The following is a 288358-nucleotide window of genomic DNA, read 5'->3' as shown; positions in this document are numbered from 1 at the left end:
TGCTTTATAAATACAGCTTCCATTTGCTTCCCGACTGAGTGACCCGCGCTTTTGTTAATGTAGTGGGAAATTTCTAAACCACCACATTGTGGGAATGACAGTGACGAGCGGTGTGAGCAATCTGGCAGTGCAGGCCTAGAGCCTGACATGGTGGTAGGCCATGCTCAGCATAAGTGCAGAGCCAGCTACCAGTATGCCAAAACAGTGCTGTGCATGCAGCACTGTAACTAAAACAAGACGCTGGTAGCTAGAAACATAGTAAGTTATCTCGGGACAACAGGACATGCACCTGCATCAACAAACCTTGTGTGTCATCCATAGTTGGACCAATAATCTACAATAGTGTGATGTGTGGTCACTCATAGGGAACCAATGAGTCCATGCCAACAAGGCATACCAAGGTTATATAAATTGTAGCAGTTCCCTTGCTATGCACTTCTTCTTTTCCTGCCTGTCCTATCTCCTTTCCTTCCATGCTTTACTGTGCCATGCTTTCACCATAGGCCTGAGCCATAGGCCTGCAATACTGGAACAATAAAGGATCAATACCCGATCATATTGGTCAGCCGTATTGATTCCAAGAACCTCCGTCATCGCCAAAAATGGCTAAACCACATTACACAAAATAATTGGCGCCCAACATGGGGCGATCCTACTCAGATTAAGGAAACAAAATGAAGCTGTTTTGGACTCTGTGGCATTTGATATATTCTGCCCTGAATGTGATTGTTTACAAATACATTATTGGTTTAATGTTTGATAAGCTGGGAAGATGTGATGGTTTAACCCACTGACATCAACAAAAACTCAGCTGAGCCCAGTTGGTGAAGTGAATGGAGCTGTATTTTACAAGCAATAATGGAATGCAATGAATATACACAAAATATACAGTATTTACAAAAAAAAAACCACAACCAAAAAAACCACCACAGAAATCCTCCTTGGGCAGGAGGATTCCACCTCACCTCCCCCCAACCTCACTCCTGTCTCTTTTTCCTCTGTTAATTAGATGAATCATTTGGTTCCTCTGCAGAGGAAAGAGTAGGGCACAAGGTAGGGTCAACTGAGAGGTCGGGAGCCCAGCTGCAGTGCATGTACACCAATGCACGCAGCCTGGGCAATAAGCAAGACGAGCTGGAGGTCCTAATCCACCAGGGCAACTATGATATAGTCGCCATCTCAGAAACATGGTGGGACAACAGGCACGATTGGAGTGCTACACTGGGGGGTTACAGGCTCTTTAGGAGGGATAGGCGAGGAAGAGGAGGAGGGGTGGCTTTGTATATTAGGGAGACACTTTCTGCCACAGAACTTGAGGTGGAAGATGAGGGAATTGAGAGCCTGTGGGTAAAAATCAGAGGGCAGCCCAACAAATCTGACATCCTGGTTGGAGTCTGTTATAGACCACCCAACCAGGATGAGGAGGCTGATGAATTATTCTACAAACAACTGGAGGCTGTCTCAAGATCATCAGATCTTTTCCTTGTGGGTGACTTCAACCTGCCAGATATCTGCTGGGAACTTAATTCAGCAGAGAGGAGGCAGTCCAGAAGATTCCTGGAGCGAATGGAGGACTGCTTCCTGACGCAGCTGTTAAGTGAGCCTACCAGGGGACAGGCTCTGCTTGACCTGCTGTTCTCCAATAGGGAAGGGCTGGTGGGAGATGTGATTGTGGGAGGCTGCCTAGGGTACAGTGACCACGAGATAGTGAAGTTTTCAATATGCAGGGAGATAGGGAGGACCACCAACAGAACCTTCACCCTGGACTTCCGGAGGGCAAACTTCAGCCTCTTTAAGAAACTTATTTGTAAAGTTCCCTGGGTACCAACCCTCATGAACCGAGGGGTCCAGGAGGGTTGGACCTACTGTGATAAGTTGGTGATTCATCGGTTATTAATAATGTGATAAACGATAAAAATAATATTTTCATAATTCATATTTCATATTAATAAATTTAATAACCTCTTCACCACCTCCAGGAGAGCTGGGGTGGGACTTTGGACAAGGGCTGGGAATGCCAGGCTGAGGGACACTGGCTTTGAGCTGAGAGAGGGGAGATTGAGAGTAGAGATGAGGAAGACATTCTTGAGAGTGAAGGTGGGGAGGCTCTGGCACAGGTTGCCCAGGGAGGCTGTGGCTGCCTCCTGCCTGGAAGTGTTGAAGGCCAGGCTGGATGAAGCCTTGGGCAACCTGGGCTGGTGGGAGGTGTCCCTGCCCATGGCAGGGGCTTGGATCTAGATGATCTTGAAGGTCCCTTCCAAGCCAAAGCATTCTGTGATTCTAGGGTTCCTCATCACGGCCTGGTCTTTGCTCTGGTTTGGGGTCCTGGCTCTAGTGAACTCTTCCCTCCCTCACTGGTATCTGAGAGGGATGCCCTCTGTGGTGGGGCCATGTAGGGTGTGTCCCAGCAGCTGGGCTAAGGGGAAGGAAAGGCATTTGCTCCCTGTGTGCCACATCTACATCATTTGGTTGTATGTTTCTTGTTTGTGACTTTGCTTTGGCTCTGCCACTGCCCTGGAAGCTGCAGAATGCAGAACTGTCCTTTCCTTGTCCCTGGCTGTAAGCTGAGGGTATGGGAACTCTTAGAACTGCACCTTGGAATCTGCTCTGCAGTGACAGGAGAGGATGGGGAGGCCTGGAGACTGTGCCCTGGGACTGCTGCCTCCTTTCTTCATCCTTCCTTCATTTTCCCTGCTCTAAATCCCCCTTCCCCCACCTCCATCAGTGGAGTTTTGATGGGGGAAGACAAAGGCACTTGCCTTCCCCTCCCCCTAGGGGACAGGTAAAAGGCTGCGTTCTTCCCGCCGGGAGCTGGAGCTCCTCACCTGTGGGGGACAGCCCTCGATGGCATTTGGAGCTGTTCTGCACTGGGTTCTTCGTGCCCAAGATATATTGGCACTGCACACATTGCCTAGGAAAATCTTAAACAGAGTGAGCGGAAAGCAGTCTGCCCTCTCGTTTTGGCTCTCGTTTTTGGCACTGATTTTGGATTCGTGGCGAAATTGGAGACATCAGCGCTGGGAGCTGGCTGCTGCCAGGGTCTGCCTGCCCTGGGGGGCTGCTCCCTGCCTGCTGCTGCAGGGACCCTGCCTGCGGCTGCTGGCTGACACAGGCTGGCAGTGCGTCTTCGCTTGCACCGCTCAGACAGTGCTGCTGCAGGAGTTCTGCCTCGTGGCAGCTGTGGCTAAGGACTGTGATTCTGGCAGCTCCCTTTGCCTTTGGATTTGTGACGCTTTATCCATACCTTGGATTATAAACCTGCAGCTCTGGAGCCTGCCACTGAAGAGAGACCTAGGGACTGCCTCTGAATTCCTTCTCCACCCTCCTGAGTACAAACTGGCATTCTCATCGGCTTTCCCTAGGGTCCTGACTTGCCTCTGTTTTGTAAGTGGGGGGAAGCTATTTTGTGGCTTAGCCTTTTCCATCCATCTGAATTCTTTAAATTGTACCAATTCCTGGTAGAATTCACGACCGAATAGGACCTGTCATTAAAATCTCATGAGTTTGGACATCATTTTGGGGTGGGAGTTTGGGGAAATAAGAATATTTTATTAATTCCAGCCTTGTTAATTGAATCCCAATCAAAACAGGCTGGGACAGCTGCTCTGCTCCGTGTGTGCAGCGGCCAGGGCTGGGCTGAGTGGCTCTGCACACAACGGCACCAAGGCCAGGGACGGCTCCGTGCTCCGCAGAGCCTGCTCGGTGCTGGGCACAGCCCCGGCTAGTAGTGTACGGCCCCGTGGTGGCGGTTACTGCCCTGGCAGGGCTCCGTGCTCCACGGAGCTGTCACGGCGCTGCTGTAAGGAAGAGCTGAGTCGCTACAGGCTGCTGTTCACAAAAGACTAGAGAAGTCCTGTCAAACGTCATTCGAGTCACAGGAGAGTCCACGGGGCAGATCCCAGTGGGGTCTCTTCCATCTGCCGCAGGGCACAACTTCCTTTTATCCTAAATTTGCACCTGCAAGTGACCTTCCTTCCCCTGTTGGCTGACACTGCCTGATCCAGCTACTCCGTGTTACCCCTTATATAGAATCACAGAATCACCCAGGTTGGAAGAGATCATCAAGTCCAACTGATCACCCAACCCTCACTAATCAACCAGACCATGGCACCAAGTGCCTCATCCAGGCTCTTCTTAAACACTTCCAGGGACCTTGACCCCACCATCTCCCCAAGCAGCCCATTCCAAGGGCAATGTATCTGTGAAGAACTTCTTTCTAAGATAAGCCAAACACTCCCCCTCCACCATACACCCTGTGTAGGTGTCTAAAATGCCTATAAATACTATTTATAGCAAGGATTTAAAACCTCTACCCTCCCCTCTAAATATTTCTATCCCAGAGGAAGAAACACTTTAAAAAGCTCCCACTTCTCCCTTCCCCTTCTTTTCCTATCCTGATTTGGGGATTATTTGCCCTGGCAGGGACTTTTCCGTGCAGGGCTGCACGGGCCTAGCAGGGCCATCACCATGCCACAGAAATGCCTCCAAGCCCCTGACTCAAAAAAGCCTTTGGTGATCAGATCCAGACCACAGCCATGTTGCTAGGAATGGGTTGCAGTGATTGAAGAGGCGAATGAGGCAGCGGAGGAGCTGCGCCGCTCACCCTGCGCAGCGATGTGAGTCCCCTCAGTGCTGCCACCTGCTGTTCAATTGTCTGCATTGCAGTGCCACACGGGACTGCGGTGTCCTGTCAGTGCTCAGTGTTGCCACCCGCTGTTCAATTGTCATTACTGCAGTGCTACACCAGAGTGTGGTGTCCCCTCAGTGCTCGGTGCTGCTGCCCCTTGTCTAAATGCCCTAAATGCTGGAAATGTCTGAAAATTCTTGGGGGGTAAGGGTGGGTAAGAGAGGGAAGGGGGGAGGGATAAAAGGAATTATTTAAACCTGTATATATTACTGTGTAGAGTTAAACAGACAAAAAAAATCTCTCCTTTTTATGTTGATATAGGAAAAAAAAATCATTCGTAACTTAAAAGGGGGGTTTAAAAATAAAAATCCTGCATCTACTCTGTTTTCAAAAGGATTTGAAAAGTTGGAAACCCGTGCTGCTCTGGAGAAGGCTCATATGCTATAGAGGCAGGGCTAGGCCATCTCAAGCTGAGGACTGAGCCGTGCCAGGCTTCTGCCTCCCTCCGCTGCCACATTTGCCTCGGGGGGGGGGGGAGAGGCCTCTGCTCTCCAGACCAGGGATGGAACCAGCTGTGAGTAATTAATTCATTGCCTCTTTGGCTTAATAGTTCCTGTTGAGTCTAGGTCCCAGATGACTGGAAACTGGCCAATGTGGTCCCCATCCACAAGAAGGGACGGATGGAGGAACCTGGAAACTACAGACCAGTCAGCCTGACCTCAGTGCCAGGGAAAGTGATGGAACAGATTATCCTGGCGGCAATAACTGCACACCTGAAGGATGGCCAAGGGCTCAGGTCCAGCCAACATGGATTTAGGAAGGGCAGGTCCTGCCTCTCCAACCTGATCTCCTTCTATGATCAGGTGACCCGTCTGGTGGATGTGGGGAGGCCTGTGGATGTAGTCTATCTGGACTTCAGCAAGGCCTTTGACACCATCCCCCACAGCAAACTGCTGGCTAAGCTGTCAGCTCGTGGCTTGGACCGCAACACTCTGTGCTGGGTTAGGAACTGGCTGGAGGGCCGAGCCCAGAGAGTGGTGGTGAATGGTGCCACATCCGGCTGGCGGCCAGTCACCAGTGGCATCCCCCAGGGATCAGTGCTGGGCCCCATCCTCTTTAACATCTTCATTGATGATCTGGATGAGGGGGTTGAGTCAGTCATCAGCAAGTTTGCAGATGACACCAAGTTGGGAACAGATGTTAGTCAGAGGGTAGAAAGGCTCTGCAGAGGGACCTTGACCGACTGGACAGATGGGCAGAGTCCAATGGGATGGCATTTAATAAGTCCAAGTGCCGGGTGCTGCACTTTGGCCACAACAACCCCATGCAGAGCTACAGGCTGGGGTCAGAGTGGCTGGAGAGCTGCCAAACTAAAATTAATTTAAATTAATTTAAATTTAAATTAATTTAAATTTAATTTAATTAATTTAAATTTAATTAATTTAAGGGCAACAAAGTTGGTGAGGGGTTTGGAACACAAGCCCTACGAGGAGAGGCTGAGGGAGCTGGGGTTGCTTAGCCTGGAGGAGACTCAGGGGTGACCTTATTACTCTCTACAACTACCTGAAGGGAGGTTGTAGACAGACAGATGTTGGTGTCTTCTCCCAGGCAAGCAGTACCAGAACAAGAGGACACAGTCTCAGGCTGCGCCAGGGGAGGTTCAGGCTGGATGTTAGAAAAAAGTTCTATACAGAAAGAGTGATTGCCCATTGGAATGGGCTGCCTGGGGAGGTGGTGGAGTCACCATCACTGGAGGTTTTTAGGAGAAGACTTGACGGGGTGCTTGGTGCCGTGGGTTAGTTGTTTGGGCGGTGTTGGATTGGTTGATGGGTTGGACGCGATGATCTTGAAGGTCTCTTCCAACCTGGTTTATTCTATGTATTCTAAAGAAACAGAGAGGGACCTGGGGGTGCAGATTGACAGCTGCCTAAACATGAGCCAGCAGTGTGCCCAGGTGGCCAAGAGGGCCAATGGCATCCTGGCCTGTATTAGGAATAGTGTGGCAAGCAGGAGCAGGGAGGTCATTGTGTCCCTGTACTCTGCATTGGTTAGGCCACACCTTGAGTACTGTGTCCAGTTCTGGGCCCCTCAGTTTAGGAAGGACATCGAGACACTTGAACGTGTCCAGAGAAGGGCAACAAGGCTGGTGAGAGGCCTTGAGTACAAGCCCTATGAGGAGAGGCTGAGGGAGCTGGGATTGTTTAGGCTGGAGAAGAGAAGGATCAGAGGTGACCTCATTGCCCTCTACAACTACCTGAAAGGTGGTTGTAGACAGGAGGGGGTTGGTCTCTTCTCCCAGGCAACCAGCACCAGAACAAGGGGACACAGTCTCAAGCTGTGCCAGGGGAGGTTTAGACTCGAGGTGAGGAAAAAGTTCTTCACTGAGCGAGTCGTTCGTCATTGGAATGGGCTGCCCAGGGAGGTGGTGGAGTCGTCATCCCTGGAGGTGTTCAAGGGGAGATTGGACGTGGCACTTGGTGCCATGATCTAGTCATGAGGTCTGTGGAGACAGGTTGGACTTGATGATCCTTGGGGTCTCTTCCAACCTTAGTTATACTGTGATACTGTGATGTTAGTGGAATTTCAGTTAGCTCAAAGTGTTGTTAGTAAGTCAGTAGTGCTTATCTCAAGGTCATAGATAAGAGCTCTCCCTGTCTGTCCAGAACAGCACCATGCGAGAAGAGACAGAGTGAAAACAGAATGTAAGATCGTAAAACTACATCCCACTCATCTACCAATGAAATTAATTTAGAATTATCGCTCTCTTGTTTTCTTTTTTACACCAACCGTAGCTCCTAGCTTAAAGGCACAGCCTACACTGTCACAGAAAATATCTGATGTATAAATTGTACCTTTGGTTTAAGTATAAACTCCAGCTCTTATATGATCAATTTTTAGGGTTTTTTTGGCTTAAGAGATATGGAAATGTGACAGCAACCACTTTACCTGCAGAAATTTACAAATTCAGTATTCCTGTAGGTGAAAGTATCATCCGCAGTAACAACTGCGATTCCAAAGTGATTTATTTGCTGTGTGTAATCCTGCTGTTGGTAATAATTAATGTGTTCTTGTTAATGGCTCTGCTTCGAGAAAGACAAATGGCTAAGACATGTTTTATCTTTAAACACAGTAGACACAGGAGAAGAAATAGTTCTAACTCGAATCCAGATATTTCTAGTGATGAAGAGATAGGAGAAGCAGCTAGAGACAGGCAGGGAGACGTTATCGGTAAGGCAGCTATCAATGGGACCACCGGCAATTCTGGCATTCAGCCAGCGGCAGTGGAAGCACCTCAGATGGTGGCCGCAGTTTCATCGGCAGCCATTAGAGAGGCAAAATAATTTCCTTTTGCAGCAGCAGCACCAGAGGTGGCCTCTGCAACAGCTGCTGGATCTCAAAACTTGTCTGCCAGCACTGCTTCCTTGCAAAGTCCCACTTCTTCTGCTAAGCCTGTTGTAAATTCAAATGCAGCCTCAATTAAACAAATTTCAGCTTTGGATAGAAGGGGGAGGTGCAAGGCAGATGCAGGAGCTGAGGCAGGGGAGCAGCAAGATCCTTCTGCAGGTGAGAGACCCTCTGTTAAAAAAGATCCTTCTGAGGATGAAGAGAAGGTTTGTCTTAAAGACTGTGGTGAAGAGGTTATTAAATTTATGAATATGAAATATGAATTATGAAAAGATTAGTTTTATTAATTATCAAATTATTAATAACCAATGAATCACCAACTTATATGCATGTTCTAGTGCACATTCGTGAAATACATTCCACAAGTGGCTTAATGTTGTGGGAACACCAGTTATGAGTGGTGTGAGCAATCTGGCAGTTCAGGCCTAAGAGCCTGACATGGTGGTAGGCCATGCTCAGCATAAGTGCAGAGCCAGCTACCAGTATGCCAAAACTGTGCTGTGCCTGCAGCACTGTAACTAAAACAAGACGCTGGTAGCTAGAAACATAGTGAGTTATCTCAGGACAACAGGACATGCACCTGCATCAACAAACCTTGTGTGTCATCCATAGTTGGACCAATAATCTACAATAGTGTGATGTATGGTCACTCATAGGGGACCAATGAGTCCATGCCAACAAGGCATACCAAGGTTATATAAATTGTAGCAGTTTCCTTGCTACGCACTACTTCTTCTTCTTTTCCTGCCTGTCCTGTCTCCTCTCCTTCCATGCTTTACTGCACCATGCTTTCACCATAGGCCTGAGCCATAGGCCTGCAATACTGGAACAATAAAGGATCAATACCCGATCATATTGGTCAGCCGTATTGATTCCAAGAACCTCCGTCGTCGCCATACCTGGCTAAATCTGGCGCCCAGCATGGATTGGGGTCCTCGGCCCTGACAATGCTGCACGACTCAGCATAAAGAGGTACGTCCAAGTGATACGGAAAGCCGGTCGCACCCAGCACTGCCCCGGTGCTAAAAAATAGCGCGCGCTCACAAAGGAAGTGAATCTCGCCTTGGATCCGGCGAGCGGCCGGGGAGGGCAAGGGGAAGCACGCCGCGAAACAGAAGAGTCTGTGCAAAAACGCCCTCCAACTTATTCTCTCTGTGAGAGGCATTACTGGCAATTCTGGGATCTTAAACGGGCTATTAGCCTGCACCCGGAATCAACCCCGCGGCAATTGCGCTTTTACTTCCGAAGCGCGGGACGAGATTGCAGCCCAGCTGTGGGATGAGGTGCTTAAATACTTAAACAGAAGCTCTTCGCACTAGCCCCGTGTGACGGACTGTCACGTACATTGCAATCGAAAACAGCAGAGCAGTTTACTCTTGACTCGGCTGCGGCATTTATTTCTAACCGAGACGGACACGGGAGATTCGGAAGGCATCCCCCACCCTCCGCCCCCTCCTCTCTCCCTGCATACTGCCCGCCAGCATCCGCGCAATTTCGATCGCCCGCTACTCTTCTCTACACGAATCGCGGCTCACTACCGTTTCTTCTGCGCGGAGAAATCTGCTCCTGCCACGTCAATAGCAGCAGAAGCGAATCCTGAACGGACTGATAAGGCGCGCGAAATCAAAATGGAGGTCGCTACGCAGCAGAAATTGCACGGCGCGCAACGCCCGCCATCTTGGCGACCACGCCGTCTTTATTAGCCGTCACCGCTGCCGCCCGCCCCAAGCACAGAAAAAGCCGTTAAAAGGCAGCGAAGCTTGTGATTCAGCGTTTTCGATCCCCTTCATCAGCATCTTCCTCTGATGCCGCTGGCGACGGCTTGGAAGATGGGAGGACCGGTACTGGGAGGCCGGATACTGTTGAGTTTACAACTCCTCTTAAAAGGAAAAAAAAAAGCAGCGCTTGCAGGTTCGCGACTGCACCATTCTCACCCTGGCCGCCCCGGCCACCCCGGCGGTGGCTCCTACCAGCAGCGGCGGCGCCCATTCCGGCGGCGCCCATTCCAGCGGCCCCCGGCCCGGCGGGGCCCGGCCCGGCAGGGCCTACCCTCCCCCCCGTCCCGGCAGTCCTCTTGGCGACGACTCCTGCAAGCCCCCGCGGCCCCCGCCACCACCGGACACTCCGAATACGGCGGCACCGACCGACGCGACCCAGACTGGTTCCCACCGACACCAGGGCCCGCGCCAGTGGCCCCTTCCCCTCAGCGGTTTCAGCTGCGCTACCCCCCCCCACCCCCCCCCGCCTCCTACATTCCAGGCATTCTCAACAAAGTATCGCACTTCGACGGCGATTCCAATCGAGTCCCGATGGGACCATCGGGGAGGGGGGGGGGGGGGGAGGGACGGGAACTGTCCCATTGCGTTGGTGGAAAGGTATTATGGGAAATGTAGTCACAGTCTGTATATGCGTTTCCTGTGGTCAACAACGAATCTAACAATCTCTGGACTGACAAATGCTAATGGAAGCTAGACAAGCCATAGCTCCTTATGGGTTACAGTCAGGATACACAACTGCTGTAATCAATCAGTTGTTTTCAACACATTTGCTAATCCCTTTTGTCACTTCTGTTAGCAAATGGTGTTTATTACATGGTCTGAGACCGATCAACTCAATCCTGGAGGAGATGGGTGCCTTGCAACCTGGACCCCCAATTCCCAGTCCCCTCGAACTGGGACCTGATTATTATTCATCTGAAGGCTTGTTTCTTTTTACAATTCACTTACATCCAGAGGTCTCAACAAAGCCTATGCCTACTGAGTCATCGATTAAGGCAGACTTCACCCACCGGTATCAATGCATGGCCCCAGGCATGCCAGAATTCTCTGGTTTGGCCTTTGCTCTCATTTAGATAGCCTTATTGTGACTTTCTTACCTGTAAGTCTATGGATGATCTCTTGATTGCAAAAAAGCTACATCCTAAGACAGTGCCCTCTGACTTCCAACCCATGTCAGCAAGCAAGTGGGTCACAAACACCACTATGCCTTGCAACTTCTCAATTAAGTGGCAATTCACTTGCAAATGCCTCGGAAGCCACGCCCCAGCAGCCAGCAGACCTTTTACAAGGTGTCACTGCTACCCACCTCGATGGGGTGAGCGTTTTTGTTAGACCATATCAGCAACTGAAGCTTCCTGATCAGGCTTTGTAATTAAGTCAGGACTTAGCAATCAAAAAGAGTGGACCAGAATTCAGGACAATAACTCTGACCCTTGTGCTTTTCACTGCTCAGCAGGGTCTAACAGGGCCATTTGGCTCCTTTGTTGATATCTTACATAAGTCACTCAGATCTGATTCATGATATGAAGGCAAAAATGCTGGATATTTTGGCATTTGACAATGCCAATGAAAAAACTGAACAGGTTTTCAGCATTGTATCAACAGGTGCCACTGTCTCATGATTGCTGGATAACAACGAAGGACGCAGCAACAAAGGAAGCACCGACAAACAGCAATGTATCTAACCACGGCCATAGAAGCAGCCCTGAAACCACCAGCACGACCACTGCACAAGAGAAACAACCTAAGTGGAACTCATTGTGTTTCTGGGAAACCTAGGTACTTTAAATCAAAATTGCCTGACTGCTGGTGTGCTGGGTTGAGGCAGCCCCCTCTCTCCCCACCACGGGCAGGAATAAAACACTCAGACAAACGGATTGCAAAAGTGATGAAAGTTTAAATAGAAAGCGGTGAACGTTTACAGACAACCCAAAGAGCAGTGACAAAGAAAGATCCCAAAACAAACCCAGAGGCATCCCATTCCCACCTGAGGGTACACCCAAGACCCTCAGGGCTCCTTCTTCCCCCTCCCTCTGCTGGGTGTGGTAGGTTGAGAGAGGGCTTAGCTCTCCCTCCTCCACAGAGTAAGAAACCACAGCTAACTCAGTCGAAGAGCAAGCTATATATTTACAAGCATATATGGAAAGCAGGTTATATATAACACAATATATACAGGTATTTACAATATATACACAGAAATACACAGCAAAGACAAATAACGCAACAAAAATCCCTCCCCGAGGGAGGGATCCCCTCCTTGGAACCCCCTCTCTCCCCCCCCTACCTCCCTTTTTCCCCAAAAAGGGGTTAGAGAGAGAGAAAGGCAAGTTACTAAGGAGAAGAGTTGTTAGCAAGCTTCAAAAGCCCATGCAGGATTAGTGTTTGCTTATCTGAAGGCCAACTCCAGCAGTTCGCAGAAGAAGCAGGCAGGGAGAACAGGCTGAAACCTCCAACTCCCCCCAACTCCCCAACCGTACTGAACTGAGGAAAAAAAATTTCCAACTGCTTCACAATCTAAAGCTGAATTTTTGTTTATCAACCAATGAAATTCGTTTAGAATATCAGAATGTTTTGGTTCTAGTACCGAAAACATTAGCCAGTGTGTTCCAGCAGTGTTTGTTCTTAAAGGCACAGCCTCAAACGACCACCCTGGGCAAGTCTCAGCTGGCCAGGCCTGAGACTGCCCATCCCCCCATGGCCTTGGGCCTAGCCAGGCCCAAAGCCAGGAGACATCTCCCCCAGTTACCGGCTGACGGAGGAGGAAGAAAAGAGACAGTGCTAGACCCCGCACTGGATCTTATAGTGGTGCAAAGAATTATGGTAGGAAATACACACAATTTCCTGTGTCCATCCCTCTGGGCTGGACTTCTGGACACAGGAAGTGAACACATCAGGGGGTGTGATAGAGTGGGATGTACATCCTGATTGGTTTTGTCCATCTGATTAGTTTTGTCCATAAAACCGTGCTCTGTGTGCATGGGCCCGCCCACGGGGCGGGACCAAGGCTGTCATCTGGGGAACAGCTGAGGAGGACTGCCGATCTTCACCAACAGGAGGCAGGGGAGACCTAGAAGAGACTGAATACACATGCGCAGAGTAGAGCCACGAAGTTTCGAGAAGGAGGGCGTCAATCAAGAGGAGAAAGGTTATAAAGGGGGACGGGAACTCGACGTAAGTGCGGCAGTTGCGGAGCGGAGCCTCCCCTGTCGTCCAGCGCTGTGTTTGCTCCTGCCTTGCTACTTAATAAATTGTCAAAATTTTCTATTCGGTGATGTATTTTGTTTAATAAAACTCTATAACAGGGGCACCCAGCTCAAACTGCAACATGCCACCCCTTATTTCATAACATAATCTTTGCACCTAAACACATCATCAAATCAGAAATCTTCTGATGACATGTCCGGTGAAGTCCACATCTTTATCTGGACGTCCACTCAAACAGTCTTTTCTTCAAGCTCAAGTGTCAGTCCATCCCAGTTCTTCTCTCATCTAATTGAAACCTCCCGTGATGCAGAGTTCACTCTTCTGCGGTGCAAGCTCTTCATGGATCCGTTGGACATTCTGGTCACCTGGAAAGAAGCCAGGAGACATCTCCCCCAGTTACCGGCTGGCGGAGGAGGAAGAAAAGAGAAAGTGCTAGACCCCGCACTGGATCTTATAGTGGTGCAAAGAATTATGGTAGGAAATACACACAATTTCCTGCGTCCAGTCTCGAAAGTGTCCACTGTCAGAGATCTAATCATTTTACTCTAGATTGTCATAGGTAGGGAGATTGCTCCCGCAGCACGAAGATCACAGTATCACAGTAACTAAGGTTGGAAGAGACCCCAAGGATCATCAAGTCCAACCTGTTCCAACAGACCTCACGACTAGACCATGGCACCAAGTGCCACGTCCAATCTCCCCTTGAACACCTCCAGGGATGGCGACTCCACCACCTCCCTGGGCAGCCCATTCCAATGACGAATGACTCGCTCAGTGAAGAACTTTTTTCTCACCTCGAGTCTAAACCTCCCCTGGCACAGCTTGAGACTGTGTCCCCTTGTTCTGGTGCTGGTTGCCTGGGAGAAAAGACCAACCCCCTCCTGTCTACAACCACCTTTCAGGTAGTTGTAGAGGGCAATGAGGTCACCTCTGATCCTTCTCTTCTCCAGCCTAAACAATCCCAGCTCCCTCAGCCTCTCCTCATAGGGCTTGTGCTCAAGGCCTCTCCCCAGCCTTGTTGCCCTTCTCTGGACACGTTCAAGTGTCTCGATGTCCTTCCCAAACTGAGGGGCCCAGAACTGGACACAGTACTCAAGGTGTGGCCTAACCAATGCAGAGTACAGGGGCAGAATGACCTCCCTGCTCCTGCTGGCCACACCATTCCTAATACAGGCCAGGATGCCATTGGCCCTCTTGGCCACCTGGGCACACTGCTGGCTCATGTTTAGGCAGGTGTCAATCAGCACCCCCAGGTCCCTCTCTGTTTGGCAGCTCTCCAGCCACTCTGACCCCAGCCTGTATCTCTGTATGATACCCCACGACGACCCCAAACCAGGATGCTTGGACCGCACTTCCCCCTCGCAGCCATCCTCTGACAGCGTCTAGTGGAACTACCAACAGCCGCATATCACCTTTGATTTCACAAAGCGTTGTCGAGTTCAATTGATACGGTCCTTTGGGTCACAGACCCTGTGCTCTGTTAATTGGCAGGGCATCCTTACAATTCCTGGTTCAATACATTCTGATTATGACTGGGCTATGAAAATTATGCTCTATACCATTACCTCTCCTGTTAGCACTCTTGTTGGGACAAAAATTGTTCAGCTAATATCATTTGAGTCCCGAGTGCCTAAACTTCTAACAGGATTCTAGAGCAAAGAAGGTTCGGGTTCCACCGATATGCCTGATACCTCATTGGCCCTAAAAATCCAGAAGGGAAAACTGGAACAGATTGTATCTGTCAGACACCCTTGTGGACAAATTATACAAATTTCAATGATTGTGGATACTGGAGACGATGTTATCATTATGTCCCATCATAAATGGAATGTCCACTAGCCATTGCTCATGGCAAATGCTGAAGTTATGGGATTAAAAGGTATCCACGCGACCTGGGTTAGCAAAGAGCTAGCGCAATTAGCTTTAGCAACTGCAAATCAGTCACCGTATGTGTTAACCCTTCCAGTTGCTCTAATGGGCTGACATGCCTTAAGTCAGCTAGGAGCAAAAATTGTATTTTTGTTCCTTTTCTGTGGCGGCTACTGGTCAGCAAATTAAAATGGAAAACAGGTAATTCAGTATGGGTGGGACAATGATTGCTCAGACAAAATAGGCTGCAAGTCGTTAAGACCCTAATACAGAAAAACAATAGCAACTAGGGTACACCTTGCTAGCCACCCCCACTCCTACCTCCACCCCCGGACAGAGGACAATTTTCTGGTACGACTCTTGTCGACGACAGCTCTGCTCTGATTTAAAGTTCCAGTACTAATTTCTTCATTTCTTCACTTCTGATTGCAATGTCCTCAAGAGATTTGTTATTTAGAGTTTTGCTAAGTTTTCTTGGTTAGCATAATGAATGGTACGCATTTGGTACTCATAGGTAGTTAATGCATGGTAATTGTACTAAGGTGTAAGTACTTAGTACTGAGTTCACCTTGTAAGATTTTCTTTTGGTTCGAACCTTCTTAGTTGTATGCTTAAGCATTTCAAAGGAGCTCCGTGTAATATTGTAATAATGTTAAGGTTTGTAGTGAATAGGTATTAATTTTCTAAGGTATTCTTTAGCTAATGTAACATCTTTAGATTTCCTTCTTAGACATAGTATACCAAAAAAAAACCAATAAAATAATGGTGAACAAAAAAGGTAACGAATGCAAAGAACAAGAAATTTTAAAATGGTAAACAAAAAGGTGACAAGTGCAAAGAAAAAGCTTAAACATACCAAAATATAACAAAAGTACAAAAACTCTGGATATAAAAAATAGAGTACTAAATAACAGAATAATAAACAAAGAATAGAGTACTGAATACCAGAATAATAAACAAGAAGAGCAATGATAAAACTAAAAATATTAAAAACAAAATATGACAAACTAAAAAATCATAAGGATTACTGACAAAAATAGCTGTTGACAAAAACATAAGAATTGTTAGCAATAAATAAAAAATAAGGATTATCAAGACTACTAGATTAAAACAAAAACTCTATAAAAAAAAAGACATCAAGAAAGTTAAAATGCACAATAATAATAAAAAAGAATCAATAGAAAAGCAGAAGGTTACAAAATATAATAAAAAAGCAACAATACAAAATTAAAATAGAAAATAGATTAAATGAAATAAACATGCAAAATAAAAAATAATTACAATAAAGAATATAAGATCAAGCAAAATAAAAGATTAAATACTAGATAAAAAAATACATTAAAAATTTAAAAATAAAAAATCGATTAAAATAACAAATTAAAATACAGATCAAAAATTACAACAACAAAATACAAATAATAATTAGGAAAGTAAACATAAATTTTAAAAACAAATGACAAGTAGTAAGTTAAAAATAATAATAAATGACGAGTAGTGAGTTACAAATAAATAAAAATTTAAAGAACAACAAAATTTAGAATAAAATACAAAAATAACAAAAATTAATTAGAAAAACTATATAAAAGTTAGAGTTAGTAAGAAACAAAAAAAAAGAATAGAGTAAAAAATATATATGTCAAAATTAGGTTACAATTAACAACACAAATTAACAAATAATTAAACAGTATAGGTGAAAAATGAAAATATAATGGGAAAACTAAAAATACATTAAAACGGTATAACAAATAATAAAAAAAATTACAAAATTAATTAAAAAAACCCCACGAAACAAAATTAGCTATAAAAATAATGAAAAACAAAAACCCGAAAAACAGAATACAAAATCAATTAAAGATTAAACAAAGGAATTAGATTAAAAATAAAAATATTAAACATATACAAATAATTAATAAATTCAGTATAGAAATAACTAAAAATTACAAATAACAAGAAAAAATAATACATAATAAGAGAAATACATTAAAAATACAATAGAAAATAAAATGAACCAAATTAGAATTAAACAGACAACACATAAAAATAATTTACAAAAAATGAATTGAAATAAAAAGAAACTGAAAATTGAAGTAAACAATGAAAGCTATGTAAAAATGGTGGAAAAGACATTTAAATTAAGCTTAGAAAACAAAAATACTATACATAATGAAATCAAAACAAAGTTAAACAGATTTATTAAGAATAGATTTAAAATTTAAGAAAAAAAAACAAAACACAGAAAATTAATTCAAAATTTGACAATAGCTCACATTAAAAACAAACAAATAATTAGCTACAAAATATGTAGAATCTTAGACTCGTAGAATGAGTCAGGGTTGGAAAGGACCACAAGGATCATTTAGTTCCAACCACACTGCCATGGGCAGGGACTCCTCACACTGGGTCAGGCAGGTTAGCGCCTCATCCAGCCTGGTCTCGAATACTTCCAGGCATGGGGCCTCGGCCACCTCCCTGGACAACCCATTCCAGGGCTTCACCACGCTCACGGTGAAGAATTTCTTCCTCACATCCAGCCTGACTCTTCCCATCCCCAGTCTTGTTCCATTCTCCCTAGTCCTGTCATTCCCTGACATGCTAGGATGTCCCTCCCCAGCGTTCTTGTAGGCTCTCTTCAGATACTGGATGGCCACAATTAGGTCACCTCAAGCCTTCTTTCCTGCTAAATGCGATCATCGCAATGAACAACGGCAGAAGAATCAAGACCATGAGGAAACAGCATTTCCCATGAAGCTGAACATCGATCATTTGGGATCACAAACATCATTCAGAAGAATGTACCATGGTATCATGTAAATTAGGACTGAATATTATGGTTGTTTGATAACTTTGTCTTCTCTCTTGTTAACTAAGTGTGCCTCTGAACGCAGACATCCTAGGGGATAAAGTTTCGTCTTTACATTTCGCCAAACACAAACCAAACCAAACCAAAATCAAAACAAAACAAAACAAAACAAAAAAGGGGGGAAAAGAGAGAATACCCCCATAGCAGAAAAAATTAGCTCATGGTAACCCTAGAGATGCTGTAACCCTAGAAACATCAACCCTAGAAGTGCTGTAACCCTCTCACCACAAGACACACAGCACAACTGTCATGAAAATGACAACCAGCAAACCTGCTTAGCACTGACCTCAGCGACTGTCACGATGATCCAAGATGTCAACAGAAAGCATCTAACTTCTAACCTAGTGTCGTGACTGTTTAACTGTGGTGTGAACGTTAAGAGATTAGAATTACTAGGATGAGCAAAAACACGTTATTTTGTGTAACTTTATATTGGGCAATGCAATGAAGCTCTTTTTGCTCTTGCTGCTTGCCTGCAAGTTTTCTGTCTGTGAAGCTAGAGCCTGGCCAGATCTACCTTTACAGATTAAAGAAATCTTGCTACCATTAAACAATTCATGATTTTTGACCATCCTAGAGAAAATAAAGATACAACATAACCCTAAGGCAGATTGTAAAAGACAGTGCTAAGGATTACATTTGTGCCTTAATCTCTGTGTGCAATGTGTTCAGGCATAATCAAGTCTTCTCTGTCATTAAGAGGAGTGAAATGTAAAGATCAGAACTATTAAGATCTAAGTTCTTTACAATGTCTGTTATCTTTGACCATGTATTATGCCAGCTCTGTTAGAACGTTGTAACCAGTTCAGCTTAGGCTTTGTGCCTTGTACAGGTTACATCAGTCTGTTAGACATGCTGTACTGCAGAACTCTTGCTCTTGCTCTACAGCTTAGTTTTACCTTGCTTGCTTCTGTGTATGCAAGTAGTGTCCTGTATGGGATGAGAATAACTCCCTTGACCAGATTGCTCACAAAAACAAAAAGGGGGATTTGTGGGAACACCAGTTATGAGTGGTGTGAGCAATCTGGCAGTTCAGGCCTAAGAGCCTGACATGTTGGTAGGCCATGCTCAGCAGAAGTGCAGAGCCAGCTACCAGTATGCCAAAACTGTGCTGTGCCTGCAGCACTGTAACTAAAACAAGACGCTGGTAGCTAGAAACATAGTGAGTTATCTCAGGACAACAGGACATGCACCTGCATCAACAAACCTTGTGTGTCATCCATAGTTGGACCAATAATCTACAATAGTGTGATGTGTGGTCACTCATAGGGGATCAATGAGTCCATGCCAACAAGGCATACCAAGGTTATATAAATTGTAGCAGTTTCCTTGCTACGCACTTCTTCTTCTTTTCCTGCCTGTCTTGTCTCCTCTCCTTCCATGCTTTACTGCACCATGCTTTCGCCATAGGCCTGAGCCATAGGCCTGCAATACTGGAACAATAAAGGATCAATACCCAATCATATTGGTCAGCCGTATTGATTCCAAGAACCTCCGTCGTCACCATACCTGGCTAAATAATGTTATGATTAGAACTTAATTGAACTAGTTACAGACTATTTCCATATTTATATAACAAAGGATGCAGTTCCGACGCTTGGCCATTCTGTTGCCAACGCAAAGATTAACCAATGAACTAACACCTACCAAATACGGCATAAGTATATGCTATACCCAGGGAAACAAAACATATAGCCTGGGCCTTGCGTACCACAGGGGTGAGACCACGCCCAGGCAGGCTGTTTACCTGGACTCAGTGGCACCAGGATCCCCCCCTGCTGCCTCCAGAAAGGAGGGGAAACAAAGGAGGGTTAACACTCAGAGAAGTGTAGTGAAGGATGCTTATGGTCAGGATTGTGCCCCAAACATTTCTGGAACATACTCTTCTGAGTGTTAACCTTCCTTTGTTTCCCTCTCCTTTCTGGGGGCAACAGGGGGGATCCTGGCGCCACTGAGTCCAGGTAAACAGCCTGGGTATAGAATATACTTACACCATATTTGGTAGGTGTTAGTCCATTGGTTAATCTTGTGTTAGCAACAGACTGCTCATTGGGCCAGTATTCACTGGGGCAAATGGTAAATAGGGGTCGTTTGGTAAACGAGCCCCCCCCACATCGTGTTGGAGCCTGTGAGTGTGTGCGTGCCAGTGCTGCCGTAGTCCACCTTGCCCGAGACCCAAGCCAGTGCCCCAAGAGACCTCACGCTCCTTTGCTACTGTCACCAAGCTGCGTGCGGTGCCGTGGACAGTATCCCGTGGGATCAACCACGACGCGATCCATTGCTGCAGGAGGAACGCTAGCAGCCCGTGTGAACCAGCGTCGCTGACCTGCCACAGTCCCCCCTCGAGTGGGAGACCTTTTGGGTCCTGGGAGAAGCAGCAGCCACGCGGTGCACCCACGCGGCCAGCGCCATTTCCTGTCTCCGTCTTATGGTACATCCGTGCCACGTTTCTGGACTATAAAAATTATTAAGGGGAGACCTCACGAAGTCCTCAGCTTGTAAGTTAAGCCTTTCTTTATAGAGTTTCCAGTTAAGGTAGCGTTTAGATTGCTCCGAGTGGAGGGTTGCCAGTCACCGACCAACCCCCTCCCCGCCGCTTTCTGAATTACTTTCGATTCTAAGTTCTGTGAATTGTTTGATTCAAGTGCCCATATTTAAACATTCTGTAAAGATTGCTTCACTAACCGGATATTGATGCCTGTGAAGGGTGACTGTAAATACCCCGTTACAGAGTTTGTAAATAAATTTAACATATATTTTCATTGGTATATCTGCCACTCATTTTCTGAGGGCATATTCACAACAAGAAGTATGTTCCAGAAATGTTTGGGGCACAATCCTGACCATAAGCATCCTTCACTACAGGTTCACAGGGCTCAGAGCGGCACACGTGGCAGCGGGGCTAGGCAACTGTGGACTCGATCTCGATCAAAGTCCCTTCTCCCCGGCAACTGGGCAGGTCTTACCCTCAGGGGTTGGTCCAGTCCTCCAGTGGCACACTGGGCTCTCCTGGTTGATACGGCTGGCTGTGGTGACACTGAGCTCCTCGGGCTTAGCGAAGCATCCTCCCTCTGTGGAGATGATTCTCCAACTGCTTCTCACAATGCAGAGGCTTTCAGTATGTGTGCATGTATTACAGAAGCTAAACAACAATAAGCTCAATGGCAGAGGCTATGGCTCGAGAGTTGCTCTCTCGAGCAAGCACAGAGACAAAGTGAAAGAGGGGGCCACTTGTTTACCAACTGGGGTAATACTTATAGATTTCCTCGAGGCTGGGTTTGACCAATGGGCACTCTCATAAACAACTAGCTTAAGCCTATAGAAAGCGTGAAGCTAGAATTCTACCCATATTTGGCGTTTGCACGAGCACTGCATGCGCTGGGTGCGTGCTGGCCTGGCTAATGCCTTGGCTTTTGTCTTCCTCCTGAGGGAGGGGGAACATGCCCATATACATAGAATATACATACATAGAATAAACCAGGTTGGAAGAGACCTTCAAGATCATCGCGTCCAACCCATCAACCAATCCAACACCACCCAAACAACTAACTCACGGAACCAAGCACCCCATCAAGTCTTCTCCTGAAAACCTCCAGTGATGGCGACTCCACCACCTCCCCAGGCAGCCCATTCCAATGGGCAATCACTCTTTCTGTATAGAACTTTTTCCTAACATCTAGCCTGAACCTCCCCTGGTGCAGCCTGAGACTGTGTCCTCTTGTTCTGGTACTGGCTGCCTGGGAGAAGAGACCAACATCCGTCTGTCTACAACCTCCCTTCAGGTAGTTGTAGAGAGTAATAAGGTCATCCCTGAGTCTCCTCTTCTCCAGGCTAAGCAACCCCAGCTCCCTCAGCCTCTCCTCGTAAGGCTTATGTTCCAAACCCCTCTGTGGCCGTTTGACACTGTGCCTTTAAGAAAGGGGCACACTGGCTAAATGTTTGTAAAATATTTTGGTATTCTAAACGAATTTCATTGGTAGGATTGTGGGAGGAGAGATTGGACCCAGGGGAGTTGGGAACTTTCTCTCAGTCTTCCTTCCTTCGCTGTCCCTTTCGGCTGGATCTGCTTCTGGGCTTCTTGCCAAGAGATAAGAACTAACTCCCTTCCTGTAACAGGCCTGTCCGCTTCTTCCCTTGTCCTGCTAACCATCCTCGTCTCTTCTTCTACCTCTTTGGGGGAGAAGGGAGGTAGGGGGTGAAGAGGGCACAGGGGGAAGCCCCCTCTGTGGGGGGTCTGGTTTCTGGTTGAGTTCATTTGCTGTATATTCCTGTATATATTGTAAAATACCTGTATTTGTTGTGTTACATAGAATCTGTTTCCTTGTAAAATATAATCTCATTTCTCCGACTGGGTTTAGCCGTGGTCTCTTTCTCAGTGGGGGAGGGAAAGCAGAGCATTTCCTTTCAAACCACTACACCCTCACCAACTTTGTTGCTCTTCTCTGGACTCGTTCCAGCAAGTCAACATCCTTCCTAAACTGAGGGGCCCAGAACTGGACACAGTACTCGAGGTGCGGCCTAACCAGTGCAGTGTACAGGGGCAGAATGACCTCCCTGCTCCTGCTGGCCACACTGTTCCTGATGCAGGCCAGGATGCCATTGGCCCTCTTAACTGCCTGGGCACACTGCAGGCTCATGTTCAGTCTACCATCAACCAGCACCCCCAGGTCCCTCTCAGCCTGACTGCTCTCCAGCCACTCTGACCCCAGCTTGTAGCTCTGCATGGGGTTGTTGTGGCCAATGTGCAGAACCCGGCACTTGGATGTGTTAAATCTCATGCCGTTGGACTCTGCCCATCTTCCCAGCCTGTCGAGGTCCCTCTGCAGAGCCTTTCTACCCTCCAGCAGATCAACTCCTGCCCCCAGCTTGGTGACATCTGCAAATTTACTGATGATGGACTAGATGCCCTCATCCAGATCATCAATAAAGATGTTAAAGAGCATGGGGCCCAGTACTGATCCCTGGGGCACACCACTAGTGACTGGCTGCCAGCTGGATGTGGCACCATTCACCACCACTCTCTGGGCTCGGCCCTCCAGCCAGTTCCTAACCCATCGCAGTGTGCTCCCATCCAAGCCATGGGCTGACAGCTTGGCCAGGAATTTGTTATGGGGAACGGTGTCAAAGGCCTTGCTGAGGTCCAGGTAGACTACATCCACAGGCCTCCCCACATCCACCAGGCGGGTCACCTGATCATAGGAGGAGATCAGGTTGGTCAGGCAGGACCTGCCCTTCCTAAACCCATGCTGGCTGGGCCTGATCCCTTGGCCATCCTCTAAGTGCTGTGTGATTGCACTCAAGACTTGATGGGGTGCTTGGTGCCGTGGGTTAGTTGTTTGGGTGGTGTTGGATTGGTTGATGGGTTGGACGCGATAATCTTGAAGGTCGCTTCCAACCTGGTTTATTCTATGTATTCTATGTATTCTATGTAAGATGACCTGTTCCATAATCTTTCCTGGCACTGAGGTCAGGCTGGCAGGCCTGTAATTCCCTGGCTCATCCAACCGGCCCTTCTTGTGTATGGGTACCACGTTGGCCAGCTTCCAGTCATCTGGGATCTCTCCAGTGAGCCAGGACTGATGAAAAATGATGGAGAGTGGCTTGGCCAGCTCATCTGCCAGCTCTCTCAGCACCCTAGGATGGATCCCATCTGGTCCCATGGACTTGTGGGGGTCCAAGCTGCTGAGGAGAGCTCCGATCACTTGCTCATGGAACACAGGGAAACTATGCAGCTCCCTGGCTCCTTCTGCCAGCTCTGCAGGCCAGCTGTCTGGTAGATGTTCTTTCCCGCTAGTAAAAATTGAGGTAAAGAAGGTGTTAAGTACCTCTGCCTTTTCCTCATCCTGTGACACAACATTTCCCTCCATGTCAACCAAGGAGTGGAGGTTGTCCCTGCCCTGCCTCTTGCTATTAATATATTTATAGAAGGACTTTTTGTTTTCCTTCACAGCAGAGGCCAGTTTAAGTTCCAAATGTGCTTTTGCCTCCCTAATTTTCCTCCTACATGCCCTAGCAACATCTTTAAACATTCCATGGGTTGCCTCACCTTTCTTCCAAAGATGATACACCCTCTTTTTTTCCCTTAGTTCTGTTAAAAGTTCATTACACAACCAGGCTGGCCGTCTGCCCCGGCGGCTCCTCTTCCGGCACATTGGCACAGCCTGTTCCTGAGCCTTCATCAGTTCTTTCTTGAAGCAGGTCCAGCCCTCCTGGACCCCTTTATTTTTAAGGGCTTTCTCCCAAGGAACCCTCTGAATTATTTCCTTGAGCAACCTGAAGTCTGCCCTCTGGAAGTCCAGAGTGGAAGTCTTCTTGCTGCCCCTCTTAGTTTGACCAAATACCGAAAATTCAATTATCTCATGGTCGCTGGCCCCTAAACAGCCTCCGACCACCACATCACCCACCAGCCCTTCCCTGTTGGTGAAGAGGAGGTCAAGCATAGCCTTGCCCCTGGTAGGCTCACGCAGCACCTGGGATAAGAAGCTGTCCTCCATGCACTCTAAGAACCTCCTAGACTGTCTCCTCTCTGCTGTGTTGAGATCCCAGCAGATGTCAGGCAGGTTGAAGTCGCCCATGAGGACAAGGTCAGGAGATCTTGAGACAGCCTTAAGCTGCCTAAAAAATGCTTCGTCAACATCATCCTCCTGGTTGGGTGGTCTATAACATACTCCAACCAGGATGTCTGCCCTACCGGTCTTCCCTCTAATTCTTACCCACAAGCATTCAACCTGATCGTCCCTAATCTCTAGCTCAATGGCATCTAGTGCCTCCCTGATGTACAGGGCCACCCCTCCACCCCTTCTTCCTTGTCTATCTCTCCTGAAGAGCCTGTAGCCATCAATTGCAGCACTCCAGTCATGTGAGCTATCCCACCACGTCTCTGTGATGGCAACTACATCATAACTTTCCTGCTGCAACAAGGCTTCCAGCTCCTCTTGTTTGTTTCCCATGCTTCGTGCATTAGTGTACATGCACCTCAGCTGGGCTGCTGGTTTGGCCTCTGACCCTAGCTTACTGCCCCCAGACTCTTGCCTGAGTGGACTAGTTTCAGCCCCTTCCCCCTTTGAAACTAGTTTAAAGCCCTGTCGATGAGAGCTGCCAGTTCCCTCCCCAGAATCTTTTTACCTTTGGGGGACAGGCCATTCTCATATACTGTGACCTTTCCCCTTCTTTGGGACAGATGTACTCCATCTGTTTCCAGGTGGCCTGGTGCAGTAGAAAGTTTACCAAGATCAAAAAACCCAAAATTCTTTTGTCTGCACCAGCCTCTAAGCCACTTGTTGACTATGGCTGCTGTCCTGTTCCTTGTGGTATTCCCTCCTGCAACTAAGGGTATTGAGGAAAAAATTATTTGAGCACCTTACCCCTCAACCAGGTCTCCCAGGGCCCTGAAATCATTTTTGATAGCCCTGGGAGTTCTGATTACAACATCATCATTCCCTATCTGCATAAGTAGCAAAGGATAATAGTCAGAAGGCTGTACCAGCCTGGGCAGCCTTCTGGTAACATCATTAATTTGGGCTCCAGGGAGACAACAGAGTTCCCTATGAGATGGGTCTGGCCGACAAATGGGGCCCTCCATTCCCCTCAGAAGTGAATCGCCAATAACAATTACCCTCCTCTTTTTTTGGAGGGAGCCGGTCCTGATGCCAGGGGAGGGTTGTTTAACCTTAGGCTGCTTTGCCTTAGGCCGTTTAACCTTAGGTTGTTTACCCTTAGGCTCTTTAGCCTCAGGGAGAACCCCAGATGGTGTGTCCTCTGGTAACAGGACCACCTCACCCTCGATCTCCAGTGCCCCATACCTGTTTTTCAAGAGCAGCGGGGAAGGTGCGGGAAGGCAAGGAGGTTTAACCTTGTGTCTTTTGAGAGGAACCTGTGTCCATTCCCCTCTGCTTTTTGGGTAACCAGCCTCTGCTGTGGGAGCCTGCAGGGCCTGCTTACTCTGGTTCATATCTTTCCCCCTCTGGTTTATCTCTTTCCTCTTCATGTTCATCTCTTCCCTACATTCCCTTACACTTTTAAGACTAGCAACCTCATCCTTTAGTCTGGCCACCAGATTAAGTAGGTAGTCAATCTGCTCACACCTTATGCAAGAGTTACCCTTACTACTCTGCATCTCAAGAGCCAGGCTCCAGCACTCTCTACAGCCAGATACCTGGACAGCTACCTGCTTATGTTCTTCCTCAGTCTGGGTCGACACTGACTTTTTTAGGGAGTTTTTGCTACGAGTTACAACCATGATTGTCCCTGACCACAGCACCCACTAGAAAAAGAAAAAAAAAAAAAGTAGCGAAACCGTGACAATACGGCTTCCCAACGAATGGAGCCCTCACATGTGGCTGCAAACCGCATTTAAATCAGCCGGGGGGGACGTAGCAATCACGAGCCCCAGCGGCACTGTAATGGGTTGGGGCAGACCCCCTCCCCACCACAGGCAGAAATAACGACTCAGGCAAACGGATTGCAAAAGTGATGAAAGTTTAAATAGAAAGCGGTGAATGTTACAGAAAACCCAAAGCGCAGTGACAAAGAAAGATCCCATCCCCACCTGAGGGTGCATGCAAAACCCCCAGGGCTCCTTCTTCCCCCTCCCTCTGCTGGGCTAGTCTCAGCTGGCCAGGCCTGAGACTGCCCATCCCCCTGTGGCCTTGGGCCCAATCAGGCCCATGGCCGGGAGATCTCTCCCCCAGTTACCAAGTCTCGGAGAGGGAAGGAAAGAGGAAGTGCCAGACTCTGCACTGGATCTTATAGTGGTGCAAAGAATTATGGTAGGAAATACACAATTTCCTGTGTCCATCCCTCTGGGCTGGACTTCTGGACACAGGAAGTGAATGCACCAGGGGGGCACCCAGCTCAAACTACAACAGGCACGAAGAGACGATTCCCGCCGACCTTGCGGTGTGCTCAGGGGACATTCTCAGCTCCGGCGACCCCCACAGCTCCAACAGGAGAGAGTCGGACGATCCCCAGTGGCTGCAGGTCCTGGTGCGGTCCCGGCACGGCTTCCCGACGAATGGACCCCTCGCGCACGGCTGCAAACCGCGTTTAAATGTTAAAAAACATGCTGGGACCAGATTCAGTATCTGGGCATAATGTGCCTTCACCACAAAGACATAGCTGAATTATTGAGACCATCACTGGATAGTGGAGATGCAGGACAGGATACAGGTTCTGGTAAGACAGCAGCTAATGGAGGTGCTTCTGAACTTAAAGAGATCCTTAGGACAGTGGCAGCAGGAGCATGGGGACAGCCACTACAGGAATTAAACAGATAAGGAAGATCCAGATGATATCCAAACAGAAAATGCCCCCAGACAGGAAATTAGGCTTGTGAGAAAGTATTACATTAGAGGAGAGAATGAGCCAATTCTAGCCTGGCAAGCATTTTGAAACAGGTGCACCACCTGTAATAGTGAGAGACAAGTCAGCATCTCAGTTTGGAACTTTCTCAAAAGATAGTGGAATAAATAGACATCTAGGCAGATGTCTCGGTAAGGTTTCTCTGCGGACATGCCTTTTACTGGCAGCTCTTATGAGATACCCATCCAGAGATGACCTTCCATAGAATCCTAAACCCTGTGTCATAAATGCAATAATGACTTCTGATTTGTGTTGTAGAATTCACATTTAGGGGGGTAGTCTCAAGGCTGGATGGTTGGCTAGTTTTGAGAACAGAAAGCAAATATTCAGACTGTTTTGGTTTTAACGAGGAGCCTTGTACAAATCTTCCCAAAGCCATGGAATGCTTATCTTAGATAGGGAAGGCCTGGACAGCTGTACTCATGAAAGACTTCTTTGTACTTGTGTGAGAAGATGAACCTTATCTGCGACCCCCACTACAAGGAAAGTTACTACTCAAGAAGCCCAAGAAATTGCTAGAACTCATTATCATATCCCTGCCTTCTATTAAGCCTAAGCACGCATATGTAGATGGTGTAGCTATGTAAAGAAAAGTTAGGATTTGTAAGGTGCTTTTTTGGCAAAGACTGGAGATATCTGTGGGGGGAGTCTGCAGCCCAGCATGCTGATTCTTTGCTTGCTTCTTTTTATTAATAAAACAACTCTCACAAGAAACTTGGAAATTTTCTTGTGTGGCCTATTTATAACACCCTGGAACACCATGGATAAGGGAATTAAGCGTTTGAGACAGTTTGGAGTTAGAGAAGTGCTCTGTGGTGACCATGACACTGAATCCTGATGAAATTCCTGTGGGAACTGGTTTTGCCAAAAATCTCATCAAACTTGCTCCTCTTAATTATGCTGCTATTCTAGCAAGCAGAATTGTGGCAAGAAATTATGGTGGAGCACCTCCTACGGTTGGCCATTTCACTGACCAAATGAGACAACTGGAGGACAGTCTCACATGTGTTTCTTTGGTTTTAGCCATTGAAACTGTCTGGAGAGGTAAAGAATTACATGAAAGAGCTGAAAGAGGAACTTAAAACCTCCATATCCAAACTGGCACAAGGAGATAACTCCAATTCTTCTTCCTCCAGATGGATACAAGTTTCAGCTGTTAGAAACAGACATCCTTCAAGGACACCACTCCAAAACAGGTCAAACCAAAAGAGACAGCAGAGGCAATCACGAGGGAGTGTTTGGATAACTCTGCATGATCAGTTTGGTGAGAACATGAACAGATGGAATGGTCAACCAACTTTTGATCTTTTCAGGAGACGAAGGGAACTGCAGAGTGTCAGAACCCTGGGTAGCAAGACCAGAACAGTGGCTGTTACTTCCTCAGTTTCCAAGAACAACTCCAAGAGCTCCAACAGTGGTGCCAATTCCAACACTGGAGAGTGTACTCACTGCACATGTGGAAATATTCCCCATAATTAGCGGTGCGCTGCCTCCCGCCAGGGGGAGGAGAGGGATAACAAAGATAACAGAATTGCTTGGGATGTGTACATCCAGTGGCCTGGCACTTCACAATTTCAAAGTACAGGGCCTTGGTTGACACAGGAGCTCAGTGCACCATAATGCCATCAACTTATCAGGGATCAGAGTCCATAAGTAGTCTGGGAGTCACTGGTGGATCTCAAGAGTTAGCTAAGTGTAATGGGTTGGGGCAGATCCCCTCCCCACCACAGGCAGAAATAACGACTCAGACAAATGGATTGCAAAAGTGATGAAAGTTTAAATAGAAAGCGGTGAATGTTACAGAAAACTCAAAGCGCAGTGACAAAGAAAGATCCCATCCCCACCTGAGGGTGCATGCAAAACCCCCAGGGCTCCTTCTTCCCCCTCCCTCTGCTGGGCTAGTCTCAGCTGGCCAGGCCTGAGACTGCCCATCCCCCTGTGGCCTTGGGCCCAATCAGGCCCATGGCCGGGAGATCTCTCCCCCAGTTACCAAGTCTCGGAGAGGGAAGGAAAGAGGAAGTGCCAGACTCCGCACTGGATCTTATAGTGGTGCAAAGAATTATGGTAGGAAATACACAATTTCCTGTGTCCATCCCTCTGGGCTGGACTTCTTGACACAGGAAATGAATGCACCAGGGGGGCACCCAGCTCAAACTACAACATGCCACCCCTGTATTTCATACCATAACCTTTGCACCCAAACACATCATCAGATCAGAAAACTTCTGATGACATGTCCGGCGGAGTCCATATCTTCATCTGGGCGTCCACTCAAACAGTCTCTCATTCAGGCTCAAGCATCAGTCCATTCCAGTTGTTCTTCCTCATGTGATGGAACCTCCCAGCGACGCAGTCCTTCTCCTGCAGTGTGAATTCCTTGTGGACTCCTTGGGACATCCTGGTCACCTGGAAACACCTCACAACTTCTCAGCTAAGCCTTTACTCTCATATTCAGCGGCAAATTCTCCACCCCTGGGGCAGGCCAGTCGGAACAATCCGGCTCCACGACTGCCTTTTTCAATCCATCCAGGGTGCCGCAGCCAACCGCTTTCACGCGGACCAAAGCTACACGGATGCATGTCAGAGGCACTCCGCACCCCCCGGCTGGGCGCTCGCGTACCGAGGCAGGACAGCATCCGGCTGCACAACCTCCACCCCCGGAAGAGGGAGGAGCTGCGCCACAGCCCGCTGAAGAAGCAGGGAGGCGGAGCCAGGTGCTCGGCGCCATTTTCGGAGCACGTCCGAAAACGCCAGGGAAAGATTTACAGCTGCCGCCGCCGCCTGAACGCAGCCCGGCTCGGGCGGTGCCGCCGCCGCCGCTTGAACGCGGCCCGGCCCGGCCCCCGCCGTCTCTGTCGCCGCGATGCAGAGTCCAAGTCACCTCTAGCAGTTGCTTGCCCGCTCGCCACGGGTGTCCGCTCCCCGCAGTGGCTGCAGGCCGACCACGCTCTGCTTGCCACTGCCCCTCCTCCGCTCCCTGCCGCTCCGCAGAGAACGAGGAGAAGGCAGGTCTCGCCTTCTTAGGCTACTCGAGCATTCTTAAGCTACCCTGGGCAGAAAGTCACAGAAAGAACCACCCCTCGCTGTTCCCAAGCAACAGGAGGGGCTTCCATGCCATCAGCCACGCACCAGCTATCCTTCTGCAGTCCACAGGAGTTCACACAGTCGCCCCGACAACAACACCTGAGCCCCAACTTTCCAAACCCAAACCGACGCCCAGAACTAAATTTAAATTCTCCATAATTTGCAATCCGAGCTGCAGCTGGCCCCACGTTGGCGCGCCAAAATGTAATGGGTTGGGGCAGATCCCCTCCCCACCACAGGCAGAAATAACGACTCAGACAAACGGATTGCAAAAGTGATGAAAGTTTAAATAGAAAGCGGTGAATGTTACAGAAAACTCAAAGCGCAGTGACAAAGAAAGATCCCATCCCCACCTGAGGGTGCATGCAAAACCCCCAGGGCTCCTTCTTCCCCCTCCCTCTGCTGGGCTAGTCTCAGCTGGCCAGGCCTGAGACTGCCCATCCCCCGGTGGCCTTGGGCCCAGTCAGGCCCATGGCCGGGAGATCTCTCCCCCAGTTACCAAGTCTCGGAGAGGGAAGGAAAGAGGAAGTGCCAGACTCCGCACTGGATCTTATAGTGGTGCAAAGAATTATGGTAGGAAATACACAATTTCCTGTGTCCATCCCTCTGGGCTGGACTTCTTGACACAGGAAATGAATGCACCAGGGGGGCACCCAGCTCAAACTACAACACTAAGATACAAGTTGATATAAGTTTAACTGGCAAAAAATGGAAGAAGCATACTGTTGTGATAGTACCAGATGCACTTCGTATTTTGGGAACTGATTTTCGGAGAGAAGGGCATTTCATAGACCCTAAGGGTTACACATGGAATTTTGGAGTAGCATCTGTAGAAACTGATGGAGAAAAACTGAAGCTGTCTATTAGACCTGAGCATTCAGATGAATCTGCAGTTGTGGGACAACATGAGATGGAGGATATCACAGTATCACAGTATAACTAAGGTTGGAAGAGACCTCGAGGATCATCGAGTCCAACCTGTCTCCACAGACCTCATGACTAGACCATGGCACCAAGTGCCACATCCAATCTCCTCTTGAACACCTCCAGGGACGGTGACTCCACCACCTCCCTGGGCAGCCCATTCCAATGACAAATGACTCGCTCAGTGAAGAACTTTTTCCTCACCTCGAGTCTAAACTTCCCCTGGTGCAGCTTGAGACTGTGTCCCCTTGTTCTGGTGCTGGTTGCCTGGGAGAAGAGACCAACCCCTTCCTGGCCACAAGCACCTTTCAGGTAGTTGTAGAGGGCAATGAGGTCACCCCTGATCCTTCTCTTCTCCAGGCTAAACAATCCCAGCTCCCTCAGCCTCTCCTCATAGGGCTTGTGCTCAAGGCCTCTCACCAGCCTTGTTGCCCTTCTCTGGACACATTCAAGTGTCTCAATGTGCTGCTTAAACTGAGGGGCTCATAACTGGACACAGTACTCAAGGTGTGGCCTAACCAATGCAGAGTACAGGGGCACAATGACTTCCCTGCTCCTGCTGGCCACACTATTCCTAATACAGGCCAGGATGCCAGGATGCCACCCCAGGTCCCTCTCTGTTTGGCAGCTCTCCAGCCATTCTGACCCCAGCCTGTAGCTCTGCATGGGGTTGCCGTGGCCAAAGTGCAGCACCTGGCACTTGGACTTGTTAAATGCCATGCCATTGAACTCTGCCCATCTGTCCAGTTGGTCGAGGTCCCTCTGCAGAGCCTTTCTACCCTCTAAATGACCAACATCTGCTCCTAACTTGGTGTCATCTGCAAACTTGCTGATGACTGACTCAACCCCTTCATCCAGATCATCAATGAAGATATATAAAGTTGCCGGTTGCTTCTCAGACTGTGCATCACAGACAATACAGAACCAACCCTGACTCTCTGTTGCCCATTCAGAATCCGATTTGTCAGTTGGAAAGTCAGAAAGTCATCAGCAAAACTCATTCCCCTTTCAACAGTCCAGTGTGGCCTGTGCGAAAACAGAATGGAGACTGGCGTCTGACAGTGGACTACCGAGCCCTGAATGAAGTAACTCCGCCTATGAGTGCAGCAGTACCAGACATGATGGAACTCCAGTATGAGCTGGAATCCAAAGAGGCCAAATGGTATGCTACCATAGACATTGCTAATGCCTTTTTCTCTATTCCCATAGCAGAAGAATGCAGGCCTCAGTTTGCTTTCATCTGGAGAGGAATACAGTACACTTTCAACAGATAGTCAGTGGTCTGGGTTCAGTCTTCACGCATCTGTCATGCAGTAATCCACAATGCTCTGGAGGAAGGTGGTGGTCCAGAACACATCCAGTTCATCAATGATATCATCATTTGGGGTAAAACTTCTGAGGAAGTCTTCGAGAAAGGTAACAATCACTGACATACTCTTGAAAGCAGATATTGCCATTAAGAGAGTCAAGGTGAAAGGACCTGCCAGACAGATCCAATTTCAGAGTGTGCGGTGGCAGGATTGACACCGACACATTCCAGTGGATGTAGTAAACAGAGTCTCTACCACGGGAAATCCCACGAACAAGCAGGAAACTCTTCATTTCTTTGGTATAGTGCGATTTTGGAGACTGTACATTCCTGGATACAGTCAGATTGTGAAACCTCTGTATGATGTGACTCGAAAGAGAACCATCATGAAACAGATGCCGCACAGTCTACGTGGATGGCTCTGATAACACAGAGAGCTCGAATGGGAAATCTTGACAGACCTGGTCTGGTGGAAGTGATCTCAAGTTGGCCTGAAGATACCAACTGTGCTATACCTCCGGAGGAGAGAGTAACTCGTGCTGAGGAAGCTCCTCCTTACAATGACCTTTCTGATGATGAAAAGAAATATGCTTTGTTCAGAGACGGTTTCTGTCGCCTCGTTGGGAACAAGCGAAGGTGGAAGTCTGCAGTGCGGAGTCCAACATGCCGAGTTGCAGAGGTGAAGGATGGAGAAGGAGAATCCAGTCAGTTTGCAGAGGTAAAAGCTGTCCAGCTAGCTCTCGACATAGCTGAACGTGAGAGATTGTCAAAGCTTTATCTCTACACTGAAGCATGGGTGGTAGCCAATGCTCTGTGGGGTTGGCTAAAGAACTGGAAAAAGAATGGCTGGCAGAGGAAAGGAAAACCTATCTGGGCAGCCGACCTGTGGCAAGACATTGCTGCTCGAGTTGAGAGAATTCCAGTGAAGGTGAGACACATTGATGCTCACATTCCTAAGAGCAAAGCTACTGAGGAACAGCAACACAACCATCAGGCAGATTTAGCTGCAAGAGTTTCTCAAGTAGACAAGGACTCTGAACTTGATCTCGACTGGAAACACCGAGGTGAGATATTCTTAGCTCGGTGGGCTCACGATTCATCAGGACATCAAGGCAGAGATGCAACATACCAATGGGCTCGTGACAGATCCATAGACATTTCCATGGATGCCATCACACAAGTCATCCATGACTGTGACATTTGTGCTGCTATTAAGCAGGCAAAGCGAATTAAGCCCTTGTGGTATGGTGACAGATGATCCAAGTACAAGTATGGTGAAGCTTGGCAGATTGACTACATCACTCTACCACGTTCTCATTCTGGTAAGCAATACGTGCTTACTATGGTAGAGGCAAACACCGGATGGCTGGAAACTTATGCAGTTCCACATGCAACTGCACGCAACACCATTCTCGGTCTGGAGAGACAGATCCTGTGGAGACACGGAACTCCAGAGAGGATTGAGTCAGACAACGGAACTCACTTCAAGAACAATCTTGTAAAGAGCTGGGCAAAAGAGCACGGTATTGAGTGGATTTTCCACATTCCTTACTATGCACCAGCTGCAGGGAAGATTGAACGCTACAACGGTTTGTTGAAGACCACTCTCAAAGCCATGGGAGGTGGATCTTTGAAAAACTGGGAGAAACATTTAGCACAAGCAACCTGGCTGGTGAATAGTTGAGGTTCAGTGAACCGTGCTGGACCGGCACATTCAGATCTGCTACAGAAAGTAGAAGGTGATAGAGTTCCTGTTGTTAGAGAAAAGAATCTGTTAGGTAGAACTGTTTGGGTATTTTCTCCCTCAGGAGAGGCTAAACCTGTCCGAGGGGTGGTTTCAGCAGAGGGTCCGGGTCACACTTATTGGGTAATGCAAGAGAATGGTGAAATTCAGTGTATTCCACAAAGAAATTTAACTTTAGCTGAAAGAGTTTAATTTCAGACTGTTGTACAGATACATCGCGCCCAAAGGAAGAATCCCTGAGGAATCTACAGTGCACGAACCCTGAGAACCCTGAGAGCCCTGAGTCGACCCTGTGTTCCTGTTTCCCTTTTCTTCGCTTTGTCTGCAGAGATACAAGCTGATTTCCATTTTCTTATTTCCTGACCTTTTTGGACTTCTGAATCATCTACATCTGAGTATAGCCAGAATGGACTATGAAATTTAGTCACGAACTGTAAATATTGTTCCATATTGGATGGACAGTACGAACGACCAATGAAATTGTTTAGAAGGGGTGGACTGTGACCGTTTGAGGCTGTGCCTTTAAGGAAGGGGCACTCTGGCTAAATGTTTATAAAATATTTTGTATTCTAAATGAATTTTATTGGCGGATTAAGGGGGAGGTGAAGTCTTAGACCCAGAGAGGCTGGAACTTTCGGTTCAGTTTCTTTTCCTTCGCTCTCCCTTTCAGCTGGACTGCTTCTGGGCTTCTGGCCAACAGATAAGAGATACTAACTCCCTGTACCTAGGCCTCTGTCTGCTTTGCTAACTACCCTTTTCTCTTTTGTAACCCTCTTTGGGGAAGAAGGGAGGTAGGGGGGTGAAGGGGGCACAGGGGGAAGCCCCTTCTGTTGGGGGTCTGGTTTCTGATTGTGTTTCTTTGCTGTATATTTCTGCATATATTGTAAGATACCTGTATATATTGTGTTATATATAATCTGCTTCCTATATATGCTCTGTCTGCTTTCTCTGACTGAGTTTAGCCATGGTTTCTTACTCTGTGGGGGAGGGAGTGCTAGGCCCTCTCTCAACCTACCACAACTTGCATACACAGAAGGAAGCGATACACAGAAGGAAGCTATATAGCAAAAGCGCAGCGCTATATAGCGCAGCATGTCTAACAGACTGATGTAACCCATACAAGGCATGAAGCTTAAGTTGGGCTAGTTAGAATGTTCTAACAGAGTCGGCATAATACATGGTCAAAGATAGCAGACATTGTAAAGAAGAACTTAGATCTTAATAGTTCTGATCTTTACATTTCACTCTACTTATTCACAGAGAAGACTTGATTATGCCTGAACACATTGCATACAGAGATTAAGACACAAATGCAATCCTTAGCACTCTTTTACAATCTGCTTTAGGGTTATGTTGCATCTTTATTTTCTCTAGGATGGTCAAAAATCATAAATTGTTTAATGGCAGCAAGATTTCTTTAATCTGTAAAGGTAGATCTGGCCAGGGTCTAGCTTCACAGACAGAAAACTTGCAGGCAAACAGCAAGAGCAAAAGAGCTTCATTGCTTTGTCCAATATAAAATTACACAAAATAATGTGTTTTTGCTCATCCAAGTAATACTAATCTCTTAATGTTCACACAACAGTTAAGCAGTCACGACACTCAGTTATAAGTTAGATGCTTTCTGTTGACATCTTGGATTATCGTGACAGTCGTTGAGGTCAGTGCTAGGCAGGTTTGCTGACTGTCATTTTCATGACAGTTGTGCCATGTTCGTGTGTCTTGTGGTGAGAGGGTTGCAGCACTTTGCAAAGTTGATGTTTCTAGGTGTTGACATGAGCTAACTATCTCTTGTTGGTATAAAAAAAATTTTTTTTTGCTTTGGGGTTGTCATAGTTTGGGCTGGGTGCCCTCTGCTACAGGGGTGTTTCCTGTGTCCAGAAGTCCATCCCAGTGGGTGGACTCAGGAAGTGAGGTATTTCTACCATAATCCCTTGCACCACTATAAATTTTGCGGTGGGGTCTGGCACTTCCTCTTTCCTTCCCTCTCCGAGACTTGGTAACTGGGGGAGAGATCTCCCGGCCATGGGCCTGATTCGGCCCAAGGCCACAGGGGGATGGGCAGTCTCAGGCCTGGCCAGCTGAGACTAGCCCAGCAGAGGGAGGGGGAAGAAGGAGCCCTGGGGGCTTTGCATGCACCCTCAGGTGGGGATGGGATCTTTCTTTGTCACTGCGCTTTGGGTTTTCTGTAACATTCACCGCTTTCTATTTAAACTTTCATCACTTTTGCAATCCGCTTGCCTGAGTCGTTATTTCTGCCTGTGGTGGGGAGGGGATCTGCCCCAACCCATTACATTTTTGGCGCGCCAACGTGGGGCCAACTGCAGCTCGGATTGCAAAAGATGGAGAGTTTAAATTTAGTTCTGGGCGTCGGTTTGGGTTTGGGAAGTTGGGGCTCAGGTTTTGTGTTACCGGGGCGACTGTGTGAACTCCTGTGGACTGCAGAAGGATAGCTGGTGCGTGGCTGATGGCATGGAAGTCCCTCCTGTTGCTTGGGAACAGCGAGGGGTGGTTCTTTCTGTGACTTTCTGCCCAGGGTGGCTTAAGAATGCTCGAGTAGCCTAAGAAGGCGAGACCTGCCTTCTCCTCGTTCTCTGCAGAGCGGCAGGGAGCGGAGGAGGGGCAGCGGCAAGCAGAGCGTGGTCGGCCCACGGCCGCTGCGGGGGGCGGACACCCGCGGCGAGCGGGCAAGCGACTGCTGGAGGTGACTTGGACTCTGCATCGCGGCGACAGAGACGGCGGGGGCCGGGCCGGGCCGCGTTCAAGCGGCGGCGGCGGCACCGCCCGAGCCGGGCTGCGTTCAGGCGGCGGCGGCAGCTGTAAATCTTTCCCTGGTGTTTTCGGACGTGTTCCGAAAATGGCGCCGAGCACCTGGCTCCGCCTCCCTGCTTCTTCAGCGGGCTGTGGTGCAGCTCCTCCCTCTTCCGGGGGTGGAGGTTGTGCAGCCGGATGCTGTCCTGCCTCGGTACGCGAGCGCCCAGTGGGGGGTGCGGAGTGCCTCTGACATGCATCCGTGTAGCTTTGGTCCGCGTGAAAGTGGTTGGCTGCGGCACCCTGGATGGATTGAAAAAGGCAGTCGTGGAGCTAGATTGTTCCGACTGGCCTGCCCCAGGGGTGGAGAATTTGCTGCTGAATAGGAGAGTAAAGGCTTGGCTGAGAAGTTGTGAGGTATTTCCAGGTGACCAGGATGTCCCAAGGAGTCCACAAGGAATTCACGATGCAGGAGAAGGACTGCGTCGCTGGGAGGTTCCATCACATGAGGAAGAACAACTGGAATGGACTGATGCTTGAGCCTGAATGAGAGACTGTTTGAGTGGACGCCCAGATGAAGATATGGACTCCGCCGGACATGTCATCAGAAGTTTTCTGATCTGATGATGTGTTTGGGTGCAGGGATTATAGTATGAAATAAGGGGTGGCTCCTGTCATAGTTTGGGCTGGGTGCCCTCTGCTACAGGGGTGTTTCCTGTGTCCAGAAGTCCATCCCAGTGGGTGGACTCAGGAAATTAGGTATTTCTACCATGATCCCTTGCACCACTATAAATTTTGCGGTGGGGTGTGGCACTTCCTCTTTCCTTCCCTCTCCGAGACTTGGTAACTGGGGGAGAGATCTCCCGGCCATGGGCCTGATTGGGCCCAAGGCCACAGGGGGATGGGCAGTCTCAGGCCTGGCCAGCTGAGACTAGCCCAGCAGAGGGAGGGGGAAGAAGGAGCCCTGGGGGTTTTGCATGCACCCTCAGGTGGGGATGGGATCTTTCTTTGTCACTGCGCTTTGAGTTTTCTGTAACATTCACCGCTTTCTATTTAAACTTTCATCACTTTTGCAATCCGTTTGCCTGAGTCGTTATTTCTGCCTGTGGTGGGGAGGGGATCTGCCCCAACCCATTACAGGGGTATTCTCACTTTTCCTTTTTTTTTTTTTTTTTTTTTTGGTATGTATTGGTTTGTTGTTGTTTCCAACCTAAAATGAAAATGCATGTTATGTTATAATGAATTTTGATTTTCCCTCTAAATGTGTAAAATTAGAGGCTTCTCCAGCAGCCTGGTGGCCATAGTTAGCCTTAAAGCTCCACGCAAGCTGAAGGTTTGTCACTTTAAGAAGGGGACAGAGATTTGCAACTACAGTTACTCCAACACCATCTTGGCTGTCAAGCTCAACAGACAGAGGCTGATAGTATGTCTGGAGGAGTCTCTTTATATCCACAACATACGAGACATGAAGGTGTTACACACAATCAGGGAGACCCCTCCCAATCCTGCAGGCTTGTGTGCTTTGTCAATAAACAATGACAACTGTTACCTGGCCTATCCAGGAAGTGCAACTATTGGAGAAGTACAAGTCTTTGACACCATCAACCTGAGAGCTGCTAATATGATCCCAGCTCATGATAGCCCCTTGGCTGCTCTGGCATTTGATGCCAGTGGTACTAAACTTGCCACTGCATCAGAAAAGAGGGACAGAAACTCTTTGAATTCCGAAGGGGAGTGAAGAGGTAAAGTTCTACTGAGCCGGTTGTCTGAAGCACATTTCTTACTGGTGAAGGGCCTGGAGCACAGCCCTGTGGGGAGAGGCTGGGGGAGCCGGGGTTGTTTGGCCTGGAGGGGAGGAGACTCAGGGGAGACCTTATTGCTCTCTACAACTACCTGAGGGGAGGTTGTAGCCAGCTGGGGGTTGGTCTGTTCTCCCAGGCGACCAGCGGCAGAATGAGGGAACACGGTCTCGGGTTGTGCCGGGGGAGGTTCAGGCTGGATATTAGGAGGAAGTTCTCCCCAGAGACAGTGATTTGCCGTTGGAGTGTGCTGCCCAGGGGAGTGGTGGAGTCGCCGTCCCTGGAGATCTTCAGGAAAAGACTGGATGGGGCACTTGGTGCCATGGTCTGGCTGATTGTATAGGGCTGGGTGATAGGTTGGACTGGATGGTCTTGGAGGTCTCTTCCAACCTGGTTGATTCTATGCTTATGGTAGATTTTGCAGTGCGTTGGGCAGTTGAGCTGGCATCCTCATTTTTGCCTGTTTTCATCTTCATTTGCCCCTGCCTATAGGCTTCTAACAGTTCCAGCTTGAGCAGCTTCCAGTTTTCACTCCTTTGGACTCAAGCTGTTCTATAAATCAACCCTGGTGGAACCATGCTGCCTCTTACTTTCCAAAATGCAGTAGTGAGAGAACTTGTTTCAAGTGGGCCACTTTCTGTAGGATATATTGTAGTCTTAGGCCAATTGCAGGCAGTACCTCTGATATTCTGAGGGAGCTGGGGTTGTTTAGCCTGGAGAAGAGGAGGCTCAGGGGAGTCTGCAGTCTACAACTACCTGAAGGGAGGTTGTAGCCAGCTGGGGGTTGGTCTCTTTTCCCAGGCAACCAGCAATAGAATGAGGGCACACAGTCTTAAGCTGTGCCAGGGGAGGTTTAGGCTGGATGTTAGGAAGAAATTCTTCACAGAAAGAGTAATTTGTTATTGGAATGTGCTGCCCAGGGAGGTGGTGGAGGCACCATCCCTGTAAGTGTTTAAGAAGAGACTGGATGGGACTCTTGGTGCCATGCTTTAGTGATTAGGTGGTGTTGAGTGATAGGTTGGACTCGATGATCTTGAAGGTCTTTCCCAATCTGGTTAATTCTGTATTCTGTATAGCAAACTGGTGAGATAACATATAAGTCCGTATGAACATTTTCTCTAATTACACAACAATCAAACAACCATAATATCCAGTCCTAATTCACATGGTGCTGTGGTACATTCTTCTGATTGATACTTTTGATTTCAGATTATCATAACAGTTATTGTGATCGATGTTCGACTTCATGGGAAATGTTGTTTCCTCATAGTCTTGATTCATCTGCCATTGTTTATTGCGATGATTGCAATTGACAGAAAAGGAGGCTCGAGGTGACCTTATTGTGGCCATCCAGTACACTTCTAGCCACTTCTGCACTTATGCTGAGCATGGCCTACCACCATGTCAGGCTCTAGGCCTACACTGCCAGATTGCTCACACTGCTCGTCACTGGCATTGCCACACTTTGAGCTAACAGAATTTCCTCCTTAATAATTACCTTTTTCTCTCTCTCTAACCCTTTTTGGGAAAAAAGGGAGGTAGGGGGAGAAGGGGGGTAAAGTTGGGGGGAACCCCTTTCTTGGAAGAGGGAAAGGTGTTCTGTATTACATTCTTTGCTGTATATTTCTGTATATATTGTAAAAACTGTATATTGTTGTGATCGTTTGAGGCTGTGCCTTTAAGAACAAACAGTGCTGGGACACTCTGGCTAAATGTTTTCGGTACTAGAACAAAAACATTCTGATATTCTAAATGAATTTCATTGGTGAATAGACAAAATGCAACTTTAAATTGTTGAGCAGTTGGAATTTTTTTTTCTCTCAGTTCGGTTTGGTTTGAGAGTTGGGGGAGTGTGGGTTTCAGCCTGTTCTCCCTGCCTGTTTCTCTGTGAACTGCTGGAGTTGGCCTTCAGATAAGCAAAAACTAATCCTGCATGGGCTTTTGAAAGCTTTATAACGATTATTTTCCTTAATAACTTGCCTTTCTTTCTCTCTAACCCCTTTTTGGGGAAAAAGGGAGGTAGGGGGAGAGAGAGGGGGTTACAGGGAGGGGATCCCTCCTGGGGGAGGGATTTTTGTTGTGTTATTTCTCTTTGCTGCATATTTCTGTGTATATATTGTAAATACCTGTATATATTGTGTTATATATAACCTGCTTTCCATATATGCTTGTAAATATATATAGCTTTGCTCCTCCAACTGGGTTTAGCTGTGGTTTTCTTACTCTGTGGAGGAGAGAGAGTTAGGCCCTCTCTCAACCTACCACATTATTGGCGCCCAATGTGGGGCTTAGTGATAAATTAGCTTGATTTATTGCTTGCTTGAGTCGGACAAGCAGACATGAAGGTGTTTGGGATTTTTAAGCAATTGCTCTTCTCAATCTTCAGTGTATTGATCTACAAGTATTGCCTGGGTTTGATTATCGATCAGATGGGTAAATATATAATGCAAAAATTGTATTTGTGGTTTAAGTACAAGATTCAGCTCCTATATGATCGGTGCCTGGAATTCTTTTGGGTTAGGAGATACAGGAATGTTACATCTAGCACTCTCCCTATTGAGATAAAGGAGTTTAAGATTCCGGTCGGTGAAAGGGTAATTTTAAGTGATGGCTGGGATCCAAAGCTGATTTTCTCGATGTGTGTAATCCTGCTGTTGGTGATAACTAATGTGTATTTGTTAGTAGCACTGTACCGGGAGAAAAAAGTGTCTAAGGCATGTTTTGCTATAAGACGGAGGGCAAAGAAAAGAAAACACCACCCTGGCTCTGTTTCAGAAACATCCAGTGATGATGATAATGGAGAATCTGTGTGCGGGGGAGAACTGAACTTTCTCTCACCACCACATAGATGGACAGCTTTTACCTCTGCAAATTGACTGGCTTCAGCTTCTTCATCTCTTCCCTCTACAATTTGTCGCATTGGACCAGGGGTCAGGCTCTGCTTGAGCTGCTGTTCTCCAATAGAGAAGGGCTGGTGGGAGACGTCATCGTGGGAGGCTGCCTAGGGTGCAGTGACCACGAGATAGTGAAGTTTTCAATATGCAGGGAGATAGGGAGGACCACCAACAGAACCTTCACCTTGGACTTACGGAGGGCAAACTTCACCTTGTTTAAGAAACTCATTTGTAAAGTTCCCTGGTGTAGTGGTTTGAGCCTTAGCTGGGAGTTAAAAGCCCAGATGGGGGAAAGGCTGAGAATCTCTCCCCCACTCCCCCCTCCTCCCCCCAAACAGAGAGAGAAAAAAAAAGGGTAAGCAGCAAATCCACTAAACAATAATCTGGAGTTGGCTTGGGGGACAAGAAAGAATAATACAAAACCAGTCTTTCTCTGAGGAGGTGCGGAGGCAGCAGGGAGAAGGATCAGGTCCGGCCACGTGGCTGAGGAGCAGGAGGGCAGCTGCAGTAGCTCTCATCCAGCAGAGGCAGGAGCCAAAAGGAGCGCCAACAGCGACGATGTCCTGCTTTTTATACCCCAGCTGGGCAGGGAGGGGGGAGTGGAACAGACTCAGCTTCCTAGGGGAAAACAGCCTGCAGGGAGGGTAAAGTACCTGCAAGCCCACCATCCTGCTTTATTTTTTTTGTTTTCAGAAAAGGGCATTTACCCACCAGTCCTGGGTATCAACACTCAAGAACCAAGGGGTCCAGGATGGTTGGACCTACTTCAAACAGGAGCTCGTGAAGGCACAGGAACTGGCAGTTCCCATGTGCTGAAAGATGAGCCGGCAGGGAAGGCGACCGGCCTGGATGAGCAAGAAGCTCCTGGAAGATTTAAGGAAAAAAAAGAGGCTGTATTACCTTTGGAAGGAGGGGAAGGCTTCTCGAGGTATGTTCAAGGAAGTGGTTAGATTATGTAGGAATAAAATTAGAGAGGCAAAGGCCCAGTTGGAACTTGAGCTGGTCACCTCTGTCAAAGACAATAAAAAGCATTTTTGCAAATATATCAACACTAAAAAGAAGGGCAAGAAGAACCTGCACTCCTTATTGGACCTAGAGGGGAACACGGTGACTGAAGACGAGGAAAAGGCTGAAGTCCTGAACACCTTCTTTGCCTCAATTTTTAACAGCAAGGCAGGAGTTCAGGACGAGTGGCCTCCTGAGCTGGGTGATGGGGTCAGGGAGCAGTGTAATGCCCTGGAAATCCATGAGGAATTAGTTCGGGACCTGCTGAGCCACTTGGACACTAAAAAGTCCATGGGACCGGATGGGATCCATCCTAGGGTGCTGAGAGAGCAGGCAGATGAGCTTGCCAAGCCGCTCGCCATCATTTTCCTCCAGTCCTGGCTCACCGGTGACGTCCCAGATGACTGGAAACTGGCCAATGTGGTCCCCATCCACAAGAAGGGTCGGATGGAGGAACCTGGAAACTACAGGCCAGTCAGCCTGACTCAGATGGAGTACATCTGTCCCAGAGAAGGGGAAAGGTCACAGTATATGAGAATGGCCTGTCCCCCAAAGGTAAAAAGATTCTGGGGAGGGAACTGGCAGCTCTCATCGACAGGGCTTTAAACTAGTTTCAAAGGGGGACGGGGCTGAAACTAGTCCACTCAGGCAAGAGTCTGGGGGCAGTAAGCTAGGGTCAGAGGCCAAACCAGCAGCCCAGCTGAGGTGCATGTACACTAATGCACGAAGCATGGGAAAGAAACAAGAGGAGCTGGAAGCCTTGTTGCAGAAGGAAAGTTATGACGTAGTTGCCATCACAGAGACATGGTGGGATAGCTCACATGACTGCAGCGCTGCAATTGATGGCTACAGGCTCTTCAGGAGAGACAGGCAAGGAAGAAGGGGTGGAAGGGTGGCCCTGTACATCAGGGAGGCACTTAGATGCCATTGAGCTAGATATCAGGGATGATCGGGTTGAGTGCTTGTGGGCAAGAATTAGAGGGAAGACCGGCAGGGCAGGCATCCTGGTTGGAGTATGTTATAGACCACCCAACCAGGAAGAAGAAGTTGATGAAGCATTTTTTAGGCAGCTTAAGGCTGTCTCAAGATCTCCTGACCTTGTCCTCATGGGCGACTTCAAACTGCCTGACATCTGCTGGGATCTCAACACAGCAGAGAGGAAACAGTCTAGGAGGTTCTTAGAGTGCATGGAGGACAGCTTCTTATCCCAGGTGCTGAGTGAGCCTACCAGGGGCGAGGCTATGCTTGACCTCCTCTTCACCAACAGGGAAGGGCTGGTGGGTGATGTGGTGGTCGGAGGCTGTTTAGGGGCCAGCGACCACGAGATAATTGAATTTTCGGTATTTGGTCAAACTAAGAGGGGCAGCAAGAAGACCTCCACTCTGGACTTCCGGAGGGCAGACTTCAGGTTGCTCAAGGAAATAATTCAGAGGGTTCCTTGGGAGAAAGCCCTTAAAAATAAAGGGGTCCAGGAGGGCTGGACCTGCTTCAAGAAAGAACTGATGAAGGCGCAGGAGCTGTGCTAACGTGCCGCAGGCTGTGCTAATGTGCCGGAAGAGGAGCCGCCGGGGCAGACGGCCAGCCTGGTTGTGTAATGAACTTTTAATAGAACTAAGGGAAAAAAGAGGGTGTACCACCTTTGGAAGAAAGGTGAGTGTGGTCATTTGAGGCTGTGCCTTTAAGAACAAACACTGCTGGAACACACTGGCTAATGTTTTCGGTACTAGAACCAAAACATTCTGATATTCTAAACGAATTTCATTGGTTGATAAACAAAAATGCAGCTTTAGATTGTGAAGCAGTTGGAATTTTTTTTTTACTCAGTTCAGTTCGGTTTGGGAGTTGGGGGAGTTGGAGTTTTCAGCCTTTTCTCCTTGCCTGCTTCTTCTGCGAACTGCTGGAGTTGGCCTTCAGATAAGCAAAAACTAATCCTGCATGGGCTTTTGAAGCTTACTAACAACTCTTTTCCTTAGTAACTTGCCTTTCTCTCTCTCTAACCCCTTTTTGGGGAAAAAGGGAGGTGGGGGGAGAGAGAGGGAGTTCCAAGGAGGGGATCCCTCCCTCGGGGAGGGATTTTTGTTGTGTTATTTCTCTTTGCTGTGTATTTCTGTGTATATATTGTAAATACCTGTATATATTGTGTTATATATAACCTGCTTTCCATATATGCTTGTAAATATAGAGCTTTTGCTCTTCGACTGAGTTAGCTGTGGTTTCTTACTCTGTGGAGGAGGGAGAGCTAAGCCCTCTCTCAACCTATCACAGTGAGGCAACCCATGGAATGTTTAAAGATGTTGCTAGGGCATGTAGGAAGAAAATTAGGGAGGCAAAAGCACATTTGGAACTTAAACTGGCCTCTGCTGTGAAGGAAAACAAAAAGTCCTTCTATAAATATATTAATAGCAAGAGGCAGGGCAGGGACAACCTCCACTCCTTGGTTGACATGGAGGGAAATGTTGTATCACAGGATGAGGAAAAGGCAGAGGTACTTAACACCTTCTTTACCTCAATTTTTACTAGCGGGAAAGAACATCTACCAGACAGCTGGCCTGCAGAGCTGGCAGAAGGAGCCAGGGAGCTGCATAGTTTCCCTGTGTTCCATGAGCAAATGATCGGAGCTCTCCTCAGCAGCTTGGACCCCCACAAGTCCATGGGACCAGATGGGATCCATCCCAGGGTGCTGAGAGAGCTGGCAGATGAGCTGGCCAAGCCGGTCTCCATCATTTTTCAGCAGTCCTGGCTCACTGGAGACATCCCAGAGGACTGGAAGCTGGCCAACGTGATACTCATGCACAAGAAGGGCCGGTCGGATGAGCCAGGGAATTACAGGCCTGTCAGCCTGACCTCAGTGCCAGGAAAGATTATGGAACAGGTCATCCTGAGTGCAATCACACAGCACTTAGAGGATGGCCAAGGGATCAAGCCCAGCCAGCATGGGTTTAGGAAGGGCAGGTCCTGCCTGACCAACCTGATCTCCTTCTATGATCAGGTGACCCGCCTGGTGGATGTGGGGAGGCCTGTGGATGTAGTCTACCTGGACCTCAGCAAGGCCTTTGACACCGTTCCCCATAGCAAACTCCTGGCCAAGCTGTCAGTCCATGGCTTGGATGGGAGCACACTGCGATGGGTTACGAACTGGCTGGAGGGCTGAGCCCAGAGAGTGGTGGTGAATGGTGCCACATCCAGCTGGTAGCCAGTCACTAGTGGTGTGCCCCAGGGATCAGTACTGGGCCCCATGCTCTTTAACATCTTTATTGATGATCTGGACGAGGGCATTGAGTCCATCATCAGTAAATTTGCTGATGATACCAAGCTGGGGGCAGGAGTTGATCTGCTGGCGGGTAGAGAGGCTCTGCAGAGGGACCTCAATAGGCTGGACAGACGGGCAGAATCCAACGGCATGAGATTTAACACATCCAAGTGCCGGGTTCTGCACATTGGCCACAGCAACCCCATGCAGAGCTAAAGGCTGGGGTCAGAGTGGCTGGAGAACAGCCAGGCAGAGAGGGACCTGGGGGTGCTGGTTGACGGTAGACTGAACATGAGCCTGCAGTGTGCCCAGGCAGCTGAGAGGGCCAATGGCATCCTGGCCTGCATCAGGAACAGTGTGGCTAGCAGGAGCAGGGAAGTCATTGTGCCCCTGTACTCTGCACTGGTGTGGCCGTTTGACACTGTGCCTTTAAGGAAGGGGCACACTGGCTAAATGTTTGTAAAATATTTTGGTATTCTAAACGAATTTCATTGGCCAAGGATTGTGGGAGGTCAGATTGGACCCGGGGGAGCTGGGAACTTTCTCTCAGTCTTCCTTCCTTCACTGTCCCTCTCGGCTGGATCTGCTTCTGGGCTTCTTGCCAAAAGATAAGAACTAACTCCCTGTGCATAGGCCTCCGCTTGCTGTACTAACTCCCTTTTCGTCTCTTCTTCTACCTCTTTTGGGGGAGAAGGGAGGTAGGGGGGTGAAGGGGGCACAGGGGGAAGCCCCTCTGTGGGGGGTCTGGTTTCTGGTTGAGTTCATTTGCTGTATATTCCTGTATATACTGTAAAATACCTGTATTTGTTGTGTTACATAGAATCTGTTTCCTTGTAAAATATACTCTCATTTCTCTGACTGGGTTTAGCCGTGGTCTCTTTCTCAGTGGGGGAGGGAAAGCAGAGCCTTTCCTTTCGAACCACCACTACTGGTTAGGCCGCACCTTGAGTACTGTGTCCAGTTCTGCGCCCCTCAGTTTAAGAAGGACATCGAGACACTTGAAAGTGTCCAGAGAAGGGCAACAAGGCTGGTGAGAGGCCTTGAGCACAAGCCCTATGAGGAGAGGCTGAGGGAGCTGGGATTGTTTAGCCTGGAGAAGAGAAGGATCAGGGGTGACCTCATTGCCCTCTACAACTACGTGAAAGGTGGTTGTAGCCAGGAAGGGGTTGGTCTCTTCTCTCAAGCAACCAGCACCAGAACAAGAGGACACGGTCTTAAGCTGTGCCAGGGGGAGTTTAGGCTTGAGGTGAGGAGAAAGTTCTTCACTGAGATAGTCGTTCGTTATTGGAATGGGCTGCCCAGGTATGGTGGTGGAGTCACCATACCTGGAGGTTTTCAAGAGGGGATTGTACGTGGCACTTGGTGCCATGGTCTAGTCATGAGGTCTGTGGAGACAGGTTGGACTTGATGATCTTTGAGGTCTCTTCCAATCTTGGTGATACTGTGATACTGTGGACACCACAGTGCAGACTTCCATCTCTGCTTGTTTCCAACAAGATGACAGGAACCGTCTGTGAACAAAGCATGTTTCTTTTCATCAGCAGAAAGGTCACTGTAAGGAGGAGCCTGCTCTGCACAAGTTACTCTCTCCTCTGGAGGTTTGGTACAGCTAGTGCCTTCAGGCCAGCTTGTCATCACCTCCACCAGACCAGGTCTTTCAACATTTCCCATTCGAGCTCTCTGTGTTATCAGAGCCATATTTAGAATATATTTAGAATAAACCAGGTTGGAAGAGACCTTCAAGATCATCGCGTCCAACCCATCAACCAATGCAACCCACCTAAACAACTAAACCATGGCACTAAGCACCCCATCAAGTCTCCTGAACACCTCCAATTATGGTGACTCCACCACCTCCCTGGGCAGCCCATTCCAATGGGCAGTCACTCTCTCTGTATAGAACTCCTTCCTAACATCCAACCTAAACCTCCCCTGGCGCTGCCTAAGACTTTGTCCTCTTGTTCTGGTACTGGCCACCTGCGAGAAGAGACCAACATCCGCCTGTCTACAACCTCCCTTCAAGTAGTTGTAGAGAGCAATCAGGTCACCCCTGAGTCTCCTCCTTTCCAGGCTAAGCAACCCCAGCTCCCTCAGCCTCTCCTCATAGGACTTGTGTTCCAAACCCCTCACCAGCTTCATTGCCCTTCTCTGGACTCGCTCCTGCAAGTCAACATCCTTCCTAAACTGAGGGGCCCAGAACTGGACACAGTACTCGAGGTGTTCTCGTATACTGTGACCTTTCCCCTCCTCTGGGACAGATGTACTCCATCTGTTGCCAGCTGGCCTGGTGCAGTAGAAAGTTCTCCAAGATCAAACAACCCAAAATTCTTTTGACTGCACCAGCCTCTATGTCATTTGTTGACTATAGTTGCTGGCCTGTTCCTTCTGGTATTCCCTCCTGCAACTAAGGGTATTGATGAAAAAATTATTTGTGCACCTGACCCCTCAACCAGGTCTCCCAGGGCCCCGAAGTCATTTTTGATAGCCCTGGGAATTCTGGTTGCAACATCATCATTCCCTAACTGCATAACTAGTAAGGGATAGTAGTCAGAGGGCTGCACCAGACTAGGCAACCTTCTGGTAACATCTCCAGCTTGGGCTCCTGGGAGACAACAAAGTTCCCTATGAGATGGGTCTGGCCAACATATGGGGCCTTCTGTTCCCCTCAGGAGGGAATCACCAATAACAATTACCCTCCTCTTTTTTTTGAGGGAGCAGGTCCTGATGCCGGGGAAGGCTGCTTAACCTTAGGCTGCTTTGCCTTAGGCTGTTTAACCTTAGGCTGTTTAGCCTCAGGGAAAACCCCAGATGGTGTGTCCTCCGGCATCAGAATCACCTCACCCTCGATCTCCAGTGCCCCATACCTGTTTTCCAAGGGCAGTGGGGAAGGTGAGGGGAGGCAAGGAGGTTTTACTTTGTGTCTTTTGAGAGGAACCTGCGTCCATTCCCCTCTGCTTTTTGGATAACCAGCCTCCGCTGGGGGAGCCTGCAGAGCCTAGTTATTCTGGTTCATCTCTTTCCTCCTCTGGTTCATCTCTTTCCTACATTCCCTTACATCTCTAAGACTAGCAACCTTGTCCTTCAGTCTGGCCACCAGGTTAAGCAGATAGTCAATCTGCTCACACCTTATGCAAGAGTTGCCCCCACTACCCTGCATCTCAAGAGCCAGGCTCCAGCACTCTCTACAGCCAGATACCTGGACAGCTACCTGCTTGTGTTCTACCTCAGTCTGGGTCGACACTGATTTTTTTAAGGAGTTTTTGCTGCGAGTTTCAAGCATGATTGTCCCTGGCCACAGCATTTCCAAGCCTCGCAGTGCTTGTAGGAATCTCCACGGTCTCGGCGGTTCCTGTAGCCCACGAAGCAGAGCAGCGAATGGCTGCTGGAGGCTGCTGGTCCCGGTGTGGTTCCGAGAGGGATTCCCACTGAATGCGCGTAGACCATGCGGCATCTGTTTCATGATGTGGTGAAGAATCTTTGCCTTTGAACATCCAACTCAACACTGTAATCTGGGAGCTAAGAGAAGTTGTGACTCAGTTCCAAATACTTCAGAAGCAGTTTTTACTCCTTCATAGGCAATTAGAATCTCTTTCTCTGTTGGAGTATAATTTGCCTCTGAGACTTTGTAGCCAGAAACAAAGAGGATGTCCATGTGTCTCACCTGGAGCTCCCTGCCATAAACGCTGAGTTGGATCATTCTCACTTGCAGCCGTGTATAGAATGTTCTCGATGTCTGGACCAGTTCGGACAGGTCCCAAGCCCATTGCATAGCCTACTTCTCACTTTTTCTGGTCAAAAGCTGCTTGTTGCTCAGGACCCCACTGGAAACTGTTTCTCTTTCGAATCACATCATAAAGAAGTTTCACAATCTGACTGTATCCAGGAATATGCAGTCTCCAAAATTCCACTTTACCTAAGAAACATAGCGTTTCCTTCTTATTGATGGGATTTGCCATGGTAGAGACTTTGTTTATCACATCCATTGGAATATGACAGCAACTGTCCTGCCACCGCACTCCCAGAAACTGGATTTCTCTGGCAGGTCCTTTCACCTTGTTTCGCTTAATGGTGAAAACTGCTTTCAAGAGAATGTCAGTTATTTTTTTACCTTTCTTGCAGACTTCTTAAGCAGTTTTACCCCAGACAATGATATCGTTGATGAACTGGATGTGTTCTGTAACTCCACCTTTCTCCAAAGCATCAGGGATCACCACATGACAAATGGCTAAACCTGGGGCAAACAATTGCATGTGTACTATATTCCTGTCCAGGTAAAGGTAAACTGAGGCCTGCATGCCTCTGGTATGGGAAAAAAGAAGAATGCTTTAGCAATTTCTGTGGTAGCATAGCATTTGGACTCTTGGGATTTCAGCTCATAATAGAGTTCCAACATGTCTGGTACAGCCGCACTGTTGGGTGGAGTTACTATGTTCAAGGCATGGAAGTCAACTGTCAGATGCCATTCTCCATTTGGCTTTCACCGAGGCCAAACTGGACTGTTGAAAGGTGAATGAGTTTTGCTCATGACATTCTGACCTTCCAATTGAAGAACTGCCTGCGATGCACAGTTTGAGAAGCAACTTCCAGTTTCACATCCTGTCCCACAAGTGCAGATTCATCTGAAAGATCAGGTCTAATAGACAAGCATAATTTTCCTCTTTCAGTTTCTTCAGTTGCTATTCAAAAACCCCATTTGTAACCCATACACTCTTTGAAACACCTTTTTCTCAGAAAATGAATTCCCAATATACAAGGTGCATCTGGTCCTCTTACAATAGTGTGTTTCTTCCACTCTTTCCCAGTTAAACTTTTGTCAGTCTGCAGAATAGAATAGAATAGAATACAATAAACAAGGTTGGAAAAGACCTTCAAGATCATCGAGTCCAACCTATCACCCAACATTATCTAATCAACTAAACCATGGCACCAAGCACCCCATCCAGTCTCTTAAACACCTCCAGTGATGGTGACTCCACCATCTCCCTGGGCAGCCCATTCCAATGGGCAATCACTCTTTCTGCGAAGAACTTCTTCCTAACATCCAGCCTAAACCTCCCCATGCGCAGCTTGAGACTGTGTCCTCTGGTTCCTGGTTGCCTGGGAGAAGAGACCGACCCCCACCTGACTACAGTCTCCCTTCAGGTAGTTTTAAAGAGCAATAAGGTCTCCTCTGAGCCTCCTCTTCTCCAGGCTAAGTAACTCCAGCTCCCTCAGCCTCTCCTCATAGGGCTTGTGCTCCAAACCCCTCACCAACTTTGTTGCCCTTCTCTGGACATGTCAACATCTTTCCTAAACTGAGGGGCCCGGAACTGGACACAGTACTCAAGCTGTGGTCTAACCAGTGCAGAGTACAGGGGCAGAATGACCTCCCTGCTCCTGCTGGCCACACTGTTCCTGATGCAGGCCAGGATGCCATTGCCCTTCTTGGCCACCTGGGCACACTGCGGGCTCATGTTCAGCCTACTATCAACCAGTACCCCCAGGTCCCTTTCTGCCTGGCCACTCTCCAGCCACTCTGACCCCAGCCTGTAGCTCTGCATGGGGTTGTTGTGGCCAGTGTGCAGAACCTGGCACTTGGATGTGTTAAATCTTATGCCATTGGACTTTGCCCATCTGTCCAGCCTGTCAAGATCCCTCTGCAGAGCTCTCCTACCCTCTAACAGATCAACACCTGCCCCCAGCTTGGTGTCATCTGCAAATTTACTGATGACGGACTCAATACCCTCGTCCAGATCATCAATAAAGATGTTAAAGAGCATGGGGCCCAGCACTGATCCCTGGGGCACATCACTAGTGACTGGCCGCCAGCTGGATGTGGCACCATTCAACACCACTCTCTGGGCTCGGCCCTCCAGCCAGTTCCTAACCCAGCACAGAGTGCTGCCGTCCAAGCTATGGGCTGACAACTTGGCCAGGAGTTTGCTATGGGGGATGGTATCAAAGGCCTTGCTGAAATCCAGGTAGACTACATCCACAGCCTGCCCCACATCCACCAGGCGGGTCACCTGATCATAGAAGGAGATCAGGTTGGTCAGGCAGGACCTGCCCTTCCTAAACCCATGCTGTCAGGGCCTGATCCCTTAGCTATCCTTTAAGTGCTGTGTGATTGCACTCAAGATGACATGTTCCATAATCTTTCCTGGCACTGAGGTCAGGCTGACAGGCCTGTAATTCCCTGGCTCATCCAAACAGCCCTTCTAGTGGGCCAGCTTCCAGTCATCTGGGACCTCTCTGGTGAGCCAGGACTGTTGAAAAATGATGGAGAGTGGCTTGGTGAGCTCATCTGCCAGCTCTCTCAGCACCCTAGGATGGATCCCATCTGTCGTAGTTTGGGCTGGGTGCCCTCTGCTACAGGGGTGTTTCCTGTGTCCAGAAGTCCATCCCAGTGGGTGGACTCAGGAAATTAGGTATTTCTACCATAATCCCTTGCACCACTATAAATTTTGCGGTGGGGTCTGGCACTTCCTCTTTCCTTCCCTCTCCGAGACTTTGGTAACTGGGGGAGAGATCTCCTGGCCATGGGCCTGATTGGGCCCAAGGCCACAGGGGGATGGGCAGTCTCAGGCCTGGCCAGCTGAGACTAGCCCAGCAGAGGGAGGGGGAAGAAGGAGCCCTGGGGGCTTTGCATGCACCCTCAGGTGGGGATGGGATCTTCCTTTGTCACTGCGCTTTGGGTTTTCTGTAACATTCACTGCTTTCTATTTAAACTTTCATCACTTTTGCAATCCGTTTGCCTGAGTCGTTATTTCTGCCTGTGGTGGTGAGGGGATCTGCCCCAACCCATTACATTTTGGTGCGCCAACGTGGGGCCAACTGCGGCTCGGATTGCAAAAGATGGAGAGTTTAAATTTAGTTCTGGGCGTCGGTTTGGGTTTGGGAAGTTGGGGCTCAGGTTTTGTGTTACCGGGGCGACTGTGTGAACTCCTGTGGACTGCAGAAGGATAGCTGGTGCGTGGCTGATGGCATGGAAGTCCCTCCTGTTGCTTGGGAACAGCGAGGGGTGGTTCTTTCTGTGACTTTCTGCCCAGGGTGGCTTAAGAATGCTCGAGTAGCCTAAGAAGGCGAGACCTGCCTTCTCCTCGTTCTCTGCGGAGCGGCAGGGAGCGGAGGAGGGGCAGCGGCAAGCAGAGCGTGGTCGGCCCGCGGCCGCTGCGGGGGGCGGACACCCGCGGCGAGCGGGCAAGCGACTGCTGTAGGTGACTTGGACTCTGCATCGCGGCGACAGAGACGGCGGGGGCCGGGCCGGGCCGCGTTCAAGCGGCGGCGGCGGCACCGCCCGAGCCGGGCTGCGTTCAGGCGGCGGCGGCAGCTGTAAATCTTTCCCTGGTGTTTTCGGACGTGTTCCGAAAATGGCGCCGAGCACCTGGCTCCGCCTCCCTGCTTCTTCAGTGGGCTGTGGCGCAGCTCCTCCCTCTTCCGGGGGTGGAGGTTGTGCAGCCGGATGCTGTCCTGCCTCGGTACGCGAGCGCCCAGTGGGGGGTGCGGAGTGCCTCTGACATGCATCCGTGTAGCTTTGGTCGGCGTGATAAGCGGTTGGCTGCGGCACCCTGGATGGATTGAAGAAGGCAGTCGTGGAGCTAGATTGTTCCGACTGGCCTGCCCCAGGGGTGGAGAATTTGCTGCTGAATATGAGAGTAAAGGCTTATCTGAGAAGTTGTGAGGTATTTCCAGGTGACCAGGATGTCCCAAGGAGTCCACAAGGAATTCACACTGCAGGAGAAGGACTGCGTCACTGGGAGGTTCCATCACATGAGGAAGAACAACTGGAATGGACTGATGCTTGAGCCTGAATGAGAGACTGTTTGAGTGGACGCCCAGATGAAGATATGGACTCCGCCGGACATGTCATCAGAAGTTTTCTGATCTGATGATGTGTTTGTGTTGGGGTTTGGTTTGAGCAAGAGGAGACATGAGTCCCAGGAACACCTGTGCAAGCCAGGCTTTGAAGGATTTTCTGTTATTATTATAGCAATGGAGTAGGAGTTATGGAAAAGTTCTGATGCTTGGTATGTTTGAGTCAAGCTGACCCTGAGAAGGAAGGCAAACAAGATAAGGAGTAGGTGAAGATCTGGGAAAAAGAGCAATTAGGAAATTCCACAGAGTAGTGAAAACAATGATGTAACCTTTTAGATAGTAACCAATAGCATGTGTTAAATTAGAATAGAATTATCTATGTATAAGATAAGACTATAAGTAATGAAGTGTGGAACAATAAAGTTGGATGATTATTATCACTCATATTGAGTGCTGTCGTCCCTGTCTCCGTTCTCGTCATGTTTGGGTGCAGGGATTATGGTATGAAATAAGGGGTGGCTCCTGTCGTAGTTTGGGCTGGGTGCCCTCTGCTACAGGGGTGTTTCCTGTGTCCAGAAGTCCATCCCAGTGGGTGGACTCAGGAAATTAGGTATTTCTACCATGATCCCTTGCACCACTATAAATTTTGCGGTGGGGTGTGGCACTTCCTCTTTCCTTCCCTCTCCGAGACTTGGTAACTGGGGGAGAGATCTCCCGGCCATGGGCCTGATTGGGCCCAAGGCCACAGGGGGATGGGCAGTCTCAGGCCTGGCCAGCTGAGACTAGCCCAGCAGAGGGAGGGGGAAGAAGGAGCCCTGGGGGTTTTGGATGCACCCTCAGGTGGGGATGGGATCTTCCTTTGTCACTGCGCTTTGGGTTTTCTGTAACATTCACCGCTTTCTATTTAAACTTTCATCACTTTTGCAATCCGTTTGCCTGAGTCGTTATTTCTGCCTGTGGTGGGGAGGGGATCTGCCCCAACCCATTACACCATCCAGTCCCATGGACTTGTGGGCATCCAAGCGGCTAAGGAGTTCTCTAACTACTTTTTCCTGTATCACAGGGGAACTATGCTGCTCCCTGACTCCATCTGCCAGCTCAGGAGGCCAGTTGTCTGGAAGACCAGAATCGACAATGCAAAGAGTCTGTGGAAAGATCTTGGATTAGAATAGTTTCCATCCCAGATACTGCCATGGTTCTTTTGTCTGAAATTTCTCTGTGGTTCTGTAGTCCATACAGAGTCAGACATCCCTTCAACAGCGCATAGTCTGACAACAAAGCCTCCTGAGATTCCCCAGCTAGTAGAATATCATCCATGTAGTGATATGAGTTGAGGAAACTGTTTCCTCACCCTGCTTAAGGCATCGTCAACAACAATTTGACAGATGGTTGGACTATTCATCATCCCCTGTAGGAGAACCACCCAATGATATCACCGGATTGGTCTACTGTTATTGATGGTAGGTACTGAAAAGGAAAAATGATTACAATCATCTGGGTGCAGATATATGGTAAAAAAACTTTCTTTTAAGTCTATAACATACAAAGCCCAGTATTCAAGAATCATAACAGGGTTTGGCAGTCCAGGCTGAAGAGCATCCATAAGACTCATCACTGCATTAATGCCCCGTAAGTCTTGCAGCAAACGTCATTTTCCTGATTTTTTAGGGATAACAATTATACGTGTATCCCATGGGCTAGTTGATGGTACGATATGCCCTGCAGCAAGCTGTTCCTCAACCAGCTTCTCTGCCCACTCCAGCCACTCTCCTTTCAGTGAATTATAGAATAGAATAGAATAGAATAAACCAGGTTGGAAGAGACCTTCAAGATCATCGCGTCCAACCTATCATCCAACACCACCTAATCAACTAAACCATACAACCAAGCATCCTGTCAAGCCACGTCCTGAACACCCCCAGCGACGGCGACCCCACCACCTCCTCGGGCAGCCCATTCCAGTGGGCAATCACTCTCTCTGTGTAAAACTTCCTCCTAACCTCCAGCCTAAACCTCCCCTGGTGCAGCCTGAGACTGCGTCCTCTTGTTCTGGTACTGGTTGCCTGGGAGAAGAGACCAACTGCCGCCTCACTACAACCCCCCTTCAGGTAGTTGTAGAGAGCAATAAGGTCACCCCTGAGTCTCCTCTTCTCCAGGCTAAGCAACCCCAGCTCCCTCAGTCTCTCCTCATAGGTCTTGTGTTCCAATCCCCTCACCAACTTTGTTGCCCTTCTCTGGACACGCTCCAGCAAGTCAACATCCTTCCTAAACTGAGGAGCCCAGAACTGGACACAGTACTTGAGGTGCAGCCTAACCAGTGCAGTGTACAGGGGCAGAACGACCTCCCTGCTCCTGCTGGCCACACTGTTCCTGATGCAGGCCAGGATGCCATTGGCTCTCCTGGCTGCCTGGGCACATTGCAGGCTCATGTTCAGCCTACCATCAACCAGCACCCCCAGGTCCCTCTCTGCCTGGCTGTTCTCCAGCCACTCTGACCCCAGCCTGTAGCACTGCATCGGGTTGTTGTGGCCAATGTGCAGAACCCGGCACTTGGATGTGTTAAATCTCATGCCATTGGACTCTGCCCATCTGTCCAGCCTGTCGAGGTCCCTCTGCAGAGCCTCTCTACCATCCAGCAGATCAACTCCCTACCCCAGCTTGGTGTCATCTGCAAATTTACTGATGATGGACTCAATGCCCTCATCCAGATCATCAATAAAGATGGTAAAGAGCATGGGGCCCAGCACTGATCCCTGGGGCACACCACTAGTGACTGGCTGCCAGCTGGATGTGGTTTCTTACTCTGTGGAGGAGGGAGAGCTAAGCCCTCTCTCAACCTACCACATTATTGGCTGCCCAACTCGGGGCTTGGTGACAAATTAGTTTGATTTATTGCTTGCTTGAGTCGCACGAGCAAACATGAAGGTGTTTTGGCTTTTAGAGCATCTGCTCTTCTCTGTCTTCAGTGTATTGATCTACAAGTATTGCCTGGGTATGATTATTGATCAGATAGGTAAATATATAATGCAAAAATTGTATTTGTGGTTTAAGTACAAGATGCAGCTCCTATATGATCAGTGCCTGGAATTCTTTTATGTGAAAAAATACAGAAATGTAACATCTAGCACACTCCCTATTGAGATAAAAGAGTTTAAGATTCCGGTCGGTGAAAGGGTAATTTTGAGTGGTGGCTGGGATTCAAAGCTGATTTTCTCAATGTGTGTAATCCTGCTGCTGGTGATAAGTAATGTGTATTTGCTAGTAACACTGTACCGGGAGAGAAAAGTTTCTAAGGCATGTTTTGTTATTAGACGGAGGACAAAGAAACGAAAACACCACCCTGGCTCTGTTTCAGGAACATCCAGTGATGATGATAATGGAGAATCTGTGTCAGTTAAAGATAAAGCTAAAAAGTCAATCGGGAAGGCAGCGCTGAACAGCACTGCTAATGATTCTGGCAAGCAGCCAGGGGCTGCAGTAGCCCCAAACATGGCGTCCCCGGCAGCCACCATTAACGAGGCAAAGTCATTTACTCCTTCCATGGCAGGAGCGGAAGCATCCTCCAAAGCAGCTAATCTGTCTCAAAGCTTATCAGCTTCTGATAATAAGGCAGCTGGAAACCCAAACACAGCTCCAGTAAAGCAAGTAGCAGTTTTAACAACAAGGAAGGGTAAGACTAAAGCTGATTCAGGAGCTGACGGGGATGAACAGCAAGGTTCTTCTGCTGGGGAGGAAGAGAAAATTTGTCTTAAAAATATAGCTGAGTTATTGAGATCATCAGAGGATCGAGATGCATCTCTTGGTAGGACAGCAGCTAGTGGTGGTGCTTCTCAGCTTAAAGGGATCCTTGAGAGAGTGACAGAAAGGTTGTTTGGACATCGAGACACTTGAACGTGTCCAGAGAAGGGCAACAAGGCTGGTGAGAGGCCTTGAGTACAAGCCCTATGAGGAGAGGCTGAGGGAGCTGGGATTGTTTAGCCTGGAGAAGAGAAGGATCAGAGGTGACCTCATTGCCCTCTACAACTACCTGAAAGGTGGTTGTAGACAGGAGGGGGTCGGTCTCTTCTCCTAGGCAACCAGCACCAGAACAAGGGGACACAGTCTCAAGCTGCACTAGGCGGGGTTTAGACTCGAGGTGAGGAAAAAGTTCTTCACTGAGTGAGTCACTCGTCATTGGAATGGGCTGCCCAGGGAGGTGGTGGAGTCGCCGTCCCTGGAGGTGTTCAAGGGGAGATTGGACATGGCACTTGGTGCCATGGTCTAGTTGTGAGGTCTGTTGGAACAGGTTGGACTTGATGATCCTTGGGGTCTCTTCCAACCTTAGTTACTGTGATACTGTGATACTGTGATACAAGTTCAGGAAGAGGAGGCAAAGGAAGAAGAGCAACAAGATGACATAACCGACTGCTCCTCACCACGTGAGGAATTGCGAAATGTGAGAAAAGACTATCTCAGAGCAGATAAGGAGCCAGTTCTCGCTTGGCTTGGTAGATGTTATGATACAGGTGCTCCAGCTCTAATGGTTGGAGACAAGTCAGCAGCTCAGCTAGGAAATCTCTCGAAGGATAATGGAATAGATAGACATCTAGGCAAGGCTCTCGGTAAGGTTAATCTGCGGATACACCTTTTAATGGCGGTTCTCATGTGATACCCTTCCTGAGATGATCTTCCATGGAATCCTAAGCCCTGGATGAGGGAATTAAGTGTCTGAGAGAATTTGCTGTTCGAGAGATACTCTATGGTGAACATGAATCTCTGAATCCTGATGATGTTCCTGTAGGAAATGGTCTTGCTAAAAAGCTCATCAAGCTTGCTCCTTCTAATTATGCAAACATTCTGGCAAGCAGAATTGTAGCAAGAAACTATGGTGGAGCCCCTCCTACGGTTGGCCAATTCACTGATCAGCTGAGATAATTGGATGACAGCATGACACGTGTTTCTTTGGTTTCAGCCATTGAAACTCTGTCTGGAAAATTGGAGAATTGCATGAAAGAACTGAAGGATGAATTTAAAAACACCATTTCCCAATTGGCACCAAGAGATAATTCCAATTCTTCCTCCAGGTGGGTGCAGGTTTCAGCTGTGAGGAATAGACGTCCTCCAAGGAGGTCATTCCAAAACAGGCCAAACCAAAACAGACCACCAAGGCAGTCACGTAGGACTATTTGGATTACCCTGCGTGATCACTTTGGTGAGAACATGAACAGATGGGATGGCCAACCAACTTCTAATCTTTTCAGGAGGCTGAGGGAACTGCAAAGTGGCAGAACCCGAGGTAGCTATAGCAGAAGGGTAGCTGTTACTTCCACAGTTCCCCAGGACAACTCTAGTAGCTCCAACAGTGGCTCCAGTTCTAACACTGCACAGTGTGCTCGTTGCACCTGTGGACATGTTCCCCATAACTAGGGGTGCCCTGCCTCCCGCCAGGGGGAGGAGAGGGGTAATAGAGATAACAGAATCTATTGGGATGTGTACATCCAGTGGCCTGGCACTTCACAATTTCGGAAGTACAGGGCCTTGGTTGACCCAGGAGCTCAGTGCACCATATTGCCATCAAATTATCAGGGATCAGAATCCATAACTATTCTGGGAGTCACTGGTGGATCTCAAGAGTTAAGTAAGGTGGAGGTTAATATAAGCTTAACTGGTAAACAGTGGAAGAAGCATACAGTTGTGACCGGACCTGATGCACCTTGTATTTTGGGAATTGATTTTCTGAGAGAAGGGCGTTTCAAGGACCCTAAAGGTTACAAATGGTATTTTGGAGTAGCTTCTGTAGAAATTGATGGACAAAAACTGAAGCTGTCTGCTAGACCTGAGCTTTCTGATGAATCTGCAGTTGTGGGACAGCACAAGATTCAGGACATTAAGTTGCCGGTTGCTTCTCGGACTGTGCATCACAGACAATACAGAACCAACCGTGACTCTTTGTTGCCCATTCAGAATCTGATTCGTCAGTTGGAGAGTCAGAAAGTCATCAGCAAAACTCATTCACCTTTCAACAGTCTAGTGTGGCCTGTGCGAAAGCCGAATGGAGACTGGCATCTGACAGTGGACTACCGAGCCCTGAATGAAGTAACACCGCCTATGAGTGCGGCAGTACCAGACATGATGGAACTCCAGTACGAGCTGGAATCCAAAGAGGCCAAATGGTATGCTACCATAGACATTGCTAATGCCTTCTTCTCTATTCCCATAGCAGAGGAATGCAGGCCTCAGTTTGCTTTCACCTGGAGAGGAATACAGTACACTTTCAACACACTGCCAATGGGCTGGATCCACAGCTCCAGCATCTGTCATGCAGTGATCCATGATGCTCTGGAGGAAGGTGGTGCTCCAGAACACATCCAGTTCATCGATGATATCATCGTCTGGGGTAAAACTGCTGAGGAAGTCTTCGAGAAAGGTAACAAAATCATGGACATTCTTCTGAATGCAGGTTTTGCCATCAAGAGAGACAAGGTGAAAGGGCCTACCACAGAAATCCAGTTTCTGGGAGTGCAATGGCAGGATGGATGCCGACACATTCCAGTGGATGTGGTAAATAGAGTCTCTACCATGGCAAATCCCACGAACAAGCAAGAAACCCTATGTTTCTTGGGAATAGTGGGATTTTGGAGACTACACATTCCTGGATACAGTCAGATTGTGAAACCTCTGTACGATGTGACTCGAAAGAGGAACAGTTTCCACTGGGGACCTGAACAACAAACAGTCTGCATGGGCTTCTGAAGCTTACTAACAACTCTTTTCCTTAGTAACTTGCCTTTCTCTCTCTCTAACCCCTTTTTGGGGAAAAAGGGAGGGGGGGGGGAGAGAAGGGGTTCCAAGGAGGGGATCCCTCCCCAAGGGAGGGATCTTTGTTGTGTTATTTCTCTTTGCTGTATATTTCTGTGTATATATTGTAAATACCTGTATATATTGTGTTATATATAACCTGCTTCCCATATATGCTTGTAAATATATAGCTTTTGCTCTTCGACTGAGTTAGCTGTGGTTTCTTACTCTGTGGAGGGAGAGCTAAGCCCTCTCTCAACCTACCACACCATGTAAGTTTGAGTTGGGGCTGGACATCAGTGACCTGCCTGGAAAATTTACCTTAGGTGTGTCAGTGGTAATTCCCATGTCCCACTGGGACAATAAATCATGCCCTCAGACTACCAGGAGTTCACATATCCCAGGTGGTAAAGGTCCATGTATTCCTGTGGGGATTAGAACAACATTAGAATGTGGGATAACCATGGTTGCTGCTGTGGCCTGGTCCAACCCAGCGCTTCCTGCAGTGCTTGGTTGGCGGGACTGGATGTTTCTTCTTGCACCACTTTATTTTAGTTATATAAATTTATTGGCTGGAAATATGATAAAATATGAATATTGTTTATTAAATATAAAAAATTGTTTTCCCGAGCCAATTTTATTCAGGTTCATTTGCCTGGTCGATGTCAGGTTGATTACACATGATAGAAGGCTAATAAACAGTAGAATAACAGTCTAGAACAATCAGAACTTGGAATACCGAGTGTTATAAATGCAATAGTGATTTGTGATTTGTGTTACAAAATATAATTTCAGGGTGTTCTGTGGGAACACCAGTTACGAGCGGTGTGAGCAATCTGGCAGTTCAGGCCTAAGAGCCTGACATGGTGGTAGGCCATGCCCAGCACAAGGGCAGAGCCAGCTACCAGTATGCCAAAACAGTGCTGTGCCTGCAGCACTGTAACTAAAACAAGACACTGGTAGCTAGAAACATAGTGAGTTATCTCAGGACAACAGGACATGCACCTGCATCAACAAACCTTGTGTGTCATCCATAGTTGGACCAATAATCTACAATAGTGTGATGTGTGGTCACTCATAGGGGACCAATGAGTCCATGCCAACAAGGCATACCAAGGTTATATAAATTGTAGCAGTTTCCTTGCTACGCACTTCTTTTCCTGCCTGTCCTATCTCCTCTCCTTCCATGCTTTACTGTGCCATGCTTTCACCATAGGCCTGAGCCATAGGCCTGCAATACTGGAACAATAAAGGATCAATACTCGATCAATTTGGTCAACCGTATTGATTCCAAGAACCTCCATCGTCGCCATATCTGGCTAAATCTGGCGCCCAGCGTGGATTGGGGTCCTCGGCCCTGACAATGCTGCACGACTCAGCATAAAGAGGTACATCTGAGTGATACAGCAAGCCGGTCGCATAGCACTGCCCCGGTGCTAAAAAATAGCAGCGTGTGCTCACAAAGGAAGTGAATCTCGCCTTGGATCCGGTGAGCGGCCGGGGAGGGCAAGGGGAAGCACGCTGCAAAACAGAAGAGTCTGTGCAAAAACGCCCTCCAACTTATTCTCTCTGTGAGAGGCATTACTGGCAATTCTGGGATCTTAAACGGGCTATTAGCCTGCACCCGGAATCTACCCCGCGGCAATTGTGCTTTTACTTCTGAAGAGCGGGACGAGATTGCAGCCCAGCTGTGGGATGAGGTGCTTAAATACTTAAAAAGAAGCTCTTCGCAATAGCACCGTGTGACGGACTGTCACGTACATTGCAATCGAAAAACGCAGAGCAGTTTACTCTTGATTCAGCTGCAGCGGCGAACACGGGAGATTCGGAAGGCAATCCCCGCCCTCCGCGCCCCTCCTCTCTCCCTGCATACTGTCCGCCAGCATCCGCACAATTTCAATCGCCCGCTACTCTTCACAATCGCGGCTCTCCTATTACCGTTCTTTTGCGTGGAAAAATCTGCTCCTGCCATGTCAATAGCGGCAGAAGCAAATCCTGATCAAGCTGATAAGGCGCGCGAAATCAAAATGGAAGTCGCTACGCAGCAGACATTGCACGGCACGCCACGCCCGCCATCTTGGCGACCACACCGTCTTTATTAGCCGCCACCACTGCCGCCCGCCCCAAGCACAGAAAAAGCCGTAAAAAGGCAGCGAAGCTTGTGATTCAGCGTTTTCGATCCTCTTCATCAGCATCTTCCTCTGATGCCGCTAGCGACGGCTTGGACTTGGAAGATGGGAGGACCGGTACCGGGTAGACCGGATACTGTTGTGAGAAACGAACGCACTGCTGAAATTTATAACTAGTTTATTATAAAATAAAGTCAACACAGCGCTGGGCGCATAGCGAGTTTGCTAGAGGCGCACCTCAACAACACGAGTTGAACTTATATAGATGGCAAACATACATATTAATATATTAAAACGTACATATTCATATATTCCCCAGCACGCTCCCACCCCTCTCCATTAGGACTGAGACAAAACCTGCACTTTTAACCTGGCCAGTCTTTAGACCTGTTGGCGCCTCGCCTTTCTCTCCCAATGCCCCACACAATACAAACCATCACGAACCAATCAGCCCAACGACCGAACCCCACGGTCCCTGCGAAAGCCAAATATTAAAGGCAACACAATTTCTCACAATCCCTCCCCTTCTTTCTACTACATTTGGCTTGAGCCATAATAACCTAACTTGGCAACAATTCTACAACAAGCAAAAGGATTCCTGGTAAAAGGAATGGAATAACAACTGATGTTCCTTGCCTGAAAATATTTCCTCGTTTACTTGAATAGGCACCATACACAGGGAGTGGGTATGGTATATCTGGGTCCCTCTGAGTGGTTAACCCTGAGAATTAGGAGTCCGGTTTGACTTGCAACTCCACTCACATGGCCTATGGGGTTGCTGCCCACAGCCATGGCTCTAGATCTTCTTCATGGCAATTACAGAGGTCTACCCGGTCTTGCCTCCTTCAATCCCCACTGCTCTGCTCGGACCATGTCTCCTTCCCTTGTCCAGGGAGGTTTGTACCAATTTCAAACCCCGACCTGTTTCTAGTTTGTGATGTTTTCAGGCAAGGACCATTACCACTCCTATTCTGATACTGGAACTCATCTCATGACCATCTTTATGTCCTCCATTTGGGGTACCACAGTCCATTCAGCAGGTGGTGGCTGTCTGCATTGCAGTCTCTGTGGTCCCACTAGCTGAACACAGTTTTTGATACTTTAACACCAAGAACATAGATGAATCCTCTGTCCTAATCACTTCAAATTATAACCACATAGATCAATGTTCCAACAAGTCAATTTACATTTGATAATTTTGAACCCACAGGAAACCTAATTACATAACTACAATAGCATTTACCATCACTTTTAGTAGGCCTAATTACTAATTCAGCCTGTTTACCATTACTAATATTGGAGGAGAATTTATCCACACCTGGGGACATGGTCCAGTTCAGTCAGGATAAAATACTCCTCAATTACAACAAATACCATTTCTTTTACACTTTACCCATCCCCAATGACATCAAGCCCCAGGATGTTTTACACAGAATGAAATGGGGGCTTTCCTCGATGTTTTCTTACAATGCAGATTCAATGTCAGATGTTTCAAAAGGTGGGTTTGTCTCGCTGGCTCCAGAGCCTTCAGACTGAGGTGTTCCTGAAGTGGTCCTTTTGCTCATGAAGCATGTGTCCACCCTTGTTCTGCAGTACAGACAGCTGGATCTGTTGTGTACAAAACCAAGAAAAGATCCTTCCCAGGGGGAAATTAGTGACTCTCCAAGATTTTTTTTTTAAAGTTGCTTCCTGGGCCTCCTCTACTAATAAGGGCTGCTGATAAGCAAATTGGCCCTCACCTACTTACAGAATCTGATAACTTGGAACAATGCCCTACAGGATTTTTACTTCCAGTCCAGTCCTGGGTCAACACCCCATATAGATGTACAAAAAGATCAAATGATTTGTCCATGTCAGGCAAATTTAAAACAGGGCATCAATCAACATTCTTTTTAATAATCCAATCACTCATCATCTTCTGGACTCCATTTAATATTACTAATCAACAGTACCCCAGAAATCCGAGCAGCTGCTTGATTTCTGACCTTCCCTTACAGCAGTTACCAACATTCTAACTTTTGCCTTCTGTTTCTCTTCATCCCTCTTTCCTCTAAACTTCTGTCTTGCCAATCCTCGATCTTTTCCAATTTCTTTCTAATATCTGCCCATGATTTGTCACAAACTGCATCCTAAGAAGTACCATCCACTCCGTAGGAGGCTTCCTCTGATGCTCACTAGAGGCTTTATCAAAATTTCTGGGCATAGGTTCTTTAATTCCCTGTATTACCTCCCATGTTCTGTCTCCCTTGAAGCTGTCAATAGTCCCACTGAGGATCTTGATTAGGCCACTTCTGATTTCCTGGTGGCCCCCCCTCTGATTTTACCTCTCCCATATTCTCATGCCAGCCTGGGCTGCCTTTTCCTTGTCTTTGTCCTTATTCTCAGTTGTTAATGTAAATATGGGAACAGGGGTAGGGCGTGAAGCCCTAATCCAAACAGAAACCACTTTTTAGAATTCACATGATGGTTCAAAGCCTGGCAAATCCAATCATCAAAAGATAAACCATTTCTCAACTCGTCATCATCCCAATACTGTAATATGATCCCTAACACGCTCTCTGAGATGGGAATGGGAGGGAGTTCTGATGACTTGCTTCTCTTTTGTCCCATTCTCCTGATCACTAATCACTGACCGGGGATCAAAACCAAGCGGCGGCAGTTGGAAGCGCCGGCTCTGAGCCATTATCCCGCTCCCTGCGAACGACCGACCCCCCCTCACTGTGCCGATCCCTTGCAAAGTCAGGAGAGGCCATCGGTGCCATGGCTGAGAACCGCTTGGCGGCCCGCCGCGGGAACAGGTGCAGCTGGCGCCTCTCGGCTGTATCTGGTTCAGGAAAGAAGAATAATTCTGGCAGAAGGAGCTTGGTGAAGCCCAGACTGACTGTGCTCCCTAACCCTGACGATGACACTCCACGGATTATGCTCAGGAGAGTCATCCAGACCCAACCACAAGTTTCACCTCTAGCACTTCAGATATCTAAGCATGAAGGAACAGAAGAAGCTGAAGCAGAAGTCCCCTCAAAGAGGGTTTCCAGCATGGGGGGAATGCAGCTGCCAGACCTGCTTCCTGAGGACACACAGGTCACCACTTTCCATATGGCTAAGAAGAGAAAGAAGTTCAGCATTTCTGAATTTGAGAGTGCAGCAGACCAACGACTTCCCCAGAACCAAGCTTGGTCAGCGTTGGACAGCACTGCTTTGGCTCGGTCTCTCCATGTGTCTGTGGGTTCCCTGGTCCCTGCAGACCTGGCTGAGGAGCAGGGCCTGCAGTGGAGGCCGAAGCAGCGCAGAGCCATTGACCTGGAAGCCTTTGAAGCTGGAGTGGAACAGAACATGCTGAACAGAAAAGCACAGAGCCACCTCGTGGACTCCCAGCTGGGGATGCACACAGGCGATGCGGAAATCCTGCTGAGTACCACCAGGCTCTTTGTTCAGCCCCAGCTGGATGAGCACAGCCAGAATGAGCTTTCTCCTCTCCCACCACTGTTGTTGCATTCTAAAACTTCACCATGGAGAAGCAAGAATTCTGCTGCAGCTGCAGAGGAGCTGAGGCTGGGGAGCCTGGTGTCCAGCGTGGGCACAAGTGAAAGGCAGCTCCAATGGCATTCTGGGGACTTAAGCCTTGATCCTGAGCACGGTGACAGAGCGACTCCAAAACTACCTTCAGACCAGCGAGAACATCAAGATCCCTCTCAGCAGAGTAACCCAATGGAACAGCTTTCTCTTTCAGAGGAGGTGGTGGCTGCCTCTCCAGAACTTGAGATTACCATGGGTGGTAGAGCTGAAAATCTGGGCAGACCTTCTCTGGCTCCTTCCTCTGCAAAACCTGGGATGAAGCCCTTAAATGAAGATAAGCTCGAGGACCAGGCTATCATGGTACAATTGGATGGTCTGGAAGAAGAGTCTGCTGTGGATGAAGGTGAAGACCCTGAGAGTGAAGAGGTCTCCCTGCGGACGCCATCATTTGTCTGTGCCGCAGCCTGCAAGCCACAGCTGTCAGCTCCACTCCCTGCCAGACCTGCTGCTCCCAAGCTGTCATCTCCATGTCCTGCAAAACCCTCTGCTTCCAGGTCTCCCCTGCAGCCACTGCAGGCTAAGCTGGTTGTGAAGAGCTCAGGAGCATCACAGAGGAGACCTCGTGAGGCTGGGATTGTAAGCAGTTGGGTGAAGAAGGTGTTCAGCCACTATGCCAAGATGCCAGTGACCAGAGAAGCCTTCAGAATTGTGGAGAAATGCTCCAAGAGATACTTCAAGCAGCTAAGCAACGACCTGGAAGCTTATGCCAACCATGCAGGGAGGAGGACCGTGGAGATGGCTGACTTGGAAGTCCTCATGAGGAGACAGGGGCTGGTGACAGACAGAGTGCCGATGCAGGTGCTGATAGAGCATCACCTCCCTCTGGAGTACAGGAAGCTCCTGATCCCCGTGGCAGTGAATGGAAACAAAGTGATCCCCAGCCAGTGAGTGTGCCTGTGGGGCTGGGAAGGTGGCCTGCTGCCAGAGCCTGCCTGGAGGTTCTCCTGTGGAACTGTTCTGTCTGATGGGTCTCTACCAGTAAGCAGTGGGGCACTGATGGTGATCATTCCCCTGAACTGCTGCTGTGGCTGTACTTTTTTTTTTTTTTTTAAACAAAACAAAACAAAACAAACCCTCACCCGCCGCAGCCCAAGTCCCTGCCCTCCTGCGGGAGCCTGAAACCACGGAAAAAAAAACCCTTCCCGAACCAGGTCCCTCACACCGAGGTCCCCCCCTAGAAACCGGGACGTCAGACCCGCGAGCGTCACCATGGGCCCCCACAGTTCAAGCCCCCCTAGGAACCGACCGCAGGATACCAAAAACTCCTGACCGGGTCCCTCACCGCCAGAACACCGGAAACCGGGACGTCAAACCCGTGACCGCCACTGCGACGCAGGCCCCCACAGCCCAGGCCCCTCTAGAAACCGGACCGCAGGATACCAAAAAACCCTGAACCGGCTCCCTCACTACTGGGACGCCGGACACCGGGACGCAGCGCTGGTTGCCCGATCCCTACGGACGAGCAGTCTCCACAGCCCCTAGACCGTAGAAACAACGCTGCCCCTTCACAGCCTGAAAATTCTCCAGGGCTGTGAAGACCACCTGGCTACCACCAAGAATCCTGGAATCCACACCCACAGTGAAATTCCGGGACCCCGTAGCCAGGACCCCTACCCAGGCAAAACTCACCGAATGGCCTGGATCCTATGCATCACCTGATTGACACAAATTATTACTCACAATACAAACCATCACAAACCAATCAGCCCAACGACCAAACCCCACGGTCCCTGCGAAAGCTAAATATTAAAGGCAACACAATTTCTCACACTGTTGAGTTTACAACTCCTCTTAAAAAGAAAAAAAAAATGCAGTGCTTGTAGGTTCGTGACTGCACCATTCTCACCATCGCGCCCTGGCAGCCCTGGCCGCCCCGGCCACCCCGGCAGTGGCTCCTACCAGCAGCGGCGGTGCCCATTCCAGCAGCGCCCGGCCCAGCGGTGCCCGGCCCGGCGGGGCCCACCCTTCCCCCGTCCCGGCAGTCCTCTTGGCGACGACTCCTGCAAGCCCCCGCGGCCCCCGCCACTACCGGACACTCCGAACAAGGCGGCACCGACCGACGCGACCCAGACTGGTTCCCACCGACACCAGCGCCAGCTTCAGCGGCCCCTGGCAGGAATGGCCTGAGCCAGCGGCCCCTTCCCCCAGCGGTTTCAGCCGCGCTACAGCCCCCCGCCTCTTACATTCCAGGCATTCTCAACAAAGTATCGCACTTCGACGGCGGTTCCAATCGACTCCCAATGGGACCATCGTGGGGCGGGAGGGACGGGAACTGTCCCATTGCGTTGGTGGAAAGGTATTATGGGAAATGTAGTCACAGTCTGTATATGCGTTTCCTGTGGTCAACAACGAATCTAACAATCTCTGGACTGACAAATGCTAATGGAAGCTAGACAAGCCATAGCTCCCTATGGGTTACAGTCAGGATACACAACTGCTGTAATCAATCAGTTGTTTTCAATGCATTTGTTAATCCCTTTTGTCACTTCTGTTAGCGAATGGTGTTCATTACATGGTCTGAGACCAATCAACTCAATCCTGGAGGAGATGGGTGCCTTGCAACCTGGCCCCCCAACTCCCAGATCCCTCGAATTGGAACCTGATTATTATTCATCTGAAGGATTGTTCTCCTTACAATTCACTTACATCCAGAGGTCTCAACAAAGCCTATGCCTACTGAGTCATCGATTAAGGCAGACTTCACCCACTGGTATCAATGCATGGCCCCAGGCATGCCAGAATTCTGTGGTTTGGCCTTTGCTCTCATTTAGATAGCTTTATTGTGACTTTCTCACCTGTAAGTCTATGGATGATATCCTGATTGCACAAAAGCTACATCCTAAGACAGTGCCCTCTGACTTCCAACTCATGTCAGCACGCAAGTGGGTCACAAACAACACTATGCCTTGCAAGTTCTCAATTAAGTGGCAATTCACCTGCAAATGCCTCGGAAGCCACGCCCCAGCAGCTAGCAGATCTTTTTACAAGGTGTCACTGCTACCCACCTCAATGGGGCAAGCCTTTTTGTTAGACCATATTAGCAACTGCAGCTTCCTGATAAGGCTTTGTAATTAAGTCAGGATTTAGCAATCAAAAAGAGTGGTCCAGAATCCAGGACAATAACTCTGACCCTTGTGCTTTTCACTGCTCAGCAGGGTCTAACAGGGCCATTTGGCTCCTTTGTTGATATCTTACATAAGTCACTCAGATCTGATTCATGATATGAAGGCAAAAATGCTGGATATTTTGGCATTTGACAATGCCAATGAGAAAACTGAACAGTAGAAACTAGGGCACACCTTGCTAGCCACCCCCACCCCTACCTCCACCCCCGGAGAGAGGACATTTTCTGGTATGACTCTTGCCGATAACAGCTCTGCTCTGATTTAAAGTTCCAGTACTAATTTCTTCATTTCTTCACTTCTGATTGCAATGTCCTCAAGAGATTTGTTATTTAGAGTTTTGCTAAGTTTTCCTGGTAAACATAATGAATGGTAGTTATAGGTAGTTAATACATAGTAATTGTACTAAGGTGTAAGTACTTTGTAATGAGTTCACCTTGTAAGATTTTCTTTTGGTTCGAACCTTCTTAGTTGTGTGCCTAGGCATTTCAAAGGAGCTCCATGTAATATTGTAATAATGTTAAGGTTTGTAGTGAATAGGTATTAATTTTCTAAGGTATTCTTTAGCTAACGTAACGTCTTTAGATTTCCTTCTTAGACATAGGCTACAAAAAATACAAAAAATACCCAAAAAATGGTGTACAAAAAAGGTAACAAGTGCAAAGAACAAGAAATTTTAAAATGGTAAACAAAAAGGTAACAAGTGCAAAGAAAAAATTTAAACATACCAAACTATAACAAAAGTACAAAAACTCTGGATACAAAAAATAGAGTACTAAATACCAAAATAGAGTACTAAATAACAGAATAATAAACAAAGAATAGAGTACTAAATAACAGAATAATAAACAAGAAGAGCAACAATAAAAATAAAAATATTAAAAACAAAATACGACAGACTAAAAAATCATAAGGATTACTGACAAAAATAGCTGTTGACAAAAACATAAGACTTAGTAGCAATAAATAGAATAAGGATTATCAAGACTACTAGATTAAAATAAAAACTCTATAAAAAGAAGACATCAAGAAAGTTAAAATGCACAATAATAATAAAAAGGAATAATAAAAAAGCAGAAGGTTACAAAATATAATAAAAAAGCAACAATACAAATCAAAATAGAAAATAGGTTAAATGAACTAAACATGCAAACTAAAAATAATTACAATGAAGAATATAAGATCAAGCAAAATAAAAGATTGAATACTAGATAAAAAATACATTAAAAAATTAAAAAACAAAAAATCGATTAGAATAACAAAATAATAATAAAAAAGAAATTAAAATACAGATTAAAAATTGCAACAAAATACAAATAATAATAAAGAAAGTAAACAAGAAATAAATTTTAAAAAGAAATGACAAGTAGTGAGTTGAAAATAATAATGAGTAGAAAGTTACAAATAATAATAAAAATTTAAAGAATAACAACAACAACATCAACAAATTTAGAATAAAATACAAAAATAACAAAATCTAATTAGAAAAAATGTATAAAAGTTAGATTAGAGTTAGTAAGGGAAAAAATAGAAAAAAAAAAATGTCAAAATTAGGTTACAATTAACAACACAAATTAACAACAACAAAAAAAAATTAAACAGTATAGATGAAAAATTAAATACAATGGAAAAAATAAAAATACATCAAAACGGTATAAAAAATAACAAAACAAGCAAAATACAAAATAAAAAAAATACATTAAAAATTACAAAATTAGCTATACAAGTAAAAAAAATACAAAATTAATTTAAAAAAATATTACAAAATTGGCTGTAAAAATAATAACACAAAAAAACCAACCAAAATTAATTAAAGATTAAACAAAGGAATTAGATTAAAAATAAAAATATTAAACACATATAAATAGTTAATAAATTCAGTATAGAAAATGGTAACTAAAAATTAAAATAACAAGAATAAATAATACATAATAAGAGAAATACATTAAAAATACAATAGAAAATAAAATGAACCAAATTAGAATTAAACAGACAACATATAAAAATAATTCACAAAAAAGAAATTGCAATAAAAAGAAGTTAAAAATTGAACAAAACAATTAAAACCATGCAAAAGTAGTGGAAAAGACATATTCAAATTAAACTTAGAAAACAAAAATACTATACATAATGAAATCAAAGCAAAATTAAACAGGATTATTAAAAATAGATTTAAAAATATACAAAAAATCCCAAACAAAAACAGAAAATTAATTCAAAATTTGACAATAGCTCACATTAAAAACAAATAATTAGCTACAAAATATGTAGAATTATAGACTCATAGAATGGGTCAGGGTTGGAAAGGACCACAAGGATCATGTAGTTCCAACCACACTGCCATGGGCAGGGACTCCTCATACCGGGTCAGGCAGGTTAGAGCCTCGTCCAGCCTGGTCTCGAATACTTCCAGGCATGGGTGTGGTCGTTTGAGGCTGTGCCTTTAAGAACAAACACTGCTGGAACACACTGGCTAATGTTTTTGGTACTAGAACCAAAACATTCTGATATTCTAAACGAATTTCATTGGTTGATAAACAAAAATTCAGCTTTAGATTGTGAAGCGGTTGGAAAATTTTTTCCTCAGTTCAGTTCGGTTTGGGAGTTGGGGGAGTTTGGTGTTTCAGCCTGTTCTCCCTGCCTGCTTCTTCTGCGAACTGCTGGACTTGGCCTTCAGATAAGCAAACACTAATCCTGCATGGGCTTTTGAAGCTTGCTAACAACTCTTTTCCTTAGTAACTTGCCTTTCTCTCTCTCTAACCCCTTTTTGGGGAAAAAGGGAGGTAAGGGGGGGAGAGAGGGGGTTCCAAAGAGGGGATCCCTCCCTGAGGGAGGGATTTTTGTTGTGTTATTTGTCTTTGCTGTGTGTTTCTGTGTATATATTGTAGATACCTGTATGTATTGTGTTATATATAGCCTGCTTTCCATATATGCTTGTAAATATATAGCTTTTGCTCTTCGACTGAGTTAGCTGTGGTTTCTTACTCTGTGGAGGAGGGAGAGCTAAGCCCTCTCTCAACCTACCACAATGGGGCCTCGGCTACCTCCCTGGACAACCCATTCCAGGGCTTCACCGCGCTCAGGGTGAAGAATTTCTTCCTCACATCCAGCCTGACTCTTCCCATCCCCAGTCTTACTCCATTCTCCCTAGTCCTGTCATTTCCTGACATGCTAGGATGTCCCTCCCCAGCTTTCTTGTAGGCTCTCTTCAGATACTGGATGGCCACAATTAGGTCACCTCGAGCCTTCTTTCCTGCTACCTGCGATCATCGCAATGAACAACGGCAGAAGAATCAAGACCATGAGGAAACAGCATTGCCCATGAAGCTGAACGGCGATCATTTGGGATCACAAACATCATTCAGAAGAATGTACCATGGCACCATGTGAATTAGGACTGAATATTATGGTTGTTTGATAACTTTGTCTTCTCTCTTGTTAACTAAGTGTGCCTCTGAATGCAGACATCCTAGGGGATAAAGTTTCATCTTTACATTTCGCCAAACAAAAACCGAACCAAAACAAAATAAAAACAAACAAAAAAAAAAGGGGGGGGGGGGGAAGAGAGAATACCCCCATAGCAGAAAAAATTAGAATACCTAGAATATATAGAATAAACCAGGTTGGAAGAGACCTTCAAGATCACCGCGTCCAACCCATCAACCAATCAAACACCACCCAAACAACTAGCCCACGGCACCAAGCACCCCATCAAGTCTCCTCCTGAAAACCTTCAATGATGGCGACTCCACCACCTCCCCAGGCAGCCCATTCCAATGGGCAATCACTCTTTCTGTATAGAACTTTTTCCTAACATCCAGCCTGAACCTCCCCTGGTGCAGGCTGAGACTGTGTCCTCTTGTTCTGGTACTGGCTGCCTGGGAGAAGAGACCAACATCCGTCTGTCTACAACCTCCCTTCAGGTAGTTGTAGAGAGTAATAAGGTCTCCCCTCAGCCTCCTCTTCTCCAGGCTAAGCAACCCCAGCTTCCTCAGCCTCTCCTCGTAGGGCTTGTGTTCCAAACCCCTCACCAACTTTGTTGCTCTTCTCTGGACACGCTCCAGCAAGTCAACATCCTTCCTAAACTGAGGGGCCCAGAACTGGACACAGTACTCAAGGTGCGGCCTAACCAGTGCAGTGTACAGGGGCAGAATGACCTCCCTGCTCCTGCTGGCCACACTGTTCCTGATGCAGGCCAGGATGCCATTGGCCCTCTTGGCTGCCTGGGCACACTGCAGGCTCATGTTCAGTCTACCATCAACCATGCTCATGGTAACCCTAGAGATGCTGTAACCCTAGAAACATCAACCCTAGAAGTGCTGTAACCCTCTCACCACAAGACACACAGCACAACTGTCATGAAAATGACAATCAGCAAACCTGCTTAGCGCTGACCTCAATGACTGTCACGATGATCCAAGATGTCAACAGAAAGCATCTAACTTCTAACCGAGTGTCGTGACTGTTTAACTGTGGTGTGAACGTTAAGAGATTAGAATTACTAGGATGAGCAAAAACACGTTATTTTGTGTAATTTTATATTGGGCAATGCAATGAAGCTCTTTTTGCTCTTGCTGCTTGCCTGCAAGTTTTCTGTCTGTGAAGCTAGAGCCTGGCCAGATCTACCTTTACAGATTAAAGAAATCTTGCTACCATTAAACAATTCATGATTTTTGACCATCCTAGAGAAAATAAAGATACAACATAACCCTAAGGCAGATTGTAAAAGACAGTGCTAAGGATTACATTTGTGCCTTAATCTCTGTGTGCAATGTGTTCAGGCATAATCAAGTCTTCTCTGTCATTAAGAGGAGTGAAATGTAAAGATCAGAACTATTAAGATCTAAGTTCTTTACAATGTCTGTTATCTTTGACCATGTATTATGCCAGCTCTGTTAGAACGTTGTAACTAGTTCAGCTTAGGCTTTGTGCCTTGTACAGGTTACATCAGTCTGTTAGACATGCTGCACTGCAGAACTCTTGCTCTTGCTCTACAGCTTAGTTTTACCTTGCTTGCTTCTGTGTATGCAAGTAGTGTCCTGTATGGGATGAGAATAACACCCTTGACCAGATTGCTCACAAAAACAAAAAGGGGGATTTGTGGGAACACCAGTTATGAGTGGTGTGAGCAATCTGGCAGTTCAGGCCTAAGAGCCTGTGTGCTGGGTTGAGGCAGCCCACTCTTCCCACCACAGGCAGGAATAAACACTCAGGACAAACAGATTGCAAAAGTGATAAAAGTTTAAATAGAAAGCAGTGAATGTTTACAGTCAACCCAAAGCGCAGTGACAAAAAGAGATCCCAAAGCAAACCCAGAGGCATCCCATTCCCACCTGAGGGTACACCCGAGACCCTCAGGGCTCCTTCTTCCCCCTCCCTCTGCTGGGCTAGTCTCAGCTGGCCAGGCCTGAGACTGCCCATCCCCCTGTGGCCTTGGGCCTAGCCAGGCCCAAAGCCAGCAGACATCTCCCCCAGTTACTGGCTGTAATGGGTTGGGGCAGACCCCCTCCCCACCACGTGCAGAAATAACGACTCAGACAAACTGATTGCAAAAGTAGTGGAGAGTTTAAATAGAGAACAGTGAGTGTGCACAAAACGAAACATGGTGACAAGAAAGGAACCAAAGTAAACCCAGAAAGACTTCAAACCCCACCTGAGGGTGCATCCAAAACCCCCAGGGCTCCTTCTTCCCCCTCCCTCTGCTGGGCTAGTCTCAGCTGGCCAGGCCTGAGACTGCCCATCCCCCTGTGGCCTTGGGCCCAATCAGGCCCATGGCTGGGAGATCTCTCCCCCAGTTACCGGCTGTCTCGGAGAGGGAAGGAAAGAGGAAGTGCCAGACCCCACTGCAAAATTTATAGTGGTGCAAGGGATTATGGTAGAAATACCTAATTTCCTGAGTCCACCCACTGGGATGGACTTCTGGACACAGGAAACACCCCTGTAGCAGAGGGCACCCAGCCCAAACTACGACACCGGCTGACGGAGGAGGAAGAAAAGAGAAAGTGCTAGATCCCACACTGGATCTTATAGTGGTGCAAAGAATCATGGTAGGAAATACACACAATTTCCTGTGTCCATCCCTCTGGGCTGGACTTCTGGACACAGGAAGTGAACACATCAGGGGGCACCCAGCTCAAAGTGCAACACGCCACCCCTTATTTCATACCATAATCTTTGCGCCTAAACACATCATCAAATCAGAAATCTTCTGATGACATGTCTAGTGAAGTCCATATCTTCATCTGGGCATCCACTCAAACAGTCTCTCATTCAGGCTCAAGTGTCAGTCCATTCCAGTTCTTCTCCTCTCATCTAATGGAACCTCCCACGATGCAGAGTTCACTCTTCTGCAGTACAAGCTCTTCATGGATCCGTTGGACATCCTAGTCACCTGGAAAGAACCTCACAACTTCTCAATCAAACCTTTATTCCCATCTCTATCTACTCAGCAGCATATTTCCACCCCTGGGGCTAGCCAGTCAGAACAATCAGGCTCTGCTGCTTCTCCACCCCTCCAGGAAAATAGCACGCTGAGCCTCTCTCAACAGTGCACGGACCTATCCCAAGCCCAGTGCTGACCGCTTTCCAGCCGCGGCCCGAGGCTCCACAGATGCATGCCACAGGTACACCACCCCTCCACTGGGCGTTCGCATACTGCAGATGTGGCAGCTCCAAGTACACAGCCCCACCCCGGGAGAGGGAGGGGCTGCTCCACAACCTGCTGAGAAGAAGGGAGGTGGAGCCAGGTGCTAGGTGCCATTTTCAGAACTCGTCCGAAAACGTCAGGGAAGAGAATAGGGCCGGTCCCTGCCGCACTCCGAGTGGACGGCCCGGGCGGCCGCCGCTGCTCCGAGCGCACGGTCGGGCCCACCGACGCCGCAGCCCAAGTGCACGGCCCAAGCCGCCGTCGCCGCTCCGAGCGCATGGCCGGGCCCTCCGGCACTGCAACCCGAGCATACAGCAGGGCTCCAGCCACCTCTACCGCCACGGTACAGAATCAAAATCGCCTCCACCCCTCGGGCATTCAAACGGCTCCTTCAGCGAAAACCATAAACGCGTCCTCAGGGCCCTTGAGAACAGCTTTCGAACTGGAGTTCCCGTTCGCCCTTCCTGGGTATCGGGAGCCGGGCTCGCCTGCTCCGCCGCGGCTGGTCCTACCCCGCAGCGAGAACGGACCTGGCTGATCTGCTCGCTGCTGCCCCTTCCCCCACTTCACCCCCCGCCACTTCTGCCGCTCCGCAGAGAGTAAAGACGGAGGAGGGGCAGGTCCCGCATTCTCAAGCGAAGCCCCAGTTCCGATGGTTAAGAGCCACCCCTGCTTGAAATAGAAGGAGGGGCTCCGTGCCACCGGCCACGCACCAGGTGTCCCCCTGCAATCCACAATCGCCCCAACAACAACACTTTGAGCCCCAACTGTCAAAAAACCAGAACGACGCCCAGAACTAAATTTAAACTCTCTTTTCTTTTGCAATCTGATCTGCAGAATGCACACAATAACAAACTCCTCTCCTCCTGCCTGGCTCGCCAAGAATGTGGTGGGTTTAGAGGCAGACCCCCTCCCCACTACAACCATCCTCGGCTACCAAGAAATGTGCTGGGTTGAGGCAGCCCCCTCTCCCCACCACGGGCAGGAATAAAAACACTCAGACAAACAGATTGCAAAAGTGATGAAAGTTTAAATAGAAAGCAGTGAATGTTTACAGACAATCCAAAGCGCAGTGACAAAAAGAGATCCCAAAGCAAACCCAGAGGAATCCCATTCCCACCTGAGGGTACACCCGAGACCCTCAGGGCTCCTTCTTCCCCCTCCCTCTGCTGGGCTAGTCTCAGCTGGCCAGGCCTGAGACTGCCCATCCCCCTGTGGCCTTGGGCCTAGCCAGGCCCAAAGCCAGCAGACATCTCCCCCAGTTACCAGCTGATGGAGGAGGAAGAAAAGAGAACGTGCTAGACCCCGCACTGGATCTTATAGTGGTGCAAAGAATTATGGTGGGAAATACACACAATTTCCTGTGTCCATCCCTCTGGGCTGGACTTCTGGACACAGGAAGTGAACACATCAGGGGGCACCCAGCTCAAACTGCAACAGCCTGACATGGTGGTAGGCCATGCCCAGCACAAGGGCAGAGCCAGCTACCAGTATGCCAAAACAGTGCTGTGCCTGCAGCACTGTAACTAAAACAAGACGCTGGTAGCTAGAAACATAGTGAGTTATCTCGGGACAACAGGACATGCACCTGCATCAACAAACCTCGTGTGTCATCCATAGTTGGACCAATAATCTACAATAGTGTGATGTGTGGTCACTCATAGGGGACCAATGAGTCCATGCCAACAAGGCATACCAAGGTTATGTAAATTGTAGCAGTTTCCTTGCTACGCACTTCTTCTTTTTCTGCCTGTCCTATCTCCTTTCCTTCCATGCTTTACTGTGCCATGCTTTCACCATAGGCCTGAGCCATAGGCCTGCAATACTGGAACAATAAAGGATCAATACCCGATCATATTGGTCAGCCGTATTGATTCCAAGAACCTCTGTCGTCGCCATATCTGGCTAAAGTGTTCTGGGACCAAGGTTGGAGGGTGGCTTGTTTTGAGAATGGATGGTAAGCTGTTGAGACTGTTTTGGTTTCAGGGAGAGCCTGGGACAATAAATGCCAATTTTCTCAGGTCTGTGGAATGTTTACCTTAGATAAGGCAGTCCTGAACAGCTGTGCCTGTGTGAGAAGATGGGGTTATTCAGAGGACACATGAGGAAGACTTCCCCTACTTCATCTATGACCCTCGGGAAGACCCCTACCAACAGGAAAGCGCATGCTCAAGAAAGCTCCACCTATCCCAGAAATTTTCTAGAACTCATTATCATATCCCTATATACATATCTACATGCATATGTAGATGATGTAGCTATATAAGAAAAGATAGTAATTATAAGGGGACTTTTGCAGAGACTGGAGGTGTGCTGTGAGGGGCGTCTCTGCAGCCCGGTGCGTCGCTCTTGCTTGCTTCTATTGTTTTTTAATAAAACAACTTTCACAAGAAACTTAGAAACACAGAGAAACAAACTGGAATCTCCCTATGTGCACGAAACCAAACAAGCTGCCTCGAGTGGCATAGACAAACCACCTTGAGTTCACAATGGAGCTAACCAATAGGTAACAAGCTATAAACCTCAGAAATAACCAGGTAAAATAGCATATTTTACTCATACAATACAATAGAATAAACCAGGTTGGAAGAGACCTTCAAGATCATCGCATCCAACCCATCAATCAATCCAACACACTTAAACAACTAACCCATGGCACCAAGCACCCCCTCAAGTCTCCTCCTGAAAACCTCCAATGATGGCAACTCTACCACCTCCCCAGGCAGCCCATTCCAATGGGCAATCACTCTCTCTGTATAGAACTTCTTCCTAACATCTAGCCTGAACCTCCCCTGGCCCAGCCTGAGACTGTGTCCTCTTGTCCTGGTACTGGCTGCCTGGGAGAAGAGACCAACATCCGTCTGTCTACAACCTCCCTTCAGGTAGTTGTAGAGAGTAATAAGGTCACCCCTGAGTCTCCTCTTCTCCAGGCTAAGCAACCCCAGCTCCCTCAGCCTCTCCTCGTAGGGCTTATGTTCCAAGCCCCTCACCAACTTTGTTGCTCTTCTCTGGACTCGTTCCAGCAAGTCAACATCCTTCCTAAACTGAGGGGCCCAGAACTGGACACAATACTCGAGGTGCGGCCTAACCAGTGCAGTGTACAGGGGCAGAATGACCTCCCTGCTCCTGCTGGCCACACTGTTCCTGATGCAGGCCAGGATGCCATTGACCCTCCTGGCTGCCTCGGCACACTGCAGGCTCATGTTCAGTCTACCGTCAACCAGCACCCCCAGGTCCCTCTCCACCTGGCTGTTCTCCAGCCACTCTGACCCCAGCCTGTAGCTATGCATGGGGTTGTTGTGGCCAATGTGCAGAACCCGGCACTTGGATGTGTTCAATCTCATCCCGTTGGATTCTGCCCATCTGTCCAGCCTGTTGAGGTCCCTCTGCAGAGCCTTTCTACCCGCCAGCAGATCAACTCCTGCCCCCAGCTTGGTGACATCTGCAAATTTACTGATGATGGACTCAATGCCCTCATCCAGATCATCAGTAAAGATGTTAAAGAGCATGGGGCCCAGTACTGATCCCTGGGGCACACCACTAGTGACTGGCCGCCAGCTGGATGTGGCACCATTCACCACCACTCTCTGGGCTCGGCCCTCCATCCAGTTCCTAACCCATTGCAGTGTGTTCCCATCCAAGCCATGGGCTGACAGCTTGGCCAGGAGTTTGCTGTGGGGGACAGTGTCAAAGGCCTTGCTGAGGTCCAGGCAGACTACATCCACAGCCTACCCCACATCCAGCAGGTGGGTCACCTGATCATAGAAGGAGATCAGGTTGGTCAGGCAGGACCTGCCCTTCCTAAACCCATGCTGGCTGGACCTGATCCCTTGGCCATCCTCCAAGTTCTGTGCGACTGCACTCAAGATGACCTGTTCCATAATCTTGCCTGGCACTGAGGTCAGGCTGACAGGTCTATAATTCCCTGGCTCATCCAACCGGCCCTTCTTGTGGATGGGCACCACGTTGGCCAGCTTCCAGTCATCTGGGACCTCTCCAGTGAGCCAGGACTGCTGAAAAATGATGGAGACCGGCTTGGCCAGCTCATCTGTCAGCTCTCTCAGCACCCTGGGATGGATCCCATCTGGTCCCATGGACTTGTGGGGATCCAAGTGGCTAAGCAGATCACCAACTACCCCATTCTGGAACAGAGGAAGACTATGCATCTCCCTGACTCCTTCTGCCAGCTCTGCAGGCCAGCTGTCTGGAAGACATTCTGTCCTGCTAGAAAAAATTGAGGCAAAGAAGTTGTTAAGTAACTCTGCCTTCTCCTCATGCTTTGTTACAACGTTCCCCTCCGTGTCCACCAATGAGTGGACGTTGTCCCTGCCCTTCCTTTTGCTATTAATGTATTTATAGAAGGCCTTTTTGTTGTCCTTCACAGCAGAGGCCAGTCTAAGCTCCAAATGTGCTTTTGCCTCCCTAATTTTCTTCCTACAAGACCTAGCAACATCCTTAAACTTTTCATGGGTTGCCTCACCTTTCTTCCAAAGATGATACACCCTCTTTTTTTCCCTTAGTTCTTTTAGAAGCTCATCACCCATCCAGGCTGGCCGTCTGCCCCGGCGGCTCCTCTTCCGGCGCATTGGCACAGCCTGATCCTGTGCCTTCAAGAGTTCCTCCTTGAAGTAGTCCCAGCTCTCCTGGACCCCTTTGTTTCTAAGGGCTGTCTCCCAAGGAACCTTCTGAGTTAGTTCCTTGAGCAACCTGAAGTCTGCCCTCCGGAAGTCCAGAGTGGAGGTCTTCTTGCTGCCCCTCTTAACTTGACCAAATACGGAAAATTCAATTATCTCATGGTCGCTGGCCCCTAAACAGCCTCCGACCACCACATCACCCACCAGCCCTTCCCTGTGGATGAAGAGGAGGTCAAGCATAGCCTTACCTCTGGTAGGCTCACTCAGCACCTGGGATAAGAAGCTGTCCTCCATGCATTCCAAAAACCTCCTGGACTGTCTCCTCTCTGCTGTGTTGAGTTCCCAGCAGATGTCAGGCAGGTTGAAGTCGCCCATGAGAACAAGGTCAGGCGATCTTGAGACAGCCTTAAGTTGCCTAAAAAATGCTTCATCAACTTTTTCTTCCTGGTTGGGTGGTCTATAACAGACTCCAACCAGGATGTCAGCCCTATTAGCCTTCCCTCTAATTCTCACCCATAGGCACTCAACCTGATGATCCCTAATCTCCATCTCAATGGCATCTAGTGCCTCCCTGATGTACAGGGCCACCCCTCCACACCTTCTTCCTTGCCTGTCTTTTCTGAAAAGCCTGTAGCCATCAATTGCAGCGCTCCAGTCATGTGAGTTGTCCCACCATGTCTCTGTGATGGCAACTACATCATAACTTTCCTGCTGCAGTAAGGCTTCCAGCTCCTCTTGTTTGTTACCCAAGCTTCGTGCATTAGTGTACATGCACTTCAGCCGGGCTGCTGGTTTCACCTCTGGCTCTAGCTTATCACCCCCAGACTCCTGCCTGGGGGGACTGGTTTCAGCCCCTTCCCCCTTTGAATCTAGTTTAAAGCCTTATCTATGAGACCTGCCAATTGCCTTCCTAGAATCTTTTTCCCTTTGAGGGATAGGCCATTTTCATACACTCTGATCTTTCCCCTCCTCTGGGACAGATGTGCTTCATCTGTTGCCAGCTGACCTGGTGCATTAGAAAGTTTTTCAATATCGAAAAACCCAAAATTCTTTTGACTACACCAGCCTCTAAGCCACTTGTTGACTATGGCTGCTGTCCTGTTCCTTGTGGTATTCCCTCCTGTAACTAAGGGTATAGATGAGAAAATTATTTGTGCACCTGACCCCTCAAAGAGATCCCCCAGAGCCCTAAAGTCATTCTTGATAGCCCTGGAAGTTCTGGTTGCAACATCATCATTCCCTAACTGCATAACTAGTAATGGGTAGTAGTCAGAGGGCTGCACCAAACTGGGCATCCTTCTGGTAACATCCTTGACCATAGCTCCCGGGAGGCAACAGACTTCCCTGTGAGTAGGGTCTGGCCAACATATGGGGCCTTCTGTTCCCCTCAGGAGAGAATCACCAATGACAATTACCCTCCTCTTTTTTTTAAGGGAGCAGGTCCTGATGCCAGGGGAAGGCTGTTTAGCCTTAGGCTGCTTTGCCTTAGGCTGCTTGGCCTCAGGGAAAACCCCAGATGGTGTGTCCTCCATCAGAATCACCTCACACTTGACCTCCAATGCCCTGTACTTGTTTTCCAAGGGCAGTGGGGAAGGTGATGTGAGACAAGGAGGTTTAACTTTACGTCTTTTGAGAGGAATTTGTGTCCATTCCCCTCTGCTTTTTGAATAACCAGCCTCTGCCTGGGAGGCCTGCAGAGCCTGGTTACTCAGGTCCGTTACCCTTCTACAATCTCTTACATCTCTAAGTCTAGCAACCTCGATCTTCAGTCTGGCCACTAAGTTAAGTAAATAGTCAATCTGCTCACATGTTATGCAGGAGTTGTCCCCAGTACCTTGCATCTCAAGCGCCAGGCTCCAGCACTGTCTGCAGCCAGATGCCTGGACACCTACCTCTTGCTTATGACACTTATCTACCTTCTTATATTCCCTCTCAGTCTGAGTCGAGACTGATTTCTTAAAGGCGTTATTGCGGCGAGTTACCACCATGGCCAGCCCTGCCCGCGGCACCTGCTGGACAAAGTTTTAGAAAAAGCGCAGCGGTGCGTGCGTCTGAGCAAGAGAGCGGCTGAAATGGACCGGCCGCGTGGTGCCTGCGGCTTTTAAAGTGCTGCGGCAACGCAGGGGACCGAGATGATCCTGAGCACGTGGAGATTCAGCAGAAGCCGGTCTCAGTCGAGTGCCAAGCCAGCCACGGGTCCTGCAGGTTTCAAAAGGGGCAGTTAGTGGCTTATCTGGGGGGTCCTGGCAGCAGTGTGTTCCTGAGGCGGGTTACCACTGAACTGGATGTGTTCTGGAGCACCACCTTCCTCCAGAGCATCATGGATTACTGCATAACAGATGCTTGAGCTGTGGTCGTTTGAGGCTGTGCCTTTAAGAACAAACACTGCTGGAACACACTGGCTAATGTTTTCGGTACTAGAACCAAAACGTTCTGATATTCTAAACGAATTTCATTGGTTGATAAACAAAAATGCAGCTTTAGATTGTGAAGCAGTTGGAATTCTTTCTTCCCTCAGTTCAGTTCGGTTTGGGAGTTGGGGGAGTTGGAGGTTTCAGCCTGTTCTCCCTGCCTGCTTCTTCTGCGAACTGCTGGAGTTGGCCTTCAGATAAGCAAACACTAATCCTGCATGGGCTTCTGAAGCTTGCTAACAACTCTTTTCCTTAGTAACTTGCCTTTCTCTCTCTCTATCCCCTTTTTTGGGGAAAAAGGGAGGTAGGAGGGGGAGAGAGGGGGTTCCAAGGAGGGGATCCCTCCCTTGGGGAGGGATTTTTGTTCTGTTATTTGTCTTTGCTGTGTATTTCTGTGTATATATTGTAAATACCTGTATATATTGTGTTATATATCACCTGCTTTCCATATATGCTTGTAAATATATAGCTTGCTCTTTCGACTGGGCTAGTTGTGGTTTCTTACTCTGTGGAGGAGGGAGAGCTAAGCTCTCTCTCAACCTACCACATTATTGGCTGCCCAACTCGGGGCTTGGTGACAAATTAGTTTGATTTATTGCTTGCTTGAGTCGGACGAGCAAACATGAAGGTGTTTTGGCTTTTAGAGCTTCTGCTCTTCTCTGTCTTCAGTGTATTGATCTACAAGTATTGCCTGGGTATGATTATCGATCAGATAGGCAAATATACAATGCAAAAATTATCACAGTATCACAGTAACTAAGGTTGGAAGAGACCCCAAGGATCATCAAGTCCAACCTGTTCCAACAAACCTCACAACTAGACCATGGCACCAAGTGCCACGTCCAATCTCCCCTTGAACACCTCCAGGGACGGCGACTCCACCACCTCCCTGGGCAGCCCATTCCAATGACGAATGACTCGCTCAGTAAAGAACTTTTTCCTCACCTCGAGTCTAAACCTCCCCTGGCACAGCTTGAGACTGTGTCCCCTTGTTCTGGTGCTGGTTGCCTGGGAGAAGAGACCACCCCCCTCCTGTCTACAACCACCTTTCAGGTAGTTGTAGAGGGCAATGAGGTCACCTCTGATCCTTCTCTTCTCCAGGCTAAACAATCCCAGCTCCCTCAGCCTCTCCTCATAGGGCTTGTGCTCAAGGCCTCTCACCAGCCTTGTTGCCCTTCTCTGGACACGTTCAAGTGTCTCGATGTCCTTCCTAAACTGAGGGGCCCAGAACTGGACACAGTACTCAAGGTGTGGCCTAACCAATGCAGAGTACAGGGGCACAATGACCTCCCTGCTCCTGCTGGCCACACTATTCCTAATACAGGCCAGGATGCCATTGGCCCTCTTGGCCACCTGGGCACACTGCTGGCTCATGTTTAGGCGGGTGTCAATCAGCACCCCCAGGTCCCCCTCTGTTTGTCAGCTCTCCAGCCACTCTGACCCCAGCCTGTAGCTCTGCATGGGGTTGCCGTGGCCAAAGTGCAGCATCCGGCACTTAGACTTATTAAATGCCATCCCATTGGACTCTGCCCATCTGTCCAGTCGGTCAAGGTCCCTCTGCAGAGCCTTTCTACCCTCTAACTGACCAACATCTGTTTCCAACTTGGTGTCATCTGCAAACTTGCTGATGACTGACTCAACCCCCTCATCCAGATCATCAATGAAGATGTTAAAGAGGATGGGGCCCAGCACTGATCCCTGGGGGACTCCACTGGTGACTGGCCGCCAGCCGGATGTGGCACCATTCACCACCACTCTCTGGGCTCGGCCCTCCAGCCAGTTCCTAACCCAGCACAGAGTGTTGCGGTCCAAACCACGAGCTAACAGCTTAGGCAGCAGTTTACTGTGGGGGACGGTGTCAAAGGCCTTGCTGAAGTCCAGATAGACTACATCCACAGGCCTCCCCACATCTTAAACCACATTTGTGGTTTAAGTACAAGATGCAGCTCCTATATGATCGGTGCCTGGAATTCTTTTGGGTGAAAAAATACAGAAATGTAACATCTAGCACACTCCCTATTGAGATAAGAGAGTTTAAGATTCCGGTCGGTGAAAGGGTAATTTTAAGTGATGGCTGGGATCCAAAGCTGATTTTCTCGATGTGTGTAGTCCTGCTATCGGTGATGATTAATGTGTATTTGTTGGTAGCACTGCACCGGGAGAAAAAAGTGTCTAAGGCATGTTTTGTTATTAGACGGAGGATGTGATGAATATACTGGTGATTTATGTTAAAATTATAAGACTTATAGTGCACTGAGATTAAGGGTCAGGATCTTGTGAGGCCTGTTTTGGGGGTAAAGGGAAAGAAACATATCTTGCAGACTTGCAAGGATACTGTCTGGCTTAATTGGAGACAGAAGGGCTGAGCAGAAGCTGTCTTAAAGATAAACATTCAGAACTAGGAATTTGTTTTCTTCAGATAAGAAGCCTGGATAACTGAGCATGCGTGAAAGCGGATACTTTGACCCTTACCACACCGAAAGTAGGCAGAAGGGATTTGACCACCTATTCTAAGACTCATTATCATATGCCTGCCTTCTATTTAGCATAAGTTTGCTTATGTAGATGATGTAACTATATAAGATGAAAAAGCTATTGTAAGGTTGTCCTGTGGAGGTGGACTGCTGTCCCCTCTCAGGCCCAGCGCGCTGCTTTGCTTGCTTTTATTGCTTTTATTGCCTTTTATTACCTTTTAGTGCCAATAAAACTGTTACCAAAAACTTTTACCAGGAGTCATCTATAACAGAGGACAAAGAAACGAAAACACCACCCTGGCTCTGTTTCAGGAACATCCAGTGATGATGATAATGGAGAATCTATGTCAGTTAAGGATAAAGCTAAAAAGTCAATCGGCAAGGCAGCGTTGAACGGCACTGCTAATGATTCTGGCAAGCAGCCAGGGGCTGCAGCAGCCCCAAACATGGTGGCTCCCGTGTCCCAGGCAGCCACCATTAACGAGGCAAAGTCATTTCCTCCTTCTTCCATGGCAGGAGCGGAAGCATCCTCCAAAGCAGCTAATCTGTCTCAAAGCTTATCAGCTTCTGATAATAAGGCAGCTGGAAACCCAAACACAGCTCCAGTAAAGCAAGTAGCAGTTTTAACAACAAGGAGGGGTAAGACTAAAGCTGATTCAGGAGATGACGGGGATGCACAGCAGGGTTCTTCTGCTGGGGAGGAAGAGAAAATTTGTCTTACAAATATAGCTGAGTTATTGAGATCATCAGAGGATCGAGATGCATCTCTTGGTAGGACAGCAGCTAGTGGTGGTGCTTCTCAGCTTAAAGGGATCCTTGAGAGAGTGACAGAAAGGTTGTTTGGACAAGTTGAGGAAGAGGAGGCAAAGGAAGAAGAGCAACAAGATGACATAACCGACTGCTCTTCACCCCGGGAGGAATTGCGAAATGTGAGAAAAGACTATCTCAGAGCAGATAAGGAGCCAGTTCTCGCTTGGCTTGGTAGATGTTATGATACAGGTGCTCCAGCTCTAATGGTTGGAGACAAGTCAGCAGCTCAGCTAGGAACTCTCTCGAAGGATAATGGAATAGATAGACATCTAGGCAAGGCTCTCGGTAAGGTTAATCTGTGGATATGCCTTTTAATGGCGGTTCTCATGAGATACCCTTCCCGAGATGATCTTCCATGGAATCCTAAGCCCTGGACTACCATAGATGAGGGAATTAAGCGTCTGAGAGAATTTGCTGTTAGAGAGATACTCTATGGTGAACATGAATCTCTAAATCCTGATGATGTTCCTGTAGGAAATGGTCTTGCTAAAAAGCTCATCAAGCTTGCTCCTTCTAATTATGCAAACATTCTGGCAAGCAGAATTGTAGCAAGAAATTATGGTGGAGCTCCTCCTACGGTTGGCCAATTCACTGATCAATTGAGACAATTGGACGATAGCATGACACGTGTTTCTTTGGTTTCGGCCATTGAAACTCTGTCTGGTGAAATAAAGAATTGCATGAAAGAGCTGAAGGATGAATTTAAAAACACCATATCCCAATTGGCACAAAGAGATAATTCCAATTCTTCCTCCAGGTGGGTGCAGGTTTCAGCTGTGAGGAATAGACATCCTCCAAGGAGGTCATTCCAAAACAGACCAAACCAAAACAGACCACCAAGGCAATCACGTAGGACTACTTGGATTACCCTGCGTGATCAGTTTGGTGAGAACATGAACAGATGGGATGGCCAACCATTTTCCAATCTTTTTAGGAGACTGAGGGAACTGCAAAGTGGCAGAACCCGAGGTAGCAATACCAGAAGGGTAGCTGTTACTTCCACAGTTCCCCAGGACAACTCTAATAGCTCCAACAGTGGCTCCAGTTCTAACACTGCACAGTGTGCTCGTTGCACCTGTGGACATGTTCCCCATAACTAGGGGTGCCCTGCCTCCCGCCAGGGGGAGGAGAGGGGTAATAGAGATAACAGAATCTATTGGGATGTGTACATCCAGTGGCCTGGCACTTCACACTTTCGGAAGTACAGGGCCTTGGTCGACAGAGGAGCTCAGTGCACCATAATGCCATCAAATTATCAGGGATCAGAGTCTATAACTATTCTGGGAGTCACTGGTGGATCTCAAGAGTTAAGTAAGGTGGAGGTTAATATAAGTCTAACTGGTAAACAGTGGAAGAAGCATACAGTTGTGACCGGACCTGATGCACCTTGTATTTTGGGAATTGATTTTCTGAGAGAAGGGCGTTTCAAAGACCGTAGAGGTTACAAATGGGCTTTTGGAGTAGCTTCTGTAGAAATTGATGGACAAAAGCTGAAACTGTCTGCTAGACCTGAGCTTTCTGATGAATCTACAGTTGTGGGACAACACAAGATTCAGGACATTAAATTGCCGGTTGCTTCTCGGACTGTGCATCACAGACAATACAGAACCAACCGCGACTCTTTGTTGCCCATTCAGAATCTGATTCGTCAGTTGGAGAGTCAGAAAGTCATCAGCAAAACTCATTCACCTTTCAACAGTCCAGTGTGGCCTGTGTGAAAGCCGAATGGAGACTGGCGTCTGACAGTGGACTACCGAGCCCTGAATGAAGTAACTCCGCCTATGAGTGCAACAGTGCCAGACATGATGGAACTCCAGTATGAGCTGGAATCCTAAGAGGCCAAATGGTATGCTACCATAGACATTGCTAATGCCTTCTTCTCTATTCCCATAGCAGAGGAATGCAGGCCTCAGTTTGCTTTCACCTGGAGAGGAATCCAGTACACTTTCAACAGACTGCCAATGGGCTGGATCCACAGCTCCAGTATCTTCCACGCAATAATCCACGATGCTCTGGAGGAAGGTGGTGCTCCAGAACAATCCAACCCATTGGCAATCTAGTTCGGAATCAAAGCACAACATCTCCAGACACGATCTGTCGATTTGCATCTGATACCTGTTGATTTTCATGGGAATGCAGCAGAGTTCAACCTCAGACAGGCAGATTTCTTGCCAAAATCGCCACATCACCAGCAGAAACCAACTTTTCCACCACGATCCAGTCGAGTTCAGAATCAAAATACAAGATTTTCATACACTATCTGTCTATTTCCATCTAATACCTGTTGATTTTCAGGGAAAACCAGCAGAGTTCAACCTCAGACAGGCAGATTTTTTGCCTAAATTGTCACATCACCAGCAGAAGCCAACTTTTCCTCCACAATGGAGGAGAGTTCAGAATCAAAGCGGAAGATTTCCAGGCACGCTCTGTCGATTTCCATCTGATACCTGTTGATTTTCATGGGAAACCAGCAGAGTTCAACCTCAGACAGGCAGATTTCTTGCCTAAATCATCACATAACCAGCAGAAACCAACTTTCCCTCCACAATCCAGTAGAGTTCAGAATCAAAGCACAACATCTCCAGACACTGTCTGTCGGTTTCCATCTGATTCCTGTTGATTTTCATGGGAAACCAGCAGAGTTCAACCTCAGACAGGCAGATTTCTTGCCTAAATCATCACATAACCAGCAGAAACCAACTTTTCCTGCACAATCCAGTAGTGTTCAGAATCAAAGCACAACATCTCCAGACACAATCTGTCTATTGCCATCTGATACCTGTTGATTTTCATGGGAAACCAGCAGAGTTCCACCTCAGACAGGCAGATTTCTTGCCTAAATCGTCACATCACCAGCAGAAACCAACTTTTCCTCCACAATCCAGTCGCGATCATAATCAAAGGACATGATTTCCAGACACTATCTGTCGATTTCCATCTGATACCTGTTGATTTTCATGGGAAGCTGTGGTGGTTTGAAAGGAAAGGCTCAGCTTTCCCTCCCCCACTGAGGAAGAGACCACGGCTAAACCCAGTCAGAGAAATGAGAGTATATTTTACAAGGAAACAGATTCTATGTAACACAACAAATACAGGGATTTTACAATATATACAGGAATATACAGCAAATGAACTCAACCAGAAACCAGACCCCCCACAGAGGGGGCTTCCCCCTGTGCGCCCTTCACCCCCCTACCTCCCTTCTCCCCCAAAGAGGTAGAAGAAGAGACGAGGATGGTTAGCAGGACAGGGGAAGAAGCGGACAGGCCTGTTATAGGGAGTGAGTTAGTTCTTATCTGTTGGCAAGAAGCCCAGAAGCAGATCCAGCTGAAAGGAACAGCGAAGGGAGGAAGACTGAGAGAAAGTTCCCAGCTCCCCTGGGTCCAATCTCACCTCCCACCTTACTTGGCCAATGAAATTCATTTAGAATACCAAAATATTTTATAAACATTTAGCCAGTGTACCCCTTTCTTAAAGGCACAGCATCAAACGGCCACAGAAGCCAGCAGAGTTCAACCTCAGACAGGAAGATTTCTTGCCAAAATCGTCGCATCACCAGCAGAAACCAACTTTTCCTACACAATCCAGTCGAGTTCAGAATCCAAGCACAACATTTCCAGGCACTATCGGTCGATTTCCATCTGATACCTGTTGATTTTCATGGGAAACCGGCAGAGTTCAACCTCAGACTGGCAGATTTCTTGCCTAAATCGTCGCATCACCAGCAGAAACCAACTTTTCCTCCACAATCCAGTCATGATCATAATCAAAGGACATGATTTCCAGACACTATCTGTCGATTTCCATCTGATACCTGTTGATTTTCATGGGAAACCAGCAGAGTTCAACCTCAGACAGGCAGATTTCTTGCCTAAATCGTCACATCACCAGCAGAAACCAACTTTTCCTACACAATCCAGTCGAGTTCAGAATCCAAGCACAACATTTCCAGGCACTATCGGTCGATTTCCATCTGATACCTGTTGATTTTCATGGGAAACCGGCAGAGTTCAACCTCAGACTGGCAGATTTCTTGCCTAAATCGTCACATCACCAGCAGAAACCAACTTTTCCTGCACAATCCAGTCGTGATCATAATCCAAGCACAACATTTCCAGGCACTATCAGTCGATTTCACACTGATACCTGTTGATTTTCATGGGAAACTCTAAGAGTCTACTCCTGGTGTGACTCAACAAAGATAAAATCACTTGCTGCTTGCCCAGACAGTACCAATCCTGGATGCAAATCACCTTGCATTGCATCGTGATAACACTGGACTGCAGCTGGCCTATAACAATGACCCAAGGACCCAGCCATCACGCCTTCAAGACAGCTATCAGATACCCCCAGGAAGGGAGGGTGATGAGTCAATGGACTCTCCACCTGTCTCCTGATGTGTGATAAGTGGGTAGGCAGGGAGATGGAGAGGAAGGAGGCGGAGCCCCCCCCCCCTCCATCCAGACCACTGTCCAAACTCACATGAATACACAGAAAGACTTCCTGGGGAACGATATCTGGATACTTATGATTTCCTGGCTCCTGAATTCCTGAGGGACAATGCTCGGACACATACCTAAGGACTAAAAACTGTATAAAAGACTTGACCACTACTGGCTCAGAGGAAAGAAAACTGCAGGGGAAAAAAACCGCAATGGAGGGAAGAAAAACGCAGAGAGAAAAATGCTGAAGGAGGACCATGCTGCTGAGAAGGAAGGAAACAGACTGAACCCTCTCTCTGTGTCCTAAGTCCTGCTTGCTGCCACTCATGGAGCTGACCCACGCTGTCCAGAGGGACCTCATCTATTCTCCAGCCAAAGCCTCAGCACCCTTTCTCTACAACCCAGGCGGCCCAGAGGGATCACATCGCATCTCCAGACAAAGCCTCAGCACAAACCCAGCACCTCATGCAGCACCTTTCCTCCACAGACTCAAACTGTCTTGGGGTGGGTGAGGGGTGTGGTAATATGATTCCTTTCCTCTTCTCTCTCTCTCTTCTCTCTCTCCCTCTCTATCTTCTCCCTCTCCCCTTCTTATTTCCATTTTATTTATGTAATAAATAGTCTAGCTGTTGATATTTTGGCCTCGTTTGTGCCAATTAATTTCACAGCACGGGAATATTCAAAAGAACTAGTCTCCTTCCCTCTCCAGACCGAGACATTTAATTGGCGTAGTCGGCAGGATTCCCATGCAGTGAAAGTATCACAGCAAAACTACTGTATTTCTGAGAACCCCGAAATGTGTGTTCAACCTCAGACAGGCAGATTTCTTGCCTAGTCACATCACCAGCAGAAACCAACTTCTCCTCCACAGTGGAGGAGAGTTCAGTATCAAAGCACAACATTACCAGGCACTATCTGCCGATTTCCATCTGATACCTGTTGATTTTCATGGGAAACCAGTGGAGTTCAGCCTCAGACAGTCAGATTTCTTGCCTAAATCGCCACATCACCAGCAGAAACCAACTTTTCCTCCACAATCCAGTAGAGTTCAGAATCAAAACACAAGATTTCCAGATACTATCTGTCGATTTCCATCTGATACCTGTTGATTTTCATGGGTAACCAGCAGAGTTCAACCTCAGAAAGGCAGATTTCTTGCCTAAATCGTCACATCACCAGCAGAAACCAACATTTCCTCCACAATGGAGGAGAGTTCAGAATCAAAGCGGAACATTGCCTGACACTATCTGTCGATTTCCATCTGATACCTGTTGATTTTCATGGGAAACCAGCAGAGTTCAACCTCAGACAGGCAGATTTCTTGCCTAAATCATCACATCACCAGCAGAAACCAACTTTTCCTTGTTGCAGTTTGAGCTGGGTGCCCCCCTGGTGTGTTCACTTCCTGTGTCCAGAAGTCCAGCCCAGAGGGATGGACACAGGAAATTGTGTATTTCCTACCATAATTCTTTGCACCACTATAAGATCCAGTGCGGAGTCTAGCACGTTCTCTTTTCTTCCTCCTCCGCCAGCCGGTAACTGGGGGAGATGTCTCCTGGCTTTGGGCCTGGCTAGGCCCAAGGCCACGGGGGGATGGGCAGTCTCAGGCCTGGCCAGCTGAGACCAGCCCAGCAGAGGGAGGGGGAAGAAGGAGCCCTGAGGGTCTCGGGTGTACCCTCAGGTGGGAATGGGATGCCTCTGGGTTTGCTTTGGGATCTTTCTTTGTCACTGCGCTTTGGGTTCTCTGTAACATTTCACCGCTTTCTATTTAAACTTTCATCACTTTTGCAATCCGTTTGTCTGAGTGTTTTATTCCTGCCCGTGGTGGGGAGAGAGGGGGCTGCCTCAACCCAGCACATTCTTGGTAGCAGAGGATGGTTCTTGTGGGGGGGGGGTGTCTCCCTCTAAACCCACCACATTTTTGGCGAGCCAGGCAGGAGAGGAGTTTGCTATTGTGTGCATTCTGCAGATCGGATTGCAAAAGATAAGAGAGTTTAAATTTTGTTCTGGGCGTCGTTCTGGTTTTCTGGCAGTTGGGGCTCAAAGTGTTGTTGTTGGGGTGATTGTGTGAGTTCTCGTGGATTGCCAGGGGACACCTGGTGCGTAGCCGGTGGCACAGAGCCCCTCCTGCTATTTCAAGCAGGGGTGGCTCTTAACCATCGGAACTGGGGCATCGCTTAAGAATGCGGGACCTGCCCCTCCTCCACCTTTACTCTCTGTGGAGCGGCAGAAGCGGCGGGGGGTGAAGTGGCGGAGGGGGCAGCGGCGAGCAAATCAAAGTCAGGTCCGTTCTCGCTGCGGGGTAGGGCCAGCCGCGGTGGAGCGGGCGAGCCCGGCTCCCGATACCCAGGAAGGGCGAACGGGAACTCAGTTCGAAAGCTGTTCTCAAGGGCCCTGGGGACGCGTTTATGGCTTTCTCTGGAGGAGCCGTTTGAATGCCCGAGGGGTGGAGGCGATTTTGATTCTGTACCGCGGCGGTAGAGGTGGCTGGAGCCCTGCTGTATGCTCGGGTTGCGGCGCCGGAGGGCCGAGCCGTGCGCTCGGAGCGCCGAACGGCGGCCCGGGCCGTCCTGCTCGGGCTGTGGCGGTGGCGGGTCTGGCCGTGCGCCCGGGTCGGCAACGGCGGCCCCGGCCGTGCACTTGGGCTGCGGCGGCTGAGGGCCGAGCCGTGTGCTCGGAGCAGCGGCGGCGGCTTGGGTCGTGCACTCGGAGCGGCGGCGGGGCCAGCCCTGTTCTCTTCCCCGACGTTTTCGGACGAGTTCCGAAAATGGCGCCTAGCACCTGGCTCCACCTCCCTTCTTCTCAGCGGGTTGTGGAGCAGCCCCTCCCTCTCCCGGGGTGGGGCTGTGTACTTGGAGCTGCCACATCTGCGGTACGCGAACGCCCAGTGGAGGGGCGGTGTACCTGTGGCATGCGTCTGTGGAGCCTCGGGCCGCGGCTGGAAGTGGTCAGCACTGGGCTTGGGATAGGTCCGTGCACTGTTGAGAGAGGCTCAGCGTGCTATTTCCTGGAGGGGTGGAAAAGCAGCAGAGCCTGATTGTTCTGACTGGCTTGCCCCAGGGGTGGAAATATGCCGCTGAGTAGATAGAGATGGGAATGAAGGTTTGGTTGAGAAGTTGTGAGGTTCTTTCCAGGTGACCAGGATGTCCAACGGATCCATGAAGAGCTTGCACTGCAGAAGAGTGAACTCTGCATCGCGGGAGGTTCCATTAGATGAGAGGAGAAGGACTGGAATGGACTGACACTTGAGCCTAAATGAGAGACTGGTTGAGTGGACGCCCAGATGAAGATGTGGACTTCGCCGGACATGTCATCAGAAGATTTCTGATTTGATGATGTGTTTAGGTGCAGAGATTATGGTATGAAATACATGGGTGGCATGTTGCAGTTTGAGCTGGGTGCCCCCCTGGTGTGTTCACTTCCTGTGTCCAGAAGTCCAGCCCAGAGGGATGGACACAGGAAATTGTGTATTTCCTACCATAATTCTTTGCACCACTATAAGATCCAGTGCGGAGTCTAGCACGTTCTCTTTTCTTCCTCCTCCGCCAGCCGGTAACTGGGGGAGATGTCTCCTGGCTTTGGGCCTGACTAGGCCCAAGGCCACGGGGGGATGGGCAGTCTCAGGCCTGGCCAGCTGAGACTAGCCCAGCAGAGGGAGGGGGAAGAAGGAGCCCTGAGGGTCTCGGGTGTACCCTCAGGTGGGGATGGGATGCCTCTGGGTTTGCTTTGGGATCTTTCTTTGTCACTGCGCTTTGGGTTCTCTGTAACATTCACTGCTTTCTATTTAAACTTTCATCACTTTTGCAATCCGTTTGTCTGAGTGTTTTATTCCTGCCCGTGGTGGGGAGAGAGGGGGCTGCCTCAACCCAGCACATTCCTCCACAATCCAGTAGAGTTCATAATCAAAGCACAACATTTCCAGGCACTATCGGTCGATTTCCATGTGATACCTGTTGATTTTCATGGGAATGCAGCAGAGTTCAACCTCAGACAGGCAGATTTCTTGCCTAAATCGCCACATCACCATCAGAAACCAACTTTTCCTCCACAATCCAGTAGAGTTCAGAATCAAAACACTAGATTTCCAGACACGATCTGTCGATTTGCATCTGATAGCTGTTGATTTTCATGGGAAACCAGCAGAGTTCAATCTCAGACAGGCAGATTTCTTGCCTAAATCGTCACATCACCAGCAGAAACCAACTTTTCCTCCACAATCCAGTCGTGATCATAATCAAAGGACATGATTTCCAGACACTATCTGTCGATTTCCATCTGATACCTGTTCATTTTCAAGGGAAACCAGCAGAGTTCAACCTCAGACAGGCAGATTTCTTGCCTAAATCGTCACATCACCAGCAGAAACCAACTTCTGGCTCACACGGGCTACTGGTGCTCCTCCTCCAGCAATGGATTGCGTCGTGGTTGATCCCACGGGATACTGTCCACGGCACCGCACGCAGCAGGGTGACGGTGGCAAAGGAGCGTGAGGTTTCTTGGGGCACTGGCTTGAGTCTCGAGCAAGGTGGACTACGGCAGCACTGGCATGCACACACTCACAGGCTCCAACACGATGTGGGGGGGCTCGTTTACCAAACGACCCCTATTTACCATTTGCCCCAGTGAATACTGGCCCAATGAGCAGTCTGTTGCTAACGCAAGATTAACCAATGGACTAACACCTACCAAATATGGTGTAAGTATATGCTATGCCCAGGCTGTTTACCTGGACTCGGTGGCGCCAGGATCCCCCCTGTTGCCCCCAGAAAGGAGAGGGAAACAAAAAGAGGGTTAACACTCAGAGGAGTATGTTCTAGAAATGTTTGGGGCACAATCCTGACCATAAGCATCCTTCACTACACCCCTCTCCCCTCCCTCCCCCCCAGGAGTCCAGGGAAATGCAGGAAAATGGACAAAAGAACAGGCACCAGTATGTCTGGTAAACAGAGGGACATATTCTCCCTTTATGGTTACAGAGCATGTACACTGGCCATGCTTCTCCTAGGCCAGGCCTATGGTTCTGCCTTTTATGGTCACAGCCTGGCAAAATCCCATTTCATTGGGTAACTGCTGGCTTCAGGTGCCCTATTGGCTGAAAATGTATCTCAGGCAAATGATGAATACAGGCTGAATTGTATTCACTTTGCCTTGCCTGGACTCACCGTGCTTTGTCCAAGATCTGTCTGAGAAGCCATGAGCCCTACTTACTGCAAGCCAAGAAGCCAAGCCTCGCTTGCCTTGCAACTGAAATTCGTGCCATGCCTCAGTTTACCCAGGAAGATGCAAGAGACCTTTGCAGAAACGCATCATAAAGCCTGCCATCATGCTGAAGTTAGACCAGCCATCGAGACAGCATGGCACCCCTGCCGTCAGTCTTTTGCCACGCCAGGCGCACGAGAGCGCCTCACAGCCTCAACAGCTAATATACAGCAGGAGCACCACCCCTACTTGGGTGGAACTCATCTGTGAGTAACTAGTTTATTGCCTCCTTTGTTTAACAGTTCATGGCGAGTCTCCCCCTGTGGTTGAGCACCACATTGCGCTGGGGATTCTCTTTCCCAGTTATTTGTCTGTTTTTCTTAAAATTGTTTAAAATTGTTATATTGCCTAAATAGTGTACATTCCCACTGTAAATATATATTCCAGCCATACACCAAACCTATTTGATATATTTTTTGACATTTTTCATATTAATAAAAAGTTATTAATATTTTTAAAATATATTTGCTGTATTAATTTATTAATAAATCAATAAATAAATTATATCTGGAGTCTGTATCATTAAACACACACAGATCTAGAACACCCACAATAGCTGCATAAGAAATTATTTTAACAACTAAACCATACCTTTTGGGCCACAATATGCAGCACACTTGTGTCATTTATTTGAATGGATTATAATGGTTCCTAACCTCCAACAGAAAATATATACATCAATTAATCAAAAGCCCAACCATTATGAGAATTAAAACTTTTATTAATGTATTCACATATTAGGCAAATGCAACACACATGAAGCTTATTTCTTAGGTTCACAAATTCTTCCAATACATTAGTTTACTGGTAAAACTAGCACAAACTGGTAACTGCCTTGACAATTTTATTAAAGGTGTCTGGCCCACTGTTTCAAGGCTTGATTTTTGGTATTGCTTCTATGCTGTATGGCATAAAAATATCCATCACTATCATCAGTTCAGTCGATTAGAAGTTGTAACACTGGCCACATTTTTGTTCTGAAAGATAAATTATCACTAGCTGTACTCAAAGTACAATATTAGCATAATGGAAGAAACAATGGGAAAAAAGACAAAGGTGATCCTGCTACTGGCACAAAACCAAAAGGCTGACAGATAGCTAGATCACAAGATTGTTAGTAAAATGCATATTTTTCAAGTCAGAATAACCCTTCTATACAGTTTCCCAACCCTTCCCCAACCTAGACTTATTTGTAGAATATGTTCCAGAATATTTGTAACATGATGCAACTGTAGTGTCCAAGGGTTCACAATAACATACACTGTCACAAAGAACCTAGAAGTCCTCCTTCATTGGTCATACCTCAGTAACCACTATCCTAGAGATATTGCAGAAGTAGCTGGTTTTGATAACAAGGCCCATTATGACATAATGAATGCATATGTTCTGGTATGTAAGCTATACAAAGCCACTCAGATCAAAAATTTAAATTCTGTTACTGAAATATGTTAAGAAGCCGCATCTATTAAAACCTATACAAGAGTCTAGTTTACCTTGGGAAAGGATTTTTCAAAATATCTGGCTCCAAAAACTAAAACCTATGATTTTTAGTGACATCTGTTTGATGAAAAAAATACAGATCTCTAAAGAGAGAAACCAATAATCTTGTTTACTTAATCCACTATCCAATGCTATGGTAAAATTCTCATTCCACTGATTTCAGTGATTTAACATACAAAAAAATTTCCCAAATTATATCAGTGTCAGCAATACTGCTGGCAATGGGTGCATCAACTCAGGTAGGGAAAAGTAGACTCCTAGTGTGATGAATACTCACAATTTATAACATGAATTCATTTTGGGTCCCATTAAGCATATAAAGTGTTTTAAGATTTCACAGGTGAATCTCAAGACATTTCTTTCTCTTGAAATGGAGAGATTTTCTTTAAGAAGGCAACAAAAAGTTAAGATTTTCTACAAGGAAAGTCTGCTTTTCATGTTTAGGACAACTCAAAAACATGCTTATATAAAAAATATAAAAGAATAAAGAAGTCTTGGAATTTTATATTTGCCTCAATCAAGAAAACAAACAACTATTTATGTGAACTAAAATGTAGACCAGCATGATACTGTGAAACTTGAGAACATGATACATTACCTGTATGTATACTTAGTTATTCATGTTATTGATAAACCATTAGGACACTCAAATATATATCCAATAAAAACACAATTAAGAATCTTTAGAACTGTTCCTTCTTTCTGAAGAAGGTATTTCTATACACTAAATTTTCATCTATTATTAGAGTACAGGAAACAGAATCCACAAGGTGCTTTAACTAATGAGACCAAGTGCTGTTTTTAATTTCAAAACCTTTTGAGATAGTAAGCAGTTCATGGGGACCACACACATACTATGACAGATGAGCTGTTATATTATGTCTGTTGATTGGACTTGATATTTAGCCCACTGGTAACAGAGGAAGGAATTTTATGACATGCTGGAGCAGCGTACTGAAGGGGAGCCCATCTGAGTCAATACTTTGTCCAACCATTGTAGAGGTCCATTCAGATGAAGTTCAATCCAGCAAGGAGTGCTTGTTACTGTTTGCCGTCTAGAAAATAAAGAATAGGAAAGTCAGAAAGTAGCTTTGGCTACCATAGTTTTCAATCATATAATCAGATATGTTTCCATTCATATCTACTATACAGAAAGATAAAAATCTGCAACCACTGCCATAACTGTTGCTAATCTTTTTTTCAGACAGCCTTTGAAAGAAAAAAAGCTGCACAAAACAAACAAATAAAATACCCCAAACACCCCACATCTATAAGACAAATTGATAATCACATACTTGTCCATAATACATCAAGAATATTCTGCTCCAGTAAATAAGAACTGCAGCATTTGCTTCAAGTGCCACACCAAGAGATTTACTTCTAAAAAGAAATAATACTGAAGATTGTCCAACCAACATGGTGTTCACATCACAGATAGCTGTGTGCAGATGTTTATCAACCATCTTCAAGCATAACTGGGCTTGAATTTTGTAGACAACTACTGAGAAATATGGAATAGAAACATTTGACTCTGCACTGTCAGCATGGCCAAACAGCACAATACTACGGTGATCATAAGTTCTGGCTTTTTGTAGCCATTTGACAAGTTAAATGTATAAGGAAACTGCTAGACATTGTCAGAAACGCTATGTCAAAACATAGTGTGTGGTTATACTGTGCTAATTGATACTATCTCAAAGGAATACCAAACTTTATCTCTGATTTCCTGTAATGTTACACTTTTACATTTGTGTTGTACTGTAACATACTCACACAAACAATCTAAGTAAAAAATGTGTTTCTCTCATAGAATCATAGAATTATAGGATCATAGAATGGTCTGGGTTGGAAGGGACCTCCCAAGGTCATCTAGTCCAATCCCCTCTGCAGTAAGCAAAGGCATCTTCAACTAGATCAGGTTACCCAGAGGCCTGTTGAGCCTCACTTTGAATATCTCCAGGGATGGGGCCCCAACCACCTTCCTGGGCAACCTGTTCCAGTGTTCCACTACCGTCATGGTGAAGAACTTGTTCCTAACATCTAATCTAAATCTACTCTTCTCTGGTTTGAAGCCGTTGCCCCTCGTCCTATCAATACAGGCCTTTGTGAACAGTCTCTCTCCATCCTTCTTGTAGGCCCCCTTCAGGTACTGAAAGGCCACTATTAGATCTCCCTGGAGCCTCCTCTTTTCCAGACTGAACAACTCCAGGTCCCTCAGCCTGTCTTCATAGCAGAGGGGCTCCAACCCCCTGATAATTTTTTGTGGGAGAGCAGAAAATACCTATGGAAGGTTTCAGGACAAGAAAGAACAACAGGCCACTGATAATGGAAGAATGGCTTGATGATAAGAGGAGCTGACTGCAGTAAACAACCTGAAGTGTGAGACAGAAGGACACTTGCCTCCATGCAAGAACAGCTCAACCTGTTATGGGATGAAGATAACAATGGACAGCTGCATATCAAAGAAGAAAACTCAATTAGCAACAGGGTGTGGCCGTTTGACGCTGTGCCTTTAAGAAAGGGGCACACTGGCTAAATGTTTATAAAATATTTTGGTAGTCTAAACGAATTTCATTGGCCAAGGAGGGGGGAGGTGAGATTGGACCTAGGGGAGCTGGGAACTTTCTCTCAGTCTTCCTTCCTTCGCTGTCCCTTTCGGCTGGATTCTGCTTCTGGGATTCTGGCCAACTAAGATAAGAACTAACTCCCTGTGCATAGGCCTCTGTCTGCTGTACTAACTCCCCTTTCTTCTCATCTTCTACCTCTTTGGGGGAGAAGGGAGGTAGGGGGGTGAAGGGGGCACAGGGGGAAGCCCCCTCTGTGGGGGGTCTGGTTTCTGGTTGAGTTCATTTGCTGTATATTCCTGTACATATTGTAAAATACCTGTATTTGTTGTGTTACATATAATCTGTTTCCTTGTAAAATATACTCTCATTTCTCCGACTGGGTTTAGCCGTGGTCTCTTTCTCAGTGGGGGAGGGAAAGCAGAGCCTTTTGTGGCCGTTTGACGCTGTGCCTTTAAGGAAGGGGCACACTGGCTAAATGTTTGTAAAATATTTTGGTATTCTAAACGAATTTCATTGGTAGGATTGTGGGAGGTCAGATTGGACCCGGGGGAGCTGGGAACTTTCTCTCAGTCTTCCTTCCTTCACTGTCCCTCTCGGCTGGATCTGCTTCTGGGCTTCTTGCCAAAAGATAAGAACTAACTCCCTGTGCATAGGCCTCCGCTTGCTGTACTAACTCCCTTTTCGTCTCTTCTTCTACCTCTTTTGGGGGAGAAGGGAGGTAGGGGGGTGAAGGGGGCACAGGGGGAAGCCCCCTCTGTGGGGGGTCTGGTTTCTGGTTGAGTTCATTTGCTGTATATTCCTGTATATACTGTAAAATACCTGTATTTGTTGTGTTACATCTAATCTGTTTCCTTGTAAAATATAATCTCATTTCTCCGACTGGGTTTAGCTGTGGTCTCTTTCTCAGTGGGGGAGGGAAAGCAGAGCCTTTCCTTTCGAACCACCACACAGGGGTACAAAAATGTCAGGGAATTGCTTAGCCTGCTAGATTTTTCCTATATAAACTGCTTGTTCTGTACCAATAAATGATTCCTGCTTCATCTACATGGGAGTCCGTGCATGCATTCCAACAATTTTTGTGGCCTTCCTTTGGACCCGCTCCATCAACTCCATGTCCTTCCTATATTGAGGGCTCCAGATCTGGATGCAGTACTCCAGGTGAAGTCTCACCAGAGCAAAGTGGCAGAATCACCTCATTCGATCTGCTGGCCACACATCTTTTGATGCAGCCCAAGATGCGACTGGCCTTCTGGGATGCAAGCGCACACTGTCTACTTTTGTCCAGCTTCTTGTCCATCAGCACCAAGTCCTTTTCTAACAGGGCTGCTTTCTGTCACCTCATCCCCTAGTCTGTATTGATAGTGAGGGTTGTTCTGGCCCAGGTGCAGAACCCTGCACTTGCTCTTGTAAAACCTCATGAGGTTCTCCTGGGCTCACCTCTAACTTGTCCAGGTCCCTCTGGATGACATCCCATCCCTCTGGCACATGGACAGCACCACTCAGCTTGGTGTCATCTGTGAACTTGCTGATGGTGCACTTGATCCCAGTGTCTATAGCGTTGTTATAGTTTGAAGGTGGAACTTTACCCTAGTTCCTAATTGCAAAATAAGAGTAGGGATTTTCCATAGACTTAGAGTAAAAAAAAAGGTAAATAAATTACTATTGGACACAGAACAATAACAACTGATAGGTATATATCATTCCATTTGTTTGCTGAATAGCTTATACTTGGTTGCACAGGTAGTTCTTTCTTCTTCTGTTGCTTCTGCTTGCAACTTTTCTCTCTCTTTGTGGCCTTGCCAGGATAATCTCTGTTTTGACTACTCTGTGTGAGGTACGGGGAAGGGAAGGGAGGGAGGGGAGGAGGTTATTAACAGTCCCCATGGACTGCCCAGAGGGGTACTTCTGATTGTTGAGTTATAAATATATGTAAATATATTTTGTACATATTAATTGCATTTTATACTTCTAGATTTTAGCTTACCTTTTGTAAATATAACTTTCATTTTGCTTCTAAGTTCTGAGTTTGTTTTTTTGGGGAGAATTTACTCTGGGGTAATTTCCAATTAGTTGGGGGTGTAGTGAAGGATGCTTATGGTCAGGATTGTGCCCCAAACATTTCTGGAATATACTCTTCTGAGTGTTAAACCTTTTTGTTTCCCGCTTCTTTCTGGGGGCAACAGGGGGGATCCTGGCGCCACTGAGTCCAGGTAAACAGCCTGGGCATAGCACGTACTTACACCATATTTGGTAGGTGTTAGTCCATTGGTTAACCTTGCGTTAGCAACAGAATGCTCATTGGGCCAGTATTCACTGGGGCAAATGGTAAACAGAGGTCATTTGGTAAACGAGCCATCCCACACATCGCGTTGGAGCCTGTGAGTGTGTGCGTGCCAGTGCTGCCGTAGTCCACCTCGCCCGGGACTCAAGCCAGTGCCCCAAGAGACCTCACGCTCCTTTGCCACCGTCACCAAGCTGCGTGCGGTGCCGTGGACAGTATCCCGTGGGATCAACCACGACGCGATCCCTTGCTGCAGGAGGAGCGCTAGCAGCCCGTGTGAACCAGCGTCGCTGACCTGCCACAGCCCCCCCTCAAGCAGGAGACCTTTGTGTCCTGGGAGGAGCAGCAGCTACGCGGTGCAGCCACGCGGCCAGCGCCATTTCCTGTCTCCGTCTTACGGCACATCCGTGCCACGTTTCTGGACTATAAATATTATTAAGGAGAGATCTCACGAAGTCCTCAGCTTGTAAGTCAAGCCTTTCTTTATAGTTTCCAGTTGAGGTAGCGTTTGGATTTCTCCGAGTGGAGGGTTGCCGGTCACCGACCAACCCCTCCCCCCGCCGCTTTCTGAATTAATTTCGATTTTAGGTTCTGTGAATTGTTTGATTCAATTGCCCACATTTAAACATTCTGTAAAGATTGTTTCACTAACCGGATATTGATACCTGTGAAGGGTGACTGTAAATACCCCGTTACAGAGTTTATAAATAAATTTAACATATATTTTCATTGGTGTATCTGCCGCTCATTTTCTGAGGGCATATTCACGACATTAATGGCGCAGTGCAAGGGTTATCCAATAAGTGACTGTCTTTACAGAATGGGATACGTGATGACACGATCCGATATACAATGGGCTATAGAAAATCTGACAAATCCGGACCAAATTACTACGAAATTAGCCGAATACGTGGTCGAGCTATGCGCTGACCCAACCGCAGTAACCAAGGAAAGAGTTACTGCGATCGGGGCTTGCATAATGCGAGCACAAGACGAATTTACAGCATTGCAAGAAGAGATTAAAAAACTCGAGCTAAAAAATAACTCCCTGGAAAGAGAGTTAGGAAAGGCTGAGGCACAAAATGGTAAACTTCATGACTTGTTTACATTGCAAATTAAAGAAAGCAACGCTACTCTCAAGGCATTTGCGGGATCAGACACAGACTCTAATTCAAACCTCCCTGGGATCTCCCAGCCGCCTAGCCCTGAGGAGCCCCGCGGCCGCGATGTCGCTCCCGGACCCATATCTCCCGTACCCTCCTTTTACGAATTCCCCCCACCGCAGTCTCGCGGAAAGAACTTAAAAATAGCGAGTCCCACCGTAGCGCAAGACTTTAGACCCACGGTCTCCTTGGAGCTGCCGACGCTCCAAACAGCGAGTCCCGATTCACCCGTTCAGCCCAGCACATCAGCAGCAGCGCGCGAATTAAATCCGCCTGCTAGCAGTGCTCCAAGGAGCATAGTCTGGAAAAAATACCGGAGCTACCAAACGGAGAGAAACCCGTCTGACTGGGGCGATACGGATTACAGTTCGGAAGACGAACCCGTACGGAGCAAAGCCGTGTATTTACGTCCCGTTCTTAAAGAGCAATACACGGATGGCCACGGCGGCCGAGGGACAACAACTACCTCCGTTCGCCCCTATAGCGGAGCAAAGCTTCGGGAGCTGCAGGAGACGTTCTCACGAGAACCGGACAAGTCGGTAACAGACTTTTTGTATCGCATTATGGAATTGGGCGGGGATACAATTATTTTGAACCGTAATGAAGCAAAAGGCTGTTCATGGGGCCATGAGGTATTTTTGGGGATGGGTCCAGAGGGACATCACTCGTTAACTTCCCGTATCGCTCACTGGGCTGGAAGTTTAGACCCTATAGATAGAGATGAACCAACAGAAGTGAGGGTTACAAGTTCGGCTGAACTTACTGCCACAATTAAAAGGTTGGCGTGCGTTCAAGCAATGTACGATCACGGGGCATATTCTTCCCCATTAGATGCCCCAATTAACCCAGTGCGACTCAAAATTCTAATCCGTGGTCTGCCGCCGGGTCTAAAAAATGTATGTGATGCCAAAAAGGAGGAAATTGAACAAGTAATCGAAAGGAATAATGCCTCTGCTAATTCCCGGGAACACCACATGACTTGGGAAGAGCTTCTAATGGCATTATCCCACAAGGGCCGAGACCTGGGCTATTCTGACCATACGCTCACGACCAAAACTCCCAGCGACAGACACCATACCGGCTTCAAAAGCAACCACGCGGCGACGCCGCGGGGGAAGAAGCAGGAAGTGCGCCACGCTAAGGCATCCCCTACTGCAACTTCTGCGAGCTCAAGCAGCAGCACGGAGTCAGATCGCAGTCATCCGGGAAGTCCCCGAGGGAGAAATTCCCACCGCCGGAGAGATAAACAGCGTACTTCTAAGAGATTCTTCTCACCCAGAGAGAAATGGTATCGACTAGCACAGTCTCTGAATGTACCTGAATCCGTGATAGCGCCATTAGCAACAGGACAGTTAAAAGGAATAGTGCTGGCCTTGCAAAATAAATCTGGCAGCTGGAAAGAGGACAACTACAGAAGTGATCGCTGCGGCAAGGAGAATGAAGCTGGAAGCGGCAGTCCTAAAACTGTTTCACTCAGCAAGGATGCTAACCCCTTCATACCTCGCCGCCAGAGCCCTGATAAAAAGCCAAAAAACTAGACACAGCGGTAACTGGTCCAGGCCTCACTCATCGCTTTGTTAACACTTGTCAATGGTCTGAGGATCCAGAGCCTTTCATTTTGATTCCCACTGGACCTGATCGAACTGCTGTAAAATTCCTTATTGACACTGGGGCACAGATCAGTGTTTTGAATGTGCAACAAGCCAAACGCTTGAGGATCTTACCATCCCGCAAGAAGATAAAGATACAGGGTGTTACAGGAATGCCTCATACATGCCATTTAGCCAAAACAAGGTTGTGGCTTCCTGGCGACAAGCGGAGTACCCTGGTAGAAGTGGCCCTGAGTCCATACCCAGAGAACATCCTTGGATTTGATGTTTTAGCTGGCAAACGGTGGCATCTCCCTAACGGTACCTTGTGGTGCTTTGGCTCCTATGGAGTAGGAGCAAAAGGGACCAGAACCACTCGGGTAGGCACTCTCCAAATTGCTCCACCCTTACCCAAATCGAGCATCACATGTGTTGCACAATATTCCCTACCAGCAGCAGCCTGACAAGGTATCACTGAGGTGATTGCAGACCTGGAAAAGAGACAAATCATCACCAGGACACACTCACCCTATAACTCACCAGTGTGGCCAGTGCGTAAACCTGACGGACGATGGAGACTCACCATTGACTACAGAAGACTCAATAGCAACACACCTCCTCTCACTGCTGCAGTCCCAAGCCTGACATCCATCGTGACAGCAATCCGAGCTGCATCACACACTTGGATGGCTTCACTGGACATTAAGGACATGTACTTTATGATCCCTCTACGTGAGGAAGACAAACCACAGTTCGCTTTCACATGGCAAGGTTCCCAATTCACCTTCAATCGTCTTCCCCAGGGGTACAAGCACTCAGGAACCATGGCACACAATTCCCTAGCAGCACTGTTAGACACCATTGAAGTCCCAAAAGATGTAAGTGTGTACCAGTACATAGATGACATCTTTGTTGGGGGAAATGACAAAGGTAAGGTGGGTTCAGTAGCTGCAGCGATCTGGGATCTTTTAACCAAAAATGGGTTACAAGTCCCACGAGACAAATGTCAAGGCCCAAGCCAAGAGATTAAGTTTCTTGGATCCTGGTGGGTTGCAGGAGCAGTATCAGTGCCAGAGGATGCTCTTGAGGCTATTGAAAGGGATCAACTTCCCAATAACAAAAGGGAGCTTCAGCGGCTCTTGGGTACCTTGGGTTACTGGAGAAAACATATTCCAGGTTTCTCAGTAATTGCTCGTCCCCTCTATGACCTGCTTAAAAAGAACAGAGTCTGGGACTGGACCCCAAGGCACACTGAAAGCCTAAAAGTCTTGAAGGACGAATTAAAGGCTTACCAGAAATTGGGCCCTTTGCACCCACATGACCCCTTAAGGGCAGAATGGGGCTTTTCTGAACATGCTTCCTATTGTGGGGTTTTTCAAAGAGGACCCAAAGGCCCGAACAGAGCTCTTTTATTCTCTTCAACAGCATTCAAAGATGCTGAAAAGAGATACTCTGAATGGGAGAAGGGACTCCTGTCTTTGACCCGGGCTGTCAAAGAGGCCGAGAAGCTGCGCACTACGCAGGATATCGTAGTGCAGGGCCCATTCCCTTTGCTCAAAGCAATCCTAAATGGAACCCCTCCACCAGAGGGAATTGCTCAGATGGCTACCGTGAGAAAATGGTATGCCTATCTGGAAGGGATGGCTCAGCTTATGCCTCTAAGAGAGGGACCCACAAAGGTGTCCAAATTGCAGCAGCCCATCAACCCACATACTGTTCCTCTATGCCAGCCCTACAAGCCGTCTCCTATTCAGGTAGCACCTGAATTGACTGCTGATGCCAATACTGAAGGAGTGTGGTTCACCGATGCATCTGCCCAAAGGGTAGGATCACAGTGGCATTATAAAGCTGCAGCACTGGAAATTGGCACAGACAGGACTGTCATTGAAGAGGGTGAAGGCAGTGCCCAAGTGGGAGAACTGCGTGCCCTCATGCTAGCTGTGGAAAATGGTGCAGAGACCATCTACACTGATTTGTATGCCACTTTCAAAGGTGCCACCGAATGGATTTGCCAGTGGGAAGCAAATCAATGGATAGTTGGCAACACACCAGTTTGGAGGGCAACTGACTGGCAAAGACTACTAGAGATAAGTCGAGCCAGGACTATCAGAGTAGGATGGGTGAAGGGACACTCTAAGAAGCAAACCCCTGCTGCTACTTGGAATCAGCAAGTAGATGACTTAGCAAAAATCAGTGTAGTTGATCGTGAGGAAAAGGAGTGGGAGCGACTGGCTGAGTGGCTACATATTAAAAGAGGTCACTCAGGTAAGTCAGACCTTTACTACGAATGCAGATCCAGGGGGTGGCCAGTTTCTCTGACCACATGCGAAACCATTGTTTCAGCCTGCCCTCAGTGCCAGGTTACATTAAAAGCTAACCATCCTGGTCTGGCTCCAGCCCAGCATATTAAGAAAGACAAGGTGCTATGGAGCACATGGCAAATTGATTATGTGGGTCCCCTCCGACCCTCACATGGGAAAAAATACATACTGGTAGGGGTAGAAGTGGTTTCAGGCTTAGTCATGGCCACTGCCACTAGCACTGCTTCAGGAGCTCAAACCATTGACACTCTAAAGAACTGGTTGAGCATTCTGCCTATGCCTGAACATATTCAGAGTGATAATGGTTCACATTTCACCTCAACCTTAGTGCAAGACTGAGCCCGAGGGGAAGGAGTCAAATGGATGTTTCATACTCCATATTATCCCCAGGCAAATGGCATGGTGGAAAGGGCAAATGGCCTCATCAAGAAGCATGCAAATGTTTCAAGGAGTAACTGGGACAAACGCCTGCCTTCTGCAGTTTTCATTGTAAACAATCGATGGGGAAATTACGGCAGCCCCAAAGTCAAGGCATTCTGCCCTGCTGACCCAGTTAGGGATGTCAGCCACATGCCAGGGGAGGCAAAGGATGAACACCCACATTCACTAACAGAGATGCAGGTGGGCCAACCAGAGTTAGTGAAACTGCCTTCTATTGGGATTGTACCCATGACACTGGCTAAGCCCAGGGGTCTATACGCTTGGGAGGCTACTGACATCAATGGGAAAACTCATCGCATAAGTGCTCGGTGGGTCATTCCGAATTACTAACTGTCAAGCCCAGCTTTAAACACCGTGGCCAGTTTTGTTTCCCCACAGAGTGACAACGGTTCCAGTGGACAGACTATCCTGGAGATGAAGACCCGTCTCGGGAGTAACAGGGATCCATCACCAGTCAGGGGGTGGAGACTAGAAAACACTAAAGTCACTGGTACTGACGTTAGAATTAAGAAGTTCTATCCTGTTGTAGTATGCTTTGTTTAGAGTACAGTTGTACAGTTCTGAGATACGTATATATATGTATGATGTTCTTGTGATGTTTGTATATAATGTTTAATTCATCTTTGATAGAGTTTAATCATAGAACAGCATTTGCCCACATATACTTGCCCATAAGCAGGGGGTGGAATGTAGTGAAGGATGCTTATGGTCAGGATTGTGCCCCAAACATTTCTGGAATATACTCTTCTGAGTGTTAAACCTTTTTGTTTCCCGCTTCTTTCTGGGGGCAACAGGGGGGATCCTGGCGCCACTGAGTCCAGGTAAACAGCCTGGGCATAGCACGTACTTACACCATATTTGGTAGGTGTTAGTCCATTGGTTAACCTTGCGTTAGCAACAGAATGCTTATTGGGCCAGTATTCACTGGGGCAAATGGTAAACAGAGGTCGTTTGGTAAACGAGCCCCCCCACACATCGCGTTGGAGCCTGTGAGTGTGTGCGTGCCAGTGCTGCCGTAGTCCACCTCGCCCGGGACTCAAGCCAGTGCCCCAAGAGACCTCACGCTCCTTTGCCACCGTCACCAAGCTGCGTGCGGTGCCGTGGACAGTATCCCGTGGGATCAACCACGACGCGATCCCTTGCTGCAGGAGGAGCGCTAGCAGCCCGTGTGAACCAGCGTCGCTGACCTGCCACAGCCCCCCCTCGAGCGGGAGACCTTTGTGTCCTGGGAGGAGCAGCAGCCACGCGGTGCAGCCACGGGGCCAGCGCCATTTCCTGTCTCCGTCTTACGGCACATCCGTGCCACATTTCTGGACTATAAATATTATTAAGGAGAGATCTCACGAAGTCCTCAGCTTGTAAGTCAAGCCTTTCTTTATAGTTTCCAGTTGAGGTAGCGTTTGGATTTCTCCGAGTGGAGGGTTGCCGGTCACCGACCAACCCCTCCCCCCGCCGCTTTCTGAATTAGTTTCGATTTTAGGTTCTGTGAATTGTTTGATTCAATTGCCCACATTTAAACATTCTGTAAACATTGTTTCACTAACCGGATATTGATACCTGTGAAGGGTGACTGTAAATACCCCGTTACAGAGTTTATAAATAAATTTAACATATATTTTCATTGGTGTATCTGCCGCTCATTTTCTGAGGGCATATTCACGACAGGGGGGTACTCTCAACCTACCACAATTGTTGATATAAGTATTAAACAGTACAGGTCCCAGTACAGCCCCTGAGGGACACCACTTGTCACTGCTCTCCATCTGGACTTCAAGCCATTGAGCACCACCATTTGGATATGACCATCCAGCCAATTCCTTATCCACTGAACAGTCCACCCATCAAATCCTTCTCTCTCCAACTTGGCAAACAGGATGTTGTGGAGGACTGTGTCAAAGGCCTTGCAGAAATCCAGATAGATCACACCCTAAGGTTGTCCCTTATCCACTGACATAGTCACTTCATCATAGAAAGCCACTAAATTGGTCAGGCAGGATTTGCCCCTAGTAAAGCCATGCTGGCTGTATTGAATCACCTCCCCATTCTTCATGTGCCTTAGCATGTGTAGCAGGGAAGAATTAATTGGAGTTTGATTAGACATAGCCAACTGCCAAGGACTGCCTGGGAATAATTGGTGTTTGTGCCCAGCTACCCAGGGGTGTCTGGGAATGCTTAGTGGGAGCCCAGAAACTTACAGGTGCATGATAAGGGTAACAGATAACATGTGTCTGTAGGCCCCTTTGTTTATGAAACTGAGGGGGCATAGGAATGTGTTTACATCTGTGGCAATGCCAGCGACGAGCGGTGTGAGCAATCTGGCAGTGCAGGCCTAGAGCCTGACATGGTGGTAGGCCATGCTCAGCATAAGTGCAGAGCCAGATACGAGTGTACCAAACAGTGCTGTGCCTGCAGCATGTAACTAAAACAAGGCACTGGTAGCTATAAACATAGAAAGTTATCTTGGGACAACAGGACATGCACCTGCATCAACAAACCTCGCATGTCATTAGTAGTTGGACCAATAATCTATAATAGTGTGATGTGTGGTCACTCATAGGGAACCAACGAGGCCATGCCAACAAGGCACTCCGAGTTTATATGTTGTAGAAGTTCCCTTGCTACGCACTTCTACCTTTCCTTTCCCTTCTTCTTGTATGCTTTACTGTGCTATACTCGCACCATAGGCCTGCACCATAGGCCTGCAATACTGGAACAATAAAGGAACAATACTCGATCATATTGGTCAGCTGTATTGACTCCAATCTCCATCGTCGATAGACATCCTGTGATGATGGCGAAAGACCTTCAAGCTCTCGCTTGACCGCTAATAGACCTGAGGGAGCTGAAGATGAGGAAGGCTAGTGCTGGGCAGGGGTCATGCGACCCCCTGAGCAGACTGTGTGCATGAGCAGTAGGGTGAGGAGTTACACAACAGGATTGTGAAATACAGGTGGGGCTTTGTCTCCAAGACCCAGCCTCCTGTGATGCCCTGGCCCGGCCTCACAGGATGCAGGACCCTTAAAAAAACTGATGATTGCTACCGGGGGGGCCGCCACTTCTCTGATCCAACAAGACAAGATTTGATCTCGCAGGGACGCCTGCCTGGATGGGAGACAGTCAGCTCCGCTACTGTGCGATCTTTGGTACTTCCATGTTTCTTACAGGGTGCTTAGGGTAAGTTAGTTGTGCTTTGCTGGGGATTGGGCTCTGCTTTTGAGTTTTCTTCGTAGCCTGTGGGGTTATGCTGCACTTTATTTGGGATCGGGATCTGCTTTTGGGTTTCGTGGGTAGCTCATGGGGTTGTGCCTTGCTTTGGGATTCGTGCCTTGTAGTGCTACGGTGCAGCCTCATATGCCTTTTGTATTAAATACAGCCATACCTATTGGCACCTGTGGTACATGTAATTAATTAATTAATTCCTCATCGAAATGGGCTCACTGGAACATCATGTCATCTAGGGGGATCTGTTCTATGATCTTTCCAGGCATGGAGGTGAGGCTGACAGGTCAGTAGTTCCCAGGGTCCTCCTTTCTACCCTTTTTATAAATGGGTATAATGTTTCCTTTCTTCCAGTCACCAGGGACTTCACCTGACTGCCATGACTTTTCAAATATCATGGAGAGTGGCTTGGCAACTACATCAGCTAATTCCCTCAGGACTCTGGGATGCATTTCATCAGGTCCCATGGATCTGCATATCTTCAGGTTCCTCAGTTGGTCACACACCTTGTCTTCACTTACAGTGGGAGGGACTTTGTCTTCCTGGTCTCCATCCTGTGGGCCATCAACATGAGAGCCATGAGGAGAGGGGTTGCCAGTGAAGACTGAGGCAAAAAAGTTGTTGAGAATCTCAGCCTTCTCCTTGTCCATTGTTACTAGTTCAGCACTGTTGCTCATCAGGGGCGGTACTCTTTCTTTAACCTTCCTTTTCTGGTTTACATAGCTGTAGAAGCCTCTCTTGTGCTTCTATATAAGCTTGCCTATAATTTTCCACAACAGAAGTCCTTAATTAAACACAACTTCTACTACCATCCTCAATTCAAGCCAATGTGTATCAAGCAAAAAACTATAAGCTATTTTGTTTACCAAGGTTATAAAATCTATCACCTTGATATATTTGCATATTTAGGCACATATGCCATATACTTAAGATTTAAGTAATGCTTTGTCTTTGCCAAAGACTGTTGTATGAGAAACGTTTTTGACCAGTGCTTCCTGGTCTATTTTGACAATTCAGACTACATTCATTTAAATTCAAGGTTGTGTTTGCAGGAGCAACCTCTTGCTTTAATCACAACTACAGCATAACATACAAGTTTTGCTCATCAATAATTAATTTATTACAATCATATTAATTAGAGATGTAAAGAAACTAGTTCAATATTATGCCAGTAATCGGTTTCTGTCCTGTTCTGGCAGTATTTCCACTGCAGCTTTTTCAGCTTTATTGTCTCCAAATGGTTTATAGACTACTAACAACCAACATTTTCCCTCCTTAGAAATAACTTTACCAAAAGCCTCCACATTGTTTTAATCCAGCACTTAAACTCCATTCACTTCAAGCTGTCTCCATAAAATATGACTAAGTCTTTCTTCTGTTCTGATTTGAATGTTGCATTTAATTATGCGTAATTTTATACATACTTCATTTGAGCCAAAACTTAAGCCAGTTATTTCTTGGGTACCTCTTGCTAACAAAGAGGAACCAATTTATTCCATTACTCAAATTTCGCATTTCATCCAAATAGGCTTATATGAACCTGGCTTAATTTAGCTGAGATGCCTTCCCCACGTACTGATGCTGCTATTTACATATCTATTTCGAGAGTAGATAAAAGAATCAAAACCCTAGGATTCACAGTGGAGCCTACATGCCATTATTCAACCTCAGAAATTATATGGTTCAAAAATAAATCATTATGCATTACAATAAAGTATTGATATGTCAGATTTCATTCTTTCAGTGTACAATTTCTATAGGAGTTTAAGGAGCTTGTTTAAAATTACATCTCTAGCTCTCTAAAATAATGTAATCTTTAATACTGCTCAGTTAGAAGTCTCTCTTCTTCCCAAATTATTTTTTCCATTCAAAACCCTGGTTTTAGCAGTTTTACTACATAGGCGTCTTACTCCTGCAAAGTTTTTCTACTACAAGTTCCAAATATTTCTGTCCGCCATGACAGGACCGGAAGGGCCCCCACAGCGGCTGGTTTAGATCAGGACCTGTCAGCTTCTATTAAGGTGGCTGTAAATTCAAACACAGCTCCAGTTAAACAAGTAGCAGTCTTAAAGACCAGAGGTGGAAAGGCCAAAGCTGATCCAGGAGCTAGTGGAGCTAATGGAGGAGAAGAGCAGGAGACTGATCCTGGTGAGGGAACTACTGCCAGGAAAGGGCCTGCTGGAGATGAGGAGAAGGTTTGTCTTAGAGATATAGCTGAGTTATTGAGATCATCACAGGATGGAGATGCAGCTAAGACAGCAGCTGGCAGTGGTGCTTTTCAGCTTAAAGAGGTCCTTAGGAGAGTGACAGCAGGATTATGGGGACAAAAGGTTCAGGAAGATGTGATAGATGGAGAGCAAGATGACATCACCGAATGCTCGTCACCGAGGGAGGAGCTTCGCAATGTCCGTAAAGATTACCTCAGAGCAGATAAGGAACCCATCCTATCTTGGCTTGCTAGGTGTTATGATACAGGTGCTCCAGCTCTAATAGTTGGAGACAAGTCAGCAGCTCAGCTGGGAACTCTCTCAAAGGATAATGGAATAGATAGACATCTAGACAGGATTCCCGGTAAGGTTAATCTGTGGATACGCCTTTTAATGGCGGTTTCCCTGAGATACCCTTCCCGAGATGACCTTCCATGGAATCCTAAGCCCTGGACTACCATAGATGAGGGAATTAAGCATCTGAGAGAGTTTGCCATTAGAGAGATACGCTATGGTGACCATGATACTCTGAATCCTGACGATATTCCTGTGGCAGCTGGTCTTGATAAAAAGCTTATCAAACTTGCTCCTTCCAATTATGCAAACATTATGGCAAGTAGAATTGTGGCAAGAAATTATGGTGGAGATCCTCCTACAGTTGGCCAATTCACTGATCAACTAAGACAATTGGATGATAGCATGACACGTGTTTCTTTGGTTTCAGCCATTAAAGCTCTGTCTAGTGAGATAAAGGATTGCATGAGAGAGCTGAAGGATGAAATCAAAGATTCCATATACCAATTGGCACAAAGAGATAATTCCAAGTCTTCCTCCAGGTGGGTGCAGGTTTCAGCTGTGAGGAATAGACATCCTCCAAGGAGGTCATTCCAAAACAGGCCAAACCAAAACAGACCACCAAGGCAATCACGTAGGACTATTTGGATAACTCTGCGTGATCGGTTTGGTGAGAACATGAACAGGTGGGATGGTCAACCAACTTCTAATCTTTTCAGGAGACTGAGGGAACTGCAAAGTGGCAGAACCCAGGGTAGCAATACCAGAAGGGTGGCTGTTACTTCCACAGTTCCCCAGGACAACAATGACAGCTCCAACAGTGGCTCCAGTTCTAACACTGCACAGTGTGCTTGTTTCACCTGTGGAAATGTTCCCCATAACTAGGGGTGCCCTGCCTCCCGCCAGGGGGAGGAGAGGGATAATGGAGATAACAGAATCTATTGGGATGTGTACATCCAGTGGCCTGGCACTTCACACTTTCGGAAGTACAGGGCCTTGGTTGACCCAGGAGCTCAGTGCACCATATTGCCATCAAATTATCAGGGATCGGAGTCTATAACTATTCTGGGAGTCACTGGTGGATCTCAAGAGTTAAGTAAGGTGGAGGTTAATATAAGTCTAACTGGTAAGCAGTGGAAGAAGCATACAGTTGTGACTGGACCTGATGCACCTTGTATTTTTGAAATTGATTTTCTGAGAGAAGGGCGTTTCAAGGACCCTAAAGGTTACAAAGGGGCTTTTGGAGTTGCTTCTGTAGAAATTGATGGACAAAAGCTGAAGCTGTCTGCTAGACCTGAACTTTCTGATGAATCTGCAGTTGTGGGACAACACAAGATTCAGGACATTAAATTGCCGGTTGCTTCTCAGACTGTGCATCACAGACAATAGAGAACCTACCCTGACTCTTTGTTGCCCATTCAGAATCTGAGCAAAACTCATTCACCTTTCAACAGTCCAGTGTGGCCTGTGCGAAAGCCGAATGGAGACTGGCGTCTGACAGTGGACTACCGAGCCCTGAATGAAGTAACTCCGCCTATGAGTGCAGCAGTACCAGACATGATGGAACTCCAGTATGAGCTGGAATCCAAAGAGGCCAAATGGTATGCTACCATAGACATTGCTAATGCCTTCTTCTCTATTCCCATAGCAGAGGAGTGCAGGCCTCAGTGTGCTTTCACCCGGAGAGGAATCCAGTACACTTTCAACGTACTGCCAATGGGCTGGATCCACAGCTCAAGCGTCTGTCATGCAGTAATCCATGATGCTCTGGAGGAAGGTGGTGCTCCAGAACACATCCAGTTCATCGATGATATCATCGTCTGGGGTAAAACTGCTGAGGAAGTCTTCGAGAAAGGCAACAAAATCATGGACATTCTTCTGAATGCAGGTTTTGCCATCAAGAGAGACAAGGTGAAAGGTCCTACCACAGAGATCCAGTTTCTGGGAGTGCGGTGGCAGGATGGACGCCGACACATTCCAGTGGATGTGGTAAATAGAGTCTCTACCATGGCAAATCCCACGCAAGAAACTCTACGTTTCTTGGGGATAGTGGGATTTTGGAGACTGCACATTCCTGGATACAGTCAGATTGTGAAACCTCTGTATGATGTGACTCGAAAGAGGAACAATTTCCACTGGGGACCTGAACAACAAGCAGCCTTTGACCAGATAAAGCAAGAAGTAGTTCAAGCAGTGGGTCTGGGACCTGTCCGAGATGGTCCAGACATTAAGAATATTTTGTACACAGCTGCAGGTGACAATGGTCCAACCTGGTGCTTGTGGCAAAAACCTCGAGGTGAGACATGTGGACGACCTCTTGGCTTCTGGAGTTGAGGTTACAGAGGTTCAGAGGCTAATTACGCTCCAACAGAGAAAGAGATTCTAGCTGCCTATGAAGGAGTGAAAGCAGCTTCTGAAGTGATTGGAACTGAATCACAACTTCTCCTAGCTCCCAGATTGCCAGTTTTGAATTGGAGGTTCAAAGGCAAGGGTTCCACACATTATGCCACAGACTCCACCTGGTCTAAGTGGATGGCTCTGATAACACAGAGAGCTCGAATGGGAAATCTTGAAAGACCTGGTCTGGTGGAGGTGATCTCAAGTTGGCCTGAAGATACCAACTGTACTAAACCTCCAGAGGAGAGGGTAACTCGTGCTGAGGAAGCTCCTCCTTACAATGACCTTTCTGATGATGAAAAGAAATATGCTTTCTTCACAGACGGTTCCTGTCGACTCGTCGGGAACAAGCGAAGGTGGAAGTCTGCAGTGTGGAGTCCAACACGCCGAGTTGCAGAGGCGAAGGATGGAGAAGGAGAATCCAGTCAGTTTGCAGAGGTGAAAGCTGTCCAGCTAGCTCTCGACGTAGCTGAACGTGAGACGTGGCCAAAGCTTTATCTCTACACTGACTCATGGATGGTAGCCAATGCTCTACGGGGTTGGCTAAAGAACTGGAAAAAGAATGGCTGGCAGAGGAAAGGAAAACCCATCTGGGCAGCCGACCTGTGGCAAGACATTGCTGATCGAATCGAGAGAATTCCAGTGAAAGTGAGACACATTGATGCTCACATTCCTAAGAGCAAAGCTACTGAGGAACAGCAGCACAACCATCAGGCAGATTTAGCTGCAAGAGTTCTCAAGTAGACAAGGACTCTGAACTTGATCTCGACTGGAAACACCGAGGTGAGATATTCTTAGCTCGGTGGGCTCACGATTCGTCAGGACATCAAGGCAGAGATGCAACATACCAATGGGCTCGTGACAGATCCATAGACATTTCCATGGATGCTATCACACAAGTCATCCATGACTGTGACATTTGTGCTGCTATTAAGCAGGCAAAGCGAATTAAGCCCTTGTGGTATGGTGACAGATGGTCCAAGTACAGATATGGTGAAGCTTGGCAGATTGACTACATCACTCTACCACGTTCTCATTCTGGTAAGCAATACTTGCTTACTATGGTAGAGGCGTACACTGGATGGTTGGAAACTTATGCAGTTCCACATGCAACTGCACGCAACACCATTCTCGGTCTGGAGAGACAGATCCTGTGGAGACACGGAACTCCAGAGAGGATTGAGTCGGACAACGGAACTCATTTCAAGAACAACCTTGTAAAGAGCTGGGCAAAAGAGCACGCTATTGAGTGGATTTTCCATATTCCTTACTATGCACCAGCTGCAGGGAAGATTGAACACTACAACGGTTTGTTGAAGACCACTCTCAAAGCCATGGGAGGTGGATCTTTGAAAAACTGGGAGAAGCATTTAGCACAAGCAACCTGGCTGGTGAATAGTAGAGGTTCAGTGAACGGAGCTGGACCGGCACATTCAGATCTGCTACAGAGAGCAGAAGGTGATAGAGTTCCTGTTGTTAGAGAAAAGAATCTGTTAGGTAAACTGTTTGGGTATTTTTGCCCTCCGGAGAGGCTAAACCTGTCCGAGGGGTGGTTTCAGCAGAAGGTCCAGGTCACACTTATTGGGTAATGCAGGAGAATGGTCAAATTCAGTGTATTCCACAAAGAAATGTAACTTTAGCTGAAAGAGTTTGACTTCAGACTGTCGTACAGCTACAACACGCCCAAAGGGCGTGAGGAATCTACAGTGCACGAACCCTGAGAGCCCTGAGTCAACTGAGAGTCCCTGTGTTCCTGTTTCCCTGTTTCCCTTTTCTTCACTTTGTCTGCAGAGAGACAAGCTGTTTTCCATTCTCTTATTTCCTGACTTTTTGGACTTCTGAATCATCTACATCTGAGTATAGCGGAACGGACTATGAACTTTACTCACGAACTGTAAATATGGTTTCCGATTGGATGGACAGTACGAACAACCAATGAAATTGTTTAGAAGGGATGGACTGTGGCCATTTGAGGCTGTGCCTTTAAGAAAGGGGCACACTGGCTAAATGTTTATAAAAATATTTTGGTATTCTAACGAATTTCATTGGCCAAGGTAAGGTGGGAGGTGAGGTTGGGCCCGGCGCAGCTGGGACTTTCTCTTAGTCTTCCTTTCTTCGCTGTCCCTTTTGGCTGGATCTGCTTCTGGGCTTCTTGCCAAGAGATACGCACTAACCAACTCCCTGTGCTGAGGCCTCTGCTGTACTAACTCCCCTTTTTTCTTTTCTTCTACCTCTTTGGGGGAGAAGGGAGGTAGGGGGGTGAAGGGGGCACAGGGGGAAGCCCCCTCTGTTGGGGGTCTGGTTTCTGATTGAGTTCATTTGCTGTATATTCCTGTATATATTGTAAAATACCTGTATTTGTTGTGTTACATCTAATCTGTTTCCTTGTAAAATATACTCATTTCTCCAACTGAGTTTTAGCCGCGGTTTCTTTCTCAGTGGGGGAGGGAAATCAGAGCCTTTCCTTTCAAACCACCACACCATCCCTTAAATGAGTGTTCTCCAGCTTTTGTTAGTCTAAGAATGCATTGCCAAATAACTCAAATACTTTCTGTTGGGTACTATCAACTGCATCCCACATTGAAACCTAATGAACTCATACTCCAAATAGAACAGAACAGAGAACAAAATGACTGTATGCCTAACAATCAGCAAATAATCTCATAGCATAAACTGTGAAACTTTTGATGTCAGTGATTTGGCCACAATAAGCAAGCAAGAGCAAGTGAGGAAATGGAACTTTGATGACATTCCTTGCTCAACAGCTGATGTCAATGCAATACTAAAATCAGTTTACTGGTCTCTATGACTTAGGAGCTACATAGCTGAAGGGGACAAAAAGGAAAATATGTGTTCAGCTTCCAGAAAGAATGCTTACAATAGTAGCAAGAAGCCTGTATATATGTCTTTCAAGCCAAACAGAAATGGTGTATTAGTGAAGGAAGAGATTTAAAGCAAAGGGGTTTTTCTTACCTGTATTCAGCTCCCCATCCTTTAACAAAACTCATTCTGATAGTACACATTCTTGTAAGCTGATAAACTGCTTCAAACCCCTGATTCACAGATTGAGCCAGAAGAGCAGCAAATTCTTGATTATTAAAGATTTTTAGATTACATCCTAAAAAGAAAAAAGAAGTAAAAAATTATACAATCAATGAATAACTTTGTTTGCTACACAGAAGCCTGAAACTATGAATAAATTATCAAAAGTAAAGCAAATCACAGAAACACAGAATCAAGAATGTTAGGGGTTGGAAAGGACTGCCAAAAAATCATCTAGTCCAACCCCCTGCCAGAGCAGGCCTCCACCTATACCAGATCACACAGGAACACATCCAGGTGGGCTTTGAATATCTCCAGAGGGGGAGACTACACAATCCCCCTGGACAGCCTGTTCCAGTGTTCTGTCACCCTCACAGAGAAAAAAATTTTTCCTTATGTTTCCATGGAACTTCCTGTGCCTCAGCTTCCACCCACTGCCCCTTGTTCTGTCATTGGGCATCACCGAGAAGAGCCTGGCTCCATCCTCTTGGCACTCACTCTTTACATATTTATAAACATTAATGAGGTCAACTCTTACTCTCCTCTTCTCCAAACTAAAGAGATCCAGCTCCCTCAGTCTCTCCTCATAAGGAAGATGTTCTGTCGGGAAGAGAAATCCATCGGCGAGGGGGGTGAGGGAAAGACTCGCAGCAATCAATATGATTGATAAGCAAGCTTCAACTTTATTGTTCCACACTTCCTTATTTATAGTCTTATCTTATACATAGTTAATTCTATTCTAATTTAACACACACTATTGGTTACTTTCTAAAAGGTTACATCATTGTTTTCACTACTCTGTGGAATTTCCTAATTGCTCTTTTTCCCAGATCTTCACCTACTTCTTATCTTGTTTGCCTTCCTTCTCAAGGGCAGCTTGACTTCAGCATACCAAGCATCAGACTTTTCCACAACTCCTACTCCATTGCTATATTAACAACAGAAAGTCCTTCAAGGCCTAATTTGCACAGATGTTCAAACCATTTCCCAACAATTCCCCCGTTTTTCTTTTGTGCAAATAAGGCCTTGGAGGTTATTCTTTGAACACTTTGCATAATACAATTATAAAGAAGCTTAACAATAATCAAAATTAGTACAATAATACCTAAAAAACCTTAAAACTTCTTTTATTAATTCTATAACCCACTGTCTGCAAGCTGAAACAAAATTCATTATTGCCTGTCATGTTGGCCCATGTCACCCATACAAGGCACGGTGCTTAAGTTGAACTAGTTAGAATGTTCTAACAGCGTTGGCATAATACATGGTCAAAGATAACAGACATTGTAAAGAAGAACTTAGATCTTAATAGTTCCAGTCTTTACATTTCACTCATTGACAGAGAAGACTTGATTATGCCTGAACACATTGCACACAGAGATTAAGACACAAATGCAATCCTTAGCACTATCTTTTACAATCTGCTTTAGGGGTATGTTGCATTTTTATTTTCTCTAGGATGGTCAAAAATCATCAATTGTTTAATGGCAGCAAGATTTCTTTAATCTGTAAAGGTAGATCTGGCCAGGCTCTAGCTTCACAGACAGAAAGCTTGCAGACAAAAAAGAGCTTCATTGCATTGCCCAATATAAAATTACACAAAATAACGTGTTTTCGCTCATCCTAGTAATTCTAATCTCTTAACATTCACACAACAGTTAAGCAGTCGCAACACTCAGTTAGAAGTTAGATGCTTTCTGTTGACATCTTGGATCATCGTGACAGTCCAGCTAAGCAGGTTTGCTGGTTGTCATTTTCATGACAGTTGTGCTGTGTCTTGTGGTGAGAGGGTTATAGCACTTCTAGGGTTGATGTTTCTAGGGTTACAGCATCTCTAGGGTTATCATGAGCTAATATTTTCTACTATAGGGGTATTCTCTCTTTTCCCCCCTCTTTTTTTTGTTTTGATTTTGTTTTGGTTCAGTCTTTGTTTGGCGAAATGTAAAGATGAAACTTTATCCCCTAGGATGTCTGCATTCAGAGGCACACTTAGTTAACAAGAGAGAAGACAAAGTTATCAAACAACCATAATATTCAGTCCTAATTCACATGGTGCCATGGTACATTCTTCTGAATGGTTTGTGATCCCAGATGATCGATGTTCAGCTTCATGGGAAATGGCTGTTTCCTCATGGTCTTGATTTTTGTAACCAGAGTTTTTGTACCTTTGTTATATTTTGTATGTTTAAACTTTTTCTTTGCACTTGTTACCTTTCTGTTTACCATTTTAAAATTTCCTGTTCTTTGCATTTGTTACCTTTTTTGATCACCCCCCCCTTTTTTTTTTTGTATTTTTGTATTTTTTGTAGTCTATGTCTAAGAAGGAAATCTAAAGACGTTATGTTAGCTAAAGAATACCGTTGAAAATGAATACCTATTCACTACAAACCTTAACATTATTACAATATTACATGGAGCTCCTTTGAAATGCCTAGGCAGACACAAAAACAAAGACAAGAAGGTTCGAACCAAAAGAAAATCTCACAAGGTGAACTCATCACTAAGTACTCACACCTCAGTACAACCAGGCTGGACAGATGGGCAGAGCCCAACGGCATGAAATTTAACACATCCAAGTGCCGGGTTCTGCACATTGGTCACAACAACCCCAGGCAGAACTACAGGCTGGGGTCGGAGTGGCTGGAGAACAGCCAGGCAGAGAGGGACCTGGGGGTGCTGGTCGACAGTAGGCTGAACATGAGCCTGCAGTGTGCCCAGGCAGCCAAGAGGGCCAATGGCATCCTGGCCTGCATCAGGAACAGTGTGGCCAGCAGGAGCAGGGAGGTCATTCTGCTCCTGTACACTGCACTGGTTAGGCCGCACCTCGAGTACTGTGTCCAGTTCTGGGCCCCTCAGTTTAGGAAGGATGCTGACTTGCTGGAACGAGTCCAGAGAAGAGCAACAAAGTTGGTGAGGGGTTTGGAACACAAGCCCTACGAGGGGAGGCTGAGGGAGCTGGGGTTGCTTAGCCTGGAGAAGAGGAGACTCAGGGGTGACCTTATTACTCTCTACAACTACCTGAAGGGAGGTTGTAGACAGACGGATGTTGGTCTCTTCTCCCAGGCGGCCAGTACCAGAACAAGAGGACACAGTCTCAGGCTGCACCAGGGGAGGTTTAGGTTGGAGGTTAGGAAGAAGTTCTATACAGAGAGAGTGATTGCCCATTGGAATGGGCTCTGCCTGGGGAGGTGGGTGGAGTCGCCGTCATTGGAGGTTTTTAGGAGAAGACTTGATGGGGTGCTTGGTTGTTTAGATGGTGTTGGATTGGTTGATGGGTTGGACGTGATGATCTTGAAGGTCTCTTCCAACCTGGTTTATTCTATGTATTCTATTACATAGAATTTGATTGTATGAATGCATGTTACTGGGTAAATTGCCATTCCAGAGCTTTCAAGTGAAAGAAACATAGGCTAAAAATAACGTGAAAAATAACAATTGCAATGATGCTAAGTTAAATGTAGCTATATGAAGAAAAGATGGTAATTGTAAGGTGCTTTTTTGGCAGAGACTGGAGGTGGCTTTGAGGGGGAGTCTCTGCAGCCCGGCATGTCGCTTCTTTCCCTTGCTTCTTTTTTTTTAATAAATCAATTCTCACAAGAAACTTAGAAATTTTCTTGTGCGGCCCATTCATAACACTCCTTCTTACCTTTTTTAAGATTGGAGTGATGTTTGCCTTCCTCCAGTCGCTAGGCACCTCTCCTATCTGCCATGATTTACCAAAGATGGTGGAGATCGGTCTGGTAATGACCTCCACCAGCTCCCTCAGCAGCTGTTGGTGCATGCTATCCAGACCCATGAATTTATGGATGTCCACATTACTTAAATTCCCTAACCCAGTCCTCACCAACCAAGGAAAATTCCTCCTTTGCCATGTCTTCCTCTGCGGCCTCAGGGGTCTGGGGCTCCTGAGGACAGTCTCCAGCAATATAGATGGAGACAAAGAAGGCATTTATTAATTCCACCTTCTTTATATCCTCTGTCACAAAGGTACCCACCTCATTCAGCAGTGGGCCTACATTGCCTCTAGTGTTAGTTTTTCCTTCTATGTATTTAAGGAAGCCCTTTATGTTGTCCCTTGACCTCCCTTGCAAGGTTGAATTCCAATAAATACATTCACTGGATAATTTTTATGCGAGATCTTTGGTAGGCTACTAACCTGGTGGAATTTTGCACACGGTCGCAGGATGCCAGCCATATCTTTGATTACAGTTGGGGCTCTGAACAAAAATCGCACTATCGCTTAGGCACTCAGCAAAGACTTCTCCACCAATGTAATAAAGACGTACTCCCCCTTCCTGTAGCAAATTCAAAGGAACTATAGTTATGATATGAATCAAGCAGAGTAACAAAACAAGAAAATATTTTGGTTCAGAGAAAGTCGAGTATTTTCTTTACAACAGAAACAGTTGTTTACAGGACCACACTGCTGGGTCTAAAGCTGTAGCAGGAGCTGTGCTGGGTTACACCATCCTGGGGTTGGGTTGCAAGAGCCCTGCTTCCCCCAGGGGACAAAAGAAACCTGATCCAGGTGGACTTGGTTTCTCCCTCCTGGGAGGAGGGGTCCCATGGGCCTAAATTGGTCTGTTCCACTCCCCCTTCCTGTCCAGCAAGACTATTAAGGGGGGGGCATGGCAGCCATCTGTCTCTCTGCTCCTGCCTTGCCTGTTTGAAAGGACACACCGCTGCTGCCAGCCTCCTAGCTCTACCACGTAGTTGGGCCTGATCTTCTCCCTGGCACATCCACACTTCTTTAAAGGACTTTAATCCACATACATCGAGGGAGATACAAGGCCATCCAAATTTGGTTTTGTATATTCTCCTATTCATCCTTATTCCTTACCCTTGTAAATCCCTCCTGTTATTGCTATAAATATTTTGTTTTAAAAATTTACTTCTACTTCCAAACCGACTCCAGATTGTTTTTTGGTGGATTAAACTCCAGTTAAGGCTTAAACCACCACAGGAGCAAAACACAATTTGCGGTTGTCCCCCATGAACACACAATGTTTGAAGGAAAATGAGAAAAATTTTTGGTCAAGAGCAAGACCAAATTTTCTAGCCATGTAATGACTTGTAACTAAATCCAAGTGAGAAAGTTGTATTCATTACCAAATAATTTTTTTTGCTTAAAGAAATACCACCATTGAAATGAAAATATTAGATTCAATATGTGGTGGGTTGAAAGGAAAGGCTCTGCTTTCCCTCCCCCACTGAGAAAGAAACCATGGCTAGACTCAGTTGGAGAAAGCAGACTATATTTACAAGCATATATAGGAAGCAGATTAGATGTAACACAACAAATACAGGTATTTTACAATATATACAGAAATATACAGCAAATAAACACAATCAGAAACCAGACCCCCAACAGAGGGGGCTTCCCCCCCGTGCCCCCTTCACCCCCCTACCTCCCTTCTCCCCCAAAGAGGTAGTAAAAGACAGAAAGGGCGGTTAGCAAGGCAGACAGAGGTCTAGGTACAAGGAGTTAGTTCTTATCTGTTGGCCAGAAGCCCAGAAGCAATCCAGCCAGAAGCGAGAGTGGAGAAAGGGAAACTGAACCCAAGTCCCAGCCGCGCTGGGTCTAACAATCTCACCTCCCCCTTAATTCGCCAATGAAATTTGTTTAGGATACAAAATGTTTATAAACATTTAGCCAGAGTCCCCCTTCCTTAAAGGCACAGCCTCAAACGGTCACACAACAGAATTAAAAACTGTGCTAATATTGAAATGGTGTATGTGAAATGGCAGAGACCACTATGGTAAAAACAGAAAACACAGGTATACCACCATCAACATTCTCCACTTACATGCATCCAATACTATTTCATAACTCAATGTATACCTCTGTACTACTTTGGCAAAAAACAACAGGAATTCATTTAGTCCTATTACCAAAAAAAAAGCTCATAAGAAATTCTTTTGTTCACTTTTAAATTGTGATCTTCTTGTCTCTCTAAGTGGAAAAAAAAATCTCTATGGGTTATTTCTAGCATAAGTAAAATAAGTAATGTACAATTGATTTACCAAAGAAAACTATTTATAATAAACAGGTCCTTCAAAGGCCATAGTTTATGTTCCTCTTTTTCTTTAAAATTGTTTTTCAAACAAAATGTGAGGTTCTCTATAAAAAAAAGTGAGAGCTCCTTACATTTTTGCTTTTCCTCATTACTGACTGTTTTGATCAGTCAGCACATGCATAGCCTGAGCTTTTGTACATCTAAAATTTTATTAGACAAGTATTTGGATTTGGCATAGAGGGAGTCAGAAGGTTCTACTAAAAAAGTATAGCTTTTTTACTAAAAGAAAAAAAATCTTGTGAATGGTACTAAATAAAAGAATCCATAAAATAAAATAAGTAGTTTATTGAATTTAAAGCCAAGATATTGCATTGTGGAAAACAATATTCTTTAGTAATCATTACACAGAAAATCATCATGTTATCTCAATGGTAGCTTTTCCCATTTCAGAAAAGAATTCAAGAAGTACTTTCAATGCCCATTCTGCATTTTATAAATTAGAATAAACTAAGCAACATGTTGATATTTTGTAATTAAAACTTAAATTTCAGTGATAAGCAACTTTGAATAGAAATGCTACCCAGGGCAAAGCGATCCAATGAGGAGCCTGAAAGCCAAAAACTTGCCCTTTGGGATGCTTTGATGCATCATCTTTTTCCAGAAGGCAGAGAATAGTAACACAAGCAACAGAAATCTCATACAGTTGAGTGGCTTCCTCCTGTGCCACTCTCAGTCTGACAGCTGTGTGACTGCTGCTGCCATCAACTTAGTGACTACTTATTGCAGAAAGACATCTCCTTTCAACTGAAGTCATCACTATAGCTCTTCCCAATTGCAACTGGCTGTGAGACAAACTGCTTCTCCCTGATTTCAGAAGTGGTGACCTCTGTGCTTTTGCACTTCTGTCCTCGGCAAAAGAGACCAAGCTCTCCTTTGTAAGTCTTGAGAGAAGTTCAATGGCTGGCAGCACAAAGGTGAAAGGATCCTAACACAGATCTGCCAATCCTACATGATCATTCTAGATAATTCAATGGCAAAAATTAAATATTTAAAAGACCAGAGATTTTTACCTATGTGTCGCCTTGTCATTTCCACTGTAGCATTTCTGTTTACATTGGAAAGCAGACCCAGACAAAATCGTTCTGAATTTGATGGATCTGTAAAGCCATCTACAGTCAGGGAAGGCTGTGATGCATGGAAGGTTTCTCCCACTCTTTGATTCAATTCATAATATGCTATTGAACACCAAAATGCAGGCTCCGAGTAAGTAACTGGTTGCAAGTCTAAAAAAAAAAAAAAAATTAAATAAGCTTAACACAGAATGTGAGGATGAAAAGAAATCTATCTGCCCTGCTACTCGTTTCTTCCAGAAATGACAGCGATAGTCTCCTCAAACTATTCAAATTATATTTTGCTTCCTATCATTTTTACCTACACCAGTAAACAGAATGGAATTCAATATTCCACACAAGGGAAGGAGGAGGGAAAGAATTGATCTAATCTGGCCACAGCTCATGTATTTCAGTACTTTCATTTTGATTGGCAAAATGATTAACCTAATATTACTGTGAATAATGGATATCGAGACATTTGTGTTGTCTTTCTATAACTTACAATAATTCTGGCAATGTTAATGAAAAGATGAAACTATCAAACATTGAACAACACAAAGGAAAAAAATAAAATAATATTCCCTTGTATTACATTATTATACTCTCTTTATCTAAAGGCAGCTCTAAACTACTTTTACTCTCCCCTCCTAGAGCTATCTTCCCTGTGCATCTTCAACTTTTCCTGCACTGCTTCCTCTTTTTACCTACCCATATTACTTAGCATTCTGAACTGCATTTTCCTGTAACCATTCCTCAACCAAGCCCAAGGTAATTTGATCTTCCCAAGGCATTTATACAGACATACAGCAGTGGCACCTGAACAAAGCAGGTGGGCAACTAATGCAGGATCAATAATAGTGTTGTGGTCACAGGTGAAACAGTACATGAGAAGAGCAGCAGAACACACATACAAGGGAGACAGCAAGTCTAGGCAGCACTATGGATAGGCTACTGTGCTTTAAACTATTTCATAAATGTTATTCCTGCACATACAATCATATCATTCTTCCTCTTTGCTAGAAGCTCAACAGTTACAGAAATAGAGTAGTTATTAACAAGTTATTAACCCAGCCCTATTATGTTTATTACGAAGAAGTCAACCCAATAGTTTCCTCCTAATACAGCTCTTACTTTTTTTAAAGTACATTTTAATTTTTAATGTAATTATATAGAGAGTAATCACACAGAAACAACTAAAAGTATTTCCATCTTACCCAAGCTATGATTAACTGGGGAGAGAGTACTAGGAGACAGCTCTGCTGGAGATCCTGTTGAAGCAATACAGATTGTTTCAGAGCAAATGATTCTTGTTATTTCAGATGGGTATGACAAATATCTAGATATACTTTTACATTAACATTTTCTGGAATAAGAAACCTCAGAAATCCTACAGTTTTCCAGCATGTCACATGCTTATTCTGAATTAAGATTACATTTAATTTTCCAGACTCCTAGGAACCTAACTCTCCTCGTAAAAAGAGGATTAATATCTTAGTGCACTAAAATATTATTACTTCATGCACACTCTGAACATAACTATTTATATGCTTCTTCAGTGAGAAATTAATGACTTTTTTCTAAATTCCATGAAAAAAAAATAATAAAAAGTGGATGAGGCAATCAAGATATTATCCCTCTATTCTCAAAGGAGAGGGTTTATCTCTAGAAAAGAACAAGCTGGATTTCCTCATTTGAGGAAATTATTCTTTCCTAGAAAGAGGAAGGCAAAAAAACTCAGAATAACATGAACTCTCCAACATAATTTGTTCACAAGTAGGCAAAATACAGAGAGGTTTTGCACAGGAACATTGCTACAGCAACTGCTGATGTCAGGCTTGTAAAATTAAGACATTTATCATCACATAGTGGAAAAATATTGCATTTCTTACAGAAATTAGTGTAGTCAATTCCAATTAACTGGAAAAGGTTGCTAACATTAGATAACCAAACACACATTCAAGTCTGCTAGCACATAGCAGGAGGTTCTTATCCAGTACATTTACTGTGCTTTGTTCAAGCCTAGGGCCAACCATATTATCTAGAAACCCTTTCATACAAAGTCACAAATGCTTATTGTTTCTAGTACTCTTTCAATATAGCATTCCATGCAAGAATTAATTTGAAATATGGCAGAAGCAATAAGGTTGTCAGAGTTCAGAGACGAATTCTCAATGCATCATTTCTGTAACTTGTTTAGGCCAACATATATTTAGGTTCGATGAACCTATTTCCAGAAGGTAAAGTTAGGTAGGGGTAGAATGAAGCCAGTCAGCTATTAAAATCTATTTTCAGGCTTTCTGATGAAGTCTTAATTAGACCTGCATGCTTTTATAACAAAACAAATGCACTTAATATGGTACAAAATGTTTTAAAAGCATTTCCATAGCAAAATATTACTTTGTTCACAAAAGACTGAAAGTGATATTTTAAACAGAAAACACCATGTTGTACAGAGGACTATTGGCATCATCCTTTGGGTTGAATTCATGCTGTTATGGAGAGGGACCACAACTAGTAAACCCAAGTCTTCAAAATAGTGAAAAAATAAATTTTACCTGTATCCATGCTTTGGGTCAACTGCTGGTCACTTGTTTCTCCATCTTCGCTGATATATCCCGGAGGTGGTGTTTCTGTCAAAAAAACCCAAACAACAAACCAAACAAAATCCACCTAGATTCAAGAACTAGGGAAATCTTTAAGATTTAGCATTTGGGGGTTTTGTCCACAAGTCCTCATGAGCTTCGTGATGCCTGAACACTGAATTATAATTTCATTTTGCTGTCCTTTTCCCCTTCCAGTTGGACTTCAAACCCATTACCTGCCTTATTGTTTACATAAATGTATCATATCTTGTATACCAGTCAATTGCTCAAATATGTTGTATAATGAGCAGATAATCTTTGTTTGTTCCATTTAAGACAAGACACTTTCATTACAACAAATGACAATTTTGCAGTTGTGATCAACAGCTTTCACATAAAGAGCCCCAAGTCTCTCACCTTCTCCTTGTCAGTCCCCTAATCATCTTTGTGTCCCTCCATTGGACTTTCTCCAGTAGATCTCTGTCTCTCTTAAACTGGGGAGCCCAGAACTGGGCATAATACTCCAGGTATGGCCTCACAAGGGCAGAGTAGAGGGGGAGAAGAACCTCCCATGATCTGCCATCCACACCCTTAATGCACCCCAGAATACCATTTGCCTTCTTGGCCATAAGGGCACATTGCTGGCACATAGTGAACTTGTCCATCAGGACTCCCAGGCCCTTCTGTGCAGAGGTGCTTTCCAGCAGGTGAGTCCCTAACCTGTATTGGTGCATGGGATTATTCCTCCCCAGGTGCAGGACTCTATGCTTGTCCTTCTTGAACTTCAATCATTTCCAATTCAACCCATGCCTCCTGTTTCCAGTTGCTAATCTGGATCTTTGGCACAGATGATTTTCCATACATAGCCTGTCTGAACAGAGAAGATTTCCTCCACCCAGTACTATTAATACTGTTTTAGAGTCCAATGTTGGGCACCACCACAGCTGGAAATAAAGACATTAAAAATTCTTAGCAGAGCCTGAATGCTGCCAGTAGTTTTGACAATGCAGCTCGACATGTCAGTAATCTGAAAGGGAACATACAGCCTCAAAGGTCATTCTGCACCTTCTTCACAATTGTCATCTTCCCAGCTGTAGGTGAAACCAACCTCTCTATAGACTAAGTACTAAAACACTATCACAGTGTAAAACTACCACAGTTTTCAGTCTGGCCTACGGCTAAAGAAAATGATACTCTTAAGCACGTGGCAGTTTTAGGCTATGCCTTTAAAATTAAGATGCGGATTTTGAGCAGATTTTGCTTATAAATACAGCTTCTATTTGCTTCTGAGTTAGTTGTGTTTAGTTAATGTGTGATGGGAAATTTCAACCCACCACATTACGCAAAATAATTGGCGCCTATTCAACGTGGGGCAATTGCTTGATTAATTCCTGCTCAGATTAAGGAAGCAAAATGAAGCTGTTTTAGATTCTGTGGCATTTGATATATTCTGCCCTTAGGGTGATAATTTACAAATGGTGCATCGGAATAATGCTCAATAATCTGGGAAGATATCTGATATATAAATTACACCTTTGGTTTAAGTACAAACTGCAAATGTTGCATGATCGCTGTTTTGGGCTCTTTTGGCTTAAGAAATATGAGAATGTCACTGTGACTACTTTGCCCGTAGAAATGTATGAATTCAGCATTCCTGTAGGTGAAAGCTATTGAGCAGTAGCAGCTGGGATTCCAAAGTGATTTATTTGCTGTGTGTGATTCTGCTGTCAGTAATAACTAATGTGTTCTTGTTAATGACCTTGCTACGGGAGAGACGAGCAGCTAATAAAAGTTTTATTTTTAGACACAGTAGACATAGGCGAAGCAGTTCTAACTCGAATCCAGAGATTTCTAGTGATGAAGAGACAGGGGAAACAGTGTGGAACAGTGTAGTGGTTTGAGCCTTAACTGGGAGTTAAGAGCTCAGATGGGGACAAGGCTGAGAATCTCTCCCCTGCTCCCCGCCTCCTCCCTCCCAACAGAGAGGAAAAAAAAGGAAAAGGAAGGAGCAAATCCACCAAGAAATAATTTGGAGTTGGCTTGGAAGTAGAGAGGTAAAGAGTTTTCTTTAAACTATATATATATAACAATAACAGGTAAAGGTTCACAAGGGCAAAGAACAAGGATGGATGGGGGGGGGAACCCAACAAGAATACAAAATCAGTCTTTCTCTCTGAAGAGGCGCTGTCGGGAAGAGCGCAATGGAGACTATGACAAGCACCAATATGGTTAAAGCATAGCTCAACTATTCTGACATCTCTTGCTTTTATAGGCCTCTAAAGTTAAGCTTGTTTACACAGTGCTCCGCATAGCTAGTTTCTGTGATTAGAAACTCCTTCTTTCCAAGGTCAGACAGCAGCAGAGCAGCTTTTTTCATCAGCTGCCATGTCTTCTTAGCCTTCTGTGCTGCTCCAAGGGCAAGTTGCCCACTGCCCCAGCTCCTACACTTCTTCCCAGGCCTGATAGTGTGGATTGTTCATTATTCCCATCAGGTGTCCACGTTCTGCCAAAAAATCCTCCACAATACCCCCTTTTAAATTTTTGAACAATCCATGCTTGGGAGATGATTTTTGTGGTCACCGATACACAACAATACTTTTGCGGTCAATGTTTTCTTGGCCCATCAAAGGGTCCACAAATTCAACACAGTTTCCCAGCAACAGACTAATCAGGCAAGGCAACATCAGTAACATTACAATCATAATTAGCAATATTAATGTGACTGTTTGAGGCTGTGCCTTTAAGAAAGGGACAGTGCTGGGACACTCTGGCTGAATATTTTGTAAACATCGATATTCTAGATGAATTTCATTGGTAGATTGGTAGAATGCAGCTTTAAGTTTTAGTGCAGTTAGAATCGTGTTCTGTTCCTCTTTGCTCTCCCTTTCCAGCCTGTCTGCTTCTGGGCATCTAGCCAGAACGACCATGGATAAGTATTAATCCTGCATGTGCTTGAAAGCCTACTAACTTTTTTTTTCCTAATAACTGCCTTTTTCTCTCTCTAACCCTCTTTGGGAAAAAAGGGAGGTAGGGGGAGAGAAGGGGGTACAGGGGGAATCCCCCTCTGTCCGGAGGAGGGGGTCTTGTTCCTGTATCTTTCTTTGCTGTATATTTCTGTATGTAAATTGTAAATACTGTATATATTGTATACATATGCTGCATTTTTCCCACTGCTTGTAAATAGAGCATTTCCTTTGCTTTTCCGTCTGAGATAGCTGGGGGGTTTTTTTATTCCTTCTTAGTGGGGGAGGGAAGGCTGGGCCTTCTCTCTCAACCCACCACATTCCTTTTTTGGCGCCCAACATGGGGCACGAGAATAGCTTGATTTATTGCCTGCTCCAGTCGGATTAACAAACATGAAGGTGTTTTGGATTTTTAAGCAATTGCTCTTTTCAATATGTTCAGTCCAGATCTACAAATATTATTTAGGCTTACTTCTCAATCAAATAGGTAAATATCTAATCCATAAATTTTATTTATGGTTTATGTATAAGATCCAGCTTCTGTATGACCGCTGTCTGGGTTTTTTTAGGCTTAGTAGATATGGAAATATAACCACTCTGCCGATTGAGATAAGGGAGTTTAAGATTACAGTAGGTGAAAGAGCAATTTTAAGTGATGGCTGGGATCCAAAGGTGATTTATTTGGTGTGTGTAATCCTGCTGCTGGTGATAATTAACGTGTACTTGTTAGTAGCTTTGCGCCGGGAGAAGAAGGCATCTAAGGCCTGCTTCATTATTAAGCATAGATCAAAGAAGAGGAGGCACACCTCTGGCTCTGCCCCAGAGACTTCTAGTGATGAGGACAGTGGAGAATCTGTGCCAGTTAAAGATAAAGCTAAAAAGTCTATCGGAAAGGCTGCTTTGAACAGTGCTGTTGCTGATTCTGGCAAGCAGCCAGGGGTGGTGGCAGCTCCCAACATGGCGGCTCCCCTGTCTTCACCAGCAGCCATTAACGAGACAAAGTCATTTCCTGCTTCCTTCTCGACAGGACCGGAAGGGTCCTCTGGAGCAGCTGATCTGTCTCAAAACCTGTCAGCTTCTGTTAAGGCGGCTGTAAATTCAAACACAGCTCCAATTAAGCAAGTAGCAGTTTTAAAGACTAGAAGGGGAAAGGCCAAAGCTGATCCAGGAGCCAATGGGGGAGAACAGACGGATACTGATCCTGGTGAGGGAACTTCTGCCAAAAAAGAGCCTGCTGAAGAGGAAGAGAAGGTTTATTTTAAAGATATAGCTGAGTTACTGAGATCATCACAGGATGGAGATGCAGCTAGGACAGCATCTAGCAGTGGTGCTTCTCAGCTTAAAAAGGTCCTTAGGAGAGTGACAGCAGGATTATGAGGACAACAAGTAGAGGAAGATGTGATAGATGTGAAGATGTGATAGATGGTGAAGCAGATAACCTTCAGGGATGTTCTTCACCTCGTGAGGGGTTTGGAACATAAGCCCTACGAGGAGAGGCTGAGGGAGCTGGGGTTGCTTAGCCTGGAGAAGAGGAGACTGAGGGGTGACCTTATTACTCTCTACAACTACCTGAAGGGAGGTTGTAGACAGACGGATGTTGGTCTCTTCTTCCAGGCGGCCAGTACCAGAACAAGAGGACACAGTCTCAGGCTGTGCCAGGAGAGGTTCAGGCTAGGGGTTAGGAAAAAGTTCTATACAGAAAGAGTGATTGCCCATTGGAATGGGCTGCCTGGGGAGGTGGTGGAGTCGCCATCACTGGAGGTTTTCAGGAGAAGACTTGATGGGGTGCTTGGTGCCGTGGGTTAGTTGTTTGGGTGGTGTTGGATTGGTTGATGGGTTGGACGTGATGATCTTGAAGGTCTCTTCCAACCTGGTTTATTCTATGTATTCTATGAAACGTGCGTAAGGATTACATCACAGCATATAAGGAGCCAGTTCTAGCTTGGCTTGGTAGATGGTATGATACAGGTGCTCCAGCTCTAATAGTTGGAGACAAGTCAGAAGCTCAGCTAGGAACTCTCTCAAAGGATAATGGAATAGATAGACATCTAGGCAAGGCTCTTGGTAAGGTTGATCTGTGGATATGCCCTTTAATGGCAGTTCTCCTGAGATATCCTTCCCGAGAAGATCTTCCATGGAATCCTAAGCCCTGGACTACCATAGATGAGGGAATTAAGCGTCGGAGAGAATTTAGAATACATAGAATAAACCAGGTTGGAAGAGACCTTCAAGATCATCGCGTCCAACCCATCAACCAATCCAACACCACCTAAACAACTAACCCATGGAACCAAGCACCCCATCAAGTCTTCTCCTGAAAACCTCCAGTGATGGCGACTCCACCACCTCCCCAGGCAGCCCATTCCAATGGGCAATCACTCTCTCTGTATAGAACTTCTTCCTAACATCCAGCCTGAACCTCCCCTGGCGCAGCCTGAGACTGTGTCCTCTTGTCCTGGTACTGGCTGCCTGGGAGAAGAGACCAACATCCGTCTGTCTACAACCTCCCTTCAGGTAGTTGTAGAGAGCAATAAGGTCACCTCTGAGTCTCCTCTTCTCCAGGCTAAGCAACCCCAGCTCCCTCAGCCTCTCCTCCTAGGGCTTGTGTTCCAAACACCTCACCAACTTTGTTGCTCTTCTCTGGACTCGTTCCAGCAAGTCAACATCCTTCCTAAACTGAGGGGCCCAGAACTGGACACAGTACTCGAGGTGCGGCCTAACCAGTGCAGTGTACAGGGGCACAATGACCTCCCTGCTCCTGCTGGCCACACTGTTCCTGATGCAGGCCAGGATGCCATTGGCCCTCTTGGCTGCCTGGGCACACTGCAGGCTCATGTTCAGCCTACTGTCGACCAGCACCCCCAAGTCCCTCTCTGCCTGGCTGTTCTCCAGCCACTCCGACCCCAGCCTGTAGCTCTGCATGGGGTTGTTGTGGCCAATGTGCAGAACCCGGCACTTGGATGTGTTAAATCTCATGCCGTTGGACTCTGCCCATCTGTCCAGCCTGTCGAGGTCCCTCTGCGGAGCCTCTCTACCCTCCAGCAGATCAACTCCTGCCCCCAGCTTGGTGTCATCTGCAAATTTACTGATGATGGACTCAATGTCCTCGTCCAGATCATCAATAAAGATGTTAAAGAGCATGGGGCCCAGTACTGATCCCTGGGGCACACCACTAGTGACTGGCCGCCAGCTGGATGTGGCACCATTCACCACCACTCTCTGGGCTCGGCCCTCCAGCCAGTTCCTAACCCATCACAGTGTGCTCCCATCCAAGCCATTTTGCTGTTAGAGAGATACTCTATGGTGAACATGAAACTCTGAATCCTGACGATATTCCTGTAGGAACTGGTCTTGCTAAAAAGCTCATCAAGCTTGCTCCTTCCAATTATGCAAATATTCTGGCAAGCAGAATTGTAGCAAGAAATTATGGTGGAGATCCTCCTACGGTTGGCCAATTCACTGATCAAATGAGACAACTGGAGGATAGAATGACACGTGTTTCTTCGGTTTCAGCCATTGAAACTCTGCTGAGATAAAGAATTGCATGAAAGAGCTGAAGGATGAAATTAAGGATTCCATATCCCAATTGGCACAAGGAAATAATTTTAATTCTTCCTCCAGGTGGATGCAGGTTTCATCTGTGAGGAATAGACATCCTCCAAAGAGGTCATTCCAAAACAGGCCAAACCAAAACAGACCACCAAGGCAATCACGTAGGATTATTTGGATTACCCTGTGTGATCAGTTTGGTGAGAATATGAACAGATGGGATGGTCAACGAACTTCTAATCTTTTCAGGAGGCTGAGGGAACTGCAAAGTGGCAGAACCGGAGGTAGCAATACCAGAAGGGCAGCTGTTACATAGAATACATAGAATAAAACAGGTTGGAAGAGACCTTGTGGTGAAGGCACATTGTGCCGAGACATTGAATCTTGCCCCAGCATGTGGGCAAGCTCCCCCTCCCTCAGGAGGAAGACAAAAGCCAGGCTAGCACGCTGCTGGTGCATGCTGTGCTCGTGCATTCTCCAAATATGGAAGAATTCTAGCTTCATGCTTTCCCATAGGCTGAAGCCAGTTGTTTATGAGAATGCCCATTGGTCAAACCCAGCCTCGAGGTATTCTATAAGTATTACCCCAGTGAGTAAACAAGTGCTTTTCCTGCCTTCCTGCCTTCCTCCTCCATTTCTGTCTCTGTGCTAGCTCGAGAGTTAAGTCCGAGCCACTGCCTCTGCAACTGAGTTTATTGTTGAGCTTCTGTTACATACATGCACGCATATCAAGTCATCTGCATGTGAGAAGCGACTGGAGGAATTATTTCCATAGAGGAAGGATACCACGCTGAGCTGAGAAGCCAGCGTTGTCACAGCCAGTCCCACTGACCGGGAGAGGAACCCCCCGCCGTCGCTACTGCATGGACTGGATCAACCCCCGAGGGTAAGATCTGCCTAATTATCGGGGAGAAGGGACTTGACCGTGCCAGGTCCCCGCGTAATTGCTTAACCCCACTATAGTGGAGAGAAGAGCACCACGTGCCGCTCCGAGCCCTGTTAACTCCAGGGATTACTCAGCAGCATTCGTGCTTACACTGCACTGAACTCCCCCCCGGACAGCTCCGGGTATCCTGCTGTTGCTTTGAGCCCAGCAGACGAGAAGCTGCTGCCTGAGAGAACTTGCCGAGCCGGGGCCGCCCCTGCAGATCCGCGTACTGCCGCGTCCCCCAGGCAAGTCTGCCGGCGATCACCGTCCCGCCGTGTGGTGTGGATCAACTCTGAGGACCAGCTCGTCTCCGGACCAGCCCTACCAGCCCGTCCTCTCGTGCAAGCCAGCTCTGCGAGACCCCAGTCTCGAACCGGCGGCACACAGGACAGAGCTCCGTCTGAGCTCGACCCGAAGCCGCGCACGTCCTGTCGAGTCGCCATCTAGTGGCCAAGCGGTGGAACTGCACCCTTCTTGCATATAAATATAGAAATAGCTTGTAATTAGCTCAAATAAGTTCTAATCATAATACTAAGCCAGTTATGGGATATATTTCACGAACGTGCACTAGAACATGTATATAAGTTGGTGATTCATCGGTTATTGACAATTTTATAATAATAATAAAAAATTAATTTTCATAAATCATAAGTCATAAGTAATAAAGCAATAACCTCCCTCTTCACCACAGACCTTCAAGATCATCGTGTCCAACCCATCAACCAATCCAACACCATCCAAACAACTAACCCATTGCACCAAGCACCCCATCAAGTCTTCTCCTGAAAACCTCCAATGATGGCGAATCCACCACCTCCCCAGGCAGCCCATTCCAATGGGCAATCACTATTTCTGTATAGAAAGCCTGAGACTGTGTCCTCTTGTTCTGGTACTGGCTATTACAGTTCCCCAAAAAAACTGTAATAGCTCCAACAGTGGCTCCATTTCTAACACTGCACAGTGTGCTCATTGCACCTGTGGACATGTTCCCCATAACTAGGGGTGCCCTGCCTCCCGCCAGGGGGAGGAGAGGGGTAATAGAGATAACAGAATCTATTGGGATGTGTACATCCAGTGGCCTGGCACTTCACACTTTCGGAAGTACAGGGCCTTGGTTGACACAGGAGCTCAGTGCACCATATTGCCATCAAATTATCAGGGATCAGAGTCCATAACCATTCTGGGAGTCACTGGTGGATCTCAAGAGTTAAGTAAGGTGGAGGTTAATATAAGTCTAACTGGTAAGCAGTGGAAGAAGCATACAGTTGTGACTGGACCTGATGCACCTTGTATTTTGGGAATTGATTTTCTGAGAGAAGGGCGTTTCAAAGACCCTAAAGGTTACAAATGGGCTTTTGGAGTTGCTTCTGTAGAAATTGATGGACAAAAGCTGAAGCCGTCTGCTAGACCTGAACTTTCTGATGAATCTGCAGTTGTGGGACAACACAAGATTCAGGACATTAAATTGCCGGTTGCTTCTCGGACTGTGCATCACAGACAATACAGAACCAACCGTGACTCTTTGTTGCCCATTCAGAATCTGATTCGTCAGTTGGAGAGTCAGAAAGTCATCAGCAAAACTCATTCACCTTTCAACAGTCCAGTGTGGCCTGTGCGAAAGCCGAATGGAGACTGGCGTCTGACAGTGGACTACCGAGCCCTGAATGAAGTAACACCACCTATGAGTGCAGCAGTACCAGACATGATGGAACTCCAGTATGAGCTGGAATCCAAAGAGGCCAAATGGTATGCTACCATAGACATTGCTAATGCATTCTTCTCTATTCCCATAGCAGAGGAATGCAGGCCTCAGTTTGCTTTCACTTGGAGAGGGATCCAGTACACTTTCAACAGACTGCCAATGGGATGGATCCACAGCTCGAGCATCTGTCATGCAGTAATCCATGATGCTCTGGAGGAAGGTGGTGCTCCAGAACACATCCAGTTCATCGATGATATCATCGTCTGGGGTAAAACTGCTGAAGAAGTCTTTGAGAAAGGTTACGAAATCATTGACATTCTTCGGAATGCAGGTTTTGCCATCAAGAGAGACAAGGTGAAAGGACCTACCGCAGAGATTCACTTTCTGGGAGTGCGGTGGCAGGATGGATGCCGACACATTCCAGTGGATGTGGTAAAGAGAATCTCCACCATGGCAAATCCGACGAACAAGCAAGAAACTCTACATTTCTTGGGAATAGTGGGATTTTGGAGACTGCACACCTCTGTATGGTGTGACTCGAAAGAGAAACAGTTTCCACTGGGGACCTGAACAACAAGCAGCCTTTGACCAGATAAAGCAAGAAGTAGTCCAAGCAGTGGGTCTAGGACCTGTCTGAACTCATCCAGACATTAAGAACACTTTGTACATGGCTGCAAGTGACAATGGTCCAACCTGGTGCTTGTGGCAAAGAGCTCCAGGTGAGACACGTGGACGACCTCTTGGTTTCTAGACTCGAGGTTACAGAGGTTCCGAAGCTAATTACACTCCAACAGAGAAAGAGGTTCTAGCTGCCTATGAAGGAGTAAAAGCAGCTTCTGTTATACACAATTATTCAGTATTCAGTATCACTAAGGTTGGAAGAGACCTCAAAGATCATCAAGTCCAACCTGTCACCACAGACCTCATGACTAGAGTAGGGAGGCCACTACTGCCCACTGCAGGCTTGAACTCACAACCTTCCCATTAAGGGTCTTATGTGCTACCAACTGAGCCACATTTCTGAAGTGATTGGAACTGAATCACAACTTCTCCTAGCTCCCAGATTACCAGTTTTGAATTGGATGTTCAAAGGCAAAGGTTCCACACCACATCATGCCACAGATGCCACATAGTCCAAGTGGATGGCTCTGATAACACAGAGAGCTCGAATGGGAAATCTTGAAAGACCTGGTCTGGTGGGGGTGATCTCAAGTTGGCCTGAAGGTACCAACTGTGCTAAACCTCCAGAGGAGAGGGTAACTCGTGCTGAGGAAGCTCCTCTTTACAATGACCTTTCTGATGATGAAAAGAAATATGCTTTGTTCACAGACGGTTCCTGTCGTCTCGTTGGGAACAAGCGAAGGTGGAAGTCTGCAGTGTGGAGTCCAACACGCCGAGTTGCAGAGGCGAAGGATGGAGAAGGAGAATCCAGTCAGTTTGCAGAGGTAAAAGCTGTCCAGCTAGCTCTCGACATAGCTGAACGTGAGAGATGGCCAAAGCTTTATCTCTACACCGACTCATGGATGGTAGCCAATGCTCTGTGGGGTTCGCTAAAGAACTGGTAAAAGAATGGTTGGCAGAGGAAAGGAAAACCCATCTGGTCAGCCGACCTGTGGCAAGACATTGCTGATCGAGTCGAGAGAATTCTAGAGAAAGTGAGACACATCGATGCTCACATTCCTAAGAGCAAGGCTACTGAGGAACAGCAGCACAACCATCAGGCAGATTTAGCTGCAAGAGTTTCTCAAGTAGGCATGGACTCTGATCTTGATCTCAACGGGAAACACCGAGGCGAGATATTCTTAGCTCGGTGGGCTCACGATTCATCAGGACATCAAGGCAGAGATGCAACATACCAATGGGCTCGTGACAGATCCATAGACATTTCCATGGATGCTATCACACAAGTCATCCATGACTGTGACATTTGTGCTGCTATTAAGCAGGCAAAGCGAATTAAGCCCTTGTGGTATGGTGACAGATGGTCCAAGTACAGGTATGGTGAAACTTGGCAAATTGACTACATCCCTCTACCACGTTCTTGTTCTGGTAAGCAATACGTGCTTACTATGGTAGAGGCAAACACTGGATGGCTGGAAACTTATGCAGTTCCACATGCAACTGCACGTAACACCATTCTCGGTCTGGAGAGACAGATCCTGTGGAGACACGGAACTCCAGAGAGGATTGAGTCAGACAACGGAAGTCATTTCAAGAACAACCTTGTAAAGAGCTGGGCAAAAGAGCACGGTATACCAACAGAACCTTCACCTTGGACTTCCGGAGGGCAAACTTCAGCCTCTTTAAGAAACTTATTTGTAAAGTTCCCTGGGTACCAACCCTCATGAACCGAGGGGTCCAGGAGGGTTGGACCTACTTCAAACAGGAGCTCTTGAAGGCACAGGAACTGGCGGTCCCCATGTGCCGAAAGATGAGCCGGCGGGGAAGGCGACCGGCCTGGATGGACAGGCAGCTCCTGAAGGATTTAAGGGAAAAAAAGAGGCTGTATCACCTTTGGAAGGAGGGGAAGGCTTCTCGAGGTATGTTTAAGGAAGTGGTTAGACTATGTAGGAATAAAATTAGAGAGGCAAAGGCCCAGTTGGAACTGAAGCTGGCCACCTCTGTGAAAGATAACAAAAAGCAATTTTACAAATATATCAACGCTAAAAAGAAGGGCAAGAAGAACCTCCACTCCTTACTGGACCTGGAGGGGAACATGGTGACCGAAGATGAGGAAAAGGCTGAGGTCCTGAATGCCTTCTTTGCCTCAATGTTTAACAGCAAGGTAGGAGTCCAGGATGAGTGGCCTCCTGAGCTGGATAATAGGGTCGGGGAGCAGTGTAATGCCCCAGAAATCCATGAGGAATTAGTCCGGGACCTGCTGAGCCACTTGGACACCAATAAGTCCGTTGGACCGGATGGGATCCATCCTAGGGTGCTGAGAGAGCTGGCAGATGAGCTGGCCAAGCCGCTCTCCATCATTTTCCTCCAGTCCTGGCTCACTGGAGAGGTCCCAGATGACTGGAAACTGGCCAATGTGGTCCCCATCCACAAGAAGGGACGGATGGAGGAACCTGGAAACTACAGACCAGTCAGCCTGACGTCAGTGCCAGGGAAAGTGATGGAACAGATTATCCTGGCGGCAATAACTGTGCACTTGAAGGAGGGCCAAGGGCTCAGGTCCAGCCAACATGGATTTAGGAAGGGCAGGTCCTGCCTCTCCAACCTGATCTCCTTCTATGATCAGGTGACCCGTCTGGTGGATGTGGGGAGGCCTGTGGATGTAGTCTATCTGGACTTCAGCAAGGCCTTTGACACCGTCCCCCACAGTAAACTGCTGGCTAAGCTGTCAGCTCGTGGTTTGGACCACAACACTGTGCTGGGTTAGGAACTGGCTGGAGGGCCGAGCCCAGAGAGTGGTGGTGAATGGTGCCACATCCGGCTGGCGGCCAGTCACCAGTGGCGTCCCCCAGGGATCAGTGCTGGGCCCCATCCTCTTTAACATCTTCATTGATGATCTGGATGAAGGGGTTGAGTCAGTCATCAGCAAGTTTGCAGATGACACCAAGTTGGGAACAGATGTTAGTCAGTTAGAGGGTAGAAAGGCTCTGCAGAGGGACCTTGACTGACTGGACAGATGGGCAGAGTCCAATGGGATGGCATTTAATAAGTCCAAGTGCCGGGTGCTGCACTTTGGCCATGGCAACCCCATGCAGAGCTACAGGCTGGGGTCAGAGTGGCTGGAGAGCTGCCAAACAGAGAGGGACCTGGGGGTGCTGATTGACACCCGCCTAAACATGAGCCAGCAGTGTGCCCAGGTGGCCAAGAAGGCCAATGGCATCCTGGCCTGTATTAGGAATAGTGTGGCCAGCAGGAGCAGGGAGGTCATTGTGCCCCTGTACTCTGCATTGGTTAGGCCACACCTTTAGTACTGTGTCCAGTTCTGGGCCCCTCAGTTTAGGAAGGACATCGAGACACTTGAACGTGTCCAGAGAAGGGCAACAAGGCTGGTGAGAGGCCTTGAGCACAAGCCCTATGAGGAGAGGCTGAGGGAGCTGGGATTGTTTAGCCTGGAGAAGAGAAGGATCAGAGGCGACCTCATTGCCCTCTACAACTACCTGAAAGGTGGTTGTAGACAGGAGGGGGTTGGTCTCTTCTCCCAGGCAACCAGCACCAGAACAAGGGGACACAGTCTCAAGTTGTGCCAGGGGAGGTTTAGACTCGAGGTGAGGAAAAAGTTCTTCACTGAGCGAGTCATTCGTCATTGGAATGGGCTGCCCAGGGAGGTGGTGGAGTCGCCGTCCCTGGAGGTGTTCAAGGGGAGATTGGACGTGGCACTTGGTGCCATGATCTAGTTGTGAGGTCTGTTGGAACAGGTTGGACTTGATGATCCTTGGGGTCTCTTCCAACCTTAGTTACTGTGATACTGTGTGATACTGTATTGAGTGGATTTTCCATATTCCTTACTATGCACCAGCTGCAGGGAAGATTGAACGCTACAACGGTTTGTTGAAGACCACTCTCAAAGCCATGGGGGGTGGATCTTTGAAAAACTGGGAGAAACATTTAGCACAAGTAATCTGGCTGGTGAATAGTTGAGGTTCAGTGAAACGAGCTGGACTGGCACATTCAGATCTGCTACGGAGAGTAGAAGGTGATAGAGTTCCTGTTGTTAGAGAAAAGAATCTGTTAGGTAAAACTGTTTGGGTATTTTCACCCTCCGGAGAGGCTAAACCTGTCCGAGGGGTGGTTTCAGCTGAAGGTCCTGGTCACACTTATTGGGTAATGCAAGAGAATGGTGAAATTCAGTGTATTCCTCAAAGAGATTTAACTTTAGCTGAAAGAGTTTAATTTCAGATTGTTGTACAGCTACATCGCTCCCAAAGGAAGAATCCCTGAGGAATCTACGGTGCACAAACCCTGAGAACCCTGAGAGTCCTGAGTCAACTGAGAGTCCCTGTTTTCCTGTTTCCCTTTTCTTTGCTTCATCTGCGGAGAGACAAACTGTTTTCCTTTTTCTTATTTCCTGATTTTCTTGGACTTCTGAACCATCTACATCCGAGTATAGCCGGAATGGATTATGAACTTTACTTACGAACTGTAAATATTGTTTTGGATTGGATAGACAGTACGAAAGGGTGGATTGTGACCATTTGAGGCTGTGCCTTTAAGAAAGGGACAGTGCTGGGACACTGGCTGAGTGTACTGTAGAGTACTAAGGTACTCTACAGTACCTTAGTAAAAAATAACAGAAAATTTTCCTAACTTGGCTATAACACTGCAATGTTTTCTCACCATTAGGCTGTTAGGCCACTGTCACCCACCAGGGAGGAGAGGCCTAGACGTGCAGTTGTTCACCCTCCGCAACCACCAAAGAGGTTGGTTCTGTTAAAGCTCTGAAGTTTTTCTCTCCCCCTACATGGTTGATTCAAAAGAAATCAAGGCTATTCCTTTTTATGTTGTTTTTTCCTTTCTCAGTAGAAGAGCTCACACCACCTGTCGCACCACGCTGCATCCAGATGTTGAGGTGGTTGATCAAAGGCGGCTTAAAATGCTAGTTTATTCACTGTTGGGTGTCTCGATTTGTGCTGTGATCTTTATTTTTGTTACTTCCATTCTTTGTTATCTCAATAATTGTTGTAAATAAGTTGTTTTCACAGTTCCTGTTTATGGTTATTGTTAATTGTTCACACACGTTATAATAAAGTTTATCTTTTTCTACGAAGTTTAGCTAATGTGACCGTTTGAGGCTGTGCCTTTAAGAAAGGGACAGTGCTGGGACACTCTGGCTGAATATTTTGTAAACATCGATATTCTAGATGAATTTCATTGGTAGATTGGTAGAATGCAGCTTTAAGTTTTAGTGCAGTTAGAATCGTGTTCTGTTCCTCTTTGCTCTCCCTTTCCAGCCTGTCTGCTTCTGGGCATCTAGCCAGAACGACCGTGGATAACAGATAAGCACTAATCCTCCTGCATGTGCTTGAGGGCCTACTAAAATTCTTCTTCCTTATAACTGCCTTTTTCTCTCTCTAACCCTCTTTGGGGAAAAAGGGAGGTAGGGGGAGAGAAGGGGGTACATGGGGGAACCCCCCTCTGTCTGGAGGTGGGGGTCTTGTTCCTGTATTTTTGTTTGCTGTGCATTTCTGTATATATATTGTAAATACTGTATATATTGTATACATATCCTGCATTTTCCCATTGCTTGTAAATAGAGCATTTCCTTTGCTTTTCCATCTGAATTAGCTGTGGGGGTTTTTTCCCCTCTTAGTGGGGGAGGGAAAGCTGGGCCTTCTCTCTCAACCCACCACATTCCTTTTTGGTGCCCAACATGGGGCTCGAACCCACGACCCTGAGATTAAGCGTCTCATGCTCTACCGGCTGAAACCAAAGAAACGTGTCAGCTAACAACTCTATAACAAACAAAATCAAAAAGCAACAAAACTACATGATTCTAACCTAACATTCTTTGCATACATAAAAGCAAACAAGATTGACATTGTTACTTAACTATGACAGACTGTTGAGTTAACATATAAATCCAGGTTAATATATTCTCCAATCACACAACAATTAATCAATCATAATAGTCAGTCTTAATTCAGATGTTTCTTGGTACATTCTTCTCATTGTTGCTTTTGGTCTCAGGTTATTATAATAGTCATTGTGATCAGTGTTAGGTGGTTCTGGTGATTTTCAGCTTTGTGGGAAAGGCTGGGTTTTTTCATCTTCTTAATTCTTGTGCTGTCCATTGAGGTGATTTCAGTACTGCTCTTTTTTATTTTCTTTAAAGCTATTATGAATACAAGGAAAACACTAAAACATTTCATTTTATAATATACCTATATCAAACCCTTAACTTATGCTAATACCAAAAATCCTTAAAAACTTTTAAAACTATGTTAAAATTAAATTATCAAATCATTGTCAAAAAAAGAAAGAAAGAACAAGAAAGAGATGCCATGGCACACAGAAAAGGAAACAAAAGACAAAGGAAGGTATAAACCAAAAGAAAAATTTAAAATCTGAACTCATAAACCAATTTATTCTACTTAAACTTGCCCATCATCACTAATATATGCTATTATTCTATTACAATCAAATACAAATCATAATAATAAATTATAATTAAGGTATGCTTATTGTATTTATTATTAGTACTTATTACTTGATATACCTTATTCTAATTACTAAATACTTATCATGAGTACTCACTATTCATTAGGTATACTGTTAAAACTCAACCACCACAGACATCAAAATAACAAATCTTTAAAACACATTACAATAAAAAATAACGCAATTAGTACTGTTGCTTTAAATCAGAACACAACTTTCATAAAATACAGTCTTGTCAAAAAAAGAGGAGGGGGGGAAAGGGTGACTGGCTAATAAAGCCACCGTAGGAACAGAGCGGAAGGTAGAAGGGGGGGTCACCACCTGTGGTAGGTTGAGAGAGGGCCTAGCTCTCCCTCCCCCACAGAGTAAGAAACCACAGCTAAACTCAGTTGGAGAAGCAAAGCTATATTTACAAGCATATATATATAATGCAGGTTATATATAACACAATTTATACAGTATTTACAAAATATATACAGAAATATACAGCAAAGAAAAATAACACAAAATTCCCTCCTCAAGGAGGGTTTCTCTCCCTAAAACCCCCTCTCTCCCCCCCACCTCCCTTTTTTCCCAAAAAGGGGTTAGAGAGAGAAAGAAAGGCAGTTATTAAGGGAAAGAGATGTTATAAGGCTTCAAAAGCACATGCAGAATTAGTTTTGCTTATCTCAAGGTCAGCTCCAGCTAGTTTTCTGAGAAGCAGACAAGCAGAGAAGCAGATCAGGCTGGCACGGCAGAACAGGCTGAAACTGAGAAAAATTCCAACTGCCCTACAACTTAAAGTTGCATTCTGCCCATCTACCAATGAAATTAGTTTAGAATATCATGTTTTCATTTTTATACAAAAACATTCAGCCAGAGTGTTCCCAACACTGTCTCTCTCTTAAAGGCACAGCCTCAAATGGTCACACCACCGAATTTACAGCCGAAGTTAGCTTTTCCTCGAAGGCAGGGCTATGTCAATAAGTAGTAATGACAGCAATTTGAGCTTAATTGTTGTTTTGTCTTTTGATGTGATGCCTTTTTGTTCTCTTTCTGTGACTGTTTGGGTACAGTAAAAGTCACTGCTTTGTTACTTTGTTCGATCTGAATTGCCTTTCTTAATATAGTCTCAAAACTGAGTTGTGATCTTTTAATTTAGAATGTCCCTTCCGTCCACAATCAAAACACATTGGAAAACTTTCAAGACTCAGTGGCCGGGGGGTCCAGTGGTGGTGGTGGGGGGGCAGGGTAGCAGGCTGCTGTTGCTGTTAGGCCTAGTGTCTGCAGCTCCAAGGTTGCAGGAGGGCTTAGCAAAGTGCTGTTAATTAATGCTGAAGTTGCCTTAGGATCTTCTGCTAGTTGTTCTAAAGAATCTTTAACTAATTTTCACGTTGTAAAGGAAGATGTAGCAATTTCGCTTAATTCGTTGCCATCCTGAGCTCTGTACTGACTCCCAATATTGCTTTCTCTTCTTGTGCTTTAAGCCTCTCAAATGTGATCCACAAAAAGGGAAGCAAGCGCTGAGCTTCGGTGTTCCCTGTTGTGGCTGCATCCCAAAGCATTACCCCTGCCTGATCCCAAACTTCTTTTGTAAACACATCTGATGCAATACGATCAGGGATCTTCACCTGTACCCGTTTCAAGACTTCTTCCAGCACTTCATTTACCTTAGGACCCGCCACAGATCTGGGCGAATTTGTGCCGCTATTATGACCATTCACACATTTAGACCGGTGTGAACACTGGAAAGGAGAATTGTCTCCAGAGGAGCGGCTATTTCTGGGCATTGTCGGCGTTCCTGGGCAAGCACTTTGATGTGCCCCGTGTTTTGTCACTTTGTTTAGTGATTCCACCTCCTTCTTGCTCCCTCTGTGCCGCCACCGGTTGTTCCACCTCGGTATTAGAGTCCTGATCTACCTTATTGTCTGCTATTGTTTTAGCAATTGGAGCAGACATTCTTTTTACTGCACCTAAAGTTCGGGAGCCCAAGAAAAACCTCTTGATATGAGAAGGCTCCTTAACGCTAGTGGTAGACGATTCCTTAATGCTACTGGTAGGCAATTCCTTCGCTGTAATGGCTGGAGCTGCCACTAACACTTGGGCGGCAGCCATAACAACACGCTGTTCTGCCTGCATTTCCTTCAGGCTGTTAATAATCACCCTCCAGGTGACTCCTAATTCTTTAGCAGTTTTTGCAGCATCTTTTCCCCCTGCTATTGTTGTATCCTAGAGTTTATTTCCAACCTCTCGCCACACTTGTGGACTAAATAAAAGCGGGATTTCTTGCATGAATCCCTTATCTCAGGCCCAACATATTAACTCATGGAGCTTCTTCAAGTTACAGGGCTCACCTCTCTTAGAGACAATACTCCCTAGTAACCGCACTGCCGCCTCTGTTACCATTTCCATAGGTTTGCAGTGCCTACCTTACGGGGGTGAGTCGCAACCTCACTTCCAGCTCCCTTGCAGTGCCAACCCCATCCGCGTTTCCTGACATCACGTAAGAAGAATCGTCGCTCAAAGTAACCAGCAGCACTTCAGTTTCGTCCCTGTTCACAGGGCGCCATTTGTCGGGAAGAGCACAATGGAGACTATGACAAGCACCAATATGGTTAAAGCATAGCTCAACTTTATTCTGACATTTCTTGCTTTTATAGGCCTCTAAGGTTAAGCTTGTTTACACAGTGCTCTGCATAGCTAGTTTCTGTGATTAGGTACTCCTTCTTTCCAAGGTCAGACAGCTGCAGAGCAGCTTTTTTCATCAGCTGCCAGGTCTTCTTTTCTCAGCCTTCTGTGCTGCTCCAAGGGTGAGTTGCCCGCTGCCCCAGCTCCTACACTTCTTCCCAAGCCTGACAGTGTGGATTGTTCATTATTCCCATCAGGGGTACATGTTCTGACAAAAAATCCTCCACAAGGTGCAGAGGCAGCAGGGAGAAGGATCAGGCCTGATCACATGGCAGAGGAGCAGGAACGCAGCCGCAGTAGCTCTTGTCCAGGAGTGGCAAGAGTCAAAAAGGAGTGCAAATGCCTGCAATGCCCTCCCTTTTATACCCTACCTGGGCAGGGAGCGGGGAGTGGAACAGACTCAGTTTCCCAGGGGGATAACGCCCTGCAGGGAGGGCAAAGCACTCGCAAGCCCTCCACCCCGTTTTCAGGATTGGCATTAACCCACCACAATCCACCCCTCTGTTCCACATCCACTCTCCTGTCACAGCCCCTTCATCCAATCTTGACACATGGTATTCGAATCCTCAATGCAAGTCCCTTGTTATCCCAACTCGCTCTCTCTCAGGTCAGTCTCTCTCTCTCTGGTGCTGGTCAATGTAGGTGGTGCTTGAACTGGGCAGGGATGTTGTGGTCGTTTGAGGCTGTGCCTTTAAGAACAAACACTGCTGGAAAACCCTGGCTAATGTTTTCGGTACTAGAACCAAAACATTCTGATATTCTAAACGAATTTCATTGGTTGATAAACAAAAATGCAGCTTTAGATTGTGAAGCAGTTGGAATTTTTTTTTTACTCAGTTCAGTTCGGTTTGGGAGTTGGGGGAGTTGGAGGTTTCAGCCTGTTCTCCCTGCCTGCTTCTTCTGCGAACTGCTGGAGTTGGCCTTCAGATAAGCAAAAACTAATCCTGCATGGGCTTTTGAAGCTTGCTAACAACTCTTTTCCTTAGTAACTTGCCTTTCTCTCTCTCTAACCCCTTTTTGGGGAAAAAGGGAGGTAGGGGGGAGAGAGAGGGGGTTCCAAGGAGGGGATCCCTCCCTTGGGGAGGGATTTTTGTTGTGTTATTTGTCTTTGCTGTGTATTTCTGTGTATATATTGTAAATACCTGTATATATTGTGTTATATATAACCTGCTTTCCATATATGCTTGTAAATATATAGCTTGCTCTTCGACTGAGTTAGCTGTGGTTTCTTACTCTGTGGAGGAGAGAGAGCTAAGCCCTCTCTCAACCTACCACATTATTGGCTGCCCAACTCGGGGCTTGGTGACAAATTAGTTTGATTTATTGCTTGCTTGAGTCGAATGAGCAAACATGAAGGTGTTTTGGATTTTTAAGCAATTGCTCTTGTCGGTCTTCAGTGTATTGATCTACAAGTATTGCCTGGGTATGATTATCGATCAGATAGGTAAATATATAATGCAAAAAATGTATTTGTGGTTTAAGTACAAGATGCAGCTCCTATATGATCGGTGCCTGAAATTCTTTTGGGTGAAAAGATACAGAAATGTAACATCTAGCACACTCCCTATTGAGATAAGAGAGTTTAAGATTCCGGTCAGTGAAAGGGTAATTTTGAGTGATGGCTGGGATCCAAAGCTGATTTTAGAATAGAATAGAATTAACCAGGTTGGAAGAGACCTTCGAGATCATCGTGTCCAACCTATCATCCGACACCACCTAATCAACTAAACCATACAACCAAGCATCCTGTCAAGCCTCGCCCTGAACACCCCCAGCGTCGGCGACCCCACCACCTCCTCAGGCAGCCCATTCCAATGGGCAATCACTCTCTCTGTGTAAAACTTCCTCCTAACCTCCAGCCTAAACCTCCCCTGACGCAGCCTGAGACTGTGTCCTCTTGTTCTGGTACTGGTTGCCTGGGAGAAGAGACCAACCTCTGCCTGTCTACAACCCCCCCTCAGGTAGTTGTAGAGAGCAATAAGGTCACCCCTGAGTCTCCTCTTCTCCAGACTAAGCAACCCCAGCTCCCTCAATCTCTCCTCATAGGGCTTGTGCTCCAAGCCCCTCACCAACTTTGTTGCCCTTTTCTGGACACGCTCCAGCAAGTCAACATCCTTCCTAAACTGAGGGGCCCAGAACTGGACACAGTACTCAAGGTGCGGCCTAACCAGTGCAGTGTACAGGGGCACAATGACCTCCCTGCTCCTGCTGGCCACACTGTTCCTGATGCAGGCCAGGATGCCACTGGCCCTCCTGGCTGCCTGGGCGCACTGCAGGCTCATGTTCAGTCTACCATCAACCAGCACCCCCAGGTCTCTCTCAGCCTGACTGCTCTCCAGCCACTCTGACCCCAGCTTGTAACTCTGCATGGGGTTGCTGCGGCCAATGTGCAGAACCCGGCACTTGGATGTGTTAAATCTCATGCCATTGGACTCTGCCCATATGTCCAGCCTGTCGAGGTCCCTCTGCAGAGCCTCTCTACCCTCCAGCAGATCAACTCCTGCCCCCAGCTTGGTGTCATCAGCAAATTTACTGATGATGGACTCAATGCCCTCATCCAGATCATCAATAAAGATGTTAAAGAGCATGGGGCCCAGCACTGATCCTTGAGGCACACCACTGGTGACTGGCTGCCAGCTGGATGTGGCACCATTCACCACCACTCTCTGGGCTCGGCCCTCCAGCCAGTTCCTAACCCATCGCAGTGTGCTCCCATCCAAGCCATGGGCTGACAGCTTAGCCAGGAGTTTGCTGTGGGGGACGGTGTCAAAGGCTTTGCTGAGGTCCAGGTAGACTACATCCACAGCCTGCCCTGCATCCACCAGACGGGTCACCTGATCATAGAAGGAGATCAGGTTGGTCAGGCAGGACCTGCCCTTCCTAAACCCATGCTGGCTGGGCCTGATCCCTTGGCCATCCTCCAAGTTCTGTGCGACTGCACTCAAGATGACCTGTTCCATAATCTTGCCTGGCACTGCGGTCAGGCTGACAGGTCTATAATTCCCTGGCTCATCCAACCGGCCCTTCTTGTGGATGGGCACCACATTGGCCAGCTTCCAGTCGTCTGGGATGTCTCCAGTGAGCCAGGACTCTCGACATGTGTAGTCCTGCTATCGGTGATGATTAATGTGTATTTGTTGGTAGCACTGCACCGGGAGAAAAAAGTGTCTAAGGCATGTTTTGTTATAAAACGGAGGGTTAAGAGACAAAAACACCGCCCTGGCTCTGTTTCAGGAACATCCAGTGAGAATGATAATGGGGAATCTGTGTCAGTTAAGGATAAAGCTAAAAAGTCAATCGGCAAGGCAGCGTTGAACGGCACTGCTAATGATTCTGGCAAGCAGCCAGGGGTGGCAGTTGCCCCAAACATGGCGGCTCCCGTGTCTCAGGCAGCCACCATTAACGAGGCAAAGTCATTTCCTCCTTCTTCCATGGCAGGAGCGGAAGCGTCCTCCAAAGCAGCTAATCTGTCTCAAAGCTTATTAGCTTCTGATAATAAGGCAGCTGGAAACCCAAACACAGCTCCAGTAAAGCAAGTAGCAGTTTTAACAACAAGGAGGGGTAAGCCTAAAGCTGATTCAGGAGCTGATGGGGATGCACAGCAAGTTTCTTCTGCTGGGGAGGAAGAGAAAATTTGTCTTAAAAATATAGCTGAGTTATTGAGATCATCAGAGGATCGAGATGCAGCTCTTGGTAGGACAGCAGCTAGTGGTGGTGCTTCTCAGCTTAAAGGGATCCTTGAGAGAGTGACAGAAAGGTTGTTTGGACAACAAGTTGAGGAAGAGGAGGCAAAGGAAGAGGAACAACAAGATGACATAACCGACTGCTCTTCACCCCGGGAGGAGCTTAGAAATGTAAGAAAAGACTATCTCAGAGCAGATAAGGAGCCAGTTCTTGCTTGGCTTGGTGGATGTTATGATACAGGTGCTCCAGCTCTAATGGTTGGAGACAAGTCAGCAGCTCAGCTAGGAACTCTCTCGAAGGATAATGGAATAGATAGACATGTAGGCAAGGCTCTCGGTAAGGTTAATCTGTGGATACACCTTTTAATGGCGGTTCTCATGAGATATCCTTCCCGAGATGATCTTCCATGGAATCCTAAGCCCTGGACTACCATAGATGAGGGAATTAAGTGTCTGAGAGAATTTGCTGTTAGAGAGATACTCTATGGTGAACATGAATCTCTGAATCCTGATGATGTTCCCGTAGGAAATGGTCTTGCTAAAAAGCTCATCAAGCTTGCCCCTTCTAATTATGCAAACATTCTGGCAAGCAGAATTGTAGCAAGAAACTATGGTGGAGCTCCTCCTACGGTTGGCCAATTCACTGATCAATTGAGACAATTGGACAATAGCATGACACGTGTTTCTTTGGTTTCGGCCATTGAAACTCTGGCTGGTGAAATAAAGAATTGCATGAAAGAGCTGAAGGATGAATTTAAAAACACCATATCCCAATTGGCACAAAGAGATAATTCCAATTCTTCCTCCAGGTGGGTGCAGGTTTCAGCTGTGAGGAATAGACATCCTCCAAGGAGGTCATTCCAAAACAGACCAAACCAAAACAGACCACCAAGGCAGTCACGTAGGACTATTTGGATCACCCTGCGTGATCAGTTTGGTGAGAACATGAACAGGTGGGATGGCCAACCAACTTCTAATCTTTTTAGGAGACTGAGAGAACTGCAAAGTGGCAGAACCCGAGGTAGCAATACCAGAAGGGTAGCTGTTACTTCTACAGTTCCCCAGGACAGCTCTAGTAGCTCTAACAGTGGCTCCATTTCTAACACTGCACAGTGTGCTCGTTGCACCTGTGGACATGTTCCCCATAACTAGGGGTGCCCTGCCTCCCGCCAGGGGGAGGAGAGGGGTAATAGAGATAACAGAATCTATTGGGATGTGTACATCCAGTGGCCTGGCACTTCACACTTTCGGAAGTACAGGGCCTTGGTTGACCCAGGAGCTCAGTGCACCATATTGCCATCAAATTATCAGGGATCAGAGTCCATAACCATTCTGGGAGTCACTGGTGGATCTCAAGAGTTAAGTAAGGTGGAGGTTAATATAAGTCTAACTGGTAAGCAGTGGCGGAAGCATACAGTTGTGACCGGACCTGATGCACCTTGTATTTTGGGAATTGATTTTCTGAGAGAAGGGCGTTTCAAAGACCCTAAAGGTTACAAAGGGGCTTTTGGAGTTGCTTCTGTAGAAATTGATGGACAAAAGCTGAAGCTGTCTGCTAGACCTGAACTTTCTGATGAATCTGCAGTTGTGGGACAACACAAGATTCAGGACATTAAATTGCCGGTTGCTTCTCGGACTGTGCATCACAGACAATACAGAACCAACCGTGACTCTTTGTTGCCCATTCAGAATCTGATTCGTCAGTTGGAGAGTCAGAAAGTCATCAGCAAAACTCATTTACTTTTCAACAGTCCAGTGTGGCCTGTGCGAAAGCCGAATGGAGACTGGCGTCTGACAGTGGACTGCCGAGCCCTGAATGAAGAAACACCGCCTATGAGTGCAGCAGTACCAGATATGATGGAACTCCAGTATGACCTGGAATCCAAAGAGGCCAAATGGTATGCTACCATAGACATTGCTAATGCTTTCTTCTCTATTCCCATAGCAGAGGAGTGCAGGCCTCAGTTTGCTTTCACCTGGAGAGGAATCCAGTACACTTTCAACAGACTGCCGATGGGCTGGATCCACAGCTCCAGCATCTGTCATGCAGTGATCCATGATGCTCTGGAGGAAGGTGGTGCTCCAGAACACATCTAGTTCATCGATGATATCATCGTCCGGGGTAAAACTGCTGAGGAAGTCTTCTAGAAATGTAACAAAATCATGGACATTCTTCTGAATGCTGGTTTTGCCATCAAGAGAGACAAGGTGAAAGGTCCTACCACAGAAATCCAGTTTCTGGGAGTGCAGTGGCAGGAGGGACGCCGACACATTCCAGTGGATGTGGTAAGTAGAGTCTCTACCATGGCAAATCCCACCTACAAGCAAGAAACTCTACGTTTCTTGGGGATAGTGGGATTTTGGAGACTACACATTCCTGAATACAGTCAGATTGTGAAACCTCTGTATGATGTGACTTGAAAGAGGAACAATTTCCACTGGGGACCTGAACAACAAGCAGCCTTTGACCAGATAAAGCAAGAAGTGGTACAAGCAGTGGGTCTGGGACCTGTCCGAGATGGTCCAGACATTAAGAACATTTTGTACACGGCTGCAGGTGACAATGGTCCAACCTGGCACTTGTAGCAAAATGCTCCAAGTGAGACACATGGACGACCTCTTGGTTTCTGGAGTCGAGGTTACAGAGGTTCAGAGGCTAATTATACTCCAACAGAGCAAGAGATTCTAGCTGCCTATGAAGGAGTGAAAGCAGCTTCTGAAGAGATTGGAACTGAATCACAACTTCTCCTAGCTCCCAGATTGCCAGTTTTGAATTGGATGTTCAAAGGCAAAGGTTCCACACCACATCATGCCGCAGACTCCACCTGGTCCAAGTGGATGGCTCTGATAACACAGAGAGCTCTAATGGGAAATCTTGAAAGACCTGGTCTGGTGGAGGTGATCTCAAGTTGGCCTGAAGATACCAACTGCACTAAACGTCCAGAGGAGATTGTAACTCGTGCTGAGGAAGCTCCTCCTTACAATGACCTTTCTGATGATGAAAAGAAATATGCTTTGTTCACAGACGGTTCCTGTCGTCTTGTCGGAAACAAGCAAAGGTGGAAGTCTGCAGTGTGGAGTCCAACACACCGAGTTGCAGAGGCGAAGGATGGAGAGGGAGAGCCCAGTCAGTTTGCAGAGGTGAAAGCTGTCCAGCTAGCTCTCGACATAGCTGAACGTGAGAGATGGCCAAAGGTTTATCTCTACACCGACTCATGGATGGTAGCCAATGCTCTATGGGGTTGGGTAAAGAACTGGAAGAAGAATGGCTGGCAGAGGAAAGGAAAACCCATCTGGGCAGCTGAACTGTGGCAAGACATTGCTGATCGAGTCGAGAGAATTCCAGTGAAAGTGAGACACATTGATCCTCACATTCCTAAGAGCAAAGCTACTGAGGAACAGCAGCACAACCATCAAGCAGATCTAGCTGCAAGAGTTTCTCAAGTAGACAAGGACTCTGATCTTGATCTCGACTGGAAACACCGAGGTGAGATATTCTTAGCTCGGTGGGCTCACGATTCATCAGGACATCAAGACAGAGATGCAACATACCAATGGGCTCGTGACAGATCCATAGACATTTCCATGGATGCTATCACACAAGTCATCCATGACTGTGACATTTGTGCTGCTATTAAGCAGGCAAAGCGAATTAAGCCCTTGTGGTATGGTGACAGATGGTCCAAGTACAGGTATGGTGAAGCTTGGCAGATTGACTACATCACTCTACCACGTTCTCGTTCTGGTAAGCAGTACTGCTTACTATGGTAGAGGCAAACACTGGATGGCTGGAAACTTATGCAGTTCCACACGCAACTGCACGCAACACCATTCTCGGTCTGGAGAGACAGATCCTGTGGAGACACGGAACTCCAGAGAGGATTGAGTCAGACAACGGAAGTCATTTCAAGAACAACCTTGTAAAGAGCTGGGCAAAAGAGCACGGTATTGAGTGGATTTTCCATATTCCTTACTATGCACCGGCTGCAGGGAAGATTGAACGCTACAACGGTTTGTTGAAGACCGCTCTCAAAGCCATGGGAGGTGGATCTTTGAAAAACTGGGAAAAGCATTTAGCACAAGTAACCTGGCTGGTGAATAGTAGAGGTTCAGTGAACCGAGCTGGACCGGCACAGTCAGATCTGCTACGGAGAGTAGAAGGTGATAGAGTTCCTGTTGTTAGAGAAAAGAATCTGTTAGGTAAAACTGTTTGGGTATTTTTGCCCTCCGGAGAGGCTAAACCTGTCCGAGGGGTGGTTTCAGCAGAAGGTCCGGGTCACACTTATTGGGTAATGCAAGGGAATGGTGAAATTCAGTGTATTCCACAAAGACATTTAACTTTAGCTGACAGAGTTTAATTTCAGACTGTTGTACAGCTACATCGCGTCCAAAGGAAGAATCCCTGAGGAATCTACGGTGCACGAACCCTGAGAACCCTGAGAGCCCTGAGTCAACTGAGAGTCCCTGTTTCCCTGTTTCCCTTGACTTCGCTTCGTCTGCGGAGAGACAAACTGTTGTCCATTTTCTTGATTTTGGATTTTCTTGGACTTCTGAATCATCTACATCTGAGTATAGCCGGAATGGACTATGAACTTGACTTACAAACTGTAAATATTGTTCTGGATTGGATGGACAGGATGAACAGCCAATGAAATTGTTTAGAAAGGGGTGGACTGTGGTCGTTTGAGGCTGTGCCTTTAAGAACAAACACTGCTGGAAAACCCTGGCTAATGTTTTCGGTACTAGAACCAAAACATTCTGATATTCTAAACGAATTTCATTGGTTGATAAACAAAAATGCAGCTTTAGATTGTGAAGCAGTTGGAATTTTTTTTTTCCTCAGTTCAGTTTGGTTTGGGAGTTGGGGGAGTTGGAGGTTTCAGCCTGTTCTCCCTGCCTGCTTCTTCTGCGAACTGCTGGAGTTGGCCTTCAGATAAGCAAAAACTAATCCTGCATGGGCTTTTGAAGCTTACTAACAACTCTTTTCCTTAGTAACTTGCCTTTCTCTCTCTCTAACCCCTTTTTTGGGAAAAAGGGAGGTAGGGGGGAGAGAGAGGGGGTTCCAAGGAGGGGATCCCTCCCTCGGGGAGGGATTTTTGTTGTGTTATTTGTCTTTGCTGTGTATTTCTGTGTATATATTGTAAATACCTGTATATATTGTGTTATATATAACCTGCTTTCCATATATGCTTGTAAATATATAGCTTGCTCTTCGACTGAGTTAGCTGTGGTTTCTTACTCTGTGGAGGAGGGAGAGCTAAGCCCTCTCTCAACCTACCACAGATGTGGAGAAGAATCAGGAATCAGTCTGTCTTTGAAAGGGAAAGAAAAAGATCAGGAACAGTCTGATGCTGTAGGGAAGCAGGAACAGGTGCAGGTGAGATGACCCAGGAGCAATCTGGGTTGGTGTATGGTGTGTATGTTGAGTCCTTGATGCTAGGCTGGTATTAAGCTAGGAGGGAGAAACTTAGAACAACATAACTATTCACACAGTGACTATAATACATTGATGAGTGTTGCCCCATCTGAGTTCATCCTTTCTCAGCCAGTCACATTCCACTGTAGGATACACTGAGTGTCCCCAGTTTCTAACATGACCCAGTACGTGTGACCAGGACCCTCAGCTGAGACCACCCCTCGGGTTGGTTTGCCCCCACCAGCAGCAGGGAAAACCCACACCCACTTCCCCAGAAGGTTTTTCTCAGCAATCACAGGAACTCCATCTCCATCCACTGTTTGCAGCAGGTCGGACTGGGCAGGACCAGCTCGGTTCACAGATCCTCTGCTGTTCACTAACCAAGTGGCTTGAGCTAGGTGTTTTTCCCAGTTCCTAAAGATTCCACCCCCAATGGCTTTTAGGGTGGTCTTTAGCAAGCCATTGTAGTGCTTGACCTTTCCCACAGCTGGTGCATGGTATGGGATGTGGTAAATCCACTCAATCCCCTGTTCCTTTGCCCAGTCCCTTATGAGATGGTTCTTGAAGTGGGTTTCATTGTCTGATTCAATCCTCCCAGGGGTGCCGTGTCTCCACAGGACATGTCTCTCCAGGCCCAGGATGGTGTTGTGGGCAGTGGCTTGAGGTACTGGGTAGGTTTCCAGCCACCCTGTACTTGCCTCCACCATGGTCAGTATGTACTGCTTGCCGCTGTGAGACCAAGGAAGGGTGATGTAGTTGATCTGCCAGGCCTCTCCGTACTTATATTTCGACCATCTCCCCCCATACCACAGAGGCCTCATGTGCTTGGCTTGCTTGATGGCAGCACAGATGTCACACTCATGGATGACCTGTGAGATGGCCTCCATAGAGATGTCCATGGATCTGTCCTGAGCCCACCGGTATGTGGCATCTCTCCCTTGGTGGCCAGAAGTGTCATGGGCCCAGCGAGCTAAGAACAGCTCGCCCTTGTGTTCCCAGTCCAAGTCTATTTGGGAGATTTTAGCAGCCAGGTCTGCCTGGTGGTTGTGCTGGTGCTCTTGGAGATGTGCGCATCAATGTGCCGTACCTTTATTGGCAGCCTGTCCAGGCTGGCAGCCACAGGTCAGCGGCCCAAACAGGCTTCCCTTTTCTCTGCCACCCATTCCTCCAGCCACCCCCACAAGGCATTGACTACCATCCAGGAGTCAGTATAGAGGTACAGCACTGGCCAGTTGGCCAGTTACTGGACAGCTTTTACCTCTGTGTACTGACTGGATTCGCCTTCTCCATCCCTTGCTTCTGCCACTTGCCTTGTTAGGTTCCAGACAGCTGCCTTCCATCTCCACTTGCTTCCTACAAGCTGGCAGGACCCATCTGTAAATAGAGCATAGCCCTTCTCATTGTCAGGGTGATCCTTGTATGGGGGAGCCTCCTCAGCACTGTCTGCTCTGGTGGCATTCCAAATTCAGCACCCTCTGGCCAGTTGGTGATCACTTCCACTATGCCAGGGCGTTCAAAGCTCCCCATCCCAGCTTGCTGAGTTATCAGGGCCATCCACTTCCTCCAGGTGGCATCTGTGGCATGATGTGGGGTTGAGCCTCTTCCTTTGAAAATCCAGGTCAGGACTGGAAGCCTTGGAGCTAGAAACAGAGGTGACAGTCCCAATTACCTCAGAGGCAGCCCAGACAGGTTCATAGTGTGACAGTTTTAGGCTTTAAGAAAGGGACAGTTACTGAAACATGCTAGTTGAATGTTTTGGTGTGAAAAGCAAAACAAAGATAATTCTAAATGAATTTCATTGGTAGATTGGTAGCAATGTAACTTTAAGGATCTTTAGTTTTAGTTCCGTTTGTCCCTCAGTCTGTTTCGGTCTGAGTCTGAACAGCTGTTTTTCTCTTTGTGCTTGGTGCTGACCTTCAACTAACGAGATAAGAGATTAATTATTTTTCTTCTCTTAGCATATGTTTTGAACTAACAGAATTTTCCCCTTAATAATTACTTTTCTCTCTCTAACCCTTTTTGGGAAAAAAGGGAAGAAGGGGGAAAAGGGGTTTTGGGGGGGACCCTCCTCCAGCGAGGAGGGGCAGGTTTTCTGTGTTACATATTTTGCTGTATATTTTTGTATATACTGTAAATACTGTATATTGTATATATTTTCATTGCATTTCATCCTGCTTGTAAAAGTATAGCTTTTTCATCTGCTCCTCCAACTGAGTTAGCCATGGTTTCTGGGGGGGGGTGGGGAGAATTGAACTTCTTTCACCACCACATATAGGCATCTAGGATTTCCTTCTCTGTTGCGGTGTAGTTGGCCTCGGAGCCTTTGTACCCCTAACTCCAGAAACCTAGGGGCCTGCCCCTGGTTTCACCAGGAGCCTTCTGCCACAAGCTCCACGTAGGACCATTCTCACCGGGCACAGGGTACAGCACATTCTTGATGTCTGGTCCAATTCAAACAGGTCTCAGAGCCATAGCATGGACCACCTCTCGTTTTATCTGGTTGAATGCTACCTGCTGCTCAGGCCTCCACACAAAATCATTTTTCTTCCTTGTTACATGGAAGAGAGGTTTCACAATTTGACTATACCCGGGAATGTGCATTTTCCAGAAGCCCACAAGCCCCAAAAAGGACTGTGTCTCTTTCTTGTTTGTGGGTTGCACCATAGTGGCTACTCTGTCCACCAACTCCTGAGGGATGTGGTGACGGCCATCTTGCCATCAAACACCCAGGAACTGGATCTCCCTTGCAGACCCTTTCAACTTGCTTCTCTTTATGGCAAAGCCAGCCTCCAACAGGATATCGATTATGCTCTTACACTTCTGGTAAACTTCCTCTGCTGTCTCACCCCATACAATGATGTCATCGATGAACTGCAGATGCTCAGGGGCTCCACCTTTCTCTAAGGCAGTCTGGATCACCTCATGGCACATGGCACATAGTGGGAATGGAGAAAAAGGCATTAGCAATGTCACTTGTGGCATACCACTTGGCCACCTTTGATTCCATCTCGTACTGGAGCTCCAGCATGTCCGGCACGGCAGCGCTGATTGGAGGAGTCACTTCATTCAGGCCACAGTAGTCCACAGTCAATCTCCATTCCCCATTTGCCTTCTGCACTGGCCATATCGGGCTGTTGAAGGGGGACTGAGCCTTGCTGATCACTTTCTGGCTCTCCAGTTGTCGAATCAGTTGGTATATCAGGTGCAGAGAGTCTCTGTTGGTCCTGTATTGCCTGCGATGTACTATGCGAGAGGCAATAGGTAACTTCAAATCCTGCACCTTATGGCTGCCCACTATGGAAGGGTCATCCGACAGCTCAGGTGTAGTAGACAGCTGTTCTTTGCCTGCAGTCTCTACAGCTGCTACCCCAAAAGCCTACTTGTGCCCCCTAGGATCCTTGAAGCATCTCTCAGAAAGTCAATGCCAAGCATGCAAGGTGCATCTGGACCAGTCACCAGATACTATGATACTATGTCATGTTTTCCCCATTCATTCCCAGTCAGGCTTATCTCAGCCTGCAGTACAGTCAGGTCTTGCGAGCCCCCTGTGAATCCCTGAATGGTTATGGGCTCAGCCCCTTTGTACCTCGATGGTATCAGGGTGCATTGGGCCCCTGTGTCCACCAGAGCTCGGTACTTCAGGGCTTCTGAAGTGCCAGGCCATTTCACATAGATGTCCTAGTACACTCTTGTAATGGGTTGGGGCAAACCCCCTCCCCACCATGCGCAGAAATAACGACTCAGACAAACTGATTGCAAAAGTAGTGGAGAGTTTAAATAGAGAACAGCGAGTGTGCACAAAAGGAAACATAGTGACAAGAAAGAAACCAAAGTAAACCCAGAAAAGACCCCAAACCCCACCTGAGGGTGTATCCAAAACCCCCAGGGCTCCTCCTTCCCCCCCCCCCACTATTCGTTTGGTCTCAGCTGGCCAGGCCTGAGACTGCCCATCCCCCAGTGGCCTTGGGCCCAATCAGGCCCATGGCCAGGAGATCTCTCCCCCAGTTACCAAGTCTCGGAGAGGGAAGGAAAGAGGAAGTGCCAGACCCCACCGCAAAATTTATAATGGTTCAAAGGATTATGGTAGAAATACAGAATTTCCTGTGCCCACCCACTGGGCTGGACTTCTGGACACAGGAAACACCCCTGTAGGAAAGGGCACCCAGCCCAAACTACGACAACTCTGTTGCACCTGGCCTCCACCTGGCTGGAGGTAGGGCACCTCTAATGCTGGTGGCGATGCCCACACTTATCACAGGGTCCTGTGTTACTAGGAGAAGGGTCTCTTGAGCGACAGGGACCACTCCAGGAATCTGGGGCAGCCCTTCTATGGGACGAGTTATCCCCGTTGTGCCCACCTTGCAGTTCCCGCACTCTGTTCCAGAGGGCAGAGGTGGGTTGGCCATGCCAGCTGTCCATGTTCTCTCCATGGACACAGAGGATCCTCCACAGAGACCCCCTTGACATCCCCCAATTGGCTTGGGGTGATCTCCTAGGGGAGGGTCGCTTATTCCTGATTGCTGAAACCTGGATCCATTCTGAAGGAGAAGGGGAAAAGGAGATATCGCTCCCTTTTTTCAGTTCAGACATGGAGGTCTTGGTCTCTTCGACAATGTCTTTAGCCATAGTTTCTATGGCTGAGATTATGGGTTTCTGGTTTTCACTGTGCTCATATTCTCTTAAATCATTGGCAAACTCACAGACAGTTTTAGGACTTCCATCCTGTCCAGTCAGGAATATCCCTCCTATTGTGTGAGCATATTTCTGACGAGCACCCTAGATGAGTTTCTTTACAAAAGGCCGTCTCATGGGCACCTCATCTGGGTCCGAAGGGAGATGGCCATCCCCATAAATTATTTCCAGCACGGCCATCTGTCTCAGATACCAAATGCCCTGTTCAATGGTTGTCCACCTAACTGGGGCCCAGGGCAGGTGGTCTCTTGAGCGGTACCAGCTCTTGATGGCGTTGAGGATCTGGGCCCAGAGAGTGTGTGTTCTATCGAATTTGGCTCTTTGTCCAGACCAGCATCACGAGTCAGGGAGTCTAAAAGCTTTGCCTCCCTCTTATCCAGGTCCACTGTGTCCACCCCCTTGTCCCAGCCTCTCAGGATTCAGGGTTTCATGTTCACCATAGAGTATCTCTCTAACAGCAAATTCTCTCAGACACTTAATTCCCTCATCTATGGTAGTCCAGGGCTTAGGATTCCATGGAAGGTCATCTCGGGAAGGGTATCTCAGGGAAACCGCCATTAAAAGGCGTATCCACAGATTAACCTTGCCGAGAATCTTGCCTAGATGTCTATCTATTCCATTATCCTTTGAGAGAGTTCCTAGCTGAGCTGCTGACTTGTCTCCAACTATTGGAGCTGGAGCACCTGTATCATAACATCTACCAAGCCAAGATAGGATGGGTTCCTTATCTGCTCTGAGGTAATCCTTACGCACGTTTCGTAATTCCTCCCTTGGTGATGAGCATTCGGTAATATCATCTTGGTCTCCGTCTATCACATCTTCCTGAACGTTTTGTCCCCATAATCCTGCTGTCACTCTCCTAAGGATCTCTTTAAGCTGAGAATCACCACTGCCAGCTGCTGTCTTAGCTGCATCTCCATCCTGTGATGATCTCAATAACTCAGCTATATCTCTAAGACAAACCTTCTCTTCATCTCCAGCAGGCCCTTTTCAAGCAGAGGTTCCCTCACCAGGATCAGTCTCCTGCTCTTCTCCTCCATTAGCTCCTGGATCAGCTTTGGCCTTTCCACCTCTGGTTTTTAAGACTGCCACTTGTTTAACTGGAGCTGTGTTTGAATTTACAGCCACCTTAATAGAAGCTGACAGGTCTTGATCTAAACCAGCTGCTGTGCTGCTTCCAGTCCTGTCATGGCGGATGGTAATGACCTTGCCTCGTTACCGGTCGCCATCTTGGGAATGGCAGCTGCCCCTGGCTGCTTGCCAGAATCATCAATAGTAGCATTTAGAGCAGATTTTCCAATAGATTTTGCTTTTTTCCTAACTGACACAGAATCTCCCCCCTCGTCATCACTCGACGAGTCAGGGGCAGACCTAGAGGGACGCCTGCGCTTCCTGGGCTTTTGTTTAATGACAAAACATGGTCGAGAAATTTTTTTCTCTCTGCGTAGAGCCCACAGCAGATACACATTAATTATCACCAACAGCAGGATTACACACATCAAATAAATCACCTTAGGATCCCAGCCACCACTTAAAGTTACTCTTTGACCTCCTGGAACCTTAAACTCCCTTATCTCGATCGGCAAAGTGGAAGACGTTATATTGCTGTAATTAGTGAGCCGAAAAAAAACCAAACAGCGTTCGTATAGCAGCTGGGTCCTATGCATAAACCACAAATAGATTTTACGCATTAAATATCTACCTAACTGGTCTAACATCAATCTGACACAGTACCTGTAGATCAATATAGAGCACATGGAAACCAGCAACTGCTTAAAAACCCACAGCACCTTCATTTTGTTTCTGCGGCTGAGACAAGCAATAAATCAACTTAATTACCAGGCCCCACGTTGGGCGCCAAAAAAGGAATGTAGTGGGTTGAAAGGAAAGGCTCCGCTTTCCCTCCCCCACTGAGAAAGAAACTGCGGCTAACTCAGTAATTAGGAAAAAACCAGACTATGTATTTACAAGCATGTATAAGAAGCAGATTACATGTAACACCACAAATACAGGGATTTTACAATATATACAGGAAATGAACTCAACTAGAAACCAGACCCCCCACAGAAGGGGCTTCCCCCTGTGCCCCCTTGACCCCCCTACCTCCCTTCTCCCCCAAAAGAGGTAGAAAAGAGACAAGGACGGTTAACAGGGCAGGAAAGAAAGAGAGGCCTGGTATAGAAGTTAGTTCTTATCTTAGTTGGCCAGAAGCCCAGAAGCAGGCCAGCCAAAAGGAACAGCGAAGGAAGAGAAACTGAGAGAAAGTCCCAGCTGCCCGATAACTTAAAGTTGCATTTCATCCATCCACCAATGAAATTCGTTTAGAATACCAAAATATTTTATATACATTTAGCCAGTGTGCCCCTTTCTTAAAGGCACAGCCTCAAACGGTCACAGTATCCCTGCCTTCTATTAAACATACGTATGCATATGTAGATGATGTAGCTATATAAAGAAAAGATGGCAATTGTAAGGTGCTTTTTTGGCAGAGACTGGAGGTGGCTTTGAGGGGGAGTCTCTGCAGCCCGGCGTGTCGCTTCTTTCCCTTGCTTCTATTTTTTTAATAAAACAACTCTCACAAGAAACTTAGAAATTTTCTTATTGTGTTCATAACAATTTTGGTGCATTGGCAGGGAAAGCCTGCTTGACCTTCTGTTCTCCGAACTCCCAATGAAGAGGGCCCCCCACCACTTGGTGGCTTCATTGGTGATCAGAGGAAGATCGGGAGGCAGTGCTTTCCGAACTCAAATACGAGCAAGCAAGGGAATATTTTCCTTTTTTTCCTCTCTTTTTTCCTTCTTATTTCTCTTTTTGTCATAGTCCAATTGGCAGTGTTACCCCTGTTAGGCCCTGTGCGCAGGATCCAGGCCGTTCGGTGAATTTGGGTAGGGGTCCTGGCTACAGGGGTCCCGGAATTTCACTGTGGGTGGGTATTCCAGGATTCCAGGTGGTAGCCAGGAGGTTTTCACAGTCCCGTAGGATTCGGGCTGTGAGGTGCAGCGTGGTTTCTACAGTCTTGGGGCTGTGGAGACTGGTCCTCCATAGGGATTGAGTGACCAGCGCTGTGTCCCGGTTTCCGGTGTCCCGGCGGTGAGGGACCCGGTTCGGAAGTTTTTGATATCCCACGGTTTCAGTTTCTAGAGGGGCCTGGGCCTTGGTGGCCCGTGTTGTGGTGGCGTTTGCGGGTTTGGTGTCCAGGTTTCTGGTGTCCTGGCCATGAGGGACCTAGTTCAGGAGTTTTTGGTATCCTACGTCTCGGATTCTTGAGGGGCCTGAACTGTGGGGGCCCGCGGTGCGGTTACGTTTGCAGGTTTGGTGTCCCAGTTTCCGGAGGCACCTCGGTTTGAGTGACCCGGTTCGGGAGTTTTTGGCTTCCATGGTCTCGGACTTCCTCAAGAGGGCAGAGGGATCTGGGCTGTGGTGTTGGTGAGGTTTTTTCCTACAGTTTAGACTTTCGCAAGGTGTGGTGGGTTGAAAGGAAAGGCCCAGCTTCCCCTCCCCCACTAAGAAGAAATAGCCACAGCCAACTCAGCCGGTGGAGCAAAAGGGAAAATGCTGTATTTACAAAGCAATTTTGGAACGCAGGGAACTTATGTACACAAATATACAAAATTTACAATATATACAGAAATATACAGCAAAGAAACAAAAACAGGAATAGGACCCCCCTAGCAGAGGGGCTTCCCCCTGTACCCCCTTCACCCCCCTACCTCCCTTCTTCCCCAAAGAGGGTTAGAAAGAGAAAAGGGGAGTTAACAAGAGCAGAGAAGACCTAGTCCAGGAGGGTTAGTTCTTATCTGTTATTTGGCCAGAAGCTCAGAAGCAGTCAGCTAGAAGGATGATCGGAGGGAAGTGAAACTGCCCGAAAGTTCCAGCCGCCCCGGGTCTTAAGATCTTACTCCCACCTAATCTACCAATGAAATTCATTTAGAATACAGTATATTAACAAAATATTCAGCCAGAGTGTCTCTTCCTTAAAGGCACAGCCTCAAATGGTCACACAAGGGATCGTCGCAGTGAGGAAATCGGTCATTCACAGGGAGCGGGACCAGCGCTGTGAAGGAACGTAGCATTTGTATTGTGTTAACCAGGAGATCCTGGTGGTTTAGCATCTAGTGGTTAGGAGTCAGCGCTCTCACTGCCACGTCTCAGGTTCAATCCCCTGGTCAGGGATTAGTGATTAGGAGAATGGGACAAAAGAAAAGCAAGTCATCAGAACTCCCCCCCCCCCCCATTCCCCCAGAGAGCGCGTTAGGGATCATGTTACAGTATTGGGGTGATGACGAGTTGAGAAAAGGAAAATCAAAGGAAAAAATGGTTTACTACTGTATGCAAGTATGGCCAAAAAAACATTAAGGCCATATATGTTTTGGCCCATACTTGGATCTTTTGATGATTGGATTTGCCAAGCTTTGAACCATCATGTGAATTCTAAAAAGTGTTTTAGTAAGGAAGAAGCTGAATATGCTGCTATTTGGATTAGGGCTTCACGCCCTACCCCTGTTCCAATATTTACATTAACAACTGAGAATAAGGACAAAGACAAGGAAAAGGAGAAATGGGAACCTTTGGATAACTCACCACCACCTTACCAGAACCTGAACAGGGGTCCCCTGCAACCAACAGCCCCCCTTTCCTGCTCATTCACCACCTCGAACAAGAAGCAGGGTTAGGAATGACCAAGAGGAAGGTAATATAAGTTTACATCCACTCAGGGAAGTGCCTATGGGGGGACATCAGGGAGGAATAGGATTTGTCACTGTCCCTCTTAATACATCAGAGGTCTGCAGTTTCAAGAAAGAGATGGGTACCTTGTTAGATGACCCCTTAAGTGTAGCTGAGAGGCTGGACCAATTTTTGGGTCCCAATACATACACTTGGAAAGAGATGCAGTCTATTTTGAGTATTCTATTCACTGCAGAGGAAAGAAACATGATCAGACAGGCTGGGATGAGAATATGGGAGAGGCAGAATCAGGGTGGGCCACCAGGAGATCAGAAGTGGCCTAATCAAGATCCTGGGTGGGATCAGCAGCAGCTTCAAGGGAGACAGAATATGGGAGACCTGAGGACTATATTAATACAAGGAATTAAAGAAGCTGTGCTCAGAGGACGAAATTTTGATAAAGCCTGTAGTGAGCATCAGAGGAAGCCTCCTATGGAGTGGATGGTAAGATTAAAGAGAAGCTTACAGCTGTATTCTGGAATAGATCCCAATTCTGCAGCTTCTCAGGACGCAGTTTGTGGCAAAATCGTGGGGAGATACTAGAAAGAAGTTGGAAAAAATCGAGGATTGTCAAGACAGGGGTTTAGAGGAATTACTATGGGAAGCTCAGAAGGTATATGTAAGGAGGGATGAAGAGAAGCAAAAGGCAAAGGCTAGAGTGTTGGTAACTGCTGCAAGGGAAAGTCAGAAATCAGGCAGCTGCTCAGATTTTTTGGGTACTGTCGATCATGGATAGGGGGTATAGTGAAAAGGTAAAATTCTTATATGAGAAATTAACCCTCAAGAATAATAATATTAAATGGAGTCCAGAAGATGATGAGCGATTGGGGGGAGTGGCAAAGACTGAGTTTCCCAGGGGGATAACGCCCTGCAGGGAGGGCAAAGCACTCGCAAGCCCTCCACCCCGTTTTCAGGATGGGCATTAACCCACCACAAATAGGCAGGGAGGAGTTATCAGTAAGGCAGCTCTCAATGGGACAACCCGCAGTTCAGGCATTCAGCAAGTGGCAGCAGCAGAACCTAAGATGGTGGCCACAGTTTCACTGGCAGCCATTAGAGAGGCAAAATAATTTCCTCCTGCAGCAGCAGGACTAGAGGCGATCTCTGCAAAAGCTGCTGGATCTCAAAGACTGTTTGCCGGCGCTGCCTCCTTGCAAATTCACACTGCTGCTGCTAAGCCTGCTGTAAATTCAAACAAAGCCCCAGTTAAACAAATTGGAGCTTTGGCTGCAGAGCCAATCGGGACCGGCACCCAGGACCGCTCCACTTGAACTGAGAGCTTTCTCCCTTGCTTTCTGCTTTCTTTTCAGTGCTTTGCAGGCCAGGAGGACCCCTGGTTGGCAGTGAAGTCCAGCAGGATCATCTTCTCGTGAGCCTGCAGGGGATCGGGAGCGTGACGTCAGCTGCGGGAAGTTTAAAACCTGCCGGGGCTGTGCGCACAATGCCATTTTGGCTGCAGAGCCTTCCTGCTGATCAGATAATTTTTTATTTTGGGTGTGGTTTTTTTTAATAACTATCAATAAAATGCTGAACCATGGTTGTCACTCGGACGAAGGCTAGAAAAACAGTATGTACCCAGACAGAGTTGCTGCATCAGCACGCAGGAGTCCAGGCTGCTGGCTGCAGAGAGTGCTGGAGCCTTGGAATGGAGGGGAAAGGAGAGAACAAGTGTGTCAGGTGTGAGCAGGTGAACTTTCTCATCAATCTGGTAGCAGAGTTAAAGGAAGAAGTGGCCAAGCTGAAGGATGAAGTATCTAGGCTCAGGTCAATAAGGGAATGCAAAAGGGGGTTAGATATGTGGGAGAAGACTCTGCAGATCTCCCCTGCTGAGGGAAGCATCCCTGGAAACAGGGAAACAGGGAGACATGGATACAGGTCCCTGTCAGGGGTAGCAAGAGAAATCCATCCCAGCCCTCTCCTCCTCTTCTGCTGCCCTTGCATAATAAGTATGAGGTCCTGCAGGCTGAGGGCAATGGGGATGAGAGGGCTGAGGAGCAGCCATTGGGGGAGGTGCCTAAGGCCAAGCAGTCCCCACCAACTATAACAACCAGCAAACAAAGAAAAAGAGCAGGGTTATAGTTGTTGGGGACTCTCTCCTGAGGGGGACTGAGGGACCCATATGTCATCCCAACCCATCCCACAGGGAGGTCTGCTCCCTACTCGGGGCCCAGGTAAGGGACATCACAAGGAGACTCCCAAAGCTAATCCAGCCCTCTGACTATTACCCTTTGCTGGTAATACAAACTGGAAGTGATGAAATTGATAAGAAGGGCACCAGGGCGATTAAAAAGGAATTCAAGGCCCTCGGACAATTGATTGATGGGGCGGGAGAGCAAGTGGTGTTCTACTCAGTTCCCTCAGTGGCAGGGGAGTACACTGAAAGGAACGGGAGAACCCATGCCATCAACACTTGGCTCAGGGGGTGGTGCCAGCAGAGGAATTTTGGGTTCTTTGATCATGGGGCAACTTTTACTGCACCTGACCTGCTGGATCCTGATGGGGTGCAACTATAGAATACATAGAATACATAGAATAAACCAGGTTGGAAGAGACCTTCAAGATCATCACGTCCAACCCATCAACCAATCCAACACCACCTAAACAACTAACCCATGGCACCAAGCACCGCATCAAGTCTTCTCCTGAAAACCTCCAATGATGGCAAATCCACCACCTCCCCAGGCAGCCCATTCCAATGGGCTATCTAGAAAGGGCAAGAGAGTCCTAGCACTAGAGTTGGCAGGGCTCATTAAGAGGACTTTAAACTAGGTCTGAAGGGGGTGGGTGAGGAAATCAGGCTCTCTGAAGAGGAGAGAGTGGGACACAAATTAGGGTTAATAGAGAATTCAAGAGCCCAGCTGAAGTGCATGTACACCAACGCACGCAGCATGGGCAATAAGCAAGAAGAGCTGGAAGTCCTGGTCCACCAGGATGACTATGATATAGTCGCCATTTCAGAAACCTGGTGGGATAACACACATGATTGGAGTGCTACACTGGGGGGTTACAGGCTCTTTAGGAGAGACAGGCGAGGGAGAAGAGGAGAAGGGGTGGCTCTGTATATTAGGGAGTCACTCTGCCACAGAGCTTGAGGTGGAGGATGAAGGCATTGAGAGCCTGTGGGTTAAAATCAGAGGGAGGCCTAACAAACCTGACATCCTGGTTGGAGTCTGTTATAGACCACCCAACCAGGATGAGGAGGCAGACGAAATATTCTATAAGCAATTGGAGGCTGTCTCAAGATCATCAGACCTTGTCCTTGTAGGTGACTTTAACCTGCCAGATATCTGCTGGGAACTTAATTCAGCAGAGAGGAGGCAGTCCAGAAGATTCCTGGAGTGCATGGAGGACAGCTTCCTGATGCAGCTGTTAAGTGAGCCGGCCAGGGGTCAGGCTCTGCTTGACCTGCTGTTCTCCAATAGAGAAGGGCTGGTGGGAGATGTGATGATGGGAGGCTGCCTAGGGTGCAGTGATCATGAGATAGTGAAGTTTTCAATATGCAGGGACATAGGGAGGAGCACTAACAGAACCCTCACCTAGGACTTCCGGAGGGCAAACTTCAGCCTCTTTAAGAAACTTATTTGCAAAGTTGCCCGGGTAGCAGCCCTCAAGAACCAAGGGGTCCAAGATGGTTGGACCTCCTTCAAACAGGAGCTCGTGAAGGCACAGGAACTGGCAGTTCCCATGTGCCGAAAGATGAGCCGGCAGGGAAGGCGACATGGTGCCACATCCAGCTGGCGGCCAGTCACTAGTGGTGTCCCCCAGGGATCAGTGCTGGGCCCCATCCTCTTTAATATCTTCATTGATGATCTGGATGAGGGGATTGAGTCAGTCATCAGCAAATTTGCAGATGACACCAAGTTGGGAACAGATGTTGGTCAGTTAGAGGGTAGAAAGGCTCTGCAGAGGGACCTTGACCGACCGGACAGATGGGCAGAGTCCAATGGGATGGCATTTAATAAGTCCAAGTGCCGGGTGCTGCACTTTGGCCACGGCAACCCCATGCAGAGCTACAGGCTGGGGTCAGAGTGGCTGGAGAGCTGCCAAACGGAGAGGGACCTGGGGGTGCTGATTGACACCCGCCTAAACAGGAGCCAGCAGTGTGCCCAGGTGGCCAAGAGGGCCAATGGCATCCTGGCCTGTATTAGGAACAGTGTGGCCAGCAGGAGCAGGGAGGTCATTGTGCCCCTGTACACTGCACTGGTTAGGCCGCACCTCGAGTACTGTGTCCAGTTCTGGGCCCCTCAGTTTAGGAAGGATGTTGACTTGCTGGAACGAGTCCAGAGAAGAGCAACAAAGTTGGTGAGGGGTTTGGAACATAAGCCCTACGAGGAGAGGCTGAGGGAGCTGGGGTTGCTTAGCCTGGAGAAGAGGAGACTCAGGGGTGACCTTATTACTCTCTACAACTACCTGAAGGGAGGTTGTAGACAGACGGATGTTGGTCTCTTCTCCCAGGCAGCCAGTACCAGAACAAGAGGACACAGTCTCAGGCTGCGCCAGGGGAGGTTCAGGCTAGATGTTAGGAAAAAGTTCTATACAGACAGAGTGATTGCACATTGGAATGGGCTGCCTGGGGAGGAGGTGGAGTCGCCATCACTGGAGGTTTTCAGGAGGAGACTTGATGGGGTGCTTGGTGCCGTGGGTTAGTTGTTTGGGTGGTGTTTGATTGGTTGATGGGTTGGACGCGGTGATCTTGAAGGTCTCTTCCAACCTGGTTTATTCTATGTATTCTATGTATATGTATTCTATGGTCTAGTCATGAGGTCTGTGGTGACAGGTTGGACTTGATGATCTTTGAGGTCTATTCCAACCTTGGTGATACTGTGATACTGTGAAATATGCCTGACGTGGACAAACCTTTTGATCTTTATGTAAGTATATCTAACTATACAGCATATGGGGTGTTAACCCAGGACTGCACTGGAAGTAAAAAGCCTGTAGGGTATTTTTCCCAGTTATTAGATCCTGTAAGTAGGTGATGACCAATTTGTTTATAAGCTTTAGTTAGCAACGGCATTATTAGTAGAGGAGGCCCAGAAAGTAACTTTTTATTTTGTCTTAGATCCTACCTTTGGGATTCCTGATACATAAAATTAGAGCTGGAGATAAATTATTGATAAAAACTTGGAAAGGAGAGTCACTAATTTCCCTCTGGGTGGGATCTTTTCTTTTTTTGTTAACAACAGATACAGCTATCCGTACTGCAGAAAAAGGGTGGACGCATGTTTCGCAAGTAAAAGGACTGCTTCAGGAATGTGCCTCTGAGCCTGACTGACTGCACAAAGGAAGCAAAACAGGCTTCAGCACGAATTCTACACTACTTATACAGATGGTTTGAGGTACCTCTGTGACTGCAGTTAGTGCTGACAGATCAGATAAGTACTCGAATAAATGTAACACCTCAGTCTGAAGGCTCCGGAGCTCGTGAGACAAACCCACCTTTTGAAATATCTGACATTGTGTGACACTGAATCTGCATTGCAAGAAAACATTGAGGAATGCCCCCATTTCATTCTGTGTATAAAGCATCCTGGGACTTGATGTTATTGGGGATGGGGAACTTGTAAATGTTTTAGATTGTTGTAAGAAATGGTATTTGTTATAATCGAGGAGTATTTTATCCTGACTGCTGGGAAGAGACTCCAACTGAAATCTGAAATCTTAAAGGAATCTGTAGGGTTCCTGAAGAATGTAACTGCTGCCAAGAAGACATCATGCCTGGCTGCTGGTTGCACCCCAGTAGGCTAAGGAGGCAGAGTTAACATATACTGGTGGAGCCTAATCTTGATCCTAACCCTATTTTTGCATAAGGAGTCCAATCAAAATCTAAGACCATGTTCCCAGGTGTGGATAAATTCTCTTCCAACATTAGTAATGGTAAACAGGTTGAATTAGTAATTAGGCCTACTAAAACTTAGAAAAGTGATGGTAAACTTTTTCTGCTGCACTATGATTTTGCTAGATTATAATAAATGTAAGCATAGATGTGATAGAAGCTGTGACCGTTTGATGCTGTGCCTTTAAGAAAGGGGCACACTGGCTAAATGTTTATAAAATATTTTGGTATTCTAAACGAATTTCATTGGCCAAGTAATTGTGGGAGGTGAGGATAGTCCCAGTGCAGCTGGAACTTTCTCTCAGTCTTCCTTCCTTCGCTGTCCCTTTCGGCTGGATTCTGCTTCTGGGATTCTGGCCAACTAAGATAAGAACTAACTCCCTGTGCATAGGCCTCTGTCTGCTGTACTAACTCCCCTTCTCGTCTTCTACCTCTTTGGGGGAGAAGGGAGGTAGGGGGGTGAAGGGGGCACAGGGGGAAGCCCCCTCTGTGGGAGGTCTGGTTTCTGGTTGAGTTCATTTGCTGTATATTCCTGTATATATTGTAAAATACCTGTATTTGTTGTGTTACATAGAATCTGTTTCCTTGTAAAATATACTCTCATTTCTCCGACTGGGTTTAGCCGTGGTCTCTTTCTCAGTGGGGGAGGGAAAGCAGAGCCTTTCCTTTCAAACCACCACAGAAGCTTAACATATATTCACTCAAAATGAGTTAGCTTTAGATTTCTTATATGCTGAGAGTGTATGTGGTCATAAATGTAAGCTATTGTAGTTATGTAATTAGGTTCTTTGGATGATATTTCCTGTGGGTTCAAAAATTTTAACTTCTTGATTATCAAATGTAAATTGGCTTGTTGGAATAATTGTAACACTGATCTATATCAATTTTTGTAATTGTTGTTTCGTATTAATAAGTTGCAAGTAGATGGTTATAATTTGGAAGTGATTAGGACAGAGGAATCCAATTATGAGCTAATTAAGAAAATTCTGATAATTCTGAAACCAATAACACAAATCAATGGTTCAAAAAGAAAATGGGGGTCTGTTATAAATGCAATAGTGGTTTGTGATTTGTGTTACCAAATACAATATTCAGGGTGGTAGGATGGTTGGCTTTTTTTGAGAACAGAGGGTAAAATGTTCAGATTGTTTTGGTTTCAAAGAGATGATAAATGACAACTTTCTCAGGAGCCATAGAATGTTTACCTTAGATAAGTCCTGAACAGCTGTGACTGTGTGAGAAGATGAGTCATTCAAAGGATGCATGAGAAAGACCTCTCCTACTTCATCTATGACCAACCCCCCCCAAAGGACCCCCACCACAAGGAAAGTGCATACTCAAGAAGCCCACCTTGGTGATAGTGTTACTGTGATACTGTGATAGATGGGGCAGGCACAAGCCAGATATGTGAGCCAATGCAGAACAGCAAGATACTTCTGCTGGTGAGGGAACTTCTGTTAAAAAAGATCCTTATTAAGACCATCACTGGGTAGCGGACGTGCAGGACAGAACACAGATTCTGGTAGGTCAGCAGTTAATGGAGGTGCTTCGAAACTTAAAGAGGTCCTTAAGAGAGTAGCAGCAGGATTATGGGGACAGCATCTTCAAGAAGATGAGACAGAGGATGAACAAGATTAAGATGACATCGAAACAGCAAATGCACCTAGACAGGAAATTAGGCATGTGAGAAAGGATTAAACCAGAGGAGAGAATGAGCCAATTCTAGTCTGGCTTGGCAGGTGCACCAGCTTTAATAGTGGGAGAAAAAGTTGGCATCTCAACTTGGAACCCTCTCAAAAGACAGTGGACTAGACAGACATCTAGGCAGGTGTCTTAGTAAGGTTTCTCTGTGGACACACCTTTTACTGGCAGCTCTTATGAGGTACCCATCCAGAGATGACCTTCTATGGAATCCTAAACCCTGGAACACCATGGATGAGGGAATTAAGCATTTGAGAGAGTTTGCTGTGAGCAAGGTCATGTATGGACACCATGGTACTCTGAATCCTGATGAAATTCCTGTGGGAACAGGTCTTGCTAAAAAGCTCATCAAAATTGCTCCTCCTAATTATGCTACTATTCTGGCAAGCAGAATAGTGGCAAGAAATTATGGAGGAACACATCCTACAGTTGGCCATTTCACTGAGGATATTCTCACACGTGTTTTTTGGTTTCCTCCAATGAAACTCTGTCTGGAGAGATAAAGCATTGCATGAAAGAGCTTAAGGAGGAATTTAAAAACCCTAAGGGTTACAAATGAGCTTTTGGAGTAGCATCTGTAGCAACCGATGGAGGAAAATTGAAGCTGTGGGACAACATGAGAGAGAGGATATAAAGTGGCCAGTTGCTTCACAGACTGCGCATCACAGACAATACAGAACCAACCGTGACTCTTTGTTGCCCATTCAGAATCTGATTCGTCAGTTGGAGAGTCAGAAAGTCGTCAGCAACCTCATTCATCTTTCAACAGTCCAGTGTGGCCTGTGCAAAAGCAGAATGGAGACTGGCATCTGACAGTCGATTTCCATGCCTGAATGAAGTAACTCCACCTATGAGTGCAGCAGTACCAGATATGATGGAACTCCAGTATGAGCTGGAATCCTAAGAGGCCAAATGGTATGCTACCATAGACATTGCTAATGCTTTCTTCTCTATTCCCATAGCAGAGGATTGCAGGCCTCAGTTTGCCTTCACCTGGAGAGGAATCCAGTACACTTTCAACAGACTGCCGATGGGCTGGATTCACAGTTCAAGCATTTGTCATGCAGTGATCCATGATGCTTTGGAGAAAGGAGGTGCTCCAGAACACATCCAGCTCATCGACGACATCATTGTCTGGGGTAAAACTGCTGAAGAAGTCTTTGAGAAAGGTAACAAAGTCATTGACATTCTCCTGAAAGCAGGTTTTGCCATTAAGTGAGACAAAGTGAAAGGACCTGCCAGAGAGATCCACTTTCTGGGACTGTGGTGGCAGGATGGTTGCCATCACATTCCAGTGGATGTAGTAAACAGAGTCTCTACCATGGTAAATCCCATCAACAAGAAACTCACTCTACGTTTCTTGGGGATAGTGGGATTTTGGAGACTGCACATTCCTGGATACAGTCAGGTTGTGAAACCTCTGTATGATGTGACTCGAAAGAGGAACAGTTTCCACTGGGGACCTGAACAACAAGCAGCCTTTGACCAGATAAAGCAAGAAGTAGTTCAAGCAATGGGTCTAGGACCTGTCTGAACTCATCCAGACATTAAGAACACTTTGTACATGGCTGCAAGTGACAATGGTCCAACCGGGTGCTTGTGGCAAAGAGCTCCAGGTGAGACACGTGGACGACCTCTTGGTTTCTAGACTCGAGGTTACAGAGGTTCAGAGCAAAATTATACTCCAACAGAGAAAGAGATTCTAGCTGCCTATGAAGGAGTAAAAGCAGCTTCTGAAGTGATTGGAACTGAATCACAACTTCTCTTAGCTCCCAGATTGCCAGTTTTGAATTGGATGTTCACAGGTAAAGGTTCCACACCACATCATGCCACAGATGCCACATAGTCCAAGTGGATGGCTCTGATAACACAGGGAGCTCGAATGGGGAATTCTGAAAGACCTGGTCTGGTGGAGGTGATCTCAAATTGGCCTGAAGGCACTAGCTGTGCTATACCTCCAGAGGAGAGAGTAACTCGTGCTGAGGAGGCTCCTCCTTACAATGACCTTTCAGATGATGAGAAGAAATATTCTTTGTTCACAGCCGATTCCTCTCGTCTTGTTGGAAACACGTGAAAGTGGAAGTCTGCAGTGTGGAGTCCAACACGCCGAGTTGCAGAGGCAAAGGATGGAGAAGGAGAATCCAGTCAATTTGCAGAGGAAAAAGCTGTCCAGCTTTTTCTTGACATAGCTGAACGTGAGAGAAGGCCAAAGCTTTCTCTCTACACCGACACATGGATGGTAGCCAATGCTCTGTGGGGTTGGCTAAAGAACTGGAAAAAGAATGGTTGGCAGAGGAAAGGAAAGGAAAACCTATTTGGGCGTCTGATCTGTGGCAGGACATTGCCAATCGAATCAAGAGAATTCCAGTGAAGGTGAGACGCACTGATGCTCACTTTCCTAAGAGCAAAGCAACACAACCATCAGGCAGATTTAGCTGCAAGAGTTTCTCAAGTAGACAAGGACTCTGATCTTGATCTCGACTGGAAACACCGAGGTGAGATATTCTTAGCTTGGTGGGCTCACGATTCGTCAGGACATCAAGGCAGAGATGCAACATACCAATGGGCTCGTGACAGATCCATAGACATTTCCATGGATGCTATCACACAAGTCATCCACGACTGTGACATTTGTGCTGCTGTTAAGCAGGCAAAGCGAATAAAGCCCTCATGGTATGGTGACAGATGGTCCAAATACATGTAGGGTGAAGCCTGGCAGATTGACTACATCACTCTACCTCATTCTCAATCTGGTAAGCAATATGTGCTTACTATGGCAGGGGCAAACAAAGGATGGCTGGAAACTTATCCAGTTCCAGTATCCATTGGATATTCAACATTCTGTACTATGCACCAGCCGAAAGGATGATTGAACGCTACAATGGTTTGCTGAAGACCACTCTCAAAGCCATGGGAGGTGGATCTTTGAAAAACTGGGAGAAACATCTAGCACAAGCAACCTGGCTGTTAAATAGTAGAGGTTCAGTGATTCGAGCTGGACCTGCACACTCAGATTTGTTACGAAAAGTAGAAGATTGTAGAGTTCCTGTTGTTAGAGAAAAGAATCTGTTAGGCAAAACTGTTTGGGTAATTTCTCCTTCAGGAGAGGCCAAAGCTGTCCAAGGGATGGTTTCTGCTGAAGGTCCTGGTCACACTTTCTGGGTAGTTCAAGGGAATGGTGAAATTCAGTGTATTCCGCAAAGAAATCTCACTTTAGCTGAGAGTTTAAATTCAGAGTGTTGTACAGATACAACATCACACCCCAAGGGAGAATCCATGAGGCATCTACGGTGCATGAACCCTAAGATCCCTGAGAGCCCTGAGTCAACTGAGACTCGCTGTTCCTTTTCTTTGCCTCGTCTGTGGAGAGACAAACTGTTTTCTGTTTTCTTGTTTCCTGGTTTTTGAACTTCTGAATCATCTAATCTGAGGAGGGCCAGAATGGACTGTGAACTTTACTTACGAATTGTAGATATTGTTTTAGATTAGATGGATAGTATTAACAGCCAATGAAACTGCTTTTAAGGGGTGGATTGTCACAGTTTTAGCCTATGCCTTTAAAATTAAGCTGCAAATTACGAGCAGAAAAGTAGAGAAATATAAATAATTCACTATTGTGTGTAAAAGGGAAAACAAAAGATTATTCTAAACAGATTAATTGGACAGTTGTTCCATAACATCTTTCACATTTCACTTCCATTCTCATTCCTTTTCTTTTTCTCTAGCTGCTTAGCTGTTCTGCTGAGGAGACAATAACCGCTTCTGGCTGACCTTGAGAAAAGATAAGAACGCTAACACTGTTTCTTTGAACTAACATTCCTCCCATCTCCTGTGGGTTCAAAAATTTACCTGTATAATATTGTAAATACTGTATATTTTGTACATATTCATTGCATTCCATTGTAGAGTGTAGTTTTTGCTTATAAATACAGCTTCCATTTGCTTCCAACTGAGTTAGTTGTGCTTAGTTAATGTGTAATGGGAAATTTCAACCCACCATACTGTCGAGACACACAGGATTTATCAGAAACTACCCAAATATTCAAGATTAAGTTAGTGAGGTCAAAGTAATATGCCATGATATGAATACAACAGGAGGGTGTCAGTGAAAAAGAGGAGGCAAGGTGTGGTTAAGCTGCATAAACATTTAAAGATCACGTGAATACCCACAGTCACCTTGAAAGGATTTCCTGCAAATAACTATCCAGTTGCTTTAGCTCATTTCCATATCACTGGATTTTCAAATGGTGGCTTTTCAGTAAGTTGTTTGTAAATGCTATCAAAAGCCCTCAGCTTTTGCTCTTTAAAGATCTGCTGTCTCTAGGTGGAAATAAATGTGGCACAAATTAAACAGATGAGATGAAATTAATTGAATAATTTTTGGTACCTTTTCACTCCTTGGATACAATTAAAGAAAACGCAAGCAACATCCTGTTTAAGACATATAGATACAATTTATATATTGCATATATTTGAGTTTCAAGGCAGTCATATTATTCATCAAGAGAGTCTATATCTGAATTTTAAGCTTGTACTTAACATAGCTCTGTTACACATTTATGAGAAAAATTCAGCTTTGCTTGGTTTTACATTCCAGGCATCTTCCTGAAGAAATAGGAAACAGGAAGTTGGAGAAGCAAACAAAGGTCACTGATTTTGTGTTTCAGTAAGGGTACAGGATTTCAGATGCACTGTAGCAGATTAGTCTTGGTATTTGGGTGGGGAAGAGGCAAAGAGGGAAAGAAGGAATTCTTTAAGAGTTTAATATTTTTAGGTTGTTCTTTCATACTAAAAAGACAAAACTGTATGCGCATGATAGTAACAAATACACAAAGCACATCTTGATCAATTGTAAACTATGTATCAAAACACTTTTTAAATCACTGTTTTACAACATAAAGTTTTCTCCACATACTGGATATAGTGAGACTGAGTAGTAGTTTACTACTCAATCTCCAACAGACAGCATTTGACAACCTCTATATCGTTGTAAAACAAGATTAAAGCATAAGGTGAAGGTCTGCTTTTTACTCATTAGCATTCTGAATCTTAAATAAGCTATTGAAACCAAGTAAGGTATTGTGAAACCACGGCAATGTGGTTTCACACAGGATCGTGTTCTGCCAACAACAGTGTTCAGATATTTTCACTGAAGTTAATACATGAAATCAACTAGATTTAATTTATTGGTGCATCTTTCAATTACTTTGATCACTTAGGAGGATGAAATTACCATCTTTGTTCCAGTAGTGCAATGTTAAATATATTGTTTACAGTGGGGGGTTAAGAAAATACCTGGTATGTAATTGCTCTGTGGTTCAATTCCAGCTGGAAAGTTAGTGTTTTCAGGAATGGAATGGGTATAGTCATCGAGAGGCGGAAGCTCCATTAGAATTTCAGTGTGCCGTGGCACTAGTACAGGAGGCAAGACTGGAAAAGCAAAATTCAATGCATTAGTGAGATCCTCAAAATATACACTTCTGTTAGCTAAAATGAAAAACAAAAATCTATGTAATCTAACAATTTCTTATTATGTTTTGAAATTTTTGAAATAATGCAACTGTACTGCTGGTTACTAGAAGAAACAGATTGCTGAGGCACTCTTGAGTAAGACTATTCCACATTAGGAAAGATAAGTTATTTCTATTCTCCTTTTCAGTCCAGATTCTACTTAGCCAGCTGAAAACTGCTAGTGGTATTGAAAATGTTTATCAGGGTATTCAACACATTTGTAAAGGTTTTTCGGTATCTTTGCTATTAAATACTTCCAGGACAGGGCATTCTCAAAAGATTTATTTCTAAGGATCTTGTATTTTTGGCAAGAGAAAGCATCATCTTTCTCTATTTTTCATTTAAATCATTATGCTGAATGAGTACATACAGATAGTGCTATAAAAAGTCAGAAGCAGTCTTCCTACCTGGTGTCTCCACTCTCTGGTAGTGGTAAGGGTTTATACATACTTCATCCTTTTTAAGATTGAAAGCATATTCACAGTTTTCAATTGCTTTAAGTTCATGGTGACTGTGAAGATCTGGCCAGCGCCACAAACGACAGTAAATAACATGTGGTAATCCTTTACGATGAGATACCTGTAGACGGCCATCAAGAGATCTATAGGGGAAAGATGTTTAGAAGTGTTTACAGACTGTGTCCTGTCTCTTAATCACTCAAGACCAACACTGAATTCTTACACTCTTGTTAAAAGGCTTCAAATGTGATAAAAATGATGGTATCAAGCAGGGCCCTAGCTCATTTTTGAGCTGCTTGAATTATTGCTGATGAATTCAGAGTTCATTAAAAGCTACTTTACCTCCACCCAAGTATTTAGGATGATTGTTAAAAATAAATAAATAAATGATTACACACTTAATAGTCCCTTCTGCTGCTAAACCTCAAGGATTTGCTGTGGCATAGATGCTTTATGGCTTTAAACGTAATTCCAACAGGACTGCAAATGAGCACTCAGCTGCCCAAATGATCCAGATAGCGGTATAACTGTAATGCAAAAAGCATAAATGCATATATTGTAAGGGCTGTACAGTTAATCTTCTTGACTTCATCTGCCTTGCTACCAGCTGAAAATGTTTTGCTAGTTTTAAGACAGACTGCATATGCTTACACAAATGCCGATGTTTATGATTGTTATGGGATGTGAGACAAACCTCAATACACAAATCAAGTAACATGACATGATAAAATAAAATCTGTTTAGAATTTTCCCATCATTAACTACTGAAGAATTTACAAACAATTCTTTAGTAGCTTGTATATGAGCCAATTAGTATATTTTAACTGAAAGATCGTGGCATACGAAGTAGTTTAAACACTTTGCAAGGTTTGGTCTAAAGAATTAAGTTTCCCAACTTTGTTAATATAAATACAAAATCACATTAGAGTTTGCATTTAACAAGTCCTCCTATTCTTTCAATAGCACTGGCGTGAAAAAGGAATATTCCAGAATTAGAATTTCATTGGTGAAAACATCAACTGAGAACACTTGGATTTCTACACTGGCAAGCAAATATTTTAAAACGCTGTACCACGAGAGGTCTAGGAAGCATTTCAGTCTATTTTACAGCTAAAGCATCCCATTACAGACCCTCCAAAGCCAATCCCTCCCATAAGATTTCTGTGATGTGAGAGAGGGCAGAATATTCACCTGGTTTGTTCAGAGAAGCTGTAAAGGCCTGTTGTATCCCACTGATCTATCGTGTTTGGTGTACTCAGTCCCAAAATTTCAGAGCAAGTGCTGTGCATAAATTGAAAACAAAAACCAAAAAATTGATATGAATATGGAACATGGTTATTCAAAACGCCATGATGTCAAACATGGAAAAATGTACAGAATATTTCCTTTCATATAGAAGATAGAGAGCATTGTTAGACTTGCATTTAAACTTACATCTCATGCTATATTTTCTATATGAAGGAGGCTGTCAAAACGGAACACGTGATTAAAGGTAAATGATAATGTTTTTAAAAGGTGAATAGGTTCTCTGGTTTTAAGTCATCAATACAGTTGTAATGTTCCTTAAAACAGGCAAAACTTCCTCAGCCTAGCTCTTAACAAAATTCCATTTTAAAGGGTAGTTTCTGGGTTGTGTTTTTTGGTTTTGTTTTTAAACATAAGCTTCTCTAAGACTTCAAACAAATGTTATGTGTTTATGAAACTAAACATCACAATCTTTCAGGTACCACCACTTAAACATTAATCTCATTCTCCATGCACATAGTAATTTGCTGTTTATCCCAAAACAAGAAAATCCAGACTCTGAAGATAAGTACATTGTAGTTGATGCTTCTCAATGTTTTCTGTACTCTCCTTGATTAAAGAACTAAATGTTCTTCCCATTGCATACAAAACACAGAATATTTAACAACTTTACAGTATAGTATTTTAAACCTTAACTAGATTTTAAACTTCAATTGCTAACCCCCCTAAAAAAGAAAAATTGCTAAAAAAAGCCCCAAAACTTGAATTGTTATATCAAGCAGAAGGAGAGACAACTAATTATTTACCAACCTAGTTCAATGGTAAGTTCATAACAGTAAAAAAACAAAGGAGACTTTGGTTATAAGCACAAATTGAAAACAGCAGCAGATTTAAGCAAAGCAAGAAGACAGCATCAGCTTGTAAAAGGGTGGCAGACTTTCAGAAGCATAAATCAAACTCAACTCTATGATAGACTTGCTCTGTGACCACTGAAAATTGACTTTATTTTATATAAGTAACAGAGAACTAGACTTCATACCTCAGAAAGGAAGATAATTGGGTTTACAAGTAACTTATATCTCTACTTTCTAATTACAAAGCCTGAAGTTTGGCTGCTACATTAAAATTAATAGTCTCTGAAAAACTGCAACAGAAAACAATCCAAGTTCACAGCTTTAACAATAGGTGTTACAATTTAAATTTAAATTTGAACTACTAAGGTGATGACAAGGTTGAGTCCTTATGGATAAGAATCAGGAGTAAGGCCAGCAAGAGTATTATCGTAGTGGGAATATGTTATAGACCATCCAATCAGGATGAAGAGGTAGTGTTGAGGATCTATAAAAGGATATTTTAATGTTCAATAAGCGGAGTGACTCATTAAAATATTAATAATTTTATTAATCATACAAATAAAATAAAAATAAAAATAAAAATAAAAATAAAAACCACAACACTAATAAAAACCTTTTTACAGATTCGAGGTGTTTGGTTGTGGAACAGATGCCTCACCAGCAGGGACAAGTAACAATTTGAACAATATGTACAAAAATCCAGAAACAACAAACTTTAAACTGTAAAGAAAAGGAACCTCGGCAATGAAGCCGAAGATTGCCCACAACGGGGGGGGGGGGGGGGGACACGACTCCAGAATTCCCTAAGGCAACAGACCTTCAATAGATGCTTATAAAAATCAGATATTGTAATTACTCACTGATCCGGATACCTCGTGGCACACGTTAAGATCTAGACAAACCAAAATGGCGTCGACCACGTGGAAACTGTAGGAGCACCATTTCACTTTCTGTTGGTGTCTGCAGCTTATTACCGAGGCAGGATTTATTCCCAAAAGATTTGTACCTGAAAGCTTTGTAGAGAGGAGGTTTCTCGGCTGTAATCCTTTTGTAGCAGTGCTCGCTCCTTGCTCCAGTCAAACAAAACTGTCCCAGGGACTCAGCTCCTCTGGGGTTTCGCCTCTCGGCCCAGCAAGATGTGTGATTGTCCTCTGGGCTTTACAATGCTAAGGCAGCAAGGGGTCTCTGTTGTCTTGTCTGGGTAAACTGAAACACAGTTCAGCTTCCAAGCAAAGCTTGTGTTTTCTTCCAGAGGGTGGACAACTGCAAGACGACCCTCTGGCTCTTTGGGCTGATACTTATAGATTTCCCAAGGCAATAATGGCCAGTAGCAACACAGATCTAGGGGTAAAACCCTGGTATTGCAACCTATAGAAAACCTTCTTTTCAAATGTAGCCAAAAGCACGCCCACCTGGCTCATTGTCTGACTCAGAGCCATCTTGAGGCTTTTTTGTCCATTCAGGACAGGTAGATGAATTTTTTTATAAGCAGTTGAGAGAGGTTTCACAATTGCTACCCCTTGTTCTCATGGGGGACTTCAACTTCCCAGATATCTGCAGGAAATACAATACAGCAGAGAGAAAACAGTTCCAGAGGTTCCTGGAGCGTGTGGAAAATAACTTCCTGACACAACTGGTGAGGGAGACAACCAGGGAAGGTGCCTTCCTGGACCCACTTCTTTTGAACAGGGAAGAACTTGTGGAGGAAGTAAAGAATGGAGGCCATATAGGGCACAGCAATCATGAGATGATTTGAGTTTTCAGTCCTTGGGGAAACAAGGAGAGGAGTTAGTAAAACTGCCACCTTGACCTTCTGGAGGGCAAACTTAGGTGTGTTAAAGAGACTGATTGACAAAGTCCTTTAGGAGGCCACTCTGAAGGATATATGAGTCCAGGAAGGCTGGACATACTTCAAGAGGGAAATCTTAAAGGCACAGGAGCAGGTTGTCCCTGTGTGCCAAAAACCGAGTCGATGGGGAAGGAGTCCGGCCTGGCTGAATATGGTGGACCTTTAGCTGGATCTCAAGAACAAAAGGAGTCTATGGCCTTTGGAAGAGAGGACAGGTCTCTCATGAGGACTATAAAGATGCAGTGAAGCTATGCAGGGAGAAAATTAGGAGAGCCAAAGCACAGCTAGAGCTCAGCCTAGCTACAGTTGTTCTACAAATTCATTAACAACAAAAGTAGGACTAGGGAAAAATCTCCATCCTTTAATGGACACAGATGGAAACATAATGACTAAGGATGAGGAGAAGGATGAGGTACTCAATGCCTACTTTGTCTCAGTCTTCAGCACTGGATCCAGCAGTTGCCTGGACACCCAGCCTCGCGAGCTAGGAGGCAGGGAGGGGAAGCTTAATGAGGTCATCACAATAAAAGAGGAAGTGGTCAGTGACCTGCTATGCCATCTAGATGCACACAAGTCTATAGGGACAGATGGGTTACACCCAAGGGTGCTGAAGGAGTTGGCAGATGTGCTCGCCAAACCACTTACCATTATTTACCTGAAGTCCTGGCTAACTGAGGAGGTCCCAATGAACTGGAGGGTAGCAAATGTAACACCCATCTGGAAGAAAGGAGGATCTGGGAAACTATAGACCTGTCAATCTCACCTCCGTAGCAGGGAAGGTCATGGAGCAGAACATCTCAAGTGCCATTGAGTGCTCTATAAAGGACAACCAGGGGATCAAGCCCAGTCAGTATGGGTTTATGAAAGGTAGGTTTTTCTGGATGAACCTCATCTCCTTCTATGACAGGATGACTTGACTATTGGATAAGGGAAAGGCTGTGGCTATTGTCTACCTAGACTTTTGAAAAGCCTTTGACACCATTTCCCATAGAATTCTCATGGAAAAACTGGGTGCTCATGGCTTGGATGAGTGCATGCTCTGCTGGTTAAAGCACTGGCTGGCTGGCTGGGCCCAAAGAGTGGTGGTCAATGGAGTTAAAGCCAGCTGGCAGCCAGTCACAAGTGGTGTTCCTCAGGGCTCAGTGTTGGCACCACTTCTGTTTAACATCTTTATTGATGATCTTGATAAGGACATAGAGGGTATCATCAGTAAGTTTGCAGATGACACCAAGTTAGGTGGGAGTGTTGATCTGTACAAGGGTAGGGAGGCTCTTCAGAGGGACTTGGATAGATTGGATTGATGGGCCAATGTTAATGGCATGAGCTTCAACAGGGCCAAGTGCCTGGTCCTGCACTTGGGTCACAACAACCCCATGCAATGCTACAGGCTTTGGGAAGTGTGGCTGGAAAGCTGTCTGGCAGAAAGGGACCTGGGGGTTCTAATTGACAAGAGGCTGAATATGAGCCAGCAGTATGCCCAGGTGGCCAAGAAAGCCAATGGCATCCTGGTTTGTATTAGAAATACTGTGTCCAGCAGGAGTAGGGAGGTGATTGTCCACCTGTACTCAGCACTGGTGAGGCCACACCTCAAGTATTGTGTCCAGTTTTGGGCACCTCAATACAAGACAGGTATCAGGGTGCTGGAATAAGTGCAGGTGAGGGCAATGAAGCTGGTGAAAGGCCTGGAGAATCTTATGAACAGTGAATGAAGGAGCTGGGGCTATTTAGTTTGAAGAGAAGGCTAAAGGGGGGACCATATTGTTCTCTACAACTACTTGAAAGGACGTTGTGGAGAAGTTGGTGCCGGTCTCTTCTCAAGGGTAATTGGCAATAGAACAAGAGGGAGTGGCCTCAAACTGCAACAGGATAGGTTTAGACTGGACATCAGGAAAAAAATAATTCACAGAAAGAGTAGTCAGATATTGGAAAAGGCTGTTGAAGGAGGTGGTTGAGTCACCACCTCTGGATGTGGTATGTGGCAGTTTAGGCTGGGTGCCTCCTGTTGCTGCAACATAAGTTAAACCTCCAGTGTCCCGAGTGTCCAACCCAGTAAGGTGGACACAAGAAATAGCGTATTTCCTACCCATAAATCCTGCACCCTATAAACACATCTGCAAAGTCATTCTCTTCCTCTTTCTCCCTGTGGTGAAGGCACATTATGCCCAGATATTGAATCTTGTCCCAGCACGTGGACAAGTTCCCCCTCCTTCAGGAGGAAGACAAAAGCCAAGGCATTAGCCAGGCCAGCATGCACCCATGGGCTTGTGCAAATACCAAGTATGGGCATAATTCTAGCTTCACGCTTTCTATAGTATCACAGTATCACACAGTATCACAGTAACTAAGGTTGGAAGAGACCCCAAGGATCATCAAGTCCAACCTGTTCCAACAGACCTCACAACTAGACCATGGCACCAAGTGCCACGTCCAATCTCCCCTTGAACACCTCCAGGGACGGCGACTCCACCACCTCCCTGGGCAGCCCATTCCAATGACGAATGACTTGCTCAGTGAAGAACTTTTTCCTCACCTCGAGTCTAAACCTCCCCTGGCACAACTTGAGACTGTGTCCCCTTGTTCTGGTGCTGGTTGCCTGGGAGAAGAGACCAACCCCCTCCTATCTACAACCACCTTTCAGGTAGTTGTAGAGGGCAATGAGGTCACCCCTGAGCCTTCTCTTCTCCAGGCTAAACAATCCCAGCTCCCTCAGCCTCTCCTCATAGGGCTTGTACTCAAGGCCTCTCACCAGCCTTGTTGCCCTTCTCTGGACACGTTCAAGTGTCTCGATGTCCTTCCTAAACTGAGGGGCCCAGAACTGGACACAGTACTCAAGGTGTGGCCTAACCAATGCAGAGTACAGGGGCACAATGACCTCCCTGCTCCTGCTGGCCACACTATTCCTAATACAGGCCAGGATGCCATTGGCCCTCTTGGCCACCTGGGCACACTGCTGGCTCATGTTTAGGCAGGTGTCAATCAGCACCCCCAGGTCCCTCTCTGTTTGGCAGCTCTTCAGCCACTCTGACCCCAGCCTGTAGCTCTGCATGGGGTTGCCGTGGCCAAAGTGCAGCACCCGGCACTTGGACTTATTAAATGCCATCCCATTGGACTCTGCCCATCTGTCCAGTCGGTCAAGGTCCCTCTGCAGAGCCTTTCTACCCTCTGACTAACATCTGTTCCCAACTTGGTGTCATCTGCAAACTTGCTGATGACTGACTCAACCCCCTCATCCAGATCATCAATGAAGATGTTAAAGAGGATGGAGCCCAGCACTGATCCCTGGGGGACGCCACTGGTGACTGGCCGCCAGCCGGATGTGGCACCATTCACCACCACTCTCTGGGCTCGGCCCTCCAGCCAGTTCCTAACCCAGCACAGAGTGTTGCGGTCCAAACCACGAGCTGACAGCTTAGCCAGCAGTTTACTGCGGGGGACAGTGTCAAAGGCCTTGCTGAAGTCCAGATAGACTACATCCACAGGCCTCCCCACATCCACCAGACAGGTCACCTGATCATAGAAGGAGATCAGGTTGGAGAGGCAGGACCTGCCCTTCCTAAATCCATGTTGGCTGGACCTGAGCCCTTGGCCGTCCTTCAGGTGCGCAGTTATTGTCACCAGGATAATCTCTTCCATCACTTTCCCTGGCACTGAGGTCAGGCTGACTGGTCTGTAGTTTCCAGGTTCCTCCATCCGTCCCTTCTTGTGGATGGGCACCACGTTGGCCAGTTTCCAGTCATCTGGGACCTCACCAGTGAGCCAGGACTGGAGGAAAATGATGGAGAGCAGCTTGGCCAGCTCATCTGCCAGCTCTCTTAGCACCCTAGAATGGATCCCATCCGGTCCCATGGACTTGTGGGTGTCCAAGTGGCTCAGCAGGTCCCGAAGTAATTCCTCATGGATTTCTGGGGCATTACACTGCTCCCTGACCCTATTACCCAGCTCAGGAGGCCACTCATCCTGGACTCCTACCTTGCTGTTAAACATCGAGGCAAAGAAGGCATTCAGGACCTCAGCCTTTTCCTCATCTTCGGTCACCGTGTTCCCCTCCAGGTCCAGTAAGGAGTGGAGGTTCTTCTTGCCCTTCTTTTTAGCATTGATATATTTGTAAAATTGCTTTTTATTGTCTTTCACAGAGGTGGCCAGCTTCAGTTCCAACTGGGCCTTTGCCTCTCTAATTTTATTCCTACATAATCTAACCACTTCCTTAAACATACCTCAAGAAGCCTTCCCCTCCTTCCAAAGGTGATACAGCCTCTTTTTTTCCCTTAAATCCTTCAGGAGCTGCTTGTCCATCCAGGCCGGTCGCCTTCCCCGCCGGCTCATCTTTTGGCACATGGGGACCGCCAGTTCCTGTGCCTTCAAGAGTTCCTGTTTGAAGTAGGTCCAACCCTCCTGGACCCCTTGGTTCATGAGGGTTGGTACCCAGGGAACTTTACAAATAAGTTTCTTAAAGAGGATGAAGTTTGCCCTCCGGAAGTCCAAGGTGAAGGTTCTGTTGGTGCTCCTCCCTATCTCCCTGCATATTGAAAACTTTACTATCTCGTGGTCACTGCAGCCTAGGCAGCCTCCCACGGTCACATCTCCCACTAGCCCTTCCCTATTGGAGAGCAGCAAGTCAAGCAGAGCCTGTCCCCTGGTAGGCTCACTTAACAGCTGCGTCAGGAAGCAATCCTCTATCCGCTCCAGGAATCTTCTGGACTGCCTTCTCTCTGCTGAATTAAGTTCCCAGCAGATATCCGGCAGGTTGAAGTCCCCCACGATGACAAGATCTGATGATCTTGAAACAGCCTCCAGTTGTTTGTAGAATAATTCATCAACCTCCTCATCCTGGTTGGGTGGTCTATAACAGACTCCAACCAGGATGTCAGATTTGTTGGGCTGCCCTCTGATTTTAACCCACAGGCTCTCAATTCCCTCATCTGCCACCTCAAGTTCTCCCTAATATACAAAGTGTCTCCCTAATATACAAAGCCACCCCTCCTCCTCTCCTCCCTCGCCTATCCCTCCTAAAGAGCCTGTAGCCCCCCAGTGTAGCACTCCAATCGTGCCTGTTGTCCCACCATGTTTCTGAGATGGCGACTATGTCATAGTTGCCCTGGTGGATTAGGACCTCCATCTCATCTTGCTTATTGCCCAGGCTGCGTGCATTGGTGTACATGCACTGCAGCTGGGCTCCTGACCTCTCAATTGACCCTACCTTGTGCCCTACTCTTACCTCTGCAGAGGGACCGATGTCTTCACCCACCCCCTTCAGACCTAGTTTAAAGCCCTCCTAATGAGCCCTGCCAACTCTAGTGCTAGGACTCTCTTGCCCCTTCTAGATAAATGCACCCCATCAGGACCCAGCAGGTCGGGTGCCGTAAAAGTAGCCCCATGATCAAAGAAACCAAAGTTCCTCCGCTGGCACCATTCCCTGAGCCACTTGTTGATGGTGTGGGTTCTCCTGTTCCTCTCAGTGTACTCCCCTGCCACTGAGGGAACTGAGCAGAACACCACTTGTGCGCCTGCCCCATCAATCGTCCAAGGGCCCTGAACTCCTTCTTAATTGCCCTGGTGCCCTTCCTGTCGATCTCATCACTCCCAGCCTGTATTACCAGTAAAGGGTAATAGTCAGAGGGACTGATGAGCTTGGGGATTCCCCTTGCAATGTCCCTTACCTGCGCCCCAGGTAGAGAGCAGACCACCCTGTGGGATGGGTCGGGACGACATATGGGTCTCTCAGTACCCCCCAGGAGAGAGTCCCCAACAACTATAACCCTTCTCCTTTTCTTTGTGGAGCTGGTCGTTATAGCTGGTGGTGGCCACTTGGCCTTAGGCTTGGCCTTAGGCTGCTTCCTGGAGCTGGTCGTTACAGCCGGCGGGGACAGCTTGGCCTTGATCTCCCCTCTGGATGGCTGCTCCTCAGCCCTCTCATCCCCACCGCCCTCAGCCTGCAGGGCCTCATACTTATTATGCAAGGGCAGCGGAGGAGGAGGAGAGGGCCGGGGTGGATTTCTCTTGCCACCCTTGGCAGGGACCTGTGTCCATCCATCTCCGTTTTCCCTTTCCCGTGTTGCCCTTCTCTGGACACGTTCAAGTGTCTCGATGTCCTTCTTAAACTGAGGGGCCCCGAACTGGACACAGTACTCAAGGTGCGGCCTAACCAATGCAGAGTACAGAGGCACAATGACTTCCCTGCTCCTGCTGTCCACACTATTCCTAATGCACTCATTTCAAAGTATCCGTGTCTAGTAGAGTAATCGCTGACGTATAGAAAGATTATAATATTGCTGTGTATAGCCAGGAGCCGCCCGCGTCCCGCTGAGTGGTGGAACTGCACCCTTCATTATATAAATATAGAAATAGTCTGTAACTAGTTCAATTAAGTTCTAATCATAACACTAAGCCACTTGTGGAATGTATTTCACAAACGTGCACTAGAACATGTATATAAGTTAGTGATTCATCAGTTATTAATAATTTGATAATTAATAAAAATAATATTTTCATAATTCATATTTCATAATCATACATTTAATAACTTCTTCACCACACTCTCCTCTCTGCTCCCATGTGTTGTAGTTTGAGCTGGGTGCCCCCCTGGTGCATTCACTTCCTGTGTCCAGAAGTCCAGCCCAGAGGGATGGACACAGGAAATTGTGTATTTCCTACCATAATTCTTTGCACCACTATAAGATCCAGTGCGGAGTCTGGCACTTTCTCTTTCCTTCCCTCTCTGAGACTTGGTAACTGGGGGAGAGATCTCCCGGCCATGGGCCTGATTGGGCCCAAGGCCACAGGGGGATGGGCAGTCTCAGGCCTGGCCAGCTGAGACTAGCCCAGCAGAGGGAGGGGGAAGAAGGAGCCCTGGGGGTTTTGGATGCACCCTCAGGTGGGGATGGGATCTTTCTTTGTCACTGTGCTTTGGGTTTTCTGTAACATTCACTGCTTTCTATTTAAACTTTCATCACTTTTGCAATCCGTTTGTCTGAGTCGTTATTTCTGCCTGTGGTGGGGAGGGGACCTGCCCCAACCCATTACATTTTTTGGCGCACCAACGTGGGGCCAACTGCAGCTCGGATTGCAAAAGATGGAGAGTTTAAATTTAGTTCTGGGCGTCGGTTTGGGTTTGGAAAGTTGGGGCTCAGGTTTTGTGTTACCGGGGCGACTGTATGAACTCCTGTGGACTGCAGAAGGATAGCTGGTGCGTGGTCGATGGCATGGAATTCCCTCCTGTTGCTTGGGAACAGCGAGGGGTGGTTCTTTCTGTGACTTTCTGCCCAGGGTAGCTTAAGAATGCTCGAGTAGCCTAAGAAGGCGAGACCTGCCTTCTCCTCGTTCTCTGCGGAGCGGCAGGGAGCGGAGGAGGGGCAGCGGCAAGCAGAGCGTGGTCGGCCCGCAGCCGCTGCGGGGAGTGGACACCCGCGGCGAGCGGGCAAGCGACTGCTGGAGGTGACTCGGACTCTGCATCGCGGCGACAGAGACGGCGGGGGCCGGGCCGGGCCGCGTTCAAGCGGCGGCGGCGGCACCGCCCGAGCCGGGCTGCGTTCAGGCGGCGGCGGCAGCTGTAAATCTTTCCCTGGTGTTTTCGGACGTGCTCCGAAAATGGCGCCGAGCACCTGGCTCCGCCTCCCTGCTTCTTCAGCGGGCTGTGGCGCAGCTCCTCCCTCTTCCGGGGGTGGAGGTTGTGCAGCCGGATGCTGTCCTGCCTCGGTACGCGAGCGCCCAGCCGGGGGGTGCGGAGTGCCTCTGACATGCATCCGTGTAGCTTTGGTCCGCGTGAAAGCGGTTGGCTGCGGCACCCTGGATGGATTGAAAAAGGCAGTCGTGGAGCCGGATTGTTCCGACTGGCCTGCCCCAGGGGTGGAGAATTTGCCGCTGAATATGAGAGTAAAGGCTTGGCTGAGAAGTTGTGAGGTATTTCCAGGTGACCAGGATGTCCCAAGGAGTCCACAAGGAATTCACACTGCAGGAGAAGGACTGCGTCGCTGGGAGGTTCCATCACATGAGGAAGAACAACTGGAATGGACTGATGCTTGAGCCTGAATGAGAGACTGTTTGAGTGGACGCCCAGATGAAGATATGGACTCTGCCGGACATGTCATCAGAAGTTTTCTGATCTGATGATGTGTTTGGGTGCAAGGATTATGGTATGAAATACAGGGGTGGCATGTTGTAGTTTGAGCTGGGTGCCCCCCTGGTGCATTCACTTCCTGTGTCCAGAAGTCCAGCCCAGAGGGATGGACACAGGAAATTGTGTATTTCCTACCATAATTCTTTGCACCACTATAAGATCCAGTGCGGAGTCTGGCACTTTCTCTTTCCTTCCCTCTCCGAGACTTGGTAACTGGGGGAGAGATCTCCCGGCCATGGGCCTGATTGGGCCCAAGGCCACAGGGGGATGGGCAGTCTCAGGCCTGGCCAGCTGAGACTAGCCCAGCAGAGGGAGGGGGAAGAAGGAGCCCTGGGGGTTTTGGATGCACCCTCAGGTGGGGATGGGATCTTTCTTTGTCACTGCGCTTTGGGTTTTCTGTAACATTCACTGCTTTCTATTTAAACTTTCATCACTTTTGCAATCCGTTTGTCTGAGTCGTTATTTCTGCCTGTGGTGGGGAGGGGACCTGCCCCAACCCATTACACCATGGGAGATGCTCCCTACCGGGTAACAGTGGGGGAGTATCTCAAGGCCTCTTAGGCCTGGCTAAGCTTAATGACAGGAGGAGAAAGGGGGGGGGCAGGCAGTCTCAGACCTTGCCAGCTTGAGACTGGGGGGGGGGGTTAGGGAGAGAAGAAAGAGCCCTGGGGGGTTTGGGTACACCCCCAGGTAGGGAGACGGGACATGTTGGGGGGCCTTCAGGTGTGTTGTAAGGGCTCTGTGTGCTTTGGGATATCTTGCCACTATGCTTTGTAGATTTCTGTAAACACCAATTGCTTTTCCATTTAACCTTTCCGTCACTTTCCAATCCATTTGTATGTCATTCTTTTGTCCCTCTCAAAGGTCTCTTCCAACGTGGTGTGGTCTATTCTATTCTCAGGGCAAGAGAGGACCTGTCCAGCCTTACACCAGGACAGATTATTGGTAGCAGAGGATGTTTGCTGCGGGGAACTCTGCAAATTGGATTAGAGAAGTGCAGAGATGGAAGAGATAAAATGGAAATCTGGGTGTTGTTGGTTTTGATGGTTGGGCTCAAGGTTTTTTGCTGAGGTGACCATGTGGTCATTTTATGGGTTCCAATGGGACAGCTTAGCATGTAGCTGTGGCGGAGAATCCCTCCTGCCCTTTCAAGGTGGCAGCGGTGATTCTGTAGGTAGCGGCATAGGGGGAAAGCTTAAGAATGCAGTGCCTGCCCCTTTCCCCTTTGTTCCTTGCGGTGCAGCGAGCGGCACGGAGCGGGGGAGGCAGCAGTTGTAAGCAGACCAGAGTTGGCTTGTCCCATGGTAGTGGGGGCTATCCGCAGTGGGAAGGCGAGTGGTGGCTTTAGCTCCAAAGCTGCCCCCAAGGCCCAGAGAGCGAGTAATAGCTTTGGCTGGAAAAGCAACTTTTGTGGCTCAAGAGGTGGTGGTGGTTATCTGTACCACAGCCAGGACAAGGTTGTTGTGGTGATTTGTCCCTGGCTAGAGGCCAAATGCCCACCAAAACTGCTCTATCATTCCCCCTCTTAGATGGACGGGGGGGGGGGGAAATATAACAAAAGCCAGATATAAGGTAGAAGCAATTTAATAATGATAAAAAGCACAAGTGATAGACCACGTGGAAGTGAAAGCAGGGATAGATGTGCTACAGTTTCAAACTAAAATTCAGTAAACAGAATATTCCTGAGGTTTCAGACAGTTCAAGAGGAGTGGACTCCTCAGAGTTTACATGATAATAATGATAAGTCCATCTAATTAGATTGGTCTGAAGAATAATAACAATAGGTTAAAATCATGCCATTGGAGTACTGAAAACCTTATATCTTGCAGCAGTTAGTTTGTTCTCTTCTTTTTGCCTGCTCACTCTGGGCTGCTCGCTCTGCTTTGGCTTTCAGGCTGTGCTGTATTCCCTCTGACCCTAGGCTTTCTCTATGTTACTTCTCTAAAGGTACAGAGGGGGCCAAGAGGGACTGTGTGATTTGTATAGCTGCCTTGGGGCCCTTTGTCCCCAAGAGGGGACAAAGAGCTGAATCAAAGGTACAGGGGGGTCCTCTGCTGCTGTTAAACTGTATATGTATGTGTAGATATACTCTGTACATGTTTATTGCCTTTTATACTGTTATATTTAGTTTCTTTTGTAAATAGAATTCCATTTTTGCTTCCAAATTCTGAGTGGGGTGTTTTTGCTCTCTGGGGCAGATGTATTGAAAGATCAATACATATAGAATACATAGAATAAACCAGGTTGGAAGAGACCCTCAAGATCATCGCGTCCAACCCATCAACCAATCCAGCACCGCCCAAACAACTAACCCACGGCACCAAGATGTTTGGGGGAGATCTAATTCAACCCATAACATTTAATTTTGGTGCCCAATGTGGAGCAAGATTGCTTTTTTAATGATTGTTAAACGGTATAAGGAAGTAAAAAATTTAAATTCTGACTTTATTGATTTATCAGTGTTTTATCTCCTCTGTACAGTATCATATTTGTGTATTTCTTGTTAAAAAGCTGTGGTACTGGGTGAAAGGTGTGCCAGCAAAGGTTGTAAATTATTGCATGAATACTCTAGGATTTGTAAATGCAAATGTGGAAATCCCCTATGAGTACACCAAAAGGTTGGTTCCTGTGACTGAAAATTGATTTGGAGATTGAAGTTTTGAGTTTAATACTGGGAGTAGTAAAGATATTAGGCTTGATTATAACTTGCTTGCAAGGGAAATATAATATTTTAAGAGTAATCTCCTCCAAGCAGAGAAAAAGAAGGCATAGAAGATATAGGTCAAATTCTAGTCTCTCAAGTGAAGAGAAATCAGAAGCAGGGGAGAGTGAAGTGACAGGAATGCAGACTGAGCAAGCTTCAGTTAGAATTTTTAACTTTTCTGCAGGTGGCAGCAGTAAGTGAGGAGGTGATGCAGGAGTTACTGTAGACAAAAACGGGGAAGAGGGAAAGACAACAGCTCAGGAGTACTGAGCTGCTCATAGGGCAAATAAATGGCAAACTGCTGAGCCACTAAATATTCAATGAGATATTTCACCCTACTCCACTCCAACTACGGTTTGGAGCCAAGATACAGAATGGTTCCCTTTAGTAACAGTTAGGGGATTACAAGAGCAAAAACAGTACCAGCTGCAGCAGCACAGGTGAAACCTCTGTGGGGGAGTGAGCAGGCACCAGTGGCAGCTCCTCAAAAGCTCAGCAGCGCAAGAGGTAGCCACAGCAACAGTGAGCTCAGCTGCAAATGCTTGAAGCTGTGCAAAAATCCCTAGGGTGAATGAATCTATTAAGCTTGTTTGCAAGAAATGTGGTATGGACATTCTGCTTAGCATGCCTATGCCCGCTCGGTCCTCCATTACGCAGGAAAAACCACTTCTGCCTGCCAATGCTGTTAGCAAGGCACAGCAAGTTCCACCTGCATGTGCCATTACCAAGGCACAAAGACTTCTGCCTGTAGCCACGGGGCCAGAAATGGAGCCAGAGGATGCAGCAGGATCTGGGTGTGGGCAGGGTGAGCCCGCTAAGCTCTCTGAGCCTGCTAAGCCTGATGAGCTCGCTAAACCAGTTGAGCCTGCTAATGCCGTTAAGCCTGTCAAGGCTACTCCTATTCCCCCACCACACAAGGCAAAACAGAGGACAGACATACCAGTGTTAGATGATGATGATCCTATGGAGGGCATCTTATTGCAGGCAAAGCAAACAAGAAAGTTCAGACAGATGACAGAACCCAGGAAAGTTACAGTCTCCATTACTCCAGTTAAAGGCAAAACAAAAACAAGACTGGCAGCTAGCATTGGGGATCAGGATGGCTCAGATGATGATGGGGACAAATGAGAGCAGGGCAATCTTGAGGAGGGTACTTCCAGAGGTGAGTTTATTACTGTTGATGAGTTTAAGAAGTTTGCTCATCTAATGCAGCAACAAATGGATGATGTAAGAGAGGGTGTAGCTGCTGGTGTGAATTCTAGTAAGGCTGGTTTTAAGAGGGATAACATTCAGCAAACACATGAGAGTGATGATGAAATAGTGGTAACAAGAACACCATTACCTAGGAAGGAGATGAAGAATAAATATTCATTAAAGAATATGAACCATTAATGAGTTGGTTAAACAGATTCTGGAATGGAGGTATAGAAACTGTGAAAGTAACACCACCACCCCCCGAAATAAGTGAGGCAGCTGAGGGCTTTTAGCAGAGATGGTGGTATTGATAAGCATTTAGGCCATCTCAGTGGTAACCCGAACCTCTGGTCACGCCTATTAACAGCTGTGGTACTACAGTACTCCAACAGGGATGATTTACCCTGGCACACTTCATGCTGGAACACAGTTGATCAGGGTATTTAGTGTTTGCGAGAGATGCACATAAGAGAGCTAATCTATGGAAACTATGCAACAGAGAACCCTGATGATGTACCTGTGAGTAATGCTCTCCTGAAAAGGTTTATTCAGCTTGCTCCTTCCTCTTACACTCATACATTGACAATTAAAATGGTGGGGATAGATGATGGGAGACTTATGACTGTTGGTAGTTTTGCTGATTGGATGAGACAACTAGAGGACAGTCTCACATACAATGCTTTGGTCTCAGCCATAAATACTATGGGTGGAGAGACAAAGGATGGCATGAGAGAGCTTAAGGAGGAATTTAAGACCTCCATATCCAAGTTCATGAAGGAGAATGATTTCTCTTTTTCACCTTCTGAATGGATCTGTGTCTCAGCCATCAGAAGCAGATGTCCTCCTAGAAGGCCAGTTCAAACTAAGCCAATTCAAAACAGACAGCAACAATCACGTGCTTCACTTTGGATAACCTTACGTGACTAATTTGGTGAGAACATGAATAAGTGGGATGGTCAACCCACCTCTGTTCTTTTGAGGAGAGTAAGGGAACTGAAGAGTGGCAAAACTAGAAGTAACACTACGAGAAGAGTAGCTGCCTCAGTTTCCCAGAATGATTCCAATTGCTTCAGCAATGGTACAGACAGTAACACTAAACATTGTGCCAACTGTACATGCAATGCTCAGCATTAGGGAGGGCCCTGCCTCTTGCCAGGAAGAGAGACCATGGAGATAACAGAATCTATTGGAATGTATATATTAAATAGCCTGGCACTTCAAAGGTTCAAAAATACAGAGCTTGCTTTGACACAGGTGCTCAATGCACTCTGATGCCCTTGAATAATAAAGGGACAGAATCCATAACTATTTCAGGAATTACTGGTTGGTCTCAAGAGTTGATTAAGTTGAAGGCAGAAATAAGTCTAACTGGAAGTAATAAGAAAAAACATATGATTGTAACTGGTACAAATGCACCTTGTATTCTGGAAATTGATTTTTTGAGAGAAGGTCATTTAAAAGATTCTAAGGGTTATAAATGGACTTTTGGAATAGCAACTGTAGAAACTGTTGGAGACAAATTAAGGCTATTAGGCCTGAGTTCTCAGATGAGTCTGCAGTTGTTGGACAACATGAGACAGAGGATGTGAAACTGCCAATTTCTACTCAAACTGTGCATCATAGGTGTGCTGGGTTGAGGCAGCCCCCTCTCCCCACCACAGGCAGGAATAAAACACTCAGACAAACGGATTGCAAAAGTGATGAAAGTTTAAATAGAAAGTGGTGAATGTTTGCAGACAACCCAAAGCGCAGTGACAAAGAAAGATCCCAAAGCAAACCCAGAGCCATCCCATTCCCACCTGAGGGTACACCCGAGACCCTCAGGGCTCCTTCTTCCCCCTCCCTCTGCTGGGTTAGTCTCAGCTGGCCAGGCCTGAGACTGCCCATCCCCCCGTGGCCTTGGGCCTAGTCAGGCCCAAAGCCAGGAGACATCTCCCCCAGTTACCAGCTGACGGAGGAGGAAGAAAAGAGAAAGTGCTAGACCCCGCACTGGATCTTATAGTGGTGCAAAGAATCATGGTAGGAAATACACACAATTTCCTGCGTCCATCCCTCTGGGCTGGACTTCTGGACACAGGAAGTGAACACACCAGGGGGGCACCCAGCTCAAACTGCAACAATAGGGAATACAGAACTGTGAGAGACTAAAGCTTGTCTCTCCTGATGTGACTCAACAAAGATAAAATCACCTTTGCTGCTTGCCCAGACAATAGCTGATATGTATTGGGCAGAGCCACTGGAAGGAGTCTTGGGAAGGTGCAAAGATAACATTGCTCACTGGACCACAGCTGGCCTGACAACAATGGACCAAGGCCCCCTTTGGGAATATGCATAAGACAAGATAATTTCCACCATCAGGTACCCTGGAAAGGGAGGATGGTGAGACAATGGATTCACCACCTGGCCCCTGATTTCCTGAGGGACAATACTTGGACACATACCTAAGGACTAAAAACTGTATAAAATACTTGAGCAACTACTGGCTCAAGAGAAGAAAAACAGAGAAGAAAAACACAGAAGGAAAACACAGATGAAGAAAAACACAGGAGAAGGACAATGCTGCTGAGAAGGAAAACACGAGAGAAGGAAAAGCCCGGGGCAATGCTGCTCTGAAGAAAAACCAGGAGAGGAAAAATGAGACATCACCATGGAGCCTGGAAGAAGCAGAACCCTCTCTCCATGTCCTAAGTTCTGCCTGCTGCAACTCATGGAGCTGAAGAGGCTGCCCAGAGGACCACATCTCTTCTACAGCCAAAGCCTCAGCACCCTTTCTCTACAGACCCAATATCTCCTGCAGCACCTTTCCTCCACAGACTCAAACTGTCTTGAGAGGGTGAGGGGTGTGGTAAAATAATTCCTTTACTCTTCTCTCTCTCTCTTCTCTCTTTCACTCTCTATTTTCTCACTCTCCCCTTCTGATCCATCCACTTTATTTGTGTAATAAATAGTCTAGCTGTTGATATTTTGGCCTCGTTTGTGCCTCTAATTTCACAACACGTGAATATTCAAAAGAACTGAGTCTCTTTCCCTCTCCGGACCGAGACAAGAACTAACCATGACTCTGATGCCCATATATAAGACGATTTGCCAGTTAGAGTCAGAATGTCATCAGCAAGACTCATTCACCTTTCAACAGTCCGATGTAGCCTGTGTGAAAGCCAAAGGGAGAATACCGTTTAACAGCTGATATTCGTGGCCTAAATGAAGTAACTCCACCCATGAGTGCAGCTGTACCAGACAGGTTGAAACTCCAGTATGAGCTGGAATCTAAAGAGGCCAAATAGTATGCTTTCTTCTCCATTCCTATAGCAGAGGAATGCAGGCCTCAGTTTGCTTTCACCTGGAGAGGCATACAGTACACATATAATTGGTTTCCCAAAGGGTAGAAACACAGTTCAACAATTTGTCATGCAGTGATCCATGATACGCTGGAGAAAGGTGGAGCTCCAGAATACTTGAAGTTCATCAATTACATCATTAGGTGGGGAAATACTGCTGAAGAAATTTGAGAAAGGTAACAAAATCATTGACCTTTTGTTGAAAGCCAGTTTTGCTATAAAGCGAGACAAGGTAAAAGGGCCTGCCAGAGAGATTCAGTTTTGGGGAGTTTGGTGGCAAGATGGTCACCATCACATTCCACTGGATATGATAAATAAAGCCTCCACCATGGCAATTCCCTCAAATAAGAAAGACACATCCTTTTTGGGAGCGGTTGGATTTTGGAGACTGAACATACCTGGATACAGTCAGAGGGAGGCCAACACCAGGAACAAGGAACACCAGTCATCCAGGGACAAAAGAACCATCATTGGCTGGACAACCAGAGAGAACAACTCTTCTCCAGAGACTCAGTGACAATGGAAAACCGGAAGAGACAACTCCCTGTTGGAGACCCATTCAGCGTTGGACAAAGACTGACTGGACTCAGAGCCACACTGCTCTAATTAAGACCCTGTAATGGAGTTATTTATTGTATGGTTGTGTAACATTGTTCACATAATGTCTATATAGCTAAATAAGTTGCTATCTGCTATAGGGGAAATAAGAACCTGCAAAGAGCATACATAAAGGTAATTAATAATCATCCCCAGCTCATTAAACACAGAAGGGCCCAATGCTATTGGAGTGGAATATCCTGGAAGAGGCATTAATGAACCAGCTAAACCTGTTTGGCCACTACCCTCTCTCCTCCCTCCCCTTACAGAGTTGTGAGTGAGGTAGAGGAGTCAATAGGCAGGTGCTGTTAAGGCTGCCTGAGGGGAATAAAAGCTAAGCCCGGCATCTCACATTTCAAATAGTCTCTGAAATGTGTAGTTGCCTATGCGTGTGTGGTTTGCCCATGATACAGCATTTTGAACTGATTGGCTAGATTTGAATAAGTAATCTGCCAATGAGCCGTTCGGTTTTCAAAAAAGGAATATATAGGGATGATTTCAAAAGTCTTCCCCCTGTTCATTAATAGAATCGGGACTGTGATGAGCACCTGTATTGTGTTCCTGTCTTCATGGCAATTAGCTCTTTTGTTCTAGCGGCAGCATGCTTCCAGCTACCAAGCTACCAAGCTCCACTACAGCAGCATGTTCTCTCTCATATTTCATCTGTCTTAGGATTTACAGTTTGGATTTTCCTTGCTTCTTGGATTACAAATCACAACTACTGAGCATTACTTCATCTAGCAAAAGTTTTGATGATTAGCAGCTCAGTGGTTTGTGAGTAAATTAAGCTAATTTACCTGATTGATTTTAAAGCTGAAAGCCTGTTTTGCCTGTTGCTTATCTCTGTTCTTAAGTGGAGGGGTCCATCTTGCAACCCAAGTCGGTATGACAGTTTGGTTTTGTGTTAATAAGAGTTTCCAGTTTGTTCCTCTGTATTCCAAGTTTCTGATTTTCCTAGACTTTTATTCTACTGTTTATTAACATCCTATCATGTGTAATCAACCTGCCATCAACCAGGCAAATGATCCTGATCAAATTGGCTCGGAAAACTAATTTTTTACATCTAATAAGTCATATTCATATTTTACATTTCTGGCTTACAATTTTAATCATAAACTATAACAAATGGGTTTGAGACCTGATTGAACTGGTCTGGTCATTAAGAACATACTGTATATGGCTGCCAGTGATAATGATCCAACCTGGTGCCTATAGGAAAGAACTCTAGGAGAAAAATGCGGATGTCCACTTGGTTTCTGGAGCAGAGGAAACAGAGGTTCAGAGACACACTACACTCAAACAGAGAAAGAAATACTTGCTCCTGATGAAGGAATGAAAGTTCCTTCTGAAGAAACTGGAACTGAGTCTCAGCTTCTTTTAACTCCAAGATTACCAGTTCTGAAATGTATGTTCAAAAGAAAAGGTTCTCTTCCACAACATGTGACTGCTGCTACTTAGTCTGCGGCAGTTTTAGACTTTGTCTTTAAAAGTTAGCTGCAAATTTCGAGCAGAAAATTAGAGAAATATAATACAGAATCAACTGTGACTCTGTTGCATATTCAGAATCTGATTTGTCAGTTGGAAAGTCAGAAGGTTGTCAGCAAAACTCATTCAACTTTCAACAGTCCAGTGTGGCCTGTGCAAAAGCAGAATGGAGACTGGCATCTGACAGTCAACTTCCGTGCCCTGAATAAGGTAACTCCACCTATGACTGCAGAAGTACCAGACATGATGGAACTCCAGTATGAGCTGGAATCCAGAGGCCAAATGGTATGCTACCATAGACATTGCTAATGCTTTCTTCTCTATTCCCATAGCAGAGGAATGCAGGCCTCAGTTTGCCTTCACCTGAAGAGGAGTCCAGTACACGTTCAACAGATTGCCTCAACAGTGGGTACACAGTTCAAGCATCTGTCATGCAGTAATCCATGATGCTCTGGAGAAAGGTGGAGCTCCAGAACACATCCAGTTCATCGATGATATCATCGTCTGGGGTAAAACTGCTGAAGAATTCTTCAAGAAAGGTAACAAAACCATTGAGATCCTCTTGAAAGCAGGTTTCACCATTAAGTGAGACAAGGTGAAAAGCCCTGCGAGAGAGATCCAGTTTCTGGGACTGTGGTGGCAGGATGGTTGCTGACACATTCCAGCAGATGTGGTAAACAGTCTCTACCATGGCAAATCCCACGAACAAGCAAGAAACTCTAAGGGATTTTGGAGACTGCACATTCCTGGATACAGTCAGGTTGTGAAACCTCTGTATGATGTGACTCGAAAGGGAAACAGTTTCCACTTGGGACCTGAACAACAAGCAGCCTTTGACCAGATAAAGCAAGAGGTAGTTCAAGCAGTGGGTCTGGGACCTGTCTGAGATGGTCCAGACATTAAGAACATTTTGTACACGGCTGCAAGTGACAATGGTCCAACCTGGTGCTTGTGGCAAAAAGCTCCAGGTGAGACACGTGGATGACCTCTTGGTTTCTAGACTCGAGGTTACAGACGTTCAGAGGCAAATTATACTCCAACAGAGAAAGAGATTCTAGCTGCCTATGAAGGAGTGAAAGCAGCTTCTGAAGTAATTGGAACGGAATCACAACTTCTCTTAGCTCCCAGATTACCAGTTTTGAATTGGATGTTCAAGGGCAAAGGTTCTACACCACATCGTGCTACAGATTACGCCTGGTCCAAGTGGATGGCTCTGATAACACAAAGAGCCCGAATGGGGAATCCTGAAAGACCTGGTCTGGTGGAGGTGATCTCAAGTTGGCCTGAAGGCACTAGCTGTGCTAAACCTCCAGAGGAGAGAGTAACTCGTGCTGAGGAAGCTCCTCTTTACAATGACCTTTCTGATTATGAAAAGAAATATGCTTTGTTCACAGACGGTTCCTGTCGTCTTCTCGGGAACAAGCGAAGGTGGAAGTCTGCAGTGTGGAGCCCAAGACGCCGAGTTGCAGAGGCAAAGGATGGAGAAGGAGAATCCAGTCAGTTTGCAGAGGTAAAAGCTGTCCAGCTAGCTCTCGACGTAGCTGAACGTGAGAGATGGCCAAAGCTTTACCTTTACACCGACTCATGGATGGTAGCCAATGCTCTGTGGGGTTAGCTAAAGAACTGGAAAAAGAATGGCTGGCAGAGGAAAGGAAAGCCTATTTGGGCAGCCGACCTGTGGCAGGACATTGCTGATCGAATCAAGAGAATTCCAGTGAAGGTGAGACACATTGATGCTCACATTCCTAAGAGCAAAGCTACTGACGAACAGCAACACAACCATCAGGCAGATTTAGCTGCAAGAGTTTCTCAAGTAGACATGGACTCTGATCTTGATCTCGACTGGAAACACCGAGGTGAGATATTCTTAGCTCGGTGGGCTCACAATTCATCAGGACATCAAGGCAGAGATGCAACCTACCAATTGGCTTGTGACATTTCCATGGATGCTATAACACAAGTCATCCACGACTGTGACATTTGTGCTGCTATTAAGCAGGCAAAGCAAATTAAGCCCTTGTGGTATGGTGACAGATGGTCCAAGTACAAGTATTAAAGGGTTCAGTCTTGGAGAGCCGAGCTCCAAGCACTGCTGGACTGATAAGAGGATACAGTGTTGGCCTTGATGGCTTGTGAACTATGGGAACATGGTGCAGCAGTGCTGTTGGAGGAGGGCAGATACTTGATTACAAATGGTTGTTATGACCTGAGAGTGTAAGACTTCAGACATATAGCAGATTGATATAACAGAGTCCCTGGTTCTAGTCGTAAACTGCTTCTGCGTTGTATTAGCTTTTACAAAGAAGGATTTTGCATAATAAAGTGGACACCTGGCCTGCATCAAGCTGAGTCCTGTCTCTTAATCACGGCAAAGTATGGTGAAGCCTGGCTGCTATTAAGCAGGCAAAATGAATTACATACATAGAATACATAGAATAAACCAGGTTGGAAGAGACTTTCAAATCATCACGTCCAACCCATCAACCAATCCAACACCACCCAAACAACTAACCCACGGCACCAAGTACCCCATCAAGTCTTCTCCTGAAAACCTCCAGTGATGGCAACTCCACCACCTCCCCAGGCAGCCCATTCCAATGGGCAATCACTCTGTCTGTATAGAACTTTTTCCTAACACCTAGCCTGAACCTCCCCTGGCACAGCCTGAGACTGTGTCCTCTTGTTCTGGTACTGGCCGCCTGGAAGAAGAGACCAACATCCATCTGTCTACAACCTCCCTTCAGGTAGTTGTAGAGAGTAATAAGGTCACCCCTGAGTCTCCTCTTCTCCAGGCTAAGCAACCCCAGCTCCCTCAGCCTCTCCTCGTAGGGCTTATGTTCCAAACCCCTCACCAACTTTGTTGCTCTTCTCTGGACTCGTTCCAGCAAGTCAACATCCTTCCTAAACTGAGGGGCCCAGAACTGGACACAGTACTTGAGGTGCGGCCTAACCAGTGCAGTGTACAGGGGCAGAATGGCCTCCCTGCTCCTGCTGGCCACACTGTTCCTGATGCAGGCCAGGATGCCATTGGCCCTCTTAGCTGCCTGGGCACACTGCAGGCTCATGTTCAGTCTACCGTCAACCAGCACCCCCAGGTCCCTCTCAGCCTGACTGCTCTCTAGCCACTCTGACCCCAGCTTGTAGCTCTGCATGGGGTTGTTGTGGCCAATGTGCAGAACCCGGCACTTGGATGTGTTAAATCTCATGCCGTTGGATTCTGCCCATCTGTCCAGCCTGTTGAGGTCCCTCTGCAGAGCCTCTCTACCCTCCAGTAGATCAACTCCTGCCCCCAGCTTGGTGTTGTCAGCAAATTTACTGATGATGGACTCAATGTCCTCGTCCAGATCATCAATAAAGATCATCAATAAAGAGCATAAAAAAGGAGGAGGCACACCCCTGGCTCTGCTGACCACTGCAGGATTCGAACCCATGACCTCAACACTCATAGTCTCATGCACTACCAACTGAGCTGTGGCTCTGCCCCCACTGAGCTGTGGCTCTGCCCCCACTGAGCTGTGGCTCTGCCCTTGTGGTAGGGTGACAGGTGGTCCAAGTACAGGTATGGTGAAGCTTGGCACATTGACTACATCAGTCTACCATATTCTCTTTCTGGTAAGCAATACGTGCTTACTATGGTAGAGGCAAACACTGGATGGCTGGAAACTTATCCAGTTCCACATGCAACTGCACGCAACACCATTCTCGGTCTGGAGAGACAGATCCTATGGAGACATGGAACTCCAGAGAGGATTGAGTCAGACAACGGAACTCATTTCAAAAAACAACCTTGTAAAAACTGGGCCAAAGAGCATGGCATTGAGTGGATTTTCCATATTCCTTACTATGCACCGGCTGCAGGGAAGATTGAACACTACAACGGTTTGTTGAAGACCACTCTTAAAGCCATGGGGGGTGGATCTTTGAAAAACTGGGAAAAACATTTAGCACAAGCAACCTGGCTCGTAAATAGTAGAGGTTCAGTAAACCAAGCTGGACCTGCACATTCAGATCTGCTACAGAAAATAGAAGGTGATAGAGTTCCTGTTGTTAAAGAACCTGTTAGGTAAAACTGTTTGGGTATTTTTGCCCTCAGGAGAGGCTAAACCTGTCCGAGGGGTGGTTTCAGCTGAAGGTCCTGGTCACACTTATTGGGTAATGCAAGAGAATGGTGAAATTCAGTGTATTCCACAAAGAAATTTAACTTTAGCTGAAAGAGTTTGATTTCAGATTGTTGTACAGATACATCGCGTCCAAAGGAAGAATCCATGAGGAATCTATGGTGCACGAACCCTGAGAACCCTGAGTCAACTGAGAGTCCCTCTTCCATTTCTTTGCCTTGTCTGCAGAGAGACAAACTGCTTTCTTTTTTCCTCGTTTTTGGACTTCTGAATCATCTACATCTGAGGACAGCCAGAATGGACTGTGAACTTTACTTATGAATTATAGATATTGTTTTAGGGTGATTCTAGGGATGGATAGTATTAACAGCCACTGAAACTGTTTAGAAGGGGTGGATTGTGGCAGTTTTAGGCTATGCGTTTAAGAGTTAGCTGCAGATTTCTAGGAGAAAGGTAGAGAAATATAAGTAATTCACTACTAGGTGTAAAAAGGAAAACAAAAGATTATTCTAAACGAATTTCATAGAATAGAATACATAGAATAGAATACATAGAATAAACCAGGTTGGAAGAGACCTTCAAGATCATCGCGTCCAACCCATCAACCAATCCAACACCGCCCAAGCAACTAACCCACGGCACCAAGCACCCTGTCAAGTCTTCTCCTAAAAACCTCCAGTGATGGTGACTCCACCACCTCCCCAGGCAGCCCATTCCAATGGGCAATCACTCTTTCTGTATAGAACTTTTTTCTAACATCCAGCCTGAACCTCCCCTGGCGCAGCCTGAGACTGTGTCCTCTTGTTCTGGTACTGCTTGCCTGGGAGAAGAGACCAACATCCGTCTGTCTACAACCTCCCTTCAGGTAGTTGTAGAGAGTAATAAGGTCACCCCTGAGTCTCCTCTTCTCCAGGCTAAGCAACCCCAGCTCCCTCAGCCTCTCCTCGTAGGGCTTATGTTCCAAACCCCTCACCAACTTTGTTGCTCCTCTCTGGACTCGTTCCAGCAAGTCAACATCCTTCCTAAACTGAGGGGCCCAGAACTGGACACAGTACTCGAGGTGCGGCCTAACCAGTGCAGGGTACAGGGGCACAATGACCTCCCTGCTCCTGCTGGCCACACTGTTCCTGATGCAGGCCAGGATGCCATTGGCCCTCTTAGCTGCCTGGGCACACTGCAGGCTCATGTTCAGTCTACCGTCGACTAGCACCCCCAGGTCCCTCTCAGCCTGACTGCTCTCCAGCCACTCTGACCCCAGCCTGTAGCTCTGCATGGGGTTGCTGTGGCCAATGTGCAGAACCCGGCACTTGGATGTGTTAAATCTCATGCCGTTGGACTCTGCCCATCTGCCCAGCCTGTCGAGGTCCCTCTGCAGAGCCTCTCTACCCTCCAGCAGATCAACTCCTGCCCCCAGCTTGGTGTCGTCAGCAAATTTACTGATGATGGACTCGATGCCCTCGTCCAGATCATCAATAAAGATGTTAAAGAGCATGGGGCCCAGCACTGATCCCTGGGGCACACCACTGGTGACTGGCTGCCAGCTGGATGTGGCACCATTCACCACCACTCTCTGGGCTCGGCCCTCCAGCCAGTTCCTAACCCATCGCAGTGTGCTCCCATCCAAGCCATGGGCTGACAGCTTGGCCAGGAGTTTGCTATGGGGAACGGTGTCAAAGGCCTTGCTGAGGTCCAGGTAGACTACATCCACAGGCCTCCCCACATCCACCAGGCGGGTCACCTGATCATAGAAGGAGATCAGGTTGGTCAGGCAGGACCTGCCCTTCCTAAACCCATGCTGGCTGGGCCTGATCCCTTGGCCATCCTCTAAGTGTTGTGTGATTGCACTCAGGATGACCTGCTCCATAATCTTTTTTTCATTGGACAGAATATCTGGTATAGAATCAAGTGTTCCATAAACATGTCTCACATTTTACTTTCATTCCCATTCCTTTTCTTCTTGTCTAGCTGCTTGCCTGAGGAGAACCTAATTGCTTCTGGCTGACCTTACAGATAAGACTAACATTCCTCCTAATGGCTCCTTTTTTCTTCTATTCCAGGGGGAAGAAGGGGTATTTGGGGGGAGTGAAGCAGCTTCCCTGCTTCTCTGGGAAAGCCGGGGGGGTTTCCGTGCTATTTTCTGATTGTAAATACCTATATAATATTGTGAATACTGAGTATTTTGTACATATTCATTGCATTCCATTGTGGAGTGTAGTTTTTGCTTTGTAAATACAGCTTCCATTTGCTTCCAACTGAGCTGGTTGTACTTAGTTAATGTAATGGGAAATTCCAACCCACTACATAGTCTAAATGGATGGCTCTGGTAACACAGCAAGCTCGTAAGGCAAGTTTTGAACAACCTGGTATAGTGGAAGTGATTACAAATTGACTGGAAAACACAGACTGTCAAAATCCTCCAGAGGAGAGAGTAACTTGTGCTGAGGAAGCTCCTCATTACAATAATGTGATGATGAAAAGAAATATCCTTTGTTCACAGATGGTTCCCATCATCTTGTTGGAAATAAGCAGAGAATCAGCAGTTTGGAGTCTTGTACGGACAGCTGCAGAAGCAAAAGATGGAGAAGACGAGTCAAGCCAATTTGCAGAGGTAAAAGCTATCCAACTTGCTCTTGATGTAACTGAATGTGGAGATTGGCCTATACTTTACCTCTACACTGATTCATGGATGGTAGCCAATGGTTTATGGGGTTGCTTAAAGGATTGGAAAAAGAATGGTTGGCAATGAAAAGGAAAGCCTATTTGGGCTGCTGATCTGTGGCAGGACATTGCTACTCGTTTGGAGAGAATTCCAGTGAAAGTGCAACACATAGATGCTCACATGCCCAGGAATAGATCTACTGAGGAACACAAACATAATCATCAGGCAGATTTAGCTGCCAAAGTGTCTCAAAGAGATGCAAACTGTGATTATGACATAGACTGGAAGCATTGAGGTAAGCTGTTTTAGCTCACTGGGTGCATGATTCATCTGGACATCAAGGTAGAGATGCAACCTACACATGAGCATGTAACAGATCAATTGATATATCTACAGATGTTATCATAGAATCAATAAGGTTGGAAAAGACTTCAAAGACCATCAAGTCCAACCTGTTACCACAGACCTCATGACTACTAAACCATGGCACCAAGTGCCACATCCAATCCCCTCTTGAACACCTCCAGGGATGGTGATTCCACCACCTCCCTGGGCACCCCATTCCAATGGCTAACAACTCTCTCGGTGAAGAACTTTCTCTTCACCTTGAGGCTAAACTTCCCCTGGTGCAGCTTGAGACTGTGTCCTCTTGTTCTGGTGCAGGTTGCTTGAGAGAAGAGACCAAGAGACCAACCCCCCTCCTGGCTACAACCACCCTTCAGGTAGTTGTAGAGAGCAATAGGTCTCACCTGAGCCTCCTCTTCTCCAGGCTCCCTCAACCTCTCCTCAGCTCCCTCATCCTCTCCTCATAGGGCTTGTGCTTGAGGCCTCTCACCAGCTGCGATGAATATACTGGTGATTTATGTTAAAATTATAAGACTTAGAGTGTACTGAGATTACGGGTCAGGATCTTGTGAGGCCTGTTTTGGGGGTAAAGGGAAAGAAACATATCTTGCAGACTTGCAAGGATACTGTCTGGTTAATTGGAGACACCACGGCTGAGAAGGAGCTGTCTTAAAGATAAACATGCAGAACTAGGAATTTGTTTTCTTCAGATAAGAAGCCTGGATAATTGAGCATGCGTGAAAGTGGATACTTTGACCCTTACCACACCGAATGTAAGGAGAAGGGATTTGACCACCTATTCTAAGACTCATTATCATATGCCTACCTTCTATTTAGCATAAGTTTGCTTATGTAGATGATGTAACTATATAAGATGAAAAAGCTATTGTAAGGTTGTCCTGTGGAGGTGGAGTTTTGTCCCCTCTCAGGCCCAGCACGCTGCTTTGCTTGCTTTTATTGCTTTTATTGCCTTTTTATTACCTTTTTAAGATATTTTAGTGCCAATAAAACTGTTACCAAAAACTTTTACCAGGAGTCATTTATAACACCAGACTTGTTGGCCTTCTCTGGACACGTTCAAGAGTCTCAATGTCCTTCTTAAATTGAGGGGCCCAGAACTGGACACAGTACCCAAGGTGTGGCCTAACCAGGTATAACCACACAGGTTATACATGACTGTGACATTTGCACTGCTATCTAGCAGGCTAAGTGAATTAAGCCTTTGTGGCATGGTGAGCAACAGTCCAAGTGCAAGTATGGTGAAGTATGGCAGATTGATTATATCACTTGTTCTCAGACTGGTAAAGGCAAGCACTAGATGGTTAGGAACTTATGCAGTATCTCACGCTCTTGCACATACTACCATTCTTGGCCTGGAAGAACAAATCACATGGGGACACTGTCCTCCAGAGAGAATTGAATTGGACAATGGAACTCATTTTAAGAACAATCTCATAAAAACCTGGGCCAAAGAGCATAGCATTGAGTGGATATACTACATCCCCTACTATGCACCTGCTTCAGGAAAGATTGAACATTACAATGGTTTGCTGAAAACCACCTAAAGGCAATGGAGGGTGGAATTTTGAAAAACTGGGAGAAACATTTGGCACAAGCAACCTGGTTGGTAAACAACAGAGGTTCTGTAAACTGAGCTCAACAAGCTCAATCAGATCTGTTACAAATAGTAGGTGGTGACAGAGTTCCTGATGTTTGTGAAAAGAATCTCTTGGGATGAACTGTTTGGGTATTTTCTCCTTTGGGTGAAGCTAAACCTCTCTGAAGGGTGTTTTCTGCCAAAGGACCTGGTCATACATATTGGGTGACGCAAGAAAATGGTGCAATTCAGTGCATTCTACAAAGAAATTTAACTTTAGCTGAGAGAGTTTAACTTCAGAGTGTGTAAGTTGTTATTAGTTTCTTTTCCAGATAACCGTGGTGCCTATAAAACCTATGCAGAACTCATCATACATGAGCACAAACCCTGAGTCACCTGCAAGTCATCGCGTCCAACCCATCAACCAATCCAACACCACCCAAACAACTAACCCACGGCACCAAGCACCCCATCAAGTCTTCTCCTGAAAACCTCCAGTGATGGCGACTCTACCACCTCCCCAGGCAGCCCATTCCAATGGGCAATCACTCTTTCTGTATAGAACTTTTTCCTAACAGCTCATCTGCTGAGAGACTGTGGACTGTTTCCTGTTTCTGAACCTTTGCATTGATCTACATCTGAGATAGCTGGAATGAAGAAATTAACTGAAACCTGAACTTTTTACTGTTCATTATATTGATAGTGTCTTTAGTTAGATGAATTGATTCAGACAAATTGAATGAGATGAAAGGGATGGAATGTTACAGTTTGAAACAAATTCAGTTGTAAACAGAATTTTCCTGAGGTTTCAGACAGTTTGAGAGGGGTGGACTCCTCAGAGTTTACATGATAATAATGAGAAGTCCATCTAATTCAATTGGTCTGAAGAATAATAACAAAAGATAGATTAAAATCATTCCACTAGAGTAGTGAAAACCTTATACCTTACAGCAGTTTGTTCTCTTCTTTTTGCCTGCTCACTCTGCTTTGGCTTTCGGGCTCTGCTGTACTCCCTCTGACCCTGGGCTTTCTCTGTGTTACTTCTCTAAAGGTACAAGGGTGGCCAAGAAGGAGCGTGTGGTTGGTATAGCTGTCTTGGGGTCCTTTGTCCCCAAGAGGGGACAAAGAACTGAATCAAAGGCAGAGGGGGTCCTGTGCTGCTGTTAAACTGTATATATATGTGTAAATATACTCTGTACATGTTTGTTGCCTTTTATACTGTTATATTTAATTTCTTTTGTAAATACAATTCCATTTTTACTTCCCAATTCTGAGTGTGGTGGATTTGCTCTCTGGGGCAGATGTACTGAAAGATCAATGTTTGGGGGAAATCTAATTCAACCCATAACAAGATGTTAATCTCTACTTTCCATCAGTAGGATGATGGTCAGTCTTGGGAAGCAGGGCTCTCTATGCTTAATGGTTCCTTTGGAGGAGAGATGCCATGGATGAATCCCCCACCCCTTCCTTCTTTCACTTCGTTCTTATATTTGAGCTGATGTCATATGGCACGGAATACCCCTTTCGCCAGTTTGGGTCAGCTGGCCCAGCTGCATCCCCTCCCAAGATCTTGCCCACCTCTCAGCATACTCTTGGGGTGGGGAAACGTTGGAAGAACACAGCCTGGATATTTGTTGAGCAGTAGCCAAAACACTGGTGTGTTATCAACTACTGTTGTAAAACACAGCACTAGAATGATGCTTTGAGAACTAACTCCAGCTCAGCCAAACCAAATACAGTCATTTAGATGTGGTGCCTGGGGATATGGTTTAGGGGTGAACTTTGTAGAGTACAGTTAATGGTTGGACTTGATCCCAGGGGTCTTTTCCAACCTGAGCGATTCTCATTCTAAACTTAGCTGATACACTCAAAAGTTTGTATTAAGTGCTTAAGAGAAGTGAGGTAGGTATTTGTATTTCTCCTTCCTACACAGAGAAAATTCATTAGTATTATGAAACAAAAGAGCAGACAGCACTGGACTTAAACCACTTTCAGGGCTGACTATAGAATAGAATACATAGAATACATAGAATATCACTTCAATTCTACAATTACTCTAATAAAACATAAGTGTGGGTTACTGATGAAGGGAATAAATGGTTCTTGTCCCTTTCTTGCCTGTCCCACACACCTTATTTCTAATGCCATCCCAGGAAGACTGAAATGTCCATGCAACTGAACAGCAGTCCAAATCATTAAAGTGACTGACCACATAACATAAATTGCTAAAAATTTGTTTTGAGAGTTACTTTTCAGCCAGATCAGTTGTTCTATTCACTGTGGAGCTACACAAGCACTATAAAGGAGGAATAAGAGTGTAACATTGGGCAGTAGCCTACATTTATCACAAATAAAGCTATTACATAAAATATGGCCTTTGACATTTTACTGATTATGGTCACAAGTAAAATCATGCGCTAGATAACTTTTTGTCTACTAGAGAGCAGCAGAGAGCCATACACAAAGGCTCATTCTCAGGCATACATCCAGCTCTTCATAAGAGGCAACTGTCCTGAACAAGGTAAATCCATCTCAGACACAGGCAGCATCACAGCTCTCCAAAAAGAGTGGGCCAAAGTAGGATATTGACCACGTCTGCATCAGTAGAGCCTGCAACCTCTCTTTTTCATACTTCTAAGATGCCTCCAGGACAGTAGGCTGACAGAAACTGTGTAAGGATGAAAATAGTTACCCTGAAGACACACAGGTACCCTGTGGAAAACAAGGGAGCATCCCTGCACTGTATTGTCTCCTTATACATGCACAACTACAGCTAATAAGAAAAATCACCATTCACATTCAATCAGAAGAACAATTAGCAGACACAAAGTCTGCTGCATATTGATTGACACAACGAGCTCTGACAGCATCACAGTATCACTAAGGTTGGAAGAGAACTCAAAGATCATCGAGGCCAACCTGTCACTACAGACCTCATGACTAGACCATGGCAACAAGTGCCAAGTACAATCCCCTCTTGAACACCTCCAGGGATGGTGACTCCACCACCTCCCTGGGCAGCCCATTCCAATGACGAATGACTCTCTCCATGAAGAACTTTCTCCTCACCTGAAGCCTAAACTTCCCCTGGCACAGCTTGAGACTGTGTCCCCTTGTTCTGTCGCTGGTTGCTAGAGAGAAGATGAGGCAATGCCAGCTACGAGCAGTGTGAGCAATCTGGCAGTGCAGGCCTAGAGCCTGACATGGTGGTAGGCCATGCTCAGCATAAGTGCAGAGCCAGCTACCAGTATGCCAAAACAGTGCTGTCTTGCAGCATGTAACTAAAGCAAGGCACTGGTAGCTATAAACACAGCAAGTTATCTTGGGACAACAGGACATGCACCTGCATCAACAAACCTTGCGTGTCATCAGTAGTTGGACCAATAATCTATAATAGTGTGATGTGTGGTCACTCATAGGGAACCAATGAGTCCATGCCAACACGGCACTCCAAGTTTATATAAGTTGTAGCGGTTCCCTTACTAGGCACTTCTGCCTTTCCTATCCCTTCTTCTTCTTGCTTTGCTTTACTGTGCTACACCTGTGCCATAGGCCTGCAATACTGGAACAATAAAGGAACGATACTAGATCATACTGATCAGCTGTATTGATTCCAATCTCTGTCGTCCAATAAGAAGAGACCAACCCCTTCCTGGCTACAACCACCTTTGAGGCAGTTGTAGAGAGCAATGAGTTCACCCCTGAGCCTCCTCTTCTCCAGGCTAAATAATCCCAGCTCCCTCAGCCTCTCCTCATAGGGCTTGTGCTCAAGGCCTCTCACCAGCCTTGTTGCCCTTCTCTGGACACGTTCAAGTGTCTCGATGTCCTTCCTAAACTGAGGGGCCCAGAACTGGACACAGTACTCAAGGTGCAGCCTAACCAATGCAGTGTACAGGGGCACAATGACTTCCCTGCTCCTGCTGGCCACACTATTCCTAATGCAGGCCAGGATGCCATTGGCCTTCTTGGCCACCTGGGCACACTGATGGCTCATATTTAGGCAGCTATCAACCAGCACCCCCAGGTCCCTCTCTGTTTGGGAGCTCTCCAGCCACTCTGATGCGAGCCTGTAGCTCTGCATGGGGTTGTTGTGGCCAAAGTGCAGCACCCGGCACTTGGACTTGTTGAATGTGATCCCATTGTACTCCGCCCATTTCTCCAGTCAGTCGAGGTCCCTCTGCAGAGCCCCTCTACCCTCTAACTGACCAACATCTGCTCCCAACTTGGTGTCATCTGCAAATTTGCTGATGACTGTCTCAATCCCCTCATCCAGATCATCAATGAAGATGTTAAAGAGGATGGGGACCAGTACTGATCGCTGGGGGATGCCACTGGTAACTGGCCGCCAGCTGGATGTGGCACCATTCACCACCACTCTCTGGGCTCGGCCCTCCAGCCAGTTCCTAACCCAGCACAGAGTGTTGCGGTCCAAGCCACGAGCTGACAGCTTAGGCAGCAGTTTGCTGTGGGGGACGATGTCAAAGGCCTTGCTGAAGTCCAGGTAGACCACATCCACAGGCCTCCTGTGGTGGGTTGAAAGGAAAGGCTCCGCTTTCCCTCCCCCACGGAGTAAGAAGCCACAGCTAAACTCAGTCGGAGAAAGCAGACTATATTTACAAGTATATATAGGAAGCAGATTATATGTAACACAATATATACAGGTATTTTACAATATAAACAGAAATATACAGCAAATAAACACAGTCAGAAACCAGCCCCCAACAGAGGGGGCTTCCCCCTGTGCCCCCTTCACCCCCCTACCTCCCTTCTTTACCCGAAGAATGTTAGAAAAGAGAAGAGGAAGACAGAGGCCTAGGAACAGGGAGTTAGTATCTCTTATCTGTTGGCCAGAAGCCCAGAAGCAATCCAGCCAGCAGCGAGAGCAGAGAAAGGAAGACTAAAGGAAAGTCCCAGCTCCCCTGGGTCCAAGACCATCACCTCCCACAATAATTCGCCAATGGAATTCGTTTAGAATACAAAATATTTTATAAACATTTAGCCAGTGTGCCCCTTCCTTAAAGGCACAGCCTCAAACGGTCACACCTCCCCACATCCACCAGGCGGGTCACCTGATCATAGAAGGAGATCAGGTTGGAGAGGCAGGACCTGCCCTTCCTAAATCCATGTTGGCTGGACCTGAGCTCTGGGCCATCCTTCAGGTGCGCAGCTATTGCCACCAGGATAATCTGCTCCATCATTTTCCCTGGCACTGAGGTCAGGCTGACTGGCCTGTAGTTTCCGGGTTCCTCCATCTGACCCTTCTTGTGGACGGGGACCACATTGGCCAGTTTCCAGTCATCTGGGACCTCTCCAGTGATCCAGGACTGGAGGAAAATGATGGAGAGCAGCTTGGCCAGCTCATCTGCCAGCTCTCTCAGCACCCTAGGATGCATCCCATCCGGTCCCATGGACTTGTGAGTGTCCAAGTGGCTCAGCAGGTCCTGAACTAATTCCTCATGGATTACTGGGGCATTACACTGCTCCCTGACCCCATCACCCAGCTCAGGAGGCCACTCGTCCTGAACTCCTGCCTTGCTGTTAAAAATTGAGGTAAAGAAGGTGTTCAGGACCTCAGCCTTTTCCTCATCTTCAGTCACCGTGTTCCCTTCCAGGTCCAATAAGGAGTGGAGGTTTTTCTTGCCCTTCTTTTTAGTGTTAATATATTTGTAAAAATGCTTTTTATTGTCTTTCACAGAGGTGTTCAGCTTCAGTTCCAACTGGGCCTTTGCCTCTCTAATTTTTTTCCTACATAATCTAACCACTTCCTTGAACATACCTCGAGAAGCCTTCCCCTCCTTCCAAAGGTGATACAGCCTCTTTTTTTTCCCTTAAATCCTCCAGAAGCTGCTTGCTCATCCAGGCCGGTCGCCTTCCCCACCTGCTCATCTTTCAGCACATGGGAACCGCCAATTTCCTGTGCCTTCAAGAGCTCCTGCTTGAAGTAGGTCCAACCCTCCTGGACCCCTCGGTTCATGAGGGTTGGTACCCAGGGAACTTTGCAAATAAGTTTCTTAAAGAGGATGAAGTTTGCCCTCCGGAAGTCCAAGGTGAAGGTTCTGTTGGTGGTCCTCCCTATCTCCCTGCATATTGAAATCTTCACTATCTCGTGGTTACTACACCCTAGGCAGCCTCCCACGGTCACATCTCCCACCAACCCTTCCCTATTGGAGAACAGCAGGTCAAGCAGAGCCTGTCCCCTGGTAGGCTCACTTAACAGCTGCATCAGGAAGCTGTCCTCCATTTGCTCCAGGAATCTTCTGGACTGCCTCCTCTGCTGAATTAAGTTCCCAGCTGATATCTGGCAGGTTAAAGTCACCCACAAGGACAAGATCTGATGATCTTGAGACAGCCTCCAGTTGCTTATAGAATAATTCGTCAGCCTCCTCATCCTGGTTGGGTGGTCTGTAACCAACTCCAACCAGGATGTCAGATTTGTTAGGCTGTCCTCTGATTTTAACCCACAGGCTCTCAATCCCTTCATTTTCCACCTCAGGTTCAGTGGCAGAGCGTGACTCCCTAATATACAAGGCCACCCCTCCTCCTCTTGTCCCTCGCCTGTCTCTCCTAAAGAGCCTGTAACCCCACAGTGTAGCACTCCAACCGGGCGTGTTATCCCACCATGTTTCTGAGATAGTGACTATATCATAGTCACTCTGGCGGACCAGGACTTCCAGCTCCTCTTGCTTACTGCCCATGCTGCATGCATTGGTGTACATGCACTTCAGCTGGGCTCTCGACTTCTCAATTGACCCTAATTTGTGCCCCATTCTTTCCTCACCCACCCCCTTCAGACCTAGTTTAAAGCCCTCTTAATGAGCCCTGCCAACTCTAGTGCTAGGACTCTCTTACCCTTTCTAAATAATTGCACCCCATCAGGGCCCAGCATGTCGGGTGCAGTAAAAGTTGCCCCATGATCGAAATAACCAAAATTCTGCTGCTGCTTCCTACCAGCTTACTACTTTTGAGCAATGGAATAGAATAAAACAGATTAGAAGAGACCTTCGAGATCATTGTGTCCAACCCATCATACAACACCATCTAATCAACTAAACCATGGCACCAAGCACCCCATCAAGTCTCCTCCTGCCAGCTCAGACAGGACAAGACATTTACCAATGTGCTCTGTGCTGAAGCTGGGAAGAATGGTCCCATGTGTAGTCAGCAGAAAACATCAAGGGAAATGCTGGGTCAACCTCTAGGGTTTTGGAGTCAAAGCTACAAAGAACAGAATAGAACTAACCGGGTTGGAAAAGACCTTTGAGATTACTGAGCCAACCTACCACCCAACACTATCTAATCAACTAAACCATGGCACCAAGCGCCCCATCCAATCACTTCCTAAATACCTCCAGTGATAGCGATTCCACCACCTCCCTCGACACGCCATTCCAATGGCAAATCACTCTTATGGTGAAGCACTTCTTCCTAACATCCAGCCTAAACTTCCCGTGGCACAGCCTGAGACTGTGTCCTCTTGTTCTGGTGTTGGCCATGGCAACCCCATGCAGAGCTACAGGCTGGGGTCAGAGTGGCTGGAGAGCTCCCAGGCAGAGAGGGACCTGGGGGTACTGATTGACAGCTGCCTAAACATGAGCCAGCAGTGTGCCCAGGTGGCCAAGAGGGCCAATGGCATCCTGGCCTGCATTAGGAATAGTGTGGCCAGCAGGAGCAGGGAAGTCATTGTGCCCCTGTACTCTGCATTGGTTAGGCCACACCTTGAGTAATGTGTCCAGTTCTGGGCCCCTCAGTTTAAGAAGGACATTGAGACACTTGAACGTGTCCAGAGAAGGGCAACAAGGCTGGTGAGAGGCCTTGAGCACAAGCCCTATGAGGAGAGGCTGAGGGAGCTGGGATTGTTTAGCCAAGAAGGCCAATGGCATCCTGGCCTGCATTAGGAATAGTGTGGCCAGCAGGAGCAGGGAAGTCATTGTGCCCCAATACTCTGCATTGGTTAGGCTGCACCTTGAGTACTGTGTCCAGCTCTGGGCCCCTCAGTTTAAGAAGGACATCGAGACACTTGAACGTGTCCAGAGAAGGGCAACAAGGCTGGTGAGAGGCCTTGAGCACAAGCCCTATGAGGAGAGGCTGAGGGAGCTGGGATTGTTTAGCCTGGAGAAGAGAAGGCTCAGGGGTGACCTCATTGCCCTCTACAACTACCTGAAAGGTGGTTGTAGCCAGGAGGGGGTTGGTCTCTTCTCCCAGGCAACCAGCACCAGAACAAGGGGACACAGTCTCAAGCTGCGCCAGGGGAGGTTTAGACTTGAGGTGAGGAGAAAGTTCTTCACTGAGCGAGTTGTTCATCATTGGAATGGGCTGCCCAGGGAGGTGGTGGAGTCACCGTCCCTGGAGATGTTCAAGAGGAGATTAGACGTGGCACTTGGTGCAATGGTCTAGTCATGAGGTCTGTGGAGACAGGTTGGACCTAATGATCCTTGGGGTCTCTTCCAACCTTAGTGATACTGTGATACTGTGATACTGTGATACTGTGATCAAATAGCATGACTTAAAGCTGCGGTAAGCTCCCTCAGGAACACACCATGACCAGGAGCCTCGGAAAAGCACTAACTGCTTCCTTTTCAGCCTGCGGGCCCGTGCGGTATCTCGGCACTCGGCTAGGATCGGCTCTTTCTGTTTCTCCACGTGCTCGGGATCGCTTGGGCTCCCTGCGTTGCCGTGGCGCTTTTAAAGCCAGCAGCAGCTCGCAGCAGCTTCCGTTTCAGCCCGGGTTCTTGCTCAGACGCACGTGCCGCCTCACTTTTTCTAAAACTTTGTCCAGTAGGTCACGTGGGCAGGGCTGGCCATGGTGGTAACTCGCCGCAATAACACCTTCAAAAAATCAGTCTCGACTCAGACTGAGGGGGAATATAAGCAGGTAGGTAAGTGTCATAAGCAAGAGGTAGGTGTCCAGGCATCTGGCTGCAGACAGTGCTGGAGCCTGGCGCTTGAGATGCAGGGTAGTGGGCACAACTCCTGCATAACATGTGAGCAGATCAACTATCTGCTTAACCTGGTGGCCAGACTGAAGGACAAGATTGCTAGACTTAGAGATGTAAGGGATTGTAGAAGGGTGACGGACCTGAGTAACCAGGCTCTGCAGGCCCCCCCCGCAGAGGCTGGTTATCCAAAAAGCAAAGGGGAATGGACGCACGTTCCTCTCAAAAGACGCAAGGTTAAACCTCCTTGCCTCCCATCACCTTCCCCACTGCCCTTGGAAAACAAGTATGGGACATTAGAGGTTGAGGGTGAGGTGATTCTGATGCTGGAGGACACACCATCTGGAGCTCTCCCTGTGACAAAAAAGCCTAAGGCTAAACAGCTCCCTTAAAAAACAGAGGAGGGTAATTGTTATTGGTGATTCCCTCCTGAGGGGAAAAGAAGAATTTCACGTTTTTCGATCTTGAAAAACTTTCTACTGCACCAGGTCAGCTGGCAACAGATGGAGTACATCTCTCCCAGAGGAGGGGAAAGATCAGAGTGTACGAGAATGGCCTATCCCTCAAAGGGAAAAAGATTCTAGGAAGGCAATTGGCAGGTCTCATAGATAGGGCTTTAAACTAGATTTGAAGGGGGAAGGGGCTGAAACTAGTCCCCCCAGGCAGGAGTTTGAGGGTGATAAGCTAGAGCCAGAGATGAAACCAGCAGCCCAGCTGCAGTGCATGTACACTAATGCACGAAGTATGGGCAACAAACAAGAGGAGCTGGAAGCCTTGCTGCAGCAGGAAAGTTATGATGTAGTTGCCATCACAGAGAAGTGGTGGGACGACTCACATGACTGGAGCGCTGCAATTGATGGCTACAGGCTTTTCAGAAAAGACAGGCAAGGAAGAAGGTGTGGAGGGGTGGCCCTGTACATCAGGGAGGCACTAGATGCCATTGAGCTAGAGATCAGGGATCATCAGGTTGAGTGCCTATGGGTGAGAATTAGAGGGAAGGCCAACAGGGCTGACATCCTGGTTGGAGTCTGTTACAGACCACCCAACCAGGAGGAAGATGATGAAGCATTCTATAGGCAGCTTAAGGCTGTCTCAACATTGCCTGACCTTGTTCTCATGGGCGATTTCAACCTGCCTAATATCTGCTGGGATCTTAACATAGCAGAGAGGAGGCAGTCTAGGAGGTTCTTAGAGTGCATGGAGAACAGCTTCTTATCCCAGGTGCTGTGCGAGCCTACCAGGGGTAAGGCTATGCTTGACCCCCTCTTCGCCAACAGGGAAGGGCTGGTGGGTGATGTGGTGGTCGGAGGCTGTTTAGGGGGCCAGTGACCACGAGATAATTGAATTTTCAGCATTCGGTCAACCTAAGAGGGGCAGCAAGAAGACCTCCACTCTGGACTTCTGGAGAGCAGACTTCAGGTTGCTCAAGGAACTAACTCAGAAGGTTCCTTGGGAAACAGCACTTAAAAACAAAGGGGTCCAGCTGGGACTACTTCAAGGAAGAACTGAGGAAGGCGCAGGAACAGGCTGTGCCAATGTGCCGGAAGATGAGCCGCCGGGGCAGACGTCCAGCCTGGATGGGTAATGAACTTCTAAAAGAACTAAGGGGGAAAAAAAGAGGGTGTATCATCTTTGGAAGAAAGGTGAGGCAACCCATGAAAAGTTTATGGATGTTGCTAGGTCTTGTAGGAAGAAAATTAGGGTGGCAAAAGCACATTTGGAGCTTAGACTGGCCTCTGCTGTGAAGGACAACAAAAAGTCCTTCAATAAATACATTAATAGCAAGAGGAGGGGCAAGGACAACCTCCACTCCTCGGTGGACATGGAGGGGAACATTGTAACAAAGGACGAGGAAAAGGCAGAGGTACTTAACACCTTCTTTGCCTCAAATTTTAATAGCAGCACAGACTATCTTCCAGACAGCTGGCCTCCTGAGCTGGCAGATGAAGCCAGGGAGCAGTATAGTTCCCCTGTATTCCAGGAGGAATTAATTAGAGATCTCCTCAGCTGCTTGGATCCCCACAAGTCCATGGGACCGGATGGGATCCATCCTAGGGTGTGGAGAGAGCTGGCAGATGTTCTGGACAAGCCGCTCTCCATCATTTTTCAGTAGTCCTGGCTCACTGGAGATGTCCCAGGGGACTGGAAGCTGGCCAACGTGGTGCCCATCCACAAGAAGGGCCGGTTAGATGAGCCAGGGAATTACAGGCCTGTCGGCCTGACCTCAGTGCCAGGCAAGATTATGGAACAGGTCATCTTGAGTGCAGTCACACAGCACTTACAGGATGGCCAAGGGATCAGGCCCAGTCAGCATGGATTTAGGGAGGGCAGGTCCTGCCTCACCAACCTGATCTCCTGATCTCACCTGATCAGGTGACCCGCCTGGTGGATGTGGGGAAGGCTGTGGATGTAGTCTACCTGGACTTCAGCAAGGCCTTTGACACTGTCCCCCCCAGCAAACTCCTGGCCAAGCTGTCAGCCCATGGCTTGGACAGGAGCACACGCAGCCTAAGAAGGACTCTGCCCATCTGTCCAGCTGGTCAAGGTCCCTCTGGAGAGCCCTTCTACCCTCCTCCCAACACGGCATCATCCGCAAATTTACTGATGACTGACTCAATCCCCTCATACAGATCCTCAATGAAGCTATTAAAGAGGATGGGGCCCAGCACTGATCCCTGGGGGACACCACTAGTGACTGGAAGCCAGCTGGATGTGGCACCATTCACCACCACTCTCAGGGCTTGGCCCTCCAGGCAGTTCCTAACCCAGCACAGAGTGTTGCGGTCCAAGCCACAGGCTGACAGCTTGGTCAGGAGTTTGCTGTGGGGGACCTGTGTCAAAAGCCTTGCTGAAGTCCAGGTAGACTACATCCACAGGCCTCCCCACATCCACCAGGCGGGTCACCTGATCCTAGAAGGAGATCAGGTTGAAGAGGCAGGATCTGCCCTTCCTAAATCCATGTTGGCTGGACCTGATTCCTTGGCCATACTTCAGGTGCGCAGTGATTGCCCCCAAGATGATCTGCTCCACAATTTTCCCTGGCACTGAATTCAGGCTGACAGGCCTGGAGTTCCCAGGTTCCTCCATCCAACCCTTCTTTGTGGATGGGGATCACATTGGCCAGGTTCCAGAAGTTCCCACTGCCAGTAAAGTTGATTCAAGAGATACATGCAAAAACTGCATCGGTAAAGGTTTTACCCAGTCCAACAGCATCTCTATCATTAACCAAATCACATTATATTAGTTTATAAATATAGGTCCAAAAAATCCAGCCAAAAGCCCGGGCTATTAGAGTCTGTAAAATTAACATCTCTACTTCCAATCCTTTCTTTTCAAACAAAGTATTATTTTTTTTAAAAAAGTATTATTTTTCAAGCCCCAGGTTGGGTACCAATAATATCTCTAATGGTTTGAGCTTCTTTTTGTCTTAAAGCCCATATGGTAACAGATTGAGATTTCTCCCTCTCCCTTACCTGGTAAGATAATGTAAAAAAACACAAAATCAGGTAGGAGAAAGGAGAGGCAAATTCACAAAAGAAATAGTCTGGAATTGGTTTGGAAGTAAGAGAGGTAAATTTTTAACAATATATATATATATAGCAATAAGAGGGAGGGTTCACAAAGGTAAGGGAAAAGGATAAATAGGAAAACATACTGTTATAAAAGTTTCTTGTGAGAGTTGTTTTATTAAAAACAGACCCCCATTTTTCTTTTTTGTACCACTGATTTGTGTTATTGCTTCCAGATTCTTACAGGATGGCCAAGGGATGAGACCCAGCCAGCATGGATTTAGGAAGGGCAGGTCCTGCCTGACCAACCTGATCTCCTTCTATGATCAGATGACCCACCTGGTGGATGTGGGGAGGCCTGTGGATGTAGTCTACCTGGACCTCAGCAAGGCCTTTGACACCGTTCCCCATAGCAAACTCCTGGCCAAGATGTTAGCCCATGGCTTGGATGGGAGCACACTGCGATGGGTTAGGAACTGGCTGGAGGGCCGAGCCCAGAGAGTGGTGGTGAATGGTGCCACATCCAGCTGGTAGCCAGTCACTAGTGGTGTGCCCCAGGGATCAGTACTGGGCCCCATGCTCTTTAACATCTTTATTGATGATCTGGATGAGGGCATTGAGTCCATCATCAGTAAATTTGCTGACGACACCAAGCTGGGGGCAGGAGTTGATCTGCTGGAGGGTAGAGAGGCTCTGCAGAGGGACCTCGACAGGCTGGACAGATGGGCAGAGTCCAACGGCATGAGATTTAACACATCCAAGTGCCGGGTTCTGCACATTGGCCACAACAACCCCATGCAGAGCTACAGGCTGGGGTCAGAGTGGCTGGAGAACAGCCAGGTGGAGAGGGACCTGGGGGTGCTGGTCGACGGTAGGCTGAACATGAGCCTGCAGTGTGCCCAGGCAGCCAGGAGGGCCAAGGGCATCCTGGCCTGCATCAGGATCAGTGTGGCCAGCAGGAGCAGCGAGGTCATTCTGCCCCTGTACACTGCACTGGTCAGGCCGCACCTCGAGTACTGTGTCCAGTTCTGGGCTCCTCAGTTTAGGAAGGATGTTGACTTGCTGGAGCATGTCCAGAGAAGAGCAACAAAGTTGGTGAGGGGCTTGGAACACAAGCCCTATGAGGAGAGGCTGACGGAGCTGGGGTTGCTTAGCCTGGTGTGACCGTTTGAGGCTGTGCCTTTAAGAAAGGGACAGTGCTGGGACACTCCAGCTGAATATTTTGTAAACATGGTATTCCAAACGAATTTCATTGGTAGATTGGTAGCATGTAGCTTTAAGTTTTAGTGCAGCTAGAATTTTCCTTCAGTTTCCTGGGTGCTCCTCTTCACTCTCCCTTTCCAACCTGTCTGCTTCTGGGCATCTAGCCAGAAGGACTGCAGGTAACAGATAAGCACTAATCCTAGGCCTAACAAGAGTTTTCTTCCTTATTAACTGCCTTTTTCTCTCTCTAACCCCTCTTTGGGATAAAAGGGAGGTAGGAGGAGAGAAGGGGGTACAGGGGGAACCCCCCCTCTGTCCGGAGGTGGGGGGCGGCCTGTTCCTATATCCTTTTTTGCTGTCTATTTCTGTATATATATTGTAAATCTGTATATTGTGTGTACATACCCTGCATTTCCATATTGCTCATAAAATACAGCATTCCTTTTGCCTTTCTGGCTGAGTTAGCTGTGTTTTTTTTTTACTTCTTCTTAGTGGGGGAGGGAAAGCTGGGCCTTCTCTCTCAACCCACCACACCTGGAGAAGAGGAGACTCAGGGGTGACCTTATTGCTCTCTACAACTACCTGAAGGGGGGGTTGTAGTCAGGCAGAGGTTGGTCTCTTCTCCCAGGCAGCCAGTACCAGAACAAGAAGACACAGTCTCAGGCTGCACCAGGGGAGGTTTAGGCTGGAGGTTAGGAGGAAGTTTTATACAGAGAGAGTGATTGCCCATTGGAATGGGCTGCCCGAGGAGGTGGTGGAGTCACCATCACTGGGGGTGTTCAGGAGGAGACTTGACAGCATGCTTGGTTCCAGGGTTTAGTTGATTAGGTGGTGTTGGATGATAGGTTGGACACGATGATCTTGAAGGTCTCTTCCAACCTGGTTTATTCTATTCTATTCTATACAGTAGTTCAATCCTACTCACAAATTATGTAAAGTTATACAGAGGTCCTGTTCTCATTTTCTTGCAACAGAAGAAAGTAAAGATTCAGCGTTTCAGTATGAAAACTTTTCTTTCAAACACCTGCCAGAGGGATGAACTAGTATCTTAACCAATGCTAAATAAAAAGCATTTCCACAGATCTGCAGTGGCACTCATCCTTAAAAGAAGCTTGACAAGGTTATTTCATAGAGACTATTCTGTGATAAACAGTGGTGTAGAAAAGCAGACTCCAAGGAAAGTTCTGTTTAAGCTTGTATTAGCAACCAGAGTAAACTGATATTTAATTTCACATCACATACAGGTACTTTTTTCTGTTTTGTATTACTAATCAATATCATGCAGTGGATTAAGACAACACCCAATGCATTTTCACAGATCCACACCCTATATCCTTCTTCGCAGACCTAGACAATCAGAAGCATCAAAGGACAAAGTATATTTATAGGAAGATATACCCATTATAGTACCACCTGACCTATGCACAGCAAATTGGTTTGATAACAGGAGACCGCAATCTTACAGAACATCATACTTTCAAAAGATAAACAGAGCTCAGCATACACATTTCAGAGCTAGCATCAGACAGACATTAAAAAAACAAGAAGACCAAAACCACAAACAAAAAGCCTTTATCTCCAGTTCTCTAAGTACTATTAGTCATAATAAATCATAGAATCAATAAGGTTGGAAAAGACCTCTAAGATTATCAAGTCCAACCTGTCACCCAAGACCTCATGACTACTAAACCATGACACTAAGTGCCACATCCAATCCCTTTTTGAACACTTCCAGGGGTGGTGACTCCACCACCTCCCTGGGTAGCCCATTCCAATGTCTAACAATTCTCTCTGTGAAGAACTTTCTCATCACCTCAAGCCTAAACTTCCCCTGGCGCAGTTTGAGACTCTGTTCTCTTGTTCTGGTGTTGGTTGTCTGGGATGCAGTGAAAGCTTTTCCCACAAGCTAATGGATAGAGTTAAGTCAAATAATTTTTCCTCAGGTAGCCTATCATCTGCCAAGTGGGTGAGGAACGAATAGAATAGAATAGGTTGGAAGAGACCTTCAAGATCATCGTGTCCAACCTATCATTCAACACCACCTAATCAACTAAACCATGCAACCAAGCACCCTATATCAAGTCTCCTCCTCAATAAGCTGTTTTGCAGCTGATGAACAACCAATAAACAACAAAACATTTTGATTAAGTTTCTCAAGCTAGTAGATTAGAACAACAGTTACAGAACCTTTTAATACCACACTCCAAACTGGACAGCTTGCCCTATGAATTACTGTAGTGGTTTGAGGGGGAAGGAAGCAGGGCAGTGGACTCTCTCCTCTTTACCAGTTTTGTTTGGGGCGGTTGCAGTTATAGAATCATGGAATTGTCAGGGCTGGAAGGAATCTCAAGGATCATCTACCATGGGCAGGGACACCTCACACTAGATCAGGATGCTCAGAGCCACATCCAGCCTGGCTTTAAAAACATCCAGGGATGTGGCTTCTACCACCTCTTTGGGCAACCTGTTCCAGTGTCTCACCACCCTCGTGGTGAAGAATTTCTTCCTAACATCCAATCTGAATCTACCCATTTCTAGTTTTGCCCCATTCCCCCTAGTCCTATCACTACCTGACACCCTAAAAAGTCCCTCACCAGCTTTCTTGGAGGCCCCCTTAAGACACTAGAAGGCCACAATAATGCCTCCTTAGAGCCTTCTCCTCTCCAGACTGAACAGCCCCAACTCTCTCAGTCTGTCTTGATAGGAAAGGTGCTCCAGCCCTCTAATCATCCTTGTGGCCCTTCTCTGGAAACATTCCAACACATTCATATCTTTCTTGTAATAGGGGCTTGTGGTAGGTTGAGAGAGGGCTTAGCTCTCCCTCCTCCACAGAGTAAGAAACCACAGCTAACTCAGTCGAAGAGCAAAAGCTATATATTTACAAGCATATATGGAAAGCAGGTTATATATATATAACACAATATATACAGGTATTTACAATATATACACAGAAATACACAGCAAAGACAAATAACACAACAAAAATCCCTCCCTCAGGGAGGGATCCCCTCTTTGGAACCCCCTCTCTCCCCCCCTTACCTCCCTTTTTCCCCAAAAAGGGGTTAGAGAGAGAGAGAAAGGCAAGTTACTAAGGAAAAGAGTTGTTAGCAAGCTTCAAAAGCCCATGCAGGATTAGTGTTTGCTTATCTGAAGGCCAAGTCCAGCAGTTCGCAGAAGAAGCAGGCAGGGAGAACAGGCTGAAACACCAAACTCCCCCAACTCCCAAACCGAACTGCACTGAGGAAAAAAATTTTCCAACCGCTTCACAATCTAAAGCTGAATTTTTTGTTTATCAACCAATGAAATTCGTTTAGAATATCAGAATGTTTTGGTTCTAGTACCAAAAACATTAGCCAGTGTGTTCCAGCAGTGTTTGTTCTTAAAGGCACAGCCTCAAACGACCACAGGGCTCCAGAACTGGATGCAGTATTCAAGGTGGGGTCTCACCAGAGTAGAGGGGGAGAATCGCCTCCCTCAACCTGCTGGCTATGTTCCTCTTGATGCAGTAAATAATTTTGTATCATTCAACTAAGAACTCTCTGCTTTCCCTTTCTATCTCCTGATGGGGGGGACGTGTGTGTAGGAAAACAGCAATCAGGTTAACACCATGCATTAATCCCTGGCATTTTTTTGGCATTTCCAACATGGGGCAAAAAGCCACTATCTTAATTAGGACAGTTGGATTTTAGCAGGAGAGTGCCAAGTTGAGATACACAAAGAATTCACTTCTGTTAAGAGCAAAGTATTTTGGGAATAAGAAGAAGAGCCAGATGCAATCATTTGATATTTATGCTTGGGAGAGTTACGGAAGGACTACAGCCACCATCCAGACAAGCCCATTATCATCTGGCTTCTCTGATGCTGGGATATGGGAGCCAATGGTTTGGAATTGGAAAGCAGGGAAGCCAAGCAGCTGAGATCCCTGTCTAGGGAAGGGGACATTAACAAGGTTATCTAGAAGCTGGTACAAACCCTCAGCCACTGGAGACAGCTTATAGGAGGTGTAAGGGATAGGATCCCCCTCAAGGATGATATAAAGGATCAACTTGGAAGATGGATTGCCATGGAGAAAGGCATCCAATTCTTGAAGGAACTGCCTGTGCTGGAAACACTCTGTAACAACACAAATAATCCCCAGCCTGCAAACCCAGATAAGGTAGCATGCACACCAGCTATATAGAAAAATTTGTTATGAACTGTACCACCATCATATGCCAGCTCACAGGCAATTAGTCTGGGCCATGAGAGATGGCCAAGGACAAACAGTGGATGAACTGGTTAGTCTGCTCTGGCAATATGAGGGAAGTCTCTCTTTGAATGTACGGGCCTTTGTTTCAGCTGTGGAGGAACTGACTCTAACGTTTTACCAACTCCAAGGGAACTTGTCCCACTCCCCTCCTGTGCAGTCTAGTATTCCAGCTATTAAAAGTAGGCATCTCCCTGTCCAAGAGAAGGAATATGGGAAGCAGACACCACAAAGCATCCTCCAATTTTACTTATGTGACCAGGGAGAGGACATGAAAAGTCAACTTCAGCCCTAGCTGTGTGTTTGTGAATTGCAAAGAAACCTTTTTCAGAAGAACACTGCCCTGGTTTCCAGGGGGAAATCATCCAAAAAGAGGAAACAAATTGATACTACCTCTGATCCTCTTGAAGGGACCTCTAAGGCATTCTCAGAATAGGCAAGTGTGGTGGGTTAACGCCCTTTTCTGAAAAAAATAAAGCTGAGTGGAGGGCTTGCGGGTACTTTACCCTCCCCTGCGGGGCGTTTTCCCCTAGGAAGTTGAGTCTGTTCCACTCCCCCCTCCCTGCCCAGCTAGGGTATAAAAGCAGGACATCATAGCTGTTGGCCTTCCTTTTGGCTCCTGCCTCTGCTGGATGAGAGCTGCTGCATCTGCCCTCCTGCTCCTCAGCCACGTGGCCGAACCTGATCCTTCTCCCTGCTGCCTCCACACCTCCTCAGAGAAAAGACTGGTTTTGTATTATTTTTCTCTTGTCCCCCTCCCATCCATCCTTGTTCCTTGTCCCTTGTGAACCTTTCCTGTTATTGTTATACAGTTTAAAGAAAATTCTTCACCTCTCTACTTCCAAGCCGACTCCAGATTATTGTTTTGTGGATTTGCTCCTTACCCCCTTTTTTTTATTTCCCCCTCTCTGTTTGGGGAGAGGAGGGGAAGTGGGGGAGAGATTCTCAACCTTTCCCCTATCTGGGCTTTCAACTCCCAGCTAAGGCTCAAACCATTACATTTTTGGCACCCAACGTGGGGCTTGGAAATTAATCTTGCATTGGGAAAGCAATACTTTTTCTGAAAAAGGGACTGGAAGTAGAGATGGCAATTTTAAAGAACCTGATAGTCCAAGCCTTTGCATGGGTGTTTGGCTGGATCTTTTGGACCCACATCTACAAATTAATAACTTACCATGTGGTGTGGTTAATGATAGAGATGCTGCTCAACTGGATAAAAACTTTACCAATGAAGCTGGGCATGTACCTCTTGAATTCGTTGAATTTCACTGTCAGTGGTAATTTTTCTAACATAGGAAATCATCCTGAAGCAGGCTATGAAGCCAATGGTGTAGATAAACTTGCCTGTGATGGAAAATTGCTTTACATTGCAATATACTCCATATGCTTAAATGTAATCCTTATAGGGGCATTTGCTGTGACCGTGTTGGGTGGGGGACAAGCTAACCCATTAAGAGCTCTTTGGAGGGTGATAATACACTCCATTGCACTCTTTAACGACTGGGGGCGTGTCTGCTGTGGGCATTGTAAGCACTCTGTAAACACAAAGAGGGAGGGGTCAGGTTGTAATGAGTGTGCCAGATCTCAGCCTGAGCCCCAAGAACAAGGGTTTGCCCCACCACCAGCAGTTCCACACTTAACCCCTGATGCTCCTGCCAATGCAGTCTCTCTAGCGCCGGTCACCACATGCAGGAAAAGAAGTCAAAAATCATCACCTAGCACAGATGGTGAGGAAGGAACCTCAGCAGGCCCCAGCACCTCACAGAACCCAGCGGTGGATGAAGATGAGTCAGACCAGGAAATAACTGTTACATCGCTGCCCAGAAAGGAACTAAGGCAAACTCGTCTGGACTACGCAAGGAGAGAGGGTGAGCCAATACTAAGCTGGGCCCTGAGATGCTGGGACGAGGGGGTGGACACAGTGGACCTGGATAAGAGGGAGGCGAAGCTTTTAGGCTCCCTGACTCGTGATGCTGGTCTGGACAAAGAGTTAGCCAAACTTGATGGTATACACACTCTCTGGGCCCGGATACTTAATGCCATCAAGAGCCGGTACTGCTCAAGAGATGACCTGCCCTGGGCCCCAGTTAGATGGACAACTATGGAACAGGGCATTCGGTATCTGAGGCAGATGGCTGTGCTGGAAATAATTTATGGGGATGGCCAGCTCCCTTCAGACCCAGATGAGGTGCCCATGAGACGGCCCTTTGTAAAGAAACTCACCCAGGGTGCTCCTCAGAAATATGCTCACACATTAGGAGGGATACTCCTGACTGGACAGGATGGGAGCCCTAAAACTGTCTGTGAGTTTGCCAGTGATTTAAGGGAATATGAGGACAGCGTAAATCAGAAACCCCTGATCTCAGCCATAGAAACTATGGCTAAAGACATTATCAAAGAGATCAAGACCTCCATGTCTGAACTGAAAAAGGGGAGCGATGCTTCCTTCTCCCCTTCTCCCTCAGAATGGGTCCAGGTTTCGGCAATCAGGAACAGGCCATCTTCCCCTAGGAGGTCACCCCAATCCGATCGGGGGATGTCAAGGGTGTCTCTGTGGAGGTTCCTCTGTGACCATGGAGAGGACATGGACACCTGGCATGGCCAACCCACCTCTGCCCTCTGGAACAGAGTGCAGGAACTGCAAGGTGGGCATCACAGGGATAACTCATCCAGGAGAAGGGCTGCCCCAGTTTCCCGAGGTGGTCCCTCTCGCTCAAGAGACCCTTCCCCTAGTAACACAGGACCCTGTGACAAGTGTGGGCATCGCCGCCAGCATTAGAGGTGCCCTACCTCCAGCCAGGTGGAGGCCAGGGACAACAGAGTATACTGGGATGTGTATGTAAAATGGCCTGGCACTTCAGAAGCCCTGAAGTACCGAGCTCTGGTGGACACAGGGGCCCAATGCACCCTGATACCATCGAGGTACAAAGGGGCTGAGCCCATAAGCATTCAGGGAGTTACAGGGGGCTCACAAGACCTGACTGTACTGCAGGCTGAGATAAGCCTGACTGGGAATGAATGGGGAAAGCACGACATAGTGACTGGTCCAGATGCACCTTGCATTCTTGGCATTGACTTTCTGCGGGAGGGATGCTTCAAGGACCCTGGGGGGCACAAGTGGGCATTTGGAGTGGCATCTGTGGAGACTGCAGGCAAAGAACAGCTGTCCACCATGCCCGAGCTGTCGGATGACCCCTCTGTAGTGGGCAGCCATAAGGTACAGGATTTGAAGTTACCTATTGCTTCCCGCATAGTACATCGCAGGCAATACAGGACCAACAGAGACTCTCTGCACCCCATACACCAACTGATTCAACGACTGGAGAGCCAGAAGGTGATCAGCAAGGCTCACTCCCCCTTCAACAGCCCGATATGGCCAGTGCGGAAGGCAAATGTGGAATGGAGACTGACCGTGGACTACCGTGGCCTGAATGAAGTGACTCCTCCAATCAGCGCTGCCATGCCGGACATGCTGGAGCTGCAGTACGAGCTGGAATCGAAGGCGGCCAAGTGGTATGCCACAATTGACATTGCTAATGCCTTTTTCTCCATTCCCATTGCAGAAGAGTGCAGGCCACAGTTTGCTTTCACCTGGAGGGGGGGGTACAGTATCAATGGAATCGGTTGCCTCAGGGCTGGGTCCATAGCTCAACCATCTGCCATGAGGTGATCCAGACTGCCTTAGAGAAAAGTGAAGCCCCTGAGCACCTGCAGTTCATCGATGACATCATTGTATGGGGCGAGACAGCAGAGGAAGTCTACCAGAAAGGTAAAAGGATAATCAATATCCTGCTGGAGGCTGGTTTTGCCATCAAGAGAAGTAAGGTAAAAGGGCCTGCAAGGGAAATCCAGTTCCTGGGTGTTCAATGGCAAGATGGCCGTCACCACATCCCTCAGGAGGTGGTGAACAGAATAGCCACTATGGTGCAGCCCATGAACAAAAAGGAGACACAGTCCTTTTTGGGACTTGTGGGCTTCTGGAAAATGCACATTCCTGGGTACAGCCAAATTGTGAAGCCTCTCTTCCATGTAACAAGGAAGAAAAATGATTTTGTGTGGGGACCTGAGCAGCAAGTGGCATTTGACCAGATCAAACGAGAGGTGGTCCATGATATGGCTCTGGGACCTGTTCGAACTGGGCCAGAGATCAAGAATGTGCTGTACACTGCAGCCGGTGAGAATGGTCCTACGTGGAGCTTGTGGCAGAAGGCCCCTGGTGAAACCAGGGGCAGGCCCCTAGGTTTCTGGAGTAAGGGGTACAAAGGCTCCGAGGCCAACTACACCGCAACAGAGAAGGAAATCCTGGCTGCCTATGAGGGTGTCCGAGCTGCCTCTGAGGTAATTGGGACAGAGTTGCCTCTATTTCTAGCTCCAAGGCTTCCAGTCCTGACCTGGATGTTCAAAGGAAGAGGCTCAACCCCACACCATACCACAGATGCTACCTGGAGTAAGTGGATGGCCCTGATAACTCAGAGAGCTCGGATGGGGAGCTTTGAACGCCCTGGCATAGTGGAAGTGGTCACCAATTGGCCAGAGGGTGCTGACTTGGGAATGCCACCAGAGCAGACAGTGACTCGTGCTGAGGAGGCTCCCCCATACAATGATCTCCCTGATAACGAGAAGGGCTATGCTTTATTTACAGATGGGTCCTGCCGGCTTGTAGGCAGCAAGCGGAGATGGAAGGCAGATGTCTGGAGCCCGACAAGGCAAGTGGCAGAAGCAAGGGATGGAGAAGGTGAATCCAGTCAGTACGCAGAGGTAAAAGCTGTCCAGCTGGCCCTGGATATAGCAGAACGAGCGAACTGGCCAGTGCTGTACCTCTACACTGACTCCTGGATGGCAGCCAATGCCTTGTGGGGGTGGCTGAAGGAATGGAGGAGGAATGGGTGGCAGAGAAAAGGGAAGCGTCTTTGGGCTGCTGACCTGTGGCAAGATATCGCTGCCCGCCTGGACAGGCTGCCAACCAGGGTACGGCACATCGATGCACACATCCCCAAGAGCAGAGCCACAGAGGAGCACCAGCACAACCACCAAGCAGACCTGGCTGCTAAAATCTCCCAAATAGACTTGGACTGGGAACACAAGGGCGAGCTGTTCTTAGCTCGCTGGGCCCATGACACTTCTGGCCACCAAGGGAGAGATGCCACATACCGGTGGGCTCGGGACAGATCCGTGGACATCTCTATGGAGGCCATCTCACAGGTCATCCATGAGTGTGACATCTGTGCTGCCATCAAGCAGGCCAAGCGCATAAAGCCTCTGTGGTATGGGGGGAGATGGTCAAAATATAAGTACGGAGAGGCCTGGCAGATCGACTACATCACCCTGCCTCGGTCTCACAGCGGCAAGCAGTACGTACTGACCATGGTGGAGGCAAGTACAGGGTGGCTGGAAACCTACCCAGTACCTCATGCCACTGCTCGCAACACCATCCTGGGCCTAGAGAGACATGTCCTGTGGAGACACGGCACCCCTGGGAGGATTGAATCGGACAATGGAACCCACTTCAGGAACCATCTCATAAGGGACTGGGCAAAAGAACACAGGATTGAGTGGATCTACCACATCCCATACCATGCACCAGCTGCAGGGAAGGTCGAGCGCTACAATGGCTTGCTAAAGACCACCCTAAAAGCCATGGGGGGTGGAACCTTCAGGAACTGGGAAAAGCACCTAGCTCAAGCCACTTGGTTAGTGAACAGCAGAGGATCTGTGAACCGAGCTGGTCCTGCCCAGTCTGACCTGCTGCAAACAGTGGATGGAGATGGAGTTCCTGTGATTGCTGAGAAGAACCTGCTGGGGAAGTCAGTGTGGGTTTCCCCTGCTGCTGGTGGGGGCAAACCAACCCGAGGGGTGGTCTCAGCTGAGGGTCCTGGTCACACCTACTGGGTTATGTTAGAAACTGGGGACATTCAGTGCATCCCACAGCGGAACGTGACTCTGGCTGAGAGGGGATGAACTCAGAGGGGGCAATACTCATCAATGTGTCATAGTCATTGTGTAAATAATTATAACTTGTTCTAAGTTTCCCCTCCTAGCTTAATACTGGCCTAGCATCCAGGACTCAACGTACACGCTGCACACCAACCCAGAGAGCTCCTGCATCATCTCACCTCACCTGTTCCTGATATCCTTGCAGCATTGGACTATTCCTGATGTCCCTACAGCAGCGGACTGTTCCTGATGTTTTAATTTCCCTTTCAAAGACAGACTGATTCCTGATTCTTCTCCACATGCCTGCCCAGTTCAAGCACACCTACACTGACCATCACCGGAGAGAGAGAGAGACTGCCCTGGGAGAGAGTAAGCCGGGATAACAAAAGACTTGAGCCAAGGATTCAAATACCACGTGTCAAGACTGCATGAAGGGGCTGTGGCAGGAGAGAGGAAGTGGAACAGAGGGGGTGGATTGTGGTGGGTTAACGCCCTTTTCTGAAAAAAATAAAGCTGAGTGGAGGGCTTGCGGGTACTTTACCCTCCCCTGCGAGGCGTTTTCCCCTAGGAAGTTGAGTCTGTTCCACTCCCCCCTCCCTGCCCAGCTAGGGTATAAAAGCAGGACATCATAGCTGTTGGCCTTCCTTTTGGCTCCTGCCTCTGCTGGATGAGAGCTGCTGCATCTGCCCTCCTGCTCCTCAGTGTGGTCGTTTGAGGCTGTGCCTTTAAGAACAAACACTGCTGGAACACACTGGCTAATGTTTTTGGTACTAGAACCAAAACATTCTGATATTCTAAACAAATTTCATTGGTTGATAAACAAAAATTCAGCTTTAGATTGTGAAGCGGTTGGAAAATTTTTTCCTCAGTTCAGTTCGGTTTGGGAGTTGGGGGAGTTTGGTGTTTCAGCCTGTTCTCCCTGCCTGCTTCTTCTGCGAACTGCTGGACTTGGCCTTCAGATAAGCAAACACTAATCCTGCATGGGCTTTTGAAGCTTGCTAACAACTCTTTTCCTTAGTAACTTGCCTTTCTCTCTCTCTAACCCCTTTTTGGGGAAAAAGGGAGGTAAGGGGGGGAGAGAGGGGGTTCCAAAGAGGGGATCCCTCCCTGAGGGAGGGATTTTTGTTGTGTTATTTGTCTTTGCTGTGTATTTCTGTGTATATATTGTAAATACCTGTATATATTGTGTTATATATAACCTGCTTTCCATATATGCTTGTAAATATATAGCTTTTGCTCTTCGACTGAGTTAGCTGTGGTTTCTTACTCTGTGGAGGAGGGAGAGCTAAGCCCTCTCTCAACCTACCACATTTATTGGCTGCCCAACTCGGGGCTTGCTGACAAATTAGTTTGATTTATTGCTTGCTTAAGTCGAACGAGCAAACATGAAGGTGTTTTGGCTTTTTGAGCGTCTGTTCTTCTCGGTCTTTGGTGTATTGATCTACAAGTATTGCCTGGGTATGATTATCGATAAGATAGGTAAATATATAATGCAAAAATTATATTTGTGGTTTAAGTACAAGATTCGGCTTCTGTATGATCAGTGCCTGGAATTCTTTTATGTTAAAAAGTACAGGAATGTTACATCTAGCACACTCCCTATTGAGATAAAAGAGTTTAAGATTCCGCTCGGTGAAAGGGTAATTTTAAGTGATGGCTGGGATCCAAAGCTGATTTTCTTGATGTGTGTAGTCCTGCTGCTGGTGATAAGTAATGTGTATTTGCTAGTGACACTGTACCGGGAGAGAAAAGTTTATAAGGCATGTTTTGTTATTAGACGGAGGACAAAGAGACGAAAACGCCACCCTAGCTCTGTTTCAGGAACATCCAGTGAGGATGATAATGGAGAATCTGTGTCAGTTAAAGATAAAGCTAAAAAGTCAATCGGCAAGGCAGCTCTGAATAGCACTGCTAATGATTCTGGCAAGCAGCCAGGGGCTACAGTAGCCCCAAACATGGCGGCTCCTGTGTCCCAGGCAGCCACCATTAACGAGGCAAAGTCATTTCCTCCTTCTTCCATGGCAGGAGCGGAAGCGTCCTCCAAAGCAACTAATCTGTCTCAAAGCTTATCAGCTTCTGATAATAAGGCAGCTGGAAACCCAAACACAGCTCCAGTAAAGCAAGTAGCAGTTTTAACAACAAGGAAGGGTAAGACTAAAGCTGATTCAGGAGCTGACGGGGATGCACAGCAAGGTTCTTCTGCTGGGGAGGAAGAGAAAATCTGTCTTAAAAATATAGCTGAGTTATTGAGATCATCAGAGGATCGAGATGCATCTCTTGGTAGGACAGCAGCTAGTGGTGGTGCTTCTCAGCTTAAAGGGATCCCTGAGAGGTTGTTGGGACCACAAGTTGAGGAACAGGAGGCAGAGGAGCAAGAACAAGATGACATAACCGACTGCTCTTCACCACGTGAGGAGCTTAGAAATGTGAGAAAAGACTATCTCAGAGCAGATAAGGAGCCAGTTCTCGCTTGGCTTGGTAGATGTTATGATACAGGTGCTCCCGCTCTAATGGTTGGAGACAAGTCAGCAGCCCAGCTAGGAACTCTCTCGAAGGATAATGGAATAGATAGACATCTAGGCAAGGCTCTCGGTAAGGTTAATCTGTGGATACGCCTTCTAATGGCGGTTCTCATGAGATACCCTTCCCGAGATGATCTTCCATGGAATCCTAAGCCCTGGACTACCATAGATGAGGGAATTAAGCGTCTGAGAGAATTTGCTGTTAGAGAGGTACTCTATGGTGAACATGAATCTCTGAATCCTGATGATGTTCCTGTAGGAAATGGTCTTACTAAAAAGCTCATCAAGCTTGCTCCTTCCAATTATGCAAACATTCTGGCAAGCAGAATTGTAGCAAGAAATTATGGTGGAGCTCCTCTTACGGTTGGCCAATTCACTGATCAATTGAGACAATTGGATGATAGCATGACACGTGTTTCTTTGGTTTCAGCCATTGAAACTCTGTCTGGAAAACTGGAGAATTGCATGAAAGAGCTGAAGGATGAATTTAAAAACACCATCTCCCAATTGGCACAAAGAGATGATTCCAATTCTTCCTCCAGGTGGGTACAGGTTTCATCTGTGAGGAATAGACATCCTCCAAGGAGGTCATTCCAAAACAGATCAAACCAAAACAGACCACCAAGGCAGTCACGTAGGACTATTTGGATTACCCTGCGTGATCAGTTTGGTGAGAACATGAACAGGTGGGATGGTCAACCAACTTCTAATCTTTTCAGGAGACTGAGAGAACTGCAAAGTGGCAGAACCCGAGGTAGCAATACCAGAAGGGTAGCTGTTACTTCTACAGTTCCCCAGGACAACTCTAGTAGCTCCAACAGTGGCTCCAGTTCTAACACTGCACAGTGTGCTCGTTGCACCTGTGGACATGTTCCCCATAACTAGGGGTGCCCTGCCTCCTGCCAGGGGGAGGAGAGGGGTAATACAGATAACAGAATCTATTGGGATGTGTACATCCAGTGGCCTGGCACTTCACACTTTCAGAAGTACAGGGCCTTGGTTGACACAGGAGCTCAGTGCACCATATTGCCATCAAATTATCAGGGATCAGAGTCCATAACTATTCTGGGAGTCACTGGTGGATCTCAAGAGTTAAGTAAAGTGGAGGTTAATATAAGCTTAACTGGTAAACAATGGAAAAAGCATACAGTTGTGACCGGACCTGATGCACCTTGTATTTTGGGAATTGATTTTCTGAGAGAAGGGCGTTTCAAAGACCCTAAAGGTTACAAATGGGCTTTTGGAGTAGCTTCTGTAGAAATTGATGGACAAAAACTGAAGCTGTCTGCTAGACCTGAGCTTTCTGATGAATCTGCAGTTGTGGGACAACACAAGATTCAGGACATTAAGTTGCCGGTTGCTTCTCGGACTGTGCATCACAGACAATACAGAACCAACCGTGACTCTTTGTTGCCCATTCAGAATCTGATTCGTCAGTTGGAGAGTCAGAAAGTCATCAGCAAAACTCATTCACCTTTCAACAGTCCAGTGTGGCCTGTGCGAAAGCCGAATGGAGACTGGCGTCTGACAGTGGACTACCGAGCCCTGAATGAAGTAACTCCGCCTATGAGTGCAGCAGTACCAGACATGATGGAACTCCAGTATGAGCTGGAATCCAAAGAGGCCAAATGGTATGCTACCATAGACATTGCTAATGCCTTCTTCTCTATTCCCATAGCAGAGAAATGCAGGCCTCAGGTTGCTTTCACCTGGAGAGGAATCCAGTACACTTTCAACAGACTGCCAATGGGCTGGATCCACAGCTCCAGCATCTGTCATGCAGTAATCCATGATGCTCTGGAGGAAGGTGGTGCTCCAGAACACATCCAGTTCATCGATGATATCATCGTCTGGGGTAAAACTGCTGAGGAAGTCTTCGAGAAAGGTAACAAAATCGTGGACATTCTCCTGAATGCAGGTTTTGCCATCAAGAGAGACAAAGTGAAAGGTCCTACCACAGAGATCCAGTTTCTGGGAGTGCAGTGGCAGGATGGACGCCGACACATTCCAGTGGATGTGGTAAATAGAGTCTCTACCATGGCAAATCCCACGAACAAGCAAGAAACTCTACGTTTCTTGGGGATAGTGGGATTTTGGAGACTACACATTCCTGGATACAGTCAGATTGTGAAACCTCTGTATGATGTGACTCGAAAGAGGAACAGTTTCCACTGGGGACCTGAACAACAAGCAGCCTTTGACCAGATAAAGCAAGAAGTAGTCCAAGCAGTGGGTCTGGGACCTGTGCGAGATGGTCCAGACATTAAGAACATTTTGTACACGGCTGCAGGTGACAATGGTCCAACCTGGTGCTTGTGGCAAAAAGCTCCAGGTGAGACACGTGGACGACCTCTTGGTTTCTGGAGTCGAGGTTACAGAGGTTCAGAGGCTAATTACACTCCAACAGAGAAAGAGATTCTAGCTGCCTATGAAGGAGTGAAAGCAGCTTCTGAAGTAATTGGAACTGAGTCACAACTTCTCTTAGCTCCCAGATTGCCAGTTTTGAATTGGATGTTGAAAGGCAAAGGTTCCACACCACATCATGCCACAGATTCCACCTGGTCTAAGTGGATGGCCCTGATAACACAGAGAGCTCGAATGGGAAATCTTGAAAGACCTGGTCTGGTGGAGGTGATCTCAAGTTGGCCTGAAGGTACCAACTGTACTAAACCTCCAGAGGAGAGAGTAACTCATGCTGAGGAAGCTCCTCCTTACAATGACCTTTCAGATGATGAAAAGAAATATGCTTTGTTCACAGACGGTTCATGTCGTCTCGTCGGGAACAAGCGAAGGTGGAAGTCTGCCGTGTGGAGTCCAACACGCCGAGTTGCAGAGGCGAAGGATGGAGAAGGAGAATCCAGTCAGTTTGCAGAGGTAAAAGCTGTCCAGCTAGCTCTCGACGTGGCTGAACGTGAGAGATGGCCAAAGCTTTATCTCTACACCGACTCATGGATGGTAGCCAATGCTCTATGGGGTTGGCTAAAGAACTGGAAAAAGAATGGCTGGCAGAGGAAAGGAAAACCCATCTGGGCAGCTGAACTGTGGCAAGACATTGCTGATCGAATCGAGAGAATTCCAGTGAAAGTGAGACACATTGATGCTCACATTCCCAAGAGCAAAGCTACTGAGGAACAGCAGCACAACCATCAGGCAGATCTAGCTGCAAGAGTTTCTCAAGTAGACAAGGACTCTGAACTTGATCTCGACTGGAAACACCGAGGTGAGATATTCTTAGCTCGGTGGGCTCACGATTCGTCAGGACATCAAGGCAGAGATGCAACATACCAATGGGCTCGTGACAGATCCATAGACATTTCCATGGATGCCATCACACAAGTCATCCATGACTGTGACATTTGTGCTGCTATTAAGCAGGCAAAGAGAATTAAGCCCTTGTGGTATGGTGACAGATGGTCCAAATACAGGTATGGTGAAGCTTGGCAGATTGACTACATCACTCTACCACGTTCTCGTTCTGGTAAGCAGTACGTGCTTACTATGGTAGAGGCAAACACTGGATGGCTGGAAACTTACGCAGTCCCACATGCAACTGCACGCAACACCATTCTCGGTCTGGAGAGACAGATCCTGTGGAGACACGGAACTCCAGAGAGGATTGAGTCAGACAACGGAAGTCATTTCAAGAACAACCTTGTAAAGAGCTGGGCAAAAGAGCACGGTATTGAGTGGATTTTCCATATTCCTTACTATGCACCAGCTGCAGGGAAGATTGAACGCTACAACGGTTTGTTGAAGACCACTCTCAAAGCCATGGGAGGTGGATCTTTGAAAAACTGGGAGAAACATTTAGCACAAGCAACCTGGCTGGTGAACAGTAGAGGTTCAGTGAACCGAGCTGGACCTGCACATTCTGATCTGCTACAGAAAGTAGAAGGTGATAGAGTTCCTGTTGTTAGGGAAAAGAATCTGTTAGGTAAAACTGTTTGGGTATTTTCGCCCTCAGGAGAGGCTAAACCTGTCCGAGGGGTGGTTTCAGCGGAAGGTCCGGGTCACACTTATTGGGTAATGCAAGAGAATGGTGAAATTCAGTGTATTCCACAAAGAGATTTAACTTTAGCTGAGAGAGTTTAATTTCAGAATGTTGTACAGCTACAGCGCGTCCAAAGGAAAGAGTCCCTGAGGAATCTACGGTGCACGAACCCTGAGAACCCTGAGAGCCCTGAGTCAACTGAGAGTCCCTGAGTCCCTGTTTCCCTTTTTCTTCGCTTCGTCTGCGGAGAGACAAACTGTTTTCCATTTTCTTGATTTTGGATTTTCTTGGACTTCTGAATCATCTACATCTGAGTATAGCCGGAATGGACGATGAACTTAACTTACGAACTGTAAATATTGTTCTGGATTGGATGGACAGTACGAACAGCCAATGAAATTGTTTAGAAAGGGGTGGACTGTGGTCGTTTGAGGCTGTGCCTTTAAGAACAAACACTGCTGGAACACACTGGCTAATGTTTTTGGTACTAGAACCAAAACATTCTGATATTCTAAACGAATTTCATTGGTTGATAAACAAAAATTCAGCTTTAGATTGTGAAGCGGTTGGAAAATTTTTTCCTCAGTTCAGTTCGGTTTGGGAGTTGGGGGAGTTTGGTGTTTCAGCCTGTTCTCCCTGCCTGCTTCTTCTGCGAACTGCTGGACTTGGCCTTCAGATAAGCAAACACTAATCCTGCATGGGCTTTTGAAGCTTGCTAACAACTCTTTTCCTTAGTAACTTGCCTTTCTCTCTCTCTAACCCCTTTTTGGGGAAAAAGGGAGGTAAGGGGGGGAGAGAGGGGGTTCCAAAGAGGGGATCCCTCCCTGAGGGAGGGATTTTTGTTGTGTTATTTGTCTTTGCTGTGTATTTCTGTGTATATATTGTAAATACCTGTATATATTGTGTTATATATAACCTGCTTTCCATATATGCTTGTAAATATATAGCTTTTGCTCTTCGACTGAGTTAGCTGTGGTTTCTTACTCTGTGGAGGAGGGAGAGCTAAGCCCTCTCTCAACCTACCACACTCAGCCACGTGGCCGAACCTGATCCTTCTCCCTGCTGCCTCCACACCTCCTCAGAGAAAAGACTGGTTTTGTATTATTTTTCTCTTGTCCCCCTCCCATCCATCCTTGTTCTTTGTCCCTTGTGAACCTTTCCTGTTATTGTTATACAGTTTAAAGAAAATTCTTCACCTCTCTACTTCCAAGCCGACTCCAGATTATTGTTTTGTGGATTTGCTCCTTACCCCCTTTTTTTTATTTCCCCCTCTCTGTTTGGGGAGAGGAGGGGAAGTGGGGGAGAGATTCTCAACCTTTCCCCTATCTGGGCTTTCAACTCCCAGCTAAGGCTCAAACCATTACAGCAAGTGATTCCAATCAGGATTAGAGGGGCCCTGCCTCCAACCAGGTGGAGAAGAGGGACAACCTGGTTGTAATGGGTTAGGGCAAACCCCCTCCCCACCATGCACAGGAATAACGACTCAGACAAAGCGATTGCAAAAGTAGTGGAGAGTTTAAATAGAGAAGTGAGTATGCACAAAAAGAAAACATAGTGACAAGAAAGAAACCAAAATAAACCTAGAAAGACCCCCAACCCCACCTGAGGGTGCACCCAAAACCCCCAGGGCTCCTCCTTCCCCCCCCCTACTATTAGGCTGGTCTCAGCTGGCCAGATCTGAGACTGCCCATCCCCCCGTGGCCTTGGGCCCAATCAGGCCCATGGCCGGGAGATCTCTCCCCCAGTTACCAAGTCTCAGAGAAGGAAGGAAAGAGGAAGTGCCAGACCCCCCACCGCAAAATTTATAATAGTGCAAGGGGTTATGGTAGAAATACAGAATTTCCTGTGTCCACCCACTGGGCTGGACTTCTGGACACAGGAAACACGCCTGTAGCAGAGGGCACCCAGCCCAAACTACGACACTGGTCTATAGGACTGTGTGGATCAGTGTGACGGTTTGAGGCTGTGCCTTTAAGGAAGGGGCACACTGGCTAAATGTTTATAAAATATTTTTTATTTGAAACGAATTTCATTGGCTAATTGGGGGAGGTGAGATTGTTGAACCCAGTGCGGCTGGGACTTTTCGTTCAGTTTCTCTTCCTTCGCTGTCCCTTTCAGCTGGACTGCTTCTGGGCTTCTTGCCAAGAGATAAGAACTAACTCCTGTACCAGGCCTTCCTTTGTCTTCCTTGCTAACTCCCTTTGTCTCTCTTTTTCTACCTCTTTGGGGGAGAAGGGAGGTGGGGGGGGGAAGGGGACACAGGGGGAAGCCCCCTCTGTTGGGAGTCTGGTTTTTGACTGTGTTTATTTGCTGTATATTTCTGTATATATTGTAAAATACCTGTATTTGTTGTGATACATATAATCTGTTTCCTTGTAAAATATAGTCTCCTTTCTCCAACTGGGTCTGGCCGTGGCTTCTTACTCTCAGTGGGGGAGGGAAACTGGAGCCTTTCCTTTCAACCCACCACATTCCTTTTGGGTGCCCAAGGTGGGGCCTAGTAATTAAGTTGATTTATTGCTTGTCTCAGCCAGAGAAACAAAATGAAGGTGCTGTGGGTTTTTAAGCAATTGCTCTTTTCCGTGTGTTCTATATTGAACTACAGGTACTGTGTCGGATTGATGTTAGACCAATTAGGTAGATATTTAATGTGTAAAATCTATTTGTGGTTTATGCATAGGATCCAGCTGTTATATGAACGCTGTTTGTTTTTTTTTTGGCTCAGTAATTATGGCAATATAACGTCTTCCACTTTGCCGATCGAGATAAGGGAGTTTAAGGTTCCAGGACGTCAAAGAGTAACTTTAAGTGCTGGCTGGGATCCTAAGGTGATTTATTTGACGTGTGTAATCCTGCTGTTGGTGATAATTAATGTGTATCTGTGTATCTCTACGCAGAGAGAAACAAATTTCTAGACCATGTTTTGTCATTAAACAAAAGTCCAGGAAGTGCAGGCGTCCCTCTAGGTCTGCTCCAGAGTCGTCAAGTGACGAGGAGAGAGGAGAACTTGTGTCAGTTAGGAAAAAAGCAAAATCTATTGGAAAATCTGCTCTAAATGCTACTATTGATGATTCTGGCAAGCAGCCAGGGGCGGCTCCCATTCCCAAGATGGCGACTGGTAACGAGGCAAGGTCATTTCCGTCTGCCATGACAGGACCGGAAGGGGCCCCCACAGCGGCTGGTTTCGATCAAGACCTGTCAGCTTCTATTAAGGTGGCTGTAAATTCAAACACAGCTCCAGTTAAACAAGTAGCAGTTTTAAAGACTAGAGGTGGAAAGGCCAAAGCTGATCCAGGAGCTAATGGAGGAGAAGAGCAGGAGACTTATCCCGGTGAGGGAACCTCTGCTAGGAAAGGGCCTGCTGGAGATGAAGAGAAGGTTCGTCTTAGAGATATAGCTGAGTTACTGAGATCACCACAGGATGGAGATGCAGCTAGGGCAGCAGCTGGCGGTGGTGCTTCTCAGCTTAAAGAGATCCATAGGAGAGTGACAGCAAGATTATGGGGACAACAGGCTGAGGAGGAAGGAGCAGAGGATAAGACAGATGACATTTTGAAATGCTCCTCCCATCGCCAGGAATTGCGAAACGTGCGTAAGGATGACCTCAGAACAGATAAGGAACCCATCCTATCTTGGCTTGCTAGGTGTTATGATACAGGTGCTCCAGCTCTAATAGTTGGAGACAAGTCAGCAGCTCAGCTAGGAACTCTCTCAAAGGATAATGGAATAGATAGACATCTAGGCAAGGCTCTCGGTAAGGTTAATCTGTGGATACGCCTTTTAATGGCGGTTTTCCTGAGATACCCTTCCCGAGATGACCTTCCATGGAATCCTAAGCCCTGGACTACCATAGATGAGGGAATTAAGCGTCTGAGAGAATTTGCTGTTAGAGAGATACTCTATGGTGAACATGATACTCTGAATCCTGATGATATTCCTGTGGCAGCTGGTCTTGCTAAAAAGCTCATCAAACTTGCTCCTTCCAATTATGCAAATATTTCGACAAGCAGGATTGTAGCAAGGAATTATGGTGGAGATCCTCCTACGGTTGGCCAATTCACTGATCAACCAAGACAATTGGTTGATAGCAAGACACATGTTTCTTTGGTTTCAGCCGAAACTCTGTCTGGAAAAATTGAGAATTGCATGAAAGAGCTGAAAGACTCCATATACCAATTGGCACAAGGAGATAATTCCAATTCTTCCTCCAAGTGGATACAGGTTTCGGCTGTGAGGAATACACATACTCCAAGGAGGTCATTCCAAAACAGATCAAACCAAAACAGACCACCAAGGCAATCACGTAGGACTATTTGGATTACCCTGCGTGATCAGTTTGGTGAGAACATGAACAGATGGGATGGTCAACCAACTTCTAATCTTTTCAGGAGACTGAGGGAACTGCAAAGTGGCAGAACCCGGGGTAGCAATACCAGAAGGGTAGCTGTTACTTCTACAGTTCCCCAGGACAACTCTAGTAGCTCCAACAGTGGCTCCAGTTCTAACAATGCACAGTGTGCTCGTTGCACCTGTGGACATGTTCCCCATAACTAGGGGTGCCCTGCCTCCTGCCAGGGGGAGGAGAGGAATAATGGAGATAACAGAATCTATTGGGATGTGTACATCCAGTGGCCTGGCACGTCACACTTTCGGAAGTACAGGGCCTTGGTTGACACAGGAGCTCAGTGCACCATATTGCCATCAAATTATCAGGGATCAGAGTCTATAACGATACTGGGAGTCACTGGTGGATCTCAAGAGTTAAGTAAGGTGGAGGTTAATATAAGTTTAACTGGTAAACAGTGGAAGAAGCATACAGTTGTGACCGGACCTGATGCACCTTGTATTTTGGGAATTGATTTTCTGAGAGAAGGGCGTTTCAAAGACCGTAGAGGTTACAAATGGGCTTTTGGAGTAGCTTCTGTAGAAATTGATGGACAAAAGCTGAAGCTGTCTGCTAGACCTGAACTTTCTGATGAATCTGCAATTGTGGGACAACACAAGATTCAGGACATTAAATTGCCGGTTGCTTCTCAGACTGTGCATCACAGACAATACAGAACCAACCGTGACTCTTTGTTGCCCATTCAGAATCTGATTCGTCAGTTGGAGAGTCAGAAAGTCATCAGCAAAACTCATTCATCTTTCAACAGTCCAGTGTGGCCTGTGCGAAAGCAGAATGGAGACTGGCGTCTGACAGTGGACTACCGAGCCCTGAATGAAGTAACACCGCTGTGGCCGTTTGACGCTGTGCCTTTAAGAAAGGGGCACACTGGCTAAATGTTTGTAAAATATTTTGGTATTCTAAACGAATTTCATTGGTAGGATTGTGGGAGGAGAGATTGGACCCAGGGGAGTTGGGAACTTTCTCTCAGTCTTCCTTCCTTCGCTGTCCCTTTCGGCTGGATCTGCTTCTGGGCTTCTTGCCAAGAGATAAGAACTAACTCCCTCCTTGTAACAGGCCTGTCCGCTTCTTCCCTTGTCCTGCTAACCATCCTCGTCTCTTCTTCTACCTCTTTGGGGGAGAAGGGAGGTAGGGGGTGAAGAGGGCACAGGGGGAAGCCCCCTCTGTGGGGGGTCTGGTTTCTGGTTGAGTTCATTTGCTGTATATTCCTGTATATATTGTAAAATACCTGTATTTGTTGTGTTACATAGAATCTGTTTCCTTGTAAAATATAATCTCATTTCTCCGACTGGGTTTAGCCGTGGTCTCTTTCTCAGTGGGGGAGGGAAAGCAGAGCCTTTCCTTTCAAACCACCACAACCGCCTATGAGTGCAGCAGTACCAGACATGATGGAACTCCAGTATGAGCTGGAATCCAAAGAGGCCAAATGGTATTCTACCATAGACATTGCTAATGCATTCTTCTCCATTCCCATAGCAGAGGAATGCAGGCCTCAGTTTGCTTTCACCTGGAGAGGAATCCAGTACACTTTCAACAGACTGCCGATGGGCTGGATCCACAGCTCCAGCATCTGTCATGCAGTAATCCATGATGCTCTGGAGGAAGGTGGTGCTCCAGAACACATCCAGTTCATCGATGATATCATCGTCTGGGGTAAAACTGCTGAGGAAGTCTTCGAGAAAGGTAACAAAATCATTGACATTCTTCTGAATGCAGGTTTTGCCATCAAGAGAGACAAGGTGAAAGGTCCTACCACAGAGATCCATTTTCTGGGAGTGCAGTGGCAGGATGGATGCCGACACATTCCAGTGGATGTGGTAAACAGAGTCTCTACCATGGCAAATCCCACCAACAAGCAAGAAACTCTACGTTTCTTGGGAATAGTGGGATTTTGGACACTACACATTCCTGGATACAGTCAGATTGTGAAACCTCTGTATGATGTGACTCGAAAGAGGAACAATTTCCACTGGGGACCTGAACAACAAGCAGCCTTTGACCAGATAAAGCAAGAAGTAGTTCAAGCAGTGGGTCTAGGACCTGTGCGAGACGTTCCAGACATTAAGAACATTTTGTACACGGCTGCAGGTGACAATGGTCCAACCTGGTGCTTGTGGCAAAAAGCTCCAGGTGAGACACGTGGACGACCTCTTGGTTTCTGGAGTCGAGGTTACAGAGGTTCAGAGGCAAATTATACTCCAACAAAGAAAGAGATTCTAGCTGCCTATGAAGGAGTAAAAGCAGCTTCTGAAGTGATTGGAACTGAATCACAACTTCTCCTAGCTCCCAGATTACCAGTTTTGAATTGGATGTTGAAAGGCAAAGGTTCCACACCACATCATGCCACAGACTCCACCTGGTCTAAGTGGATGGCTCTGATAACACAGAGAGCTCAAATGGGAAATCTTGAAAGACCTGGTCTGGTGGAGGTGATCTCAAGTTGGCCTGAAGATGCCAACTGTATTAAACCTCCAGAGGAGAGAGTAACTCGTGCTGAGGAAGCTCCTCCTTACGATGACCTTTCTGATGATGAAAAGAAATATGCTTTGTTCACAGACGGTTCCTGTTGCCTCGTCAGGAACAAGCGAAGTTGGAAGTCTGCAGTGTGGAGTCCAAGACGCCGAGCTGCAGAGGCAAAGGATGGAGAAGTAGAATCCAGTCAGTTTGCAGAGGTAAAAGCTGTCCAGCTAGCTCTCGACGTAGCTGAACGTGAGAGATGACCAAAGCTTTATCTCTACACCGACTCATGGATGGTAGCCAATGCTCTATGGGGTTGGCTAAAGAACTGGAAAAAGAATGGCTGGCAGAGGAAAGGAAAACCCATCTGGGCAGCCGACCTGTGGCAAGACATTGCTGATCAAATCGAGAGAATTCCAGTGAAAGTGAGACACATTGATGCTCACATTCCTAAGAGCAAATCTACTGAGGAACAGCAACACAACCATCAGGCAGATTTAGCTGCAAGAGTTTCTCAAGTAGACAATAACTCTGATCTTGATCTCGACTGGAAACATCGAGGTGAGATATTCTTAGCTCGGTGGGCTCACGATTCATAAGGACATCAAGGCAGAGATGCAACATACCAGTGGGCTCGTGACAGATCCATAGACATTTCCATGCATGCTATCACGCAAGTCATCCATGACTGTGACATTTGTGCTGCTATTAAGCAGGCAAAGCGAATTAAGCCCTTGTGGTATGGTGACAGATGGTCCAAGTACAGGTATGGTGAAGCCTGGCAGATGTAGTTGCCATCACAGAGACGTGGTGGGATAGCTCACATGACTGGAGTGCTGTAATTGATGGCTACAGGCTCTTCAGGAGAGATAGACAAGGAAGAAGGGGTGGAGGGTTGGCCCTGTACATCAGGGAGGCACTAGATGCCATTGAACTAGAGATTAGGGACGATCAGGCTGAATGCTTGTGGACAAGAATTAGAGGGAAGACCGGTAGGGCAGACATCCTGGTTGGAGTATGTTATAGACCACCCAACCAGGAGGATGATGTCGACGAAGCATTCTATAGACAGCTTAAGGCTGTCTCAAGATCTCCTGACCTTGTTCTCATGGGCGACTTCAACCTGCCTGACATCTGCTGGGATATCAACACAGCAGAGAGGAGACAGTCTAGGAGGTTCTTAGAGTGCATGGAGGACAGCTTCTTATCCCAGGTGCTGCGTGAGCCTACCAGGGGCAAGGCTATGCTTGACCTCCTCTTCACCAGCAGGGAAGGGCTGGTGAGTGATCTGGTGGTCGGAGGCTGTTTAGGGGCCAGCGACCATGAGATAATTGAATTTTCGGTATTTGGTGAAACTAAGAGGGGCAGCAAGAAGACCTCCACTCTGGACTTCCGGAGGGCGGACTTCAGGTTGCTCAAGGAAATAATTCAGAGGGTTCCTTGGGAGAAAGCCCTTAAAAATAAAGGGGTCCAGGAGGGCTGGACCTACTTCAAGAAAGAACTGATGAAGGCTCAGGAACAGGCTGTGCCAATGTGCCGGAAGAGGAGCCGCCGGGGCAGACGGCCAGCCTGGTTGTGTAATGAACTTTTAAAAGAACTAAGGGAAAAAAAGACGGTATATCATCTTTGGAAGAAAGGTGAGGCAACCCACAGGATGTTTAAAGAGGTTGCTAGGGCATGTAGAAGGAAAATTAGAGAGGCAAAAGCACATTTGGAACTCAAACTGGCCTCTGATATTGTTGCAGTTTGAGCTGGGTGCCCCCCTGGTGTGTTCATTTCCTGTGTCCAGAAGTCCAGCCCAGAGGGATGGACGCAGGAAATTGTGTGTATTTCCTACCATAATTCTTTGCACCACTATAAGATCCAGTGCGGGGTCTGGCACTTTCTCTTTTCTTCCTCCTCCGCCAGCCGGTAACTGGGGGAGATGTCTCCTGGCTTTGGGCCTGGCTAGGCCCAAGGCCACGGGGGGATGGGCAGTCTCAGGCCTGGCCAGCTGAGACTAGCCCAGCAGAGGGAGGGGGAAGAAGGAGCCCTGAGGGTCTCGGGTGTACCCTCAGGTGGGGATGGGATGCCTCTGGGTTTGCTTTGGGATCTTTCTTTGTCACTGCGCTTTGGGTTCTCTGTAACATTCACTGCTTTCTATTTAAACTTTCATCACTTTTGCAATCCGTTTGTCTGAGTGTTTTATTCCTGCCCGTGGTGGGGAGAGAGGGGGCTGCCTCAACCCAGCACAGATGTGAAGGACAACAAAAAGTCCTTCTATAAATATATTAATAGCAAGAGGAAGGGCAGGGACAACCTCCACTCCTTGGTTGACATGGAGGGAAATGTTGTATCACAGGATGAGGATAAGGCAGAGGTACTTAACACCTTCTTTACCTCAATTTTTACTAGCGGGAAAGAACGTCTACCAGACAGCTGGCCTGCAGAGCTGGCAGAAGGAGCCAGGGAGCTGCATAGTTTCCCTGTGTTCCAAGAGCAAGTGATAGGAGCTCTCCTCAGCAGCTTAGACCCCCACAAGTCCATGGGACCAGATGGGATCAATCCTAGGGTGCAGAGAGAGCTGGCAGATGAGCTGGCCAAGGCACTCTCCATGATTTTCCATCAGTCCTGGCTCACTGGAGAGATCCCAGATGACTGGAAGCTGGCCAACGTGGTACCCATCCACAAGAAGGGCCGTTTGGATAAGCCAGGGAATTACAGGCCTGTCAGCCTGACCTCAGTGCCAGGCAAGATTATGGAACAGGTCATCCTGAGTGCAATCACACAACACTTAAAGGATGGCCAAGGGATCAGGCCCAGCCAGCATGGGTTTAGGAAGGGCAGGTCCTGCCTGACCAACCTGATCTCCTTCTATGATCAGGTGACCCACCTGGTGGATATGGGGAGGCCTGTGGATGTAGTCTACCTGGACCTCAGCAAGGCCTTTGACACTGTTCCCCATAGCAAACTCCTGGCCAAGCTGTCAGCCCATGGCTTGGATGGGAGCACACTGCGATGGGTTAGGAACTGGCTGGAGGGCCGAGCCCAGAGAGTGGTGGTGAATGGTGCTACATCCAGCTGGCAGCCAGTCACTAGTGGTGTGCCCCAGGGATCAGTGCTGGGCCCCATGCTCTTTAACATCTTTATTGATGATCTGGATGAGGACATTGAGTCCATCATCAGTAAATTTGCTGACGACACCAAGCTGGGGGCAGGAGTTGATCTGCTGGAGGGTAGAGAGGCTCTGCAGAGGGACCTCGACAGGCTGGACAGATGGGCAGAATCCAACAGCATGAGATTTAACACATCCAAGTGCCGGGTTCTGCACATTGGCCACAACAACCCCATGCAGAGTTACAAGCTGGGGTCAGAGTGGCTAGAGAGGAGTCAGGCTGAGAGGGACCTGGGGGTGCTAGTCGACGGTAGACTGAACATGAGCCTGCAGTGTGCCCAGGCAGCTAAGAGGGCCAATGGCATCCTGGCCTGCATCAGGAACAGTGTGGCCAGCAGGAGCAGGGAGGTCATTCTGCCCCTGTACACTGCACTGGTTAGGCCGCACCTTGAGTACTGTGTCCAGTTCTGGGCCCCTCAGTTTAGGAAGGATGTTGACTTGCTGGAACGAGTCCAGAGAAGAGCAACAAAGTTGGTGAGGGGTTTGGAACACAAGCCCTACGAGGAGAGGCTGAGGGAGCTGGGCTTGCTTAGCCTGGAGAAGAGGAGACTCAGGGGTGACCTTTACTCTCTACAACTACCTGAAGGGAGGCTGTAGACAGACGGATGTTGGTCTCTTCTCCCAGGCGGCCAGTACCAGAACAAGAGGACACAGTCTCAGGCTGCGCCGGGGGGGTTCAGGCTAGATGTTAGGAAAAAGTTCTATACAGACAGAGTGATTGCACATTGGAATGGGCTGCCTGGGGAGGTGGTGGAGTCGCCATCACTGGAGGTTTTCAGGAGGAGACTTGACGGGGTGCTTGGTGCCGTGGGTTAGTTGTTTGGGTGGTGTTTGATTGGTTGATGGGTTGGACGCGGTGATCTTGAAGGTCTCTTCCAATCTGGTTTATTCTATGTATTCTATGTATTGACTACATCACTCTACCACGTTCTCGTTCTGGTAAGCAATACGTGCTTACTATGGTAGAGGCAAACACCGGATGGCTGGAAACTTATGCAGTTCCACACGCAACTGTACGCAACACCATTCTCGGTCTGGAGAGACAGATCCTGTGGAGACACGGAACTCCAGAGAGGATTGAGTCAGACAACGGAACTCACTTCAAGAACAACCTTGTAAAGAGCTGGGCAAAAGAGCACGGTATTGAGTGGATTTTCCATATTCCTTACTATGCACCGGCTGCAGGGAAGATTGAACGCTACAACGGTTTGTTGAAGACCGCTCTCAAAGCCATGGGAGGTGGATCTTTGAAAAACTGGGAGAAGCATTTAGCACAAGCAACCTGGCTGGTGAATAGTAGAGGTTCAGTGAACCGAGCTGGACCGGCACATTCAGATCTGCTACCGAAAGTAGAAGGTGATAGAGTTCCTGTTTTTAGAGAAAAGAACCTGTTTGGGTATTTTCGCCCTCCGGAGAGGCTAAACCTGTCCGAGGGGTGGATTCAGCGGAAGGTCCGGGTCACACTTATTGGGTAATGCAGGAGAATGGTCAAATTCAGTGTATTCCACAAAGAAATTTAACTTTAGCTGAAAGAGTTTGATTTCAGACTGTTGTACAGCTACATTGCGCCCAAAGGAAGAATCCCTGAGGAATCTACAGTGCACGAACCCTGAGAACCCTGAGAGCCCTGAGTCAACTGAGAGTCCCTGTGTTCCTGTTTCCTTTTTCTTCACTTTGTCTGCAGAGAGACAAGCTGTTTTCCATTTTCCTATTTCCTGACTTTTTTGGACTTCTGAATCGTCTACATCCGAGTATAGCCGGAACGGACTATGAACTTAACTCACGTACTGTAAATATTGTTTCCGATTGGATGGACAGTGCGAACAACCAATGAAATTGTTTAGAAGGGGTGGACTGTGACCATTTGAGGCTGTGCCTTTAAGGAAGGGGCACACTGGCTAAATGTTTATAAAATATTTTGGTATTCTAAACGAATTTCATTGGCCAAGTAAGGCAGGAGGTGAGGTTGGGCCCAGCGCAGCTGGGACTTTCTCTTCAGTCTTCCTTTCTTCGCTGTCCCTTTCGGCTGGATCTGCTTCTGTGCTTCTTGCCAAGAGATAAGAAATAACTAACTCCCTGTGCATAGGCCTCTGTCTTCTGTACTAACTCCCCTTTTTTCTCTTCTTCTACCTCTTTTGGGGGAGAAGGGAGGTAGGGGGGTGAAGGGGGCACAGGGGGAAGCCCCCTCTGTGGGGGGGTCTGGTTTCTGGTTGAGTTTATTTGCAGTATATTTCTGTATATATTGTAAAATACCTGTATTTGTTGTGTTACATATAATCTGTTTCCTTGTAAAATATAGTTGGAGAAATGAGAGTGAGTTTTAGCCGCAGTTTCTTTCTCAGTGGGGGAGGGAAAGCAGAGCCTTTCCTCTCAACCCACCACAGTATGGTATATTTAATTTCTGCCATACAAAACATCTTCCAATTAAGCAATTTCATCTGTCATAGTAAAGACTTGCTAAATGCAGAGTAATCTCATATCAAGAAAAGACATATCCCTACAGGTTCCAATTTTAATCTATTGACATACACATTATACAAGAACGCCCTAATTTTATTTCTGATTGTTTTACAGCTGGCAAAAAGAAGAAAGCAGAAGGGAAACCCTGAGAATGTTAAGACCGCTTTAGGGAAAAAATACAAGAGGGCAGCATTAGAAACAAAAAGTCAACAGAAGACAGAGAATAAAATTAATGTAGCAATTCATTCAGAACATACTTGTGCTTTTCTCAGAAAGTTGTGTCAAATCTAAAAGAGAATGGTAAAACTGCTGTAACATTTGATATATGGACATCATTACTGACACCGTCAAATCTAGTTTGTGCAACGATTAATAATGTTTAAAAGCAGCTAGGATGAATGTGCTAATATAGAAATTAATGTCATAAACCAGATGCAGTTTCTCTCCCGTAGAAATGATTTCAAGCATCAAGGGGCTAAGTGCCCAGAATATTCCTGTGCCACCAAATCCTTTCATAGAAAAACATATTTGTAAAGTGATTTGATACTTATGTCACACATGCACCCTAGTAAGAGTTCCATACATGAATCAAGAGCAGACTGCATTATACTTCATACATAACCCTTACTTCTCAACAGCAGTTGCTATGAATTAAGTTGATAGTCAAAGGTATAGAATGCAAGTTGTTCACCTAAATGTATATACATATAAAAGGCAGGAAAGCAGTTCTAGAAATATTCAAAAGTACTTTTTATTTAATAAATTCATTAACCAATAATAATAATTACAATAAACTAGTCTTCAGTCAACTTGCCTCCAAAAAATAAAACTTCCCTTCAAAAGCAAGAATGGATGAAGGTTGTACATTTAAAATGAAACTACCACATACAATTGAATAGTTAGATGACTGAAGTGTTAACCAAGACAAAAAAAAAAAAGACGAATTTTTCAAGTAGAAATGTAGGTTCAAGTATGCCACTCCAATTAAAGACAGGGTCATTTACAAAAGCATAAGGCAGTGCTACAAAGTATGAGTTGTGCTAAGCACCACTAAAATACATACAAATTGAAAATTATGTAGCAGTAAAAATTGAAATATAAATGTATTAGTAGAAATTGTGACGTTACAAAGTGTGTAATTCAGTTGTAAGCAAGCACAATATAAAACCAAAAAAAGAATATTTAAATAATCCAAAGCATGCAACTGATTGTTTTAGTTATTTGTTCACAGGATAGCCTAAACATCCACGTAATCATTTCTTAAGTGGTTGTAACAATTTCAAACAACAGCACTTACCTTGGTATTGTCACACATTTTGTATTTGAATTCTGAGTGGTAATTGCTTTCTCAAGCTCATCCAGCTGTCCTGTTTTCTTCAGCTTCTTGACTAAGCTTTTCACTGCTTTTTCACACCACTTTTCCTCCTGGACATTCTGCTCACCACCACCAGCCCCTCCAGAGCCACCAGCAGATTTTTTCCACCCTAGAAGTCTCTTCACAACTGGTGGAGTGAATGGCAATATGGATGACATGACTTTCACCAGATAGAACACTCAGCAAGCAATAAATTAGAGATTCCCGTCTGATCCCTAAAACCAAACCAAAACAAAGATATTGGCACCGAGGTTTCACATGAAACACATACCTTGCTTAGGACCTTTCATTACCAAATGCATCCTAAAGCAAGTCAGATAAACAGTTCAGAAGTTGTCTGCATCATGGTTAGGTACATCACCAATAAGGTTAAAATGCAAATTTGCTGTAGACTCTTTCTTGGTTAAAACCAACTCCAGAAAATACAAAAGTTAACTTGAGTCTAGCTTTGCACCTAGGCTGGATAGTTTTTGTCATTTAAATAAGTTTTCCACAAGTGATGAACAAATTACATACACACATGCAAGTTATGCCAGTCTCCAAATTAATTTAGCAATCAAAATTGTTTGGAATGTCTTTTAATCATTACAGCTTGACAGAAGTCTTCCTACTGTCAGCCACTTCACAAGCCTTTTCTCATTTCTTTGTCATGTTTTAAATAGCTACCAATTTTGTTCCATTTGGGACATGGATTTGAAATTCATAAGTTTAGTAATAAACTTATTTGTATCTTTCAATCTAGAGTTCAATGGCCTACAGATAATGAAGCTTCTCAACTGGCAGTACTTGATGAATTTAAGTCTTTCAAAATCTATTAAAGGATATTTTAAAATCCTAGTTTACAGGTACCTGTTTTCAATTTTGATAGCCTTTTATTCAGTATCAACTATCTGATCATGATGCTTATGTAAAATGAAAGATTAGAAGGGATGATGAAACTTGATCTACATTTAGCACGGAGTTCAATTTGTGTTTCAAATAAATTTTAAAAATAAATGACAGCCATTTAGAAAACAAAAAAAACCAGCTTGGTTTTGCAGCTTCTGCTAAGTATTAAAACAAAATCCCCAAAGCAACTGCATTATTTCAGGTAGTTATTAGAAACTGCTCGAGGGTGTAATAGTCCTATGGCACCAAAGTAAAAACCCACCTTATTTCCAGGCAGCAAATAGGTATTTGAACTCCAGAAAGTTATCTTACTACCAAGCTGTGTAAATTCAGTCAGGTGAAAATACTTTGTTTTAGCATCTCTATCCCATACAGGCACATTCCTCACTTCTATCTTCCCAACCTGGCTAATTCTATTCTAAAACATACCAACTTCATCTTACTGAAATTTCTCATCTTCAAAACAGCATGGGACTCTCCAAGCTACAGTATTCATTCAATTTATGCCTTGTCATGTTTTTGTGGTTTCAGTGAGGTCAACAATCATTAAATTATATTCTACAGGTAACTTTAAATCATAAATTTTAAATTCCAATAAGCCAGAACATTCAGTAGGAATGACACTTCAGCTTTAACTAAATTATACCTCCATAAACCTGCTTGTTAGAGCACCTTTCAGTGCCTCAGAATACTACTTTAATCATCAGCCCTATAAAGCACTTTTCAGTAGGGTTACATTTACCACCAAGGTAAATTGCCTGTTCTTCCAGGCCCTTTAAAGATACTCAATGCTTTTATCTAATTTTTCAGCTTTATAATACTCCTTGTGTCCAATTTCGCAGCATTCTCTCCCTTAAGACATGGCACTACGATATATATAGTTTTCTATATTTTATGGTGGTTTGTTTTTTTAAACTAAGATTTGCATTTCTGCTTCAAACATGCATTCAGTGATTTAAGATTTGCAGCAGGAAAGAATTTAGAAACTCCATGCATTTCTGGTTTTCTTTATATTTGGACTCTCACTATTTTGACGTGCTCCAAGGGAAAAAAAAACCAAACACACACAACAAAAACCCCCCAACAAACACAAACCAACAACAAACCACCAAACAAAACCCCAACACTTTCTTTTCCCATTTCCAAAAGACTATAAGCTTAAACCTAACTAATAAGAAAAACAAAAAACTCCACAAAGGGACATGCTTAGAGTCCTTTATTACAATAATTATTGCAGCTTAGCAGCTATTAAAAAAACCTGCACAACACACCATAGCTGCTGACTAAGTCACAGAGGCTTCAACTACCTTATAGCTATTATTTTGTCATCTCAGGGATTTGCTAGGAGTACAAGAATTTCACTAAATTATTCTAGTAGTGGCCCCATATTTTACAAATGCTGAGCAGAGAATGTTACAGAAGTAGAACAGGATTTAATTCAGCTTAATACTTCAGCCAATTGTGATGAGTACTCATAGGAGAATATTTCAGCCAGCTTAATTTGTGCAAAGTGGCACTGCTCCAAGCAGGCCCTGCAAAGTGCAAGGCATGACTAGGTTGAATTACAAGTAACTCGGATAAATACAAATTATGCATAGTCTTGTGTTCCATCTCCAAAAGTGACAAAAGGACAGACTACTCAGGGAAAGCACACAAACCTGTTTTATGTAGCTCATCCTCACAATTCTTCATCATCTTAAACTGTCACAGCAGGAAATTAAAGGCTATATTCATACTTATTCCCTTTAGCAGCCATTTATGTACCTGTTATCCACAAATTTGTCTAACCACTTTTTGAACCTGCCTCCACAATCTGTTTTGGAGGACAGCACCTAAATTTAACTGCCCACTGTTTAAAGAAGTACTTTTAGTTATTTTAATTTATTCTCTTCCTAGGTTCAGACAGTTCCTCTTGTTCTACCACTGAGGCTTTGGTGAAGAACTGTTTGTATTCATCTTATCTGCAAGCTTCATGATTCTGTGCATTTGAATCATATCCCTCCCTCAAATAGAAGGCTATGAGCCTTTTGCCACAACAAAAGTATCTGAACACATCTAAATATATTGCATAAGAACTAATTTAATGACCACAGAAAAATCATAGCAGTCTATGGTTATCTCTTCAGTCATATCCTAAAACTCTCAACATTATAATTAAAAAGTACAAAGATAGAAATCTATATCTCATGAGGAATTTGGAGACAGAAGGCTAACACATCTGTTGCTGAACATCAGTCAGGAGCTCAAATAAAAATTAAGAGCTGTGTTGGGTTCTATCCACCTAGTCTCAGACACTATGTTTATACTAGTAGGTTTAACAGTCACTGCTGCAGCTCACTTTTGAATAGTAAATCCCATTTCAATTCATCGCTTGTAACTTTTGCCATCAAACTGATACAGCAATAACAGGCTTTGATTTTTGTTTCTAAAGAATCATCCTCTCAGACACTGTCACTGTTAACACAAGCCTCTTATTAAAAACATTCCTCTAGCATTTTGCTTGTACAATTTCTTCATTCACAAAAAACATAAAATGTTCCCCCCCAAAACGCACCCAGAAAAAAATCTTTGCCAACAGTGCAAGAAACATTTCCACACTAAGATGGCCACAGATTAAATACACACTAAATATGTAATATCCCTTCTTCATTGTGATTCACTTGCTGAGGCCAAACACAATAGTACACAAGAAAAAAATATAAGATTTGGGCTAACTCAAACTTCCACAATACACCAACATAATGGAAGTCTTGACTGATCACTGGGAGATTTTACATACCCTTTTCTAAACTCAACTATAGTTGAGCTATTAGTATCAAGGTAGCAGTGCAATACATGGCAGAAAAACTTCCATTAGTTTATCCCTTTCCACATTCTCTGGATTGTGCCTTAAAACTGCAGCTCTGAATATTCAAGGAGTACTCACTCTGTTGCCCAGAGAGGTATGAGTGTTTCTTTAGATTGCTGGAACATAGGGAGCACATGCTGTTATTCTCAACAGACTAATACCAGAAAATTTATAAATTGCCTAACTTCAGGGGTATTCATTTAATCTCTGCCCCCATAGTGTATCCCTGCCTTCTGATGCATGTTTCTATAGTTGGTCAAACAGTGTCATAGATGGCAACTTTTAAAATCATTGAGTTACACCTGCTATTATTCCATTTTACCGCACCTCTCTAAAACAAGTATTAAGCATTAAATCCATGATCTCAGCAATAACTAAGCATAAAAGATGAAGAAAACCTTAAGCGCAGTATGCTAGCAGACTAAAATCTTCAAGGGAAACTTTCCTTCCCGGAGTGTCTGGAACATACTATAAACAAACTGGTGCTATCAAAAAAATCAAGTGATTTGTGGCTGATTTATTCTAAAGCCTTATGCAACATATTTCATATCAGTCTGGTTATTCATCTTAAACTTGGAATAAACAAATGTGATCTCTCCTGAGATTCCTAGAAGTGTTCCGGCTTAGAAGAATTTGATTTGCGAGAGCTCTTCTGGAATAAAGAGGACAGAAGTTAAGCTCCTGAGGAAAGACTGAGGAAAATAATTTGTAGTATTTGACAAATCTACAAACTCATTTCATCCCTATTTTAGTCTAATTTTTGAAATTTTTGCAAAAAGCAACATTTTGGGGTCTTTCATGAATCCTGGAATCTAGACAGGATTCTCTATCAATTTCACCAAGTACATAATGTTTCAGATCTTTTAGAAGATGCACCCCTGTGATATTACTGGTTTCACAATAAGGTAACATTAATTGAAGCACAGTCTATTTGAAGCACAGGGCAGCAGCCATAATCAACAAGTGGCTTAGAGGCTGGTGCAGCCAAAAGAATTGTGGGGTTTTTGATCTTGGTAAACTTTCAAATGCACCAGTCCAGCTGGCAACAGATGGAGTACATATGCCCCAGAGAAGGGGAAAGATCACAGTATATGAGAATGGCCTGTCCACCAAAGGTAAAAAGATTCTGGGGAGGGAACTCACAGGTCTCACCGAGAGGGCTTTAAACTAGTTTCGAAGGGGGAAAGGGCTGAAACTAGTCCCCTCAGGCAAGAGTCTGGGGGCAATAAGCTTGAATCTCAGGCCAAACCAGCAGCCCAGCTGCAGGGCATGTACACTAATGCATGAAGTATGGGCAACAAACAAGAGGAGCTGGAAGCCTTGTTGCAGCAGGAAAGTAATGATGTAGTCGCCATCACAGAGACGTGGTGGGATGACTCACCTGACTGGAGCGCTGCAATTAATGGCTACAGGCTTTTCAGAAAAGACAGGCAAGGAAGAAGGGGTGGCCCTGTACATGAGGGAGGCACTAGATGCCATTGAGCTAGAGATCAGGGATCATCAGGTTGAGTGCTTGTGGGCAAGAATTAGAGGGAAGACTGGCAGGGCAGACATCCTGGTTGGAGTATGTTATAGACCACCCAACCAGGAAGAAGATGATGAAGCATTCTATAGGCAGCTTCAGGCTGTCTCAAGATCTCCAGACTTTGTCCTCATGGGCGACTTCAACCTGCCTGACATCTGCTGGGATCACAACACAGTAGAGAGAAGGCACTCTAGGAGGTTCTTAGACTGCATGGAGAACAGCGGCTTATCCCAGGTGCTGCAAGAGCCTACTAGGGGCAAGGCTATGCTTGACCTCCTCTTCACCAGCAGGGAAGGGCTGGTGGGTGATGTGGTGGTCGGAGGCTGTTTAGGGGCCAGCGACCACGAGATAATTGAATTTTCAGTATTCGGTCAAGCTAAGAGGGGCAGCAAGAAGACCTCCACTCTGGACTTCCGGAGGGCGGACTTCAGGTTACTCAAGGAAATAATTCAGAGGGTTCCTTGGGAAAAAGCCCTTAAAAATAAAGGGGTCCAGGAGGGCTGGACCTACTTCAAGGAAGAACTGATAAAGGCGCAGGAACAGGCTGTGCCAATGTGCTGGAAGAAGAGCCGCTGGGGCAGACGGCCAGCCTGGATGGGTAATGAACTTTTAATAGAACTAAGGGAAAAAAAGAGGGTGTATCACCTTAGGAAGAATGGCGAGGCAACCCACGGAATGTTTAAGGATGTAGCCAAATCATGCAGGAAGAAAATTAGGGAGGCAAAAGCACATTTGGAGCTTAAACTGGCCTCTGCTGTGAAGGACAACAAAAAGTCTTTCTATAAATATATTAATAGCAAGAGGAAGGGTAGGGACAACCTCCACTCCTTAGTGGACATGGAGGGGAATGTTGAAACAAAGGATGAGGAAAAGGCAGAGGTACTTAACACCTTCTTTGCCTCAATTTTTACTAGCAGGACAGAACGTCTTCCAGACAGCTGGCCTGCAGAGCTGGCAGAAGGCGCCAGGGAGCTGCATAGTTTCCCTGTGTTCCATGAGCAGGAGATTGGAGCTCTCCTCAGCTGCTTGGATCCCCACAAGTCCATGGGACCAGATGGGATCCATCCCAGGGTGCTGAGAGAGCTGGCAGATGAGCTGGCCAAGCCACTATCCATCATTTTTCATCAGTCCTGGCTCACTGGAGACGTCCCAGATGACTGGAAGCTGGCCAACGTGGTGCCCATCCACAAGAAGGGCTGGTTGGATGAGCCAGGGAATTACAGGCCTGTCAGCCTGACCTCAGTGCCAGGCAAGATTATGGAACAGGTCATCCTGAGTGCAATCACACAACACTTAGAGGATGGCCAAGGGATCAGGCCCAGCCAGCATGGATTCAGGAAGGGCAGGTCCTGCCTGACCAACCTGATCTCCTTCTATGATCAGGTGACCCACCTGGTGGATGTGGGGAGGCCTGTGGATGTAGTCTACCTGGACCTCAGCAAGGCCTTTGACACCGTTCCCCATAGCAAACTCCTGGCCAAGCTGTCAGCCCATGGCTTGGATGGGAGCACACTGCATTGGGTTAGGAACTGGCTGGAGGGCCGAGCCCAGAGAGTGGTGATGAATGGTGCCACATCCAGCTGGCAGCCAGTCACTAGTGGTGTGCCCCAAGGATCAGTGCTGGGCCCCATGCTCTTTAACATCTTTATTGATGATCTGGACGAGGACATTGAGTCCATCATCAGTAAATTTGCTGATGACACCAAGCTGGAGACAGGAGTTGGTCTCCTGGAGGGTAGAGAGGCTCTGCAGAGGGACCTCAATAGGCTGGACAGATGGGCAGAGTCCAACGGCATGAGATTTAACACATCCAAGTGCCGGGTTCTGCACATTGGCCACAGCAACCCCATGCAGAGCTACAGGCTGGGGTCAGAGTGGCTGGAGAACAGCCAGGCAGAGAGGGACCTGGGGGTGCTGGTCGATGGTAGGCTGAACATGAGCCTGTAGTGTGCCCAGGCAGCTAAGAGGGCCAATGGCATCCTGGCCTGCATCAGGAACAGTGTGGCCAGCAGGAGCAGGGAGGTCATTCTGCCCCTGTACACTGCACTGGTTAGGCCGCACCTCAAGTACTGTGTCCAGTTCTGGGCCCCTCAGTTTAGGAAGGATGTTGACTTGCTGGAACGAGTCCAGAGAAGAGCAACAAAGTTGGTGAGGGGCTTGGAACACAAGCCCTACGAGGAGAGGCTGAGGGAGCTGGGGTTGCTTAGCCTGGAGAAGAGGAGACTCAGAGGTGACCTTATTACTCTCTACAACTACCTGAAGGGAGTTTGTAGACAGGCAGAGGTTGGTCTCTTCTCCCAGGCAGCCAGTACCAGAACAAGAGGACACAGTCTCGGGCTGCACCAGGGGAGGTTTAGGCTGGAGGTGAGGAGAAAGTTCTTCACAGAGAGAGTTGTTAGTCATTGGAATGGGCTGCCTGGGGAGGTGGTGGAGTCACCGTCATTGGAGGCTTTCAGGAGAAGACTTGATGGGGTGCTTGGTGCCATGGGTTAGTTGTTTAGGTGGTGTTGGATTGGTTGATGGGTTGGATGCGATGATCTTGAAGGTCTCTTCCAACATGGTTTATTCTATTCTATTCTAGAAACCAAGGAGACAATTTATTCTCAGCAGAATCTGAGAAAGTTCTCCCTATTGTTAATGATTTCAATTTGCAGGTAATCTGAGTCTTGTATCAAGTTCAAACTAAAAAAATCAAAGCCAGTCTTTTCTCTTTCAAACAGAATACACTCCAGTTGAAGCATTCACTGGAACAGACAAGAGAACACATTTCCCCAATTCTATTGTGGCCATGATCCCTCTAAAATATGCCTTTTGAGATTCCAGAAGGATCAATTCTTTCTTCTTCTCCTACTTGGTTTTGTCATACTGGCTCATACCTGCATAGTTTTCTGAAGAACACAAGAAATTGAGATGGTGCCTATTCTTCTCTCATACTCAAGTCAGAATAGGACAGCTTCAACTATTTCCTTACTGTTGTTTTGGGGTGTTGGATTTTTTTGCTTTGGGGAAGAGGAATCCATCCCTACTGCATAGTGCCCATTAGGCAAACAGTAGGGAGTGGTTCCAAAGAGCTTCCTGTCAAGAACTCCATCCGGCCAGCACAACAGCTAAAGTTTCAAGAAAGCAAGCTAAGGTCCTGGTTCAGATTTGACATAGCAGATAGAGTTCAAAACAGGCAGCTTGTGATCTGAAGGGACAGGAGCAAAGAAAAAATAAAAATAAAAATCAGAGAACGAGAATTTGAAGCATGCCTATATATAGATACAATTTACACACTGATTTTAAAGTTTATTGTGCTCTAGTATTGAGTCTTGAAATTGCATAACTATTATTTTTCTACAGCTCTCTGAAAACAGAATTACCCACTTACTTGAAAAGTAGACTTTCTTCCTCTCACTCATTTAATGAAGTTTGATTATGAATCAAATGACAAAAAATAATTACTATAAAATTAGTATGATCATGATGTTATGAAGCTTCAGAGAACAGATTTTTTTTTCTTCAATTACAAAGGACCACTGCAAATTACAAACAAATGCAGTAATTAAAAGCTATATTGCTATCAGAAAATTAGCACAAAGGGTATACCATACATATGGTCTTCATATATATATGCTCTTCATGGTATACTAGAACTGCATAAAACTGGAGACAGGAGAAAGAAGAGATGTTAATTTTACTGACCTCTGATTAAACTACAATAGGACCAATGTAACTTAGAAACTTTCCTATAACTGCAAAAGAGGAAAATTACCACAATTGCATTTGGCCAATCCATCTGTCTCTGCAAAGCAACAAACTTCTTCTACTATTAGGAACAACTTCACAGTATTGCTCCTTAAAACTAAAAGGTCTTAAGAGCTCCACAAAAGCACCAAATAAGCACTCCAAACCACAGCAGTTTAAGCCCTTCTCACATAATTTGCTTTGACTAAATGTTTCCACCTGTAACAGGCTAGTGCCTGTTTTACTATTTTATAAAGTAAATATTCCTGGGCCAAATTTGACATGAATAGTCACAGAACTGATTATCAGGTACCAAAGCAATTGTTTCAGTTTTTATCTGTATAGCGTAGCAGTTTCCCCACTTTGTTAAAATACAATCAATTGCATTTAACAATTAGTTAATGCAAGTTCACTTTCAATACAGGCCTAACAGGAATATTCTTCAAACAGGCCAGCCCCCCAAGCCTAGCATCTTATGCTAAGCTCATATTGCTGGAACATAATTAAATGAAGCTTGAGCCCCAGACTAAACTGACAGGAGACAGAAGAACTGGTCTCTCATAGTCTTCTTGGTCTTACTTCATGCTATGGCTGTCAAATGCACATAATCATAATAAAATTTCACCTGGAACAAAGTTTTACTGTTTATAACAATTTCTCTACTGAATGTGAAGACCAATGTTTAGAACAGTTTTGTGCAGCAGCCAATTTCTTCTAAGCCAGAGAGTATTGAACTGTTTTCACCATTCTCTAACAGAACTAATCCCATTGCATGACCTGCAGTATTTCAGTTTAACAAATCAACAATTACAAATATTTTGGCAAAGTAAGCTTAGGCACTGTTTGCCCCTCAGCACAGTTCACAACCAGTTTGTGGCTTTATGATAAAAGTCATTAAATCCTATCTGAAAAGCAGAATTTACAGCTCAGTTAGCAAGTCAAGTTCATAAATGGATGCTTTCAATTACAGGGCATTTACATGCATAATGATTAAGACAGCACTGAATGAATACATTTGAAAACTCTAAAATTTTTTATAACAATTAAAACTTTGCATACTGTTCTTTATATAAATAAACCAGGAATGATCTTCACTCTCAAGCAGAGCTCAGATTCATTGTTATCCAAAACCTACTACAAAGCCTGTTTTCCCACAACTTTTGTGGGAAAGGGGTGAGAGAGAAACAAATTTTGTTTTTTGAAGTTGCTCTCAGTAGCAGAGATCTTTTTGAGCTCAAATAAACTCATATCAGCTGGTGCTCAAGACTTCTAAAAGAGTAAGTGGAACAGAAAGATGGAGGATGACTCAGGAGAGCCTTTAATTTGGAGATTTGCTGTGTAATTCAAGCTTATTTGATTTTGTTCATTAGTCTAGCTTCTTAGGTGGAGATCAGTTAAGAGCCAAATTTTTTAACCTTTTTTTTTAATTGTGTTCTCTTTTTTATCATTAAACAGAACCTCAGGGAAGCTGACAAATTGTTCTCCGAGATTGTAACACATGTCCAGCTTCTTCCATAAAGAAAACGGGATCTGCAAAACTTTTGTTTTGATGACTGTCAGTGTAGTCTGACCCACACAACTGCAGAACAACAATCAACTACCAGGTTACTCTATTAAACAGGCCAATATATTGTTACGTGTGCTCATACTCATCTTTAAGTTCAAACCACCACTCCTTCCTCTTTTAAAGACATTTGTAACTAATGCTATCTTTCATCGTGATAGCACTGAACCAATAGGGGGAAAGGACTTCTAAACCTTCCCCCTTATTTATATATTACCATTTCCCTCTAATTCAGTAGAGTTAGGAAATGATAAAGTTTTAAAGCCACACCTTAGAACAAACACGTAAAATTTTAAATCTATCCACACGCCATATAAGCTTCAACACTGTGATAAAGCATAGGAAATCCTAAACAGCAACCTTGTTCTGCTAAGGTAAGTTTTTCACCTTAACAAGGGGACTTATTTTGGTTTGGTTGGTTGTTAGTGGGGTGGTTTTCCAGTCTGGAGACCAGAGCAAAAACTAATTAGTATCTCACTACAGAGTCCAGCCCTCACAGAAATAACTTTGTGACTCAGTCTGAAAGCACAGCTCTCCAGGTTAAGAGAGAAACACTTATGAACATACAAACCTGCTGTTATGTACGGTCTCCTAATAAGCTGTCATTATAAACTATTTGCTACAGATGGAAACTGACTCATTTATAACCATAATCTGTGATAACATGAACTCAACATACACAGGTTTCAGCATTCACTAGCAGCGTTTTCAGAAATACTTGTTTTGTAGTTCAAACAAGCAATTTTTTCCTTAACGCTTTCCACTTGTTTGTAAGTTATTTGAAAAGAACACAACACATTTTTGTTTGTTTTAGTCAAAAACTGTAACAGACAACCAAAAGACAAAAGATTAGGCTGCAGTTGGAATGTCAGCTGTTCAACACCTCTCCAAAATTATCACAAGAGCTCTTCGTTCACCCACTTTTTTTTCTTCTTGTATTTCCCCAGAGTGAAAACTAAAAGACCATACTACATCACACCTTTTCTCTTCTCCTCTGCTCCCCACAAAAAAGTTACAAATAAGAACTCTACAACTCTGCAGTAACATCAACTACTTGCATTTATCACAAATTCTCCCATGCGCTTATCTAGGTAAATGAAACAACACCGTTTATATCTTACAAAGCATGGATAGTTTACAGCATTAAAACTACTGCCGTGAAGAAAACCCCTAATCTCAATTCAAACGTACATGTCTCACGTAGGTAGCGTGTATTTCACATTCATAGCTCTGGACTAGGAGAAAAACAAACAAAAAAGCACTGGCTGAAGCAAACCCTTGGAAACCTAAACACTTCTTTGCAACTTGCTCGTTCTCCACCACCTTGGCACAAACTTCTGCACCCGTAATCTCTTCAAGAACACGAAATAAGTATCGAGTAGAAAGGGAGGGGTAAGAGAAAAAAAGCAGCAGAACTTCCCACCACCACCACCTCTCCATTACACAGGGAAGCACAAGACGGCCTTTCCCACCCTTCACCGTCCTGCACCGGGAAGCTATTCTGGCATGTGAACGGCCAGGGGAGAGAGCGACACTGACACTCTCCTCCGCTTTCCCTTACGCATACCCAGCCAGCGGCGGGCAGCAGCAACACTCCCTCCCCAGTCGAGAGAGGGAGGCCCCAAGCCACTGCCGGGGCCTATTGCAACCACCCATCGCCCTCAGCGCCGACCGCGTCCCACCACAACAAAGGAGGAAGAGAAGGACGTGGGGAGGAGCCCTCCGTCCCCCGTCGGAAGCAGACTCGCCCCCTTCCCCCAGCCCATACACAACCGTTGAAGCAGCTCTTCCCAAAGAGCAGCCACCTGACACCTCTACCGCGGCACGACGAGGCCCCCATTCAAAACTACCCCAAAACCAACCTTTTCCTCAACGAGCTACACAGCTGCTCTCTCTCCGCGCTGCCTTCCCTGCGCACCCACTCTCCCCGCGCTCATTGGCTCCAATGATGCCCCGCCCCCAGCGGTGGGCGATGAGGCAGCGCATTGGCTCTGTCGCCTGTCACTTGAGAAACAGAGGACGAGGATTGAGTAACGGGCGTCGTGGCCTACCCTGAGTCACCGATTGGAAAATTTGGCTGCCAATCGAGTGCCCGAGGCGGGGGGGGGCGGGGGGAACACATACCAAGAAGAGCGGAAAGAAAAAAAAAAAAGAGAGACAGAGAAATTTAAAAAAAAAAAAAGACGCAAGGCGAAAGCAGACGGAGCAGGGTGGGAGTGGTTGCGTGCCCCGCGCGCCGGGGGCGGGTAGGCGTCGTTCATTGGCTGCGCTGGCTGTCACTCTTTGCAACACGCGCCGCTAGGGGTGATTGATCGGGAAGTGAGAAGCGGTGGTTTGAGTGATCAGCAGGCGCGCAATTGCACTGGTGGAGTCAGCGCGCATCGCTTCCGCCTCCCGTAATCTTCTGCGCCGGGCGCAGTTGGGAACTGATAAAAAGAAGCGCGTTTGTGGGTGAAAATTAGAGCGAAGACCAGCAGGGCAGACATCCTGCTTGAAGTCTGTTATAGACCACCCAACCAGGAGGATGATGTTGATGAAGCATTCTATAGGCAGCTTCAGGCTGTCTAAACATTGCCTGAACTTGTTCTCAGGAACCACTTCAACCTGGCTGACATCTGCTGGGATCTCAACACAGCAGAGAGGAGGCAGTCTAGCAGGTTCTTAGAATGTATGGAGGACAGCTTCTTATCCCAGGTGCTGCGTGAGCCTACCAGGGGTAAGGCTCTGCTTGACCTCCTCTTCACGAATAGGGAAGGGCTGGTGGGTGATGTGGTGGTTGGAGGCTCTTTAGGGTCCAGTGACCATGAAATAATTGAATTTTCAGTACTCAGACAATCTAAGAGGGGCAGCAAGAAGACCTCCACTCTGGACCTCTGGAGGGCGGACTTCAGGTTACTCAAGGAAATAATTCAGAGGGTTCCTTGGGAAAAAGCCCTTAAAAACAAAGGGGTCCAGGAGGGCTGGACCTACTTCAAGGAAGAACTCTTGAAGGTGCAGGAACAGGCTGTGCCAATGTGCCGGAAGATGAGTTGCCGGGGCAGACGGCCAGCCTGGATGGGCAAAGAACTTCTAAAAGAACTAAGAGAAAAAAAGAGGGTGTACCATCTTTGGAAGAAAGGTGAAGCAACCCATAGAATGTTTAAGGATGTTGCTAGGTCATGTAGGAAGAAAATTAGGGAGGCAAAAACACATTTGGAGCTTAAACTGGCCTCTGCTGTGAAGGACAAAAACAAATTTCTTCTATAAATATATTAATAGCAAGAGGAGGAGCAAGGACAACCTCCACTCCTTAGTGGACATGGAGGGGAATGTTGTAACAAAGGACGAGGAAAAGGCAGAGGTACTTAACACCTTCTTTGCCTCAATTTTTACTAGCAGGACAGAATGTCTTCCAGACAGCTGGCCTGCAGAGCTGGCAGAAGGAGCCAGGGAGCTGCATAGTTTCCCTGTGTTCCAGGAGGGGGTAATTAGAGATCTCCTCAGCCGCTTGGATCCCCACAAGTCCATGGGACCAGATGGGATCCATCCCAGGGTGCTGAGAGAGCTGGCAGATGAGCTGGCCAAGCCACTATCCATCATTTTTCATCAGTCCTGGCTCACTGGAGACGTCCCAGATGACTGGAAGCTGGCCAACTTGATGCCCATCCACAAGAAGGGCTCGTTGGATGAGCCAGGGAATTACAGGCCTGTCAGCCTGACCTCAGTGCCAGGCAAGATTATCTTGAGTGCAATCACACAGCACTTAGAGGATGGCCAAGGGATCAGGCCCAGCCAGCATGGATTTAGGAAGGGCAGGTCCTGCCTCTCCAACCTGATCTCCTTCTATCATCAGGTGGCCCATCTGGTGGATGTGGGGAGGCCTGTGGATGTAGTCTACCTGGACCTCAGCAAGGCCTTTGACACCGTTCCCCATAGCAAACTCCTGGCCAAGCTGTCAGCCCATGGCTTGGATGGGAGCACACTGCATTGGGTTAGGAACTGGCTGGAGGGCCGAGCCCAGAGAGTGGTGGTGAATGGTGCCACATCCAGCTGGCAGCCAGTCACTAGTGGTGTGCCCCAAGGATCAGTGCTGGGCCCCATGCTCTTTAACATCTTTATTGATGATCTGGATGAGGGCAATGAGTCCATCATCAGTAAATTTGCTGATGACACCAAGCTGGGGGCAGGAGTTGATCTGCTGGCGAGTAGAGAGGCTCTGCAGAGGGACCTCAACAGGCTGGACAGATGGGCAGAGTCCAACGGCATGAGATTTAACACATCCAAGTGCCGGGTTCTGCACATTGGCCACAGCAACCCCATGCAGTGCTACAGGCTGGGGTCAGAGTGGCTGGAGAACAGCCAGGCAGAGAGGGACCTGGGGGTGCTGGTCGATGGTAGGCTGAACATGAGCCTGCAGTGTGCCCAGGCAGCCAGGAGGGCCAATGGCATCCTGGCCTGCATCACGAATAATGTGGCCAGCAGGAGCAGGGAGGTCATTCTGCCCCTGTACACTGCACTGGTTAGGCCGCACCTCAAGTACTGTGTCCAGTTCTGGGCCCCTCAGTTTAGGAAGGATGTTGACTTGCTGGAACGTGTCCAGAGAAGAGCAACAAAGTTGGTGAGGGGTTTGGAACACAAGCTCTATGAGGAGAGGCTGAGGGAGCCGGGCTTGCTTAGCCTGGAGAGGAGGAGACTTAGGGGTGACCTTATTGCTGTCTACAACTACCTGAAGGGAGGTTGTAGACAGGCGGATGTTGGTCTCTTCTCCCAGGCGGCCAGTACCAGAACAAGAGGGCACAGTCTCAGGCTGTGCCAGGGGAGGTTTAGGCTGGAGGTGAGGAGAAAGTTCTTCACAGAGAGAGTTGTTAGTCATTGGAATGGGCTGCCCAGGGAGGTGGTGGAGTCACTATCATTGGAGGTGTTCAGGAGGAGACTTGATAGGGTGCTTGGTTGCATGGTTTAATTGATTAGGTGGGTTGGATGATAGGTTGGACACAATGATCTTGAAGGTCTCTTCCAACTTGGTCTATTCTATTCTATTCTATTCTATTCTTTTCCTTCTTACCAGAAATTATCTCAGGGAACATGATGAGCCCGGCACAGGGACACTTGTTCTCAGGCGGCTAATAAAGCTGCAATTAAATCGAAGTTTAAATGTTCCTTGGACACGAGAGGGTAAAACCTCGTTCTTTTGAGGGTCAGCACAGGGTGGGAGTCATGGTGGCTCCTCTGGGGCTATGATGCCACTCCATCCCTACAGCTATCGTGAGGGCAGCATGGTTCTGCTGCTGGCCCTTCACCAGGCCCCATTTCCTTCATCTGATCCTGAAACAGGTATTTACAATATATACACAGAGATACAAAGCAAAGAGAAATAACACAACAAAAATCCCTCCCCGAGGGTGGGATCCCCTCCTTGGAACCCCCTCTCTCCCCCCCTACCTCCCTTTTTCCCCAAAAAGGGGTTAGAGAGAGAGAAAGGCAAGTTACTAAGGAAAAGAGCTGTTAGTAAGCTTCAAAAGCCCATGCAGGATTAGTTTTTGCTTATCTGAAGGCCAACTCCAGCAGTTCGCAGAGAGAGTAGGCAGGGAGAACAGGCTGAAAACTCCAACTCCCCCAACTCCCCAAACCGAACTGAACTGAGGAAAAAAAAATTCCAACTGCTCTACAATCTAAAGCTGCATTTTTTGTCTATCCACCAATGAAATTCATTTAGAATATCAGAATGTTTTGGTTCTAGTACCGAAAACATTTAGCCAGTGTCTCAGCACTGTTTGTCCTTAAAGGCACAGTGTCAAATGGTCACACTGAGGCTTCATCTGTGCATGGCATAACAGTGATACCATACTAATTTAGGAACATTTAAGAATATGTAAGCCTCACAGAATGTATCCATTGTATAAACTAATAATCATTAACTGTGTAAACAATAAAAAATTTTAACTGTGGTCTTGAGAAAGAAGAGCAAACTGCTTTAGGCTGATTCTGTGTCCAACCTGTATCATCAACTGTATCAGGCAGCCTAGAGAGCATGCTACAAGGAAGTTCAGCTAAAGGCCATAAGGGGATGGAGACCTGAGCAACCTCCAGAGGACCCCTGCAGTACATAATGAACATGCATGTAGGAGATTTACACATGTAATGAATTCCCGGAACTAATATGAATATGCTAATAATTTCTTATAAAAATGGTGTGAGAAATTGTTATAGTTGGCTTTCACAAGGGGAAGGTGGGTGCCAGTGTTACTGGGGACCGCGGGGTTCGATCTTTAAGCTGATTGGCTGGTTGTAGTCTGTGTTGTGTAGGATGTGTATTGGGAGAGAAATGGAGGGAGGGTGAGGCGTTAAGACGTCGGAGACTGGCCGGGTCAAGAGTGCAAACCATTATCCCAGCCCTGACTGCAGCCAACAACAGGTGGGACTGGAAATGGGGGTGGGTGGGAGCATGCTTGGGAAATGTAAAGGGGTTTGTGGACATATTTATGAATACGTATGTTTGATGTCTATATAAGATGAACTCGTGTTGTTATGGTGCACCTCTAGCTAATCTGATATGTGCCCAGCGCTGTTTGCCTTTATTTTATAATAAACTCTTTGTATTTCAAACTCATCACTGAGCTCGTTTCTCACAGTGGTGATTATTTATGAGATGTAACCATGTAGTCTCTGAATTTTACTGACCTGGGGACATTTAGGTGGAATGATCCCCTAGGAGTCTGGTGTCAAGCTAATAATGAAATACCTTCTCTTTAATACCCCAAAGGTCATAGGGCATTTCTTTGCTGTATTTGGTAATAATTTTTGGAAACCCAGATGTTACTTTGCTTTTGAACCTCAACTGATACTGGGGTCGTGAACCTAGAATAGAATAGAATTAACCAGGTTGGAAAAGAACTTTGAGATCCTTGAGTTCAAAGACCTAGACTGGCCAGCACCAAGGATTCTCAGTAAAGACCCTGATCCCCAAACTGAAGAGCCTCAGAGCAAGGACCACTGGATTGTGAGTATAAAGGCATTTCTTTAGGATACCTGCCCATCAGTTATGGTAAAAGCCACACAGGGTTCAGTTAATTCCTGGATTAGAAGGGTTAGTGTCCCTATTTGGTTTTGGAATATATGTTGAATGTTACCACAGTATTGGTAATTGTCGGTGTCTTTGTTGTAATTTTTGTTGTCATCCTTTGCTGTTGTGCTAAGACTGTACCTGCTTGTGTTCTTCCTTGTATTTAATATGGATAATCTTTTGTAATCACTATAGCTAACCTTATGTAGTCATGATTAGGTGCTGTTACAGTTTGAAGGGGGAACTTTAGCCTAGATCCTGACTGCAGAGACTGAAAGTAAAATAAATTACCATTGGATGCAAAAGAAAAATAATTATAAGGTCTATATAATTAATTGGATTGCTAATTGGAATATTGAGCAGAGGCATAAACAGTTCTTTCTTTCTCCTTCTGTCGTTTCTGCTTGAAGCTTTCCTCTCTCCTGTGGCCTTGCAGGGTATCTCTGTTTTGATTACTGTGTAAGGTAATGGGAAGAAGGCAGGGAGTGGGGGTAGAAGATGAATGGGTCCTCAGGATCTGTCCAGGGGGGTTCTGAGAAGTTTCTGTGTTGTTTATAAATTGTGTGTGTGTATATATAGTTGTGACAGTTTTAGGCTATGCCTTTAAAAAGCTAGCTTCAGTTTTCGAGCAGGAGAGTGAAGAAGTACAAACAAATCCACAGTTGGGTGTAAAAAGGAAAACAAGAGATTATTCTAAATGAATTTCATTGGGCAGATGTGTGGGATGTAGTTCTAATGATCTCACATTCCTTTTTCATTCCATCTTTCTCTGCTGGCATGTCTGCTTCTGCTGGAGAGACTCTTATCAGCTAACTGAGATAAACAATACTGGCTTACTAACAATGCTTTTGAGCTAACGGTCCTCTCTAATATTCTCTTTTTCTCTTTTCTTCTAATTAAGCAGAGGAATAAAGGTAGGGAGAGGTTAGGGGGGAAGTGAGGCAGTGTCCTCCTGGACAGGAGGATTTCCATGCTGTTTTCTCTTTGTAAATACCTGTATAATATTGTAAATACTGTATATTTGTACGTATTCGTTGCATTCTTTTGTAGAGAAGTAGTTATTGCTTGTATAATACAGCTTCCATTTTGCTTCCCCAACTAAGTTTAGCCGAGTTTTTGTTAATGTGGGTGGGTTAAACCATTACATTAGTACATATATTGTATATTTTGTACGTATTCATTGCATTTCATATTTCTAGAAAACTTTTGAGTGGGGTCCTGAGCAACAAGCAGCCTTTGATCAGATAAAGCGAGAAGTAGTCCATGCAAGGGGGTTGGGACCTATTTGAACTGGTCCAGATATTAAAAACATTCTATATACGACTGCAAATGAGAATGGTCCAACCTGGTGCTTATGGCAGAGAGCTCCAGATGAGACACATGGACATCCACTTCATTTCTGGAGTCATGGCTACAAAGGCTCAGAAGCAAATTATATTCAATCAGAGAAAGAGATTCTATCTGCCTATGAAGGAGCAAAAGCTGCTTCTGAAATAATTGGAACTGAGTCACAACTTCTTTTAGCTCCCAGATTACCAGTTTTGAATTGGATGTTCAAAGGTAAAGGTTCTACACCACATCATGCAACAGATGCCACATGGTCTAAGTGGATGGCTCTGATAACACAAAGGCCTGGTCTTGTGGAAGTGATCACAAATTGGCCAGAAGGCACAGACTGCACAAAACCTCCAGAGGAGAGAGTAACTCGTGCTGAGGAAGCTCTATACAGTGATCTTTCTGATGATGAAAAGAAATATGCTTTGTTCACAGATGGTTCCTCTCATCTTGTTGCAAATAAGCAGAGATGGAAGTCTGCAGTGTGGAATGCTACACACAGAGTGGCAGAGGCAAAAGATGGAGAAGGCAAATTCAGTCAATTTGCAGAGAAAAGCTGTCCAGCCAGCTCTTGACATAGCTGAACAAGAGAGATCACCAATGCTTTATCTCTACTCTGATTCATGCATGGTAGCCAACATTTTGTGGGGTTGGCTAAAGGACTGGAAAAAGAATGGTTTGCAGAGGAAAAGAAATCCTATTTGAGCTGCTGACTTGAGGGAATACATAGAATACATAAAATAAACCAGGTTGGAAGAGACCTTCAAGATCATCGCGTCCAACCCATCAACCAATCCAACACCACCCAAACATCTAACCCATGGCACCAAGCAACAAATCAAGTCTTCACCTGAAAATCTCCAATGATGGTGACTCCACCACCTCCCCCGGCAGCCCATTCCAATGGGCAATCACTCTCTGTGTAGAACTTTTTCCTAACATCCAACCTAAACCTCCCCTGGCGCAGCCTGAGACTGTGTCCTCTTGTTCTGGTAATGGCTGCCTGGGAGAAGAGACCAACCTCTGCCTGTCTACAACCTCCCTTCAGGTAGTTGTAGAGAGTAATAAGGTCACCCCTGAGTCTCCTCTTCTCCAGGCTAAGCAAGCCCAGCTCCCTCAGCCTCTCCTCATAGGGCTTGTGTTCCAAACCCCTCACCAACTTTGTTGCTTTTCTCTGGACTCGTTCCAGCAAGTCAACATCCTTCCTAAACTGAGGGGCCCAGAACTGGACACAGTACTCGAAGTGCAGCCTAACCAGTGCAGTGTACAGGGGCAGAATGACCTCCCTGCTCCTGCTGGCCACACTGTTCCTGATGCAGGCCAGGATGCCATTGGCCCTCCTGGCTGCCTGGGCACACTGCAGGCTCATGTTCAGCCTACCGTCGACCCACACCCCCAGGTCCCTCTCTGCCTGGCTGTTCTCCAGCCACTCTGACCCCAGCCTGTAGCTCTGCATGGGGTTGTTGTGGCCAATGTGCAGAACCCGGCACTTGGATGTGTTAAATCTCATGCCGTTGGACTCTGCCCATCTGTCCAGCCTGTCGAGGTCCCTCTGCAGAGCCTCTCTACCCACCAGCCTCTCTGCCCCCAGCTTGGTGTCGTCAGCAAATTTACTGATGATGGACTCGATGCCCTCGTCCAGATCATCAATAAAGATGTTAAAGAGCATGGGGCCCAGCACTGATCCTTGGGGCACACCACTGGTGACTGGCTGCCAGCTGGATGTGGCACCATTCACCACCACTCTCTGGGCTCGGCCCTCCAGCCAGTTCCTAACCCAATGCAGTGTGCTCCCATCCAAGCCATGGGCTGACAGCTTGGCCAGGAGTTTGCTATGGGGAACGGTGTCAAAGGCCTTGCTGAGGTCCAGGTAGACTACATCCACAGGCCTCCCCACATCCACCAGGCGGGTCACCTGATCATAGAAGGCGATCAGGTTGGAGAGGCAGGACCTGCCCTTCCTAAATCCATGCTGGCTGGGTCTGATCCCTTGGTGTAAGAGTCTACTCCTTGTGTGACTCAACAAAGATAAAATCACTTGCTGCTTGCCCAGACAGTACCAATCCTGGATGCAAATCACCTTGCAATTGCATCGTGATAACACTGGACTGCAGCTGGCCTATAACAATGACCCAAGGACCCAGCCATCACACCTTCAAGACAGCTATCAGATACCCCCAGGAAGGGAGGGTGATGAGTCAATGGACTCACCACCTGTTTCCTGATGTGTAATGGGTGTGTGGACAGGTTAGATGGAGAAGGGAAGGCGGAGGCCCCCCCCCCCTCCATCTAGACCCCTGCCTAAACACACAGGATTACACAGAAAGACTTCCTGGGGAACGATATCTGGATACTTATGATTTCCTGGCTCCTGAATTCCTGTGGGACAATGCTCGGACACATACCTAAGAACTAAAAACTGTATAAAAGGCTTGACCACTACTGGCTCAGTGGGAAAGAAAACCGCAGAGGAAGAAAACCGCAATGGAGGGAAGAAAAACGCAGAGAGAAAAACGCTGAAGGAGAACCATGCCGCTGAGAAGGAAGGAAGCAGACTGAACCCTCTCTCCATGTCCTCTACTCATGGAGCTGACCCACGCTGCCCAGAGGGACCTCATCTGTTCTCCAGCCAAAGCCTCAGCACCCTTTCTCTACAACCCAGGCGGCCCAGAGGGATCACATCGCATCTCCAGCCAAAGCCTCAGCACAAACCCAGCACCTCATGCAGCACCTTTCCTCCACAGACTCAAACTGTCTTGGGGTGGGTGAGGGGTGTGGTAATGATTCCTTTCCTCTTCTCTCTCTCTCTTCTCTCTCTCCCTCTCTATCTTCTCCCTCTCCCCTTCTTATATCCATTTTATTTATGTAATAAATAGTCTAGCTGTTGATATTTTGGCCTCGTTTGTGCTGATTAATTTCACAGCACGGGAATATTCAAAAGAACTAGTCTCCTTCCCTCTCCGGACCGAGACATTTAATTGGCGTAGTCGGCAGGATTCCCGTGCAGTGAAAGTATCACAGCAAAACTACTGTATTTCTGAGAACCCCGAAATGTGTGTGTGTGTCTGAGGCGTACTCTGAGTACGAAGTGAGTGCGGAGTCCAGATTCGCGTTTTCACTCTCCCGCGAGGGAAGTGGCCGGAGAAGGACGAAGCGAAATTTTCACAGAGACTGTGTGGGAGTTCTCAAAAGCTTTCTATGTGTGTGCTTTCTCAAGGAAGAATATCTGGGGTACAAATTTTGAATTTATAGTGTGACCTCCTTGAGAATCCTCTGTACCCTGCTTTACATGTGTGTGCTTTCCCGGGGAAGATTAACTGGGGTACAAACGTTGATTTTATAGTGTGGCCTCCCCGAGGATTCTCAGTACCCTGTTTTGGTAAACCCAGCTTTTTGGTCATATTTGTAAAGTGTGTATTGTCTCGGGGATAGTGTGGCTTTCCCGAGAAGCCCAGTATTGAAGCAAAAGTTGAGTAACTTCTGCTGGTGTGTGTTCTCTCAGGGAAACAGAGTGACTCTTCCCTGAGAAACACAGGGTTCTTGTCCTGGTGCAACAGAAAATTTGAGGTACAAAAGCTGAGAAGCTTTTTGCAAGTGTGGGTTCTCCCAGGGAAATTGTGTTACTTCCTTGAGAAGCCCAGATTGGTTGTTTTTTCTTGTGTGTGACCTCTCCTGAAAAATCTATTGTGCATTTTTCCTGGGGAAGATTAGTTTGGAGTAAGCTTTTAAAGGTGTAAATTTTTCCAGGGAAGATTTTGTTCGTACAAACAGTGTTTTGATCTGACTCCCTGTGAAACTTAGTGCCCTATTAAGAAATGCTTTGTGAAACAAAAGAGATGGCCCGGAGTGAGAGGCTTTTTAACCTTTTAGAAGCACACGGTGCTCGCCCATCTATACAAGGTCTTGATTGGGCTTATGAAAATTGGCATAATTTCCAGAGTGTGGCTGATAGAATTGTGGCTCTGCAGAAAGATGCAAGAGCAAAAGCCGGAAAAGGCAAAGGTTTTATTTGTGCGGTTTTAGGCGCTTGTTTAGCTGCTTCAGTGAAGGAGAAAGAGGAATGGCATGAGCGAGACAATACAACTATTTCCTCTTTGCAGGACTTAGTTTCGTCACTACAAAGCCATGTTGCCACTTTGAAAGACGTAGTGGCAGACCTTAAAATTCGATTGGAAAAGGAGAGGAGGCAAAATTCGTATTTGGACTCAAAACAGGGTGTGAATTACCTGGAGTTTGCCCCTATGTACCCTCGGGCAGAATTGACAGCAGCTAAGGAAGCTGCTGTGCATGTGAGACCTCTCATTAAAACTGAAGTATTATATGAGGATGGGGAAACTACCCCCACTGTCACAACTAAAGATGCACCTTTCTCCTACACTGTGCTGGCCAAAATTCGTAAAGAATTTGCACGCTCTGCTGGGGAGTCTGAGGTGGAATATGTGTGGCGAGTTTCACAAACTGGAGGTGATCAGATTATATTAACAGAAGCTGAAGCCATGGGCTATTGGGGTGATAATGTTTTTCTAACCACGAAAAACAGGAGTGGACCCTGGAGCCTTACCCAGCGAGCTGCCTATTGGGCAGGGGGGTTTGATCCAAAGGAGAGAGGAGAACCTGTAGTTCTGCAGGGAGGGATGAATCAGATAATGGAGAATGTGCAAAAGGCTGCATGCCTGCAAATGATCTATGAAAGAGAACTAAAACATCATTTTGAATCCCCCCTTTCTCTTCTGGTGGATGCAAACAGAATGACTCCTTTGATCAGGGGTCTCCCTGACTCGCTTAAAATAAGAGGTATCGAGCTCCAAAAAGAAATAGCTAATACCCCACTTTCTTCCAGGACATGGGAAGATTTGGGAAGGGAGTTATTGGACTATGCCAGGCAGTATGATATTCCTGAGGAAAGTAAAAAACCTCAAACTAGAGGCTTGAGACATGTGAAAATGATTCACCCACCAAGCCCCCAGGGCCAGTCGTGCCGTATTCCTAGTAGGCACCTGGCTAGGGGCAGGGAACACTTGAATACCCGGCAATATTGGTGGGGGGTAGGCCAGAAGAAAGGTATTCCAAAAGAAGTGGTTGATGGGGTACCCACAAGGCAATTAGAAATCATTGTGAAATGCTGGCCTGAGCCTAAAAAGAGGGCTGAGGCCACTGCTCCTCTCTTTGTGAAACCATTTGGTGAGGGGAGGGGTATGCCCCCCAGGGCAACTAAGGGCTTCACTTCTCAGTGGTGAGTGGGGGGTGAAGCATGAGTCAGAAGATCACCAAAAAAATTGTACTTGGTTCGGGGAAAAGCTTTTGTTCGTGTTTAACTTGGCTTTGAGAGAACCTGAAACAATCAACGATACTTACAGGCCCATTCAAAGTAAATAAGCGAACTCTTTCAGGGACATCACCTGAGAGGGTGTCTGTATGGGAACCTCTGTATGGGAACCTGAAAATACCAGTTTTGTATGTTTTAAGGTTGTGTTTCTTATTTAAGTTCTAATGCTAAATATTACCTGTTATTTAAATTATAATGCTGAAGACTACCTGATGTATTGTCAGAAGGACTTGTCTTGTTACAATATAGAAGACCTCTCAAGTTTTGCATCGCAGAAGACATCTCTTCAAGGACTGTACTTTCCATAGCTCCGCAGACATTCAGATCTGGAAGGAAGCTCTCACTTCAATTCCAAACTGAAGGACTGACGGGGCGGGGGGGGTATGGGTTTGTTCCTTTGGCTTCCAGGAGGAACAAGGATGCTTTCACCTTGTGTAATTACCTGTTTTAATTTTGTGCTATTTTGCTAGTGTTGTTAATCTTTCACCTTGTGTAGTGTCCAATATGCAATTTGTGTTCTAATGATGGTGTACAACAGATTTGTGCCATTAGTCAACCAAAACTTAGGTCTATTGAAAACTTCTTTCCTTTCCTTTCTTTTCTTTCTTTCTTTCTTGCTTTTATCTTTGATTGACGGGGTGGTGTAAGAGTCTACTCCTGGTGTGACTCAACAAAGATAAAATCACTTGCTGCTTGCCCAGACAGTACCAATCCTGGATGCAAATCACCTTGCAATTGCATCGTGATAACACTGGACTGCAGCTGGCCTATAACAATGACCCAAGGACCCAGCCATCACACCTTCAAGACAGCTATCAGATACCCCCAGGAAGGGAGGGTGATGAGTCAATGGACTCACCACCTGTTTCCTGATGTGTAATGGGTGTGTGGACAGGTTAGATGGAGAAGGGAAGGCGGAGGCCCCCCCCCCCTCCATCTAGACCCCTGCCTAAACACACAGGATTACACAGAAAGACTTCCTGGGGAACGATATCTGGATACTTATGATTTCCTGGCTCCTGAATTCCTGTGGGACAATGCTCGGACACATACCTAAGAACTAAAAACTGTATAAAAGGCTTGACCACTACTGGCTCAGTGGGAAAGAAAACCGCAGAGGAAGAAAACCGCAATGGAGGGAAGAAAAACGCAGAGAGAAAAACGCTGAAGGAGAACCATGCCGCTGAGAAGGAAGGAAGCAGACTGAACCCTCTCTCCATGTCCTCTACTCATGGAGCTGACCCACGCTGCCCAGAGGGACCTCATCTGTTCTCCAGCCAAAGCCTCAGCACCCTTTCTCTACAACCCAGGCGGCCCAGAGGGATCACATCGCATCTCCAGCCAAAGCCTCAGCACAAACCCAGCACCTCATGCAGCACCTTTCCTCCACAGACTCAAACTGTCTTGGGGTGGGTGAGGGGTGTGGTAATGATTCCTTTCCTCTTCTCTCTCTCTCTTCTCTCTCTCCCTCTCTATCTTCTCCCTCTCCCCTTCTTATTTCCATTTTATTTATGTAATAAATAGTCTAGCTGTTGATATTTTGGCTTCGCTTATGCCTTTAATTTCACGACACGGGAATATTCAAAAGAACTAGTCTCCTTCCCTCTCCGGACCGAGACACTTGGCCATTCTCTAAGTGCTGTGTGATTGCACTCAGGATGACCTGTTCCATAATCTTGCCTGGCACTGAGGTCAGGCTGACAGGCCTGTAATTCCCTGGCTCATCCAACTGGCCCTTCTTGTGGATGGGTACCACGTTGGCCAGCTTCTAGTCTTCTGGGACCTCTCCAGTGAGCCAGGACTGATGAAAAATGATGGATAGTGGCTTGGCCAGCTCATCTGCCAGCTCTCTCAGCACCCTGGGATGGATCCCGTCTGGTCCCATGGACTTGTGGGGATCCAAGCGGCTGAGGAGATCTCTAATTACCCCCTCCTGGAACACAGGGAAACTATGCAGCTCCCTGGCTCCTTCTGCCAGCTCTGCAGGCCAGCTGTCTGGAAGACATTCTGTCCTGCTAGTAAAAATTGAGGCAAAGAAGGTGTTAAGTACCTCTGCCTTTTCCTCGTCCTTTGTTACAACATTCCCCTCCATGTCCACTAAGGAGTGGAGGTTGTCCTTGCTCCTCCTCTTGCTATTAATATATTTATAGAAGGAATTATTGAAAGCATCCATTTATGAACTTGACTTGCTAACTGAGCTGTAAATTCTGCTTTTCAGATAGGATTTAATGACTTCTTTTAGAAGTTCTTTGCCCATCCAGGCTGGCTGTCTGCCCCGGCGGCTCATCTTCCGGCACATTGGCACAGCCTGTTCCTGCGCCTTCATCAGTTCTTCCTTGAAGCAGGTCCAGCCCTCCTGGACCCCTTTATTTTTAAGGGCTTTTTCCCAAGGAACCCTCTGAATTATTTCCTTGAGCAACCTGAAGTCTGCCCTCCGGAAGTCCAGAGTGGAGGTCTTCTTGCTGCCCTTCTTAGTTTGACCGAATACCGAGAATTCAATTATCTCGTGGTCGCTGGCCCCTAAACAGCCTCCGACTACCACATCACCCACCAGCCCTTCCCTCTTGGTGAAGAGGAGGTCAAGCATAGCCTTGCCCCTGATAGGCTCACAGCACCTGGGATAAGAAGCTGTCCTCCATGCACTCTAAGAACCTCCTAGACTGTCTCCTCTCTGCTGTGTTGATATCCCAGCAGATGTCAGGCAGGTTGAAGTCGCCCATGAGAACAAAGTCAGAAGATCTTGAGACAGCCTGAAGCTGCCTATAGAATGCTTCATCATCTTCCTCCTGGTTGGGTGGTCTGTGGTCTATAACATACTCCAACCAGGATGTCAGCCCTGTTGGCCTTCCCTCTAATTCTCACCCATAGGCACTCAACCTGATGATCCCTGATCTCTAGCTCAATGGCATCTAGTGCCTCCCTGATGTACAGGGCCACCCCTCCACCCCTTCTTCCTTGCCTGTCTCTCCTGAAGAGCCTGTAGCCGTCAATTGCAGCGTTCCAGTCAGGTGAGTCATCCCACCACGTTTCTGTGATGGCGACTACATCATAACTTTCCTGCTGCAACAAGGCTTCCAGCTTCTCTTGTTTGTTTGTTGAAGACATTGCTACTCGCATTGAGAAAATTCCAGTGAAAGTGAGACACATTGATGCTCACATTCCTAAGAATAAAGCTACTGAGGAACACCAACACAATCATCAGGCTGATTTAGCTGCATTGTACAGTGTGAATGTGCAGTATTTAGGCAAATATTTTAAAAATTAACAACTTTAAGCAAACCAGGAGGAATAACAGGGAAAAAAAGAGATCATTCCCCAGTGCAAAATGGTGCTCAACCACGGGGGGATACTTGACAAGAACCGTAAACACAGGAGGCAATGAATTACTTATGAAGGGTTCTCCCCCAAATAGGGGGGTGCTGCTGCATTAGCCGTTGAGGCTTTTTTGGGTGCTCTCATGCGCCAAGCACAGCTGGTTGCTGGTAGGAATGCCACTCAGTCCTTGATGCTGGTCTGGCTTCAGTCAGACAGTGGGCGATACTACATGATTTTCACAAAGGGCTCTTGCGTCTTCCTGGGTAAACTGTGGCATGGCACGAATTCTAGTTGCAAGGGGAAGCAAGGCTTGGATCCTAAGGCTCATCGCTTCTCAAGCTTGAAGTGAGTAGGGCTCATGGCTTCTATCCAATGTCTTGGACCAGGCAACTCAAGGCAAGGCAGATTAAAGCAAGGCAGGTCCAAGCAGGTAAGGCAAGGCAAGGCAATTACAAACCAGCCTGTATATATATCTTGCCCGAGATTCAATTGGGCCAATAGGGCAACTGAAGCCAGCAAACAGTTACCCAATGAAAAGGAATTTTGCCAGGCTGAGGCCATAAAAGGCAGAAACATAGGCCTGGTCTGGGAGAAGCAGTGGCTAGTACATGTGCTTTTACCCCAGAAGGAGGCTTGTTTACCCAGACATGTTGGGGCCTGTTCTTTTGTCCCTTTTCCCATGTTACACATCAAGAGCAGAGCCCAGGGAGAAGACCTTACAGAGAGACAGAACTGAATGGAATGGAGAAAGATAACAAAACACAGGACTGAAGGACAGGAGAGATGAGACAGGAAAGTAGTCCTTTTCCCCCTGGATCAACACTCCTACAAAATGACCTGTGGTGGTCCTCTCTCTTGAAATTTCCTCCCCTGCCTCATCTGTGACCCCTACCACAAAGAAGATGCATGCTCAAGAAGCCCAAGAAGTTGCTAGAACTCATTATCATATCCCTGCCTTCTATTAAGCATAAGCATGCAAATGTAGATGGTATAGCTATATAAAGAAAAGTTAGGATTTGTAAGGTGCTTTTTTGGCAGAGACTGGAGGTATCTGTGGGGGGAAGTCTCTGCGGCCCGGCGCACCATTTCTCTCCTTTTTTTTTTCCTGCTTGCTTGCTTCTGCTTTTTAATAAAACAACTCTCACAAGAAACTGGGAAATTTTCTTGTGCAGTCCATTTATAACAGTTTTCGTGCATTGGCCAGGAAAGTTCACTTGACCTTCTGTTCTCCTAACTCCCAATGAAGAGGGCCCCCACCATTTGGTGGCTTCACTGGTGATTGGGGAGATCAGGAGGCAGCGCTTTCCAAACTCAAATACAAGCAAGCAAGAGAATCTTTGCTTTTTCCTCTTTTTTGTCGACGTCCAATTGGCGGTGTTACCCCTGTGAGGCTCTATGCATAGGATCCAGGTCGTTCGGTGAGTTTTGCCTGGGTAGGGGTCCTGGCTACGGGGTCCCGGGATTTCACTGTGGGTGGGAATTCCAGGAGGTTTCAGTCTTCACAGCCCTGGAGAATTTGGGCTGTGAGGGTCAGTGTTGTTTCTACAGTCTAGGGGCTGTGGAGACTGGTTGTCTGTAGGGATCGGGCGACCAGCGCTGCGTCCTGGGTTCCGGTGGTGAGGGACCCGGTTCGGGAGTTTTTGGTATCCTGTGGTTGGTTCCTCGGGGGGGGGGGCTGAACTGTGGGGGCCCATGGCGCGGTTATGCTCGCGGGTTTGACGTCCCAGTTTCCGGAGGGACCTCGGTTTGAGAGACCTGGTTTGGGAGGTTTTTTTCGTGGTCTTGGACTTCTGCAAGAGGGCGGGGAAGTTGGGCTGCGGCGTTTGGGAGGTTTTTTTCCCTGCAGTTTGACTTTGGCAAGGGATCAGCATAGTGAGGGATCAGTCGTTCGCAGGGAGCGGGACCTGTGCTGTATTGTGGTAACCAGGAGATCCTGGTGGTTTAGCGTCTAGTGGCTCAGAGCCGGCGCTTCACTGCTGCGGCTCAGTTTTGATCCCCAGTCAGTGATTAGTGATCAGGAGAACGGGACAAAAGAAAAGCAAGTTACCAGAACTCACTCCCATTCCCCCAGAAAGCGCGTTAGAGATCATGTTACAGTATTGGGGTGATGACGAGTTGAGAAAAGGAAAATCAAAGGAAAAAATGGTTTACTACCGTATGCAAGTATGGCCAAAAAACCATTAAGACCATATCTGTTTTGGCCCATACTTGGATCTTTTGATGATTGGATTTGCCAAGCTTTGAACCATCGTGAATTCTAAAAAGTGTTTTAGTAAGGAAGAAGCTGAATATGCTGCTGTTTGGATTAGGGCTTCACGCCCTACCCCTGTTCCCATATTTATATTAACAACTGAGGATGAGGGCAAGGGAAAGGAGAAATGTGAACCTTGTGATAACTCACCACCACCTTACCAGAACCTGAACAGGGGCCCCCTGCAACCGACAGCCCCCCTTCCTGCTCATTCACCACCTCAAAGAAGCAGGGTTAGGAACGACCAAGAAGAAGGTAATATAGGTTTACATCCACTTAGGGAAGTGCCTATGGGGGGGCATCAGGGAGGAATAGGATTTGTCACTGTCTTAATACATCAGATGTCCGCAGTTTCAAGAAAGAGATGGGTACCTTGTTAGATGATCCCTTAGGTGTAGCTGAGAAGCTGGACCAATTTTTGGGTCCCCATATATATACCTGGAAAGAGATGCAGTCTATTTTGAGTATTCTATTCACTGCAGAGGAAAGAAACATGATTAGACAGGCTGGTATGAGAATATGGGAGAGGCAGAATTAGGGGGGGCCATCAGGAGATCAGAAGTGGCCTAATCAAGATCCTGGGTGGGATCAGCAGCAGCTTCAAGGGAGACAGAATATGGGAGACCTGAGGACTATATTAATACAAGGAATTAAAGAAGCTGTGCCCAGAAATTTTGATAAAGCCTCCAGTGAGCATCAGAGGAAGCCTCCTACGGAGTGGATGGTAAGATTAAAGAGAAGTTTGCAGATGTATTCTGGAATAGATCCCAATTCTGCAGCTGGAGTGATACTTCTGAGGACACAGTTTGTGGCAAGATCGTGGGCAGATACTAGAAAGAAATTAGAAAAGATTGAAGATTGGCAAGATAAGGGTTTAGAGGAATTACTACGGGAAGCTCAGAAGGTGTTTGTAAGGATAAAATAAAACAGAAGGAAAAAGCTAGAATGTTGGTAACTGCTGTAAGGGAAGGTCAGAAATCAGGCAGCTGCTCGGATTTCTGAGGTACTGTTGATCATGGATAGAGAGGTAAGAAAATGTAAAAATCTTAAATGAGAAATTAACCCTCAATAATAATATTAAATGGAGTCCAGAAGATGATAAATGAATGGATAAATAAAAAGAATGTTGATTGATGCCCTGTTTTAAATTTGCCTGACATGGACAAACCATTTGATCTTTTTGTAAGGACATCTAACCATACAGCATATGGGGTGTTTACCTAGGACTGCGCTGGAAGTAAAAATCCTGTAGGGCATTGTTCCGAGTTATTAGAGCCTGGAACTAGGTGATGACCAATTTGTTTATAAGCTTTAGTAGCATTGGCGTTATTAGTAGAGGAGGCCCAAAACGTAACTTTTTTATTTTCTTCTTGTCTCAGATCCCACCTTTGGGATTCCCGATACATAAAATTAAAGCTGGGGGTAAAGTGTTAATAAAACTTGGAAAGGAGAGTCACTAATTTCCCTCTGGGAGGGATCTTTTCTTTTGTTAACAACAGATGCAGCTGTCTGTACTGCAGAAAAAGGGGTGGACACATGTTTCGTGAGCAAAAGGACCACTTCAGGAGCATGCCTCTGAGCCTGACTGCACAGAAAAAGCAAAACTGGCTTCAGCACGAATTCCACACTACTTACGCAGATAGTGTCCTCTGTGTCTGCAGTTAGTGCTGGCAGATCAGATAAGTACTCGAATAAATGTAACACCTGTAACACCTCAGTCTGAAGGCTCTGGATCTCGCGAGACAAACCCACCTTTTGAAATATCTGACATTGTGTGACATCGAATCTACATTGCAAGAAAACATTAAGGAATTCTGTGTATAAAACATCCTGGGACTTGATGTCATTGGGGATGGGTAACTTCTAAATATTTTAGACTGTTAGATTGTCAGGGAGGTGGTGGAGTCACCATCCCTGGAGGTGTTCAAGAGGAGATTGGACGTGGCACTTGGTGCCATGGTCTAGTCATGAGGTCTGTGGAGACAGGTTGGTCTCGATGATCCTTGGGGTCTCTTCCAACCTTAGTGATACTGTGATATTGTGATTGTTGTAAGAAATGTTGTAAGAAAAGGTATTTGTTATAATCAAGGAGTATTTTATCCTGACTGCTGGGAAGAGACTCCAACTGAAATCTGAAATCTTAAAGGGATCTGTAGGGTTCCTGAAGAATGTAACTGCTGCCAAGAAGATACCATACCCGGCTGCTGGTTGCACCCAGTAGGCTAGGGAGGCAGAGTTAACATATACTGGTGGAGCCTAATCTTGATCCTAACCCTATTTTTGTATAAGGAGTCCAATCAAAATCTAAGACCATGTCCCCAGGTGTGGATAAATTCTCTTCCAACATTAGTAATGGTAAACAGGTTGAATTAGTAATTAGGCCTACTAAAACTTAGAAAAGCGATGGTAATTTTTTTTCTGCTGCACTATGATTTTTCTGCTGTATATTTTGCTAGATTATAATGAATGCAAGCATAGGTATGACAGAAGTTTAATAACTATTCACTCAAAATGGGTTAGCTTTAAATTTCTTATGTGCTGGGAGTATGTGTGGTCATAAATGTAAGCTATTGTAGTTATGTAATTAGGGTTTTTTTGGATGCTATTTCCTGTGAGTTCAAAAATTTTAACTTCTTGATTACCAAATGTAAATTGGCTTGTTGGAATAATTGTAACGCTGATCTATATCAATTTTTGTAATTGTTGTTTGGTATTAGTAAGCTGCAAGTAGATGGTTATGATTGGGAAGTGATTAGGACAGAGGAATCCAATTATGATCTAATTAGGAAAAGTCTGAAGAATCTGGAAGCAATAACACAAATCAGTGGTACAAAAAAGAAAAATGGGGGTCTGTTTTTAATAAAACAACTCTCACAAGAAACTTTTATAACAGTATGTTTTCCTATTTATCCTTTTCCCTTACCTTTGTGAACCCTCCCTCTTATTGCTATATATATATATATTGTTAAAAATTTACCTCTCTTACTTCCAAACCAATTCCAGACTATTTCTTTTGTGAATTTGCCTCTCCTTTCTCCTACCTGATTTTGTGTTTTTTTACATTATCTTACCAGGTAAGGGAGAGGGAGAAATCTCAATCTGTTACCATATGGGCTTTAAGACAAAAAGAAGCTCAAACCATTAGAGATATTATTGGTACCCAACCTGGGGCTTGAAAAATAATACTTTTTTTTAAAAAATAATACTTTGTTTGAAAAAATAATACTTTGTTTGAAAAGAAAGGATTGGAAGTAGAGATGTTAATTTTACAGACTCTAATAGCCCGGGCTTTTGGCTGGATTTTTTGGACCTATATTTATAAACTAATATAATGTGATTTGGTTAATGATAGAGATGCTGTTGGACTGGGTAAAACCTTTACCGATGCAGTTTTTGCATGTATCTCTTGAATCAACTTTACTGGCAGTGGGAACTTCTGGAACCTGGCCAATGTGATCCCCATCCACAAAGAAGGGTTGGATGGAGGAACCTGGGAACTCCAGGCCTGTCAGCCTGAATTCAGTGCCAGGGAAAATTGTGGAGCAGATCATCTTGGGGGCAATCACTGCGCACCTGAAGTATGGCCAAGGAATCAGGTCCAGCCAACATGGATTTAGGAAGGGCAGATCCTGCCTCTTCAACCTGATCTCCTTCTAGGATCAGGTGACCCGCCTGGTGGATGTGGGGAGGCCTGTGGATGTAGTCTACCTGGACTTCAGCAAGGCTTTTGACACAGGTCCCCCACAGCAAACTCCTGACCAAGCTGTCAGCCTGTGGCTTGGACCGCAACACTCTGTGCTGGGTTAGGAACTGCCTGGAGGGCCAAGCCCTGAGAGTGGTGGTGAATGGTGCCACATCCAGCTGGCTTCCAGTCACTAGTGGTGTCCCCCAGGGATCAGTGCTGGGCCCCATCCTCTTTAATAGCTTCATTGAGGATCTGTATGAGGGGATTGAGTCAGTCATCAGTAAATTTGCGGATGATGCCGTGTTGGGAGGAGGGTAGAAGGGCTCTCCAGAGGGACCTTGACCAGCTGGACGGATGGGCAGAGTCCTTCTTAGGCTGCGTGTGCTCCTGTCCAAGCCATGGGCTGACAGCTTGGCCAGGAGTTTGCTGGGGGGGACAGTGTCAAAGGCCTTGCTGAAGTCCAGGTAGACTACATCCACAGCCTTCCCCACATCCACCAGGCGGGTCACCTGATCAGGTGAGATCAGGAGATCAGGTTGGTGAGGCAGGACCTGCCCTCCCTAAATCCATGCTGACTGGGCCTGATCCCTTGGCCATCCTGTAAGTGCTGTGTGACTGCACTCAAGATGACCTGTTCCATAATCTTGCCTGGCACTGAGGTCAGGCCGACAGGCCTGTAATTCCCTGGCTCATCTAACCGGCCCTTCTTGTGGATGGGCACCACGTTGGCCAGCTTCCAGTCCCCTGGGACATCTCCAGTGAGCCAGGACTACTGAAAAATGATGGAGAGCGGCTTGTCCAGAACATCTGCCAGCTCTCTCCACACCCTAGGATGGATCCCATCCGGTCCCATGGACTTGTGGGGATCCAAGCAGCTGAGGAGATCTCTAATTAATTCCTCCTGGAATACAGGGGAACTATACTGCTCCCTGGCTTCATCTGCCAGCTCA

At 46.6% G+C, this 288358-nt stretch overlaps 2 protein-coding genes across 2 annotated transcripts; one reads left to right on the top strand and one right to left on the bottom strand.

Moving 5' to 3' along the window:
• The first annotated feature begins 65323 nt into the window (after window positions 1-65323).
• LOC128899330 (centromere protein T-like) lies at window positions 65324-67129 on the top strand. Its single transcript, XM_054177726.1, has one exon. The coding sequence runs from the start codon at window positions 65324-65326 to the stop codon at window positions 67025-67027; it is 1704 nt and encodes a 567-aa protein (XP_054033701.1). The 3' UTR covers window positions 67028-67129.
• A 30857-nt stretch (window positions 67130-97986) lies between these two features.
• On the bottom strand, window positions 97987-266379 carry LOC128899328 (mothers against decapentaplegic homolog 2-like). The gene is made up of 12 exons (XM_054177719.1): window positions 266317-266379; window positions 253826-254118; window positions 180808-180897; window positions 179566-179759; window positions 178943-179077; window positions 128643-128717; window positions 127302-127355; window positions 126046-126258; window positions 123549-123557; window positions 123115-123243; window positions 118890-119034; window positions 97987-98492 (listed from the first exon to the last, which is right to left on the bottom strand). Exons 2-12 carry the CDS (start codon window positions 254059-254061, stop codon window positions 98369-98371), a joined length of 1404 nt encoding a protein of 467 aa, XP_054033694.1. The 5' UTR covers window positions 254062-254118; window positions 266317-266379; the 3' UTR covers window positions 97987-98368.
• Window positions 266380-288358: the final 21979 nt, after the last annotated feature.

Source organism: Dryobates pubescens, chromosome W (genome assembly GCF_014839835.1).
Source record: "Dryobates pubescens isolate bDryPub1 chromosome W, bDryPub1.pri, whole genome shotgun sequence".
In the NCBI taxonomy this organism is placed as follows: domain Eukaryota; kingdom Metazoa; phylum Chordata; class Aves; order Piciformes; family Picidae; genus Dryobates; species Dryobates pubescens.
This window is presented reverse-complemented; position numbering and strand designations above follow the sequence as displayed.

Coding starts and splice junctions, on each gene's coding strand:
- LOC128899330 (XM_054177726.1), top strand. CDS start 65,324: ATGGCTGAGAACCGCTTGGCGGCCCGCCGCGGGAACAGGTGCAGCTGG.
- LOC128899328 (XM_054177719.1), bottom strand. CDS start 254,061: ATGTCATCCATATTGCCATTCACTCCACCAGTTGTGAAGAGACTTCTA. Junction 179,078..179,565: donor CCAGAGAGTGGAGACACCAG/GTAGGAAGACTG, acceptor TTGCTTTTCCAG/TCTTGCCTCCTGTACTAGTG. Junction 98,493..118,889: donor GGATGGGGAGCTGAATACAG/GTAAGAAAAACC, acceptor TTTATTTTCTAG/ACGGCAAACAGTAACAAGCA.